This window comes from Poecile atricapillus, chromosome 4, assembly GCF_030490865.1.
Source record: "Poecile atricapillus isolate bPoeAtr1 chromosome 4, bPoeAtr1.hap1, whole genome shotgun sequence".
Taxonomy (NCBI): domain Eukaryota; kingdom Metazoa; phylum Chordata; class Aves; order Passeriformes; family Paridae; genus Poecile; species Poecile atricapillus.
This window is the reverse complement of record NC_081252.1, coordinates 4,072,660-4,361,017: the sequence shown is the minus strand read 5'-3', so window position 1 is coordinate 4,361,017 and position 288,358 is coordinate 4,072,660. Positions and strand designations below refer to the sequence as shown.

The following is a 288,358-nucleotide window of genomic DNA, read 5'->3' as shown; positions in this document are numbered from 1 at the left end:
TAGAATATATGAAAGGTTGATCATGATCAAGTTGTTAGTATACAAAATAATTGATCAATGTCAACCTTTAAAAGAATTTCTTAATTGCTTTTAATATGTTTTCGGTCATGTTTCATAGGTGTCTTACTCATGGCATCATTGTAATAATGGCAGCTACAGCTCTTCCTGTCTCCTGAAATTGCTTTCATTGCAAAGCCAATACTGCTGTACACTGCTGTGGAAATTTTATTTCTGTAACTCCCAATCCTTGTGGGGATGTTCAGCTGAAAGTTTGTGGCCTGTGAAACTGAAAAGAAGTGGCATCTTCTCAGCTTTTATTGCTGCTAAACACGTAATGCCCTGATGTGCAGGTAATAAGTGATGGCCAACAGAAGGTTGTGTACCTTCTGTTCTGGCAGTGGAGGAAGCAAGTAAAAGAGGCCCCAAGAACTTGATGCGCTGTTAGTGCTCCGCAGAAAATGTGCGTTAGATACATTTTTAAAATCCTATCTGTTCCAGCCTAACTCAGATGGAACAGAGGCTGCTGAGGAATAGGTGTTCGCATTGTAGTTAAAAATAACAGCTTGTCATTTTTACTCCTTTTCCCTCTTGGATAGGAAAATGACTCTCATTCCAAAAGGGGTGTGTTGGCAATATTCTATACACAAGTACTTCTCTGTCTGTGTACACATAATAGTAGAGATAACAATACATAGTATAGAACATGGGATGTAGGTTCTAAAAGGAAGCTAAGATGGGAATGAAGATGGAAAAATTCTATTTCTGTAAGGAAAAGCATAATCTGCTGGGCATTACACATGTAAAAACAGACAGCCATAGATAAAATTACGCAATATTTATTGCTTGAATTGATAAGTTGCGCGAGCTGTAATGGAAGAATGAGTTCTTCTGACTCATATTCAATCCAAGCTAATTCATGGTCTCTTCCTAATTGTGTAGAGGCTGTAGCAACAGTTGAAATTGTGCAAGTGTCTTCTGGCAACAATGCCATTATACCATGAGCATGTACTGAACCCAGCTCTGGTGTGCTCAGCATCAGCTCAGAATTCATAGCCAGAATCTCAGCCTGTTGCTGAGATTCTCCTGAGATTCAACTCCCCTGTGTAACCACTGTAACCACAGCTCATGATGATTTGTCGATGCTGTTTTTAACTGTGCACTTAAAAATGGTCAGAACCCAAGAACTGTTCCTCTGGGTTCATGGTCAGTGAAGAGGAAACTGGAATCCCCAGAAAAAGCTTGTATAGTGAATGGCTCTGAAAAAGACAACCTGCAGATAGAAGTGGGAAAGGGAAGCTGCATGTTTTTCCCCAGAGAAATTGGTGTTATTTAGGGGTACCTGAGGTTGGCTTTCTGCTGTGTGGCTTTTCTGGCACAAGTGCTGTCATTCTAATCTGATTTGACAAACATTTCTAATCAGTCATATCTCAGTAGATGGTCTTTTTTCCCCCTCTTATTCATGTTGTTACTTTGACCAGCATAGTCCAAAAATAGCTTATTAGCTGGAGAACTGTTATGTATAGAATGTTGTACTTACTCCCTGGAACTTGCAGAATCTATTTTTTACAGCACTGCTTATGAATACATTTCAAATTACTGATACAAAATCAGTTGGTCTTCTTTTCCCTGTTGTGTTTATCACCAGCACATGATTATGAAAGAAGAAATTCATGGAGCATGGCATGTCAGCAGTACTGCTTTATTAGGAATAAAAATGTGTCAAGCTCTGAATAATGTGAATTAAATAGGAGATGAATTCTGCAAGATGCTGGTCTGTCCTGATACTCCCTGATGCAGTTCTCTTAATGTCTAATCATTTGAGTGATGCTTGATTCAAGCACTAAGTATAGGCTGGGATTTTGGTTTCTGCTCCTTAGATGATGATGGGAACATCTGAGTAACAGGAGGTGCTGGTAGAACAGGATAATATTTCTTCATTCTTCCACCCTGCCACCCCTCAAGTACTCATCCCCAAAAAGAACTCCTCAAAATCCATGTCAGGCATTGGAGGCAGGGGGTGAGGCTATGGAAACTATACTCCTGACTAACCCTGGAGTATGTTTCTGCAAATCCTGCTGGGTATCCTTAGGGTTGGCCTTCTTGTGTCCTTTGGGAGTAAATACTCACTGGAAGTCAGAGTTGTTCTGTGCATCAAAGCTGGTTTGTAGCCATGGGGCCTGATACAGGAAGAGCTGAGCACTCCTTGTTTCACTGCTTTGTGAAAAGCACTTTCTCCAAAGCAGCTTTTGTATTTCAGAGCAGGTGGTGCCTCTCTCTACCGCAGTTATATTTGAAACAGAGAAATATTCACAGGAAAAAGTATTTGCAGTTGTGTGTGAAGTTCGTTTCAGCAATGTTTTTGAGTACTCCAGGGGAGACAAAAGAATTAATAAGCAACCTAATTTACATTAGGAAATATCATAAAAACCATTAATGACAGAAGCAGCCTAAAATCTTTTGTGTTTTCTTTTTTACTGGGTTTTGTATTGCCAATATCCAGGGTCCTAAACCATGAATGTAATTGGTTTCTTTAGTTTTAACACTTTCACCCTTGAATTCAGGTGGGGAAAAAAAAAGGGCAGAAGGCTCTGAGCTTCCTTGAGAAGCTCCAAAGCTAAGAGGGGAAAAAGAAATAAGTGCGCTCCCATTTTGGTTAAATCCATCCCATGTCAGGATTTCCAGCAGGGCAAATTTGCTCCAGGTAGTTGATTTCAGTGTAATTTTTGAGACTCCTTTGTGTGGCAGGGTTAATTCATCTCTCCAGAAGTTCAAGATTTAAAACCCGTGCTAAGTGCAAGTAGCCTAGAACAAAGTGCTTTGGTTCTGTGCTGGATTTTTTTTTTGTCTGACAACAAAGAAACACATTGATTTTATGGAATGCGTTTCTCTCACAGTTCTGGAAAAGCTCATTGTTCATTCATGAAGGAAGGTCAGTAAGGCCTGGTTAATCCAAGCACTTCTTATTTCTAATTCATTTCCTGAAAGGGATTACTCTTGCCTTATCAAATAGGAAGATGCAGAGGGAAAATGTGTGCGGCCTACAGAAGGGAAAGGAAATGGGAAATGCCGAGTGGGTGTGAGCTTAGAGGAATTTTAACCATCAGAGCAGGTTGTATTTTCTTTTCCTTTTTGGTCACTGACACCAATACTATTGGCATTTTAATTTTCTTAAAGGATGATGGGTCAAGAGATAAAAATTATGCATCAGAGGCAATTTGGGAGAGCTGGTTCTAAACCTCTTCTCTGGAAATGTGATCCTGAGGTTCCACGAAGCCGCATCCTTTTAATAAGTGAGACACAGTGATTGCCCTGTGGAGGAGGGAAGAGGTGCATGGAGGAGATGCCATGGCACACTGCAGTCTGCTGTTTCCTGAGCTGTGACTCTGATGGATGCACACATTACCTTTGGATTTGTCCCTGATGTAATTTATGTGGCAACTGACTTAGCTTTTTTTTAACGAGTTGCTTCTTACCTTGTGCGTTGCCCTTAAAAAATTAAAAAGCCTATTAGGTAGTTTAAATAATTCAATTAGAAAAAAACTGAAGGGACAAAATTCTTTCTCGTTCTAAAAATAAAACAACAAACTAAAGCAAATTTTGGCTCCCCAGCATTTCATCCTGACAAGGTTTTAGTACACAGTGATAAAATTTTCCATTCTCAATTATTAAAATGCAGTTAAGCAGCAATTCACAAGCATTGCAGAGCACCATTCACTGCTAATAACTTGTTTATAAGAGGATGTGTTAAGGCTTCAAGGTTAATGGAAATGTAGCCAATAAATGCTGATTTATTTGATTGTATTTTTTTAAGGCAGCAGTGGAGCAGTTTTCTTATTGACATTGTTAGTGCAGCTGCCTCTGTTTTGATTTGGAGTTATTGTTCAGTGTAGCTGAGAGAGTGAACTGAGACACTGACAGTGTGGGAGCGTGCTCAGACAGAGATATCAAGTGAGCTATTTGAGCAGCTTATCAATTGTTAATTGTCTACTGATCCTTAAACCAGATACCTAAACTGAAAAGACCACTTTCAGCAACAGATGCAAATTATATGGATCCTGTAGGTGTGCAGGCCACACAACATAAGTGGGGTGCTTAATTTTTTATTACGTATTGGAGCTTTCATATGTGGGCAGTTCTAGCGTGGGCCTCCAAACCTAGAGCTGCTCTGAATTCATTCGTAATGAGAAGGTAACACCTGAACTGAAGCTGGATTAACAGTTGCACGTTGACCAGTTGTCCATAAATATATTTATTTGGATTTCCCATGTCAAATACACTTCCTCTAAAATAGGCCAGGAGTTGGGGACCTTATGTGTCTTCTCCATGAACTGGGAATTTTTGGTGCATTTTCAACCATGTTGTTATTAATGCTTCAAAGCAACACAATGCTAATGTTGCTGATGGTTACCAGTAATGGGGCTGAGGTTTTCTGATGAAGGAGTTATTAGAATTAAACATGATATAGATGATGTATTTCATGTTCAAACTCCTTGGAACATCATCTATTTGCTTTCAGTGCTATGGGATAGTGTGTCTGTTAGGAGTCGGTTGTGCTGAGTTGGAACAGTCCTTGATTTATGTCCCTGCATGCTTTCCACAGCTATTGTGTGTGCCAGAGGAGAGAAGCACTCCTGAGAACAAGTTACATGGTTTTTTAAAATTTTTTTTGGTGACAGAATAGTTTCCCCAGAAGGAGCCTGTATGACTTTATATATTGAATAAAAATGTACTTACTTGGCAACTTGTACATCAGATTTTTTTGACAGAACTGTGACAGTTGGGGAGAAGAAAGGGAATGAAGAGAACAGCAGCTTGAAGGCTATGATCTGTCAAGCCACTTGAGTTGTCAGAGTCAGTCTCAGACATGAATGACTGGGCCCTTTTCTACCCTTGCAAGTAATTCCCTTGCTGCAAAGGCTGCTGGTGAAGGTGAAGACATCAAAATAAACATCTTCTCTATTTTTTCCCTTGCCATTCTCACAAATGATCCCTTAATCAAAGTTAAAAAGCCTGGCTCTGGAGCCCCACCTGTCCCACAGTAGTTACTCTTTACTCTGAGCCCCTGGTTTGGTGTTGGTGGTGCTCTTTGCATTACACAGATTAATCTGGGAGCACAATGCTACACCTGCCATTCTTCTGCACGCAGCATTGCTTTTTGTCACAGCACAAGCTGCTCTGCCCTGGTCACCTGACTAAAGTCTGCCTTTCTTCAGAGTACTTTAAAAGTCTAAACAAATAAATAAGGAAGGACAATGCCCTGATGAACAATTTCTTGGACAAAATAGCAGTGTAGCTGAAATTGGGCTGATTTTCTTTTTGTTGGTTTGGGGCTGTTGTGGAATGACTTTTTGTGTTGGGTAGCTAATTGGTTTTTCGGCATGTGTGATTTGGAATTCTTTGACAGTTTGTTTGGGATTCTTCTTGAGCAGCTCTGGATGAAACACTTGCAGTGCATCTCCCACAGCTCTTGTGATCTGCTTTTTTTGAGCTTTAGTTAGAGGTGAATTTATTACTTGGAAAGTTAGGAGCTGACATCCATTAACTCCAGCTTTGTGTTGATAACATTTTTCATAGATCAGTACTAGTCTCTATCCTACATAGTGTCATAAATTCTGTTATCTGCTTTTCTGTTACATAGTTGTGTGTTCAACTGAAATTCACAAGTCTTCTCTAATATATGATGTTTTTCAGTGCCTGAGATTGCAAATGCCAGCTTCATCTTTGTCGTCCACATTGCCTTTTCCATTGCTGCATAATGAATTGACCTATTTTCTTACTTTTTCCTTTGATACAATAAATCCACAAGTTCCTTCTTGGAGACAAAACTCAAAAGGTTAATTAGGAATTTCATTTCTGTCCATATATTTGAAGACAGAATGTTTAGCTAGTAAGGGGTAGTTGCATTTCTGCTTCAGTTTGCATATTGTCTTACAGAATCAGCTGTATTTTAGCTTGGCTGAAAACATTTTTGAATCCTTTGAGTATAGCCCAAAACTCAGCCAAGATTTTCTCCTGGCTGCAGTGTTATTCATTTGATGGTGCTGAGGAGAGAGCGCAGAAACAGCGCGAGCTACAACCGTCCTGTTCCTGGTTAGCTGAGATTGCATACACCCAGAAAACTTCCCTGTGGGGTACCCAGTAATGTTTTGGTTTGCTTTACCACCTTGGCCACAACTTGGGGCTTGATGTCCCAAACAAGGCTTTTCTTATCAACTGCTTCTGTTTGTGCATCTTTTCCTGGTTTATCACTCTGTAATTCCTGTCTTTAGTCAGTACATGCCTTTGCAGCTCTTCTCTTTTCAGATGACTGGAGAGCTCCTGCTGCTTTATAGAGTATATAAAATGAGATAAGCCCTCTTTGTCTGGCTCATTGCTGTTTGCATCTTCAGTCATAAGTGGGACCTTCAATATCAAACATCATCTGCACTGCAAGCAAGATGGAGTAGGTATAGAGTCCACTATATTTGGTTTTCAGTGAAAAGTAGCAGTCAACACCTAATACATCCTTTCTTTAGTGTCAGCTTTCCAAACTTAGTCTATGCAGAAGGCACTATCCCCTCTGAGGTTTTTGCATTATGTCTGCTCATTAGAATATTGACTTTTTTGCCTCTCTGTAATAGATAAATATGTGCCACAAATTCAGATTTTAAAGTAAGCAGAAATCTTCCACAAGCCTCAAACTGATGTCTCTGTCATTTGCAGTAGTTTCAAGAGCCCCTTAAAATACGGCTGTCGCTTGTTCTTACCAACAAAAGCTGGGAAACTGGCACTTATCCTTCTTCAAAAGAAACAATCTGCTAATTGCCTTCCCTTCTCCTTTGATCTTCTTGACCAGTTTTTCTTAACATTACGGGACTTGTGTGAATTGAGAAATGAAAGGCAGTGTCTCATAATCGGTCTTAATGCTCTGCATAATTCTTGCTCCCCAAAGAAACCAGTTCATAGCTCAGCTGAGCAAATGTGTTTAAAAACACGATCTAGGTCATCTAAACAATAAAGCAGCTGGAAGTGAGCCTCTAGTTTTCCTTCAAAAGCAACATTTAGCAAGTTGAAACAGACTTCAGCCTGTGAATTTGGGTATGAGAGCTTTTTAGCTGTGTTATTCTGTTCTGGTTGTATCCTCAGTAGCGAGGATATGGGCTGTCCATGGGCTCCACTCAGATGCTGTCGACCTCCTTGCTTTAGCAGCACAGAGCAACTCACAGAGTTGCTGATAGATGGATTTCCTATTGCTCATCTGAGCTCAAGAGACACTGAACCAACAGAATCAACATCTCAGGGCTATCTCGCTGCAAAAAGCTGTATCTTCCAGAACGACACCTTTGTCCTTCAGCGTTCATTCAATGCTTTTGCAAAACAGTAGCTGAGCATTAAAACAACACAAAGATCCAAGCTCTCCACACAAGGGGAAAAACAGATTGAACATAAAATGATACAGTATTGTTTTCATCATTTATTTTCTTTTTCCTTTCAAACTTACCTTTCTGACATTTTATTGACATGGCTACATTGTTGTTTGCATTGTATGTTCTGCTTGCTGTGTTGTGTATGAAATTTAAAGCTGTGTGTGAGCAGGTCCCTTCCCCACGGCAACTGCAGCAATACACAGCCCAGTTCAGGTGTCATTCATCACTGCAAATAAAAGCATGACAGCTTACATCGCAGAAGCTGATCCCCTTAAATCCCTTTCTGGTCTGAGCCCATGCCTTGAATTTCACCTACAGCTGCTTTCCAGGTGAGTTTGATTGAAAGCCTTTTCATTTGTAACCCACAGCAAATCCCACATTACAGATGCCAACTTAAATACAGGAAGAAAAAGAAGCCAACAAAGTATTTCATGGAAGCACTTTGTTACAGGTGCAGGCAGTTCTGGGATTCAAGTTTTGCAGTTCAGTGAGAGGTGCCACTGCTATGTGGTGCTTTTTTAGGAGCACAGAGTGCAGGTTTGACAGGTAGCCATGTGTTTAGGACAATTCCTGAGCGACAGGCAATGAATGTGTTTAACACAGTGGAGCACAAGTGGATGCAACTTCCTTTGTGGATGACAATCATCTGTCTGTCAGTCAGCTGTGGGGTGTAAGCACAATAGCAGTTCCTGCTACATGGGTACTGCTGAGGGAGAGGTAGCAATGACATTCTTGTGTGCTGGTGTCATCTGTGTGCTTCGTGTATGAAATCAGTGCAGAAGAAACACTGGAGCTGGTCTCCAATGGGGTTGACCAGTTTGTTATAAATGGGAAAAGGAGCACTGCTGAGATGGGAAGTAGATCAGTGTGGTGTGCACCTAACCCTGCAGATGGACCAACTTGTTGTGTTGTTCCCCTACACCAAGCACTTTCTTGTTAGTTGTTAAAAACAGTGGGACTCATCTCCAAAAAGAGTTCTGGTCTTATAGCTCCTTTCTTTGCAATCCTTTAATGCACTAAAAGTTGTGGAATACATAGGATACTATAATTAAAATAAACTTGTTTATTGATAATATTTACCAAAGCAATTTGAAGTGGTTGGACATATCCCAACTAGCGGAATTACTGCATCCCTTCTGCTGTGAGCACTAGCACAGCTTTGTGGCACTGGGTAGCTTTTCTTCACTATGACAGTCTGCATTTGTTTGCTGCTCTTTTCCTAATGGGATTCAGTCTGTAAATCAGGCTTGAAGCAGTGGAGTTGATGCAGGGAGGACAGATGTGTTATTTGCTTGAGGCATCAGTCACACAAGTTATGAGTTTCTTAAGTGGATATTGCTGTAGTACATCCTTCTTTCTCATGCGTATCCATGAGAGGCAGAGAAAATTGTGACCTGAGATTAAATTATTGCTTTACACTTATACTGTATTATGTTGCTAATGGGCACCAAGTTGTGAGTGTGATGTGTATGACTGAAGCCCAATTTCTATGTTGAAATGAGCCAATGGAACATATGAGATGCTGGTATTTATTGCTGCTGTTCTGCTCTCTTAGGGTAACACATCTTTTAGATTTCCCAGCTGATAGGTACTTTCACTTTAATGGGCAGAGGTTAAATTTAGGCTGTATCTGAGTTCAAGGACTAGCTAATGTAAATGTATTTTTTTTTATTTCTTGAAGAGCTATATGATTAACTTGAGCTTCCTCCTCCTTATTTTATTCCACTGCCTTAAGACAGTTCTTTTGCTATGTATCCATACATTCCTGTGTATCCTCTAAGTAATTTTACAGAATTCTAAGCCACTGTCAGATGGACCAGTGTGGCTTATGTGGTTCTATGGCTGGATTTTTTAAATGTCTTTTTTTTCTGCAGTGAGTCATAATAAGAGTTTGGCTCTAATAATTAGGCTACCAAACTTCTGTGGCTGTCTTGCATTTTGTCTGGCTTGCTTGCAAAATGTATTTGGCACAGGTGAAGGTGCACAGCTGATGTTGTTCTCCAGCTGTGAGTGTAGACAAAAACAGGTTTGAACTTGTAGTCAAGTAGGCTCACTGCTACCGTGTTATGGAGTTTTTGATACCTAGTAAAAGGAAAAAAGAATCAAGATGATGGTAACTGGTTCTGTTTGCAGAGTAATTTTCGGGAAAGGCTATGCTGTTTGTGGTTTCTGCAGGAGAAGTCAGTGGTGTAGAAATGGGGTAACTCCAACTGATGATATAACTTTGGGGTGAATTAGTTCACCTCTTCTGGCTGGTTCCTTTGCTCTTACTAGGGTTAATTTGCATTAAGCTTATCAACATTTAATTCAAGATGAAACTGTATATTACAGTAGGCTTCCTGATGCTCTTTTGCCCTGGGAAGTGCAATAGACACATGTATCATGTGACCTGCTGTTTTCATAATGCAAATATTGGGGAAAAGGCTTCCAGAGGCCAATGGGGAAGGACAAACAAAATTCAGCTTGCAGAATGAATGAAAGGGGCTGTGGAGTTTAAAGATCATTGATGGCTTTGATTTGATTTGACAGAGCAGGAAATGAAATTTGAAGCTGTGAGCCTCTAGAACCTGTTTTGAGTGTTGCCATGAGGAGGGGAAGGTAAGTGGTAACCACAGTGATGGTTGGGATGCTCTTAATGTGGGGACTGACCTCTTCTGTGGCTGTCAGAACAGTTCTCACTCATTTCCCATTGGAAACAGTTTAAGGACACCTTCTTTTAGTCTTCTGAGCCCTACCTTGGAAACACCTGCAAGTGGAGAATCCTCTATGCCTGGGACAGAAGGGACAGGGCCTCACTGAGAGCAGCCAGCTCAGGAGGTAGTTTTCATTATAAAGTGGGAAGAACAGGAGGAGAGGAATAGCTTTGGTGGGCAGGCAAACTGCTTGGTGCCTCCCATCTTAGGGCAGATGATACCTGGTCAGGATGATCCCAAAGCAGCAGGGGAGCCTAAAGATAAAAAGGCTGACAGGTTTGCTTATAAAGAAATACTGAGTTGATTGAAAGAGGAGTTGGAGGCACTTTCACAGACACTCCGCTTTACCATTCATGGGGATCTGAGATTTCTCATAATGAGTATTTCTTACTTGATGGAATGATGTCTCATTATCCAAGAGCACTTGTATGTGGTGGATGTGGGCTGCTTTCAGACTTGCCAACTAGTTCAAGAGCTTCAGCTTGCCTCTGGAGAGCAAAGGTGCAATGGTACAGCTGTGGTTCTGTAGGACTATAGATGCATTTAAAAGTCATTCAGAAAGAAGTTATGAAAGCAGTTGTGTTCTGATGAAATTTTTTTTTTTAATTAACAATAGCACAATCACACTTGTAGAGAAAAAGAACCCAATTACAAGATAAATCAGGTATAGTTAAAAATGCACAAGCACGAGGAATGCAAGAAATTATCTGTGAAATGTTGTCAAGTGTGTGAGAATCAGGGTGGTGGCTTTTTAAAGAATGAGTAGTGTGCATTTATTTTGTTCTTCAGGAGCAATGAAAGAAGTGTGTTAAAGGGTATTTTAGACTTCTGGATGAATTTTGTGAATTTGGTCTGAAATGAAGCATGATGTGTCTGGCTACTGTCACCTGTGATGTTATATCCACTGCAAACCTGTGGCAGATTCTGGGTTTCCTCCATACCCTGCCATTCTGTGCTGTCACTGGGCAGTGTTCTCTGCTGCCTGGCAGTTTATTGCCCAAAATAACTTCTGCAACTTGCAATTCTTCCCTCGTACTTTAACGTGTCAGTTAGATTTATATTTTTAGGGATGTTCACCGAAGCAATGCCAGCTCCTATCTCCAACATCAGCACTGAGGAATGCACTTCTGGGTGCTGTTTGCTGTAGAACAGGAAATGTGAGTCTTTAATGAGGAGAGGCAAAGCCTTCCAGTTCCATGTCAGGTGGCTCTTAGTTCAGTTTGGGCTTGTGCCAGAAAGGCTGCTTGATCAGTTAGGTGAATGCTGTAACTTAAGCTCCTTTTCAGTTCAACATCAGTCAAACATTAAATGTTTTGACTGTCTTTTTGCCTTCCTTGTGCTTTCCTGTTGAAAAACGGTCTGTTGTGTTTTCTCTCTGCTGCTGGTTTATACTGTTCAGCACAAGTTTGTTTTCAAAATAATGAGTTTGTTTAATAAAGTTTTCTCAAGCTATGTCTAACTAAATTCTGTTATCTTCAAGATGGTGCAGGTGTTTTGTGGAGCAAGACAAATGCAATAAGTACATGAAAGATCTAAATATTTTTGTCCTGAATCATGTTATCACAAATACATATTGATCCCATGTATTAATTATAGGTGAAAGTGATAGTGCCATCTGTTGTTATAACTTCTTTGCATCCTAAAATCCTGTCTTAGAGCATGTTACAGTATTTTTGTCTCCTGAGTTTGAACTGTGATTTTTCCTTGCTTTTCAGGAATTGTAACAATATGATTTTTACTGTGATAGGTAGGCAACTTGATAAAGGGAGATCGGGAAAATATACCCTGTTTTGTGAAAGTGCAAGTAGACAATGTTGATAATGAGTGAAAAAATGAAAAGCTTTACTACCTCTCTTCTGGAAAGTATGAATTTGGCATTTGATAGTGGAATAGTTTAATGGACAAGTACACAAATATATGTCGAGCTTGACATTTTTTTTCTGTGTGGATGTAAAAGTGCCCAAGTAAAGACTTGGAGAGTTTGGAAGTTAAATTCTGCTGAGGCTGGGTGCTGTATTCACCACACCTAGAGCTGCAGTCACCAAGAAACCCTTTCCTGCAACTGGATACCCTGATAGGCAGAGGTGATTGTGGCACTGATTGTTTCTGGAACAGAGATCCCCTGGAATCAGTTTCTGCCTGTAAATGAAGACTCTGCTGTGCCTTATGATACAAGGGAGCAGAATGAACTTCACTGCTCTATTATTCATCTTTGGCTTTGTAAAACATTCCCTTAGCAAGTTTGTGGCAGTAATACACATTTGCTCTCAGGTATGTACCTGTGCTGCTCTCTCATTAGTATACTGAGGAAAGTGATTCCAAGAAAATGGGGGAGTTGATGGGGAAAAGCAAAAAAGATAGAAGAACTTGAAAGGTCTGTGATATTCCCCAGTTTTAATCAGTGTTGTTCCTTTTCTTACTGATAAATTGGCATAATTTTCATTGGGAAACCAGTGCCAAAAGCTTTCCCTTCCAAATGGGGAGACAAGAAGGCAGTTAGGGAGTGAGGCTGTGCCAGGGATTTGTCATGGTTTCTGAGAGGGTTTTATTGCACAAGGTTTAACTAAGGAAAGGTTTCTCTATAGGGTGTGTCACAGCATGCAGTGGGTGACACTTGATGATTGTTCTTGCTGCTCCTGTCCTGCCTGCAGCTCTGGTGCTGTTCCCTGCAGGCCTGTGTGCTGGGACATTCCAAATCCCAACTAATCCAGTAATGAGTCAAGTTCCTGAATTTACAAGGTTCAAGATTTGTCTGGTTTAACTACCTGAGTACTTCCTGTTCCAAAGTTGGTACACTGAACAGAAAGTCATCGTCCTTAAAATGATGAGGCTCCTCCAAACACTTGCCATTGCAGCACAGTAATTGTATCCCACCATGGTTTCACCCAACAAAACTAGTAGGAATAATCAACTCAGAATGTTAACAATTCCAAGTATTAATGAAGTGCTCTATTTTCAATGTGGCTGAAGTTTACCATTGAAATAGATGGAGGGATTTTTTTTCTTCTGAGATTTGTGTTTGTATCAATATATATGTTTGATCTACAGAAGTAGTTTGGTGTTCTTGGAAGAGATTTTATAGCATTTGGGAGGTTATCCTGCGCCTTTGCTCCTGGCACATGAATGACAAGTGGAGGAAGGAAGAACTGAAAATTAGATGAAGAATTATGTCCAGTAGACTCAGATGCTAAGAAATAAGGAGCATTGGCCACATCCACAACTTAAGCATGCACTTAGGCACAGCTAGAAACTCAGTTTTTCATGCTATCTGGTGAGACATTAGAGTGTAGGATATAGAACCTCTTGAGTTACTTTGATTGCCTTTGAACTGGAGACCATTTTATTAAAAACAAACCAGAAAATGGTGTAGTGGCTTGGGCAAATGTAAGCAATGCTGCAAGGCATTGCCTAGGACACAAGAACAAAACCTGTAAATTAGGAGAGTGGAGTAGTGGATGAAGGGTAGTGCAGGGCAGATCTTTACACTGTCACTGACAGTGTTTGCTTTATGCAGTCATCACATGGAAACGTATATACACCATTTTATATATATATATTTTAACTACCAAACGAATTGGACTTGTTCCTCTGAGCAGAATGTGGCTCTTTTGTGTCCCTGTATTCCCACCCTCCATGGTGTTGTGTTACACTATTGTATCCCGTTGAACTTGCTGGAATGCATTATGCAAATCTTCGACCGCTCCTTGTGTATCAGCAGCGAGATCTCAGCAACGCAAGAGCTGCCCCGAGCTGCTGATGGAGGTCAGAGCAGTCGAGCCACGAAAGTGGGGAAAGTGAAGCAGTGCTTGGTATGGACAGATGGGCACATCTCAATTCTTCTGTTTGTAATGCTGTACCCAAGCTCATTTGGTGCCTGATTTTGGATGTGTGTCACAGCTAGGGATGTGGCAGCTGAGTGTTTTTAGAAGCCACAGATTCATTTGCTGTTAGGTGAACATGGCTCCTGATTGAGCCATGAGCCTATTGAGCTGTGACGCGTCGCTTATCACAGGATATCACGCTTACCACACTAAAGGTGCCAGATATTCCAGTAGTGTCTGAATACTCTGGCTGGGACATGTCAAACCTTGTGGTTGCTGTAGCACATGAGTGTTTAGACTTGATTGTAATGAAACCCTGTTGTGGACTTGCACTTGCTGCCCTCATTGATGTCACGGTGAGAGAATCTGCAAAGGAGGATTCTGCGTCATGAACCTCCACACAGACCTGTGCCTGTCATGTGGGGTGTGAAATCACACCCCAGCACGGGAGCCTGCTTGGATTCCCAACCTGGAACGGGGATAAGAGTTCAAGATTGCCCCTCCTATTCCTGAGCAGTGAGCCAAGTTCTTGATACTCTATGGTACGGGTCATGCCAGCTGGGAGATGGGAGCTATGGCATTTGTCGTTGATAACTCACCAACTTTGCAACGAGGATTTGGGGTCATTTCTTAGCTACTGTGTACACTGGAAAAATGATGAATGCAGGAGTACATTGTATAAAAATGAGTTACATGTATGCTCCTTAAGCCTTGTGTGTCATTTGCTTAATTTTTAATTTTTGTGTGACGCTAGTTAAGCCCTAAGAAGCACTGATTTAAGAATGCCCCCAAGTTTGTTAGCTCCTTGAATTTAAGAGGAGTAACAGCCTGGGGTTATGTGAGTATGGCCTGCTCCAGCCACAAGCCATTCACAGGGACAATGTAGCTCATGATGAGCTTGTTCATTGCTCAGCTTGAAATCCTTCTTGCAGCATGTTCCGTTCACAGAGATTTTTGCGAAATTTCAATACTGTGCCAGAATCGATGATTAGGAAACTCCAGAAATTCATATGTCTTAAGTTTGTGCGTCAAAACCAGCGTGGAGGTGACAAAACGTTGGAAAGAGATAAATGCTTATCAGTTGGCAAGGCTGCAGCTAAATTGTATTCACACGCTTAGACCAAGCAAAAAATGTAGGGCAGCTTTCAATATCTCGTAATTGCATTGTCAGTTTGAGCCTTCAGAGCCGCCTCGGATCCTGAACAAGGTGCTGCGTTCAGCGAAGAGATTTGTTGCGAGTTCTGTTGTTCCCAGCTCATTAACTGTGATCAGCAATTGCGACAAGTGGCTGATTTACACCCCCGGTGGTGCTTGGCCAAAACCTACATGAGCAGGGGGAGTCGAAGGCAAAGGCTGTGATGGCACTTGATGCCCTCTGTGGATCAGATATTGTCACTTGCAGCAGCAGTCAGGGCTGCTGCGCCAAGAGGGTGCCCGGGCTTGTGAAATAATCACTCTGGAAAATTCACTGCTGGAATCACTCTTGCTTTAGGGATGTTCCTCTGCACGGGTCACTGAGCAGCCGTAGAGCCAAGGAGACCCTGGCGGCTCAGAACAAGGGTGGCATGTTTTGTGTTCTTGGGGTAGCCTAAGTGCTCTGGAGTATGCAAATCCTGCCGGGATGGAAATGAAGTGCTTGGGAGCCATCATTGATTTTCTGTTGTGTGTTATCTATTTCCACCCGTTCTGGAGAAGGTTTATTGTGTAAAGGACGCAACTCGGTGGCATTTGCATTGCGCTCCTGTTCTGTTTCTGCAGAAAGCATTTCCTTGAGCACAAAGCAGTGTTTGCACTTAATGTAACATGACAGGAATCATCCGTGCTGGGTTTGCGGTATAAACAGCTCCGAGGTCCCACGGCACGTTCGGCTCTGCAGAGCTTGCAGGGTTGCCACAGAATGTGAACAGTCACGTGTGGTTCTAGTTCTGGAAGTTGGTTAGTGCTCTCAGTAACGTAATTACCTGATGAAATACCTTTGGGGAAAGGTGTTGAAATTATTCTTGCTGTGAAGTGGGTTTATATTTCTGCAGAAAACCCCAGTCTTTGAGTTTAGGCTCCCATGACCTATTTGAGACTGTGACCAGCCTGCTGTGCATGTACAGAAATGATTCGCTTTGCTCATTGTGCTTCTGTGCCATGTATAATTCTGCCCCTAGAAAAAAAGAAGTGGGTCCTGAATAAGTTGGGAGTTCCAGCCAGGGTCTCCAGTAACGTCAGGCTGACCATTGGCATTTCCAGACTCAGGTGAGCATATACACACACACAGAGGCTTTTACTGGGATGCTTGTCATTCTTCTGCAGCTTATTGCAGTAGGTTGTAGATGATGCTGACTCTCAGAAGCTTGAAGAATGTCCTAGCAGCACACATTCCCTCCCAGCCAGTGGGAGTGGGCTTGTAGAGGAATGTACGTGGACCTCCCCTGCTGCCTTACCCTCCAAAGAATGCACAATGCCTCTGTTGGAGACAATTTGCATAATCAGGCAGTTTTGCTTTTATGAAGGGAGTGATTTTTCTCTTCAACACTTGACAGTTTCCTTTGAAACCATGAACATATATATGCTCTTTGGTATCTTGACAGAGTTATTGATCTGCAAGTCAGAAGTGTTGGGCAGTGTTCTCTGGTGCAGTTCAAAATGCCCCTTTAGTAGCCAGAAACAGCTGCCTATTGCTGTAAGTATGCTGAAGGCATTTGTTTTCACTTGGAAATAAAAAAGGAGAAAGAAAAAAAGTATTGACTGTAGTTGTAGAAGGGAAGCTCAATGCTAGTTAGTAGTAACCATTTGGGAAAGGTTTCTTCTGATTACTAAAACAAATGTTAAATACTGGTGGAGGTTGAACTAATTGTTTAGTTCCACCATGCAAAAAAAAAATGAGTGGGTGTCCTGGAAAACAGCTCTCTGCCAGTGTCCAGAGCAGAGCAAGTGAACTCAAAAAAATGTGTGTAGGCCACATGGTCATCTGAGGATTTGTTTTGATTTTCTTAGTCCTTCTATGTTGTTTTGTTGTCTGCATAATATGATAAGTTGTTCTTCTGTCAGCAGGATGGAATATTCTGAACCACTGATTTAATGAAGATTTTTATTAGATTCCACTTCTCCAAGATTAGGGAATTAAGAAATGGAGTAATAAGCACAGCAAGGCAGCTGAAATGGGTAAATGATGGGGGGAGAGGCAGAGGGGAAGATATAAATATTTCTGTCTATTTCATTGGGAGAATCCTAATCTTGGCAGTGTTTGTGTGTGCAGTCCTGCAACAAGTGCAGAGGATGCCTGCCTCTGCACCCCTCACTATGGCAAGGTAGAGCAGTTTGTGTCTGCAGCTGCACACTTGCTGCATTGCTGGGAATAACCTTTGCTGTCTCCCTGTCTGGGTGACATGGAGCTGCTGGTGTCTGTCCTCTGCTTTCTTTCATGAGCCTGCTTACCAAGTTTATTACTTATGTCCCTTGGCTGAGGTTGCCTTATGTTCCTTAAAAAAAACACATGGAATAGGGGCAGAAAGAAGAAGAAATATTTGATGTTTATCTGTTTAGAGGCCCTGAGTGGTGACACCAAGGATCCAGTAGTGTCACACTAAATTATGGTTTCTGTTCTCTTATTCATATTCTGATGCCCTCCTGCATTTTCAAACAAGGGCCAAGGCTTAAGTAGCATCAATTCTGTCTGGGTTCTTAGCTGATTTTAAACTAATTACTATGGGAACAAATGCAATATGAAAAACAAGTATTTGTTCTGATTTTTAGCATGTTGTATCACTTAGCTCATCGGTCAGTAAGATCATCAGCTGGTTCTGCTGCTTCATGAAAAGAAAACATGCAAGTTGCATAGCAAGCCCCTTGTTAAAACACATATTAAGAAAATAAGTACAAGTGTGCTGACACAAGAGCAAACAGTGGGTTGCAGTAAAACACCGGTTTGTAATTTGACATGCTGTTTGTCCTGATTGAGAAGTCAGTTTTACTGCAAACACTTCTGGAAAGTGATTTAAGTAGGGAGCGGATAAATCATGTCCAGCTATAATCCATGATAAACATCCACACAAGAATTAAAATCCTCATGTAATAGTATTGATGATCTCAAGTTTTAATTTCTTTTTTTACAGGCTGCAACCTGCAGCATTATGGGTGGCTCTTGAAAGAGGTTAGGGTGTATCAGCCTTTGCCCACAGGGGCACTCTGTGGCAAACCCCTACGTTCCTGTTCCCAGCCCATCCAGATCACACACCTGCCTCTCAGTGTTGTTTCTTGCATTATCTTGCATGTCTGGAGAGCTGTTCATTTGTTTGTTTTGCCCAGCACAGAATAAATTATGAGGTCAGATTACAACACCAAGTCAGGATGCTCTCAGGGTGTGCATCCGGAATCTGCAAGCCCTCCCAAATTCCCTTATCTAAATGGTGTCATGGAAAAGGAATGACATGCCTCAAAAATGTCATTAAGTGACCAAAACAAATTATCACGTGTTTAACGTTGTGTGTTATTGACTAAGAGACCTTCCAGCACACATTTAACCTGGCTGTTTTTTCCTTTAGGAAGAAAGCTGCTGGAAATGCCTGAAATGGGTACGTGCACCATGGGCATGCTCAGGTGATGCAGACTAACAAGTCATGGGTGAGGTATCAGAAGATTTCGGGTGTTTGCAGATGTCAGAGCAGAAGATGTGTCATACAGCAGCCTGGAGAAATGGGGACAGCTCTGTGTCCACCCATGAGTAAAGGTTGCTTTATGTACGTGTGGGAGAAGGATAGAAGGACCCAATGCAGCAACATGATCCAAGCAGGTGTTACAAAATGGGTAATAAACCATCCCAAAAGCATTATTATGTAGGAGGAAAGGTTCTGGCCTGCAGCTACGTGTCAGAGAAAAGTCATTCCTGAACCCACCACTGGCAAGGGCAGATTAGATCCTAAACTGCCAATGAAAAATCATGAGAACATGAGGAAACTCTATTTATTTTACTGTTTGCCTTTTCATGGTGCTTATTTTGAATACCTTTTTGTGTATTTCCAGAAAGAGGAATGTTATGACTATCATATTAATCTCTAGTGGCACTATTGAATATATGTCACATTACACAGTACTGAATAGTCTTGAGCAGAAACCTCAGACATCTGTGGATTTGGTTGAAGTACAGCTCTGCCTTACATGTGAGAGTTCTCAAACACACAGGCATTCCTCAGACTCGACTTTTGCAGTAATAAAAAAAAGTGTTGATTTAGCAGCTTTATCACTTTTTCTCTTTACTGATTTCACAGTGAAGAAATAAACATAGTAATCTTTGTGTTTCTTTAATACATAAATGTAAAATTTCCCAGTTTATCTGGGACAATGGTTATAATTATACCATTCTAGACATGGGATAAGTTCTGGACTAAAAAGAATATTTATATTCCTGCAAATACTAGTCTTTTCCTTACCATAACTTCTGTGCAGGCTTTTGAGTAATAAAGTTTTCATTGGCCAGTTTATCAGAAACATTTAAATGCTTGACATGTGTAAGCCAGTGTTTCAGGGCATATAAAATCCAGTTTCAGTGCCATTAAAATCCATATATAAAATCCAAGTTCTCACCTGTAATTAATGGACAATCACTTGTAATTGTCCTATGTCTCTATTGTTTTTTACAGCACTCTTGTACAATATTACTCAGGTTACTCATCAAGATCTGAATTCAGCTGCCCTGCCCTGATTTCATTTTTCAATTCTGACATGGGATGGCTCCTTTTACAGCTCCCTGTGAACAGCCAGGTACGTTTGAGTTCTTGCTGAGTAGGCTTGTGTGGTACAAAGTATACATTCTGGTATTTACCAAGTCACAAATGTCAATGTCACAAATGCTCTACGCCCCCGCGCTACAGAAAAAAAAATGGTCCTTTGTGAGGAGAGCTGGTTCTGTCTTACCCTCTGTTTCTTGGAATGTTTTAGGTATTCTGTAATTCAGAAATAATTGAGCTAGTCAAAATAGTTGAGGATAACAAAAGACTTCTAGTAAACTTAAGTTTTGTTCTTAGAAGTAGTAGGGATAATTAACTTCAAAGGAATATAGAATGAGGTTCTGGCTCCTTTGTACGCTGATTAGGTAAGAGAGGTGTGTCTTTGAGGTTAGCTCTGAGTGCAAGTGAGGCTTTCATGAGAGCTCATGTGAAAAATGGATCAGAATTCTTTGTCAGAGTTGCTTTTAGGTAGCAACTGAATATGCTGGACAGTTAAAAGAGGTTTCTTAGTATTCATTTAGAGTAAGGAACTCCCAATTATCTGTTGTTACAGAATATTGTAACTCAGAGCCAGCCAGTTAGAGGAACTTGTTGCACGCTGAGCATAAAACATGGCCTTCACACGCTGCAGCATTTACAGGCTCTAGTCTTTCAACCTATCAGTGCTATCATGTGAATAATTGTGCTTTTACAGGCCCCAGTCAACATTTGGTGTGTTTGTTTTATAAACCCTTGTATATTTACTCTTTCATTTGAATATACATTGGTGCACTTGCCAGTACAACAGCTTCAGGAAAACACAGGTCAGGTAATTGTCCCGATCGATCTGCAAGTTAACCAGACAGCAAAGAAAAGGGAAAGAAATCTTGAATGAGTGATGTGTAAACAAACCTGCCTTTTGTTTCTGGAATGGTTTTTGTGCTGTGGTGCTATTGTTTAGGGGGAGCCACAAATTGGGAGGGAAGAACTGTTGTCACAGGTAAACTGGACTAAGGCTCTTGGAGAGGTATTGTAGTGAGGATGCAGTGCAGAATTGAGTCCTCGTGGACGTTTTCATTATGGTGTTTGGCATTTTAGGCTATACTGAACTCACTTGTAGCAATTGTCCTTAGGACTCTAATCTTCTAGTGTAACAGTGGAGATTTTAGTAAGTAAATAGAAAAGGAAACAAGGTTGGGAAACAGTTTCTATTACTTGAATAACATTTTAGCCCTTTCAGTCCTCTGTTAAATAGTTTATGTATCCCTTGAAAGTAAAAAGCTGCAAGAATCTGATAGTTATCTGCTTAAAAAAATAAAATCAAGCTCTTTGTACTAACATGCTTTGACATCCAGTCAACAACATTTCATTAACATCTCTTGAGCGGGGGCTGTGTTTTGTAAAGTAATCAGAAGCCAAGGTTGTCATTTATGTCGCAGTGACGCCCACAAGTCACCCCTGGACTCCGGTGTGCGGGCTCCTGTACCCAAGTGGCCTGGTCCCTGCCTTCAGGTACCTCCCAGCTAATTGCCAGTGATGCACTGGAGGTGGGGAGGGTGAGATGGAGGATAAGGGTAATTGGCAGCATCATCAGGCTGGGTTACCCTGGTGCCAAGCCTGCAATTATCAGAGCTGTTGGCAAACACAGGCCCAGCCAGGTCTGTCCCACCACCCACCAAGCAGGGCCCAGCACAAAGGCTGCCAGCTGAGTGAGGAAGAGTTCATTGCTCTTCTGAGATTGCTGTTTCTCGAGTGGATGTCAGGGAAGAGATCCCATATCATGACTCCTGGGTAGTGTTGTACTGCTGAACAGGAGCTCTGATGGCAGCTCAGAAGTGGCACTCTGAGGTCTCCAGTGGGACTCCTGCCATGCAGCTGTGAGAGTGGCAAGTCTTTGAGTGAGGAAGGAAGAGTGCCTTGAGGTTAGAACTTCAATTAGAACTGCAGAGAATTGGGGTGGAAAATGCTACTTTAAATTAGTACTGTTCAGGAATGTCCATACACATAAAGCCTTGCTTTCCCACATTTAATTTCTTTCTCCTCATCTTGTTGGATCTATGAGCTTTTTAAATCAGCAGACCTAAGTTAATGGAGCTGTGTTTATAATAATTATTCTGTTCCACTTATTTCTACTTAGTTAGGGGAAGAGGTCTACAACAAAGCCTAGGAAGTTGAAAGGAAGGCTGCTGCAGCCTGCCCATGGTACTGTTCTAGCTCTTGTGCTTTAGTGGAAGAACGGACATTGGTCATTTGCTGATAGCCAAGTAAGTGCAGCTATGATGTCTTTGAGGCATTTCCCATATTCTGCTTTACAGTCTTAATTGGGAGAATAAATTTCCCTATTTCACACATTACCCCTTATCTTTGCTGCATGTACTCTTGAGTAGTCCTGATGAAATGAATTCAGAAGAACTTGCATTTTAACATGGTTTTTTCCTCCCTCAGTAGATGTAAGGTGGCATCACAATCTGTGTTCAGGTTCTCAGGCACCCTGGCTCTGAGTTGTGCTCTCAGGCTGATACAAGCAGAGGCTGCTTTGCGCTGTCATTGCTGAAAATGAAGGTGTGTGGCAGGGCTAGAAATCATCTTTCACTGTTGAAGCTGAATTAACCCCTCCGTTTTAGTGTCAACTGCTAGTCTGGGACATGGCTGTGCCAGTCGCTGCCACCGTATTCTTAGAGCCGGGCACAGATTCCAATGCAGTGTGAGCAGCTGTTTGGGTGAACGCAGGGAGAGGTGGTGTTTGAGCTATTTAGAGACTCCAAGCTGCAGGTGCCGATGCCACTCGGCAGCAGGGAACCTACAGAACCCAAGCTGGGGCGTTTACAGCTCGTGGAGGACCTCTGGAGAGCAAAAGAGGTAATTGTTCATTCTTTTGTGCCCGGTGTTCCCGCAGCACGCAGAGCAGCGTCCCTGGCACAAATCCATAGGTGCTCGAAGGCTTTGTACTTACTTAAGAGTTGAGTCTTCTTGTGTACACCCGAGTTTTACAGCTCACGCCTTCACACGAACTTCCAATTTGTTTTCTAATTATGGAAGTGTCTGAGCACCTAGATAATTATTTTCCTTGATGTAGTGGTTATCCAAGAGTTTGGATGCTAGATGACCTACACTGGTGCTTGAAATTCATCTTCATATATGACTAAAATGCACTCTCTTGTCAGTAAATACCTGAATTTGGTCAAGTTGCAACTCGTATTAGCCATTCTCATCTAAGTGCAGGTGTCATTTCATAGCATGCCAGTTCTTCTTGAAGCTGTGGGGTTTAGGAGGGATTCATGTGTGCAGAATGTCCAGGAGTAGGAACTGCTCCCTTGCACAGAGGATCAGGAATGTTTATACTGAAGTTCTCAGTCTTAAACACACCTATTTCAACTCCTTCATTTTACAGCAGTGGCACTGGTCACATGTATATGCTTTTTATTGCCTTTTATTATTGTTATTATTCTGCCTTTTTTTCCCTTGTTCTCATTCATGATGAATGAAAATATACTTTCAGCTGAACTGATTCCAGATAGGGAGAATATTTACCAGAGGTCCTCACTAACAGTGTTCTGTTTAACCAGACAGCTGCAATATCTGTTTCCTGTATTTGGGCTGGGGTGTGTTTCTTCTGAGAAATGAGCACTTGCTTGATGAGCTCTTCAATAAAAATCACTTGTGCTAGTACTTGGAGTTTGAGATAAACAAATTAAACAGTAAACTGCTTTAAATTATAAGGACTTTACAAAAGGCTTTGACACGGTAAGTTAATTTCTCAGATAGGTTGACATTGCTTGAATTACTGAGACATCAGAGAACCATCATTTACTACCCTATAAAATTATGGCCTTCAAATCCAGACAAAAATTCACCAAAAGCCCTTATTAGGAAAAATTGATTTTCTTTAACAACACCTGCTTGAAATATCAGTTGAGTATATTTGTGCTGAGAGGTGCCAAAAGTAGATTGACTGTTCTTTGGATATAGTCAAATTAGCAACAGGACCACAGCATTTCAGTACTTTTTTTGTCATGATTGTAAATTCAGAATTAGCCTGTTTACTTTTCTTGAGCCAAATTAATCCAAATATTCAGAGTGCATGTGATCAAAAAAGGCTGCTAGAAACAAATAAAAGAAACTAAAAGAAAGCTTTGTTTGGTTCCCTTGTGCCAAGACTATAAATTGATTAGAAATTGTTGGCTTTCCCATCATAAGTAAATCCTTGGGGAAATGTCTCAATAAAGAACAGTAGATTTTATTGACACTTAGTAGGATATTTTGTGAGGAGCCCTCATATCTTTTGACACCTTTCAAGCATTACTTCAATAAAATGAGGTTCTATTGGAAAAGCTGCAGGGGTTTTCATATCTATGCTAACATTTTGGAACTGTCTCTGGAGCTGTGTGTAATTCTAAGTGAAAAGAGCCAAATTAATTAATCTTGGAAGGAAAAGAATTCTTTCAATAATTATTTAATATTTGAATGGTTTATATTCAGCCTGTCCTATTATTTGTGTACTTCAATGCCTCTTCTACCTGAAGATGTCAGTGTTCTACAGTTATTGAGCCAAACCCTACCAAAACAGATGATTAAAGGCTACAAATTGTCAGAATAAGTACCTAATACTCCTGTAGGAGGATGTTGCCATTAAAGAAATCTGCTGTTTGCAAGTGAGTCTTCTTTGATTGCACTTCTTTACACACTTTTCATCATTATTTAATTTCCTGTAGATTTGAGTTCAGCTCTAGAAAGCAGAACTAAGGATATTTTGCATTTGTAATAATCTTTGATCATCTGAAAAAATACAAAAGCTAAAGGAGGGGAGGCTAATAAGCAAATAGGAGTAGCTGCTATCATTTATTTTGTGAAAAGCAGTCGAGTTCTAGCAGACAATCGGCTGCCAACTACCTTGTCCCTTGGCTAGGACATGTCATGGTACAGTTGAGCAGGTGTGTTGGTGGAAAAATGGGAGGGCAAAGACAACCCGGGTTTCCCTCCTTTAATTCCTTTATTTCAAAGGGAATTCAATGAAATCTAGTGATTTAGTGAAGAGACCTAGTCAAGACTTGGTGTCGGTCTGTGCAGCAGCTCCTTCTGACCAAGCCCATCATCCAGCCTGCAGGTCCCAAGGAGAGATCAAACATGGAGGTGAGCGTGAGCTTTCATGGCATTGGCAAAGCTGAACATCACAGGTGAGAAAGTTTATACAAAATCTCAGAGCGACTCCCACCGTCCCCGTCAAAATTCACAGAGACAATTTATTCTCGTTTCTATTTATTCGTAAGAAATGAGCAGAGTTGGGTGTTTTTCCTTTCTGCCGATCCGGGTGCACCTGCAGGGGCTGCCCACAAGGCGGCACTCGGGCAACACGGATAGAGGCAAGGTGTCTTTACCGTCCTGGAGAATTGGAGCTTTTTAAATGGAATGTTAATTGAGAAATAGTCGTGTTTGTAGATAAATACAATTTCTTCATTAATAAATCTTTTGCTAATTTTTTTTATTTTTTTAAAATTTCTTCATTAATTAAAAATTATTTTCTGTTAGCTGTATCAGCTCATGTAATGATCAACTTTATAAAATACTTACCACTCTTCCCTTTAGTAGCTGAGGGATTAAGAAAAATGCTGAACTCTGTGGATGACCTTCAGAATACTTTTATTAGAAGATGATTATATTTGTACCTGTATCTGAACTGGCTGGCTGCTTTGTTCTCTGAACTCTGATGAAATTTTGTGAAAGTTTAATACAGAATTCCATGTCTTGAATAGTTTTAAATTTCCTAATTTCCAGCCTAAACTTAGCAAGGATCAGTTTATAATTATTTTTGTTTGTGTCTGCATGGTTTCACACACTCTGCATGTAGTGAATTGGTGAGAAAGGTGTTTTGTCTCTTCTCAGTTTGACTCTAGACAATCAAGACCAACTGCAGCCCATTTCAAATTCCCCTTTTAGCTTCCAATGACAGGAAAAAGGCATGGCCAGTTCCTGGTTTGCTGCTGGAAGAGTTGGCAGAACTATAGTCAATATATCACTGACCTCAGAACTGCTCTGTCAGGTACAAGAAATGAATTAAAGGTGGCAGCTGTGTAACAGGAATGAAAATTCCAGGGCTGAAAGTGAGAGAAAATAGACATCTGTTCATCAAATACAAGCTGTTTCTGAAATCTGTTAGAAGAAAAGATAGCATCCATTGCTCAAGTGCTTGGAGTATGTGGTGCTTAGGAGCCTTATGGTTTAGCTGGAATTTCCCAAGGTAACACCAGATATGTTGTGCTTACTTCCCAAAATGTAAGTTGCTTTAAATCTTGTACAGGGCACAGCCAAAAGATCATCCCTGTCAGGAGTAGGAGGGATTTGATTTTTCTCCCTGGTGTTTTACTACCAGATCACATAAATGAGTGTGATAGGATGATGAGACTGAGCAAACTTAGCTGCTGGTTTATGATATTGCTTGGACTTAGCACATCTTTATTGCTCTGGTCTCTGAGACCAGGCTCTACTGGTACTTGAACATTTGTGCAATATCTCTGGATTTACACATAGAAAATGCTGAACAAGGGTGTCGAGAATGTGCGTGGAGTTGATGAAATAAAAACACAACATGCAAGTTGGCCTTGATAGAAAATCTGACTCAAGCATGTGAAGAAAATGGGGCTTCATTTCCCTCCTCCTCTTCAGTTCAAAGGCTGTTGGAATAACCTTTTAATTCAATATCTTCTATTCCTCTTCAATTTATATTAAGCAACTGATTGAGAGCAAGTCAATAGAATTCATCCTTCAAGTGAAGAATGCTCGGGAACAATGCCAATGAAGTTGAGTCATATAAAAGCTCATGAGTTGGCTAAATATTTTATTGCTTTATTATCTTCTCTTCAGTCACTGTTCATATCCCTAATAATACACAAAGCAGTCAAAAGTTGCTAATGTTTCCAGGCAATGCTTTGGGAGAAGAAAACCTGCTTAGGAAAGGGGGGAACAAAGGGGATCTGGCAGCTGTTTCCTTGTTTTAGATAACGAGCCTGATTGCTTTGCCTGTTTGTGGTAATTAGAGCCACATGAGGTTGTACCTGGTGTTGAACCATTACAGTTTGAAAGAGGAAAAAAGTCGCAGTTCAAGGTGAAAAGCCAAAAAAGCAGAGAGGATTTGTAGTAACTGCATCCCTGGTAGTGTTTTGTTTGACTTCATGAAACCCTTGGGAATCTCAGCAGTTCATCAGGGTGTATGGATTCATCCCTGTAGGGCTGAGCAGCTTTGAGGTAGGATTTATTTGTGAAACTTGAGAAAGATAGCTCACTTGTGACTTCATTTCAAGGAGACATGTCCCACCTACTCCTGAAAGCAAGATAACCATTATGTGTCTGGCTTCTCAGCCTGAAGCTGAGGGTTTTATTGTAGAGGTAAAAATCAATGGGACTTCCCACATAAATAAGCCTGTCTTTATCTCAGGTGTGGGAAGCTTAGGATTGTCATCAGAGAAGACTGTGGGTGTTACTTGAAGCTGTAACTTGCCCAGCACCTAAAAACATGACTGGTCTTTCTCTTGATAAGAGATCTGTGGCCATGCAGATGAAATAGGATTATTGATACATGTGCAAAAATCCTGCAGCAGCATAACAGTAGCTCTGAAAAAGAATGATTAATCTTAATTCTCAATTATTTGGGCTCACTTTTTGGGATGTAGTGAGATCTTCTGCCACAGGAAAACTTGATAAATATCATTGTATTATGACACTTAATTTATTCCACTGCTACAGAGTGGCCTTAATTTACCAGCCCCTTTGATCCTAGCACACAGGATCTGCTTCTGAAAATTATTAGTTCTTACACAATGAATTTGTTTTCTCTCTGCTCCCCAGCTGGGTTGGATGCAGTTCTATCCCTTTTGTTTTTCTGAATTGGGAGTTGGTTTCTAAATGCCAGTGGCACATCCTAAAGCTTTTAATCTTCCCCTGCTACCTCAGTGCCTACCAAAAGAGTCCATCAGTCTGCAGGCAGCATCACTTGCATAGTCAGATGTGTCTGGCACAAGGCAGAGTGCGCCAGGAAAGCTCATCAAGAATTTCTGTCTCGTCAAAGCTGAGGGATGAGGTTAGTCTCTGTTAGTCAGCAAAGATTCTGGGAAAATCCATCTTCCTGGAGCCTCCCCAAGCCTTAATTAGAGAACAGATTCATTCTCAAGCAAGTCAGGGTGCTGTCAAGTTCAGGAAAAGTCAAATTCATCTCTTATTTTTGTTTCTCATCTACTTCCAGTTTCTATCACTCATGATCACGTGTTCTGTAATGCCTCATGTGGAACTCGACATTCTTAATTAAAACCTACAAATATTGATTTGATTTTATTTTTAGAGATGAAGTAGATTGTGCTTAATCATCATTTGGGCTGGAAAAGGCAGGTGGTTCACCTGGGAAGCTTTCTTTTCACCAAAGCTTCGGGAGAGGACAGATGACAGAATTAGCCTAACTTCTCGGTGGAGAAAAAAACATGATGACTTGCTGAAACCAAAATTATCAGCATGCTGTCCTGGGAAACCTGCTTTTGTGGCGTTCTCAGCACTCTGTGTATAAAAAAAATTATTAGGAAATGGGGTTTTTATAGTAGAACTTGTTCAAAGTTGGCATGGAATACAGTTTTTTTTAGATTTTTGATGTTCAGAGTAACCTTCTTGGCAAAGCATTCCTCACGCAATAGAAGTCTGTATGGAGTAGGTCATGTGTAAAAGGAAAGAGGGGATGTACGAGTCATCCCCGAGACACGTTTGGTTTATGAACAGGAGTAAATTGAAAACAGTGATTGGAACATCTGGACACTTTTAGATGACTCTTTACAGGAAGGCACAAGTGAGAATTGCTTATGTTGCAAGTTCAGGCCTGTTTGCAGGCAGGAAGGAGTTTGCCAAGAGTTGAAGCCTCACAAACGTTCCTGTCACTGTTTGCAGCACTGAGGTAAGAGCAGCCAGCAGAGGTGGGCACCTCATTGTCAGTCCCAGTTCAGCTCATCTATTCACCAGCCCCCTGAGGTGCTCACAGAGTTGGCTGGCAAAATTCTCTTTTGTTAGGAATGTTCTTGGTCTATAGCAGACCCACTTGAAGCTGTTCCTGATGGCATTACTGGGATATGTGAAATGTGTGAGGAGAGCTGGCATAATAGTTACAGCTCAAACACAACCAGTGTTTGCACAAGGGGTGGGTGCAGGCAGGCCTCCAGCAGGAGGATCCTGCTGTCCTTGAAGCATATCTGGATCCTAGGGAAGTCAGCTTTGTGCAATTCAAGCACTGCCCAGTCATCTGCTATATCTGGCTGAAGTGGGAAAACTTCACAGTCAGGATAACATCATTTCTTTAATTAGAAGGACAGACTGAAAAAAACAGGCACGCACAGCATGAAATAATAGCCAAGGCAAATCTGATAGTTTAAAATACTCTCATTTGAAGGAGTTTGAAATATGGGGATTTGGAATTGTGCTTTTCTGTAATGGTTTCAGACTTGATATGATGATGACCGTGTGCTGCTCCAGGGTGAACATGATTCAAATAGCAGTTGATATACACTAAACCCATGAAGATATGCTGCCTTAAAAGGATTTATCATCTTTTATTATTCTATCTTCCTGCAAGATCCGCTCCAACAGATGTGTAGTGAGAGCTGAAAGGCACAATGGTGGAGGCTGTGGAGCTGAGAGAAAATTTCATGACTGCATTGGCAGCAATTGGCATTTCCAGTCATGTTGTACTGCAAATTCAGGTAGGCAAGACCTGTGCTTACAGCTCTGCTGCCATTTAGGCACAGCAGAGTTTTGTATTCAAATGCAGCTGAAGTATTTTAAGAAAGCCTCTTATTAAACAGTAATATTGTGTGCAAACTGGTAGGTATTGGGGCAGGAAATTAAGGGAAAATGAGACTTTGCAGTCACATATGAAAGAGTTGGACTGAAGTTCTCAGTATATGTTCTATTTTATGTAACATTATAGAGTTTTGTCAGCTTTGTCCAGTAGGGCTTGTTTGGGACTGAAATGAACCATCTCAATTAGTTCATCCAGATCCCCTGCTGCCTTTTAACTCTTCTGTGTAATCCTACCCTTAAGCTGTACTCATTAGGCAGGTGTGGAAAAAATATTTTGCCTATATTAGGGGTTTTATCCCCCCAGAAAATGCAGCATCTTTATGAAGGTGATATTTTTAAGTGCCTGAGATGAGGTTTGTCTGTGAACACTGTGCTTGAGTGGCAATGGTAGTGGCTTTCAGCGCAGGGAAAGCGAGGATATTTGTTTTTGTGCATTCTCAGTGTTGAAGGCTGCCCATGGACAATAATGATGCCACTGCCTTTGGCATCTGACTCTTCACTGTCTGCATTTGGTCCTGAGGGAGAGAGGTCTGGATTGCATGGACCTCTGCTAGTCCTTTAAGCAGTCCAATGAAACCAGTTAATCATTTTCTGAACAGAAACCAAAGCAGAAATTTCAAGCTGTAGAGTTAATTGGAACAACTGAAAAGTCAGGGTTTAAGCAGTAATTACTGCTTAGAAAATAGCTCTTTTCTGAGCTGAGGTGATTTCTTTCCTCAGAGGCTCTTTACAAGTTCCCTTTTCCACAGTATCATATTCCATGAGTATTTTGTTCACCCTGTCAAAACTGCACCCTTGACTTAGCTTTTAAAAATCACCATTTCTGCACAAATGCCTTGGAAAGGGCTGAAGTTCATTGTGTTCTTTGTGTCACTGCCTCTCAGACCTTAGTGAATCGTGGATGTTTCTTGGGAGTTATGTAAAGGGTGAGGAGGAACTGCTCATTTCTCAGGAGTTCAAAACCAAAACATGACAACAACTCTTCAAGTGACATGACCCATGTGGCAAATCAGTAGAGAAACACAGGTTATAGGGAATCATTCGCCTTATTTTTCCTTTTAATTCCATCACATTTATTACTATTATCATATCTTGATCTGTCAGTACTTAATCTCATCTGCTGCTGCCAAGAGATTTTGATCCTAAAATGGATCTCTCTAGAAAGAAGGATGGGTTTCCAGTGAAATTGTGAAAGAAACACTGCAGGTTTAATGCTGACAGAGATGTCTAGATTCTATTTTTCAACAACACTAATGTCAGCCTTAACTTTTCAAATGTAGCAAATGTATTTGCTGTAGTGTTAATAAATCTGTGAAGATATGCCCCAAACCTATCTTAAGGACAGGGGAAAAGGAGCGAAAAACCGTAAGAGAAAATACTTCAGGTAATACTGGCAGGCGATTCTAGGTGGGTGCATGCAAGATTTTTTTGCTGTTTGCCAGCAGGAAAACAATTTTCTTTATGAACTTTTTACCTCCAGTCAAACACCTGGTTGTCATATCTGTGACTCTTTTGTGGTAGGCTTAAGCTCCTCTACCCAGTTCAGTGTGCTCAGTGTATCCCTGTCACACATAGCACACCAGAATGTAGACTGTACACAGGGTGTTTAATCTGTTGTGGTTTTGAAAGAATTAATTAAACCTTTCATTTGTTATTATGCAAGCAGTAATTAATTTCAAGTTAGCGTGCCAGAAAACTGTAATGTGTGGGGAGAACTGGGTGGTTTGTTTCCATTTATCTCTGCTTCCATCCAGATATGTCAGCGTCACTCCACTTGAGCACGTATGTAGAGAGCAGATAGAAATTGGGCAGTCTTTTATTTCAAGTTGAATGGCCCCCTACACTTGGAGTGAATCAGCTCTGTTTTCCACTGTAACATCCTCTGAGAGTTAGAGCAAAACAAACATGAAAACCACAGGAGCTGAAGGTTGTTAGGTGAAACTCAGTGACTAAATATCATCTATAAGGGCAAGGTTTGCCAGTATCCCTTCCCCAAATGTGCATCTTCTGTGCTTTGTAGAGTAAGATATTTACAACTTATATTGCAAAGTTATTCTCCAAGTCCTTGCTTGCATCTTTTGAAAATTTTGGTTGTTTTTGTGCTCTTCAGCTGTTTATCTTAGCCTCATTCTGGGAGCACTGGGAGTCTTCAATTTGAATTTCAGCACTGCAGAGCAAGGAGGGTAGAAGGTTTATAGCTCCCGCAAAAAAGAAGAAAATTAATCAAAAAAAGACAAGCATACTTGCTGTCTTTTGAGCCTTTTTATATATCAGAGGGCAGATTTTAAAAAAAGCAAATCCATTGAAGCTACCAGGACTGACTCTACTAATCTTACTGGTTTTGGAGCTAGACTTCAGTCTCTGCTCTTGCCTTAACCAGTAGGGAAAAAAAATCTGTGGTGTTTGAATGTGCTGCCAGCAGATGTCTCACACATTTCCTTACAAAAGCAGATTAATGATTTAGCTGGCTTTGATCATGCAGCTCTGAGAAACTGAAAGTTCATGAAATGGTTTTCATTATGTTATGGACAAATCTCCAGTAGCTGCAGCATCAATTATTTTTAGACCTTTCCTGAGACAGGGTTTACAAAGTAATCAAACCAGAACAAGATTTCAGGCTTTCTTTTGGTGTTTTCATGCTCAATATGGAACTTAATGTACCTAAAAATGTCCAACTCCTCACATTAAAATTTATTTATATTTCAGGCTTTCTCTTTTTTTTATTTATTCTTCTGCCCTTCAGACTGCCCATGCAAAGGGACTCTAAAATGGCCTGGAAATCACGATTTATCACAAATGTAAAGAGTTTGGCAGAGTACCACCGATGCAAATGAGGTTGGCTGTGTTCTCCCATAATAACTGCTTGCATTAATTATTCCTTCTGGTAGCAAAGGAACACTCTGAATTACACTGTATTTTACACAGCTTGGCATTATACAGAGATGGCTGCTAAAAGCCTCAGAGAGCCAGTTGTGCTGTGCCACGTCCCATTTCAGAGCCATTTTCAGAGGTTCAGTGCTTTGCTGTGTGTCTGAGGTCTGTTCTCCTAGCCATGGAGCCAGAGAAGGATTAATAATAACATTTGTGCTCCCTGAAAAGTTCTTAGCAGCCTGATTAATCTGATTGCAGTGCTGGAACGCAGCAGGAACAATAGACCAGGAAAGCAGAAGTGTTGTGTCTGTTTACTTGAGATACCAGGATGATTGTATAAAATTGAGAGCCACCCCCATTTTCTATAGAAACAAGAGAGATCTGTCCCCAGAAAGAGAAAAGGTGCCCTGGTGCTTTTGTGCTCTTGTAGTTGCAGGAGAGTGGCTGCTCTTGTTCTGTGCTCAGAACAAAATTTCAGCTCCTGAATACCTGGAAAAACAACCTATGTAACATAACCTTATTCCCAGGAATGCTGGTGCTGCAATAACAGGGATGACTCTGAATATATTACATTGGCTTGATATTCTGTGTAAAGGGAGGAAATCCATCCCAGTCTGAGGGGCAGCTTTTTAGATAGGCAGGGGGATGCTTTGGAAGGCATTTCACAACTGGATAATCTTTTAGTTGTCTTTGTACATCAAAAATCGAGTTCAGTGTTTCTCAAAATTCAAGGCCCGGATCAGGGACGGAAACAAAAGAAATGAGAAGGGAAATAAAAGCAGGTGTAACAAAAGTACACAATACCACTGTTTTGTTTGTGTTTTATATGCCCTTCTGCCCATCTTCTGCTGTGTTTATTTACACTGTAAATTCAGTGTGAATAATAGCAATTTAACCCAAAGAAGGTGTTCAGGAGGTGAATGGAGTTATGGCCATCATTTTCTGCTAAGCACACTTGCCCCTTATAAAGGAGCAGCAATCCAACAAGATCACAAAAGCCAAAAGGAGGAGTAATAAAAACAGTAGTAATTGGGACAGTGCCCCATATTCCTCAAGGGCAACAGACAGCAGCATAAACTGTGTTCAATCTTTACCTCTCAGAGCTCTACAAAAATCCTGGAGGCTTGTCTCATCTTTGTCTTATAAATCTAATTTCACATGTGCCACCAGTGTAATGAACCAGAGGGGGATTATATTTTTAGGGCCCAGGACTTGGACATTGAGCTTTAGAATCTCAGCCTTTGGTAAATATGGGACTCTGGGTGGATGTTTGCTAAGCTGCTTTCAAGTGTAAACTTTAGTGGGCACAGCACTATCAACAGTTTGGAAATTAATTGTCCTTGGGTTTATGGGGTAGCTGGATTGAAATGTTGTACAGAGAGAGAGGGATAATATGAAACTCAGAGCCTTTGCTTTATTCTCAGCAGTATTGTATGCAAATGGAAACGGTAGCTTCAAAATGTATTCAAGTCTATTTTCCAAATTCCAAATGAGGAGTTTTCTTTCCCCACTTCTGTAGTTTTGCGTGATCGTTTAATGAGCAGGTTAATGAGGCTGGGTCTGCTGTATGAATACAAGCAGAGCACTCCAGTGGTTTCCCCCGTGGCTGATGCTGTCACAGGCTAAGCTGCTGCAGCTCTAAACCAAACCAAAGGAAGCACGGAGTGTATTGGTGTCCCACTATCACCCCAGAATCACATTTTGCCTTCATGAGGGTTATGCATCCACATTTTGCCCTTTGATCTCTGGACCACTAAGGTGCCCCATGGCCATGCTGTCCATGCAAGGAGAGCAATGTGTGTCTGGTGTGATTCCCAACCACTTCCCTCCAGGAGAAGGACTTCGGCATAAACTTGGACTGAGGTTAACATGTAGAAGTCAAATATTTGCTTCATATTCCTACCACTTCTTACCAATCCACTTGCAGTTGCACGTTTTATTTGGGCTTCGGTGAAACAAAAACATTTGGCCTCAAGTAACTTGATCCGTTGAAATTTGTTGGAATGCTTACTGAGTTTGGAAAAACGTGCTGAGATCTCCCAAGCTGAAAGAGATTCTTATGGCAACAGGCAGGATGTAGTGGCAGAATGACCCACAGGCACGAACGTTTCAGTCATGTCTCCAGGAGCTCCGCTTCTCTGAGGAAGTGTTTGACAGTTTGTGGCTGACTGGAATATTTTAGAAGTGATCAGAAAGCCAGATTTATGGACAGCATTTGGCCATGTCAATGAGTGCATGATATGAGTATGACTTGGCACACTGCTTTTTCCTTGAACAAGTGGCTGTGTTGCTCGGAGCCTTTCTGTTCTCAGACTACCCAGATTTCCCTGACGAGGGGCATCACAGCACTGTGCTGCTCCCTGGCTTCAGGTTCCTCCTCCAGTGAGCTGAGGCTCTGATTTAAACTGCTTTTGAGTCAGCCTCGTGGGCAGAGCACTGCAAAATGAGGTAATTGCCGTCCAGATAAAATACAGGTAATTTGATGTTGGACCTGGTCTTGGGAAATTCCATTTCAAAGGAATGCCCCTGTAAACTAAGCGAGGTTTGTTGTTGGAACTGCTGGAGTGAGTTGAGGGTGGGAGGTTGTCTTCAATGAGGAAAGGCTTAGAGAGTTGGGGAGGTTCAGCCTGGAGAGGAGAAGCCTCCAGAGAGTCCTGAGAGCTCCTTCCTGTGCCTGAAGTGTCACAACTGGAAGTGCCATCCCTGCTTGTCCAACCTCCCTGGCCTCGCTCGGTGCCAGGGGCAGCGCACGGCTCCTCCCGGCTCTGATGGCAGGCAGACAAAACCAGGCAGGCTCACAATAGATGCTGCAGACAGTCTGTGCTATAAATCAAAAGAAATTCAACAGTTCTGTCAGACAGGATCACACTCTAGCTAATGATACTTCATTATGTTCTGGAAAGGAGATGGGGCTCTGATAGGTCTAATTAGAAGAAAAGGAAATGTAATTTCTATGTCTCTCTTTGACTGTATTTCTGCACAGATGTTTTCAGGGCGGTTTCCAGGTAACTCCAGAAATCACAATAGGATTGTTGGATGTGGATTATGTGCAGTTGTTCATTATCCATGTTTATGTAGCACCAGGGGCTTATACTGCCCTATACTACACAAACATGATTTGAAGATATGTGATGGGACAAGATGAAGTCATATCCCTCACAAAACATAAATAAGCTAAACATCTGTCCTTTATGTGAGTATAGATCTTTTCTTTACCTTTCACATCTTTCCAGAGGCAGAGTTCTGTTGAAAGAATATTGTCCTTATTGAACTAAAGTGTCTAAGGCCAATTCAGTTAACTTTTTCAGTGCTATGGATTCTTGCACTTCCAGCTCCAATTCAATATCCCCAGTCTGCCTTGATTTGAAAATCTGTAATGGGAATTATTTTACCAAGTGAAACAGAAAGGAAAGGATCTGAATAATATAACAGTCATAATAAAAATGTACTGAAGTATTCTGACAAGATCTTTAAAGGCACAAATACTGTTAGGTTGGGAAGGCCATTAATGTAGTGTAAGCAGAGTCATAAGCATTTTTTAGGCTTGTGTTTCTTCTGTTTCTTTCCATTATCTGAGCATGTTTTCAGTTGTAAATTGTAATTTTAAAAACAACCAGCACTTCAATTTTGCTATCACAAGTGCTTTCCTTTCTCAGTCTTCTCTGAATGCTTTGTTACTACAATGACAAGTTCTGTTGAGCTTCTCACTTAGAAAGTCCTATCAAAATGCATTAAAAATAATTTAGTAGATATTTACTCCTGGGGACTTCTTCCTGCCCATGGAACTGGATGAGCTTTAAGGTCCTTCCCAGCTCAAGTAATTTAGTGATTTATGGACTTTGTTTTTCAGCTCTCAGTAGAGTCAATGGATGTGCCCACAGTGTGTAGTCAGGAATATGTATGTGTGGTTGTCTTCTCCAGCTGCCTTTAATTAGGAATTCTCTTGATTGAATCCTGCACTGAGCCCTTCATTTCAGTCATGGTAGGAGATGTAGCTACTCATGTGTTTTCTGTCTGGTTGCATTTCTCCCAAGTATTTCCCTTGTGTGTCACAATTAAAACTAGGGATCTTGGGAATGCAAGAGTGTGTCTGTGGGTCACTTGGTAACTGCCTGCTTGTGCTTTAAAATACCTTTATTGGGATGAAAATTGGCATGACTGTGTTCTGCTTTATTTCTATAATTAAACTCCAGATATTAGGTAGCAATTATTGACCAAATTGTATTTTACCTCTTTACTTTGCTGTGGTCTGCAGCAGCAACCTTAGAATTTGTGTTGACTACTAAGCAAAGAAGGCATTTTTTTGTTTGTTTTCATATAACAAACTGTGTAAAGCTGTAGCTCTTGTTCTGTGTAATTATTAGCTTTTTTTTTTTAATATTTGGAATAATGGTGCATGGTAGGTTTAATATAATTAATTAATATAATTTAATTAAGGTTTGGAAACTTCTGTTCATTCTAAATTGGCTAAGGCAAGAAACACAAGCCTGCTTTTAAAACCCTTTAGAAATGTTAAAGGCAACTGAATTATTAGAGACTCAGTCATTTTGTCTAAAAGTAGGTAAGGTTATGACTAGCAGATTAAAACCACCTAAAACGTTTAAAAGTTTAGATGTTACAAATTAAGCCTCATATGTGGCATAAATATTTTATTCAGTAACTTTTAAAACTTATAAACATCAATGGAGGTGTACAGGACCACAGAAGACATAACAAGAACCCTATCCCATTAAAATGTGTTTTAAATATCTTTTCTAATTACTAATAGGTATAACATTAGTTTGTAGGATGTGAAAAGATTTTAAAAGTCTACATCCATACTATGAAAGCTGAAAAATGTTTTTCTGCTGCACACAGTTGTCATGGTCTTTTCAGAGAGAAATTGCTTCACTGACTCCTATCAATAAATGCTAACATTAGATGTATTTTAAAAATTTCAGAGATCATTAATCTAAGAATTCTCTGAAGCTGGAAAAACAAGACTAAAAATGAATCTCCAAGGATATTCAGAGGGAAAATGAAGTTCTGCCTACTGGAGCATTCTCGTTCAGGTATGTGGAATGCACATGATTAGGGATGGCCCTGTCAGACAGCCTGCCAGTGAAGAGAAATAGCATTGAGGAAGTATCTGCCATTTATCTCACCCTTTCACACCACAGTCAGCCTTTCATATTTTATTATTTTTATTCTGACATTTCAGATTATGCTAAGTTAAAAATCTGCAACAAATACATTCAAAGTATTTTATGTAGCAATGAAGGATCCACTAAGCAGAATTAACACTGGGAACATTGTCACTTGAGCAGGAAAGGAAGGGAGTACAGGAGGGAAATCAGAAACAAATATGCCTCCTGATCCTCCCTGGATACACTGTGTTCTCAGAAGAATCCAGGACTTGAATTTACTTGCAGAGTTTTCTAGAATCTTTCAAAAGACTCATTTCAGGTAAAGTATTCTTTTTCCTTTAATTAATAATTTGGAATTATTGACTGCTTTTTATTTTGATGAGAGAATGCTCCCAGCACACTTGCTGTCTTCCCCCCAGTGAGTGATTTTGTAGGCATGTGCTTTTTTATACCGTTTATTTGCAAGTAAAATACTTTTAGGCTTTGCTCTTGGGCTCCTCACATTTTTGTTAGCCCTGGGATGTCATGGGACAAATTCAACTGTGCTGAATCCATCAGCAAATACGCAGCTTTCAGTTAATTGTTGAATCTTCACTTCTTTGGGTCAGCTCTTTTGCCTAATCTCTATTTGAAGCTTTTATGCTACCATTCCCTGGAGAACAACAGGAATTCGTATGGGATTTCTTGGCATCAGCCAGCTGCTGCTGTCTGCTGCTAATGCTATGATCTGTCAGGTACAGTAATTTATTCAATTGTCATGCTTTCTGGATTTTGAGGTGCTGTCCATAAACACAAAAATCCAATCTTGTGATTTCTTAACTGTTTGCTTACTGGACCTTTTAGTAAGGGCGGGTGATGCCTTTGTGAGACAAGGCAGAGCTGTTGAGCAGGAGAGAGGCTGTGCAGGGCTTAGTTCACATAAAGTTAAAAGTATAATATTCCACCCTGAGAAATACAATATGCTGCATCTAAAAAATATAAGTTTTCACAAACTGTATATGCATGTACGTATAGCTACGGTGTTAATGGTTTTTAACAAGGATGTGAGAAACTACCAAAGACAACCACATAAATGAAAAATGATTGTTGAGATGTCTACCCCAGTTTGTAATGATGCCTTTTTACAGTCTTTTGGGCAATGCTACCAAAAAACAAGGGGGATACTCTGTTTATTTTTACATGGCACAGCAGTGCAGTTTGCCCATTGAGTTAAGGAGCTTGTGGTGAGAATTCTGTGGTGTCTGACGTGGCACAGTTCTGGGACATCAAAGTTTTTTGGTACAAGACATGGGGAGAGAGCTGGAAAGAGATGAAGATGAAAGAATGATGAAAAAGGTGAGTGCTAGAAAGAGATGGAGATAAAAGAATGAGGAAAGGGTAGGTGCTCAAAGCTTGCCAAAAGCAAAGAGAAATCCAGTTGGCCACTTCTGGTGTTAAAAAAGGACCATTCAGCAAAATGGTGCATCAGGAACTGCTCAGCTTATTCATCAGCAGAAATTTCATTGAGCTCAACAAACTGCTCTTAAAAGCTCCGTGCACAAGATCAGAGGTCTCAAGATACAACAGTTTAAAGATACTAAAAATATGGAAGATTTTCTTTTATGGATTGTTGCAGTGTTCAAAAGCCACCAATTAAAAATTAATAATATTGAAAAGAAAAAGATATTGGAATCAAAGTCTTCCCTGTTGGATCATGTTTTTTAATAGCCTCGGTTAATGGTAAATTCCTAAGTGGCAATAAGCAGAAATTCCAAGTGCTGCAAGTACTGCTCTTATTTCCCCAAAATCAAGTGAGATGTGAACTTCTAAACTCTATAAAGTAAGGTTGTTCTGAGGCTCAGGCTATGAGCTGGGGATCAGTTCTTTGCTCTGATTCCCTACAAAGCCAGGCTGTATTTTTGAGGCCTGTAGAGACCCAGGTTTACTCCCTTGGCAGCTGGGCTTTTGGCCACGCTGTGATCACTGAAAATAAGCTCCAGTTGTGGGGAGCTGTGTCATTCCCAGGCTGGAAGTACTTTATGTCCAGTAGGTTTGTAGCTCAGGACTGAACTCGGTTCCATCTGCAGCAGAGTCTGTACACAGACACTTGGCTTCTCTGTGTGTCTTGCTCTCCACATACAGCTATTAAAGATAATTATCCTTTCCCACTGCTGAATTTTATAGATAAGCACATTAGTTGGGAAGTACAGGGGAAAGGCAGTCATAAACCTTCATTTATTAATTTGCTAAAACACATCCAAGGAGATTATGCAAAATATATGTGCGTTCCTGAAAGCTTAAGGGCTTCTTAATTAATTCATCTAATCTGTTAGCAAAAGAGAGCTACTTTATTATTTAGTATTTTTGTGGAACATCTCTGTTTAGTGATGTTACAAGCGTGAAGGATAGAGAATGCTTTGTCCATTTAAGGACACCCATTTGAAACGAGGTTTTTAAAACACTTCTCAGTAATATTTAAGCCAAGAGCCTACAAGGCACAGAAAAGCAGGTACTTCTACCACAGGGAAATTTGGAACTTCTAGGCCTGACCTTGCTGATGTCAATGGTAATGCTGCTGACTTCTGTGGGAGCGGGTATTTGCTCTAAAAGCATCTGTAGCACGCCAGCTTTACACAAGTGAGGTATCCTAGTGAACTCAAAACCAGATTTACTTTATCTGTAAAAAAATACTTGGATTTGGCTTACAGCAGCCATACTCCTGAGGCCATGACTTCCCTGTGTTTTCCAGCAGCAAGTACTGTGATTGAAGCTAAAGTTGTTGCTAAAAAGTGGAAACGCTTCAAAATGGATCCAGGACAGAAATAGCATTTGTCAGACCTGTTTTTCAAAGAAAATAATGCCTTAAAATAATATTTTACTAGGCTGTGCAGTGTTTTTTCTTTGAAGGAAATGCTGCCAGTTCTCACTTTGCTGCCAGTCACCCACAAGTTAGTAGCAGTTCTCAATCTGAGAAATTTAATTGCTCTTTCTGTACAACTTGCTTTTCTTCTGTCTCTCCCAGCAGGAAATCCCAACTCTGAACCCAGAAAGTCAAAGTATTTGTTAGAGGTTCTGGTTTTTCCCTATGATTGTGAGTTATAGGTAACATCTCATGTAAATCTCTAGTTCTGGACAGAGAATGAGGTGCTACAGAAAAAAGTACTTTACTTACAGTCTGGTTTGCTGATGCATGTTTTGATCCGTTTCCCTTGTCTTTTGGCTTTATCTTTGCTCTCACAAATGTCAGTCCCATTAATCTTTCCTCAACCAGTGCACTGAGAGAAGGCTTTTTCAGCATGGCCTGCCTGTTTGTACCAGTGTGATTAGCTCAGTAAGAACTCACCTACAATTCACATGTGGCAGCTGGCTCGTGCTGGAAGTGCTCTTGGAGAGCACTCTGAGAGCTGGAAGTGCTCTTGGGTGAGAAGCACACTCCAAAGTCTATAAAGGCATGTCATTTCCACTGGTGTAGATCTCATCTCACTGTCAAGTGCTGCAGAAAATACCAGACACCTTCACCCATCAAAATCAAGCCAGAGTAAACCCTGCTGTAAGTTGTCACTAACTCTGTGCTGCAATTAATGCCAAGTCACCAGGATCTGGGGGGTCAGTCTGCTCAGGATTTGTTGCAGAGACCTAATCCTGTTCAGATAATGCTCAGGAGTTATGCCAGTAAATGCCATTCCCACAGGATATCAACAGTGGCACTGTCAGATGGGTAAGGCCAGCCTATGAATCCTTGAAAACATCTTTAAGAGATGTCTAGAAAAGGTCAAGATATTTTCCCACTGCTTTATGGATTCATGTTTGATTAGGTGGATTTATGATCATTTTTATGTGCATGTCTGAGGTTTCAGTCGAGATAAAATTTGTGGGATGATCTTGTGGTATGCATAGCACAGCTTTTTTAATGAAAAATAAGACCTGCAGTTCTTACTCGTGTAAGTATTCCCTTTCTTTGGTGCTTGTGTGAAGACAGAGAAACTCCACCTGTTGGAAACAAAAAGGAGTTGCCTCTATAAAATCAAGGTTCAAGATTGCTGTCCAGCCTTTTAGGCATGAAAGCAGAAACTTTCTTAAAGTAGTTTTATCAACGTGAATAAAAGTTGCTTTTGAAAGGATCACCCTGGATAATTCTCCAGCTTAGCTTTCTGTGGAATGGTTGCTACTAAAAGAATATTTATCAATTATATTGCACAGTAGTATTTGGGAAAACAACCACTTTGCAGCCCACTCTTGGGAAAAAGAAGTGAAGTTTGTAGGTGATGAGAATACTAATGCTAATACCAGCAAGCTTTTGTTTTAGCAAGCAACATGAAATCATCATGCTTGCAGTATCCCTTTTCCTTTTCACTCAAGCTGAATCATACATAATTGACTGTCTGCAGTGTGTAGCAAATGTTTTCATGTCTGTGCAGCATCTTGCTGAATATTTTCTGAAGAAACTTTAAGATGGAAAACGTTAGAAAACTTGAGAACTAACCAGAAACATAAAAGCAGAGCTGAAAGAAACGAAGTTGGTGAGATATTTTAGAAGGTCTTTCTAGGAAGTTAATACCTGTAAAGTGCTGTCAGTGTAAATGCAGCGATGTTTTATTGCAGTCTGTGAGAATGGGTAAGTGTGGTACTGGAGGAATGAATCCAGTGAGTCCTTCAATAGCATTTCAGACATGACCACTGATTCTGTTTGTTTTTGTGTGCTACAGGTAGGTCTTGGAGAAACTCATTTCAGCTGGGATACCATATTTCAGCAGACTAGCCCAGTCTTCTGGCTGAAAGAAATGCTACTGCATGGTTTTCTATCCAAGAGATCCAGACATTGCAGGTTTTCAAAATGATACAATAACCAAAGTGAATATTCCAACACTTAATTTCAGCAGTTTTGAAACCTATGAGGGCCTCATGCCAGTGGCATAAATCATTTGCTGCTGTAAATTGATAAAACTCCATTAAAACTGAATGATTCATGGACATACCAAAAATTAATTCAATCCAATGTAAACTCTCCTTGTGTTAAAAAAAGAAATTTAAATTTTAAATTCCAAGTTCTAATGACCTCTGAGAGAATTACAGCTGGCATTTATTGTATTTCTGATAAATTACTCTTCTCAAACAGATACAAGTGCTGGTGTGTTTTGCTTAGGCTAATATTTCATCAGCTGTCAAAGTGACCAGAGTTCCTGTAGGAAATTTTAGCAGTAAGTGAACCAAGCTGTGGCTTCTGCTATTGTCCCAACCTTTATTACACTTAACTCCTGAATGCTTGCCATCGGTTTGCAGATGTAAAATCACAACACTGCATGTGGCAGTGGTTATTATGCACCCAAAACCCACTGAAATAATATGAAGGATCTGTTAAACTGGCAGAGCAAGGAAATACAGATTGCATCAAAATTTAACTGCAAGATGAGAACCAGCATTGCAGAGTCTCAGTGCTGTGAGGACACAATGGGTTGGATGCTGTTGAAATTTGTTGGAACAAAAACTAAAGGACTGGAATAAGGCAAAAAGCTCTTGGCATCAGAAGATTTTGAATTTATCAGAAAAACTAAATACAGTGTTCAGCATGAAAATCATGTGGGATGTTTATTTTTATTATTTGATTAAGTCCTCGTTTTGAAATGTAAGGTAATGCAGTGATATGTTTGCAGTGGTTTTATTTGAACTGAAAGTTTTCAAATTACTCCAACAGTTCATGGGAGTTTGGCTTGTAACAGCTTGAGATTTCCAACTTTCTGCACACACAAAAAGTGGAAAAAGCAATATTTCTGAAATGTTCAGAGATAATAAAATTATTTCTCTTCCTACTCTAATGTGGTATATAAAAGTCAGGATTAATCTGTGTGGGATCTCCATCACATCTTGTTTATTACAATAGGAGAAGCAATGGAGTCGAGCTCTCAACCTTTCCAGAAATGAACTAAGGGATGTTTTTTAATCTGTTGGCTGCCCAGGGCTGAATCTGTTCCTACTGGATAGAAACAAGTAAAAGTGCATGTTGGAAATGAGAGGAAACAAAAATGGAAGGAGTAAGACATGGAAGCACCGAATCTCTGGCAACAAAGCCTGTAGCATATTAGAAGTAACTGAAATTTTGCTGGACAAACAAATAACAAGTGAGAAACAGCATAATGTTGATTTAGAATATAGGAAAATTAGGCTGGAGGCTTGAATTTGTGGCTGAGCTGTTGAATTATGTGAGAGCTGGATGATTTATTGGGGTATCGATTTCAGTTCCTTCTCTCACCATTAAAGGTGTATATTCAGATTGTTGCTGAGGAAGAATTATTTCTTAAGAGGTGTTTTCCTGCAGGGTGACAAGTACAAGGAGTCTTGAGCTCAGTGTAGGGTTTTTGGGGACCATGGAGGTCCATGGAAAGCAAGACAAACAACTAGAAAATTTCCATTTTTGTCAAGTTGATTTTTTTTCTGCAGTTTTGCCTTTGATTCCTAAATATTTCAGCCTGTCTCTTCCTGAAACCTGTGGTAATCTTAGTTTGCCTGGAAGCTCCTGAGTGAAGGGCATTCAGCTGCTCCTGTATCTGATGAAACTGAGATGTTAAAAAATAACTATGCTAAGGTAAAATATAAGTGTAATATTTATATACATTCATATTTATAGAAAGAGTGACACTTTTTCAACACTTTTACAGCCAAAAACGGTGGGAGCTGAAACTTGAAATACGGTTTGGAAATGGCTCTCCCCAAGAAAAAAGGCTCTTGAGTTCTCTGGAGAAAATTGGTTTTCATTGGATTGAGTTATGAGCATTCCAAATTGAGTATTGAGAACGCTCTGGGTTTTGCAGGAGCTTTTCAAATGGGCTCATAAATTCAGCAGATAAGGATGGCTGGTGCAAAGAGCTCCTTAAAAGAACTCTTGACTCAGGAAAAGTTTCATTGCTCCAGCAGTTCTGGCAGTGAGGTACAAGTCAGTGAATGGAGAGTGTTTAATTTACTTGTGGTCAAGCTTTAAGCAGACAGCAGCCAGCTAACTCACTCTTAAAAGTGAATTTTCCCCTCTGATGGAGTATATTTAGTAGAAAATGTTAACTAATGGGGTTTTCAACTCAATTTGCTTCTTTAATCCAGTTTAATCCTTAAAACAACCATGAGATATTGTAGGTCCATGGGCACTGCCCCCGGAATCTCTGGTTTCCATCTCTGTGGGAGCACCAGAGGTTTTTCTGCCTCTGGTCTCTTTTGCTGGAGGTCAGAAATGTGTTGCAGGAGCCCAAAGGGCAGCTTTTGATGAAGAGATGGCTGCCTCTGGGAGCAGGAGCCTGGGTTCTCACTCTGCCATCCTTAGGGAATGGGCAAAAACTCAGCTCTCTTGTAGACTTGAAACATCCTTTGTAGCGCTGTATCCCTAAAACCTTTCTTTGACAAGCACAGGGGTTGTCTTTCAGAGGGAAACCATGGAACTCATCAGCACTGGAATGAGGAGAGGTGTGAAGTTAAGTACATACAAGAACAGGCCAGAAACTGCTAATCCCAAGGGTGTAAGGAAAACTCAACCTTCCTGGCTTGCTCTCCACAGATAAATATCAGTCAGAGCTTCTCCTAGACTGAACCCTTTTTTTCCTTTGCTTTCCACCACAGAAACCAATCTCTAATTATTTTATAAATGACCAGATCAAGTCATACTGACAGCTGTCAGTTCTTTGCTGAACTACAGACATGGCAAATTTCTTTTTTCTCTGTCAGCTATTTTGTCACTGTTCAGTTGTAAATGTGATATAAACACACCCCAGGATACAGTGAACATAACCAGCCTTGAATCGATTTCTCTCTGTACTTATTGCTTCTATTTCTTTGAACACTGATATAAAAGCATCAAGTGAAATCCTGATCTTAATACAGTCACAGGTTAAAATTCTTTAATGACATGAAGCAAATTAGTTATCTTCCATATTAGCAATGTGTAAGTTAAGATTATTCATAAGCCAGTAATGAAACAACATAAATTACCCTCTCATTAAATCGTAGTAGTAAGTTACTCTTTGGTGTAAATAATTGAGGGGTGTTGATTATTAGCCACTGTGATTTCTTGTCTTAAAAAGGAAAAGCAATTTTGTGGTACAAGTAGGAGAGGAAAAAATTCCAAGCAAAAGAGTGATGTTTTGATTCTTTTTTCCCTGCATTTCAAGGGATCCAAATAGAAAAGTTTTTTTTTTAAATTTTTTGACAAGCAGGTATTCTGTTATTCTAGAAGGTTCACAGGAACAACAAACTTTAACAAGTACAACCTTGAATTTGACAAATCTTTTGTGCATGTCATTATGATCTGCCAATTTCTTTAGTAGTCACATACACCCACCTTCAGCACCTTCTGTTCTACATAAACTTACTGTCTGCTGAAGGCAGAATGCCTTCAATCAAAAGAGATCTTCAGCTTGTTTCAAAGGTGGAATGCAGCTCAAAGAAAAGAGAAATGAATATATTCTGATTTAAAACTCTTAAATAGTTTTCTGCTTAAATTAATAAATGGAGAAATATAGAATAAACAATATAAAGCATTTGTTTAAGCACTTAGAGAAAAGAGCCAGTAAAGTGTCTGCTAAAAAACAGAGAGTCTGTCTGCTAAATAAAAGAGACTGGAATATCAGAGTGCTTTGAATTATAAAAACCATTAATAAATAGCGAAATTGATTACCTATGTCAGCTGAAGTGTGGATGTGAACCTTTGGGGTGGAGACTACACCTAAGTCCCATGTTTTAGGCCTAGATGCTTCACTTTCCTCTTTCACTGAACAATACTGCTTTGTTGATTTGTTGTGATTTGGTTATTTGGTAGTAACTGGTGTAAAGTGAAATAAAGTTAAATAAAAAAGTGCTGGTGCAGTTCTCTTCAAGGGCAGCAAGTAATGGTGCAACAATTAATGCCCAGCTTGCAGTCAGGTTTGCTGTTGTAATTTCAGTACCAACTGGCTTACTCAAGTATTGTTTCAACAGCTCCAAAAATAGACTTGAAAGACCACTGGAATTTGCAGATGCTTTTTAGCCTTTTTCACCTTTTATTCTTCACATCCTCACAAACAGTTCAGTACTCCTTGGAGGGTTGGGTTGTTTCTCTTTGCACTTTTCCAATCGCAGGGATCTTCTTGTTCTTTAGAATCAGAGAATATTCTTCACTGCAGTATGTTTATCACAAATATGAATCTGCTGCCTTCAACTCAGAAACATTTGGGGAGTGAAGTGCAAATAAAGAAATATATTGTATTAGAAAAATATTGCTGCCTGTTTGAGGTGTGAAAATTACAAGGGAAGTGTCATGTTTTGCCTGCTGAGTTCTCTTTGGAGTGAAATAACAAAAAAAAAGCAGCAGCCAAAAATCAGGATTGCATTTTTCCACAGGTACCAGCTTAACAAGATGATGTTGCTGATGCTATAAAAACCCAATAGTCCAGGAGGTCTCCTTTTCAATAAATGTGAGTTCCTAGCCGGGTGTGGTCCCTGACAAAGCCAAGTGTTTCATGGCTGTTAGTTACACAGACCTTGGAGAACCACAGGATTTTCAAGATAACAAGTCTGCCCTGTTATCCTATAGCTGCATTTTTCTCTTGCTCTTCAGCTGCTTGCTGCAGGTCCTTGTGAGACTGATTCTTTTCTCCCGGCCAGTTCATAACTCCCTGTGCCCAAGGATTGGCAGGTGAACAAATGAGCTTGCTGAAGAAGATTGCCTCCTAAGAAGTTTCCTGATTTCCCCCTTTGTCATCTGATGAGTCTGCCCAGCATCTCAGTGCATACCTGAAAATAAAAACACCAAAATGCACACTGTTATATCCCACAAAAAACTTTTGCTCTTTGGGCAGAGAGAACCAAACTTCAGCCTGTCCTGTCCAGCTTGTGGTACTGACATGAATATGTGAACAGGTTCTAAAGTTTTGGGGGTCCTTCTGTGAGCTTCTGATCCTCAGCTGGCTGTGGAGTTCAAGGTCACCCAGACCTCGAGGTTTAACTGTCTCACCATCTTAGGAGGATGTCAAAATCCTCCTCTTCTACCTCAATATTCTGATTTCATTAAATAACCATACAAGCCACTCACATGGTATCCATTGTTCTTACTAACTTCAAACCCCTTCTTTCTGTATTAGCTCAGTTGTTTTAATTCCTACCCCTATCCTGCCACTTCTTTAAGTTTTCCATGGTCTGAACACCATGTTCTGTTCCCCAGCAAACATCACAGCCATCCTGCAAGCAGTCCAGGCCTGACAGTGATCTTTTAGGTGTCATTAATCTTTCTTAATTACATATTCCTTGCTCAGATAAGTGCCACCATGCATATGAGGAAATCACAAAACCATCACAATTATATTTTTCCTTTTAAGGGGAGGGTCTCACCCAAATGTGCCACCTTAGCCTGCATTAGTCAAGGTGTTGAGTGTGAGCAGAAAATGAAAGGTTTAAGTGGAGTTAGAGGATTTTGATGGCCAGAAGCCCCTTGGATATTCCAAGCTGATGTCTTGCTTAATTGAGTATAGATTTTGTTTAGCAGTTCCTCGCCTAAATACAGCTTTCTACTGGGTGAGGAAACCAGCAGTCATCCATTGCTGGAATTTAAATGCTTACATTATCACTTTAAATCTAGCACTTAAATTCCATTTTCTCTTATTTCTCTTTTTTTTGTATATATGAGAAGTAAATCCAAAATCTTCAGGTGCAGATAAATGCAGGAAGCAGGTGTTCTAAAAGTAGAAAAACATTAGATTTGGCTTCCCATGTTTAATTCCAGCTGCAAAACAGCAGGGAGTTATGCTGCAGGGTGATAGGGATCTGTGCAAACCGAGGGTGCTTTGCAGAAAAACTCTGCATTTTTTGTCTTCTTGAATGCAATTAAATTGAGTTTCAGTTTCTCTATCTTGAGAGGTGATGTTGCACTGGGTTTGGGGTTTTTGTTCTTGTTGCTAACAGGGTAAAATGAAATATGATGAATTAATCATGTAATTTCTATCCAGGACACTGCATAATGGTATATCAGGAAGAAATAAATTCAGGAGGAAATTGTGAAGTTGTAGTGAATTTTCCTGGTGAATGGCTGGACTGATATCTAGTTAGAAATCTTTGTTGCATCCCAATTTAGAGAATTTCTCGGTGCCTTTCCCACAGAGCATGACACACTTTGAAACAATCCCTGTGTCTGCCTGGTACCTCCAGTTCTGTTGAGGTTTTTGGTGCTAACACTAATCCACACTACCTTGAGGCAAATATGCAAAGCAAGACTTAGAAATGTAGATATTAGGAAGAGTTTAGTTAGGTAAAAAATTGCTCATGGGAGCAATTGAGTAGATTGGGAAATTCATCCATTAATATTAAAAAAAAACCTTCCAAGGAACAAAAACTGAGAAACACCGTGGCTTTTTTCTAATCCGTGACAAATCTAATTGCTTCACAAAATGTTACTTTGAATGTGCCTCCAAATGAACAGGAAGAGTTCTCTAGAAAACATTAAATGGTGATGGTAAATGTGCATTGCCCAGCACGAGTTAATTCACCCAGAGCGATTCCAGGAGCGGCTCTTCCTGAGCATTTGCAGCTGGGGCAGGACCTTCAGGGACCTCCTTGGCTTCTGATGCAAAATACTCAAGACATTTGATCTGACACATATTTAAATCAAGGAGGAGCTTTCCATATGAAGCATATCAAATCCTACCTGGTTTATATTAAATGCTTATTTGGCATGTTCTCTCATTTTACCCAAAAGCTATTTGTGGGTAATGGCCAGACAGGAAAGCGGGTTCTGTAGAACACTAATTAAAGATGAGGGCATCATGCAGAGGTTCCACATCAGGCAAATGCATTCGGGCAGAGTTCTGAATAAATCAGTATGGGGAGGGCAATGGGGAAAGGAAAGTTTTGTGTACAGAGCTCCTGTATCAGCTGCTTGACATCCTTCATGGGCAAAATAACTGAGGTTAAACAGTGCTGCTAACACGTGACATGAAAACGTGTATGGTCTGATGGAGTCGAAGGCTGTGCTGCTTGTCTCTCTGCATCCTCAGCACTGCAGGGTTTGTGTATAAAAGTGAGGGGTTGCACCAGCACTGAGTTCTGTGATGTGGTAGCGGTGTTATTAGGGATGAAAGCCATCAGAGGCTTTCTTAGAGTCTTTGTTTCTCCTCCATTACAGCTCTGGGGGCATAGATCATGAAATGTTTTAGGAGCTGGCAGTCTAAATTTTGGAGCCGGGCAAAACCAGAGTTTTGTTCAGAGGAAGTTTTAGAAATTTTGAAGTCTGGTCACACTGAGGAGCGGAACAAAATGCTAACATTTCAGAATTCTTTAGGAAGAAAAAATGTTTGGTATTTTAAACACAAATCACTTCATTTTTGCAGTGACGTGCTTTAACTATTGTTCTGCTTTCTCCTGAAACAAAAGAAGATAAAAACCATGAGTTCTTACAGATTTGGCTTGGATAGATTGGCATATTCAGATAAAACATGCTTCCAGTGCTGTTTTTCCAACACGCTGTATGAATTGACATTTCCTTCTCAGATGGTTTCACCCTCCCCAATGACGTTTCGCATCTCTAAGCATGAATGAGCTTTTATACATCACAACACTTCCCTGCCTTGGGCTCGGGGCCCAGGATCCCTGTGGGGAGATCAGAGCCGCTTTTCCGTGGTGAAGGCCTGGCAAGTTCACAAAGCTGGGTTTTCCAGAGGGGTCAGAACCTCATCCTCAGAGGGAGGTTGGTGATCCCACAGGGTGTCAGAGCCATGGAAAAACTGCAGTGGCCTTGCACCACATGTGTGGAAGTGTGACATCTGTGTCTGCATTTCTTGATGGGATTCCAGGCCAGTTCTGGCCGGTCGTGGTGTGAATTCCAGCCCAAGGCACCCAGCAGCAGAGGGGCTGATTTGGCTCCCAGCCTTTCCTTTCTCTGACTCTTGCACAGAGCAATGTGTATCTTTGGCTCTGGTCTCCGTTCCCCTTAGACCAGGCAGCAGCCAGCTGGAAGCACAAGGAGAAACTATAATAGAACTCAACTAGAAGGATTTTATGTTGGTATTAAACAGCTGTCCAAATATCATGTCAGAGTTGCTTAGAAGAATGCATTCTCTCAGGTTATAATGTGCATCTCTGAAGCATGATGATTATCTCACATCCTTATTTAAGGGCAGATTTATTTTGAAATAATATAATTCTTTATACTTGAGAAGGATTTGCATGGCTGTAAATGGCAAGTGAATTTGGGTCATTGTGTGGCTTGTAACGCTTTGTTTGGTAAATATTTGCACAAAAATTCTAAGTCCTGTAAAAAGTGTACTTTATACCACTGCAAAATGTTAATTATCCTTTACAATGGGTTTTTTTGAGGAATGTTTTCTCGGGCATTTGTTTGATTCCAGTGTAATAAAAGAGAAAATTCTCAGTTTTGCATTTGATCAAATTATTGATTTAAAATTCCCTGTTTTTCCTCTCAGAAGACACACAAAAAGAACAATAGGTCAGACTCCAGTCACAGCTTGTGTGTATTAAGCATAGCATGTCTACTTTACCTTTTCAACTTCTTTCTGAAAAAATACTGAGGGAAAATAGGGAGTTATGCCAAAAATAGACAAGCAGAAAATTCATACCAGGACAGGTGGCTTAATGGTGAATGTTGAGCTGGGCTAAAAAAGCCCTAGACAAATGAATTGCACTTAGACTTTCACATAGGCAGTTTTCTTTAAACAGAGAAGTTTAAAGCAGGAATGTGAAATTCCAAGTGGTGGGGAGTAATGCCAAAACTTTACCCACTAGTTACACACAGGTCTGCATGAATGGCTCCTCCTCAGTTTGAACTTCCCCCTTCTCTGATTAAATGTCATTGCCACTGTCAGAAAAAACAAAGGAGAATTGCAGTCTGGCAGGGAGACATTTTCATTTTTTTGCTTTTTGTGCAACCTAGACTTAGTCTCTTTTCTGACTATGAGAATTAATTTTCATTTTAAGAAGGGAGTGGTCACAAAACAGAGAGAAGGCCAAAACCACCACAGATGGACACAGGAACCCAAGGGTAGCTGGGGTTACAAATACACATGCAGTTCTCAAAAATATCCTTAACAGGAGCTGGCTTAGTTGGTTACCCTCCAAAAGCTTCACCCAGGATGATATCTGTGGGCACCAGAGCTGGTTTCTCCTCTCAGTATGTTGAATATTGCCAGATAGGTTTCACTTTGGTGACTTCTTGGAAAGCAAACAGATAAATACCCCTCCCCATTAGGCACGGGCAGGCTGGCACAATTGTTTAGTGTTGTGACGTGTGGAAGCCACTAAAATTAGCGGCACAGCTTGGGGAAAGTAGACTTCTAGAGCAAAATCTTTTTTAAACTAAAAGGAAAATCTCGTGTGTATTTTTAGCAGGAAGAGAAGCACTTTTTGCAAGGCCTGCTCTTCCCCTCCTTTTGCTATTCTGTCTGTGTTTTTGTCAAGTTTTCATACTTTGGTGTTTGCCAGGAGTAGAAACATTATCTAGAGTATCTGCTAGTATAAATAATTGAGTTCTATGAACTGCTGCCTTTTACACCCACAGAGAATCTGGTCCCTTTTTCAAAGAGATATATGGGCACATTAAAGTGACGAAGCTTTCAAGAATGTTCTGTACAACCATTGCCCACCCTTCCACTGCTGGGCTGCCCATTTGCCCTTCTAAGCCTGGTTTTCAGTTTATTTTGGAATAATGAATCAACTGAATGTGCAAATCCATTCTATCTTCCTGTTCTCTTCCAGCTGCAAAGATCTTGCTTAGTCCTTTTCGAGCTGTGATTTAATTGTTGGGATTTTTTTTTTTTTTTTTTTTTTTTTTAATTCATATCCTTTCTGCTATCCGGTTCCCAGCTGCAAATTCCCAACATTATATTCAGCATATTCACCATGTGTTTAAAATAAAGAGCCATCCTTTCCCATCCCTTTGGAGAACAGATCACTCCCAACTCCACCAATAAGACTGTGAGGAAAGACTTGCTAAATATCAGCAGGCACAGAGGGGAAAAGGCAGCACTCACGAAGATTTTCCTGTTTCTCCTCTCCAGCAGTGCTCCATCATTGCAGCTGAGCATGGTAGGGAGTTATTCCCACAGGGCTGTGCTTTCAGCAGAGTCAAAATTTACGTTCTGCTGGCCCTTCTCCTTCCCACATGTGCACACAGAACAGAGATTATTTTATCTCTTGAATCTTGCGATGTAGACATTAGCAACTTGTCTGAACAAGTACAAAGAGGACATTTTTTGGCATGCAATGCTTTTCCATGTTGAAAAAATGAAAAATCACTGCATTTACTTACAGCTTCCCTCTCCCTTCAGCACATGGACGCTAGTCAAAGAGCTGGAGTCAAAAGTCCCAGTTGGAAAGGGCTGAGAAAGCCAAGGGATGGCTGATATCCGTGGGAGAGGTGGTCAATGGCTGCCTGGTAAGTGAAGACTCACATGGTTAGGATGGCTAAAATGCCCCCACCCTCCTGTGCCAGAGCTCCACTGGCCCTGTGGTTTGTACTCCTGAGAGCCATCAGACAGCAGGACTTGAGGAGTCGTGGATGCCAGCAGCCCCAGGCACCAAAACCTTCCTCCTGCAGAATCCTTGTCCAGGATGGTCAGCCAGATCACAGCCCATCCACAGGCCATGGAGCTCCAGCAGCCCCTTTGGTTCACTTCCTGCCATTCCCAGGGATTTAGATTCTCTGACCAGCTGCATGCCTTGCATGGGAACTCCTCCCTTAGCAGAAGAGCCCCAAGCTGGCTGCTGGGATATGCAGCAAACCTGTGATGTTCTTCAGAATCCTGGTTTTGCGTGCCAAAATCACAGGACCTTCCCAGGCTGTGAGCATTGCAGCAAACACCTCAGGCTTTTAGGCACTGTGTGCTTAATGCTTTTGCAGCCCTTGATTAAGTGAAATAAATTTCATCATTCACCTTTGAAAAGATCTATCCCGCTTTTCTTTCAGAATATGTCCGCTGGCTGCTGACAAATTCCAGACGTAGCAGCTCTGAGCCTGAGTGAGAGACTCCCCTGCTGAATTGCTGTCAGGAGCCACCTGCAGCACTTGCTGTCTTGACATTCCATGCACTTTTGGCAAACTTTGTTTCTTTCCCAGCTGCACCTGGGGTGATGAGAAAGAATTCCTTGTGTCCATGTCAAAGTCCATAACTCTGGACTGGCAGAACCAGCCATTCCCAGGGGTTCCACACTAGTGACACATTGCATCAGCTGCCGTCACAGTTGTGATCCACAGAGATATTTCATTTAAAATTGGATTGTTAGGAAAGGTTCTCTTGGAAAGGGCCACACACCTTTGCAAGTCCCTTCCCAGTGTTGGGTGACAGCCGGCCAGGTTTATGAACTGTCTATCAAAATTTTTATTGCTCAGGTATGGGCTGTGAAGAGGTGAGCTGAGGTTCTGGGAACATTTTCTAAAAATACAGAGGTTTCAACTACACTTGGGGCAGTGCTGTAGGTGACTCACTGGCATTGTCTCTACTAGACATATTTTCAGGAGCTTGTCAGAGGTATCTGTAAGGGGGAACAGGCTTTATTTGCAGCTAGAAAGAAATTATGGACTTATCAGCAGGACACCAGTGTATTTACTTCCCAGTAAGTAATATCTGGAAAAAGCTAATCTTCGCATGGCATAAAGCAGAAACGAGCTATAGCTTATTTATAACACGCTCACATTCTTCTGCAGAGCTAAAAGATCTATTATTGAAATAGCATTTCCCAGGTTTTGTGAAATGAGGGCTTAAAAATTATTTCAGCAAGTAAAAATGCTTAAGTCAGTCTTTCTATAGCAGGACCAATTCTTCCAAGTCTTTTTCCTTATATCAATATGTCATCTGGACCAAGAATTAGTATCTCATAAAATGGTAATTAACAGGGAAAGGAGTGCAGATGTGGATTGTTTTGAGCAAGAATATATGTTATACCTCTTCAACCTCTCTGCCATCTCAAATTACGACACAGCAAATTCAGCCCTGGTGTAAAATCAGTGATTTTCCTGAGGCTGAATTAGGATTTGAAGTGAGGAGAGTACAAATGATCCACTACGCTTTCTCAGCTAAAAGAAACTAAGAAGTGATGTTTATATCAAAAATATGGCAGTAGTTTTCTGGGTTTCAAGTGTGTTTATTTAACAACTGTAATTCCTAAAGCTCTTCATCCAGTGTGATGTTCATCTAGGGAACATTATGCTATTACTCATCTGTTAAACAGGATACACCAATTTGGGTCTATAGCTTCGTAAAGCAGGGAAAATTCAGGGAGAGTTGAGAATATGGCCTGAGGTGTGGCAAAGAGACCTAAGGGTGTCCCAGGCAGCTGGGGTACTGCAGTTGGAATGTGTAGTTAGGTGGAAAGGTGTAACTGCATCTTGACAGCCGTGTATAAAGTCGTCTGAGACAGTCAGTTCCTCTGGAAGAGTTATCCAGCCACATGTGGTTCTGGTGAGAACACAGATGTTGCCTCTAAAATCCATATGTGGGGTGTTTTTCTGAAAGTAATGCAGCAGCAAAATGTGGAAAAAATAACATAACATTGCCTTCTGCTTTTCCATAAGTTCTCCAATGAGTATACGTCATCACCAGTTGAAGGTTGTCCGAAGTATGACACCTTGCCTTGGAATTTCATGTCTTTATAAAGAAACACAGGGACTTTAGTGTTTGGTCACTGTCATGCCAAAACCCTGGGCAGCAATTCTGTTCCTCATTATTGGGCATGCCCTTGACAATAAGGGCATTTTACATAAAAGGCTGGCTGGCAGGAATGAGATTTGCTTTCCCTTGAAGCTCTAGAAATGGGGAAATAAGCCACAGTTCTCCCTTCGCTTCATCGTTCCTCAGATTATCCCGTGCCTCCATAAGATCGGCTGAAGCTGGATTCTTTTCATCTCTGTGCTTTGGCTGTGCTGTCTCAGCGAGTTGTGGCTTGCAAAGGGTAGGGCCCTGCTTTCTAAGTGAGCTGGTGAAATATCCGAGGGTATTGCAGAGGACAGCACAATTCAAGGTGTAAAAGAGCATCGAGAGGGAGCATTAACGCTCCTCAGGTAGTGGCCGTGTGTTATTAAAGGTCAGTGCTACACTGAGCCCTGAGCACTACAGAGATTGCTGCACTGGGAAGTGTTCAGTCTTCTTTATAGACCTGTTCCTGTAACCTAGGGAATAAAGGGATTTGTATTGCACTGGAAGAAAATTGAATTTATATCTCGAAAAAGAGAGTGCACAGTACATTCTGAGTAGGCAGTCTGGTGGCTACAAGGGTGAACCTCATTAAACACTTAAGTTTGCAAACTTGAAATTCTACCAAGGTACTCGAGTTTTCTGCCATTGTCATTTACTGATTTTTTTTTATTGACACCATCAGAGAATAAATCACTTGCCTGATTTCCCAAAAGCCCAGCTAAAGCAATACTTTCCAGCATGGATGGTTAGTAAAAAGATTTGGGTATCTGAAAGCAGAACAAGGCAGTTTGGAAGCAAAGGAGTCCCAAGAAAATAGCAGCCTTTTGACTCCTGTCAGGGACTCCATCCATCAATAGTGTCAAAACGGGTAAAAATAGCACATCTTTCCATTAAAGTTCTGCACGGGGGAGGTAAACCAAGGGAACAGGAGCTGAGGCAGCTCTGGCCACTGGAGGGCTCCTGGATTTTCCTGGCTGCCCAGAGAACAGAGCTGGCAGGATGCTGATGCTGTCTCCTGTCCTGGAAGAACAAGCAGCCAGGAAAATAGACTTCAGCTCAGTCGTGTTAGCACTCCCTCTACCTGCACTCCAAAATCCCCTCTTCACTCCTGAAGATTCCTGTTCTCCTTTCTTCGACTTGATTTCCTTTTCCTGAACTGGGAACTTTAACATCTGCTGCCCTCTGCTCCTGCCTTGCTGTGAGGATTGCCCAGCCAGCCTGGGGAAAGGCATCTGGTTTGGGAAACCATTGTTGTCATGTAAACAGTCAGCCCTGAGTGCATTTTTTCACTCTTTACCAACAAAGATTAGAATTGGCTCTACAATGAATAACTCTGTATGAAGGGATTAGCTAAGTGACATTTAAATTCAATGTTTTGGAAACGGGATATGAAGTGAAGTGCTGGGAACAGAGGCTTTTCAAGAGCTTTTGGCTGCCCCCCCTTCCCCAGTTAGGGCATTTGACATAAAGAGTCCTTGTGTGTGACAGTGCCAGGAGCAGATCTGTGCAGACTCAGCAAAAGAGCAGAGCTGTGTGGCAGGAATTCTTGGGGCTGCTTTTCCAGTGCCCCTCACACAATGCCTGGGAAAAGGTATTCATTTTCCCAGTGGTACCCATGTTTCTTTAGAAGTCCTTTCCTGGAACATCTTTTAAGGAAAAGAGTCAGGAACTGAACTGCAGTTTCTGAGCAGAGACATGGCAGGTATGTGGCTAATGAGAATATAGCTGTATTAGCAATTAAAGAGAAAAGCACACAGAGGGTATTATGGCAGCCTCAGAAGAGCTCTAGTGATGGGAACTATTGAATTTTGAAATACCATGCATTTCCTAAATCTGATTCAGACAGTCTTCTATGGGTACAAATTTGCATTACTTGTCCCTAGACCCTCTAGCTCAGGGTCAGCTGAGTCACACAGTGCAGAGAATGACGATAGAAATACATTTACAGAGAATTTCACTGTCCAATTAGGAAATAATTAAACATGAAGTCGAGTATGAAGAACCAGTAAGGCAACACTGACTGCTCAGAGAAACAATATAACACACATCCATTAGAAAGTCCATTAGCACAGGCTAGCTAAATAAACCTGAGCAGGTTTTCACTTGCTGCTTTTACTTAGTCCTTACAGAATCTGCTAATTGAGGTCTCAGCATTGACTGGATGCTTGTGTTTAATTGAGGTTTTCATTTGAACTCTACATCTTCTTGCTCACATTTTGCAAAGGGCTTGTCATGTGGAATTTGTCAGCACTTTCCCAAAAGGCTGAGGGAAGAATGCGTTGTGTTCTGCAATTTATGTCCTTTTTTGACTGTAATCAGGAAGATTATTCTAACAGCATCTTACTCTGCTGAAACTGTTCTGTTAGAGGATGACTGTACATGCTCTCTGTAGCCTCTCATCCCTCAGGATGTTATTATTCTTAATGTTATAAATATCAGGATAATGACTCAATGGTCTATAAGGCGTTCTTAAATGTTCTAAAGCACAGTGTGGTCAGAAGCTGCTTTGAACTTAGCACTTCACTGATTTTTAAATATATACCAAAGCTGACAATGATTCTTAAATGCCTCATAGAAGCACCAGAGATGCAGCTGATGAAAATCACAAGATCTAAGTTTACATGGAGATCTCACTCCTTTTCCCTGTGGACAGCAAAATGACAGGCTCAGAGAGCATCTGCTGATAGAGGAAACAGGCCAACATCTTCATTGCTTTTCTGCCCAAGTTCATTTTCCAGAATAGACACTGATTTCTCACTGCTCATACATTCATTTCATCTGGTTTTGAGATTACCCAAATTCTAAGCAGACATCTTTGTGTAGAAACACAAAAGGACTTGATTCTGCAAGGAGAGGATCTTAGGGCAAATGTGTAGGAGAAACTGTGCACTGAGATTTGTCCAGTTTTGGGCATCAAGTTCTAAAATGCACTAAAATATTTCTGCTTTTCTGCTGCAGTGCTCTGAGAAAACCTAAATCTTGAGCTGGTACTTTGTACATAAACATTCACCTTGAAAACAAGTCTGCAAAAGGCTCTCTTTTTACAGAAAACTATTTGTGCTTCATTTCTACGGGAGTCCTTAGCCCTGTTGCCATAAAAGGTTTAGCATAACATTCAAGTGATCTTTCTAGGATCTGAAAGAATCCAGATTGGGTTTGGAGTGAAAGGACATGTTCAAAAAGACCAGGAAAAACAGGTACTTCCAGCTCCTTTTAAAGAGATGCTCTGCAGTGCTGACTGGAAAAGGTTTCTCCTTGAAAATGTAGTCCAACAGTGAAGGAACAGGCTGAGATAAAGTGACTCAGACATTTCAGCATATGTGGTATTTCAGTAGAGGAAAACAACCCCTGCATAAAAATGGTAAATGTGAAAGGATTTGCATCCTAAAGACATTTTGATAATCCTGGGGATGTGTGTTTAGAGAGGGCTGCAGCAGGAATAGCAGAGTTTGGGCAAGGAGTGGTTAAAACCAAGTGTTCCCACAAGCTGATTCTGTAACTCTGAGAAATCACTTGGATTTTTGCTCTTGTCAGTGATCTGTGCCTGGGGAAAAGGAAAAAGCATCATAAGCCTTCATTCATAAATATTAGTCAAGCACTTTCCACTCCCTGAACTGTTGATGCTGTAGTTATAAAAAGAGAATATTAGAGGACTTTCCCTTTTTCAGTGCTAACCAACGGGTTTGGGGTTGGGCCTGAGACTTTCCATGGTGGAAGACTGCAAAGCAGCTGAGAACTGAGGTGCAGAGCTAAATGCATTTGGAAGAGATTGATGTTGTGTTTTTAAGGCTGTCCAGGCTAGAAAGCGATGGCAACTGCTGGGGGTGACCCAGCAGTGGGTGGTGCCCTGCATTTCCAGGAGTGGTGTCACCTGTTCAGCTTGCAGCCACTGCATCCCACCAAGAAGTTTTTTGGTTTCCATCAACACCCCCAAATGGTGAAACTCGGCATTTTATCGCTGATGGATATAGTGATATTTAATGTGAACTCTGTGACTTTACCCCTTTGGCGGAGGAGCCACTTTAACAACCGAGGAGGTGTCAGGAGAAAATTGTGAGGCGTTTATTTGAGCCTCTATCGTAACAATGTTTCCTGAGCCACAGTTCAGGGTTTACACTGCTGAGAGGGAAATGGAGTTTGCTTGCTGGAAATAAATTAATGGAATGTCTATGAAACAGGAGAATTCCTCCTGTTACACTTTTCCCATTCCACTCCTCCTCTCGCTGTGAGTAATTTATTATTGCTGCCATGCTTTATTGAAGAGGGTATTTCACAGAGGGAAGTGTTTAATGAAATAAAAAAACTCACTTAGGAGAGTGCAGCGTTGCAATATTTATACTGAATATGAAGTGAATGGACTATAGTAAGTGTAAATAATAATAGAAAATTATATAATTCCTGAGAGAAATGCTTTAAACAGTACAATGTTAAACATGCAGCTCTGTGGTATAAAGGAATGTACCATGAAATCACAGAATCACAAGGCTGGAAGCAACTTCAAGGGATCATTTAGTCCATTCCCTTTCCCCCACAAGTGTACCAAATGTATTTGTCATTCCTGACACAGCTGTCAGGATTTTTCTTAATTTTCCAGTAGTAATGTTCCAAAACCTCCTGAACCAATCTGGCTGTTGCAAGGCTTTTTATAATATGAAGATTTTCATAAATCTTCCTTGATCCAATTCAATCCTTTTTTTCTTGTCTTATCCAACATATACATGAAGAAAGAGAACCACTCTCTTCCATTTCACAGCACTTACTTCTATTAGGTGGGCAGGGATGCACTAACATTTGCATAATCCTAATCCAGCATTTATTATTTCCTTTGGGCCGTGTCTTCCAGACCTGTTACAATTTCTGCTGATTTCCTTTGAACTTAATCCAATTGTTCCGAGTTTTTACTGAAACACAGCATCCAAGGTGATTATAATGTTCTTCTGTAGGTTTAATCAAAGTGTTAATGTGAAAGATTTTTTTAATGTATCTCATAAATCCTGTGATACTGTGACAAACTCAAGGACAACTTGTGTTCTCTTCATGATCACAGGTCTCAGTGCTCTACAAGTAAATTGAATTGGCGTAATTTCTCCCTCACAAATTCATGATGGCATTTCATTCTTTTCACTCTCTCCTTATCCATTTTGAGATTTGGGTTCTTTTCCCTAACAAAGTATGCCATTCATTTTCATTTGGAAATTCTGTTTGTTCTGCTTTTTATTTAGTCCTGTATTAAATAGCACTGCTGTTTATTTCCATCAGTGCAGGGGAAAAAGAAAATGCAGACCTCTGTATGTACCCTGACAAAAATGCTGGGTGGCCTTCCAGCGCTTTTAAATGAAAACAGAGAATGATAGAATGAAGTCTGATGTGATGTAGAGGCCTTTTAAAGGAGAGTTTATTTCTTCTGTGCAGTAGGAATTAAAAATGAGTGGAATCTCACGTAGACATGAGAGCCTCATGGCCCACAGAAGTGGCACATCTATCCCCAAGAGCAGTTTCCCTCCCCTTGCCCATTTCTGAAGGGCAACCTCCACATCCAAATCAGAGATTGTACAGTTGAGATCTAGCAGCCTTATTAGACTGTTGTTAGTGACTTTTTTCTCCTTAGACTACGCTGGCTTAAATTATTTTTACTGCTTTTGTTCTGTGGTGCTTGTGTTTTGTTTCCTTGTGTTTGGCAGAACTCTCACAGCATCCTGATTCCCTGGAGCATGACTTTGGCATTGCACACGTGCTGCTGTTGGCTGATCTGACTTCAGGCCTTAGAGCAATGTGGGGTTTTCCTTCATGGAAATAACACAAAATGTGTGTCATCAGATCTCTAAAATCTGCGTAGTTTGCTGTGTTGTGCTCGTGAAAAGGTTTGAAGAAAACACTTTTCAAATACACCGGTTCATTTGTGAGGGTAACAGGAATGAGTGCACAGCTCCCACTCCTCCTGGAGAGGAGAAACACCAAATCAAATGGCTTTTCAGAGAGGGGCTGTGTCATGCAGCAGTGGGAGCTTAGTTTGGGAAGGATAAAACCTTGTATTACCTCTGTCATCACCCAGAAACTGTCAATTGTGTGCTGGTTCCTCTTGCCAGGTGGGCAGTTCCTGCTCAGTTCTGAGTGACAGAACATCCTGTTCTCTCTGTTCCAGCAGCACAGTACCCACATGTTCATCTGCATTGCTAGATATTCATTATCATTTACAAAACAAGAAAGTTTTCTCTTCTGCACAGATAGTTTTCATCAATACAAACAAAAAAGAGCTAGAGCTGTCAAAATTCAACTTTTTGGCAGCTTCCCACACTTATGCCAAAGGAAAAAGTAAGGATTGAAAAGGCTTAAAGGTGATAATAATAATGAGAAATCAGAATTTTCTGAAATATTTATCATTCTTACAAGGAAGCAAAAACAAGATAAGTATATTCTGAATACCTTGGTGACTTCAAGCAAAGAAAGGAGATTGTAAAGAGCTGTCACAAAAATCTAATTATGACAGGTACAATGAATCTGTAGCAGCAAGCAATCTGAGAAAATTTGGGGGTCTTTTTCCTACATACGCACACTCTTCAGAAACCATTGTAATTTTTCTTTAGCCTTGATCCAAGCTGCTGCCTTGGGCCAGTTATTTGAGCTCTCTATAGCTAGCTAGCCTGGCTAGAGGTGGTAACAGAGGAGCAAAATGTTGGCTCTTCTGTGGCCTTCTCTATCTGACCATAGGTCATCCCTGGGAAGCCAGACAATATTCCTAATGGAAATTGCAGCCACTGCCACAGCTTACTCGGTTCCTCCTCCCACCTGCTTGCAATTACCTGGACTTTTACAGCCAGAGACTTTCCCACTGGAGCTTGCTTATCCAAAAAGCACATACCTGCTCCCCAGGGTGTGGATTTATTGCAATTACCATTATTAAAACCCTTTGTGTGTGTTTTTGTTGTGCTGTGCCGGCACGGTGAATGCAGCCCTAACTGGCTCCCTGCCCTGCTAATTTCCTGGGGAGATCAGGAGTCAGCTTTTCCCAGGAGACACTTTGAGCTGAGAGGTTTTGTTCACAAAAGCTGATTAGTAATTTCCAGGGAGCGAGAGGAGAGGTCACTACACAACTTCTTTTACTGAGACAGTTTGAACAGTCAGTTCAAATGAGCAAAGGCGACAGGTAAACATTCAGAAGTAGCTTTATTCACAGAAGTGGTTGTTCCATAGGAGATTTTTGACTTCCAAGCAGTGACAGCATTTCCTGGAGCGTGGAGAGGAATGGAAGACATGTCCCTCTTTAGCTCCTGGGCATCTCTGACCCCTTGCTAAGGCTGTCCCGTTGTAACCCGGACACTCCAACTGGCAGCACTATAAGATATGGTGCCAGCTAGAACATGGAGCTGTGTCTGCATGCTGCCTTCCTGGGGATCTGCAGAGGTGTGCTGGAACAGAGCAAACACTTTGTACACAAGAGCAGACCAGTAACCAGTGCTTTTCCCCCTGAGTGAATCCTTCCTTCCTAAGAACCTGCAGCATCTGAAGGGCGGCCTCCATTCAGGCCACAGATTGCCTTGCTCCAAGGATGAGTCAGGTAATCTCTTTATATAATCTGTAAATTATTTGGTCGTGTTCTGCCAAACCCCATCTAGTAGAAGGCTGGACCTTTCTATCTTCATATTTTATAAACCTCTGCCTAAGCTGCCCAGGATACTTTGCTGCAGCATAAATATTTATAATTCTATCAAACATGTTCCCTGTTTTCCCCCTCATTTGTCTCAATCCTGTATTTGCACAGTGTGACTGGCCACAGCTCCATACCTTCTTCACTCACTCAGGCTTTGCTTTAACTCTGGCTCTTAGTGAGAAAGGTTCTCCTAGGAGGCATCCTGTCTGTTGTAACTACTCATCACAAATAGTGCAAAAACCCCCTAGGCTTGAAAGAGAACTTTTTCTTTTATTATATTTATTTAGTCTGTTGTTCTACCTAGCACACACACTAATATTTTTCACAGTTGGATAACATAAGAAGTGGAAACAATTTGACCTGACATTTCTCAAATGAAATGCTCTTCTAGCACACTCAGTGGCCCCGAGCTCTCCCTCTCCTTGTAAACAGTCCTGTTATCTCCCAGATAATGAGGCCTCACCCAATGGTGCCAGAATTGCACCCTAAGTGGCTTTATAGAGCAGAGTTCCATTAAAAACAAAATCCATCTGGGTAGGAGAACTTGGTACCTTTATAGGCACTCAATCATTTTCTCCCTTAGGGATTGTTCTCTTGATTGGATTTTATAGGTTTTGGCAGCTTTTAAATCTGTTGATGCAGTCTTCTGTCTTGCAGAGATGCTAATGAAACCTGGTTCCAATAAACAAGCACAATGGCAAGAAAGAGCTTCCAACTCAACCACTCAGGCAGGGTAATTGTGAAAGTGCAGGGTACAAAGTGGGCAGGGACAGCCACCAGGCCAAGCGATGGTTTGGGTGCAAACACTGAGCCATGGCTGATAAAATGGGCCAGTGCCAGACTTTGGAATGGGAAATGGAGGTTGTGTGGTGCCATCTGGAACTTGGGGAAGCTGGAGCTATGTAAAATATGATTTAATGCAGCCACATAAAATGCTGCTCATCCAGCAATGAGAAGCATCACTCATTTTCATCTCTACAAAATAGCCTAAATTTGTTTGGAAAAGTAGTAGGCAAAACTTTGGACCTGATTTTACCTCACAGCTATCACCATATTTTTATTTACATTTCATTTCAATTTGGTTCTAATATAGTTTGGGAGAATGTACACTTGTCCTGCTCCATGTCTGGTAATTCCTAGAAGAGCTCAGACACAGAAGTTAGAATGGTTGTGTCCAATTACTTTTGCTGGAAGACAGGAGTCTGTACGCTTGAGTCCTTACAGTGGATTGGTGATGAATTAAAATCTACTTTTTATAAGTTTTATACCTAGGAACACAAGATGCAAATTGTTTATGCAGAAACACAGTACATAAATTACAAGTTGGTGAAGAGCTGTTGTAGAATGATTGATAGGACTTCAGTTAAAGATTTTTAATGACTTACTGTTGTACATCAGGCAGTAATCAGTGGGTGGTACAGGACCCAGGCCTAATTAATTAGCAGATCACCATAAGCCATGAATATATGCTTAGAATTAACTGAGTAAAAAACAAATGTTCTTTGGTATTTGGCGGTTTCGAGTTTAGTAATGAGATTGTAAATTTGAAATCAGTTTTCTGTAATTTATTATCTGAACAAGATGAAGTCACTAAAGAACACGAGTGCTTCCAGTAGTTTTCAGAAAGGAGTTAGCCCATAATGGAAAATGTCTGATTCCATATGCCATTCCTACAATCAAAAAGTCTGAGTACAACAGCTCCATACAGCAGATCACACATTTTAGCGGTGCTGCTGTTAAAAAAAAAGGAGCATGAGGCTTGTGCTTCTCTGGCAGCTCTCTGTGTCACCCAGCTCTGCATCCCTGAAATGGGAACAGCTCTGTCAGTGCTGTTCAGATTGCCCACGAAGGATGAGTGGATGAATTCACCTCAGGCTGCTGCTGGGACTGGGAGCACGGGAATGCATCAGCTCTCCCCAGCAGTCACAGAGCTGGCACAGAGCAGCAAAGGCGTGAAAAGGCTGGGGAAGGGAGCCCAAAATCTCCACTGCTGTGCAGCCACATGTGGGCAGCCACAACCATTGACTTTGTGCCAGCGGTTTGCCAACTTCCTTCCTTCTGATGTGCTCACACCAGCTTCCCCAGCGGCCTTAGCCGAGGTTTCTTTCTGCCTGCCACCCGTTCCTTCCAGCCTTAACAGCCATTCCTTCCCTGGGAGGGCAGTGAGGCCCTGGCACAGAGCAGCTGTGGCTGCCCCTGGATCCCTGGAAGTGTCCATGGCCAGGCTGGACAGGGCTTGGAGCAGCCTGGGACAATGGAAGGTGTCCCTGCCTGTGGCAGGGGGTGGCACTGGATCAGCTTCTAGGTCCTTTCCAACCTCATAGCATTCTACAATGAACTATTCTAATGTGTATTTTCATTATAAATAAAAAAAGGACAAATACTAGCTGGTTTTGGCAGACACACAGACATGTTAGATTTCTCCACAATGGTTTTAGCTGCATTTCTGGTGCAGAAATCCCAGAACTGGCTCATTCCCTGGGTGTCTTTCACAGTACCATTTACCCCACAGGACCACCTATCCAAGGCCATACTGCACTCAGGTGGGAGAGCATTTGAGACCATTTTCTGGCACTGGAAATTCCTCCTGATATCACACAGTCTGTCATCTGAAGTTAAAGACAGTCTTACATTAAAATCTTTCTCTTTTAATGGCATTGTCCTTACAAGGTCTCACAAAATTTTATCATCTCCCTTATAATTTTTTTTCCTGTGCTGTTTGTCTCTTACTGATTCATTTTTCTCTCCCTGTCACCATTCAACACACACACAGGAGTTTTTCTTCCTGCTGCCTCACATTCTGAGGTATAGAAGATGCTGCTGCTTGCCAGTGGTAATAAAGAAAAAGCTGGTTAATGTCAGTAGTATAGGGATGTTTTTAACTAAATGCTGGCTCAGAAAAGGAAGTAAAAGCTTCCTAGTGAAGCATCTCTTCTACAGAAATGCCCAAGCTGGATTATGTCTTAAATGTCTGCCTTTCAATAATAATAATAATTCAGCTTGAGTCATGAACTGGAAAATAGCTTGGGCTGTAAGTAGCATGATTTCATCCAAGTTCCATGATATGAACAACATCTCAGCAAAAAAACATCTTATTTAAAATATGAGCGAGAATATACTGAGAAGAGCTGAGAAAATCCTTTGAGAAATGTTTCATAATTATTTATTATAATAAAGACAGAAATTTGTTCATTGTTCATTGCTTCCAGCAATTCCTTTCTCACAATTACAAACTCCTAGTTAAAATAAATGTCTGACTGCCAGACATTCGTGGGCCATAGGTAGGCGTAATCAGCTTATTTTTGTTTGATGATATATTTAAGAGCAAGTACATAACAGGGATGATTGAAAGCAAAAAAGATACTCTTAAAATATTTTATTGATATTTTTGGGTTTCAAAATCTTTCAAAAAGTCACAGAACTAGTCTGAAGAACACAACCAGAAACAATATTATGTGCAATAGCTGCCTTTTGATAATCTTGTGATGTAGTTCTACCTCGGACTACACCGTGCTTGTGAATAAATAGTTGGTAAAACAAATTGGGATATATGGATCTGACTGGTCAGAGCAGGGCAGACATGGTGACAGATTTTCTTATTCATGTGTTGAGATTGTAGCAAACTGCTTCTACCTCATGTATTCAGTATTCCAGCCAAAATCCCTTGCCTGTGATTTTGATTCAAGCATATTATTTACTCTCTTGAAAATCCCCCAGTGGTGTGGCCCAATTGCTCCAAAATCAGGCAAGTCCGACTTGATACAACAAAGTAGAAAACTTCAGCACTTGTGAAAAGTGTGGTTTGCTTTTTTCCTAACCAACTTGCCACTGTGAACATTCCAGAAACATTTCTGTCATTAAAGTCTGCCTCCATCTCTCAAAGCACACCCCATTTCTGCCAGTGCAAGGATCTAACAGCCTGTGGATTTACTGTGTGGTGATCATGCACTCTGTTAATTAAATGGTGTTTCTTTTCAAAAATAAAAATAATTATACTTTTTGCATCTGACATAGCAGCAAGCCCTTCTGCTAAAATGGAAATTAGCCACCAGCTTCAGTTTTACTCCTGAGTCTTGCCACATATTTTGCCTTTCACCCCTGACAATATGTCTTGTGCTCAAATTACTCTATAAAAAACTGGGACAGTTTCTTTTTGGTGCACCAGAATCAGGAAATGACTGCAGAGCGATCACATTGCTGTAGCAATCTGTCTAGGTGCTCCACTTTGGCTGGGACTGCTGTGTGATGGGGAGCAATCCTTGGGCTCCCAAGTCAGGAGAGGAGCCCAGATTCTTGAGGGAAGGAGAATTCCAAATCAATTGTTCAAATATGAGCCAAACCAACGTGTGATGTCTCTGCTGAAGAAACAGCCTTTGTTTTTTGGTACCCTGAAGTGGTGTGTCCTGGCCAAGAGTGAATATCTAACACTGTTCCCTCTCCAGAATACCTGCAAGTCCTGCCACTGAAATAAAGGAAAATACCTTTGCTTAAGTACAGCTGTTCTGAACCTCCCACATTAGGAAGGAGTAGGCACAGTAAAGAAGGGTCTGAGTAAGTAGCTGTCTCTCTCTTTCTCTCTTATAAATCAGTGGGAGCCAGAGATGTTTCATTAAACTGGTCAGGAAGTCTTTCCACTTCTTTATGCGTAGTTTTCATGCTTGTGTGTGGGTCAGTCTCCTCCATTTCTAAGGCAGATTTGCTTCTGATTTCAGCTGAGCTTAACACATTCTCAGCTGGCTCTTCAGGAAACAGAGAGGTCCTGAGGCTTGGTCTGCATTGTCAGAGGCACACAGGGATTTGCATTTCTCTGGGAGATTCCAGCCAAGGCAGGAATTCTGTAGGTGGCTGCTGAGCTCATCTCACCGTTCATCGCTGCTGACAGGGAAGTTCTCCTTCCTCACCACCGTGCACCCATCCTCTGTATCTGGCACTGTCACACTCATCCCATCTGATGTAGGAGAAGGTGGCAGTGTGAAAGCCACCATCTGTGGTGACAGAAGTTCTGACTGTCCCTGCCATTTCAGAGACCTTCCCTAAAGCTCTTCAAGTAGAACATCTGAACGTTGCAATTTGGCTTCATAGCAGTAGCGTAAACTCCTCTTTTCTTTCTTCTTTTCTCATTTTTTAAGCGGAGGAACAGCTTGGCAGAGCTTTCTGTTTGTTTCCCAACTGTCCACACTTTGCCCTCAGCTTTTTACCACCCAGACAAATACAAATCCCCAAGAAGTTACACCCAGTTTGTTTTCTTCCCCTCCTTTTTGTCTTTTCACAAAAACTCTGCTGGCTGCACAGTGGCAGAGGTCAGGTCTCCACAGAAGATCCTCCACCCAGCTGATGCCACAAGGGGAAGGGTGGGTTTGGATTCACTTGCAGGTTCATTGTAATTTTCAAAAGACCCCACTGGGCTGACAGTCTGCTTCAACTCCCAGCAGTTATTTTTATTAGTTCATTAACCTCTCCCATTTAATTGCCAGGGTGCTTCTGCAATCTTCCAGGGCAGTCAAAAGCTTTCCTAATCGTTTTCTATATACCATTTTTTGACTTGTGTTTTAAGGGATGTGGTTCTGCCACATCCCTGAGCACATCTGGGCTCAAGGAAGTTGCTGGGGCCTGGGACTTACAGACCTGAAACTCTCAGTTCACAAATGCAAGTGTGGTTCTTAGCATGGATTTCTTACCAGAGGGTGGAAATAAAATCAGTTATCAGGGTGCAAAGAACCATAAGGCTCTTGAGCTCAGGTTGCAATCTTGGTCAGATTTGGTGACTGGAAGTTTGAGCACAGAGGAGTTGGTCAAGCTCCAGGACCCTCTGAGATTCCTGACACTTGCAGGGTGTGAGCCTCTTTCAGCACTGCTTGGGAAGGTCACTGAGCTCTGCAGTTTAACCTTCCTTTGCCTTTTACACTCTCCTGGTGCAGACAAGCTCTTTCTTGCTCTACCCACTGTAGTGAAATGATTGTTTGCCCTGTGATACAGTTCCATGTAAGTTATCCCAAGCAATCTGTGTTCTTTTAGGCAGCTGCCATCCCCAGAGACTAAAAAGCTATCTTTATTCATGGAACAAAATCAATGTAATAACCATCATGGTCCTTCCTATTTACTTGCTTTACTATACTCCTGATTCACAGGGAGTACCTAATATTGTTCCCAATTGCATTCCTCATATAACCTCTGTGCTCGGAATGATGACAAGTGTAACACTTACACTTTGTCATGCACCCTTCAGGAATTACATTTACATCTCTCAAATGATTTTACATAGACTGGAAGTGGTATTTGAAACAGTGGTACATTATAGGCAACAGCCAGCCAAAAAGGTCAGCAAAAGCATTTCAGGTTCTATTCATAACAAATTAGACAATACATAATCCTGTTGTGCTTTACCCCTTCCCTCAATAACATATTTAAGATCTTTTATTTTGAGTTAAGCAAAGCACAGAACCTAAACTCAGAAATTACATCTATCTATATCTGTCTTCTTAGGAATGAAAACAAGTACAGCAATGTCAAGTTATTTATTTTTCAGCAGATGATCATCTTAACAAAATGATTGCTTTTGTGAGAATTTAAAAAGGTTACTAAAGCACTTGGAAGTAACAGAGGCATACTGAAATTTGAAAAGATATATATCCTTTTTGTTCAAGAAGACAATCATCTGGTGTAACTTCATAGGACATTTCTGAAGGATTTCTCTGCCACTGGAAATAAAATTAAAAAAAAAAACAAAACAAGTAGATCATGGCCTGGAGAATTCCCTTTAAAAGAATGTTTTATGTGTGATTTAAAGTCAAATGGCTTGTGGGTTCCCCATAAAATTATGCATTTTGCAAGTTGCTTTATTTTTTTTTTCACTCACTGGTATTTCTTCAGGAGTATTTTTGTATGCAGGTGCTCACCGAGCCTATAGCACCACCACAGCACAGAGAACTCAGTGCATTTTGCTGATCTTAGGGAAATAGCACATACATTCAAAAGGAGTGAAAAATAAGCATTGCTTTGATTAATGATCCTCATTTCTTGGAGAGGATGTATGAGACTGATTTTTTTTTTTTCTGGCGGCTCTAACAAAAAGCAAGATCAGATAATTTTATTATTAACATAGGTTCTTATATTTGTCTGCACCCTCCTGCTGTGGTAAATTGTAGCTCCCTTTGGGATTCTTAAATCACAGAAAGGGAACTAAGGAAATAGAAATGAGAAGAAACAAACCCATGCTGAAAAACCTTCTGGATTCTGTTTAACTCAAAGGTGACCCTGACTTATATAAAAGGAAGGAAATTGCTTTAGGCTCATATTCAAACTTGCACTGGAGGAATCTCTGAAGGCTTGGAGTTTTCACTGTAACTGGGTAAACATGCAGGGATCTATCTTTTGCACCTGCCAAAATGTACTGGAAATCCTGTGACAACAGGTTTTTTGGCAAAAGTCACCATTTTGCCTCCAGACACGACCAGAGCTAAGAAATGCAGAGGTGCAGAAAAATCAAAAGGAGAGAGGGAAAAAAAAAGGCAAGACAGGTTTTGAATCTGAGATGAATTTGCTTGCTGCTTTTTAAGATAGCTCAGATTGGTTTATATTGCACCTTGTCCCACTCTGAGTGGGTTTTCTATTTGTAATAAAGTCTGACAGTCTCCCACGGCTCTCTCATATTGTCATTCCCAAGTGGTTTATTCCTCCACACTTGACTCCAAACAAGCAGAAAAGAGATAATATGAAATAGATCTCTAGCCTGGTACTGAAGAAGTAAAAGAGAGACTTTCACAATCACAATTTAAATGTATTCCCTTGAAAAAATGCAGAATGGGAATGTGCAGAATGTCAAACACTTGCTGGGCATTCAGGTTTTGGAGAGAAATGAGGGAGTTGCCTCACCAGGAGGCTTGGAAAAGCATCTATCTTGATGAAAGGAGTACTGGTCCTTGTAGCAAAGCTGTGCCCAGGTAGCTTTTTGGAGAATTCCAGTTTATCTGTGTGACTGAGACACTTGGAGAATGTGCTCTGCTCTGAGTGAGTGCCACGTAATCTCACCAAGGTAACCCAGCCGTGGTCGGTACTGCTCCCACCTGAAAGAATTAACTCTGAGATAACTCAGTGCCTGTGGTAACTTTCTGTTGTTATTGTTGAAAGAGTGAAAACATTTGTGAACACTCTTGTATGTACAGCTCCAGAGCCTGAATCTCTGCAGCGTTTGTCTGGGTTTATTTTGGCGCCAGTTTAAATGCTGTGGTCTACAGCAGTTGTTTATTTGCTTAACTCTTGTCCTAAACCTCCCAAAAGAAACCACCCATTTCCATTCAGTCACTCAGCTGCTTTTCTGAAAACCAGCACCACTGAGGATTCAGGGAATACAGGAACAGGGAAAATCTCCATGCTTAGCACGGATTTCTTTAAATTCCCGTTGTCATCCACTGTGGAAAGCAAACTCACAAACTGAGACTGAGTACCCAAAGTCAGCCAGAATATTGTAGTGGAACAATCCAGACTCTGCTGCAGTAAACTCCCTAAAAGGAGATGAAGATGGTTTTACAGTCCAAACCCCAAAAGCTTTATTAGAAATAAAAATAGAAGTGATTTTAAATAGATCTTGAGAGAAACAAGACCTTTACACACAAGCCTCTTCCTTGCACAGAACAAAAAATGGAAGCTCAGGGCTATACCCAGCTTTCCTACAATCCTGCAGATGTGCAGCTGCTGAAGTGTCGAGGTGCCGCTGTTTCTGCAAGCAGTTGCAAGGAAGCCAAGAGATGTTTGCTGAAATCCTGAGAGGAACAATTATGTCAGGGAACTGCCAGGGAATTGCTTTCTGCTTGACATCATACACTGTCTTGCCCAAGAGCTGCTCGAAAGAGGGCATTTCCTTTTTCTCTGGCATTGCCAGCACCTGTTACTAGTTTTCTTCAGGGCAGCTTTACTGCTTTCGGGTTCAATTTCCTTCCCAGTGCATGTCCAAGGAAGATCTGCCTCAGGGAAAAGCAAAATTCTTCCCTGCTATTTCTCATGGTGCTGGCAAACATCTGCTTTATGTGCTTTAGAATCTGATCTTATTTGCCACTCAAGAAGTGCTTTCTTCAAGGTGCATCTAAAGAGCTTCTGATCATTTTTACCTTTTCTTTACCTCAGTTTTGCATGAAGCCATTTGTAATTTCTCCAGCAAGGGAGGAAAATCTGATGCTGTGGTTCTCATCCCTGAAGTCAGGCTTGTGTCAGCCTTTCCATTATATAAACCTTTATTTTGAAGAGTTTCAAATTCAGCTATAAAAATTCAGTCTAGGCTGGAAACTGGCAAATTAAGTCCTTGCATGGAATGTTTCTTTTAATTAAAATATAAAAGAACTGCATTCAATTGCCTTTGTATTTCTCAAGTCCTTGAAAGACCTGTCAGGCTACACTTAAAATGCTCTTTCTATGCTTGCAAGATCCATTTTCAGAGATACTGAGTGCATTTATCTCTCAGTTTGATGCAATTGCTCAACCTCAGATTTTCTGTATTTTTCTGAATCATTTTGTTCATCAGTTTTTTATTTTCACTGAGTTGATCCACTTAGAACAGTTTAAAAGTTTTAACAGTTTTCTTTTCTCTTAGTATTTACACTGGGAATGCACATCACTTTCTTATTCACTTCTATTCCTATGCTATTTTCTAATAAAACGTTTAAAGATTCTTTATGTTGTGCTGTTCCAGCTATGACCATTGATTCCTACAGGGAAGTGGGACAGGGATAATTTAACTGATTCATTATTTTCATGGTGAAGGGTTCTTATTACAACTTTGTTTACTGCCAGATTTCACTGTAGGTCAGACGTTGAGGGAAGTTTTACTTTGTTCTCAGAAAAATCACTGGGGATTAATGTGGAAGAAATGGAAGAAAAGGGAACTTTGCAATGAAATGTGATCATTAATTACTTTATATAAATATATATATACACCTATATAGATATTCTTCTATATTGGACTTCTGTCTTGGTTAGGTGATGCCAAGTTTGAAAAAAGTCCATAAAACATGACCTTTATTTTACTGTTTTTTTTTCTATACCTGAAGTTGGTATCTCCATTTTAAGTGGAGATGTGTTTTGCACAGAAAATCACGGAGTCACTTGTAGACAGCAGAAAAAGCCATGAAATTACCCCTGCAAATGGGCCAGGTGCCAAAGGAGTGTAGGTTGCAATTCAGTGAGCATTTAAGCATATGCTGAAGTTTATCCCTTTCCACTTATATGGGCTTAACTTTAGGTATGTGCTCACATCCCTTTGAAATCACACGATTCAGTGCCCTGGTGAATGGAAATTACTCAAAGCCATTGTGGGACAAATTATAGGGATTGCATTTTGCAAGATCAGTAAATCATATTAATACAGATTACAGGAATGTAAGATGTGCAGGTGTGTACTTGCAGTCCCCAGAGAACTCTTCTTTGCTATATATTCACCTTTATACTATAATACTTATAATGCCAATATTATAAATATCAGAGATAGAACTTCACTCCTTAATTGAAAACCATTGTTTTTTCCTCAGTACAATTCTATTTTTAGCCCTGAAGTTTTGTATTTCTCTTCATTTGCTAATCCATATCTCCCTGGCAATATCCCTGTGTTCTACTGTACTTCAAACAACTTGGCAACTAAATGAGTGTTTGAAGCTGATTTAATTACATTAGCCTGAGATGCCAATTAGATATTTGCAAAAGGATCTTGCTGAATGCTATTTCTTGAATAGCTGAGCAAGGCACACTGGCCCTCAGTTATTCAGTTCCTGCCAGACTGACAATAATGTAAACTGAATCCCTTTCTGCAGGCAGCCACTCCACACAAAGGATAAACAGTGGATGTGCTTCAACTCCAACGACCTCTTGTTGTAATCATTAAAAAAGATAAACTTCCAAGAAATGTCCTCATTTAGTTGTGCTTTGCCTTTGCTTTTTTATATGAAGCCTTGGCAGACTGACCAATTTTTGAGATGAAAATTGGATAACTTAGAGCAAAGAATGGGAAGCCAGTTTGCTTAAATTCTCTTCCAACTATTCACTCAGAAACAATGTATGAAAAACTCTTGTTTATTCGAGTTAGACATAAGGAGAAAGGACAGCTCTCATGAAGGCCAAGCTGATTGATTTCCTAGTTTATTCCTAGGTTTTATGCAAACAGTTTCAAGAATGGGATTGAAGTCAGGTGTAACATCCATTCAGGCTGTCAAATGATAACACTCTGATCCCAGTAACAGCTTTTCTCCTAGTAATTCCCACTAAATCCCACTCTAAAACCCTAAGGGCTAACGAGGCCTCAGCAGCTCTACAAAATTCAACTTTTAGGAGGCTGGCTATGAATGCTGAAGCCTATCTGTGGGTGTATATTTATGAAATCTTTTACCTCAAGCAATCACGATTCTGTTATTGCAGTAAGTCCGGACAGCCTCTCTGTAGCTTCCATATATTGCTGTAGTTCAAGTTCAAATATCGATATGGCTCTAAAGCTGCTTGGAGTTTTGAGAAACGAGGTTCACATAATTTTTATAGAATTTAAAAGTTTAATAGAAAGACAATTAGGAGATAAAAATAAAGAATACAGATATGGCTGGGTGTCTCTGCATTCAGCCAAGAGAGCACACCTTACTAACAAAGGATTGTCCCTTAAAAACAGAACCCTACTACATATCCATAAATTCTCATACATATTCATACATTCTTCTTAAGTTTTGGATGTTTCTGTGTTTAGTTTTTGACTTGCCCCCTTCCCAATAAATCAATCTTCTTGGCTCCACCCAGTTTTACATTCCCTGATAACAGAAATGCAATAAATTCCTCCCCCAGAGCTCTGGTCACTGCTGTCCTCACCTGGACAAGATAATCTAAAAATGGGGGGAGGTCTCTAATTATCTTTTTCAGTCTTTGGGTTATACAAACAAAAATAGTTTTTGCTTTAATACTATGCCATAGCTCAACATGTATGTATATTATACCACTATTTCTAAGTTTCATCAATAACAGAAATAGAAGGAACTATATTAATACAACAAAGTTTTCTAACCTTATACATATAAAGTTCATTATAATTGAGAAAAGCCAATAGTATAATATGCACTTATAACAGAGTCATAGCCAAATCAATAAATTAGCATTTTGGCAGCTAGTACAAAACCCATGGAAGGAGAAGACCTTTATGTACTACATTAGATACTGCTGCTCCTGTTATTCTCTGGTCCTGGAACGTTTGTCTTTGGAATGGGGCACCCACAGCACCAGGAGCTTTGCACAAAGGCACGAAGCCAAGCCAGAGGTGGTTCCATAAATAGCAGTGGCTTCTGTGGGTCCTTTGCTCTATTGCAGCTCTGCTGGGTGAAGCCAGAGTTTCTCATCTCTGATCTTTCGGCAATATCCTGCAAAGAGCCGCCCCATTGTAGTGCACGGGCTGTTGCCATGGAAACAACAATATTTTTAGTAGCGCCTTTCAGCCGAGAATCTCCGGTTTGTAATGAACGCCGGCGGAGCCTGGCAGCACCTGTGGGGCAGGTCAGGGCTCGGCGAGGGGCAGTGATGAGACAGTGAGGGCTGAACGGCTTCTCTAAAGCAGCGGTGAGCACAGTCCCCATCCCTGGGCTCCTGCCCTTGCTGCAGCTGCCTTCCTCAGCACCTTTTCCCTGTGAACGGGAGCTGCCTGCAGTTCAGCACATCACACTTCATCTCATCACCAAAGAGATAAGCTGCATCTAAGCAATAATGCCTGTTACTGCTCATTACCTGATTTTTTTAAAATTAAGAGTAATAATAGCAATGAAGTTAAATGGTTTTTCTGTCTGTTTAAAGAAATGTGAAAATAGAGGAAGTATTCTAGCAAGAGAAAAAGAAAATCCTTTAGGGTATGTTATTTGTGGATCAGTACTATACTCATACCCTTTTCTTCCTCAGAATAACTTTTTGTTGATGTATTTCTCCTTTTGCTCACCAGCTCTAGTCCTAATCCAATGTATGTCATTAGTGCTTGCACAAAGCTCCCTTTCCCACTGTTCTTCATTCCCTGTATGAAGTTCCTGGGATTTTTGGTACAGACAGGATGCATCACCAAAACATGTGCCACTGCTAACATGCAACTCCATCACCAGGTGCTGTAGATCACACACACCAACCAATTTTACAGGCTGTGGAACCTGTGCTGATGTTGGTTTTGGTTATCATCACACGGCATGTTTAACTTCTAAACCAAATTCCTGCTACCACCCTAACTTCTCTTTCCAAAAAGAGCAGCTTGCATTTTCTCAGAACTCGGCATAACTGGGCTTATATCTGGCTTAGAGGTCACTTTATGCTCTCAATAAAAGTGATTCCTGAAAACACCCCCCAAAACTCCCAACTAAGTTGGCAGCTCAGGGGATGAAATGACTCCAAAACGCAGCAAGAACCAGTTACAAAGCAGCATTTTGGCTGGAACCCATGGAATCTGTCAGCTATTGTGCAGGGAATGTGGCTGTCCTCCCAGCGCTGACTTAAAACAGAAAATTGAGGAGATACCAAGGACTGGGAAAGTGATAATTTTATCTGGAATGTCATGGCCAAATTCTGCGGACAGCATGTAAGTGTCTGTAGAGGGAGGAAAAGAGACCTTACTTCAGAATGACCTCATCCAGAAGAAATCCCAGTGCCATATGTTCCTTTGGCCTGCATTTGATACCATAAAGACTCAGATACATGTGAGGAAGAGAGGGGGTGACTTCTCTGCTGTAGAGGAAGAAACCTTTAACCTTTAAGAAGTAGCTGTAAATCTGCGTCTTGGTTCGTTCAGGCCACTCATAATAAGCTCCAGAGGTTTCCTGAGATGTAAAATGTTAACAATTTTAGCTGGAAAAAGGGATATATGCTGTAGCAACAGCTTACTGTTTTCCAGTACTGTTCTCCAGCCACAGACCATCTTATACACAGCAAACGAAGACCAAGGCAGATTTCTCTTTTGATAAGCCTGGAAAACAGTGGCAAAACAGATTAATGATCCCACATACTTGGAGATTTGTCTTAAGTTTTTCCACTCATTTTGCAATCACCCTTAATGAGTTATAGGAATACAATTTGTGATGTAGGGCTTTCCCCCCCCCCCCCCCCCCTTTGAGTTTAAATCCAGCTACTATGAAAACAATGATAAGTGGAATTCAACTTTGGTTCCAAAATATTTCTGTAATATGGGAAAGGCCTCTGTTCCCATTCCCTGTCTGAACTGAAATGGCTTATTCAGAAGCAGTGCTTCTGAGGGGCTTCCACCCAGAACACATCAACACTTAATTAAATCACGGTGCTATCTGAGGAAAGAGGTGCAGCAATTCCAGCGGCTGACAGCTGGATTTGCACACATGGATTTCTCCGAGGTGAGCCTCTGGTTTCACAATGCCCGGAGTCTGGCAGCACTTGGATTTCATGGCGCGGTGCCCTGGGCGCTGCAGCTCAGCGCTCCCAGCTTGTGCCAACACAATCTCATTTGTCTGCAGGCTCTTCTCCTGCGATCCAGCTGCGCTGATGCTACTTAAAAATCCGCGATCTCTCACCTCGAAGGCTTCTCAGAGACACTTCCCAGCGCAGCCTTTCCAAGCATCCCAGGAAAGGTGCCATAGAGCCCGTAGTCACAAACACGCCGCGGGAGGAAAGCTGCGAGGCGTTGCCAGCTCCTTTGTAGCGCGAAACTGCGCCCGGGGGCACACGGCTGAGGGGCTGCGGGGTAGGGGCGATGCCGCTCCGGGACATCGGCGTGCGGGCCCCGCGGGGACGGGACGGGCGCTGCCGGGGCACGATGGAGCCGGATGGAAGCGCATGGAAGCCGATGGAAGCGAATGGAAGCGGACGGAACCGCCTGGCCCAGCCCAGGCCTCGGGGCCGCGCCTCACGGCGCCCCCGCGGGCGCGGCGGGGCGGCCCCGTAGCGCCCTCACGGCCTGAGGGGACCTAGCGCGCGGTGCCTGGTAATGGCTGAGGCCGGGAATTACGGGCTCTTCCTAGGAGCCCTTTTCCCTTTCCACGTGCTCCTGGACGATGGCTGGATCGCATGTGCCCGCTGCTAACCTAAGTCGCTCTGGTTTTTGCGGTTTGGGATTCTTTTAACGCTGTGCTGGGCTTTAAGGAGGTTGCTTTGGCAGATGACTGGAAAACAACACAATGGTAGCGTTGTGGAAGGATTAAGGATTCCCTGCACGGTTGGAATGCGCACACACTGTAAAAGGATTAAGGATTGCCTTCACAGCCCCAAAGCTGCCAGAGCTCAAGGAGCATTTGGACAAGGGTGTGTGACTCCTGGGGATGTCCTGTGCAGGGCCAGGGGTTGGACTCGATGATCCCCATGGGTTCCTTCCAACTCGGCCTCTTCTGTGATTCTGTACATGCGGTAAGTGGGGTTGTGCCCGTTCACCAGGCCAGGCTTTATACCATGTTCTAGTCACAGAACTTAGCTGTCATTGTTCCTTTCAAAAAAACCAGCCCACAGTACAAACACTGCTCTCTGTTTTATCTCAGGATGTGCCAAGACTTGCCCTAGTGTAGTGACTGAATGTTTTGTTTGAATTCACTGCCTCGTTTCCCTTGTTCCTTGGTGGTAGGTACTGGAATGGTGATGAGACAGTGTTTTTCACCAAGATTTTAGGTTGTCGTGGGGCGGTTATTAGTGGAGATGAAGTAATTCAAGGTTAAACTTGATGCGATCAAAGGTAATTCTCAAACAGAATCCGCAGGTGTGCCCAGCTTAGGCTTTTGGGCCAGTGATGTTGGCCGTGGGCTACCTGGGTATTCAAGCTGCTCTGTAATTGAAAGGCATGGGACAAAAGGAAAGTGAGCACAGGAGGAGGGAAGGGTCACTTGCCCTCGCCTTGAAACCGCTCATTCCGTCCAGATCCTTTCTGCAAAGGAGTCGCAGGCTTGGCAGTGACCTCAGCTTAAATAAGGTCTTCAATAAGTAATTGGTATAAAAGGTTCTTTGTCTTCCCCTGCTTCCCCCCATCTTAAAGTACACATATTCTTGTTCTGGGAGGTTGTTAAGCTTCATTTTGAAAGTAGGTTTGGTATTTAATTGAAAAAATGAATTTATGTGGAATTTTCTCTAGCTTGTTTTGAAATCGTTTCATCATAGGAAAGAAATGAAAACAGAATTCATACATTTTAAAAACAACAGCATCTCGTTTATTTTTAATAAGGTTTCTAAATTCATTCCTTTTCTCCTGAGAGAGAGTAACCTATCCAAAATCCTTGTCATTTGTTGCATAAAAGATTCCTCTGAAGCACTGTGATAACTTGGATAGGCAACCAGAGCTGCCCTTTGGGGTCTCTTCTTGCTGTCAGTTCTCTTTTCAGTTCCTAATAAAAAACATCATTGTAATAGCAATTGCATAGCAATTTCAGAGCATGTTAAAGCAATGTAGTCATACGGTACCTTGATGTGTGTTCTCACCCCTGCACTTCTCACACCCAGATTTCAGGCGGTCTGGAATGAAAGCCAGGGAGGAACGCCTCAATGGCTGCTTTGCAGAGTGCCTTCACATATTCAGCCTAGTAAGATTTTCTATAACAGAGCTTGAGTGGTATTTTTGGATGTACTTTGTAACATGTATTTAGTAGTTTCCCTTCCTCCCAAATTTTCATCCTGAATCAGCAGGTGGAGGCCCAAACTTCCTCATGGGGAAAATAGTTGCAGGTATGAGGTTATTGCTACAGTGTCTCTGTTCCAGACACCCTTTCTAGCTGTCTCTGTCCTTAAGTGTGCTTTGAAACTTTGATTTGAGCCCAGTTGTAGTTTCATACAGAATGGGACTGGCTGAACCACCCATTCTCTGTTTTTATTCCTCAAAAAAAGCTATGTGATCGCTAGAAAATTTGTTAAAAGGGCAGTTGGGTCCTCAGTGGCCAAGAACCCTCTTCCCAAATGGAAGTGAGGGTTCAGAAAATGCTGCTTGGGAAGTACCATGTAGATTCAGAATGATTCCATGACACTATAGGTGTGTCAGAGTACTAGGGCAGCTCCAGTCAAACAAGAGATGATCCCTCTGGAAAAAACCTCCTCTAGGTTCAGGGATGCCTGTGCCACAGCACATCCATGATAAACTGCAGGATTTGAGGATCACTAAACCCATGGGCCTCACACAGCGTGCTAAACAAACATTAAAAGTGTGAGGCAATGCTCAACACGGATGGATTCAGTCTCTTCCACTCTCCTTGGCTTGCCCTTGAACATGGAAAGCAAGTCCTTGTGTTTCCAGAGGAATCCCCAAACGGTTTTTAACAAATGGCAGTACCAACCACAATCACATTTTTTTTTCTCCACAGTCTCAGCAAACCCTGCAGTTCTGTATTCATTTACTAATTCATTTGGCAAACTAAAAGGCTTTTTCTGTTTCCAGAAACTGAACTGTATAAACTCAAAACTTCCTTACCTTATAATTGATCCTTATGTAGCCATTAAACCTTCCACATATTTGGGGGGCGATTTTTTAGCAGTGTGAACAGCACTACTCACAAGGTGCTACTTAGTGCCAGGTGCTGCTGTGGTACCTAATAGCTCTCCATCATAGGAGACACCTGTGCAGAGCTCAGAACTGCCCCTGTAAGCCCCAGAGCAGCTTTTTTCCATCAAATCCTTTCCTTCAGTAGCATGAGCTGGAGAAACTCTAAAGGGTAGAGGAAAAGGGGAGAAACATGCCTGTTTCATAAAGTAAACTATACTCCCTTTGCACTTTTTTTTTGCATTCCTTGCTTTCTCACCTTTGCCACATATGGTCTCCCAGCCCAGGACTGTGTTTGGGAAGACAAGGAGGAGTTTGTGCTCTGAAAGGGTTTGGGTCTGCCCAAAAAGATAATTATAAAGATAAAGCTGGTGATACCCAATATTTAATTCTGTTTGTGTTACACACAACTTTGTATCCATAAAGAAGCAGAGGAAAGAGTGACCTGGCCTGTTTTAGTTCAGCAGCACTGTTGGATCCTTACTAGCTGGATCCTTTTGCTTGTTACTTGCTTTGCTTTTTATCAAACCATTTTCTGAGAGACCTTTATTGCTTAGCGAGCTCATTGTGGCTGACATTCATTTTGGCGATTGAAACTCAGATTCTGCAATTTGTTTTTCCCTCGTGTTTTTTTTGTACAGTGAAATGACACTTGTGGGCCCATTCCTAACTCGTCAGCAATTCCGTGGTGCCCCTGAAGAGGCACGCTTCCCACTTGTGCCAGAATCCGTGCGTGTGCTGTACTTGCCTCACGTGAGCAGCGGGGCTGTTTATGATGGGAATTTCGAGTGTGAATGGCAGCGTGTGCAGGATCAGGGCCGCAGTCAGTGTGGGGTAAAGCAGATGGTGCAGAACACAGGTCTGGTTTCATTCCACTCCCAGGTACTGTGAGGAGCCAGCAGGGAGAAGGTGTTTCCAAATGCCTGGAGGCAGCACTCACATACTGTGAAAATCCTGATTATGCTGACAGACTTACCCCAGGCTTACATCTGTACTGAATTACACGAACTCCCCGTGTTTCTGCAAATGACAGCCGTGTTTTCTGGTTGCTGCCGTGTTCCTGCTTCCCTCTCTGGAGATGGGACAGCAGAGAGGTTGCATGGGCAGATTATATTCCTGTCAGGGGTTTCTTCCATGCCTCTAAGAATTCCTACAGAATTACATGTTTAGCATTTATAGCTTGTGTTAATGATGGCTATAAAGTTGTTTGTCTTCATGGAATTAGATATATCCATAAGGCATTTTCCAGCTCAGCTATGCTGAGGCAATAAAGCAAATTCTTCTGGCATTACTCACCGCAGTAATTCCCAAATAATTAGTCATCCTAGGTAATAGATGTGTGATGTGTCCCAGTCATAAACTGCATAATGTGGCCTATGGACGTAAAACACTGCGGCTGCTTGGGAAATGCAAAACCAGAAATCAAATTGCTCAAGTTCAGTAAGGAGCCAGCTTCACTCTTGTCTGTTCTCAAATCCTCCTGTGGAGCTTTTCTTCCACTTCTAGGGTTAGGAAACTCCACTTCTGTCCTTAGACCTTACATAAGTGGATTTCCTAGTTTTTCACTTCAAATTGCTTATTTGTTACTGAGAAACACTGACGTATATGGATGCTTATTTTATTTTCCCTCTCCTTACAAAGAGGAATATCAGTTGACATTGATATTGATATTGGCTGGCTTAAAAGCAGGAATATGGGTGGGGTTTTTCCCCCTCAGTTTTACCTTTTGGCTGACGTTCTTCTATCCTGGCATTAAAAGCTTCCCGGGGTGTAATTCATCCTGGTAAAGTGTTGTACATAGTGCTCACAGTGTTTAGTGAATGTTATACACGGAGGAAATTTACTGTTGGAAAATAAATCATCCTGGACTGATTCCAACAGTGTTCAGCAAGTGTATGTGTGTCTGTTTGTGCTTGGGTTTTGCCTGTGTGAATTTGGATTTTGTATCCATAAACTGGTGCTCAATTTCCATAGAAACAGCAATCTTCATAATATCCTAAAATGGGTTCAGTACATGGTATTACAGCAATTTGCATCAATGCTGTATTACATTTTCTTCCTGAAGAATTTCTGAAACACATAAATACGTCCTTAAGGAGATCTCTGTGATCAGTGCAGCAACAAAGGAAGGAGACAGATTGCTCGAAGTGCAGTGTGTCATGCAGTAATTTCCAGCGGGCTAATCATATTAACAGAGAAAATTCTGGTGCCAGTTTTACTTTAACTAGTAAAGTTTTATTGAGTGCTACTGTCCCTAGCTGCTGCCCTTAACTTCATCTGATTACTAAACCATCTACAGTTTGGAGCTGGTTTTATAACTCACCCTACTTATAGGGGAACAGCTGGCAAAAAGAAAAAAAAACATTAAATACCAACACTAAAAGATACAAAAAGAGGAAAAAAAGATAATAAATATAAAAGCAAAATATTGTTTTTCTTAAATTTATGGTGATGACCTCACTGGGCTTTCCAAAATGCAAAGTAATCTGGATCTCTGAGGCTCCCCCGAGTGTTACGAAAGTCAGTGGTATAACCACGGTCTCGGTGAAATCCCACTTGTAAAGCCATTTTTCTAGTTGATCCTGTTCTAGAACCAATCAATGATAAACTGGATTGAAGGGAGCTCTCCCCAAAATAAGCCTCCACATTGCTTTTGCTGTGCATCAGGACAGAGCTGTTCCTAAGCTCTAAGTGGCTTGGACCCAGAAATCATTTTGGGATCTCAGTTTTATGCTATTGCCAGACCAAACCTTTAAAGGTCCCTGCCAAGGCAAAGCCAAGCTCTCCCCGTCCCTAGCACACTGCTTTCTGTCCCAGGGTGTTTTGGGATTGACACTTTGTCGTGTTGGGCAAATTGCAGCATTCCCAGAGCCTGGTTGGTGACTCATGCCTCTTTGCAAGGAACAGAAGCGACTCCAGGAGAACTTGTGGCAGCCAATATTTGGGGTCCCGGCGCTTCAAGTTAAAAACGACCTCGCGGGAAGTCCATTTTAACATTCCTGCAGCTACCTCAGAATGCATTTTCTTGTGCATCCCTGCAGCTCTCTGTGTGTGATGTATTGGAATTTTGTGGTTCAGTGGTCTGTGGTAGCCAACAGGTGAAGAGAAAGTCCTGGAGTCTGGGAATCATTGGAGTTCCATATGCAAACCTTGAGCAATGTATGTTGAGTGATATAAGAGTCTCCACCGACCATATATTACTTGTTTCTGTGAGTTGGTTCCAACCTCGCACACTTTAATCTTTTTAACCCCAAAATTTTACCCAAGGGACTCTTTCTCTGACTATTATGCTGTGCACTGGAAACAGTAGACTGGGATCAAGGCCCTGGATCAAAGTCTGATCAGCACAATACCTTCCACTTGAGAGTTAATACACCCACAGTGTTAGTCATAAAATATGGAAAGGAACCAAGTTTCCTGTTCCATGTCTCCAGGCATATCCAAGTTGCCGTATCCTTGGAATGAGGACTATGGGATATTTGTTTGGTGAATTTGAAATGAGCCATCTAGGAACAGAACCGTGGGCTTGATCTGTATTGCTGTTTGTAATTGTGAGAGCTCTGCTGTAACCAGGGATTGGCATAATTTGCTGTAAACCAAAAAAGGGAAATGAATGTCTTCATCAGGGCAGCTGAAATCAGACAAGAGGGAAACCTTAAAGAGTTAGTTGTGAGCAAGGCCGTTCTGGAAGAGACCTCCTAGGTTTTTGGCTCCAGGTTTCTGCCATAGCAGGGAATTGCCTTCTCAAGCCCCATTTATGCAGTTGCCAAGCCCATCTTTAATCAGTGACAGCCTCGGCAATAAGCAAACATAGGCCTCTTTGATTTTCGGAAAGCAGCTTGTGTGGTTTGCCTCTACACAGACCCTGATTTTTACAGATGAGCCCAAGCATCCAAATAATAACTTTAGGAATGAATTGTAATCTATGCATTCTGCTAGTAAAATCAAAATCTATAACTTATGTTCGATTAATTCGTGTTTATGGCAGCTCAGTCACAGATCACTCGGTGAAATACACAGCATTTCTACTTCTTCCATGATTACTCTAAACCTGGTCTTTCCTTAGGTAAAATAGGTGTGTCCATTTTTATCATTAATGTTGGCTAACATTGCATGTTGCCTCTGATAAGGGTGAAATACAGTTAAACAATTAACAATTTTAACTTTAACAATTTTATCAGCGTCCGAAAATTTACTTCTGGATTCAAACCTGAGTGTGAGAGGCAAATGAAAGATGACCTGAGATTATTTGTGGTAAAGATGTGGGAGTGTTCTTGCTTTTTTTTCCTTAAATAATGAAAAGAAAATGCATTAAAACTGCATAATTCAGAAGAGATATAGGATCCAAAGTGTATTAAACAAAAATGTTTTTAAAAGCCCCATGAGAATTGGGTGCCTGATCCATGATCAGAAAACATAGATCTTTGGCCATAATATAAATGTCCATGAATACATTTATAATTGTTTGCTTTAGAGACAATATTAGAATGAATTTCCTATAACAGTAAAAGAAGAGCTTGTATTTTATCTCTCTTTACCCAAACCAAAAGACGGATACAGCTTACTTATAAGTAGTCTTTGCTGCTTGTCAGAAAAAAGGGCAACACATTCCTTTTCGATTCTTGTATTTCACGCAGTTGTGTTGCACAAAATACAATTTAGGTTTTATTTTATGACAGTCGAAGTAGTGAAGGTTTAGACCATACACGTTGTTACTGTGTCCAGAATTCTGAGGGTTTGTGGTAGCAGGAGTTCTGTGGGTGAAAGAATCTGTGCAATAAAATACTGAAAAATAACAGAAACAACTATTGTTTTATCCATCATATATGTATATAAAAAAGTATTGACCTACCAGCAGCTGCAAATTATTTCAGCTTTAAGAGTAGACTTTGCCAAATACATGCACTTAAAGTCCATTTTCAGGGAAGAAATGTAATCTGAGGATCAAATAACTCAAGGCTTTTGCAGGCTGATATAAAAACTGATGACACCCAGTTGAGGAAATTAGTTTCTCAGGGCTTTTTCCTCTGTTGTTTTGTTCTGTTTCTTGTTTTTTCACTGCTGAATGTGGTGATAGTTTCTATTTCACAGCATTTATAAGACCTAGCACTGGGGAACGGAGGAAACCGAAGTAGTAAAACTTCCTCTAAGCCGAGGCAATTATTTTAGCAACTGCAGAATCATGATGGTACAGCAGCTGGTGTCGTTCCAAGAGCATTCCATAGCTCATTAGAGCTCCATAGCTGCATGTCCATGTTCCACAGACATCAGTGGATCTTCAACCACTCTGCAGTTAAAACATGTTCCTCCTACCTGTAGGCACTGTGCAACGGTGCCTGCAGTCATACACTCCACAGGAAGTTCTTTTTTCCAGGATAGGGTTTGGAAAGGTACCTGGAGCTGTCAGTACCCCCACACCTGCTCACACAGGGTATTCACACAACGTTTTGTGCCTGCAGCCCGTGGCACAGCTCAGCAATTGATTGTGAGCTCTTAGCGAGCTGCAAAGAAAGCAGCCTGTTCTGTCTTGAGCAGAAGAAAGGCGACTCTCTAGAAACACAGAGGGACCTCTAACAACGCCTTCTTTGAACGCTCTGCCCGTGCCTTTTCCTGCACTGGGAGAGGGATTTGCTTCCCAGCGCAACGCCGTGAAACTCCTAAGGCAGCATAAAAGTATTACTGTTCAGTGTCTGAAGAGATCTGTCCCTGGTGGAGCTGAGCTTAACGATACTGTCAGTAGTCCAGAGCTGGCAGCGCAGGAGCTGCACGGGTAATTCATCCCGAACGGGAAGGCGAGGAGACAGGAGGTTTTCATTTCAGCGTGGGGAAGGAAACACAAACCCACCTGGGAGAGCAGCTTGGTTTTATTGCACAGCTCTGTCTGTCTAAAGCCCTCTCACAGGAGCTGAGCCTTGTGCTCGGGAAAGGGATGGAGGAACGTGGAATTCTGAGAACAGATAAGAACTGATGGGTGCTGAGGCAGGATAACAGAGCGTGTTGATAAATCCCAACTTTGTTGGTACAGGAGAGCAAAGCCTCACTTTGGTGATCTTCTAAAAGAGGATTCGAGTTTCCTCATTGCCCACAGTGTTTGCTTACTGGTGGAGATGTTTCACGAGGTTTGTGTGTAATTGAAAAGACAGCCTGATCCGAGCCATTGAACGTGCCTGACAGGGATTCGGAGGAGGGAATCGGTGGGGCTTCATCCACAAGCCCGGGACGGTGCTGGGGCTGTTAATCCAAGCAGCCATTTGTGTGATGTTACCGGAGCAGAACGCTGGAAAGGGTTCTCAGAAAATTCTTAATTCATTACGTGTTCAGTTTGGGCAGGCAGGGGATGGTATGTTTTCAGAAATCCTGGCACTCATCCAGGCTCAGCTGAAATCCCATCTAACGTATGGAGCTGCTGCCTTTCAGAATCCTCACCTATTCCCAGAGGAAGTGAGAAACGCACTCTACCTGCAGAATTTCGACTTCTTGGTGTTACTTACACTGCAACAGTGCCCCGAGGCTCTAATTTGCATAACACACTTCTATACAAGGTTTCTTCTGGGATTTATCACCTTCTGTGGAATCAGAGAGGTTTTATGGTTTTTAATTACTAATTGACCTTAATCAGCAGTTTTCGGTTGCTCTGGTGTACAGAACACGCTGCTGCCTAATTACATTTCTGTGATTCAGTGTGCCACTGAATTCCATTCTGGCCAGCTTTTGCAGTAGAATTTGATAAATGCGTTCTTGTTCCTCCTTACCTCTTGGTTCCTAAGCAACACTTATTTTCTGCCAGGTTAGTTATTCCTATACCTGCTGCTTTATTGCACAAAGTAGACAGTAGTTTTCCTGAGCACTGAAAGAGGTTTTAGTGTAGCAAGGGTTTTGTAAAGAATGTAAATTTGGCTACTTGTCATTTACATGTGTAGCTGCTCTATTAATTCTGGAAGAATTGATGATTTTATCCTAGATCTTAGAAAAAGGTGCCTGCAGTAGAAAAAGGCACGTGTAGCCATTACCCACAAGAAGAGTCTTGGCAGCATGGTGCAAAAGAGGAGCTCTGTTAGACAGTAACTCCTGTCCATGGAGGAGTCCCTCTCCAGCAGGCTGTAAATGGGGCTCACAAGGCTGTGTCTGCACAGCAGCTTTAATGAAATTTAGCTTATCTGTAGATGGAGAGGTCATTTCTATCAAAGGCCTTCCTAAGGGCTGATAGAGCCTCATTTGTAAATATGGGAGCAATAAAGTGGGGAAATTTACCCCCCAGACAACATACATGCTGATATTCATATTTAATAGCATTTCATTTGAAATACATCTTGTTCAAACATACTTAGATATTTTACCAAACGTGCAAGAAGTATTGATTGATTGATGTAAATATCAAAAAAAGAGATTTATAGCACATTTCTCCTTAAAAGCCTTATGGTTATTTTTTTTTTTTTAATCTCTTTTACCATATTCTATCTCTCTCAATGTGTGTTTGGGTTATGTGTGTAAGCAGAGATTTTAGGATTGATTGAGGAATGCAAGCGGTTGCCTCATGGACTGGACAGCATCAAATTCAGACTAGAAATAAAATACAGAAATTTCAGTGATCATGGTCAACAACTGCAATAGTGAATCTGGGTCTATAATCATAACTTTTAAGTGAAATCTGTGTTAATTTCTAAAACATTTTCCCACATGTTTATAAGAGCATTATTTCAGGGAAGTTTTGTAGTCTGTGACATGGGCTGCTACACAGATGGTAATAGTGGGGTCTTCCAGCTTTAAAATCTATAACTAAATCTAATTCTTACTGTCTTCACTAAGAGCTGCTGTGACTGCTTTGAAAATCTCGCTGTTAAACTCAGAGTAAAGAAAGCAAATGCTAGTTCTTGCTGTATGCAGTTGCAAAAATCACATGTACTGCTGGGTTTAAAGCAAACCAAAGGCAGTATTTCCCACAGTGCATGCACCAAACTGGCTACGAGATGAAAAATGAACATGTTCAATAGAAAGCCATATAATTTCCTTCCCAATTATTGATTGTGACACAATAAACCCAGGAAATCCCCAACCTGCTGGATGCTGGAAGGGACCCATTTCCCAGACAAGAGGCGTTTGTTATGGCTCCAGGCAGATAAGGAATATTCCAGATCAAGCTTTATTGCTTTTTCCAGCGTGTGCAAGAGGAATGCAAGTTGGTGCTTCTCTGATTTGACTGGTTGCTTCTGCTTTTGGGTTTAGTCCTCCTGTTTGGTTTGTGAGTAGCTGGGATTACTGAGCCACATAGATGACATTTATGATCCATTACCTAACACTTCTCTGCAGCAATGACATTCTAGCAGTTAATAATTCTGAGCGAGAAACGAGCTGAACGAAATGGCCCATGCAAAGGTGAAGGAGTGAGGTGTTGGGGTGGAGTTTGTTTGGGTTTTTTTTTGTGGAGGTAAAGACTGGGTGTTTGGGGGTTGTGATTGTTGGATTTTTGGGGGAGGGTTGTGTTTTGTTTTGTTTTGCTTTTTTACCTGAGTCATGATAAGGAGAAATGAGAATTTATTACCAAAGTCATCTCTGATATTGCAATCTGTAAAGAAAATACAATCTGTACAAAATCTGTATGCACTAAGCTTTTATTTGGTGTGTAGCAGTGAATCATCTAAATGCCATTTCTAATATTTAACAACTATTTAAAACATCCTGAGCCTTGCAAACACTTCATTAGCATTCTTCCTTTCAAGGACAAGCACCATTCCTGGCTTAAATCATCCCTCTCCCTTAAAGCTTCCATTGGAGAGGCACAGCATTTTGTCAGCTGTGCACCCCATAACCTTGAAATCAAATCCTTCACAAGACCAAAAGAAAGAATTATATTTTGCTATTGTTGTATTCTTTTGACCAGTCTGTATTTTCAGCTTTATTGTTGCATGGGATAAAAATGTCCTGTTGTGTGAATGCTGGGCAGTTGGTAGAACACTTGCAGCAGTCCGTGGTGTATCCCTCCTAAACTAGGAAAGTTTTGTTCTGGACAGAGAGAAAGGTTTTCCTTCCATTGTAAAACCTGAATAATTCTGAAAAGAGAATAAATCTTCCATCCTGTTTAAACTTCCTAAATTTATGTTGGAGTTGCATTATTAGCTTATGCCTTGACCCACTTCTCTTGCTCTGGCCTTTTTAAGTACGCTGGAGTGCTGTTTTAAACAAGAGTGCAAGTTTTAACCAGGACAGGTGACCTTTGTGTAAAGCTTTAGGGAGACAGATGAGACCATTCCCTCTGGGCTGGGAAGTGGCGAGGAAACTGCTGGAAATTGTAGCTGAGAAAGAGATTTAGCCAATATGCCAAAGCTTCAAAGCACTAACATGTCGATGGCTGTGGCAGCGTCTGAATGTGTGCTGTAACCTCTTCAGATTATTTGGCTCCTCAGAGGGTCAGTGAAGCCAGGAAAGTGTCCACACCCCTCCCTTGCTCTCTGACAGCCAGAGAACTGTGACCTGTGTCAGTGACCTGGTCCAGTGGAAGGTGTCACTGCCTGTGGCAGGGGCCTGGAACTGGATGGTCTTTAAGGTCCCTTTCAAACCAAGCCATTCTGTGATTCTGTGGCTTCTCCTGGCATCTGCTACTGAAATGTCCCCTTTTCCTACAGAAGCTCACCCGTTTCCAGAGGCAGACATTTGATGGGACTACAAGGAATTAAAGACTGTATTTAAAAGAGGTTCTTATTTATAAAGAGGTTCTGTTTCACTTGGGACCATCAGCCTTATGTAACTGGGAAATGGGAGACCCCTCCAGGAAGGCCACCACCAGCTCCAAAGTTGTGTTGTTCCAGTAATTACAGGGACTGACACGAGAGGGATATCTAAGGTCACATCCCAAATTTCCAGAGTGACTTTATTGGCATCAGTTGAGTGACTGCACATTTACATCAGTGCAGGCAGCTGAGATCAGAATCTGGACCTTTGCCTATGAAATACGGCAGGGAGTTGAGGAAAGTCTGTGTTAAATATAGAATAAGCTAAGAGCAAAGCTCTGTTTATGTCATCATAAAGCAGGGAATAAGCCACGGGTGGAATCTGAGCATTCCCAAGCAGCACATCTGTAAATTAATTACCAGGGTCCACCAAAGGAGGCAAAGGCAATGATGTAAAGCTCGTGACTCACCAGACTTCTATTCATGTTGTAGTTTGCTGTTTTCAGTGATGAATGCCTGGCAAGAGCACAGCATCCACCTGGAAAGCAGAATGCAGGGATGTCCTGCCTTTTCTTTCCCCTGTGAGGAAGGTACACTGAGGACAGGGGCGTGCAGAAATGAACCGAGGTGAAAGGAAATGCACAGTTACTGTTCTTGGAAATATGTAGAATATTGACTCTGTGTATAGGCCAAAGCCTGCTTCGTTCTTCCTCTAGTTGCAGCAATTCAGCTAAAAATAGCAGTCCACAAAGCTGTTCTTCAGGCACAGAAAGTTTCCTGGCCTCAGGCATGATTAGGAAGGGCACTGAATTGCACATCCCAAATTGCATCCTTCCATGTTACTGACAGCTGTGAGTCACAGGTAAGAGAAACATGTAGTCTATAGCTAGGAAGAATTACCTTCTCCAGCTAGGAAGAATTACCTTTTCAAGACTGACCTAAGGGTTTAGAACGCAATTAAAATGTTACCATAGGAGCTTTAGCACTTGAATCTGTTTTTTTTCTATAAACTGTCTTCCCAAGACCTCACTTAGCATTATTATTCCTGTTTCTCTGTAACTTGGAGTGAAACTCTCTCTCAGGAAGAGTGCTAGCACAAGGAATGAGGGTTTGCTTGTTCCATCTCTGTCTAGTCTCCTGCACCACAGGACCGACACCTTTCCAAGGCAACTGGCACAAAGGAGCAGTCAGGGCAGAGAAAGGAAACAGAACACGTGTTTTTTTGGGATATCTTTGTGTGTCAAACACGTCTGGCTCGGGAGGAGCAAGGTTCGTGGCAGCCTGACCTGAAATGACCAGCTGAGGGCACCTCTACGAGCCCCACCCGGGCTGCAGGTAACTGCAGATGAGCCTCCAACTGCAGCCATCCTCTGCACACCTTGGATTTTATGGGCTCAATACACACACAGACTGCATAGCAAGGACTAAAAATATATCCCTTCCTAATGGTGTGCTAAATTCAGTTTTAACTAGTGTATATTTGAATCAGCTATTCACTGCACTCGAGTTTAAATACCTATGGATGTTCGGGATTTTTTCCCCTCAGGGAAAAAAAATACTTCCTCCAGCTTTCACAACTCTTCTGTTCCTTTCACTGAGCATCCTCAATGGGCTGTATAAACCTTGGCTACAATTCCTGAGCATCTAGAAATATTTTCTTAAGTAGAATATTAATAGCACATTATCTTCTAAGGCCTCTCTGCTTGAAGGTCAGCTGAGTATTTTGCTGACATAAGCCTACTTTTGTTTTTGCAAAAGTGGAAAAAAAAAAAAGGGAAGCTTTGTCAGGCCCATAAGGAGAGAAGGTCACGTTTGTAGATGTCTGGCAGAGATTGCCCTCGGATATTTTCATTTGCAGCTGGGTGGGGACTAACAGGGTTTGGAATGGTTAACGGGGCACTGCAAAGTCACAGGCTCTGATCTCCTCCTGTCCTCTAAGAGCTCTTCTCTGTGGAATCTTCTTAATAATACATTTCTTTCCCTACTTTACTGCTAGAAAAAAAAAATTTGTATTTGATCAGATACTTATGATGATCCTCTGATGTTTGCCTGGATCCATGGTGCTACTACAGCTTATATTAAAAAGGGATCATATTTTGTTTGTGTTCAAGGCAAAATGGCATCACTAATATGATTTGCACTTGAGCTTTTTTGGATTTCGGTGCCTGCATACATTCTTTTGGTCTTGTAAATGTGGGGAAAAGGCAGGAGTAGAAATTGAAATAGAAAATTCTTTTAAAGGGAATGTAACTTCAAGGAATGATAGAATGGTTTGGGTTGGAAGGAACCTCTATTTCCAGCCCGCTTGCTATGGGCAGGGATAGTAGATGAAAATGTCACCGTTTCTTAAATTTAAGATTTTTAATTTCTTTTTTTTTAAGAGCCTCTGTTAACATGCTGTGATTTCAGAAGATGTTCTGCCTCAGAAATTAAACTCTGCAGGTTTTACAGTGCAGTTGTTACTTTATTATATCACTTTTCAGTGTGGACAAGCCCTTACGTAGCACGCTGAAATCCCTAAATCCACTTTTACTTCCATGTTTTCCTGCTGTCGCATTGCAAACTTGAGCACAATGCTTAGTTATTTCTGAATAGGCCTTTTTCAATGGAAATTTTAGAGTGGGGACATTTCTGTACAACCTGATGTGAACCGAATCAGTTAGATTGGACCCAAATTAAATGTGTCTCTAAACAGCACTACTTTATTTTTAATCTGGGAAGGATCCCAGTGGGATGTAGAAAGTCCCTGGGCAGGGACCAGCTGGAGCTTAGCACAGAGGTGCAGGAACTAGAGGGCTTAGTCCAAGTGCCTGTTTAAGAGTTAATGCTTTATAAAACCTGGTTTGACTGAAAGTTGTTCGTGCTGACTCACGTTAGACAGGTCAGACCTGCAGATTTAGTTCAGCCTAATCGTGTTTATAATACCAGTTTCTGCTTGACTCAGTGTCTTCTAGAACGGGGTGAAGTTGTGTTTTGCAACTGCAGCACATTCGTACTTTAACCCAAATTCTTCAAAATGATTGTATTCTGCAAAGGCGCATTCCTGGCGTTGGCCACAGCCTCGCCAGAATTGGAGGGTTTGGGATTTGGGGCTGTTTTGTGGCTGGAAACAAATCCGGTACGTTCATACCTTCCAGATGTTTGTGGCCAAGTCAGAAACACTTAAAACAATCAATATTTCGAGGGGGCGGAACCGGGGGGGGAAGTGTGAGACCACCTCTCTGTGGGGAGGGAAGGCTGGGGCTGGCGGCCGAACGGGATGGGGGGTTCTCCTCTGGGATGCGGGGGGCGGGCGAGGGAGGAGAGGAGGTGCGGGCAGAGGGGAGGAGAGGGAAGGGAAGAAAAGGGTTGCGGAAGGGCCGGGCAGGGAGGAGCGGGGCTGCGAGCGCTGCCGGGCCCGGGGTGCCCCTGTCCTCCGGCGGGTCCGAGCACCGGGAGCCACCGGGGGCGGTGGCGAGGGGCGGGCGGAGGGAGCGGGGAGGGAGCGGCGCGGCCCGGCAGCGCCGGCGGGGGCGGGCGGGGGGCGGCACGTCCCGACCCGTCCCGGCCCCGTCCCGTCCCGGGGCGCCCCGGCTCGCCCCGCCATGGGCAGCGGCCCCGGGACGGGCTGGCAGCGGCGCCCCGGCGCGGGGCCGGGGGCGGGCCGAGGGTGCTGTGACCCCCGGCAGGGCCCTGCCCACCCGCCCGGCTCCGGCACCGGCACCGGCTCCAGCGGCTGAAGTTGCCGAAGTTGGGATGACTGCGATGTTCCTCGCCCGGCGGGAGCCCTGACGGGCGCTGCCCGTCCCGAGGCCGCCTGGCTTTGTTGGGTTTTTGTTGGTTTATTTCCTTTTCGTTACTGTTTTTCTGCCCTCCCGCCGCGGTGGATGGCCCGCGGTGGGCGCCGCTGGCCGCGCCGCCCCAGCCGGGGCAGGATGGTGGCGGCGGTGCTGGCCGGGCTGTCCCTGCTCAGCCTCCTCACCTGCGGCTACCTGGCCTGGGGCAGCCGCCGAGGAGGTGCCGGAGAGGCACCGGGGAACCTGCTGGGAGAGGAGCCCGCGGCCGGCTCCCCCAGCTCGCAGCCGCACATCATCTTCATCCTGGCCGACGATCAGGGGTTCAGGGACGTGGGGTACCACGGGTCTGAGATCCGGACGCCCACGCTGGACAAGCTGGCTGCCGAAGGGGTCAAGCTGGAGAACTACTACGTCCAGCCCATGTGTACACCATCCAGAAGCCAGCTGATCACTGGAAAGTAAGTTTGCTGCTACTTCATCGTTCACCTCTCCAGCCTAAACGCTGTCCCTGTTGGAAGGAGCACGGGTGAACCCGGCGGGTTCATGTCTGGGTTATGCTGCGGGCTGAAGATGCCTCTATGGTTCCCTTGAAACCCTTGAATGGAGCAGACTTGTGATAGGTTTGAAGTAGCGAAATAAAGCTGTCACCCAGCAAGGCAGGAGGGTTCAGCACTGCGAGCTGCCCCACGGAGTGCTGGAGCACATGGTGCTTACAGCGTCGCTAGCAGACGTGCTGTTTGTCAAAGTAACGTTGCCATTGCTGGGGAGCAGCTCCGCTTTGCTCCGTGATTTCCAAGGGACTCAGAGCAGGAGTCGTCTCAGGGAAATGCCAGCCTTACATTTTCTCATCGATGTTCACTGCAGTTGGGTCACAGCTCTCACTGACATTGTCTTGATGTGAGTTCTCTCCAAGTTCTCTCTTCAGGTTCTATCCTGAATTTATGAGGTGCTTTCCCAGTGTGTCACGTGTGGATGGGCACAGGGAATTCAGGCTCTCTCAGCACCCTCATAGCTGTGGCACGGCTCTTGTCCCTTTGCAGACAATTACAAACTTTACTCCTAAGCCACTAAAATAGGTGCCTCACCTAAGTGGTGAAAGCCCTGGGTGGATGCCATGTGCTTTGACTTAAAGTTGTGTTAGTCTGTGGTCTGTTAACAAAATAATTACCCAACCTCAGGGTCTTTTTACATCAGAAGGTTAATGAGGATTAAGGGGGAGAGTTTATGCATTTGAACTGTAGGAACAATTTCCAAATAGCTCCAAGTGTGGACACATTCACTGGAACAAAACTGCCTTGTTTCTGTTTAGCTTAACTCCCTTTGACAGGAACAGGGAACTCTTAAAAGAGCAAAACAAAATGAGGGGAAAAAAGTTTATTTTCTCCTTTCCCGAAGTATAAACAGGAACAAGGCCATGTTAATACTGCTGGTAAAAGAAACACATGTTAAATAAAACTAGCAACTGGCCTGGTGTCTTGCATCTCCATATGCTAGAGCTGGAGTTAATTCCCAGTCTCGGTCTATTTCCCAGGTTTTCATTGAGAGCCGACACATTATCTAGAGCAGGAATTCCACACAGTTTTTTGTTTTGGTTTAATTTTTACTCCTTTGTGCAGACTCTGTCTCAGAAGATATTTCGAGACACCTCCTCACTCATTGACAAGAACAGAGTTGCCCTGCGGCAACTAAAGCAGCAGCTTTCAAGGGAAATGTGTGCCAGGATAGCGTTGAGTGCATCTTGGTTGTCTTTAAAGGCACGCAGCAGTTGGAGGCCAGGAGCTCCGCCAGCAGCACGTAGCCAGCCAGTTTTCTGAGGATGATGGTTTGGGAAGCAGCGCTTTACAAAGGGAATGTCATGCTGCACAGGAATGACTCATGCAGCAGCTGCAGGAATGGGATGACCGGGTTCCAGTGGAACCAGGGTGCTGCTCTGGCTCTTGGAGGCTGCAGAGATTGTCTAAACATGAAAAACATACAAGTTAAGAATAATTTTAACTCAGTTGAACTATTCTGATCCTTCTTTAAATACAGTAAAAGGTAGACATGTTCAGAGGAACCCTGCTCTTCTCATCGGCTTGCCAGGCGGAAATGGTTCTGCTAATCTTCCTGCTTTGGTTTTGGAAACTTTTATAGGAAAAAAGAAATTTGCTTATACTTTGCCTTTATTTTCTTTGTCTCCTGGTCTAAAGCCCTTAGAACATTTTTTTTTTTAAATGTTGTTCTACATTAGGGAAAAAGGAGCTGTAGAGAGAGAACTGTTTCTCATGAGTGAGAAATCAGGGAGGGATTGGTGAGGGGTTTATAGGCTGGGTACAGTCTCACAAGGCAGGTTCAGAGAACACTGTTTCCATTCTTGCTGAAGGTGAGTGATGACTGCTTTTAATGCCTTCTTAGAAGAGGCGTCTTAATAAAAATGCCAGGATTTGGACACTTCTAATCCAGGATAAGTGCTGTTATTTCTCAAGTTCTTAAACTTGTTAGCTCCAGGCTAAAGACCTGCTCATCTTCTGAAGGATCACCTGGATGCTCCATGCCTCCCAATGCACATCCAGTGCTTAACACGGTACCAAAGAAAAGTTCAGGTTGAAAGGGACCTTTAAAGGGCAACCTAGTCCTGCCCCCATGGACACCTTGAACTAGAACATGTTCCAAATGTTACCTGTTGGATCAGTCAAATCCAGAGGGACTTGTGTAAATCAGAGTCATGAGGGAGCACTGACTCAGGCTGCCAAGTGGAAATTAAATTTCAGAGAAGACTTTATTCTTCACAGGTCTCCAGGCAGCCCCTCCATGGCCTGTGTTAGCAGAGAGACCCTTCTCTTGGTGGCTGTCCTGACATGTTAGAAGGAAGATGCAGAATTAGTTTTCCCCCCTGTGCTGTACCACAGTGTGGCAGCCGGTGAGTTTGTCATCCTGACCACTTCGGAGTCCCTGCCTGCTTTCTCACACCCTGTGTGTGAGCCTCTAGCTGCTTTCACTCCTCGCTTTCCCACGGTATTGTCACTTTCCCCATTCACTCCATCCAAAACCATTGCTTTTAGGCCCCTAACAGAGCTGGCTTCCACAGCTTTTTATTTTGGGCTTTATTTTTGGGTAGGGGGCGGGGAGGTTGCAGCTGAGCTGAGCCTCAGGAACGGAGAAGAAAGGCGTGAGCCAGTGGGTCGAGGGCCAGTGTGATGTGCTGGGGCTGTGCAGGGAGGTGAGGGAGCAGCTCTGAGAAGCAGCTGCAGAGCTGGGATGGCAGCAGGGACCTGGGTGACAGGGTGAGCTCTGCCTTGGGCAGCTCTGGGACACTGCCCCACCTCTCCCATGTCCTGCAGCTGGACTAAACCTTTGGTCGTCCTTGGGCTTGGGTGTGAGTGATATAAATTGTCTCCAGATTAATTGTTTTGTGTGATACAGTATTTTTTTTGTGGTTGTTTTCTTCTTTGAAGTAACAGGTGTGCCTCAAAAGCTAAATAATTTGAGCAGAACGGGATACCTGGCTGAAAGCCCCTAAGCTTAGATGAGCATGTGCTGGGGTAGCTGCCCCAGTTCTGCCTAGCAGGCCTTCTGCAATGTAGTGGTATTTGCTGGAGAAATGATCCATTTATCAAAGGAACCTGACAGTTAATACTGACTGATAAGAAGGAATCTAGACGTAATAGGCTGTAAATGCTTTTGACATTATTTAGATACCTTCTTCCTCCTCTAGCCTCCTGGATTTCTGCTGACCATCAGACTTGTAGCCTGGGGACTGTGATGTGCACTGGAATCCATCTGGGCCACAGGAAGGCTCATCATCATTTTGGGAGTAGGGATCTCTCTTTGTAGAATCTGATGCACAGCTGGGGTTACAGATCAGTGGGAATCTGAACTCCTTTTGTGAGTCATGGAAGCCCTGCACTAATCCCAGGAATGAGCTTTGTGCTGTGGATGGAATGCAGAGATGGAAGATGTTGGGAAATGGTGCAAGTCTGGGGAAATAAATCCCTTTTTTCCCCTGGGATAAAATGGACTATTGAGAATTTGCTCATCCAAAGCAGACAGAAATAGATTGCATAATCAGTAAGCATAATCTGAATCTTATTGTAATACAAGTAATTATATCTCTTACCTAATTCAGAAACATCACACATTTATAAACATATGTATATATAGCTATATGTGCTAGGCATATGGCTCTAGGCATCCCTATGTAGTGTTACCTAGTTCAGCATTAAAAATGACAATGTTGGAGCAAACTAAGATTTATTTTGGCAAACAGGAGTGGGCTAAGTACTTTGAGTTGAAGGCAGTGTAGCTGACTTCAGGCAAACAGAAGTACTTTACTCTGAGGGTGCAAGTTCTTGGTAAGCCTCCTCTTTCCCTGCCTCCTTGTTGGAGAACAAATGCAGGTTGCATCCTGGGCCAGCCTGCAGTTCCAGCAGCACATTGCTCTGGGAAGGAGCCAGTACAGTGGTGCGTGACTGGGAAGTTACCTGCTGTGCTCTGAGCTGCAGCAAAGGGTCTTGGAGCCTTGACGGGATACTGGGAAGCATATCTAACACTCCATTAGATATATTCCCTGTTCTGTAGTTAACAAAACATGAGGGCTGCACAATATCAGCCTTAAATACCAAGAGGTGACCTGATACTTTATCTGCTCTGGAGTAAAGGGACTTGGCAGCCAGCAGTCCCGAGTTTAATTCTGAGCAGTGTTTCCATTAAGAACTGAGATGATGAAATAAAATCTTCTGATTAAATGTGCCGGTAAGATAGGAGGGCCTTCCAGCATTAAGGGACTGTAGTGATACTGAAAAACATCTTGACAAATGAGAGACATAATCTGAAAAAAAGCAGAATTAAAGCCAGCAGTGATAAATAGAAGATACTCTGCTGAATTCCTGAAGCAGGAAGGAATTTAACAGGCTGAGGGTAGTGGTCAACTCCTTAGACAGTGTTCCTTTAGAAAAGTAGCTGGAATTGCAGTGCATCATGCACTGTGTATGAGGTCAGCAATATGTTACAAAAAAGGTGAACATCACATGAGTTTGTGAGAATGTGAGGCCTGGCAGATCTGTGAAGAGCCCTTCTTCTCCACAGCTGGAGAACTTTTGCCCAAACTTGGGCATCATTCTCCAAGAGCAGCGTGTGTATCATTGGAGGGTGTCCAGAGGAGGGTGATCCGATATCTCAGAGAGATACCTCGGGGGGAAGGGTCAGAAGAAACAAAGTTGTTTGTCCTAAAGAAGAGAAAAATGGGAAGGGACGTGGTAGGTCTCCAGTATTTTAAGATTGTGTGTGTTCAGTGTCATGATGGGTGACACAAGAAATGAGGAGCTTTCTGGAGCAGGGAAAACTCCAGGTCAGACCAGAGGGAGAACCTGTGAGTGTAAAGATTGTGAAACACTGGAATAGCTGGCTTTCAGAAATTGAGGGGTTTCTCCACCAGCAGTCATTAAGAACGATATGTCAGGAATGACATAATGTAGCTGAGTCTGTCTTGGGGGAAAGGGTTGAACTGGATGGCTCTTCCAGCTCAGATTCATCTGTGCCTCATTAGAATTACAGATTAATACAGAAGGTTTTCTGAGGGGTGGTGTGAATAAAACACTTCTAAATGCCAGAAACTATTTCAGCGTTCACTGTGAGAGAAAGTACCGTGTGAAAGTTTAATTTCAGTTTCCTCCTGGAAATTCCTGTATTCTGCATCCTCATTTTCTCTGGAAATTTTCAGGATTTTTTCCCCCTAGGCCTCATAACTCTTGGAGTATGTCATTGTTTATTTCTGCTGACTTCTTTCAGGACCGTTTGTGGGACGGCTGCCAAAGATGTTGAGGTATCTTTTTCCATGTTCTTATGTTTTTCACTTAGGATGACATTGTCCATACATACATATATATGAAGCACACACAGAGAACAAGTAAATAATTAAATGCAAGGACTTCTTTTTCTTTATTTTCTTCTGCCTCTGTTTGCCCTCCTCTGTTCTACAGAAAATTAGATCCAGGTACTGAGCAGTCATGGGGTATTAAGCTACAGGAGATCTGTCCATATCACTATAATTATTAATTGACTGCACAAAGGAGCATGTGGAGAACAGGGCTGGAAAGGAAACTGCATGCAGACAATCAAGATAGAAAGCAGCACACGCAGGAAGTAGCGAAGTGTAGGACAGGTTGCGCTAACTTTTTCTTGCATCACTTTCTGAGAGCCTCTAAGAATATTCTTTGATAACCTGTTGCATGGAACAAACAGCATTGCCTGACATCTATAACCATATACTGGAAATTGATTTTTGTTTTTCATTTTCCAATTTATACCAATTTATACAGTAAGCTAAAGAAATAGAGTTGGAAATAAATTTAGAAAATCTGTGATTGTAAATTATCAGTACCCCAGTGAGTTTGTTACAGGCTTTTATACTGTGGTTTGGTTTTGCTGGGTGTTTCAAGTGCAAAAGAGAAATTATATTCCACGGAAGAGTTAAGCTTAAGATAATTAAGGAATTTAGCTCTCTTAGCATTGTTCCTGATACATGCTTTGTAATTGATGGCACACTGTGCTGCCTGTGCCAAGAGGTTGAATGAGTGGTGACAGTGGACTCCTGTTCAGTTCTCCCTTTTCACTGTTACTCTTCCTTCATGAGACCCTTTAAGAATCAAGATGGGAACCTGAGATGGGTGTCTGAAAATAAAACCGGAAATGCAAAGATGGGGTCTGCTTTCCTGTCCAAGGATTTAGACCAAATTAAATGGGACAAATTAAAATCATATTTTCATTAAAACACTTTACATTTCATGGAAAAATTTTCCAGATGAGTGAGCTGAAGGTCAGGAAAAGGGAAAAATCAGTCCACATTCTTTCTGTTTCTGTGACACTTGTGTGGGTGCTGATACCACACCCGCGGCTTTGTCTTCATAACTGCGTGTATCTTAGTTCAGGGTTTGAAATTTTTATTGCACTTTGGGTTTTAAGTCAACCTTTGAGATTTCCAATTCCCCCCCGTATCTTTTGCTTGCCTTTGTATGATTCACAGTCAGATTTTGAGTTTGCTTCATTCTAGAATTTCTGTTCCAGAATGAAGGAGGTAATTTCACCAGCCGGTTTTCAATTAATATAAATAGCACAAGGCAAAGAAGATTGTGCCTGTGTGAGCCATCTTGTGTAGGATGTGTTAGCTTTCTCTGTATCAGTAAGTGTTTTATCAAAGCCACCCAATTTATTAGTTTCCTCACTTAAAAGCCAGCAGACCAGGCTGCTGACCCCAGCTTCTCTCTGTACGTGTAAATTGGGAGGCTGGAATGCAAGAGCAAGAGTTCAGAAAAAACTCAAGACAACCCTAACAGGTAACAAATGTAAGGGATTAATACAAAAGGTGTTTTAAGCATTGAGGTTTGACTAAAATAGCTCTGTGGTCTGTGATGAAACTGCAGAATTTTAAACTGAGAACTTTATTGTACGTGCTGGTTTGTAGTAAGAAAGCAGTTAAATATGTTTCATCATTCTGGTTCAACTGCAGTTGTAACACGTTAATTAGCGGTGTCAGCTATCACCTGCTTATTAATTCAGCCTGTTATCAATGTATTATCAAGCTCGAGGTTGGAGGGACAGGATGTTGCTGGAGTTGGAAAACAAATCTGGGATAATTAAGTACATTTTAATCTGCTTCAAACACAAAATTATCTTCTCAAATGCATCTCTGCAGATATTAGATAATAAGCATTGAAGTAGACATTATTAATATCGTAAGTATGTTGTGGCCCCAGAGCCTTTGTTTTCAACCTTGGGGCAGAAAATTCCCATGCAGAAACCAAACCTATTCCTTTTTTTACCTTAGACTTAACCACGTGGTTAATGAGGATGTTTATGCCATGGCAGCTTTCTCACTGTCATGTCTCACTGGAGCTCTGATGGTAAATGCAGGATTCAAACAAAATTACTTTGGCTTTTAATTTCACTTTTTTTTTTTCTTCTTTTTTCAATTGAAATATTAATTCAGCTTTTTGGAGTACATTTTAATTCCAGTGCATCCTCATATATCAGAATATTAGCTGTTTTCTAGCCAAATCTCTTGTGTCCATTCTCTGATTCAGTCTACTTTTATCTCCATTTATGCATTTTAAAGCATTCCTTCCCAGAAAGCGAATTTTCTCCCATTATGAGATAACATTATGTAATTTTTCTTAGCATTTATAGAACACAAGTGGGGACCAAGGTACTGCTTTAGAGGCGATCTCTGTGATAATAAGCTCTCATGAGAAATGAGTTCCTTTCTGTTTTGAAGAGGCAGAAAATTACAAATTTGAAGAAACACTATAATTTGAGTAAAATGGGGAGCTGAAGGGAGAGGAGAAAATTAATCTCAGGATAGGGGGAAGCAGTGTAGTATCTTTAGACTTAATATACTCTAATAGACCCACTGTTGCCTCAAAATTGTACCTCTCTGAATATAATAAACCTTGTCAAAGCAATATTTACCATCTCATTTTGTATACTCAGTTTTAGTTGTGATGGATCAGAGCTGATAAAGTTGTAGAAAACTGGGTTTGAGGGGACCTCTGGAGGTTGCTGAATTAGGTCTCCTGCCAGCTTACATCACACAGCAGGGACACAGTGACTTTTTATAAACTCTTCTTTATTGTTTGTTTCCTCCTGGAAATAAAAAAAAAAATATTGCCAAGTATTCAAGAAATTGGAATCTTGACTGTTAGGGAGTTCCCTAACTTTACCATGTTGTCAATTTTAGTAAAGAAAACTGTTTTGTGGACTTTTTAATATTTAATTTATTTATTTTTTTTCTGTAAAAGGGCTGACTGATGTAATTAGGGACTTTGTTAATGACCACAGCATAATGGCAGCTCCTTCCTTAATTGTTCCATGGTCCTGTTTTCAAAAGCCTTCAGAGAAAGCTATTTCAGTCTGTTTGCTGATTTTTCTTAAGAGCAGATTTTTTTTACTGTTGTACATACTGGATTACCATCATTCCACATTAATTCTGATTTGCAGTCTGTTTAATTCTTAATTCTTGAATTATTTTATGGTCTGACTTGTCATAATAAATTCTTGGTGGAGGGGAGGAAGGAACAACTTACTTCTGTGTTGTTCCTCCCCCAGTAGAGGTACTCTAGGCAAAAAATGAAGTATTTGCTGCTTGGTTTATGGCCCTCTCCATTCTTACCAGCTTCTGCTTCCATGTTTCCTACCAAATGTGACCTGGAAATGCACTGGGGTTTAGTAGCCTGAATTTCAGCTGTTACCTCCTACAGTGCCTTGTCCCTACCAGTAAACTGATTTAATGAGATTTTTTTATAAATATATATAGATGTAGCTTTTCCTGGCAAATCCTTGAAGTGCTTTTGAATCTGAAAAACTGAAACATGGAGATGATTCTTACTGTTCAACGTGCATCTTCCATGTGTCTGAGTCAGACCTGCTCACTTTGGGAACAAAAACATTTATTTTGTTACCATTAACCATGGTGAGTCATGGTAATGCAAAATGAGATTTGTGGGATACTCTGCTTTGCTTTTCTTTATAAACAAGATGTAGCCTGCGATATCTTAAAAAAAAACCAAACCAGAGTGGAGCATTTCTGTATTAAATTGTTTCATTGCCTAGTTGGGTTTTGGGGTACTTGGGGGACATTTCTGCTCCTTAATAAATTATTGATTTGGATAATAAATGTGTTTGAGGTCAGAAGCAGGAGGAACAACTGAAGCAGAGAGTCAGACAACCAAGATTTTACTTCTTGCCCTTGTGATCGTTCACCGAGGTTCGTGTGTTTGGAAACCTTTCCTGTGTGGTGAGGGTGCCCATCACCCAAGGGGAGAGTGGTGAGCACCCCCTTTCCTCCCCAGTTAGCCTGGAGAAAGCTGTTGCCTGGTTTGTGTTTCTCTGGTAATGGAGGTGTGTGTTTTAGAAAATGAGATTATTAACTTGACCCAGTTGCCAGTTCCTTCTGCAACCTCCCATCCTTCTAGGGGAAAACCACAGGAAATTATTCTAGCTGTAGTAATAGTGGTGCTCTGTGCAACCCTCCCCTCCTGTCCTTCAGGATGCCTCCCTGACCTTTTTCACACTATCCCCAGAAAACACTCAAGCCTTTCAGGTCATTCCAGAATTAGTTTTAAACATTTGCAGCCTCCCAAACCACTTCCAGGCTATCCTGGATACCAGCCCACCAGGATGTCCTTTTGGAGTCTTCTCTCTGCTTCCAAGGCCAGTCAGTTTGGCTGCCAGATTTCAATCCATTCTCTTCATTTTCACCATTATCCTGTCTCCAGCACCAAGCAGAGGAAGAGCCAAACCTTTTTCAAACCAAGTCTTCTCCACAGGAATGAGTTGTCTCACCCTGTCCTTTAGTTCTCTGCTTCTTCAGCTGTTTTTTTTTCTGAAGAGCAGATTGATGTGTCTTTCAGATACAATCAAAATTTAGCTTCCTGTTAATCAGTTACTGGCATGCGAAAAACTTTGTATGGATAAAGAAATAACATTTATGCTTTCCTTATCAGTATTTTAAAGCTGTATTAATTACAGCTGATCACAGTTGTAAATACACTTCAAGGGCTATGAAAGGTAATACTTCTTGCACAGCTCTGAAATTATGTTGAAGCAGTTAAAAAGCCTCATGTCAGGGGAGATTCTCTAGTAAATGTTTGATTTTGTACCACGTAGCTTTCCATCAGCATTGTATTTTAAAACCAAACCGGAAGAGAAAAGGTGATACTATTAGGGAGGAGAAGGAGCCTTTAGGAGAAGGTTGTGCTACTCCCAGGAGTGTTTGGAAAAGAAAACAAACCTAAGGCACTTGGAAGGAATTCAGGGATTTCTAATTAGATATGCCATGATATGAGAAGTGATGTGATATGATATATTGGCAATTTTATTCACCTTTTAAGTTCACCCTTCTGTGTTCAAACCCAACCACGCTTCCCTGATTTCCTCCAAACCCTGGAATTGAGTTCTCTGCTGCTGCCAGCCTGCCTTAGCAGTGCAGGGAAATGTGTTGCTCTGGGGTTTGCAGGCTGCTCTGAGAACAAGGTGTTTCCAGGGAAGCAGATGTTCCTTGTCCGCCCACAGCGACCTTGGCTCGGTGGTGGCCCGGCTGCTCCCAGCTCCTGCGGGAGGAACTCTGTGCTTTGGGTACAAATCTCCTGGAGAGCTGGTGTTTCTCAGCTGAGCTCTGTGGATCCACTTCTTTTCCCTGGGGGCTGTTTCAGAGGGAATCCCAGCTGGACTCGCTGGATGGTGCTCTCTGGATGGTTCCCTTTATGGCTCCTGAGCTGCTGGACAGGTCAGAAGGGAGGGAACAAACTGGCATTCGTTGCTTTGCATCCACAAGAAATTCAAGAAAACAAAGTTTTAAGAAATCCTAATAAGTTACCATGTCTGTACTTCTTTAGGAAATCATTAAAAAATACTATTTAAAAATGTGGGAATAACTTGTTCCTAAAAACTTTCAACAGAGAGATTTCCATACTTTCCTCAGGCAGTCTTAGCTATAATTTGGGTTATATAACATTTAAACTGTCTCACTTCCATCTTTCCTCCTGTGGTTTAAGCCTCTGGTCTCTTGGCAATTTTCAGGTGAAGAACTTACTTTGCTTCAAAAGGTGATAAATCTGTCTGTTATCTGAGTCTATTATCACATCTCTGCTCTTTCCTTCCCCAGTCTAAGTAAATTCAGTTCTTTCCATCTTTCCACACAGATCTTGGTTTATATACCTTTGATGGCTCTTAATGTACTCCTCTAGACTTTTTATATCTGGGCCTGTTTTTTATTGAAAAGTGTCATCCGGAACAGGACACAATGTTCCAGTAAAAGTTTGACCAGTCCTGCCTTGATGTCTTGTTCTCAATCCCAAAGTTACTAAAATATTTTCACAGTTGAGTAATTGGAAGGCAGCACATCAACTCCTTTACTGGCATGAATTTACCTCAGCAGAAAATCTGGGCAAAGCGTCTGTTTATCAGAGAGTGTTTGAGGCTTTTCCACTGCTGATGGATAGGAAATGTCACAAGAACAACAGATCTTGTACTATTTTTACCAGTTCAGCTGTGATCTGCCAATTAAACCAAGCTGATCATCCTTATGGGCTCGTTCCTGTGAGAACTCCCACGTTCTGTGCAGGGCAGGGTGAGGTGCGCTCAAGCCAAACCATCCCATGATAGGATAACAGCCAGACTGGAGCTCCATCCCCTTGCTCAGGGTTTGGATACGAAGCAAATACATTTTCTTTTCCTGTAACGGACCTGGGAAAGCTGTGGTTTATTGCCTTACTTAAGGCAGGATGTCATGTTTTTCCCAGCCCCTCGTGTAGGTCCCGATAAGACACGGCTTTTTTCCACAGCACCGAGTCATTGCTGACTCACCGTCAGGCTGGGCCACCAGCAAGCCCCAGATCTTCTTTCCTGCACAAAACTTAATGTCGTTGATTATTCCACCCCAAAAGCATTGCTTTGTGGTTATTGTAAGTGAATTGCCTCCTGTTCAGTCCAAGTTATTCCTCTAATTCAATTTCCTTTTGAATTTCAGCTCGCCAACAGGCAGTGCAGCAGTTTGATCAGTGCAAATTTACAGTCTGAACAGGTTGCGGAATTTAATCTGTATAAATTTCACCTTAAACATATATTCATAACCCCTATGAAAATAATCACTCAAAATGTAATTAACCCAATCGCTTTTTCTAATTCCTCACAGATGTACTGTAAGAATGAAAAAGCCTGCAGCTTAAATATATTTATTCCAAATTTTTCATTTTACAACTGAATTTGCCAAATCACTTTTCAGGGTTACTTAAAAAAATCACATGGGCATGTCATAAAATGGTTTGAGTTGAAAGGGACCTTAAAGCTCATCTTGATCCACCCCTGCCACAGGCAGGGACACCTTCCACTATCCCAGGTTGCTCCAAGCCCTGTCCAGCCTGGTCTTGGACACTTCCAGGGATCCAGGGACAGCCACAGCTCCTCTGGGCAACCTGTGCCAGGGCCTGCCCACCCTCACAGTAAAATGTCTTTTTTCATGATGTCTTTTTTCAGCCTTGGGCTTTTGGAGTCTTGGGTGTTTATGTGTTTAGAGTTTATTTTGATTTGGAGGTGTTTCTGCTCTCCCTTCTCTGTGTTACCGGTTCATCAAACAAAATAATGATCTCGAGTTTCAGCGTTCCAGTGTCAAATGACCCGTGCCATTGGCCATGCATCCTGCTCTGCTGGACTGTCACTGGATGTCACCTGCAGGTATTAAATAAAGATAAGAATAGCCTGATTGTTCCATCTTCATTTGTTTGGGTATTTCTCTGAAGAAATGAGGCAGGCAGTTTCCCAAATGAGCAGACACAGAGCCTTCTCTGTAGCTGTGGTGTTTGTGCTGAGGCCAACAGGACGACGCTGGAACAAGCTGGGAATCCAGGCTGTCCTGATCTCAATCTTGTTTGTGGACCTGTGACAGTGAGTAAGGATTTGTCTTTCACAAGTTGTAAAAGATCAAGTTGCTGGGTTATATTTCATCACAAAAAATTGCAGATCAGTGTGCTGGTAAATCACGTGCAGGGCCAGAAAACTAACAGGCAGCTACAGCTCCAGTATTCAAAAATACATTTGTGCTCTTTAAAATTCTTACTTCTCTGCTGGGCAATGACCAATTTCATGATTTAATGGACGTTGACACATAAAGACATTTTCTTAAAGGACCATTTGAAGCTTTCAGGTCTTCTGGGGTAGGTATATGGTGTTTAACAGCAAGGACATTTCCTACAAAATTACTGCTGGGCCTTCATTAGCTTTTAAAGATTAGAGATGACCAATTAGGCACGCTCCAGGTGTTTCCTCTGCTATAGTTAATACTGGTTTTATTAGATTTTATTAGAATTATGACCTTTATTTGCTTTTGAATCATGTCCAGCAAAATGGAATTGTCACTCGTTATCAGTGAATTGGTTTTTGGTTTTGGGAATAAGCCATGCGTGCTCTTATTTGTGCATAAGAGTTTCTTTCTTGCCAGAAAGCCACGGATTATGATGAAGAAGGGAGGAAAAATAATTCCTTGCCAGAGTAAAACATGAAAGATACAGATATATGTGTACAAATTGCCAGTTTCTTTTTATAAACTGGCATTACTGGAGAGGGCAGGGTCTGTTGCTCAGCCATTCTTCTATGGAGAGTAAATATGCTGCCTCACTTGAATTCAGTCTTGTGGCAACCAATGTGTGTGGCCAGAGTAGGTGCCTTTAAAAAACACAGCAAAAGTGTACAAAGAAACCCCCCACCCTTGTCTAGCCTGATTCCCTTGGCTTGCACAAGGGAAATTTTGAATTTAGCAAATGGAACAAGTGTTCTCCAAGCCTGATCTGTTTGGGAGCAGTTGATAAATTGTGTCAAAACAGTCCTGCGTACTTGGAATTAAATGCTGCACATTTCTGAAGAAACACTTGCAAATATTGCTGCTCTGCAGAAGTGTCTGAAACAGTTGGTGCTGGTGCAACACTGGCCAGGCAGGAATGGAATTAAAATATTTCCTCTCTGCCGTCTGCTCGAGGCTTATCAGCTGCTGATGGCATAGGGAAACTTGGTCTGTCTACAGTACCCTGATCCAAACTGAAAATATTTTCATTGCATTTTAAAAAATGAAAGCATTTTTTAAAGAAATCTCTCAGCAACTTAGGCTTTTACAGCGATGCTTTAACTGCAGTCAGTCTCCCCACAAAACTCAGCATAAATCAAGACTTCTTTCAGTGTTCTTGCAGTTCAGAAAACGTAATTTTAAATTTTTTTTTTTTTTTTTAATTATTTTTTTCCAAAGACAGCCAGTGAGTGTACTTCATCTCCCACCCTGTGCTGGGTGAATGTATGGAACATGTGTGGGAAGGTGTGCTCCATGTTTTCCTCTGCCTTTCTATCCTGCCAAGCCAGTGATGCTCCATTAGCATCAGGGACTAGGAATGGAACACACACAGTGACCCTGCCATACCAGGGACATTGGAACCAAGTGATCTTCAAGGTTCCTTCCAACCCTAACCATTCTGCCATTCCATTATTCTAATTCTATGGTTTTCCATTAGTGTGTTTTCACACTGATGCATCTTCACTTTGTTCTCTAGATGCACCTAAATATAGGAGGCAGTGAAGCTTGTATTCACAAGATTTAATTTAATGCACACGGTTTTGCCATGGCTAAACCAGAAATAATTCATTAAACACAAAATGTCATTCCCTTGAAGCTATAATTTGATGTACCTCTTAGAAATAAAAGTGTGGATTTTCTTAAATAAGTTGCTTAGTTAAATATATCTAAATAAACCCAGACAGTCCATTTAGGTAAGGAGTAGGTGCTTGAAGACAGGAAGTTCATGCAAAACGCAGAAATGCACCCACAGCAACGCACGAAATTCTAAATGCAGCTGAACTGTGTGTTCCTTCCCGTTTTCTGTCCCCTGCTGGGATTGTCTGTGTGGTACAACTGGAGATTGCCATGCCAGGAACATGACAGGGAGAGAACAGATTGCTTCCCTTCACTGACATAGGGGATTTAACCTATTTATGGCACTCGGGTGTTAGGACAGAAAAAGCCAAGCGTGCCCAGGCTGGGCAGATTTGCTGATAGTACTTGCTCTGAATTCACACCTCATCAATCCATTATTGAAGGAATTGAGGGAAGAAAGGAACCATGTCTTAATGGGGTAGGTGGATAATAGTGCCAGGCAAGCAAGAGGCCAACCTGCACCTGAGCCAACAGGGAAACCTTTTTTGGGAAGGAAAATGTGATTCTATAACCTGTGACTGTCCCTGAACCATGGACACTGCAGCTTCTCAGGTCTTAAAGCTTTTTTTTTTACTTCAGCTGCTAGCTTGCTTTAGGATGGAAAACTGCAATGTGCAGGCATAGTGTTTTATTTTTGTCACTTCTCTGCAAGAAAATAAACTACCTGCAGCTAGAGAAAGGCCATCAAATTTTAAAAAGTACCTGAAGCCATGGTCATAATTGGGAAGAATTTTGATGTGGGAGTTATTAAGGGGGGAGAAGTGGAATTTTTTAAGCACATTCCTGAGGGAGTGAGTGGGAGAAATCATTCTGTCTGCTGAGAGCACGAAATAATGTGTTTGCATTTTGGGGGTTTATTAGAAGGCAAAGTGTGCTTGGTGTGATTCCATTTGTTTAGCTATTTAATTCAAATGTATGTATAGGCTGATCAAGAGCTCCATAGTAGTCAGGCACTTGAAAATTTTAACCTTTGTCAAATTGTTGTTTTGTTGCATTTTCTTGTCTCAGTAACACACCTTGGAAATTGCAGATTCAAGGAGAGCATGAGAATTTTCTTCTCTTTTTTTCATCCCTAGGGGAAGCCAGAAATATAGAACAAATGCTCTTTTCAGATAGAAAAGCAAAAGAAAAAGAAATGGGTGGGCAACATACAAAGCTTTTTATTTTGTTGGCTCCATTTTTGTGTTTCTTAGCAGCAGAATATCTGCAGCTGTATTAGCTATATTATTACCTATAATATAGGTGATAATAGGGCTTGGATGGTCTTGGAGCAGCCTGCTCCAGTGGAAGGTTCCCTGCCCATGGCAGAGAGCTTGGAACTGGATAAGGCCCCTCCAAGCCAAACCATTCTGTGATTCCATGGCCCCAGTAAGGAACCCCAGTGACCCAGAGAGGCTTTAATTCCAGCACATGAAATCCTTAAATGTGGCTGATGCAAAGGATATTTATAGGCTCAGAAGGAATAATGATGAGATTTTTTTCTGGAGCAAATGAAATAAAAACAAGGTTTGTTCACAAGCAAGAAAAGCTCAAAATCATGGTGAAGTTAGCATCTTAATTTTGAGTCCAACTGGGAAAAGAGTTGGAACAGCAATTCCAGACCCTGTACAGGGAATACAGGTAATCTCAGAAGAAAAGGAGGTATTTCCTTGTCAAGCCAAGCCTTCCAGTTTAGATCCTAGAACTGCAATTGGCTGTGTTTTCAAGCAGGGGGTTTCATCCTTCATCCCACAGGAATGAGAATGAAGACAGATGGGAAGAAGGGAGGGGGAAGAAAAAGTACAAACAAAGGCACTTTTCCTGAACTGGAACAGTTTGGAGGATGGTAGAAAATGTAGTCAATGTAGAGCTACTTAGCAGTGTTGGACTGGGATAGTTCCATGGGCTGTGTTAAATGCCTTACATTAGATATTTATTTTTCCATAGTACTAGGAAGTCTTGTGCACTTTGTGAAGCACCAGATGTTAGCCTGGGATTGCCTTGGAACAACCTGGGTATCACTGACACCTACAGATAATTCCAGATATGCAGTAAAATCCATAGACATACCTAGATGTTATTTTGGTGGTGAAAATCAGGATTTACATTAGTCCACACCGAAAAAGGAGCTGTTCTTCCCTTCCTCCTTTTCTTATTTTTTGTTTGGGGGTGGCTAACTAAAAGCATATAAAGAATGAATTAAAAGCTGTTTGCACTTTATGCCTTTAATATATCAGAATGCCAATGTCTCCAGCAACCTCGCTGTTAACATTAAGTGGAAATTTATTGTCCTTGGAGTTGACTTGTAGCATTGGCAAAAAACAGAATTACTGTTTATGTTGGGTTTTATATGACAGCCCAGGATGATGCATTTCTCAAAGCACTTGAGATGCAATTTCAGAGAGGCAAATGAGAATCAGTCAATGGGTCAGAGGAACACAGTTCAAAGGCCCATAGTTCATAAAATATTTATGTGCTGTTATAAAAGTAAAGAGGAAAGGGAGCTTATGTAACATACCAAAAAAATGAAGAGCCAGCAGAAAACTTCCTCTCCCATCCCACAACTGAAATGAACTTGCATATTTCCAGAGAAAGTGTGTCCAGCCATGGCTTTTCCACAGCTATCCCAGGGTGTTTGCCATTTCAAATCCAGTAATTCAGTTCTTTGCTATTCTATTGTTCCTAGACGGATGCATCATATCCAAGCTATGCTCACTGTGACCAACTGCAGAAAACCAGTTTGCCACAACTTGGCAGAGTTGTTGGTTTGGGGTTTTTTTGGTATAGTAATGTAATTGCAAGGGTAAAGGGGAAGGAGGAGATCAGAAAATACACTGGATGGTTTAAATTCAAATGACATTTCAAAGAAGATCACCCCAAAACACCACAATCCCCCTAAGCAGAAAAAAAAAAAACCATCTGAACTTCCAGGCAATAAAAACCTGAGAGGAAATTCTGTTGGCTATTGTCTGGCTCATGGTGTCCTCATGGCCTATTGTCATTCAGATTTTTTATCTGGATTTTTGGTATAAGTGTCTTTTTGGTTTTAAAATACTGATCTTACATTGGCTCTACGTCTAAAATATTATGCACTGAAAGCACTAAAGAAGAATGTAAAAAAAAAAATAATTCAAGGCTTAATTTAAACTTTTGGGTAATGTGACTAACTGAAGGAAGCCCTGTTGGAATCACCAAGTTCCACTCTCATTGTAGTGAGGTTTTTAGGGGTTTTCCATCTTTCCCTTCTTTCTTTCACCTCGTTGCTCCGTAGTGTGGTGTAGCAGTTGCCATCCTCACCGGGACATGTGGCTGCAGTTTCCCCAGGTGACTGTCAGCACTGCTTCCCCCTTGAGGAAGTAGATTATATGAGAAACACGGGAGAAACTTCCTAATCAGAGCCAACAAGGCTAACAAGGAATGCAGGCAGAGGCTTTACAGACCTTTTGCTGCTCTCCCATTCTGCTGCTGCTGACTCTAGTCACCTCCCCTGCATTTTGGTTTTGAACACACAGACTTAAGCCTGGTTTTGAGAAGCAGATGCTTCACTTTAACACAAGTAATTGGGAAGAAATCGGTCCTGCAGTTTGTTGAGCACTGCTCGTGAAAAGCTGGGCATGAAATGAATGGACTGTTGAGGAATTTTACAGTCCTGCAGCCAGATTACCAGAATTCAAAATACATTAAGTGCTGAATATTGAGTAAGCCAACTGGGAGAGTTCATGAAGAACCAAGGCAGTGCGGTTAAGTTGCAGGGGCACATTCACAGAACAAGTTGAAAATGTGTTTTATAGTGTGCACCCACTCCTATGGGAAACCTGGTGAGGTGATCCTGGCCAAGCCCAGCGCTCTGACAATATATACAAAGTTGGCAGTGAATTACTGCACTGACTTTGTACAGCTGTACACAGGGGTGTTGATTTATCTGTTTGGTGGGACAAGTCATACACTGCTGTCACTAATGGGACAATAGAGATAAGAATGTTGTCACCGAGTGAGCTGACAGGCTCCCCGCAGGGTTCACAGCTTCCTCTGGCTCCTTGTCTCCTGTGTGACCCCTTGGAGCTACAGCCACAGATTTGTTCAGGGAACAGCAAAGTCTCCTGCAGACAAAGCTGAGCAGATGTGGTGTTGTGGTTGCAGCAATGTTCCTGACATGTTCCTGTCCCCAGAACACAGACACTGCCTGCTCTGTGGTGGTGTCACCACTCGTCACCTCTCTGTGGCGTGGTGCAGTCTTAGCACACACGCTGCTACACGATGTCAGAATTGCTGTGGGTTGATTTGCTCCTCCATTAACCTTCCTGGCTCCTGAAGAGGAAAGAAATATTTAGCTTTTTCACTCAAGACAGATGCAAAGCATGCCTGATTCTTGTCTCTTCTCCTTCCCTCTTTTCCCTTTACAAGCCCCACAATCTCCAAATTTCTATTCCCACGCAGAGAGGAATGTTGAAAGTACCAAGAACAGATTCTAAATGATGATGCTTTGTTCAGCATTACACCATTTTATTAATTTTGATGTTATTGCCGGGATTATTAACCACTGGAATACATAATTTCACAACCTGAACAGGACATAAGTGATTTGGAAGCCAGAAATTATTTAGCACTGATTGAGTAACTTTCCACAGAGTTAATTGTGCTTCAGAAGAATGGATGGGTTATCATCTTGCTGACATATTTTTCCCACTAATGCTTGGCTCCCACCGGAAACCCTGGGGTCAGAGACCAAATGTGTAGGAGCTGCTTCTCTGTGATGGTGATAATTTCACTTTGGCACCTCTGAGAAAACAGAGCATGTCCTTTTCATTGTGAAGGACCAGATGTTCTTTAAAGGAAGCTTAATAGTGCTGATTGGGAATCAGTGGTCTTTTGTTAGTTCCTGTAACTTCTGTTGATTTAATGGAGATTTAGGGTCCTTTTTGAGAATCCCTATTTGTGTCTTTACCTGTAAAAAATACAGACTAGTTTGTAAAGTTCCTCTGCAAGTGCACTTAAATGTCAGTTCAAGAGCAGACAGTTCTTTTTAGATCCATCCTGTTCAAGAAAGCTCTTCTGTCACCAAGGGATTTAAGCAGGTGTAGAAGCTCTGTCCATACAAAGGTATCTCTCAAGTCAGAGCTCCATAGCTGTTTAGTGAATCACACACTCATAAATGCTAAATGTGTTTCCCTTTCTCCTGAACAATGAGTGTTTCTCAAAGAATCACTACTTCTACTCTTATTTTTAATTTTTAATGGGTTATCTTCATTTCCCCGGTAAATCCCTTCTCACAGGGGATGTGATGCTAATATCACTCTACTTAATAAAATGTTTCCAGGCAGGGGGAGAAAGCCCCTCAGAAGGCAGCATACAGTGCTGATGGCATCTCTGCATAGGTTCCATTAGTGTATTAGGAGTTGCTGGCTATGTTGGATGCACACTGCCAAAACTTTGTGTGTGTCCCATTTACACCTCACTTACTCTTATCCAGCTCACTCCATTATGTGAGTCATTTTTGTGGTGTTTTGCCTGGAATCAAAATCACCTACTAGCATCTTAAATAAGGCACAGCTTCATTTATAGCAAATATTTTATGTATGCTTTGTCTACTTTTATACATAGTTGCTAGACATGTAAGAGACTCTGTTTCTAGATTTTTATTGGACCAACAGCAAGAGGGCACCTGTTTCCATTCCACCCTCTATTTTTTGCTCCATTTTATTTCCAGTGATGTTGCACCACAGCCTCAGTTCCTTTTAGGCTTTTGGATGCTGCCTCAGTGTAAGCAGCAAAGCAAGATGTGAGTGAGGAGCAGTGTGAATGAGAGTCAGGAGGGATTAGGGAGAGCAGCAGTGACATCCAAGAGAGCACTACTTGTTTTGCTAAGCTGGATTTAGGAGGGAAATAAAGAAGCATTTTTCCAAATCTCTTCATTATTCGTCGCACAGTGGCCTAGAAACAGATGTGCTGTTAACCTCTGTCCTGTATTAACTGCAGTTTGTTCCCTTTTCTGGTGTGGGAGGATGAGGGGGAAGGAGAAATGCAGCAGGGTGGGTGGCACGAGGGGGCTGCGCAGTGTCCGTGCCATGGCATCATGCAGCCATCAAATGTGACACAGAGAGTTCTCCAATTCCATCGCATTTCTCCTAGCCCTTGCCTGATTTGGGCAGGGAGCAAAGGTGGCATCTCAAATCCATTGGTACAGGAGCAGAGAGATCCCTGTCAAGTAGCACAGAGCTTCTTCAAGTACCATTAGTGACGGGACAAGAGGGAGGGGCCTCAAGTCGTGCCAGGGGAAGGCTTAGGTTGGATAGTAGGAAAAATTTTTTCACCCAGAGGATTGTCAAGTTCTGGAACCACCTGAAGCTCAAGTCATCACCCCTGTGACATTTAAAAGACACGTTGGTGTGGCACTTAGGGGCGTGGTTTAGCAGTGGAATTGGCATTGTCAGGTCACTGGTTGGACTTGATCCTAAAGGTCTTTTCCAACCGTGGATCACAGTGAGCTGGTCTCATACCTGCTGAAGTTGCTTTGTTCCTTTTGAGTTCCACCATGGTGCTTTCAATGCAGACATTTTACTTCCCTTTTGAATGCTGTACTATACAGTGTGTGCTATCTCTGATGTGGTTAAAAATTGTCACAGAACTGACTGACAGCCCTGCAGCATTGCTCCCCACTCTTCTCCCTGTGCTACAACACCACACTTACATCCACTCAGACACTGGCAGTGAAAGCAGTTCCTTTCCGTGTGGAATCTCCCCTGTGAGTAAACAAAGATGTTCCATTTCCCCGTGGTGTCAGTCAGGAACCTGTCATGTGGAACCCAGGTTAATGCAATACCTCGTTATCTTCATCTATTATTTCTTTGGGAACCACACACAGGGCCTTGTCTTGATCAAAACTGAACTCAAATGTTGTGGTCAGATCTGAAAAAGGGGTTTTCATATAGTATTTCTCAGGAATCAGGAAATAGAAAATCCAGCAGCCAGCAATATGTGACAGAACTCATACATAACTGGTGGCAATCACTGTAAATAAGCAGGTGCCTGTAAGCACTGTATTTTGACAAGTCCAGTTACAAACTGGCTTAGCAGCAGTGTGAGGCTCATTTGCATCCTGCCACCTCTTTTATCAGGACTAAAAAGCCCATTTTGAGCTTTAGCTGTGTTGTGAAACAGACATAGTTCCATCCCTGCTCAAAGGGATGAGCAGCAGAAGAGACTCAGAAACTGATATCAAAGTGTCAGAAGGACAAAAGAACTGGAGGTCAGTGGGGATGCTCAGGCTGAAAACTGTGCAGAACCCAGAAGACAGCATCTCTTGGCTCCCAGCCCTCCCTCCCTTTCAAGGCAAGGTTATTCCTCTCACTAATGATTCAGTGCCACTGCTGCTGCCAGCAAATGTCAGCCCAGAAAACCAGCGAGATTGCTGAAAAGTCAAATTAGGGTGGCTTTTTTTTTCCCAGATAAAGCTGTTGTTCCTATTATCAGGGCTGTAGCTTTTCTGGGAAAATTACTCTGGAGTGGCATGAAGCAATTGTGGGTGTTGTCTGTCCCTGTAGGGAGAGCAGCAAACAGCATCGCTCTCTCACTGCCAAGAACGAGACCTTAAATGAGGGATCCAGGTGGGCAGCACAGCCTCTGTGAAACTGCAACTTAGATTGTGTAATTCAACTTAGATTGTGAATGACACTCTCAGTTCTGAATAACACCTTATCATTTCATATGCAGCAGCATCAAATGCCACTGGCTGAAATGCATAATTAAACTGTAAAGACTGACAGCAGGTATCCTGCTCTCAGGCTGCTGTGCTGTACACGGGGGGTGAAGGAGAAGATAATGATTTCCTTTTGATGCACATGTACACGTTTTACAATGATGTTATGTGATGGAATGCAGTAAGTAGAACAAATAGAATGACCAAGTTGAGATGAAAGAGAAATAATCATCCAAGAATATTTCTTAATTAATCAACATTCCCAATGAACCTCCACATGAAAAAAAGGAGTTTGGTGCATTAATTCACGGACTCATTTTGATACTTTGATGACTCTGAGCAAAATTTTACGTAGAAGTATATTCAGTTGAAATTGATGTAATTATTCTTTTACTGAAATTGGTACATATTGATTAAAGGGGGCAGAATCTATTCTGTGTCCTGGAATAGTCTTGGAGACAGTTGAGCTTGAGACATCTCACAGAGCAGGATAATAAAAATATTATAAATCCTGAAGAGGTGTGGCTGTTACCACTTGATCTTCATACTCTCACAATAATAATTTATCTCTAGTTTTAAATTACTGTCTGTAAGACTTGTCCAGGGGTTCAAAAGAAACTTAATGGCCTATGATACACTTATGCTCACTAGAGCAGTGGAACTGTGATGTTCTCCAATGTCACACTCAGAAACGGTGTGTTTATGTAGTTGGTCAGTGGTTAATAAAAAATTACAGCTGTCACAAAGTTTGGATGTTGTGAAGGTAATCTAAAACACTTCAGATGTCTCTGAAGTACCACATAGCCCTAACTTTTTTCAATGTCATAATGTTCTTTAATTATAAAGCAATTACCTCTCTCAAATGATACCATATAAGCCCGTGACGTGGTGGTTGTTAACCTGTATTTTACATCCTGTCTGTTTGCCCTCAGTCATCCTTGCTGTCAATTCAAGGTCATTTTCCAGCATTTAGATTGATATAGGCTCTAAGTGCTGGATGTATGAATAATAGATAAGGACAGTTCTAATTCAGAAATGGTACTAAATGCTCAAAATGAGTACTTTAATTAGAGAGTAATGTAAGACAATAACTGTTTGGCTGCTACCTTAAGGGCTGCCATCAAGTATGTCATTTTTATGAGAGATGTCTTCTTATGAAAGGCAACCATATAGTGAGTATCTTTCACATCCCTGAGGTGACTCACTGAATAAATCCTTCCTATATAAAGATGAACCAACTTTCCTAAACTGTCACAGGATTAGGTGGAAAATATTTCACACATGTGCATGGCAGGCTTTCATTTTTGGTCATGTAAAAAGTCTTGTGTTATTTTAAATATTAAATTATTCTTTTAGACAGAATATGAGACACCTTGAAGTTTGCTCTGTCTGTAACAGAGACTATTCTGGGATATTAGGAGGCTCAGGGGTGCTGTTCTCCCAGCAGAGCAGAGAACAGTCTGGAATGGAGGCACCTCTCCTTTACAAACTGGAACCTGCTGTGTCCCTGTCCTGGCAAGCTGCTCCTGCTCCAACCTCACTTTGGGAGTACCTGAGGGGGGGATTCTTCTGCACACCATTTTTAGATTCCATTTATCTCCTTTTCTTGTTTTTTCTCCTGCAGGAATGACCACAGCAGGACTACAACTTGGTCTCTAACTAATCGCAGAGTCATTTTAAGTTTCTTTCCCTTGGAACATGGTGATTAGGTGTCATATCCGCTGGGATCTGCTGTTGCTGAGAGCCCAGAATTTGGTGGCGGGGTCTGGATTTGTGGTTGGCATGCAAAGCATTTAGTCAAATTGTTTTCTTTCCATGTCACTCCCATGTAGACATGAAACCGCCAGCGCCAATGATGCAATCACACGTTTTCCTCCCCTTTTCCCTAAATGAATTACAGTGATAAAGCTGGAAATGTTGTGCTCTGTTTCCACAGCTGCAGCAAACTGGGAGCAAAGAAAACAATAGCTGCATATACACATGTGCATTCCAGCTGCTGCCAGCTCCCACTTAGCCTTGCTATCCTCCCATTGGAGCAGATAAATTGCCTCCATGACAGGAAAGGTTGGTAGCAGATAAGCTGCCAGTATAATAATGTTTGGTGTGAAAATACTAATTGCAACTTAATTTGGAGGGTAATTTAAAGTTCAAGCTTCTGGAACCAGGGAGAGTAGCCCTGAGGAAACGCAGATGAAGGTTTCTGTTCCTTTTCCCTCCCAGCTTGGTCCCACAGCCAGATATTTTTCCTTTAAAGCTCACAACTCTGGAGACAACAGTTGCTTTCCCGCTGTTCCCTGAGATCTGCCTCGCTCCAGGGGTGCCAGTTGCATCTGCAGGAGATGGGAAGATAAAAGAGAGAGGATCTGGTGCGAATCCTGGGGATGTAAAACTGTTGGAATATAGAACCATGGAGAACAGCATTTTGTGACCAGTTTTCAAGCATTTCTAGGTGCCAGGTGATAAAAATCCATTTCACAATATAAACAATATCAGGGTGTAAGCACATCATTTAAATGACCAAATGCTAGGGCTAGTGTGAGATCAGAATTTCGAAATGATTCTGAGGTTGAGTTCATGCATCAAAATCCAAATGGCATTTGGTGAAATAAGGATACCTCAACTCCTCTAAGTCCTTGGGCAAAAGGTCATGGGAGCAAAACTGCTAACGTTATTAGTCTGCAAGGAAATTGCTACTTTATTTTTCTTTTCCTGAATTTGATAGAAGAGTCTTAACTGATTTAAAAACAACAATGAAAAACTTGAAAGTAGGGCAAGATACAGAATCTCCCAAATGACATATATGCAATAGCATTGCCAGAGTGATAAAACAGTAAATAATGGGAGTTAGACTTTTTAGGTAAACACTTGGTTTAGAAGTAGATACTTTTTCTGCTCTGATTTATAAGCACATAAAAATTCAAGGAATACATCTGTGGATGAAATGTGAATGTGTGTGTGTGTCTGAGTGAACGCTTCAGGTTTGATTTGTGTGGGCTGACACAGTGAAAGTCTCTGAGGGTTTGGAGTTTGCATTTAGTCTTTAGTGATGCATTTTCTTCTCTGATCCATTCACACTCAGAACCCACTTTCCCCCAAAATCCCGAAGTCATAAGCCAGAAGATAAAAATGGCTAAATGATAGATAATGAATGATAGATCCAATACAGAAAACTGTGGTTTTCTGCCATTTTTGAAAGCTGAAATATGCACTTAGGTAGCGTAGGCTCAGGGCTCCTTGGCATAAGCTCTGAGCAGACTATGTTGCATGAAAACTTTCATGCTGACATTTAGGAGTGTTTCCCATGGGATTATACACAGTTGCCATGGACTGTAAACACTGAAGAAATGAGATAGATGGGACTTTTCTTAACCTGGTCTTGTCCAGAGCAGATAGTGAATGTGCTGCCCTAAAGAGTGCCAAGGTGCCACCGCCTGCTTTGGCTCTCGTGGGAGCTTGGCAGTTGGAAATCAGCAGAGTCAAGACTTGTTATCAGTCTCTAAGTTAGGAAAAGAAGGGAAATAGGAAGGACATGAACATTTAGAAAATTTTTTGCTTATCAGCAAATTGACTTAATAGCGATGAGAGAGAAGCACTGTGGCTACACACTCTGGCTTTGTTGTTATCAGTCTGAAGGGACGGGACTTGCTGATGGCTCGGCAGCAATTCATCTCAGGCTGTGATGGCTTTATTTGCATCTCATTTAAATCAGCTCAGCCCTACCCTCTGCCCCAGTGTCTCCTGGATCAACCCTTTTCCAGCTTTACTCTGAGTTTAGTTTTAAACACCTCAGCGTATGCAGCATGAAGCATTTTGTTTTCATGGCATACATTTCTGCTGCAGAGGCATTTTGTGTGATTCTTTCACGCTGCTCCATATCCAACATGCCCATGATCAGGATCCCCCTGCCCTGCTCTTCACCAGCCTGGGTGGAAGACTGACAGCAGAAGAGTTCCTTTTTCCCTCACAAGCTGAAAACAACTTTGAGATGACTCAGAGTGAACGTCCCTGCCCAAAGTAACAACTTTTTCAAACATGTAGGGCTTGTGGGCTCCATGCTAAAGCCTCAGTCCACTATAAAAATGTCCTTGTTGGATCTGGTTTCTCTCTCTGGTGATTGTGTCCTGCTGCTGGTGATTTGCTGGTGGTAAGTGGAATGCTGGGGTTTTTTCCCCCCACTAACTTGGACCTCTGAGGACTGAGGGCCCTTAAAATGACATCTTTCTCTATTTTCTATTCACCTGGAATTTCTCTGTTTTAGCTGTTGTGTTATACAAATAGTTTCAGGGGAAATGTCAAAGACTGTTCTTTAGTAACCCCTAAATCTATATTCTAGACTGGTATCTGCATGTTGTATTTTTAACAAGGAAATGCACAATCGTCAATAATTATCCCTTTAATTTATGTAGTGTGCAGACCTCAGTGCTGTCACTCTCTATGCAACTCCTGGCAAATGTGGGGTTTTTATTTAAAGTATCCTTTTCTAAATCCTAGGCTAGAGTTCATTATTTTTAAAATTGAGATTTTTTTTCAACATATCCTGAGCTATGCAAGCATAATAAAAATACATTTTCCACATGTACTAACTAGAGCTATGCTAGCAAAAGTTCCTGAAACTGGAAACTTCCAACTGAGCTTCTTTGTTAATCTTCAGTGAGCCTTAAAAGAATCTCAGTTTGAAGACAATTAATGCAGTATTTGAAAATGGTGAGAGCTTGAAATCAATAGTGTTGTACATGCACATCTCAAAATTAGAAACATCCCAGCTTCTTCCTCAGTGCAGAACCCACCCTGAAGTTAAGGGGGAAAACACTCAATAGAAAACTCCTCAGGGGAAGATTTTTTCAGGAAAGCTGGTTTGGCCTAGGTCTGTGTAAGGCTGTGTAGGGGATGTGAGGCGTGCCAGGAGAATCTTTCCCTCCACAGCCCCTCAGTCCTGCTCTCTGCTGCGGGGGAATAGCACTGAAAGTGTGCAAAGGTTCTGTCACTGATCTGCTCTGTAGATGAGAACTGGAAACTAACTCAGCGCTACTGAGGGCATCAGAAAAAGGGGAAATAAAGCCTCCCAATGTTAATTCCTCAAGCTCAGGTCTCACTGACTTCAGTGTGCCTGTGGTGATTTACATCCATAACGCTTCAATGTGCAGCTGACCTTCAGCAACTGAATGGTTTCTGTACCTTGAGACTGGAGGTGAGAGTGATGTGAGAGCCAGTGCCTGAGCTTTGTGTCTGAATTAAAACAGGAAGGGAACTTGTGTTGGAAAGGGGTGTTATGAGCTCACACTCAGGAGGGAGGATTTATTTGCTTATTTATTTATTTTACAAACCTTCTGAAATATTTCTCTTAGCATCCAAGAAGCAAAGGGCTATGAAGTCACTGGAGTGCTCCCAGAGGGAGGCCATTGCTTTAAAGGTTCCCCTACAAACAAGAAAACAGCTCAGTGTGTCAGTGAGCCAGCACCGAGCATCTGCCTTGGCTGCAACACTTATCACAGTGGGTTTCACTGTGAACATCTGAACAATACACCAGGAAAACAAAAACAAGAATAGAAAATGCACAAAGAGCCATCCCTGTATAGTGAGGAGAAATTAATTTTTAATATGCGTTTTGTTAGCTGAACATTTCGCACAAATCTTACTTAGTTCCTTGTCATGCAAATTGCAAATTTCAGCTCTTCTAAAGGAGACACTTATGATCCAGAATCTTGGAGGGGTAGGGAGGAGAGCATAGCATGTGCATATAAAGTATTCCCAAGTCTTGAACTCCCCTACTCTTTATACAGGCTCTTAGCAGTTAATGGCCTATATGTAAATAATGCCCAGGAAGGTCAGAGTCTAAAAAATGATGAAATAGATTCTGTGGTCTGTCAGCATTTGCTTAGAATTGACTGGTTACTAGTGCTGAAATTCTAATAATGAATTCCAGACCATTCTCAGTCCTAACTTGCTTTCTGCATTTGGGATTAAATTCAACCAATTTATTCTAAAAAGTGGAAGCCATGAAATCTATAGGATATATCTCACAGACATTTCATGGCTGTTGATGAGCTCATGACTTAATCTGCTAGAGAACACCCCCAAAATCAGCACCTGACTCTTAATCCCTTTATGTTGTGCCTGGTTCAGGTTTTTATTCCTCTTGCACAGTCTAGAAACAGTTTCAAAACAGTTGTTTTGTGACAACTTTCTTATTGCTATTAATGCCATTTGCTTCCATATCATCACTGTCTTTTGCCCAGGTTACTTTGCTTTTCTACGAATGCCCTGCAAATCCTTTGAAAATTAAATACTTTCACTGAAAAAGTAACATTGGCACATAATGGATCAATTAGAAAGGCATGTGGTGCAGGAAAGTGAACAAATCTTGACCATTTTTGTCATAGTGAACAGTCTTCTGATAATCAGAGGTTCATATTTCTTTGAAGCGTTTCTACACTTGAAATATTTTTACTTAAAAAATGTATCGGTTTGCAGGTTTCTTTTTCACACACATGAGTATAAAAATGTGTCTCTTTGTGTGCCTATAGGTATATTCTGAAGCACAGCCATGCCAGAAATAGCACACAGACACACACACACATCTGGGAAACACACCAAAGTCTCCTGCAAAGAGGCAGCAGCAGGGAATAGACGTGCATATAGATGCATGTATGTTATATGTGCACTGTTACCAGCATATTGAATAACTTCCTGAGGGCCCTGCTGGAACAAGATGCAGTGCTGAATAACCTGTATGACTGAGGTTAATTCTTGCTATTTTTTGGTTCAGTATTTGTCAGATCAACAGTGTAGGAATTTCATGCTTGGATCTCTAATTGAGTAGCCCTGGCTGGGGAATCTGCCCGGTGTTTTAGGAATTTCTGATGGGAATTAACCTTGTGTGACTATCATGCTTTCTGTTGTAAGCACAAGAGGCAGACTGGATTTTTGCATATTCTGTGGCTTATTCCCCTCAGGGCCAGCTTCTCAGTTTCCAGATGAGAAGGGTGGTGGAAGGATCCCTCCTGCTCACAACAGGGAAAATCCTGACTTCCAGCAAAATTAGCTTATTATGGAGAAACTGCCCAGCTGGGACTCAGGGCTGACCTTGTGATCGAGGAGGCTGTCAGAGTTAAGGAAGCAGAAGCTGTTGACTAAAATAGCTGAGTGGGGACAAGGACTTTTCCACTTGGATCAAAAAATGGGATTTTACTGAAAGGATTTAACAAGGCGAAGGAAAGGGAAGGAGAAGGAAATGAAATGCCTTGTGGACATAGTTCCCTGAGGAGTCCCAAATATGGAATGAGCCGAAGTATGGGACACTGCATGGTTGTAATTTACCTCTTTTAAGAGGTGAATATTGCAGCTGAACCATGGGACGGATGTGGGACTTGTGTGCGCGTGACATTTCTTTTACAAAAGTGAAATGTAGATCCCAGAAACCCGTAATTTTCAGGGTGTGTTTTAACTCTCTCCTGCAGCATATCCTGTGTTGTCAAGCACCAGCCTGTGAGTTTGGGGACAATTGGGTGGCAGGGCTCCAGGTCTCCAGCCTGCTCTCAGAGACAATGCTGTGCAGAGGGGCTGGCGGGGCAGAGCACAGTGCAGCAAGCTGGGTCCAGAGCAGCACAACACCCAGAGCTTCTGCAGGCACTTAGTGAGACCAGAGCTTCTGGTTCCGTGGAAATTAGCTGCAGAATTAAATGGGAGTTACACAATCCGTACACATTGCCAGCCATTAAAGACAGCTATGGCGCCTTCAAGGATCTTGGCCAGGAAGCCCTCATATGAAAGCAGGCTCTAAGTTATTTATGGACAGGCAGAGCCTAATGGTTTTAATTTTCTAGATAGCTCAGGAGGCTGATCAGATTGGCAACACCAGTAGAATGTGTCAAGAAGCCCCAACTCCTGCTACCACAAATTATTAAGAGCTGGTTTTGGGGGAGATACGCAGATTTGGTGGACTTGGCTGTTCTATGCATGGCTCGGAATTGAACCTATTCTCACACTCGGGGAGAAGTTGTCTTTGGTCTGCTATCTGCTGTTGCATTCTCTTTTTTAGTGTCAAACTGATATAAATATATTTGCCCTTGATTTTTGATACTTACTGCTGCCCGTGCTGGATTCATTTTCTCATCATATGGAGGCCACATGTATTCTTTACACATAGCCTGTAGCGCACTGCAGAATTTATTATCCCATCCTTTAAACATACTGCTCTTACACACTCAAAGCCCAGCATTTTTATATGCTGTAGATACGTTCACCGCTAGCGACTTATGAGGCACTGTAAAAATTGTATTTATCCACATAATTTTCTATAGTCATTGTTAAATAGAGACATGTGGAGGAGAGAAGGGTGCCTCAAAGTATTGGTGCTCCTGTATATGTAGGTATTTTGAGTAGCTCAGACCACGGAGGGAAAGGTTTCATCCCGCAGTGAGGTGAGGACAGATTTCATAGTGTGACCAAGCTGGTTTTTGAAAGCAGCACACACAGGCATTCTGAAGTATTTCCAGAGAAGGCTGTGGCTTGCCTAAGGATATTTTCTGTTGGGGTTAAGGTGTCCATACACCTGAGCATTTCCTCCACCAGCCTGATGCCTGTCTCCTCCCACCTCCAGGTACCAGATCCACACGGGACTGCAGCACTCCATCATCCGACCAACGCAGCCCAACTGCTTACCTCTGGATAACGTCACGCTACCTCAGAAGCTGAAGGAGGTCGGGTACTCCACACACATGGTGGGCAAGTGGCACCTGGGGTTCTACCGCAGGGAGTGCATGCCCACACAGAGGGGCTTCGACTCCTTCTTCGGCTCACTCCTGGGCAGCGGCGACTACTACACCCACTTCAAGTGCGACAGCCCCGGGATATGCGGCTACGACCTGTACGAGAACGACAACGCCGCCTGGGACCACGACAACGGCATCTATTCCACGCAGATGTACACGCAGAAAGTGCAGCAGATCCTGGCTTCTCATAACCCCAGGAAGCCCATTTTCCTGTATATTGCCTACCAGGCTGTCCATTCGCCTCTTCAGGCGCCAGGCAGGTATTTTGAACATTACCGCTCGATAAACAACATCAACAGGCGGCGGTACGCAGCCATGCTGGCCTGCTTGGACGAGGCCATAAACAACGTGACTCTCGCCCTAAGGAAGTACGGCTACTACGAGAACAGCATTATCATTTATTCTTCTGATAACGGTGGGCAGCCGATGGCCGGAGGCAGTAACTGGCCTCTCCGAGGAAGCAAAGGCACCTATTGGGAAGGAGGTATCCGCGCTGTCGGGTTTGTGCACAGCCCCCTCCTGAAAAACAAAGGGTCTGTGTGCAAGGAGCTGGTGCACATCACAGACTGGTTCCCCACGCTGATCACGCTGGCCGAGGGGCAGATCGATGAAGACATCCAGCTGGATGGCTACGACGTGTGGGAGACCATCAGCGAGGGCAGGCGTTCCCCGCGCGTGGACATCCTGCACAACATCGACCCGATCTACACCAAAGCCAAGAACGGCTCCTGGGCCGCTGGCTACGGGATCTGGAACACGGCCATCCAGTCTGCCATCAGAGTGAATCACTGGAAGCTGCTGACGGGAAACCCGGGCTACAGTGACTGGGTGCCTCCGCAGGCCTTCAGCAACGCGGGTCCCAACCGCTGGCACAACGAACGCGTCTCCTGGTCAGCCGGGAAAACCGTGTGGCTCTTCAACATCACGGCCGACCCCTACGAGCGTGTGGACCTGTCTGCCAGGCACCCAGAGGTGGTGAAGCAGCTGCTGCGGAGGCTCTCGCAGTTCAACAAGACCGCGGTGCCCGTCCGCTACCCGCCCAAGGACCCTCGCAGCAACCCCAAGCTCAACGGAGGAGTCTGGGGGCCGTGGTTTAAGGAGGACGATAAGAAAAAGAAGTCAGATAAAAGCAAAAGTGCAAAGAAGCAGAAGAAGAGCAAGAACAAGAAGAAAGCCAGTCGGAAAAAGGGGCAGTCGTTTCACTGCCGGTCACGTCTTGCTGGTGGGTAAACTCTAAGCAGGCTCCTTGGCCAGGCCTGAGTCAGCCTGGCCCCACTTCTTTAACTTTTGATGGAATGGACTAGAAATGCCAGTTCTGCACTGTGGATGAAAGTTGTCATCTTGTAATTTTGTCTCAGATTCCACCAGCGCAAGATGCTTTAACACTCTGAGTGACCCTGTGACAGACTTGCTCCTCCACAGGATGAGTGGTCCTCACCCATCACCAGACACATTCCGGATAACAGCAGCGATAGTGTCTTATTCTAGGAGACTTAGCTTTGATGGACAAATGATGGTTCCTTGCCTTAATTATTAGCTGGAATCTTTGGAGAGCATGGAGATGTCAGTGACATCAAACTGACAGATAGTTCAGAAGGAGAAAGGAGAAACAAAACCAGAGAACCTCTGTGGGTCAGTGTTGTCATCAACCTATGACCTGTTTGGATACAACACAGCAAAAACCGAAGCCATCAGGCTAACTTTGTTGAGGTGCTGGGGAGGGGGACATGATAGGAGGAAAGCTGCTTTAAATTAGATTTTGTCCATATTAAATAATTCTGAAATATTTTTAATATTTCCTAGATGTGCTGAGCTCCCCCCATTTGCAGTACAACACATGACCAACGAGCACACGCCACGTGTAATTTATTGCAAGCATAGACCAAAATGCATCGCCAAAGTGAATGTAGTATTTAAACACTTTAAGATAACTCTACAACTATATGTAAAAGATATAACTTATTTTACAGCACAATCCTTATTTCTCTTCCATTAAAACTTCCTGGCTGATGCAAGGTACTCACGTGGGTGCCGGGGTTGTTGGGTTCTTTTAGCATTGACTTTTTAAATTTTATTTCCACCCTGTCAATGAGAGTTTATTTAACAGATTCATCTCCTCAGAGTACTGTAAACCAAGGAAATACTGTATACACTGCTAGGATGAGGAAGGAGAGCAATTCAGGTGCGTCACTGCGTTATATATTTACCTTGAGCGGTTTTGAATGTAACAAAGGGTTTATTTAATTTAGGAGTCCCGTGAATATTGTTCAGTTTCTGTACAGAGGCTAGGCCATCTTGATGTTGGGGGGGAAAATTCTACTTTAAACCTTTTATTTATGTACCTATTAAAATAGTTTATTTTTATGGCATTCATAAAAGCGGTCTGCCTCTTTTTTGCATCTGAGATAGAAATTCTGGTCTAGTCTGTTTTAAACAAACTCAAGTAAGCTGTTTTATTAATATTATTTTTGGTGCAGGGATGTTGTCTGACATTTTGCTTCTGAAACAGAATTTCTTCTCCCAATACGTATATCATTTGAGACATGCTTCAAAGTTTGCCCTTTTCCATGGATGATGGATGCATGGACTGGCTGCGCATTCCTGGTGGTCTGTGGTAATTGATAAAATGCACACACACATATAAGCTTCAAGATGAATTATGTTAAGTGAAATTGATGATTCATTTGTTGAATGGCTATGACGTATTTTGGTAAAATTTCAGATAAGTCTGTTTTTCGGCAGTGTGTCACTTAACTCAGGAACTATATAAATGGATTATGGTTAAAAAATTGAGCATTCCTAAAATCAGTGTACACAGACATCTGAATGAAATACAACTGTCCAGCACTCCAGCAAGCCATGACCTTTTCAAAAGGCAACTAACTGCAGGTACCTACTGCCAAACCTGGCAAATTGAATACTTAAAGCTATAAAGCAGAATAAAACTGCCCTTACCAAAACACAGAAACAACTCTAGCAGCTCTTAGAGTTACTTCTGTAATGAATATACTGGGGAAGACACAGAAATGGACATGGAGAATTGCATGTAAATAATAATTAGAAAAGGATGGTGTGTATCTGCTTAAGTGTTTAATATTGTCGCTGTTATTTTTCATGCTGTGTGGTCCTTAAGATGACTAATTAATTCCTTAGAAATCTGTCTTCACGTCCACACTATCCAGTGAGTAATCAGGAACTCGGATGTTCTCTAAATTCTCACTTTTTTTAAAAAAATGTGCCACTGATGTCCTTAAAAGAAAGGAGAATAACATATTGAGATATTATACTCCAAAATGCGATCTATAAAATTCATATCTTTCAGAAGATACATTTACTTTTCCAGGGTAATTTTTAAAGGCAAAAATTAGGTGTATGCATTAAAGTGTATACAGAGAGACTAAGATATTTTAATTTATTTTGGCATAACAGCAGCAAGGCGGTGTAGTAGAGTGTTATCCTCGTAGAATTAATGACTGCCCTTTTCCCTGAAAGTTTTATGGTGGCTTTGGCTTTCATTGGGCCACAGCAGCCAGAGAACATTATTCTCTGACAACATTTTATTCTATAATTATTTATATCTGTTCTCTCTCAGGCAGAATGGGAGTCCTTGAAAGTAACCGGTGCAAGGCAGAGCAGTGGATCAGTTCTCTGTGTGTTAAATAAATGTGCCACAAGAGTAAGTGTTCATAGAGTACACAGTGCGAGTACATTTCCAATGAATTTGATATTTTAATCTAGTAGAGGGCAAAAGTTTAAAGCAAACTTTTAAAAAAAGTTTTAAAAAACTTTGGAAAGTTTAAAGAGGCACAGTGGTCTCTGGTTCATGGGGATCCTGCAAACCCCTCTCTGTTTGCTGAGTTCTTAGTAGCTCACACACTCTCCCAGCAGCATTTCACAGCTTATTTACATCTGCAGATATGCTACATGCCCAGTCTCAGGGAAGGTTTGATAGATAAACACTGAAAAAGAGATCTGGAGAACACCTGGGTCAGGGACAGACAGTGGGGAGCATTTACTTACAATTTTTAAAGTTGTTTCAAGCTTTCTCCAAGCTCTCTGCGGGCACAAGGAAAAGGCAGGTTGGATACTATCGCTGATCTGGCCTTAGTGACAACCACACTTTTAAGGGGCCAGCCCATTCTTCAGAAGAATGCTGTCTTGTTCAGGTTTTCTCAATTTTATTTAAAAGCTCTTCACAAATAATTTTCCAATGGTAAGATAATTTTTAACGTCATCAGTGACTTTTCAAGTTTTATTGCCAATAATATCATTATTGTTATTATGATGATGGTGATTATTTTTTATTATTATTATTATTATTATTATTATTATTATTATTATTATTATTATTATTATTATTATTATTATTATTATAACTGTTGTTATTTAATTTGACATAAATTTGGAGACAAAACACTCTTCCACAGCTACAGGTAAAGAGGAGTGGAAGGGGTTCCAGGAATGGTGAGTAAACCAGAACGTGCAGGGAGATGGGAGGGGGTGGCTGTGAGGTCGTGAGGCTCAGCCAGACTTGCAAACTTTAGAGCATGGAGGCACAATGAGGCACTTGGCAAATTTTAAACACCACCCAAAGTAAAGCACTTCACAAACTTGAACTTGGTACTGTTTAACTTAGCCAAATTCTAACTTATCCAGACACAACAGGATACTAAGGCATGGCCTGGAATTTTTTAGTTTGGTGTGCAGTGTATTTTGAGAAGAAGGTAGGAGAAAAAAGAGGAAGAAAAAGGAGAAGGGTTTGTAGGCAGCACCTGGGATGCAGCGTGCTCTGAGCAGCCTCTAAACCCCTGGCAGGCTCCCCCTCAGAAGCCGGGGCCGTGTCCTTCGCTCGGCTCCGCTCCCCTGGGGCTCCCCGGGCACGGCTGCGCTTTGCTGGTCCCTGCGGGGCCCACACGGACGGACAGACGGCACCACTGGGTGAGGGGACAGCCCGACATGCTGGGGAACACCGGGGGGAGATGGGGGTGTCGGTCTGAAATGGTGGGTGAGGGCTGGAGGGGGAAACAGCCCCCATTTCTTGTCAGGCTGTGGGACACTCCGCCATTTTGTGTGAGTGTGTGGGGTCACTCCGCCATTTTGTGTGAGTGTGTGGGGTCACTCCGCCATTTTGTGTGAGTGTGTGGGGTCACTCCACCATTTTGTGTGAGTGTGTGGGGTCACTCCACCATTTTGTGTGTGTCTTTGGGGTCACTCCACCATTTTGTGTGAGTGTGTGGGGTCACTCCACCATTTTGTGTCAGGCTGTGGGGTCACTCCGCCATTTTGTGTCAGGTTGTGGGGTCACTCCACCATTTTGTGTCAGGCCCTGTGGTCACTCTGCCATTTTGTGTCAGGCTGTGGGGTCACTCCACCATTTTGTGTCAGGCTGTGGGGTCACTGCCATTTTGTGTGAGTGTGTGGGGTCACTCCGCCATTTTGTGTCAGGCTGTGGGGTCACTGCCATTTTGTGTCAGGCTCTGTGGTCACTCCGCCATTTTGTGTCAGGCTCTGTGGTCACTCCGCCATTTTGTGTCAGGCTCTGTGGTCACTCCACCATTTTGTGTCAGGCTCTGTGGTCACTCCACCATTTTGTGTCAGGCTCTGTGGTCACTCCGCCATTTTGTGTCAGGCTGTGGGGTCACTCCGCCATTTCGGCTAAGGGCATAGTTCACTCAGCCATTTTATGGCAGCCCATCGGTCACTCCACCATGTTGTGTCAGGCTGTGGGGTCACTCTGCCATGTTGTGTCAGGTGACTCTGCCATTTTGTGGGTTACTGCACCATGTGGTATCAGGCCACAGGGTCACTCCACCATGTTGTGTGAGATACTGAATGCCTCCCAGTGGTATTCTTACGTGCAAATGTGGGTGCTGGATGTCCCAGATTCTACTTTGAATGCGGGTCAGGAAATCTCTGAGAAAAGAAAGCAAGAAAATTTCATTTAGTATGTTTTATAGAGTTTTTATTTTTTCAGCTAAGGAGATCTCTGAACAAAGAGCTATTCCTTTGCTGACTATTGATGTGCACTGTACCCAAGTACTGGAAGAAGTACCTGTTGGTTTTCAGTACGTAACACTCCCAGATTAACACAGGTTCCTTTTGTCATCTACCTTTAAACACAGTGAATATTCATCAGTGACATTAAGGCAAGGTGAGTAAAATCTGGTTTTCTTCATACTACAGACACTATTAATTATACAACCAGTGTTAGGTCTCTTTGTCCAAGAGAAAACATTAGCTCAGAAAAAGACACCGGGACCTACAACGTGCCGGTTTGGATTGATTTAATGAACTGTAGTCTCGGGACAGCAGGAACATTGATGTTGCCATTCTCCATCTTTTATTTTCTGCTTTCCAAGAACAGACAGAGAATGTGTATTCCCATGGGGTGAAAAAGAGCATAAGATTTAATTTAGCAGTTAAATAACAGAAGCTCCACTTCAGCATCCCGTTCTGTTCAGAGGAGTACTCAGTAATGTACATAACATTTTTTCTGTGGATCATAAGTCAAGGTCTTGATGAACTGGAGGATTTGTGTCAAAGACAGGCCAATGTAAAAAATACAAAAATGCTCTCTTTTCCTGCATTTTGCTTCCTGTTTTCATCTCTGCCAAGCAAGCTAATAACAAAAAATATAAATACAGATAAACACACAAAAGAAGATATAATTAAGTACCTGGATTTGAATTAATGGTGCAACAAAAGTATAAGCCATGATATGGTTTAAGTTATTTCATAAATTCCATTCATTACTGGTATAATCAGGGCAAGGTTGCTGAAGTTTAGCTTGCAAATGAAGTAACAGAACTGATTAACAACTGTTACAGTGAATTTCCATAAGGAAGGGAGAACAGGGTCCTGAAATGTCATATCGATGTAGCCTGAAACATACTTTTATATAATTCCTTGTAAACATCAGTGTCTCAGTAAAAGTCAAGTATTTAATCACCTGAAATCAGTGCAGGCCATGACGTTTGTTGTTGTTCCCTAGATTTGCTTCAAAAGATCATTTTTGAGCATTACTTGGCAAGGACATCTTTATTCCTCATTAAATGCAGCTTGCTTCTGCTAGTTAAGCTTCTGCTAGTTAAGCTGAGCCGGGATGAAACAGCGTGCAGGAGAAAGTCAAAGCCTTACCATGAGTGTAGGAGTGGTTCTACACCAGCAGTGTGCAGGGCACAGTTTGGAAATGGACATCACTAGTAACAGAACATCTGTATGCCTTTGCCAAAATCCAAAGGAAGAGACTAATTCCTTTCAGATAACCAAGCTGTGGTTTTCAAGATGGCTGGAGGAGGGGGAGCGTGGCCTTGTGGGAAGATGAAGAGCACCAAGCTGTGACTGCTGTCAGGCTTTGAATAAAGAAATTGCATGTTGCTTAAAAGAAGCATTTTGGGACAGTGAACTGTATGCCATTAAAGAAATGCTTCATATAGCATCATCTAATTTTTTTCTAAAGAAGCACAACTTTCAAAGCTCTGAATACTGGCAAAACTGGAAGGGCATAGCTAGTAATGTCTTACCTTTGGGCAACATTCTGAAGTCTTTCTCACAGCATACTTTTTTTATAGTAATTAGTTGCAGTTTTATTTTGGTTTTCATCAGCAGTTTCCATTACATTTTGTCACTCTAGATGGAGGGAATATAGTTAGTGTTGATAAAAAGCATATTGGGTCAGTGATGTTGATCTTTACCAAATCGTTTAGGCTCTCAAGTGACCCCTAAGCAATCTCTTAGCAGACCCATTTCTAATACATCTAAATAATTGATCTCTTATTACTGCCTGGCTGTGGAGGATTTGAAAGAAATCCACATAGAAGGATTTGAAAAAGTACAGAGGGAACACATAGCTCTGGCCTTCAGCCCAGGTGACTTCAGCATCCTTTGTCTTTAAATGTGATTTCTTTGAGGTTTTTACTGCTGCTAGACTTTTTTTCTCTTCTCTTGGCAAGGAGAAAGGCTGCCTGATTAATTCTGCTTTCAACATTGGATGTGAAAGTCTGCTTAGAAAGCCCCTGTGTGGAATGGCAGCAGACAAGAGCAAGAAGTGCCTTCTTTTTGTGAGGAAGGACACGCTGTGCTGCTTCCCCTGCCTCAGCCACAGAGCCCTCACCACCAGACATTGAATTCCTTAGCCTGTGAGTGTGCCAACATCCAGCAGTTACCTCAGGTAATGAGCAGTTGAGATGAAGTGGTACCCTTTGTGCTTGCTGTTGTTCTTTCCCATCACTTTGTTACCCTACAGCCTGACTGAACTTGTGGGATGCTTATATTGAAATCTGTGGAAAATTCTCAGCAGGCTGAGATCCCACTGACATCTCTTTCTTTCCCATCCATGCCAGATGGCAGCATGAGGACCTGTACTAGGAGACAGTCCTTGAAATCCAGGTGGAATCACGTCTTTCCCCTGTGTTAGCTGTGGCTGTTCCTCACAGGCACACAGGAAACATTTCCTATAGCATAATCCTAAATTTAGATAAATTCATAAGCATACAGTAACCATTCTCACTGTCCTGTCTGCTTACACAGTAGCCTTCTGAAATACACAGTGTCTTCCCAAAGGCACAGGATTCAGGTTGCCATTTCTTATCCTTGTCTTCAACTCCCATTTCATTGTTCAAACTCAAGAAATTCTATTTAACTAGAAGATAGTTGTTTCTTGAACTGACATGAAGGAAAGCATCCAGTTCTGACTTAGATCAGAAAAATATGAAAAATCCATTGCTTGCCATTGTAAATCTTTTGCAGTAGTTAACATCTGAGTTAAAGGTATAAATACCTTCTTTTTAGTTTGATTTTTGGTCTGGCTACAGATTCCAGCTTTATGTTATTTTTATCCACAAGACTAAAGAGTCCTTTGGCACCTGGTGTTTTCCTCTCATGACCGTACATCTGTATTCCAACCTTGAATATTTTTTTAGAAGCTGAACAGATTGGCCCCTTAAAGTCTAATCATTTTATGGCACTTTCTCCAGTTCCCAAGTAGGAGCTGAAATTTTTTTGCACACCTTCTCGAAATTTTCAATGGACTGTAAAAAATGTGGACATCAAAAGTAAATAAAATATTTCAATATTAGTGTCCTTCAAATGATGTACAGAAATATTACCTCCTGAGGAGAAAGCCCTGTGGGCTGCACTGAGCCTAGAGCATCCCCTGCTGCTCTGGGCTTGGGATGGCACTCCCAGGCAGGGAACTGGCTGTGGAGTTTGTGTTTATTTTTGTTGTTCTATGTGAGGCAATCTTTTACTCCCTAGGTGTTGTTTATTCTTAGAAGTACAGAAAAAAACACCCAAACATTCAAGTTTGAAAATATCCCAGAAAAAGGATTTAATGTTTTCTCATAGGATTTCCGTTCTCTGTCTCAACCCCTACAGCCATTTTATAAAAGCTCCCTGTGCTAAGCAGAAGGGGAAAATGTAAAAAAGAAAAAGGATACAGAATAAACTTTCTCATTAAATTTTATATCCCATAATATGCTCACAGCAGCCATGCCTATAAAGTCTAATTCAGGAAAAATACACCTGTCCTTCTCTGAGGATTATATTTTCAGAAGTCACTTTTCCCCATTTCCTGATTCCAGAGGGTAGGCTCTGTTTAATTCCCCCTAGTTGAAATCAGAGATATTATATTTATTCAGATACAGCCCTCAGGGTCTCAGGCATAGCAGGAGATGGTTGTTTCAATGGTTGCATTTCCCAACAGAACATGTTGAAGAGCTTAGAGGTGAGTAATCAGTGCCATAAAATAGCTGCTCCATTTCTGTAGTTATGGACAAATCTTCGTTCTGGTTTTGCTGGTTCCGAGTGCAACGTGCTGAATGAGGAAATTCACTCAGTCTCTCTTCTGATTCCACAATTATTCAGTCAGTAATTGCCTAGTGATACTGTTTCCCCAAAGATCATTTATTTTACACCGTTTTTCTTCGCCAAGTACTTTCAGAACATATAAACAGAAGTAGTGCAAGGGAGTCAGTACTGCTGGAAACATTAACAGCTTTGATAATGGGAGTAGAGCAGGTCTGAGAGTTTATAGTTCCTGCTGTGCACAGGTCCAGGTGAGAGGCACACTGGTGTAAAGGGGCATTTGGGAAATCACTGAGGTAGGTGTGACAGCAGTAAAGCAAAATTGTTCATTACAGGGAGCGTAGATGGAAGGAAAGCCAGTTCAGGTGTAAAGTTATCAACACTTTTCTTGTATTCCCAGTGGAAAAGCCACATCAGGGACTCTCTTCTGTGTTGTCTCCGGAGACAGAAGACTTCCCAAGGTATGAAAGTGTGTTTCTGGTGCTGAGATTTATCCTGCTATACTGTAACCTTAGTTTACCTTAAAGAAACAAAGGAAACCAAACCTTTTATTGTCTATAGAACGCACTGCATTTATTCACCACACCATCTTTAGCATCTCCCACCCATTATCACCACTTAGGTTTCTCCTGATTCACAAAGCCCTCAGTCTCTCACTCTTCCCTGGGATTTTACCAGTTTGTTGTTCTGTTCCCCTGCAGTTTGGATTTATTTTCCTTGGAAGCAGCAGTGCTGTTCCCAGCAGTGCTGGCTGCACACTGGCCCTGTGAGTGTGTCAGGTTTTTAAGCGATGCGGATGTTTCCTGATCCGTAACATGCAATAAACAGGTTACCCTCCGGATGGAAGATTAAATCCATGCTTTTGTTAGCAAGTTGAAGCACAGGCTTTAGCTAAATTATCCCCAATGCCTTTGCCTGGCCATCTGTTTCCAACGGAAATGAATCTTGAGCTTCAATTATAAATCTCTTACGAATATTATTTTTCTTTTCTATCCCAATCTGCCCTTTTGGAGATTGGTTGAGCTCTCCCTGTGTCATCTGAAAGGTGAGTGGGATCACCAGCGTGGCTCATGGTGTGATTCATTTTTTCTATTAGCCTTCCTGTTAATGACTTTAAATCTATTTATGCTCCTGCTGCAAGTTGAAGCAAAAATCTGTGTTACCAAACCACGTTCATAAATTTGCTACAGATACATGTTATTAAGCAGGCTAAGTACAAACATGTTAAACCATATGGAAAATCCGCCCCAGTCTTGCTGAATTGTTCCAATGTTTAATTACCCAGATTGTTAGAAGTGTGTACCCTCTTTCTAATTGTTTATCTAATTCTAATTTCCTGGTCTAGCCCTCAGATCATCTTGTAATTCTTCATGAATTCAAGACCATGTGCATAATGACGATGTGTACAGATTGAGACCAAACACAAAAAACCCCTAGTCCAGGTGCTGCTCTCCAACAAAGCATTACTCATCTCAGTAAGGATTTGCCATTAAAATGCTGTGTAGTTTATTATTTTTTTCCAAAGAAAGGGTGAAGTCATTCTCTTTATTTTAAATTAAATGGGGGACGGGGAGGAGAACAGAGTGCTCTGGGCTGGGGTGTCAGGGGAGTCCTTGGTAAGATCCTCTCTGGAGCTCTTCCCTTTTTCCTGGGAGGTAAAGGGGAGGTATTCACATCTTGTGCAGTGCAGGACAGCAACTCCGTTTTGTGAGCAAGAAAGAACAGAAGAGCTCACTGAGTTACGCATCCTGGCACCTTTTCCAGCCCTGCTGGGGAACTTGGCCCTTGCTATTCTGCACAAGGACCTTGAGCAAGAGAGGAACCTTTTCCTGCCAAACTTTCCTCCCCAGCAGAGGCCAACTTGCAGCAGCACAGCATGGAGATGAGTCAGTGCAGGATGGACGTGGGTAAACACTGTTAGCTGACCTCTGCAGAGCCAGCTGCATTCATTGCTTCACCCCAGAACCTCTGAGCTGGGCCGGTATTCAACACTCAGCACTGAATCCTGGGGTATGCGCTGGTCTTCTGCTCTGGCTTTTACCCCTGCCACGTTCAGTTCCCATCCTTCTCCCTCAGCTCTTGGTGCTTGCCATCAGTCAGGATCATTCTCTTCAAAGGATTTCCAGTTTAGAAGGGTGCCAGGTTGTCTTTTGATCTTCTTGAGGGTGCCTTCTGTCCAGAATGACCAGAGTAACTTTTATCAAAACACACTTTATTCGGGCAGTCTCATAGCCATGGCTTTGTTTGAGGGATTTAAAAGCTGTGTAGATGTGGCAGGTGGGGACACAGTTAATGGTGGCCTTTCTGCCACTGTTAAATCAGCCCATGGGTTTTCTTCCTGTATGATTTTGCACTGCTGAGTGCTTGTACAGAAAATGTATCTACACTAAGTGCTTCATACAGCTTTTAAAGAAGTCCTGAGAAGGTTTTGCTATTACTTTATAGAATGAGACAAGGAAGTATCTTCACATTCACCCCTTTCCTCCCATTTCTGTACTAAAGTTCAGTGAGTGAAAATGATTCACTCTGATTTGTTCTCATTCCTGCCCAAGCTGTGCTCTTCCCTGAAAAATACAATATTTCTTTTCATATTCTCCACGAATACGGTGTCTGTGACTTCTCCCTCCAGCGTTACTCACGGAGAAGTTTACCAGCAGCTCCTGTGAAGAGCAGGCATCTGAGAAGCATGAGGCAAAAGGTGGGATTGTATCTGGCACCAGCTCTCTGCACCTCTGGAAGAATAGTAATCAGCATTTGGAATAAGGGAAGAAGCTCCAAGGATTGTTCAGCTGGACCTATAAGTTTCTGGGCTGTGAAATGTAGGATAATAGAGAAGCAGGAGATGGAAGATAATGGCAGAGTTCCCCTCAAATGAAGGCTCTGGCTTTACACACTCAGCCTCTGGGAAAAAAACACAGATAGAATTGGTTTGTAAAGCAAGAAAGATGTTGATTCTTCATCCAGTTTTGCATCAAGAACTCCAAACAATAGAAGCATTTGTGTGGATTTTTATATGGGCAGGTGACTTTAATTTATTCTCAATCGCTGTCCGTGTATATGTAGTACAAAAGCAGATATTTAGGCAACAAAAGATAATCCAAGACACTTATAACTGTTATGCTACAACATTATCACTAAGTTACCCTCTTAGTAACACAAATAGTTGTATTAAGCCTGCTGACCCTGGATTTTGGGCACCTCTGCTTTTCCATCCATAAATCCTCTTAAATCAGTGACCTCTGGGTGTTGATGGCTCGTGTTAGGCCCTCTCTACATACCAGCCTTGGGAAATGAGGCTTGGAATATTTGTTTCAGGTTCCAGCTGCTGTGCCTGGGGATGGGAGAAGTGTGCTCGGGCTCATTAAATCTGCAGGACTTGGAAGCTGTGTCCGTGGTGACACCACAGACAATATTCCACATGAAACCCAAGCACTGGAACTCCTTGGCATGAGGCACACGCGAGCGCTCGGGAGCAGTTCCAGAGCCGACTCCAGCACGTCTCCTTGTTTTTCAGCTGCTGACCTAAGAGGTGGTTTGTACAAAAAAATAGTCAGAAGTGAAACAGATGTCCTCAGGGAAGCTGGAGATGGAAACAGTTCTCACGTGAGGCATCGCACACACACGGACTGGAGGCTGCTTTGGGAGTTTCTCCAGAGACCAGCGACCTTTCCCGCAGGTTGTGGGGAGCTGAGCTTTCTCCTGCCTGGAGTTTTGTGGGGAAAACAAGATACAGTGTCAGATGTGGAGTTCTTATAGAGGATAATATCCTTACACATCTTCATTTCCCCAGGCTAAGAGAGGACGGTGCTTTTCCAAAACATGGATAAGCCAGCTGAGCTGCTGTACCACTTCAGTTGTTTCCAGCTGTAGGCAGGGATCCAGATGCATTCTGGATCTGTAAAATGCATTCTGAATTCCAAAAGAAGGAATCTTTCCCTTTAAGTCTGCTCATTTCTTTAATCTATCACAACTAACCTGAAATACTCTTATTTCTTTTAAACTCTGCTTCTCAATTTGCTTTTGAATTGCTTTCATCTAGAGTGTGAAATTCCAAGTCACTGCAGAAAAACTGTCTGAGGAATATTCTTGGCAGTTCTGCTAGGAGAGAGTACAGGAAACCTCACAAGAGAGTTGGTTCCAGCAGCACTGCCATCCACGTTTCACAGCTGCAGGGACATTCAGAGCAAATCCAAACACTGGCTTTCCCTTCAGCAGAGCCACAGCTACCCAGGACACGTCCCTGGAAATGTCCAAGGCCAAGGTTGGATGGGGACTGGAGCAACCTGGTCCAGTGGAAGGTGTCCCTGCTCGTGGCAGGGGGTGGCTTGGATGGTCTGTAAGGTCCCTTCCAACCCAAACTGTTCTGTGGTCCTGTGAAAACACTTTCAGGCAGCCCCTTGAGCTGCTCAGCAATGCTGCACCAGTATATTTCATACCTCATCTGTGCATGAAACACATTTTCTGTTACCTGGTGCAAGTTCTTGAATATCACTTAATCTGAAATGTCCTTGAGATGGAAGAAGTCCTCAGCACCCAGCTTTGGCCAGGAGATGATCCCTCAGGAGAAGACACCGTGGAGGAGCTGTGAGGCTGTCCTGAACAGGCCAAGCCATGGTGACTTTGCCATGAAAATAGAGAGGCCTTGATTGCAGCAGCCCCAAAATGTCCAGGGAGTAAGAGCAATCCAGAAGTGCATTGCAGACTTCACCCTGTGTGTTCCCTGGATGATGCAGACCCTCAGCTTCGGCTTGGGTCAACCGTGCTGCAGCTTTGGGGCTCCTCAGCATTCCCCTAAAGGGAAGGTAACCCAGGCAATGCAGCCAGGGGTGTCCACTGACACCTGTGCTGGCATCACTGCTCTGCTCTTGAGCTTTAATCTCACTCTGCCTTCAAGTCTGCAATACAACCAGCGCTTTTTAAGCCCGTTACGTTCAGAATTATTTTGCTTTTAGGCAGTACAGGTGTTATTTATTTATTTATTGGTCTCACTGAATTTTCTCATTTCTCTACTGGAAATGTAAGATTTTTTTTTTCCTAATTCTGGCAACTGCAGTAACCAGATAACCCTGAACTTGCTTTTTAACCCACTGGTGTTAGTTTAGTGAAACCATCTGAGAGGTCTTGTACAGTTTAAAAAAATAGCTGTATAGCAGTGTGTTTGTGGGTACGTGTGAACACTGAGGCGTGGCAGGAAAGACTTCATCAGTACTTCTGTCAGTAACTTTATGCAGAACTCTGACTTATTATTTTCTATTATATATTATTATATATATTATATCATTGGAATAATACAAATATCTTGAGGCAGATTAATTGCTGAGTAAAATTTCAGAATGGAATAAAACCAGAATAAAAGTCAACTAATATGTTTCTGACACAACTTTCCCAAGTATATTAAACCTGAAAAAATACCCTTGGGTATTCTATATTTAATATCTTAACGTATTTCATATTTAAGATACTTTAATATTCTAAGGGCATTTAAGGAATAGGAGATACCATTTTCATGCAATAAATGACTTTAAAACAGAAAATAGTAATCATGTAGAAGGGCAGAGTATTAACAAATACTTGATTGCACTAAATAATCCTCTTTAAAAATCTTCCTGATTGTCCTGACCTTTTCTTTTTGTCACTTAGCTGATCTGCATGTTATGAGTTACCAGCTGAATTGGGTGTAGAAACAATTAAACCCAGCTCCCAAGTCTTCCAGAATGACTAAAGTAAAAGCAGATTACTGTTAGGAGATAGCTAGGCAATAGTATTCACTGTTCAGGAAATAATACAGAGCAAGCTATAGAGGGCTCTGGGGAAAACACTGGGAAGAGGGAGTATCCATTTTTTTCTAGTTATTATATTATCTTCCAAAAAACAGCTCACACACATACTATGTTTGTATTAAGTAAAGATAGCACATGGTAAAAGGAAGTCCTGTAAAAATGTCGTTCAGAGAAAATTATTTCTTGTACCCTAATGCACACAAACACACTCTCCAAGAGCCAGCTTTTGTGGTAAATAGCAGCTTTCCTTACAGGCTGTTATTCAGTAAATTTGAAATCTCTGAATTATGCCAGATTGGTCAAGTTACAAAACTTACAAAAAGTCCCTGCTGGTCTCTTAATCCACCTGCTTTGGCAGCACACCCTGGATGCAGAGTGCTTGCTTCTCATGCGGGAATCACAACTCGGCTCTTATTTATTCACTTATTTCTCACACATCCTACCCTCCTGCTAATGCTTTTTTCACAGCTGCACATTTTTCAGAGACTTGAGTCAAGTTCCTTGTCAAGTATCAGTGGAGTATGAAAATCACTTAACTGATTAGACACAGGTATCATTTACTCAACATATTCAAGATAAAAGAGAACGAATAACCTTTTTTGCTCCCTGAGTGGATTTAACATCACAAAGAAGGAACATATGGTTTCATCTTTTACTAAGGTATTACTTTTATTCTTTTTCCATTGCCTTTTTTTCTTTTTTCTTTTTTTTTTGGATGAAAAATAAATAATCCATGCAGAAAATGGAAAGTAGCAGTGTAAGCACTGAAAACTCTAAATCAAGCAATGGAAGCAAAGTTGTGTGAAGGGTACCCTCAGGACTTATTTACGTGTATCTAGATAATTTACTTTTGTTTTAAGAGACTGCTTGAGTCCAATTATGGTCACTTTGCATTGATATAAGTGTCACATTTGATTTGTGTACATGGTGATTGTACAAAATCACACACAGGTGAAATACTGCCTGACAGTTCCCTTGTAACTCCAGGAAAGGTTTGTTCTGTACCATTTATTTTGCTGTGACTTGGAAACTGATAGGAGAGTGCGGGTGAGATGAACACCTGGTGTGGGCACTCTGTATCTCCTGTCAGTGATGCTGATTGCTGGCTCGACTTCCCACTCCAGGGCTAAACCAGAGGCTTGGCAGTGTGAGAGCAAGGACAATCCAGGTGCAACCTGAAAGCAGCAAAAGCCCCGAGCAACTCCTCAGGTTTTGGTGGTGTGGAGTGCAGTAGCCAAGGGAAATGAGTTGGAGCAAGAGAAAGTCACCCCACATTCTCCTCCTCCACATATGGTGTGTTCTAATAGTGTTTTCATATAGTGCATATAATCGAGTGTGTTTTTCCTGGGAAGGTGTGGGAGTTGTTAGTTGGGAGTGGCAATGTTTTTCAACGGTTGCTCATTCTCAGTAGGAGAAATGCTTGGAAAAAGTTGGCCTGTCCCATTGAAACCCTAAGAAATTCCCAGGCAAGTGAGGTGTAGAAGCACTCAGTGCATTGTAAACTCTGATTCTGCTTTACTAAAACGTTACAGGATTGCAGATCAGTGTCCACATATGTTCAAAATGCAGTTTTACATCTTTGAAAGATTCCATTCTTCTTCCCTCCAGCAGTACCTTGGCACTCCCCAGGAGCAGGCTCTTCCTACTGGCTTGGAAAGCCATTTTACCTACTGCAAACACAGACAGCCTATGGAATAAACAGAGCTTCCAATGAGATCTGCAGGCCTTGGAGCAGGTACAACCTGGTGCAGGGTGACACAGTCACCACACACAGGCTGCACAGGTGCATACTCACCTACAAAACCCTCCAAAATCTCCTTTATTGCTCAGAAACAATCAGCACAGACCAGTAAAATGACAAGGTTTTTTCATAGCTTGGCAGAAATTGCTGTAAGGACTCTCAGCATGCACTAATATTTTCCCCTTGGAGTTTGGAGAGTAAGAGTTAAGAGAGCTCAAATCCTGTATTATTCTGGGCAGCTGTAAAGGAAAGTATTTTGTATTGCTGGAATTGCTGGAGCATGTACTTAAAATTGAAAGTGCTTACCAAACTGAAGTGGTCTAAATTGAAACTACCATCGTTGGTCATGAGCTTTAATACTTCCACTAGTTTGATCAAGGAGAGGGGAAATTAATGCTAAAAAAGAAAAGTGTAACACACATACACTCAGTTTGCTATCTTTGCACTCTTTTAGCAAAGTAATTGTACATTTTATCCATAGAATGGGAATCAAGCCCTTGTTTAATTCCTGTAGTGTTCCAAATATTGCTACTGCAGTGATCAGGCAAGTGTCAGTGGAACAGCTTTTGAGTTGATGTGAAGTGTCAGGGGTTCTTAGGCTTGCTGGTTTTCACTGTGTTGGTGACTAAGCTGTTAAAGCCTAAAGCTAAAGGCAACTTCTGCATGTAGCCACAGAGACAGCATTCAAAAATATTTATAGTCAAGACTAATGCAAAAAGAGAGAATGAATATAAATGCTTTTATTGCTTTGGTTTCTCCATTTCTGCAGCTGGTAGGGCTGTTTACATTAAAAAGAAAGGAGAGAGGGAAGAGCAGGATATCTGGGGGAAAATAATAAAAGAGAAAACAAAACTGTAGCTTTTGGGACAGTAATTATTCTTTCCAATTGCAGCAATTCATAAGTAGATCAAATAAAGATGGCTGTAAAGAGCTCCAGCAGATACAATGTGTGTTTGTTCTGTAATTGTATGGTCTAATCTCACTGCCTGTTCCGGGGAAGTGCCCCAAATGCCGTGGTTATTCCGAGTGACAGCTGTCCTTTGGTGGTGGTTCCCCCAGCATGGTTGCAGGTATCAGATAACCAAGCCTGCTATTCCCAGCTCCTCCTCGTTCCCTCATGCCTTTTCCTTTAGCTCAGAGCTTTCCTCTCCAGCCCTGTGTCACATAAGGAGCACCAGTCATCTTCATCTGCCCAGTCTGCCTCCAGTAGAGGGAAAATGGTAATGCTTCATGTTTCTTTCATGCACCATCATAAATCTGTCACTTTGAAAAATAAAAAGACGGAGTTAAATTAATTACTCTCATATTGATTCCACTTGGCCGGGTTCATTAGGCAATCCTATCCCTGCATAAGCCCCCAAATACCGCTCTGGGTAAAACCTGGCAGAGAAATGCATCAGACTCATTTATATTTCATTGTTTTAAGTGGTTTCCTCTGTAAATATTTCATAGATGATGTATATATTGAGGTGAATAGCGAAGCAGAAAACTTCAAAAAAACCTTGACTGCAAACTTTGATGGTTCCTGATACGGTGACCTTTCTTAATCAGAAAAGAACTAACATCTCTCTCCTTGCACAAGCTGATTGGATTTTTACAAATGGTGAGCAATTACCTAAATACCAACACCTATACAAATGCTTATCATTAAGAAAGTGCATTAATTAGTAAACGGTTGCACACAAGGCTGTACCAGTGGGTCACCTGCACCCAAGTCTTTTCATTCACATCAACATCTATTATTTGAACCAAAATTGAACTTATTTGTCAGGATGTAGAGCAGGAGAGGTGCCATTAATTTCTTCCATGCTTCTAATGCTTGACAGCAAAAGCATTAACTTGCTATTTATTTATTATTATTACTGTTCCTTTACACTTGAGCTGGTTCAGAGAGACCATTGTGCTCCAAATCTGTAATTTATAGAGAGGATGGAGATAGCTCAATGTAAGTGAAGCCATAGGAGCTCACAGAGTAGTGACCTGGGAAGAGTCTCGTGTGGTAATTGATAGCAAAACTAAACATTAGACTTGTAATCATGCAGGGGGCATCAAAATTAATTGTATTTGAGCACAAACTGTTGAAAAGCTTCAGCTCTTCAAGGGAGGATTTGTGGAAGTGCAGTATCCTTCAGGGAACCATGCAAATCTGCATTGCAATGGCCTTTTTCCTGAGGTTTCCTCAGGGATCGCAGAGAATTTATAGGGAGGCTGTATTGTTTTGTTTTTTTTTTTTGTAATCACACTGCCTTTACCAGCTGCACAAATTCTTCCTTGAATGACTACATTCCACAAAAAGCAATTAGAGAAAATGCTGGCATTCTTATTTTCATTGCCTTTAGTTGTTCTGCAGAGACAGCTTCTCTCGGAGAAGTACCCAGAGCATGCACGTTCCAGGAGGGAGAAGAGCCTACATGTTCATCCTTTCCACTGAGGCTATTTGGAAAATGCTGTTAGGTTTGCATGCACATTGTGTGCACCTGAATGGGAACAGTGTTTGTGATTGCAAAAGAAATCTTAAAAAGAGCCTTGACTCGTTGTGCCTGTGTTGTGTGGGACTGGATACCCAAGGCCACATAGAACAGAGATCTAATTCCTGCTCTTATCTCTTCTCGTGTTGCTGCCTGGGAATTCATTACCTTTATCAAGACAGAAAAATTTTTCTTTTAAAGCAACAACTCAGTAAAAGAAAGCAAATTGTGACCTCATTTGTTGGTAGCAGTGGTGAAATGAACTGCAGCTCTGACCTATTTCTCCAGAGTTACAATCTGCAGTAATGGTACCATTTTGCTTCTTAAATCCTGGATTATTGTAATTTGAGATTTAGTGAAGTTTCTCTCTGGTTACTTGGTCCTTCAGGGGCAAGCCAGCATGAGGGATGACTGAACACACATGAGGGAGCAAAGACAAGGCAGGGGATCAAGGAAGAATTGGTAATTTTCATTTTAATATATTATATATATCATTTAAGAAGTTGTCTATGTAAAATCAATATAATTTTGTTTATTTCCACGTACATATAAAATATATGTTTATTTTAATATTTTTAATTTATATATGAAAAAATGTACTTCCCTATCCATATGTGTCCCCACATGGAATGATCTAAACCAGGGTCACGTGGTGAGGGATCTGGATTTTGTTCACTTGTCTGGCAAACACCACTTTGCTGAGACATGATCAGCCTCTCTGTGCACCATGGGAGTGATAACTACAAAAGACTTGAAGAAATGCAGTTCTTAGCTATTCAGAACCAAACCCCTTGGCAATAGAAGTTGACACAGCTGCCTTTAAATCAATTTAATACTTGCTTAAATCAATGGAAAGTGAATTTCATTGTGTGAGGATCTGGTATTTATAATCTGATTTATTTTTTTATTTATTAGCAGTGCATACAACCTTAAAGAACAAACTTTTTTTCCCCCTGAGTTTTATATTTATGTGTATCACCAAAATGAACAGAAAACATGTTCATCTGTTTTCCTCAAGTCAGATTTCCATGGTAAATTTTCAGCCTTCAGAATATGCCATTGATGCACAGTGAGTTCTTGGCCATGGTCGTGTTTGCTCAAAGCTGGACTCGGTGGTCTTGAAGGTCTTTTCCAGCCCCAGTGATTCCATGATTTTTGTTGTTTCACCACTCAGGATGCTGTGAGCAGCATTTGCAGCAGCATTGTGATGGTAACAAACACAGAAATCGTGGGTCAGGCTCTCACCCAGCACAAGACCAGCTCCAAAACCCGAGTTTTCTGCAAAAAAAAAGCCCCAACAAACCAAACCAACACCAATTCTTATCTCTTTATTTACCCACTGCTTTCTGCCTGAGCCCATAAACACTGACAAAACACATAACACCACGACTCTTCCACAGTGATTTGCCAAATGCTAGAAACTGAACTCCCCTTTGTCACCAAGAACAGTGCCCAGATCATTCAGGCCATGGATTTCACAGCACTTTCACTTAATTTATTCAACTCTGCTATTTTTGCTTGCCTTCAGTAGAACAGGAGATCATTCCCTTTCTGGTCACAGATCGCTGTAGAAGGTGATCACATCAGATGGTTGTTCAGGGCTCCATCTGTGTCAGGGAGATGCCATGATCACCACCTACAGAACACACAGATTTTAAAGAGCTATGCCGTGCCTGCAGGAGGCTGAGGCCAAGCAAGGATGAGTAAACTACAACTGCAACTATTCCTTGTGTTTGGGTTCCTCTGTGAAGTCATTAAGTTTTGCTGGGGTGGGGAATGGTGCTGGCTGAGGTTTTGAGGAAGACATTCATTTAAGGAAGACTCTTGGGCTGAGGCAGCTGACTAAGATGAGAAATCGCTGCTGTTGTTTAAACTACTTTAACAAATTTTAAATTTTTCCCATCCAGGCTGCAAAGGAGGGATTGGCATTGACATTAATGGGAAGGAGATATTGCCATGGTTTGCCAAAAATGAGACAGAACGTTTTCTTTCCTCCTGAGGGATATGCATTGGGAACAGGCAAAAGGTGGGTGCCTCAAAGTCACAAGAGAGTTTTGCTGTAAAAATGAGAACACACACACACACTAAAATCTCCAGCACTAACTCTAAGAGTAAATCAAACATTTTCCTCATTCCTTAAACACAACAACTCAGCAAATGCATCGGAAAAGGCAAATGAATAATGGAGCCCATCATGGTTCACAGCTGTCCAGGGAATTTCAGGTACTCTTGGAATCTTGTGGCTCCTAACATGGCATTTCTTAGATAGGACTTTCTTTAGAATTTTCTTCTCCTTTTTGTCTACATACAATTTTTTTATCATATATATGTATGTACATTAAGTACCTTACACTATATTATCAGGTTGTTATGGATATTATCATAATTAATTCCCCTTAAAATATATAGCTAGTTTCAAGGTCAAGAAAATTAATAAATGGCCAATAACTAACTAACTAACTACATATATATATATATATATAACCCAGTATATATTGAAATAAAATTCCTAAGAAGATCAAAAGAGATCTTGTTAGAGACTGGAAATTGTGAAGTTGGTTTTAAAGATTTCACAATGGATAAGAATCACCAGCCATGCAATAATCTAAAACAGACAGAAATAGTGTTCTTTAGTATAAAAGGATAGTATAAAAGTGATATAAGTACTAGTTGCCTTTTACATGATTCAGTGTTTAATATTAAAATTTCTAGATTTTACATCAAGTCCTGGGTTGTGAAGAGTATCCCGCAGACATTTTTCTGCTGTTTCTCTCCACTTTGCTACAATTGTAGTAACAGTAATTTGTTGCTAAGGAAAACATAAATAGATTTGTTACAATGTAACTTGTTTGGGTTTTTTATTGTTACTAAAACTTTGAGATTGTGTTGTAACATCACTGCATCTTAAAAACAAATGAACTTTTTAAAGTAGTAAATAGTTTTTAAAATCAATTTTGAGCCAGATTTGAAAGTAAGAAATTTTGACCAAAATAGGAGAGGGTTTTAAATGCTGATTAAACCCAAATATGTTTAGAATCTGTGTCCAGCTCTGCCCTCTTGTTCCTTTTTCCACGCTACGTCAGATGTTAGTCTAGGAAGAACTGGAAATAAAATTTCTCTTCACCATCTGTTATCTGACATTTGGAAGAAGTCCTTGTTTGACTAGTAATGAGAGAATTAGGAGCAGTTGGGCTATAAATCATTACCCTCAGATTTACAAATCTGGTACATTTTTAAAGGCAAAACAGAGAATTCCCTGTGTGGAGAGAGTCACATCCCCCAAGAAACAGAGGCTCATCCAGGCACTGAAATACCAGACAGATGGAGGAACCTTTCAAGGGAATATACAGAGGGGAATACAAGGTAAGAGGAGCTCAACAGGACCACAGAAAGTGTTAATGACCCAGGGATTATCTGTTCCAAAACTACAAGGAAAACACAACTAGGAAGAAAAGGGTTTTCCTAACACAAACATCCAATGAGGAAATAGCATACAGCAACATGGGATTATCCCCCAAAAGATGAAATTGGAAAGGATTTCCCATCCTAATTACATCAACTTTGTAAGGATCAAGTTTAGACAAAATATCCCAAAGCTGACTTGACAACTTCACAGAGGAAGGAGAAAACCAAAAACAGACCCAGATGTTCCGTGTTACGGGCGACTTCATATTAATGAGTCATACACGTTATATAAGCAAAGGACAGGGAAAGGACCACAGGAAGGTCACCCAAGAGCTCCCTGGTGTGCTGGGCACTGGGAACACATGGAGCAGGAGAAGAGCTCAGAAATAAGAGACTTGTTTCTCAGTCAAAGCTGGAGAAGTGCAGAGTGCTGGGTCCAAGGGGATATGCCCGGGAAGGGGTTTTGCCATGCAGCGGGAGGGCAGTGAGAAAGGAAGAGAAGTCTGGGAGCACAGCAGAGCTCTGATGAGGAAGGGCTGTGGGAATGGCAAAGCAAGGCAGAAGGTATAGGTATAGCTGGAATGGGGTCAGGGCTGGGGACAGTGTGCTGCTAGGGTTCTCCTGGGGATGTGTGATGATGGGGAAGCAAAGTGCTAGCTGGGTCCTGCCTGGTGGGAATGTTGTGTTGATCCAGTGCTGTTTGTAGGGATCCGTTGTGCTGTGGTACATCAGAAGGTGATGGATAGGCAGATGACAAGATAAGGACTCTTTTTTTGGGCAGAAATAGAAGAGGTAGATCTCACTGACTGCAGCAGATTGTGCTTTCAACAAATGTGAAAAGCCTTTGGGTAAGAAAGCTGTGAATAATTCCTGTGTCTGTTTCTGCATGCTGTGTCACTTGCTCATAGGAGATGTTTAACGTGCTTCAACTGTGTCACATCTGAAGGTTACGCTGTGAAGGTCCCCTCCAAATCCCCACTTCCCACACACCTAAGGCACAGGAACTTCTCTGTGTGTGTAGGAGTGCAGCAGGCAGCCTGGTCACAAGAGGTGACTGTGTCTTTCTGTTACTGTACATGAGATACACTCTGTACCCCACAGGAGTGAAAATGGAAGGTGGCTCTTCTCCAGACATCCAGAGAAAACATTCTGCCTCAGCTGTGGCTCTCCTCTTTCCATCCTTCCTATGAATTTCATTTGCTTGCCCACTGGAGAAAAGGAATAGGTAAGAAAAACCTAATTGAGGCAAGATTAATACAGTTCCACTGAGAATAAGGGAAAGATTTATTCTCTCCCTCCCTTCTACATGTGTCTTGCTGTGGACTCCGCCTCGCCTAACATATGTACCTTTGTTCATTTATTTCCTGCTGGTCACCTGGGAAAAACCTTTCTCATGGAATTTATTGCCTTGGCTGCCTTGTTTCTGTCCATGCTCACAGTAAGATGTAGTGAACGCTCATGTGTTTGTCTTATTCTCAGATGTGAGTGAAAGGGATTTATCTATGCTGAAAAATATGTACTCTTGGCTTGGTACAGCCAGCAGTTACCGTAAAGAAAAGGTTGAAACCAGAGCCTCTGAGCTGGCAAAAATTGTAAAGCTTTGAAAGAGTGGGACCCAGAGGAGTTGCTGAAATAAAGCATCAGGTTGCAAAGGAATGGGCAGCCCTGGGATCCTGCTCTGTGCTTTTCTTTCTCTGAACCCACTCTCACCTTGGGCTGACAACGTTAGCAAGTGATGGAGGAAGGAAATGCTTATTTTAAATGCCTTTTTGATGAAAGGCTGTGAGAGAAGATGAGGAAAACATAGGAGCACAACTTAATTTATGTGTAATTGACTTGGGCAAGAGGAAGGAGCTTGGGCCAAGCCCTGTGTGCCGTGTGTTCTTGCTAAACTTGTCCTTGAGACAGGCAGACCAGAAAGTCCTGTACAACTCTTTCTGGAAAGAACATATTTGAAGGTCACCCTGTGGCATCACTGTAATATTTTACCCAGAAAAGAAGCATCTTTACCCAATTGTCAGACTCTCAAACCCATCATTGGCATTAATAAGCTCAAAACAGGCCCTGGGCATTTTTCCCCAACAGCTGCATTTAGTGAAATTGTCTATACTTTTCTGTATTCCAAATGTCATTTTCATTTTTACTTTTCAGCAGAAGAAGGCAGCTATCCTTTGCTTTTTGATGTACAACCTGCCCTTGGCATTTTACAACTTCACATCTTGCCAAACACAAAACTCCTGAAACCAAGTGCTTTTGGGGTGGTGTGAGTGATGCTCCTGGTCCTGCTTCCCAAACTGCTCCAAAGCTGCCACAGACAGCATGGGGATCGAAGGTACATTTGAAAAGCTCTCAGTGTTTCAGCTCTGCTTGCCAAATGAATCTTTTCATGCCTTTTGCTTCCCTTTCTCTAAAGTGCAAGTTTTCACTTACAGTCACTGCTATCACCTTTTTCTTCTTCTCTTAGCCCATGCCTGGGAATGAAGGGAATGCTGTTGAACAGAGCAAGGAAATGAAAACAGCAATATTTATCTTGCTCTACTGTGGCTTTCATTTCCTTCAAAGCCAGGCTGCTTTTTAACCTGCAGTTCTCTTTTTTTAGCCTGAGCTTGTGGTTTTGGGGGCATCTACTCAAAGTGTTTTTATTAAGTTCTCAATTGTCACTTCCTTCAGTGTAATTCTATTTTCTCTCACACCTCATGTTCCTTAAAATTGGTTTTGGCTTGTGGAACTGTCTCTTAAACACCAACTAAAATATACTGTTATTTAGTGCTGGAAATGGCTTCTTGTGTTTGGGGACTCCTGTAGAAAATCCTTTTTGTAGAAATCCTGAGTCTGCCATCAAACTACAGTTAGTTCCTTGTTCCTCCACTTTGTGCTCAAGGATGTTCTTGTTGAAGAAACTGAGGGTCAGTTCCTCTTGTGCTTCGGTTTGTAGGGGCTTTGTTCAAGACAGTGAGCGTCCAGATTGTTATCATGATTACCTAAGTTTTTATATTTACTGATATTACTTCCCTTTTACCCATTTGCTTCTGGCTCCAGGCAGTGATTTAACCTTCAATTCATGAAGAACAAAACCAACCAAACCAGCCCCCAAATGCTACCAGATGCAAATGCTGGTGGCTCACATGGATACAGGGTAACTGATATAAAATTCCAAATGCTTTTATTTATCTGCTGCAATGGACTTCAGTTACATGTTTCCTTGTGCTAAGCAGCTCCTTGATGTTTCTCTTGTCATCTTGATTCCTGCTAAGTGCTTCTTGCCTTCTCTTTCCTTTTTACTTTTCCATTCTGTGTTGGTTCAAGGGTGTCCTTACCAGGGTAGCCTTGGCTCACCACAACAGGAGAATTCTCCAGGATGCCTTAAAACTTTTTACACAGCCAGTGGGGCACTTATGGATTTCCTCTTTTCCTGTGGGACAGGGAGGATTTCTGTTAGGATCCTGAAACCAAGCTAGGGAAGCAAACTGGGTTTGTGCATCTCTTCACTGCTTTCAGAGCACCCATTAGTCAGTTGATATGTGCAGTGAACTAATTTTCTACCATTTATTTGTTTCCCTGTGTGAGCACACTGATCACATTTAATACCTTTCTGGGGAAGGGAAATGAGATGGTAATTTGGGAGTTATTTCTGAACAATGTTGTTCATTTTAAATAAGAAAACTGTGTTGCTGCAAGGAACTAACAATTGTTTTCACCTCATGAATAGTCATTAGTATTTGAAAATGATTTCCACTGATCCATCTCCAAATGAAGGAGTGGCATTTCTCCTCTCAATCTGAGATCAATGCAGAGAATTTATCTTAATCTTCCCTGAGCCATCCAACCTCCCAGACTAATAGTTGCAATCAGGCAGTGGGCAGGTCACAGAGACCAGCCCTGGGGGAGTTGTGGTGACTGTGAGTAAGCAATTTCACAGCAATTTTACTGCAAGACAGGTCACTGAGAGACATTTTAACCTCAGCAATTATTTTTCACAATGCCAATGACATCATGAAAGGAACCAGAAACTAATTCCTTTGGACAATTATAAGCAGAGATTGCTTTTGACTCTAATATTTATGGGGTGCCAACCATCAGGAGAGGTTATAATATGGGTCTCCAGAGCAACCCTGCCAAAAGTTCAGAGAAGTTCCCAAATAGCAAGAATCCATGATTTCATTGTGCATAGCTGATTGTTTTTCCTGAAAGAAAAGCTCATGTTTGGCAGGTTCCTTTGTAAAAAGAAGATAGCAAAGGTTGGAAATCCCTGGACATCTCTTACTGTACCATCAGACATGGTAATTCATAGACATCTCCCCTAGAAACAAAGTAATGCACTGCTAAAGTCAGGGAAAAAGTGGGATTTGGGGCTTTTATGAGCTGCACAGAGAATCTGGAGACTGTTTTTAAGAAATGGGAAATAGAGTAGTATGATATAGATCAGTGTGATGCATATCAGTGTGTGTGTGTGCAAGACACAGTGGAGTGGTCTGCAAGTTCACTAATGCAAAATACACTATGTAGGATGCATTTGTTTTTAAACACAACAGGGACAGAAACACAAGTGTTTCCCAAAGAAACAAATTCTTTCTACCATTGTTTACAAATGAGCACAGGTAAGAGGAAAAACATTGATGAATCAAAAATCTGGTATACTTTACTCAACTAATGTTCCAACCCAAACTTTCTATTCTCATGGAGAGGGAGGGAGTCTCCTCTTTTGGATAAAATCCCAGTTAAATCTTGGCTGTCTCTAGTTGGGTGTCTGAGCACCTATTTCCTTATCACTTGGAAACAACTATTTAGAGATGGGCTTGACTTTGTCTTACTCAGATGATGGTTAAATGGGACTTGTGGTGCCAGATTTTATCACACTAGATATAGTATTTTTTTTTTCTATTCTAAGCAGGCATAGAGAAGTGCTGATGAGATGTCCCCCAAATAATAATTATAATCAGATTTAGACATGTAATTTTAATTAATGCGTAGAATTTGGCTTTACCATATTTAAAAAAGAGAAAATCCAAGCTGAAAAGCTGCCAGGGGATGGAACAGCCTGATCTGAGCAGCTCTGAACAGCCATCCAAGGATGACAGGGAAAAGAAAAACCTGTCTTCTGATCAGAGCCCGAAAGCAACGACTGAGAGAGGATGCAGCTGCACTCTGAACACAGAAATGGTATTAACAGCATTTGGGGACAAGCTTAATGGAAATTAAAGGATAACACTAGAGCTGAACAAATGGCTCCAAGCTGAAAATGGGTTTGTGTGCGCTGGCTATGAAGCAAAGTTTTCTAACTGATAATGTTGTATTGGCTTGGAGTACAATTTTAATCTGATTATCAGAGGAAGGCAAGAGGGGAAGCTGCCCTTATTAGAGGTGGCTGTTATGGCCCAGAAACATCCTTCTGGTCCTATATGTTCAATTCCTGTATGCCTACAACAAAGACAAGGCTTATGGGCAGGCTGACCTGCAAAGGAATCAAGGGAAAAAAATGGGAAAGAAAACCAAGGAGCTCATAAATTCCTTGCTGAGATTTTCTGTTGCCTCAAATGTTGTCATTCACATTGCAATTTCATGGATTCAACCCTTTCTGTTGCTATCAGTCTCTCTAAAAAGAAGTGAACTAGCAAATGCTCAGTTAGGCACACATATTTGTAAATTAATTAAAGATGGGACAGCAAGCAAAGACATTTTCTCTGATCCAGGATCTCCTTTGGGAGCCCTTTCATTCCCTATTGCTGTTTTCCTAAACCACCTCTTGAGTTTTAATGATATCCAGGTAATTGCCAAGCTCTCAGGTAACCCCTCCAGAAGGCCTGGGCTGGGAAGCAGCAGTTAATGCCAGGCAGGACTGAGCTCAGGATCCCCTAAAGCAGCAGCTTTTTGGGTGAACTCACAGCCTGCTGGCAGCATTGGAACACTGTCAGGGCTGTCACAGGCAGAGGGTCCTTGTGTGCCTGTCTCCCTGCAAACACCAGCCCATTACTCTGCCCGCAGGCACTCTGAGCTGGGCCAGCACCTCAGATACCTCTGAGAAGAGCAGCTGCTCGTGTCTCTGGAGCATCAGAATATAAACATTCATTTCTTGAGCAGTTTGCCTCCTGTTCAGTCATTATGCAAATGGAGAGGTACTTCTACCTTGAATCTCCCTGGTTCCTTGTTATTCCATTCACTTGGCTTAATGTAACCTAAATTTTCAACTTGAGAAAGATTTCAACTGACAGGCATTATTTATAATGCCCATAACTTCAACTGTGGCATTTGCTTATAAATAATTTGTATAAAAGCATATGCTTTTCTTTTATAGAGACACAGGAGATAATTCCATTACCAGTAGTTCAGTTATTAAACAAATTCATCCACCTTAAAAAAAAAAAAGGGGTCTGAAAGGCAGAGCAAATGTGCTCTACTGAGGAAAACTGTTTGGGACCGATACTCTATTAATAAAAACACTGAGAAAGTGTATCAACCACATGTCTTTTTCACACCAGAAACTTGTAATGTTTCTAGGGGCTCCCCAAAATGGGCATAATTGGTAAAACCCCAGTACATTACTGGTATTTGATGAGTTTAATATTTTTAATTTTTTTTTTGTTCGTTTTTGTTGGTTTTTTTTTTTGCTTAGAAAATAAATGAGTAAACCTTGATTGCAGGTAGAGCAGAGAACTGCATAGAACCACTTTGCTTTAATAATTTAGAAAATACCTTTTCCTCAAATCAGAGCTTTCAAGGTCAAGTAGATGTCTTATTTTTCAGCTGAGACTGGGAAAGGTATGAGAGAAACAATACAACCAGAATCCTGAGAATTCTCCACAACCAGAAGTAAAGAAGAAATCTTACATCATGGACAAACTCACTTTTCTGCCAATGATGGGTGAATTTATGCATGAGCTATTGTTGTTTAGACTTCCAGGGATGCTAAATAACAAATGCAGATGAGGGCTGTATTTTAGCACTTGGGAAACAGCTTTCTGAGCCCTTTGGCAGGGCTGTTGAACTAAACACAAAGCTTTTATCTCTCTGAATCTCTCAGGGATCTCTATTAATCCTTCACTTAGAGGTTTGTCAGATGAAAAGCTGCTTGAATGGTTGGATATTTTTTTAATTGTGTCTGAACTGTATCGGTGCTGTGTACAGATGACACAAAGCCAGAGCCAGGAGTCCCAGAAAGCTCCTGTGATGCCTCTGGGATGTGCAGGAGCCGGTGCTGCCCTCCTGCAGCTTCACCAAGGAGCCCAGCAGTGGGGTCTGGCACCCACAGGGAGGAGTTTGTCTGGGGAGGGTAAGCCAAGCCTTTCTGTGCACGTGGAATCACTTGGAATCATGGGCTGATTGGGGCTGGAGGGACAGCTCAGCTTGTTCCCACCTCTTGCCATGAACAGGGACACCTTTCACAGACCAGCCTGCTCCAACCTGGCCTTGGACACTCCCAGGGATGGGGCAGCCACAGCTTCTCTGGGCAGCCTGTGCCTCCTCACCCTCTCAGGACAATTTCTTCCTGCTCGGCATTTCCTTCTGCTGTGAGAGATCAGGGGTGGAGGGACCGGTGGTTTGACACAGCCCCGTGTTTCTTATGCTCTTAGCCTTGTTGGATCCTACAAATCCTTACTTACCAAGCAATCTTCTCCAATGTAAGTAGCTTTGAGCACTTAGGAAATACAGGAATCTTTATCTGAGCATCAGAGCCACGTTTGCTATGAAACAAAATAGGTCACAGTCATTTTTCTGTAAGGCTTTTAGCTCGACAGATCCACACTGAAGGTGAAATGGTTCGTGGAATTAGAGGGGAAACCTGCATTTTCTGTGCCAAGGCCTTTGCTAGCCATTCTTAAAGCTTATCCTACACAGTTATTCTACACAGAAAGGACACTCATTTTTTCAGCAAAGTGGGAGAATAGCAGCCTAATTTAATGCAATCCCTGCAATGTCCCTTTTGAAGCTCAGACAGGATTCAGAGATGTTCAGCCTGTTCCAGTTCTGAATGTCTTACTGAGTTTTGAAAAACTATTATTAAAATCTTCCTTTGATTTTAACTTTTTTTCCCCCTGCTTTTCTATAAAATTTGTCAAAAACCAAGGCAATATCTTTGAAAGTACTTTCAGAAAGAAAACTTGATTGCTGTTTTCTACTTAGTTCTGAAATCAAGCACACAGAAATACAGTGGGCAGTAATTCAGGCCCTGAAGCAGCATTTAGTTCTGTTCTGGAGGAAGGCAGAGAAGCAATTTTGTGTCACAAGTAAGCTTGGTCTCCTTTACAAACCAAAATGTAGCATTCCCTTAATGGCAATGCCAGTTTTCCAGCTTGCCATTTATACACTTGCACATTCTCACACATAAAAATAAAAAAAATAAAAAGTGCTGGAATCTCAAGTCCAATCATTTTTTCTCTGCTTTCCCACCAGCAACCCAAGACTTTCTTCATGTTGAATTAGCCACACATGGAAAAAGTAGAGAGACCACCTGGATTGTGAATAGCACCATCATTGTGGATGGGCAGTGTGGGGCTCTTTGTGTATCCTGAAGGTATAAAAATGTGTAAGAAAGGACAAAATACATACTGAATCTCACTGAAATGGATGATTAATACATGAACATAAAAAAATAGTATATTATCACAATATACTAATAAAGAAAATAAAAACATTGATGATTTTACTTATGCAGATGGCTCCCACATGTATCTTAGTTAATAACCAAGATCTATAATCTCTTATCCATTTTACATGTGTGTTTTTATATCAATGTGCAGAAAGGCATAGAGAGATTATGTAGGGACAGAAAAAAAAGTGTTTACACTTCATGTTTTTGCACTCCAGTTTTACATTTGACATTGATGATTGAATAGTTCATGGTAGAAGAGAAAAGTGAGAACACAGATAGGAGTTTAAAGTGAAATGACAAACCAAAGGAAAGCCAGTGTTGGGGATTTACAGTGTATGGTTCAATAAGCCCATGACACAAAGTGCCTGTTCTTTTTCTACTTTACCTAACCCATGTAGGTGACCCTGGAAATCTCTCTCCTCTTGTTTTCTTATTTCTTTTCCCCCAGGGAGGACCTACAGCTGTAGGACAAGTACAGAGGGCTGAAGAACAACAGTGTCAACAAGGAAGCAACGCAGGAACAGAAACCTGAATCAGTGTTCAGTCAGACCCTTTAATTATGCAGCTCATTTTGTACCAATATAAGTAAATCCTTAATTCTGAAGCAACTTGTGCCTAGGGGAAAGGAGTGCAAGAGACTCTGGTATCCCCATAGGCAGCAGCTGATGGGAAGCACAATGCACTGAAGAGAGGTAAAGCCTTAACCAGTCTGGAATCCAGGAGCAGTGGAGGTACCCAAGGAGAAGAAAATATGGACCTCAGGAGCAGAAATTATGTTAGAAACAGGTATAGATATATATATGTAGAGAGAGATTTGACCTATGTTTTTATCAGATGAGAGATCCAATATAAAAGGAAGTCACTGTGGTAAAGAACCTAAGGTTGTCATCAGGCCACAGAAAATCTCTTCACAAATTCTTTATTTCCACAGTGGAGTTCAGGAACAGAGCAATGTAAGATCAAACCAGCTCACATGCTGCAAAATTTTAAGTAGCCTACTTTAAAAATAGAAATCAGATCTGATCTTTGGAAGTAAAAAAAAGTATTGTGCAGAAAGTTACAAGAAATTCTGGATCAGATTATGTGGTCAGCAGCTCAAGTGGCTTAAAATGACCAAAACTCCAGTAAAAAAAATTTTCTTCCAAAAGACTGGTCAGATTGCTCTGAGTATTTGTCTGTGCTAGAGTGGTCACAGCGTGACTAACAAGCACCCAGCCCAAAACAACTGAAATGGAGGACCAGGGCAGCCAGCTGCGGGGTGAAACATCACTGGCATGTCAGTCAGTGAAAGGTAACACCAAATTACAGACACTGTTCCAAAAAAAAGATTCCAAGGGGTTCCTGGCTTTGAGCCCACCTGGGTGGGAGCTGTGTCTCTGTCTGGGATGCACAGGAGATGTCCACACAGGCTTGAAGGGATGAACATCTCCTGGGAGTCGGGAAAAACAGGGAGCAGTGAGAGAGGCAGCAGCCTGTCAGCTAATAATCAGCACGTTACTCTTCATCTCATAGATCTCCACCAAGTTCATTTATTCTCCTCTGTGAATGAATAACTAATGAGAAGCCTCCTCTTGCCAGTTTTTGTAGCACTACACAAAGTGGGTTGGATGTGGAGCTGCTATTAATAGCACTGAACGAGCTGCTAATTGGGCAGTTATGTAATGGCTTTGTTATGAAACCTAGTTTGGGTTTGACACCTTCTGTTTGCTGAAAACAACGGTAAAACCCCCAAACAAATCCAGGGTTAGCAATGCGTGACATGAAATAAAGGCTGAGTAATTACCAACGTTTCAAAACTCAAATAGAATTAAAAAGGGAGGGAAAAAAATCGATTTGCTTCTGTGAATTCCAGCAGAAGTGAGCTGGAAGCGAATCATTCCACCCATCTGCTGTTCAAAGGGATACTTTAAAGTAACTTTCTCTAATACCTGCCCTGCAAATACTGACAAAAATCCTCCAAGCGACCTGTTTCTGCAACTTGTGAAGTCTCTGGAACTATTTCTTTAATTTAAAAAAAATATGTGCTTTGAGTGAGCACAGACAGAACATATTTTAAGGAGAAAGAAGGACCAGAAAATACCTGTGTGACACACTCTGGTACAGATCATGCGCTAGGATGAGGCACGAATCTCTGCTCCTGTAAATGACCATAGATAACCTACACAGTTGGACATTTTTTAAAGTAACTTATTAAAAAAAAAAAAAAGGAGAGAAACAGGTGGGGATGACATTTTGTTCTCTGCTATACAGAAGGAGAGAAGATTGCAGTGCATTAGGAGGGAAGCTTTTATCCAAGGTGGCCCTTGGGAGTGACTCTGTTCCTAGTCACTCTGAAGGCTGGACATCACTGATGCAATTTAGAGCCATGGGAGCTGCTCCTCCTGGTGAAACCCAAACACAGCAGCATGCAGAGCCTGCAAGAAAGATCCCTACAGAGGTTTGTAGTTGTATGTGTGTCATAATATACATAGAAATGAAAATTTCTCATCTGCACCGTGCCAGTGGTTGTTGTTTGATTAGTGTTATCCGTAATTTTTGGTGCTGGGGGAGATGAAGGCTGTCAATCCAGAAGGAGCCCACAAACCATCCAAAGAACACTACATCTGGATGTTTACAAACATAAATCCTCACCTTTGTGCAGAGGAGTACGTGGAATTTGCCTCCAATTGAGTCATCTCTTAGATTTGAGGAAACTGGGCACAAAAAGTTCACTCAACTCTGCGGAGTTATTTTCCACTGCTTGTCGCTTTACATTGCCTAGGTGATGATAAACCCCCTGATTTATCCAGCATGGTAGATTAGGAAGGTTTTATTCCAATAAAAGAAAACTCTACTTTGTTCCTTCATTACTAAAGTGCCCTGAGGAGGCAGCCAGAGGGCTCACAGTGACTGGATGAACAATGTCCCAGCACCACAGTAATTGCAGCCAGCATGCCTAAAAAGCTGTGATAATTTAGGGTTCAGCAAGTGTTGAAAGGAATAAGACTGGAAATTGGGTGGCCCAGATGGCTCCCACGTGTATCCCAGTTAATAATCAAGATCTAGAATCTCTTATCCATTTTACATATGTGTATATATTTATATATCAGTGTGCAGAAACACATACAGACGCTATTAGCTTCATTCAGATATTTTGGAATTACCATGTGGCAAATAATAGAAGACTCTTCTGCTAAAATAACATCAGTATGCTTTCCTACTCCTACACATGAGCTGAAAGGAGTTTTCTCCTCAGTGCATGTTTTCACTGGTAGTACAGCTTGTTTGTGTTGTCACTGCTCTTCTGTAGCCTCACTTGTGAGAGCAGGAGGAGGCACCCAGCAGCTCCTCGGAGTGCTAACACTGTCCCATATTTCTGTTGTGGTGGTGCTGAAGGGATCCCATAGAATACAAACTTGGTCACCCATCTCGCTGAAGGACAGAGTTCAAAATTAATCCACAGTCCTAAGATTGCTTAATTCTCAGTTATTCTGAATTTATACTGGTATAAATTGATGCCTTTGCAGTACTTGAAAAAACTTCTAAAACACTTTAAACCCTGTCTAAATCTTAAGCTGCTTTTTATAGTTTAAAACCCTTAAAACACTAGAAATTGTCCTTTTAAATGATATTTAAATATGGGAATAATATTTTTCTGTGTCTGATGTAATTTTTTTCCTCTGTGATAGTGTTTCTTGCACCCTTTGCATTGCCTGCAGTAATGGTACCTCTGCTACAACTCCCAGTGTATCCTGCTGATCCTTGTTTTTCCCAAGATAATACAACCCAAACCTTCTTGTTGGTGAGTGCATGTAACTGGTGTGATTCTTCTGTCTACTAATGTCTGTTACCATTTCCTGCTGGATTGATACATATTTCATTTTGTGTGTCAGCCACACTTTAATTGATCCCTGGCAAATGGTTTTCTAATGGAGAAACCAAGAAGCTGCTTTTCTACAGGGATATTATCCGGGAAATACCATATTTTTGTTTCCTCTGGATTCTACCAGGTGTTTTTCCTTTTTAATAAATGAAAAGACCTCCCTGTAATTCAGAATAATAATAAAAAAAAAATATCTAAAAATCAGGATAGAACAAAAATAGAAAAAAAAAATAGAAAAAACTAGAAACCAGGGGGAGCAAGAGCTAGAACAAGAAGAAACAGCTTTAAGTTGCATCAGAGGAGGTTTAGGTTGAATATTAGGAAAAATTTCTTCATGGAAAAGGTTGTCCATCCCTGGCAAGTGTTGGAGGGACTATCCCTGTAGAAATTTAAAGGATAAATAGGTGTGGTGATTAGGGACATGGTTTGGAAGTTGTGCATATCCTTATGCTTATGTCTGTTTTATTCTTGCTATGAGCACTCCCTGCTGTCTGGGTCATGAATCCAACTGCTGCATTTCTCCTCTACTCAGGTTTGTAACCTCCACACTCTCACAATTGTGTTTTTCTCAAAACTCAGCTTCTTCCCAGTCAACAGTGTCTCATATGCACTGGTTTCTTTAAGATATTCCCCTTCTCTGACCAAATCTTTTATCTTCACTCTGTCCACACTTTCACCATGAAAACATTTCCCTTTTCACACCCCCCAAGCATGATCCCCTACTTCTAAAATCTCAACACTGACTTATTTCCCCCATAAAATTCCAGCCTGCCTCTTTATCAGTTCTGGTTAACTCTGTTACTGCTCCCTCCTCTTGGAAAGCCTTTTCATCTCCAGTGCTAAGAATGCCTGTGGATGGGAAGCAGGGGGTGTTGTTATTCATTTCCCCCTTCAGCTTCCTTCATTGAAAGGATGCTCCAAATCTAAAATGTGTGGTGGATGAAATTACTTGGAGTCACCTCCCCCATTTTTTTTTTTTAGGAAATGCCTGGAAATGTTTACAAAACATTCACCAAAAGCATTCAGAATGAAGACTGGGCACAGTTTCAGTGCTGGCATGCGAATGCAGGCTCCTGTGTTTCCTGCTTCCTTTGCAGCCCTGGCAGCCTTGATGGAGTGTGTCAGCCAAGATCATACTTAGTTCCTCACCTTGATGCTATCGAGGTTGTCAAAGCCAGCTTCTCCACATGCATATCTTTCTCTTGTGTTTATCTGGCAAGGTAATATTAAAATCAGTCTTAGCAGGCCAGAGAAATGCACACATTTCCCAGAGTCTATCAGCACTGAACCAAAAGTAACACACCCCTGGGAACTCTGGAATGAGAACCATTTATCCTTTTTGAGTCAGTCAGTCACACAGGGTTCAAGACTGGTGCTCAAACTTCCAGAAATCATAGAATCATGGAATCACAGAATGGTTTGGGTTGGAAGGGATCTCAAAGCTCATCTCATTCCAAACTCCTGCCATGGGCAGGGACACCTTCCATAGCCCAGGTTGCTCCAAGCCCCAGGAAACATTTAATTCACAGCTTGAAATAACTTTTTTTAGTAATGTTTATATTTCAAATACATGTCATGAAAGCCAGTGGCAAAAGGTCTTATTCATGGAGTGTTACTGACTCTTAATTGCTTGTAAGAAGAACTGTGTAAATAATGGAATATTTTGTTTGCTAAGAACTCATTAAAAATTACTCAGCTCAAAATAACCAGGACAAGTGCATTAAAAAGAAGTCACTCTTGTCAAAAGCATTATTTTAAAGGCGTATTCTTAACTAAGAATACTTCAAATAAAAAAAAAGGGAGAAGAAGAATGGATTCTTTAAAATGCTGAGGTGAAACTCAAATCCTGTCAGAGCATTCCTTATTTCTTTCCAGTGCAAACAAATGAAAACATCTGTTTTGCTCAGCCTGTATTTTTGTCCTTGCCCCACACAGAAAGATTGAAAAATAAGGCATTAATTTTTCATTTCTTTCTCCCTGTGCTGCTTCCAGAGGCAGGAGTTAAGTGGCCAGCAATGCCTCCCAGCCTGTCAGGAGTGATGCTTTTTTAGGCCAGAGAGAACCTTTGGTCTCCTGCATAGCAAGAGTGTGACAGAATCACTGAGCTATCAAATCAGTTATTCTGCCAACATCTTTCTGGTTCACTGAGGAGTAAATTAATCCCACCTCAGAGTGCTCCAGCAGCAGAGGCAGAGAGAGCACACACACTGCCCTGCCCGGGCAGCAAGGTGCCTGCCAGGAGTGTGTAAGTCATGGAGAAATAATTCCTTTTCTTTGGGGAACCTTCAAGGATCTGCTCCTCTGAGTGCCAATACACACGCAGTGGGACAGCAGCAGCGAGAGGGCTTCTCTTGGGGGAGGAAACAAACCCTGGGGCAGGTGCAGCAGCTCCACCCTGGATCTCCACAGACTACCACAGTCCAGGCATGGCTGGGAGCAGCGCCAGCTTCTGGAGTCAGCACTGGTGGGAAGCTGGTGGGGAGGGAGCTGCTCAGCAGAAGGTGTTGGGACAGGCTTTAGGCCACCCTCATCACTTGGAAAGGAGGCAGCGAGTCTCAGACACGATGTCACCAGTCCTTTTGCCCCTAAGAAGCTTTACTTTTCGAGGTCCAGCAGCTCCAGTGAGAAAATAAGAGAGGTACAAGATGTGGTACAGCAGAGAATTCCACACTGACCTGAAATCTGTGCCTCAAGTTCCAGCTGTTACAATGAACTGCAGACCCGTGGATTTTCTGTGTGATTTCTTCTGGTTTATCCTCTTTTTTTATCCTGTTCTTACATCTTTCCTGGTTTCCACATACATTTTTGATCTTTTCATTGCTTTACTGCAGTGATGTACCTCTGGCTGCTCCAGTGTTGTCCATGAGTTTCCCCAAGGCAGTAAGTGCTTTGCCCCAGGAATATGTGCAGCCCTGGGAAGAACCAAGATTTCTGTTAAAGACCATCTGCTTGTAGAGTGAGTATTTATCTAAACCCCAAATTACCCAGGTTTTCTGCAGCCCTCAGAATGAGAAGTACACAAAAATGACCTCTTGGAAGCTCTCTTGACTCCTGCAAAACATAAGAAAATTGAAAATCTGTATTTGCAAGGTCAGAAATAAAACAAAAACCTTACTTTGGCTGTCTAAAAGTGAAGCCATACAATGCAAAGACCTCGCTGAAGAGCAAACTCTTAAAATAAATACAATTTCCTTTGCCACAATAAATGTTCCAGTATAAAGTTAAATATATAATTCATTCCATTAGCTGTAATATTTTGTTAAACTTCAGGAATTTTAAGTGAAGGACTTCAGTTTCTTACAGGCTTGAACTGTTCTCTTGAAAGCTTTTTGGAGAAGAAAAATGTGCCCTGGGATGGCTTTTAAGCATTTTTTTTTTTGTTCATTGTTGAGATCTGAGGTTCTTCAACAACAGATAAATTGTTTCTGTGGCCTAAATGGAAATCTGAAGCTTTACCCAGCATTTAGAATTTCACCTCATGGACCAGATCCTTGGCTGCCATCCTGCCTGCTTTGGTCTGCTCAGGAGGAATTTGGGGAATGTACAAAATGTTTAAACGGCAGCTACAAATTAAGGTTTTCTCTCAGCTCAAGAGGCAGCTACAATTAAGACATGATTGTTGTAAGGAGAAAAAACCCTCAGCTGAAGTGTTTCCAAGCTGCTCATCACTTCCCTAGTGTTTCTCTTAGGGAAATTCATCTACTCCTGTGATATCGATCTCGTAAACAAATACTTTCTTCCCTTACCTCCTGTGATAAAATCCATGCTTCATATTTCTCTGGAAACTCCTTGGCCTCTTCTTGTCTTTTTTCACATTGGGAAATGTGAAACAAAAAACAAAAAACAAAACAAACAAAACAAAACAAAACAAAACAAATATGAAAAAAAATCTCAGTTTGGGTCACTCATTCTTGTAATGATTTAAAAAAAAAAACCCACAAAAAATCAACAAGCAAGTAAATTGAATTTAATATTTTCTTCTGAATATTTTTTTAATTAAGTAATAGCTGTATGGCACAGCAGTAGCAGATATTTGGGGTGAATGCTTCTTCTCAGAATACACCATAAGGGAAAAGGTGATGTAGTGCCTGGGGAATATGTTTCATTTTCTCATGTCTTTGTTCATCAGGATGAGGAACCTGGAACTCCCCTTCAATCCAATCATCAGCCCACCCTGGGGGTTCAGCACTGCTGATTGTGTTATTTATGCAGGTATTGCACAAAAGGATGCACAACTTCCATGTTACTTCTTTGTTTGAGGGGATTGGGAAATAGGCTGCTGTTCTGAGGGCTTGTAATGTGCATTCCCATCACGGATGTGGGAATAGATCCGTTCTCGCTGGTCTAAATTGAAACATCCTCCAGTCTGTGTGTGCTGGCACTGCTGCACAGAGTGTTTCCCTGGAGAGGAACCGGTGGAGTAAATGCTTTGTACTTGCTCACGAGTTCCAAAGTCCCTTTGCTGCCACCTTTATGCCATGAGTTCAGTGTGTTTGTGGAGGAAAGCTACCTTCGTGTGCAGGCTCTGGAGTTCCTGTCATCCATTCACACTCCTTTTGGGAAGGGTTGACAGGGTTTAACTCTTCATACGAGACCACAGCTCTGGATTCTGATTGTGGGAACTGCAGAGGTTTAATGTGAAGCCCTTTGTGGGTGTGTTTCGTGCGTCTGTGTTCTCACTTATCCAAATGAGGATGGAGATGCTCCAGGTTGCCTTTTGTAGCGAAGCTGCTGCTTAGAGCTCTGTGCAGGTATGGATTTAACTCTTTGCCTGGCTCACCAGCACTTAGTTGATCAGAAAGGAACAAAAGCAATTCAGGTTTATCAAAAAGGATCGAATGCCCTTGGGGTGGCCTGGTGCCCCCATTCCGTGTTCAAGTGGTCACGGCTCCAAGGCTGCCTGAGCTCAAGGAGCATTTGGACAGCCTTCTCAGGTACAGGGTGAGATTTTGGGGAGTCCTGTGCAGCGCCAGGAACTGGACTTTGATAATCCCTGTGGATCCCTTCCAACTCAGGATATTCTGCGGAAGAGCCCGAGACAGCTGTTCGCTGTGACATTTCACACGAGTGCCCCCAGCCCTTCCCGGCTCTCGGCGTTATTCCACGTCCTGGCGGTCCCCTCCCGCGGGATGAAGGCGGGGTTGGAATGGCGGGGCTGCTCCGCCTGGCGGGGCTGGATGTGCGCGGTCCCTGCCGCGGGTCCCTTCCCGGGCGGGCGCAGCTGCCCCGCGGCCGCCGTGACGGTCGCGACCCGGCGCACGCGCGGTGTGCGCCCCCCCACACTCCCCCCGCACGGGGCCGGGGCCGCCGTGACGTCACGAGGTGCCCGGTGGGTGTGTGTGTGGGGGGGGGTCTTCCCCTCCCCGCGCGCGGCCGGAGCTGCTGTGACGTCACGAAGAGCCCGCTGTGTGTCCGTGTGTCCGTGTGTCCCTGTGTCCGTGCGCGTCCCTTTTCCCGCTCCCCTCCCTCCCCTCACGCGGCGGGGGCCCCTGACGACGTCACGGCCCCTTGCCCGCGAGCGCACCCGCACGCGCTTCCCGCCGCGCGCTGCCACCGCGCGCGCCCTCCCTCACGCTCGGGCGAGGCGTGACGTCACAGGCGGCCACTGAGGGAGCGGCGCGCGGGGTGGGGGCGCGCAGGTGCATCCGCTTCCCTCAGGGCGCCTCCCGCCGCCGTCCCGGGGCAGCGCCCGGGGAAAGGTCGGTGTTCGCTCCCAGCCGGACGGAGCGCAGGTTCTCCCCGTGTTCCGACCGCCGGCGTGAGTCTCCTGTGGGTGTCACGCCGTCCCCGACGGCGGGGAGTCGCGGGCCGGGGTCGCTAGGGGGAGGCACGGCACCGGCGGACGGGCGTGAGGCGCTGAGGCGGGGGAGCAGCGGGAGGGGAAGGGAGCGCCGCGCCCCCCGCCCCGGTTTTGCTTTCCCTTTTGCCGCTAGCTTTCCCCGGCGGGCGTGAGGGAGCGAGGAGGATACGTATTTATTTATTTATTTATTTGCTTACTTATTTATTTAAATATTTGTTTGTTTGCTTCCCTAAAGGGTGAGGGGAGGGGAGAGGGAAGACCGGAGGAGGGCGCGGAGGCAACGCCGTCACCAGAGGAGGCGGTGGCGGGGAAGAGGAGGAGAAGAAGCCGGCGCGGAGCCTCGCCTCACCTCGCCTCGCCTCGCAGCCCCTCCGCCGTCCCCGCCTCGCCGTCCACGGCCGCCGGAGTCACCGGCGGCCGCCCGTCCTCATGATGGCCTCGACCACCTGCACACGCTTCACCGACGAGTACCAGCTCTTCGAAGAGCTCGGAAAGTAAGGACGGGGTCTGAAGGGTTCGGTGCGTGAGCCCTGGCGGGGGAGCCGCGCCCGGGGCCGCCCTCACCGCTGCTGGGAGTCCCGCGGGAGTGCCCGGGCTTCAGCCGAATAGCCCCGGGGCGGCGAGGGGCTCTGGGCGGGTGGCGGGGAGTTGCCTTCAACCCCCCGTGCCGCTATTTATTACAATTTATTATTTATTGCTATTTTTAGCTCTTAGGTTGTGGCGGGGTGAGGGTCTCGGGCCGGGAGGGGTGTCGGAGCGCGGCGGGCGCCCCCCAGCGGCGGGGCGGGAGGCGCAGCCCTGAGCGCCATGTTGGGTGTCGCCCCCCCGGTGTCGGTGTCACCGCCGAGGGGGACACGGCCACCGCCGCCCTGTGTCCCCCGCGGTGTGCTGGTGTGGACACAGAGTAAAACCCGCCCGCCCTCCGCCCCAGCTAGCGGGATTGGTCACAAGGCTTCTACCCCGCGGAGTTCACTGTTCAGCTGAATAAAATCAATGCTGACCGTCCCTGTCAGAAAAGCCTTTTTCTTTTTTTTTTTTTTTTTTTTTTTTTTTTAATTCTGCCGACATCACACCCCTCCATGCTGCCCGCTAGCTGGTAATGGCAGTGGAGTGTTTCAGTTGGACTGACACTTTGCCCGGTTTTGGTTTCCAGAGGGGCGTTCTCCGTCGTGAGGAGGTGTATGAAAATCACCACAGGACAAGAGTACGCTGCCAAAATTATCAACACCAAAAAGCTTTCAGCTAGGGGTGGGTATATTTTAATCTGGTGTTTATGGTGCCTCCTCCCCATTTCTTGTGTTCATGTGCTAAGCATTCGGAAATGATAAAAATAGCTGAATGTTTTAACAGATTTTTTTTTTATACAATTTTAATTATTATTTCCTTGGTATGAATTTTTTGCCTTGATTCCTGTTTTTTTTCTATGTTAAATGTTTCATGGATTGACTGAAATCAGAAGTTGCTGTAAAGCATTTCGAGAAAAGATGTTCAAAAGCTAAAATCTAACATAATGCAGTCTCTTCATTTTTGAATCTAAATAATTTGTCAGAAGCTTTTTGCAAGTTTTAGTTGGTTGGTTTTGGTTTTTTTTTTTGTGGGAGTATGGTCAGTAATAAGTTTCCATTGCAGATTTTATTTTAAACATTATAGTTTCACTGTATTCTGTGCTCCCATTGCATTTAAACAAGAAAATTAAGGCCTGTCAGACTAGGAGTGAATGAGGAAAACTACTTTTCCCTCAGATTAAACTTTTTTGTGAGAAGAAAATTATGATAAAGAAGAAAACTATGTTTTTTGAGCTAGCTGTTGTGGAGAAAGTCACTCTGATGAACTGTGAGGAGTGTTACTGTTACAGGGCAGCTGCACAGCTTGTTTCTGCCTCGCCTCTGCCCTGTGTTTCCAGCAGCCTGTCAGCTGCAGCCGAGGGGTTGTTATGATACATTGTAGGTAAATATACACACGGTGTGGGCTGTTGTTGTGGAAAGGGAGTCTTAGCGGGGCCGTGTTAATTGCTCCTTAATTCCCAGCTGGAGTGCCTGTGTCCAGGTGTCAGGGATTAGGGATCCCTCGCCCCGAAGGTTATCTGTGTTTTCATGTGAGTCTGTAAGGAACATGGGAGTGAATAAGTAAGCAGTGTCAGAGCCTAAACGTGTTTGTGGCTGGTCTGCTTCTGGCCCAAAGGAATCACTGCAGGTAAACAGCAGCCTGGAGTCATTAAATTTAAACATAAGACATTGCACAGGACGATACGCCAAGTTCTGATAAGGTGCTACTCTCTAATAAAGATCTTTCAATGATTGTTACTTGCAGTTGGTGAAAGTTGTGTGAAAACTTTCTTTTGGCTGAATTTAAGTATTCTCACTCTCACTGTGAGGTTATTTTTCCCCTTGCTTTTGAAAGGTTACTTTAATTTTTTTTTGTACAGTTACAGGCTTGAAGGTAGGTTAAGAAATTTCTAATTCTTGCGATAAGTGTTTTGACAAGTTTGCTTTAAACATATTTTCTTTCATTTTTGCTTACCACACTAATGCTCTCTGTTGAATTTTGATGCTTGAAATAAACTACCCTCTATGATTTCATAGATCTGAGTAATTTTCTGTGTGAGAAGCCTTAACAAGCTCATCATCAGGTTATTGGTAACAGGTGCTGAACCATGTGCCAGTAGCAAGGTTAGCAGTGTGTGGTGATGGGGTACATCCTGGAATGCTGGGCTGAACCAGGAAAAACTGGGTCTTTCTAATTACTCATGGATTGGATTGCACTGTGTTTCAAGCTGTAACTTCTGTACTTTGTTCATGCAGGACCAAGTTGGTCCTTGATGTGCTCTGTTAAGGAGTGCAAGTGCATTGGGGAGAATATGGCTCATTAAATGCAATAAGACAAATTTCATACAGATTTTCTGTGGGTTCAACCCATAAAGGAAGGGGTTACACTTCAAAGCTGAGCTGTGGAATATCCTTTCGAATCAGAACATATGTGGTGCTTGCCTGTGAATGCAGGGAATGCCTTTCCATCTCTGTTTTCAGACGTCCCAAAAATAATTGCAGCTTTTTACTTGCTGGGTTGTTTTTTTGTGGAAGTTGTTTTGGGTTTTAGCACTTCCAAATCTACTAAGCAGTTTCTGAAGAGCAAGCTTCTTGGAGAAATGTTTAGATTCTTCTGAGGCAATTTTTAAATTGTGGAAAGGTGCACTTGAATGACACTTGTGGTGCAAAAAAACGAAACATGGAAAAGCCTCAAACTGTGATACTTTCTCCTGGCTGATATTTGGGATGGAGTTTATAATTTAAGTGCTGCTTTTAGATCTAGGTTTTGTTTTCCTCCATCTGAACTTCTGTACGAGGAGGTAGAAATTCTGTGTGTCAGACCTACTGAAATACCCACCCCAGCTTCACCTGTGAGCAGAGTTAAGAGGAAATGTGTCCTCTTGGCTTGGAAATATGTTCCTTGTCTAGTGCTTGCTTCCCTTGAAGTATTTTAAATAAAATGTCAAATTTGGGCCTTTTTGCTTCCCATGCTGGATGAGAGCAGTTTCAGAATACGTTGTGGAAGAGTCAAGACTTTGAAGAGTAAATGAAACTTCCTTAAAGTAGTTTTGAAATCAGAAATTATTTGTGTGGCTTCAGTCCAGTCAGAGCAATAGTTGTCTTTTCTTCCCCTCTTCATCTCAGGCATAAATGTTACTGGAGATTTCCAAATTCTTACTTCAGTAGTCTTTCTAAATCTGATCTGGTCACCAGCTAATGCCAGTGAAGGTGCCTTCCCATCACTTTCCTGGGAAATTTCAGGCAAATTGTCTGTGTGCAGAGCTGTGGCTGGAATTTGGAGGGGAAAAGGAAGCTGTGCCCTCTGTTGTAGCAGAAGGAACCTTGGTGTTTTGAAGTTGATGGTCAGTTCCTTACAGAATTCCAATTCCATGATTTTCTGATTCTAGTAGTAGAAGTAATGAACATTTGCAGTTTGAATCTCTTTCAGTATAGCCAAAATGCTTTTGCTTATTATAATTACAAATATTCTTAAGGTGCTCTTCAGAGTTTTGGTCTTGGTGTTTTCTAGGTCAGCTGGAGTCTAAACTAGTGGAATATCCCCAGCTAGTTTTGTACCAATGGTTTGTGTTCTTGCACAAGATGATTGTGTGGCTGATTATAAAAAAGGAAGGACATAAAAATTAAGGACATAAAAAAGAAGAGTGTTACCCTTCTAAAATTAAGTCCAACCATGAACAAGCACACATAAAACAGAGCATAAAGTGAAGAATGTGAGTTTGTTGGTTCTGGGCTCTGCGTGGTTAATTTGACGAAGTCTCTGTGATTTCCTTACTGTTCAGTAAGGGCTTGGGCTTGTCTGTGTTGTTTTTCATGTGTAGAAAGTCACGCAGATAAAAGTGAACTTCTGTGAAGTCACTTTACTTTTCCCCTCTCTCTTCCAAATACCAAATAATGAGCAGATTGTCTGTTTCTTTTTGCCATTATCTGTACATCTTTTCCCTTCTCTTTTGAGAATCTGCTAGCTTTGATCCAAATTGATTTCACATAAACAGACCAATTTTCTTACAAGGTTTAGCCCTTGTTTTCTGTCATCCAAAAAAACCACTTAGGTAAGAGTTTGCTTTTCTGATCATACTTGAAAAGGTGAATCACTGGTAGATTTTCACTGCGTGTACCTATTGCCAGTAACTCCTACTGACAGTTTCTGGTGGCCAGAAGCCCAGTGCCTTCAGTGTGATGTGATGCTGTCCGTGGGAGGAGGAGGAGGATGTCCCAGTCCCTTTTTTTTCCTGGGGAGCTGGTGTCAAAAGCTGGGCACACCTCTGCCAGCCCTTGGCACTACCAGCGCTTTGTTTGTGCCCAATTGTGCTGTGAGGAATAACGTGAGAGTCGGCTGGAGCTCTCATGAGCTTTCAGGGACCAGCCATTCCATCAGACTCAAGCCTTGGAGGTGTCACTGGTTATTTATCTTCCTTCTTCGCAGGAAATTTCCCAAATCTCTTCTCGGTATTTCTGCTGTTCTTCTTTGCTGGGAGCTCGTGCCTGCAGGTGCATGGCACAGCCAGAGGGACCGGAGCGATGGCGCTCACCTGCAGCCAGCTCCGATGGGTGTGGAGGCTGCAAACCCCACCCTGTGGGAACAGCATTTTGTGCTGAGTTGAGTAACTGGGCTGTGGGAAGAGCGTTTCAGCATCCAGAGCGCTCCAGCTAGGGCACCTCATGATCCCTAAAGTGATTTGAAATAGATTAGGGAGATGAATGAAGTGGGAAGCGTATATAGGGTAGTGTTTTTCAGCACAGCTTTTTGTGACACAGAGATAAACGTTTTTGATGTGTCACTAGACTAACATTTCCTTTAGTCAGGTAGCTTGTGTCAGTCATGCCAGATGTTGTACAGGAAGGCAAGCTCTAATAAGGCTTGCGGTGCTCCATAGGAGGAGAAAATAATTCTTTCTAATCTAGCTCAAGATGTTAATCTCCGAAGCACACATTTACCTGTGCCAGTTTATTACACTCATGTATTTTTAAAGCTAAATTCTGTTCCTACGCACAGGTGACGTTACTCCCACACAGACTGGACAGTCCTTCAGGGCATTTAGTTGTCAGGCAGATTGTGTCTTTGTGAGGACAAGATTTAAGCTTGGGATTTCAGTGGTTTTCTTCCATGTCTTGCTGTACTCTTGTGTCTCTGGTTAATGACTTGTCATTAAGAGTGTTTTAAGACTGGTATGTAAGAAGGCTCATGTGCTAGCATGCAGTCGTCCTGTTGTACATTTGTGCTCAATGTTTGTGTTCAGCTTAGGCATGGCATTCTTTCAGGTTTGACATGGTTGTAACACAACACTCGTTTGAATGTTTATCTGCAAGTATTTGTTTTTTTGCAAATTACCGTAATTTAGCAGGCTACTGGTTCTGATGATATTGACTCCAGTCAGCTCAGGCTAGTCGGGAGAGAAGAGCATTATCAAACAAAAAGAACCTCAAGAGGGATTTTTGGTTAGCTGCTCTGTTTTGTGAAGGTTTGGGGCTTTTAATTCTGTTTTGCTTTTAGCATTTATTCTGTTTTGGTGCTAGTGAAAACCTGAAGAGCTTTTGAATACCAGTGAGAATGAGGACTTTGAAACTCTGTGATGAGTGCTGGTTGGTAGTAATTTATTCTAACAGTTAAACTAGATTTGAAATGAGATGTCCTGGCAGTTTGTAGTTAAATTATTCATAACAAATGCTGTGTTGATCTCAATAATGTCACTTCTGGAGTTTTTGCAGAAGAGTTATTTACTCTTTCATTGTGGCTGGAATTTCTCTTGGAAAGCCATAGAGCTGAGAAGGTGTTTGCATTATCTGTCAGCTCGGTTTCTGCAAGCTCATTAGGGGAAGGGAGGGAAATGCACATGAGAGGGGATTATTGGGGACTTGTTTGGCTACTGGTCTCCAGCCATTTTCTGTCAGAAGTTACACATTTTGGCACTGATTCCTGCTCTTGTTCTGTGTGTTTTCTTCCTGCAAAGTGAGGACTTAGCTGCACATTTGAACAGCTCTGCTTGGGGGATTGCTTCTGCTGGAAGAGAAGGGAGAACTGAAGATACAAATGGAATACCTTTCCTGAGCTTCCACCACATCCTGATACTGAAATAGGGATGTGTTCTGTTCCTCCTGGTCTGAGAGAGAATGTTTTGCTATGTTCAAATGGTACTTCTGAATGAAAGGTTTGGGTCAAATACAGAAATAAGGAAATGAACACTGTGGTCAGCGCTTTGCAGTTATTGTAGATGGGTTCTGTTTGTTTGCACAGAATACCATACGTAGAAAACTTTGTTTTATGGGAAACCACAACCAGCTCAGGTGTTTGTGACTTGGATCTGACCTCACTGACAGCCAGGTAGAAATACACTTGTTCGTGGAGGGACTGAGATTAGGCACAGACCAAGCCCCCAGAAATTCAATTTCAAAACCGAACTGAACAGTGGAATTGAAACGTGAAAATCCTACCACATGTAGGCATGCATTGATCCAAGTGCTAAACATTTATTCACCTTCTCAGGTTGTGATTAGGGGTGTGTGAAGTCATCTGTGCTGTGTTTAATCACACTTGTGTGATTCCACAGTCTGGTTTGGGGTTTGATTTTATCTTCTTTTTTTTTTTTTCCTTTTTTTTTTTTTTCTTCATGTAATTGGTGAATGTCTGATCTAAGAGACTGGAATAAAAGTCAGTGAAATATTTTGCTTTGCAGATGTATGTACTGCCAAAATAGTGCTTTTCATGTGCCTGTCCTTCATTTGACCTCCTGAGAAATGTAGGCCAGGGTGGTTGGTATGACCAGCTTCCTCCTTCGTACACATACACTGCACATTTGCTGATTGCTTTGTGAGGATATTGCGGGGGGTTTGGGAGATTCTGTGAGAAGTACAGCTTCCTCTGTGCTTGGACAAAGGTTACTAGAGAACAAAACACTAACTGGAGGGTGGCTGTTCCTCTCCTTAATTCCTTATTGAAAATAATTGTGCTTTGAATTTGGAGAAACATCTGCTCTGTTGTGGAGAGGCACAGGAGTCCAATCTGTCTGTTTATTCCTTGGACGTATTGAGCTCGTGTGCCTCGTGGAGTGCATGTTTGTGCGAACTCCTCATCTGTTTAATCCTTGTATTATAAGAAACGTCTTGTGCGCGGTATCAGGGAGGGTGAGGAATCTGTGTGACACGGGGTTGGTATTTCCTTCCAGGGAGATGCTTGTGCTGGTACCCGGTGTCATTTTCTAGATGGTCATCAGCTTGTTCTGAAACTCATTGCAGTTGTTTGAACCAGAGAACCCACTTTTAATCTTTGCAGCCCTGATAATTTCTGTGGTATCTGATTGGAAACTGCTTGGTGTATTCTGCTGTACTGAGGGGTTACTTAATTCCTCTTGAATCTCTTGTTCTAGATGCTGCTGGGCAGAAGCAGTAGCTGTCAGAAAAGCCAGGGAGTGGCAACTTTTGCAAATTCGCACGGGTGTCTTATCCCTGATGGAGCTGCTTTTCTAATCCAGGGCCTCTTTAGTGGGAATTGAGAAGCCTAAATGGTGCTACAGCATGTATTTGTTTTTTCTAATTAGGTTTTTCAGCCTAGAGAATGATAGGTAATGTGCTGAGCAAACTATTACAGAGATCTTTGTGCACTTCTTGGTTTAAATGGGTTGTATTTGGTAGAAAGGACCTTTGCCTACCTGGTGGTGTGAGGGAGCTTCTCTTACGTGAATTCCTGACCTTTTGTCAATACTTCCTAAGTATTTCACAGGAAAATTTGAGAGTAAAACATGCAGGCTTAAAAAAATAAACACAAAAAAAAGAAAAGCTAACAACCTAAACCTCTCAAAAGTAACCAAATAGATTTGAATAATTAGGAATGTGATGCTGTGGATATTTCCTAGTTGAGATGAAGCATTTTATCTTGTGATGAGAGGGTTTGAATTTTTTTTTTTTACCAGTAACCAAGAGTTTATCCCTACTGAATGTATGAAGTTAAAATCCTAGTGATGCTTTCCAAGAGAGCTGTCTGGCATCCATAAAACCAGAATTAATTTAGTTTTGGCAGTCACTTTCAAGTTGAATATAGAGTGTGCTTGTATGTGTTCACAACTGGTTGTGGGGTTTCTTTTGCTCAGTTGCAGCCAAATCAGTGACTTTAGGCTGTCGGTTGGACATTCTCTCCCACTGTCCCACGTGTGCTCTGCAGGGAGCTGGTTCTTTTTGCTGTGCAGCAGTTTGGACTCTGCTGTTGGCACTGCTGTAGAGAGCAGGGTTGTGGTCCCCTTCCACTGGATGCAGAACTTGACCTAAGCCCATCTTTAGCCAAGGGTCACGATGTGCAGAATTAAAACCTTCAGATTCTATGTTATCATACTAATTTAATAAAAAGGTATGAACTGAGTGTTTGCTGGTTTCAGTGAGCAGCTGTGTGAATTTGGACAGATGTGTATTGAGGAATGTGTAGAACTGGGGCGGTCAGCTCTGGGTTGTGTGTGTGGTCTGCAGGCAGGTTTAGCGCTGCTGAACAAGCCGTGAGTCCTCCAGCTGGCAGTGCCCTCACCTGGGAAACCGGTAATTAATTAATTAGCCTGGCACTCACTGGTTCACGTGGCACAGAGCAGGCGTCACACACGCTCCGGGCCCTGCGCTCCAGGGAGCTGTGCACCCTGCCCAGCTGGCAACATGAGCCAGCCTTCCTGCAAGTGCAGAGGGTAGCACACCTCTGCTGTGAAGTTTCATCATCTCAGCACGTGACAGGGAGAGAAAAGAAGCTTGGAGCCTCGAAGCTCATATTTGTGGGCAGTGATTTACCGCCTGTGTTTTCAGAACTTTGTTCCTGATTTAATTGTGGTTGGGAACTGCTTACTTGTAAATTTTCCGCAATGTGAATGCAAGTGTTTCAGCAAGTCACGTTGCATATTCATGTAGCTGCACAAACAGATGGGGTTCCTACATAAAATCCATATTTGACAATCTGATGGGATTTGCCAAGGCTTAGCTTTCATTTAAATTATAACCTCTTGGAGAGATAGGTTCGTGATTTAATGAGTCAAGAGAGCCCTTCAGGTTATTTGTATTGCACAGCAGTTTTCAAGCCAGTGCTTAGGTGTGATTCTGGTTTTGGAGACTTCTTGTAGAAATGGTTTCAGTGGGCTATTGCTCTTGAGAATAAGTGCTTGCCAAATTGAGAGATTTCTCTCGAAACCTTATTCATTTGGTGGATTTTACTCATATTCTGCAGGAAATGAAGATGTATATGCAGTTATAACACGGTGTAACTTGGACAGGCTGCTGCGGTGCTGCTGTGCAGGGAGGATTTTGTTCTGTAGGGCAATGACCTTTGGTTTCCCTCAGGGCAGCTCCAGGTGCTGCTAAACTTGGGTTATTAAAACACTCTTCAAGACCTGCTTTACACCTTTTTTATAGAAAGATGTGACTAATGTTAAGTGTCTTCAAGATGTGAGTAAGGATCACTGCAGAAACCTTCAAGAATGACATTTTCCCATTATTTATTAAATACTCTAGTTACAAAATTGAAAAGCTTATCTTGGTGCTTTTTATATTGAGTTACTTGCTTATAAAATAGAACCCCCTTGGGTGTGAGGTAGCTTCCTACTCCTTGCATTGCACAGCAGGGACAGCCAGGAATTTGTGATTAGGACGGCACTGGTAAATGCCCATGGGACTAAATGCCTTGCTGTTCACGGCATAAAACCCTTCCTTTTTCAGGAATTTTTAGTATTGCTGCTTCAAATGGGGGAGGGGTAAAAATAAAAACGTTTTCTGTCACATTTCTGTATCTTTTCATGGTGCTTTGATGATATTCATCATTGGCACTCACTAAACTTTTGCATGTTAAAAACCTTTCTAGTTGCTCCTTTTAGTGAAAGCCTCTTGGTAGTGTGTGGGGGAAGTGTAAGATTTAGAGGGAGCTATGTACCAGTGCTGGGTGGAGGAGCCCAGTGACATTTCTTTTCTTACCTGTAGCACTCCATGATCTTTCATGGCTGTTGCGTTTTTGGGAGGATGGAAGAGGAAAAAGAGGCCACTGGTTCAGTGCTCTGTGTGTGTGTGCACATGGACACATGAGGTGCAGAAGATCTGGCAGAGCCTGTGTGTATCCAGCCAGCTTGTTTGCTGAAGGAAAGTAATTCATGCTAAACCATCTATTAACTTAGAGTCTCTTTACTTGTAATGAGGGCAGGAATTGCTGTCTTTAAATTTTTGTTTATTTGTGTTAAATATGATTTATCGCTCTAAATGAAGTAATAAATTGCTTTCATTGCCGTGTTAATCAAAACATGTAGCGAGATTAATTTTCCCGGAGCAGAAGTTGGTTATGTGTGGTCCATCCACTCTGCTTGGAGCTGTGCTTGGTGTTACAGATGTCTTGGGGACCAGATGGGTGACACAGCTCTGCCTTGCAGACTCACAGTGGGAAGCTCAGTATCTCAGAGATGACAGGGACTCACAAATGACTTGTATTTCAAGTCTTTGATAGGTGCAGATTTTTTCTAGTTCCAAAGTAATGGAATTTAATGTTCTGTCTGCATTTTTCAAAATACTTGTATTTTAGTCAGTGTGTTCTTGTAGCCATCTGAATCTCACAGCTGTTTCAGCCAGTGTTTAAACTCCTAAAAGTGCAAAATATTTGTAAAAAAAAGGGGTTTTTTTCCCCTTAAATAGGGCTCATTCACCCCCATCACCTTTAAATAGTGTTGATTCTTCTGTTGCAAATTGTCTTCTTGCTTAGGTAGTTTTTAGGGGTAAGGATTGGTTCTTTACCAATCCTCAAAGGAAAGCCAACTTGAGAGTCATGTTTTGGTCATCAGTGGTTTGTTCCTTGTTACATGAAACAGGAAAACCAGGTCTAGTAGAACTGAGCCCTTCCGCTTCCAAATCACGTTTATCTGCTGTCAGACTTGTGCAGGATAAGAGAACATTTTGAGCATTTATCACCTGGAGCTGGCCTTCAGTGAAAATTAGGAAATGAAATTAAAGTGTATTCAGGGTAAAGTTGAGTCCTTCAGGAGAATAAATAACCTGATTCGGTAATCAAACTCTATCTTAAAATTAACTGGGGAGGTGAGTGGATTGGTTATTTTTGCTTTATTGAAGACAGAATTTAGTACTGCCCTCTTTTACTTCAAAGACATTTCTGATTTACAGCCCAAATGTAGTCATGGACAGCATTTGTTGGCTGTGCCTGGGATGTCCTTCAGAGAAGGCTTCATCTTTGATCAGTGTGTTTATCAAGGACAGTCTCATTCTCATTATTTAATGTAACAGCCATCTTCCCTTAGCTTCTTGCTGTGTGACAGACTTGCCATTATTTTGCCCATTCTTCTTATACATCCTACAAACTAATTTACTTATTTATATTTGGATGTTTGGAGTGGGAAATTGGAATTGACCAGAAAAAAAAACCACTAGGGGAGGTCGTCTGAGTATCTGTAGTGTCACTGGTGTCTTTATGGGAGGGTCTTGTCTGGTGAATTCCAGTGATTATTTACAGATGGATTTGGTTGGTTCTGAGGCTGATACTGAAGGAATTCATTTAGTAATTTCACTTTATCGTCGCCATTAATCACTAGGTTTCCTGTCACCTCTTCTACCAGTTGTCTACCAATTTCAAATTTTGGTAATCTCTGTTTTTACTCATCCCCAGATGCCTCATTTTCTTTGTTTCTGCATCCTAAATATTGGAGCCTTGCAGGAGGCTTTGATCCCTGTCTGGAAAAATTCCCTGCAGTATTGTTTTAGAGGACTCGCTGTACCCAAGCAGCAACTGATGTGCAGGGATGCAGGTAGCTGCAGGGTTTTTTTGTCGAGTTTCTCAGATCATGCATATTGAGACCTGAGTCCAAGCCCATTTTCTCTCCGTGGCAGGAATGTTGTGCAGTTCTTGACACAGTAGCTTTCTATAGCCTGCTGTTACTGTTGCCTCTGTGCAAGGTCGAGTGGAAGCTGCTGTGAAAATAGCTCCATGAAACCAAGCTAAATTAGGAATAGTTTCTGTTGAGTGTTGACTTGTCTATGCAACCACAGACGCTCATCTAGTCAACAAAATAGCTAAAGAAAAAGAAAATTGTGCAAATGCACTAAGAGCAGCATAGTTCATTGTTTAAAGTTCTATTGATTCACGCACTAAATAAACTGAAACACTTTCAAAATGTTACTAATTGGTGTTGACTGGTGTAGTCAATAAGATACAGTGTGGAAAAATAAAGCTCAATAGAATTTTTGAGAGTTTTCCCCGCTGCTTTGAGTGGCCTTGTTTTTTTGTTTTTGTTATCTTAGAGATCCTTTTCCTTCATGTTTCTCACACGGTTAATGTTAATGTTTAATGTTCCATAAAGCTGTGATAGTGGACGGCAGAAACTTCCTGAACAGGAAAAATGCCTGAGTTCCTGATGCCTTTAAGTGTGGCTTGTGTTGATACAGTTTTGTGGGGAAACTCTGGCAGGTACCAGTGACTGCATTGGTGGGAGGGGCTGTGGAAGAGAACTCGGATGCTGCTTGTCCCAGGTTTAAAGGCTTGAACGCAGGGAATGTGTCCTGGGTTTTTTCCAACAAAAAAGTTCATTCTAATGATAGCAAATCTCTACAGTCTGACCTTGAAAATGAGGTGATTTTATATAAAGCATGAGTATTGAGCAGTAACATAAATGTGACAAGTAACATGCTGAGCTGTGCCCACAGCTATGAGTACTCATGAGATCAGCACCTGGGTTTGCATCTGTCAGGTGTCCTTTCCTACACAGAGAATAGATATTTTTAGCAAAAATTATATTAAATATAATAATAAATAATAATATTTAGAAAATATTTAATAATAAATAATTTAATGCAAAAAAAATTACTAGAAGTAAACAGAAAAGTTCTTCATTAAGGCATATGCTTTGCCTGTTTGGCATAAACTTTTTTTAAAGATGGAGTGATGCTTTTAGAAATATAGAAGATATGTATTTAAATTAGAGGAGTATTAAGTTCTTTGCCTTTGTAAATATTTAGGTTTGATTGACTGATTTACCTTTATAAAGGGGGGAAGCATGTCCCTTGATGTTGATTTTACTGAATCTTAATAATGATCAATGAAAAACTGATGCTACAGAGATCATAAACCAGAACAACAAAAAAACTCCCATTATTTTTAGTAAAGTGTTTTGGTTGAGATTCTCCCTGACTTGGGTCATCCTCATTCAGAGGGGAGAAGATTCCACAAGGAGAGCAATATTCCCTCGTAGGACATGTTACAAGTTGCAAGAGCTAGTTTTACAGAAAAGAGGGGGAAAAAAAAACAACAACTAAACAAACAGGTTACTTGTAGTATAGAAATCCAAGCTGGAGGTGTGAAACACATCTGTGGTAATTCAGAATTAGCACTGCCTCAGTCAGTAAATTGTAGAATTCTACATTCACACCAAGTTAATACTTACAGTGTCTGATTTAAACAGCCAGCATCAGTGGAACCAGATGTATATTCTTGACATCTCTCTAGTAGTCATCAGACCATGCAAGTTGTAGATCAAAAATGGGATTATGGGAATGAGAACAGAACTATAAACCTAATGCTATAATGGTGTTCCTTTCAAATCTTAGTAACGTGACAGATCTCTGATACCTGAAGTTCACTCACCTGCATCTGTATTTCATAGCACAGAGTTAATGAATAATCTCCAAGGTGATTGGAAAAGCATTTTTTAAAATTCCCCTAAATTACCTTACATAAATCCAGTGTCAGAATGACATATACAATACCTATCTGAATTACTTGAAGTGTCTCCAAAATAAGAGATTAAAACCCAAATAATTGTCTTAATAAGCAGAGATTATCAGCTCCTTTGGCAATGTTACTGCTAATATTAGCCAGGAATTTTTTTGATACTGTGATATGTAGCTATATAAAATTATCACTGTGAGCTTTGGGTACTCAGACTGAATCTGCTTCTGGACTCAGATGCACAGAAAACAGGAGATTGCATTTGATGTTTGTTTTTGAAGGATTCCTCTGCTCTTCCATGTTTTTGGAAAATGGATATTTTATTTTTTTTCCCAGAGAAGAGGGCTGTGAAGGATCCATCCAAAAGCTGTGCGTATAAACGTGGTCTGAGAGCCTCTGTAGAGGATGTTTAATCTCATGTGCTTTATTTTGCAGCACTCAGGAAATGCCACTCGTGGGCAATAATTTTGTTCCACTACTGTAACCCAATGATGTTTAGTCTGGTACCTGTATCCTTAGCAACTTCAGGTGGGATAATAGAGGGATGTGGATGAAGTCCATGTCTGTGCCATTCATGTGTCCTTCTCATGCACACTTTGTCCACCAATTTTGTTAAACTGTTGAAGAGCTCCTGCTTTGGGAGCTGTTGTTCTCAGTCTGATGCTCGAGAAGGTTTCTGAAATAGACATCTGAGTGGCATGTGGAGATTTGTTGGGCTCTGTTTGTTTAGTTTTGGGGGGCTTTTCTGTCTTTTGCAATTGCTCCATCCCATCTCTGAGATGGGGTCCTCATAACCTCATTACAAGGTAATCTATTTTAAATTCTCTCTCTTTCATATTGTCCCTATTGCTCGAAATGTGCTTGTTTTTCTCTTCTGTGTTATGTGAATACTCAATGTAAAAAACGTTATTGCAGTTAAAATGTTAGAAGATCCTCTTTTAAAATGCATAACGAATTCAATGTGCTTAGGTTTTGGATGTGTTCAGCTGTGGCATACATTTTGACCAAAATATTTTAAGCAGTTTTTGAAGGTCACTCATTTTCATGGTAACGTTTACCCACTCCTAGCAGAAATCCATTCTGCTTCAGTTTTAGTTCAGCTTCCTGAATTTCAGTTATAACCTATCTATAATAGTGTAAAAATAACATGTGGGATGCCAGCTGGGGTCTCTTGATGTAACAGGGACTCGTTGTCTGAGCAGAGGAAAGGAGAAGAAGCACTGACATGGGCAGAGAGAGTTTCATGGGTACCAAGGTTGTTCTAAAGGATAAAAATTGGAAGGTGAAAAAACCTGATTATCTTATGGGGAAAGTGCAATGGCTTTTCAACCTGGGTTTTTTTTTGGTAGTTTTGCCTTATCATGAAATGAAAATATTATCCTGGCATCCTGTATCCTGTCCCTCTAGCAGAAGAGCTGAAGAAAAAATGTTTGCTGCAAAGAGAGTATTCAGTAGTAAACTATAAAGGTGTAGTTTGATCTTGCATCAAGATATCAATCAGAGTATGACTGCAGTACAGTTCACTTCTAATTGCCTATTTACAAGGATACATTTACCTTATGGGTGTGGGAAGATTCTTCATATTTTCATGGGACTTTCTATGAAACAGCTGAATAAAATAACTGCTTCAGCCTGCTTCTCATTAAATACGTTGATATTCTGTGGGGGATTGTTGAGTGACAAGCATTGCAAATGTGCTTGAAGTTTTCCTTAATGACTAAGCTTTCTTGCCTAATATAAAAATGAGCGGCTGTGCAGGAGTGAGCAATGTTGTCAAACCTGTCATCAAGTTCTCAGAGTTGGTTTGAGTGCTTGTAATGTTCTTCCTTTAATTGACTTGGAAATTGGCAAAGGTTGCCTATAAAAGGGGAAAAGCAATTTTTAAAGACGGTGGGAAAGTTTAGCTTTATAGTTAACTGTGCAAAGGCCTCAATAATTAGCTGTGGTTCTATTGCCTGCTTTTGTCATCTTGGGTTTTTTATCTTTTATTTTGAGTAGGATGAAATAACTTATTGAAGAATCTGCAGACCTTTGACAGTGTTTGTAGGTTGAACTAAAAAAAAAGTAACAAATCATCTTTTCATTTGTTGGTTGTGCATCTGTTGTCATTACCTGAATGTCACAGGTTTTCTTACTGTCAACAAAAGAAACCCCTACCCTTAATGCTAAAGAGGTCTAAAATGAAAGCTTTCAGTGTTTTGAGAAATGACAAATCATGGTAACAATTTGGTGACAACAGGTTGAAAGTGACAAAGAATTCAGAAACTGTAGTTAGATCTTTCTCTGCTGCAGAGGTGGTAGTTAGAAAGCTGAAGAGTGCACAGCTTGGTAAGAGCTGCTTTGAATGCCCTCAAAATCATCCATAGCAAAACCCTGTGAAGCCCTGGGAGTATGGCAAGGTGTGGGGATCTGAGAAGAATCCACAATGAACTCTCCTTTATCTGATCTTTACATTTTAAGCCTCAGCCTAATCCCCTGTGTCTGTCAGAGCCAAAGGTAGGGCAGTAGTTGTGTCCTGTGGTGACAGGTCTCTGCTGCTCTTGTCACCGGTGTCATGACCAACGCTTGGTACTGCCTTTCTCTTGTGCCCTTGTGTGATCAGAACGGGGCATAATTCCTCCTCTGAACTGTGTTTTTCCGATTCATCATTTCAACAGCATCAACTTTAAAGAATAATTTGGGGAACGGTTGGATTTGTACAACTGCAGTGCCAAGGACAGATGGGGAGGCAATGCTATCGAAATGGCAGATGTCTCTTGCACCCTCTGCCAAAGAAATTGCAATAAAAGACCAAGAGTTTCCTTTAACTTTTGGGTTCTGATTTTTTTCTAGGAAATAGCATATTATATATTTCACACTTGTGTACTTCTACCGTGAGTCCCCTTGAGCATCAGGAGCTGAATCAAGAGCTAAAGAACTGCCCCTGGGAAAGTGATAAAAATTCATGGTATAGAGGGCTGAATTGAGTTGTCTTTTGTCTTTGAAAAAATGAGCAAATGGTTGAAATGGTGTCAGTAATTCTGTGTAGGTGTTGGCAATGCTGCATCCTGTGTTAAACCAAGCATAGGATTCTCAGGGTGATCCCTTCACCAGCTTGGCTGAATCCACAGAAAGCTTAAATTGGTCAGAACATGAAGGTGAAACCTGCACTGCGGTTTTGACAGGTGACAGTCTGTAAAATGGCAATTTCCATCCCGCTCCAAAAGCTTGGATGTAGCTGTGACAATTACCTGTGTGTTTTCTGATGTGGAGAGATGTTACCCAGCAAGTGACCCTGGAAGTATTGTCAGGGCTTTATCCCACGAACACGGGAGCTGATAGGAAAATTGCAGAGCGTGTCAAACATTTGATGTCTACAGCAGCGCTGCCACTCAGCCCAGCAGTGTCCAGCCTGATGGAGGGAACTTGAACTGTCCTGAGCCTTTGTGCTGATTCTAGCAAGGGCTGTGGGGAGAAGTTTCCAACATGTTTGTCTGGCTGCTGGGGTTGTGTGTGTGTGTGTGCGACGTGTGAGAACAGTTGTACAAGCGATCTTGGCAGAAAGTCGTGTGATTAATACATAACCTGTGTGATAGATTTAAAATAGCACCTGCAGCTGCAATATGCTTCCGTGACTGAGTAGCTGCTGTGAAGGTTTTGCTTGTACCTTGTATCCACTTCAACACACATATTTGTAAGTCATATGACTTTTCCTTGGAGAGAACTTTTTATCAGCTCTCTTTTTATTCTTTGATTAAATCTCATATGTCTGCTTTTTTAGTGTAAGTCATGCAGCTTTCATAGGTGGAAGATAAGTATTCTGGTTTGGGTTTATGTTTGTTTTATTGTTGAGGTCATGTTGGTAGATTTTAAATTAAAGATCTGATTTATTTTATGTATTGATACAATTTAAAATAATTGTCCCGAGTGACAGTGCTCCTCAAAAATCTGGTTTCTATCCAACCACAAATTACTATACACTTTGTACTTCTTGAACTGTGCTGGGGTTTAGATATTTGAAGTATTTGCTACCAGGCTATTTGATTAATGATTTGTGCAGGGCATTCCAATGAGGAAATGTAGTTTTGAAGTAGAGAACCAGAGCTAATTTATTCCCATCTCAACTCATAACAGAGATATGTCCTGTATCAAATGGAGTGGTTGGTAGTGGCTTGGGAGGAAGGCTTACTTTAACAAAAAGATACCCGCTGTCATTTTACCCCTCACTTCAGAGGTAGTACTTTTACTGTTAGTGCAATTTGATATTGCATGTTAAAAATCAAATTGCAGGGTGGTGAAACTGTGTCCCTTATGAAGCTTTATATCCTGATTCAACATGATCATTATGTAACTTGTAGCCTGAGAATAACCCATGGCACTGGACGTACCTTAAGTCTGCCTGTGTTTACACAGTCTGCGAAATCATCATTTCAAATCCATTTCGAACTCAGAACAGGGATCATCTTGCTTTGCTCAGTGGTTGCCTGGTTCTACTCAGAGCCCTGTGTGCTGGTAGCACAGATGATTTGTGTGTGCCATGGATTGGACAGATAAAGCCACTTGGTGGCTTGGCTTGTCTGAAATGTGACATTTCATGTATCTGCGTCTCTCAATAGCACGCAGATCAGTTACTGGGGTAATTTAGACATGATGGATGTTACTTGTGTTTACCATAGAAATCCAGAGGCAAGGAAAGCTAGTGTGCAGTTTATTAATGGTAGAACTGAACAGCTAGTATTTTTTATAATTGTATTAAATATCTTAGCAGAATGTGGTCCTTCATTGAAAACCCACATGAAATGAGGTTTCTGTCTCTGGATCTTAAGGGGCAGTTGTCCTTTCTGCCTGCTGCAGTGTGAACTGTACAAGCTGCAAACCAGGTACTGGTTTCATTCAGTCATTTTCCTCTTCAACTCCTATCTCACTTTTTGCCTTTCTGGGTTGTAGAGGGGGTGGGTTTCTTTGCAGGTAGCTCTGGGAAGCAGTCTGAGAGATTGGAAAGAGCTGTGTAGTGTTTAATGGGGTACCAAGCAAGCTGTGGATGCTCGTACTCTGCCAGCCTCCTAGAGCTTCTGCAGCTTCAGGTGTAATCATGTTCAAGGCCTTCTCCAGTCATGCAATGAGCGATATTTTCTCTTGCTGCTGACATGCCACAAACAAGACAGTCCCTATAAGCTTCACTTCTAAACACTGTTACGTAAAAGGCATCAAAAATTTCTAAGGCTGAGCTCAGAATGCCTTGTTTTGGATTAGCATCGCTGAGTTCCAATGACAGGCAGAAGGGAAATGTAGGCTTCTGCTTTCCTCTAAGATGTTTCAAACCCAACTGGTTAAAAAGTGTTTTTATCTTCAGAAATGAACTACTACTGGTGTCAAATACTGTATAACCTGCATTACTTACTGGTCTTTATTTTCATATGCCACAATAAAACTTTATCTAAGCAGAATAACTTTTGTGCTGGTAGTTGACTGAAGAGAGCTGAGAGCAATATTGGACATCTTAAGACTCAGGATGAAATGCTTTGATCATTATTAAAAACTCCGTGGAAAAGCTTAGTGAAATTGATGCTGGATATATTAAGTATTTTTTTTACAGGTGGGAAGGGTGATGAAAGGTGAAAGGCTGTTTTAGCTTTTTATTCTCAGTTGATTCAGGTTTGGGATAGTGTATTTAAAATGACTGTTGGATCCTATGACCGTGAAGCCTCTCCAGTGTTCTTGAAGCAATATGATTTCTGACAGAATTTTTCTGGAGAGGTAGGGAATAATGTACAGCCTAATTGCTGCAAAATACTTGTTGGAGCAAGGAGCTGTGCTTCTGCCTGGGATCCCTGTGTGCAGGGAGATGTGGAAGGGCTGCAGCTGCTGCTCATGAAGGGAGTGTCCTGCAGAGAGGGCCAAACTGAGCTCGTGTTCATCACTGGCTGACACAGGATGCTGCCACAGCTACTGCTGCATGTGCCACATGGTCCCTGGGAAATGCAGGTCTTGTACTGCCCCTTCACCTTTCCTGGTGTCTGTGCGTGTTCCTGAGAGGGATTATCTCTGTCTGATAAGCTCCTTAGCTGCTCTGCACAGGCCGCCTTCTCCTTCCCAGCTCTTCCCTCGAGATATTTATAGGTGCAGCATTAATAACACAGACCTTCTTCATACAGGGCTGAGGTGGACTTTTGTCTGGGCTTCTGCAGGCTTGTTTGCTAAGGAAATTCAGCTATTGAGTCTTGAAATTTTGGGAGGTGTTTATTTAGAATTTGGTTAGTTCCTAAGGAATATTTGTTTCTAGTGAGCAGTGGCCCTCAGGGCTTTTTTTCACCCCTCTTCCTACATTTCTACAGTGTACATGGGACAGAGGTGGCTTGTGAACATGCAGCAGAAGAAAAGAGCAAATAGAGGAGGCGAGGTTGGAAGAGAGTGTGGTGCTTTTCACTTACATGTTGGAAAGCTGTGAAGCCGTAATAGCTGTTTCTCTTTCCTTATGATACTTTGCCATGACACTATGGAATCAACCTTCAAGAGATAGAAAATGGCCTTGTGCTGCACAGAATTACTCACAGGAACCCATTCATTCTAGGAAGCAGACTGTAACGTGGAAAAGATGTTTTTCTGCTATAATTACCTGGCATATGTTTATATATATATCATCTCTTCACAAGAAACTCTTTGAAAAGATGACTGTGCCTTCAAATCAAGTTAGGCTTTTCAAATGGTCAGTGAAAAGCACATGGAAAAGATAACAAGGATCTCTGAAAAGGCTGCCTAACTGAAAAGCAGAAATTATCACTTGTCATGGGAAAGTCTCTCTCATGTAGCTTACAGTAATTTCCACGTGAAATATTCAGGCTGCTTTTCTTTCCACACTGAAGTGTGCCTGTAAGCCATCATTAGTTACTGCACACTCGTACCAATCTGTGGAGAATGTTCTTCAGTTGTTATTTCTGTGCTTAAACTCTCCTTCAAGAACTTGCTAAGCTGTTGATATTAGACTGTTTTAAATAAGGGTTTCCTAACTGCTCTGACCTTTCTGGAAAAACTACGAAACACATCTCGTCTTTTTGCCCAAAGCAAAAACATTATTGCTGCTGAAATTGGTTTAAAAGCATTAATGTAAGAAAGGCTTCAGTGGTGCCACCTGGTAAATGGCTTCATGGGCTTTTACACTTTATGGTATGCAGATTGTTTATGACGCTTTTGACTGTCCAAGAAGCAGCCTTCATCTCAGTTATTTCTCTCAGAATGACAGAACATCACTGGCTAATAGCATAATTTCTAAGAATGACTCGTGAGTTCAGATAAAATAATTCTGTGTGGTTTATAGTCATAAATGAATATCTCTAAAAAAGTACCTTGCTAACTTCATAAATTTTGACATGGTTCAGACAGAAAAGCTTATTTGAGTATAATTAGGTTGAATATAATCTTTTTATGAACAAGTCAAGATTTGAAGAGATTGGAGAAATTTTGAAAATTTCAAAAGTGCAATGAAATGCACTAAACAACTGCTCCTGTTGCGGAAGGGGAAGAAAACAAACCCAGAATTGGAATCCAAAAATTGAGAGTTCATCTAGAGAAAAAGTGAAATTGAGGAACTTGCTGAAGACACTTAGATCTCTTTTGCCCACACTGTGATTCAAAACCTTTGTGAAGTGCTCACAGAGGAAGGTGAATGGTTTTCATGTGGAGGAACTGAAGTTATTTCTGAGGAGGAACGTTCTTTTCTGTCCAGACAGAATGAGGTTGTGACCCCTTTTAAACTTGCTGATGTATTTTTGGATTAATATACTTCTGGATATTAACGAAAAAATTTTACTTAGCCTGAAGGATGTGAATAATACTTCTGCCAAGGCTGTCCATCATTCCAAGCTAGTGATTACCTTCCCTCCCTTCCCCTTGGACAGGTTGGGTTTATAGGTCATAAAGAAGCACCAGCCAAATATAAAACAAACTTATTTTAATTTAATGCATTATTCAATATTTATATTGAAAGGAAGGTAAATACTTTTGAATTTTCAGAGTAAGTATTTAACTGTGGGATTCTGATATCCATTTGCAGAACATTGCGACTGTATTCACTATAGCTGAATGATTGATGTGGCTTTGTAGGCTTTTCCTTTTGTACAGGTTGTCTACCAGAAATTTTCTTTTTTAATTTTGAAGAAATTAAATTTACATTTCTGAGGCATTTTTATCCTAGTGCTACCACATGCATTCAGTGCTAGCAACTGTTGAACAGCTAGCAACCAGATTGGTGAGATCGTATGATTATTAGAAAATAAGCGAATAATGAAAATCCTTCCAGCTTAGAGGTGGGTTGAGGTTTGTTGGATTTTTGTTTTTCCTTTTATGTGTATGTTCATGATGTGCTTTTCATCAAAGCTGCCTTAGCAAATCTCCTGGCCTTAATGAGAATGCTTCTCAGCATGTTCCCTTGACTGGCTGCTCATTGATGTGCTAATCTCTGGAGTCATCTGAAGAGCCCAGGAATTTTAACAGGGAGAGAACGTGAGTTAGACACAGCTTTGCTGATCAAAGGTTAACTTGCTCTTTAGGACACTTTTGGTTGGCAGCTCTTGGAATGCTTTTCACCATGGAAGTCCTTCGTGTTTCAACCTGGTCTGAATCCTTGGGTGACATCCAAGAGCCAATCCAGTACTTTTGTTGCTTGAGTTGTCTTCGCTTGAGTTTGCTCAACTATTTGCTTTTGATACTATTTTTCTCCTCTCTCTTATCCCCTCCCTTGATCTCTCCCTTACTCCTCACCTCCCATTTGGAGAGAGGATGGCACCTGTCAACCTTAATGGGCTGTCAGAAGGGTCTGTAAAGCCCATGGAGTATCATTTCCAAAAACTGGTGTAGCTGATAAAACATTTGTACAAGGAACTGTCGGGGAGCTTTTGGGCTGCCGAGGCCAAGTTAGTCTTGCCCAGTGCACTGAAAGTCAAATGTGACCATTCTGTCATCATCCTTTGGAGCCCTCTGATGTGCTGAAGCCTTAGTTCACAAATAACCAGATGCTACATGGAAATTCTTACACTACATGGATGTGTAGTGGTTAATTGCCTTCAGAATACAGTTTTTCTTTTTGTCTGATAGAATTCAGATTTTTATTTTGTATTTTGGGAATCATTAGAAAAGAGATAAAGGAGCAAAATGTCATTGCTACTGATCAGTGGACAACTTTGTTCAGTCTGGAATCAGTTCTACAGCCCATTAAACCTTTTGAACTGCCTAATTTGATTTATAAGCAGAAATATTGACACATGACCCTTAACTACAGATATGTTAAATTGAGATATGAGTGTGCAATTAAAAATCTATCTTGAAATATAAGTATAATCTACATGGTATCCAGCCTATTAAACAAACTGTCAGACTGTAGCTTGGAGTTCTCTTTGCTGGGAGAAATTTGAAATTCAAGTTGTTGAGGTAGTTGAGTAGTGATGAAAATAAAAGTGGAACTGGGGGATACAAGATGGGGTTCAAAAAAGATGAGCGTGTTTCAGTTACACATATTGATTGCAGTAATTTATAAATGAAGGACTGAACTTAAAATCTGCTGTGAGAGATGATTGACATCTCACATTATTACCCTCTAAGCAAATACCTCAAGGGGGAAGAGGAATTATTTTGAATTTCGTGCTTGAACCATGGAACAGTGAATTCACATCACTGAGGTGCTGCACCTGGCCGGTAGCTTGCGTGTCCTTGTGCCTGCTGAGCTCTGTAGTTCGCTCAGGATGTTTCAAGGCTTTGGATAACTCCCTGATCCTCCTGGCTCCCTTCCAACTCGAGATATTCTATGAATTCATTGTAATCTTTGGTGAAAGTCAAGAGAAAATGTGATGCTGGGCTCTGTGGACTGCTATGTGTTTACTGTAAATTGGCGCGATGGGTTCCTATTAAAGCAAACAAACCCCAGTTCCTGCTTTGCTGCCCTGAGCTCTCCCTGTGTGTTATATATAGAGATGGGGGCTGGGAAGGCATTTCTCCCATGTGTGCTCTGTCCTGGTGTTGGCACAGCACAGCACAGGCAATTCATGTAGGCTGCTGATGCTTCCCTTTGCATCTGCCAATGGATTCCTTAGTTTGGTCTGGGGAGCCGTGTATCTTCTCCACTGGAAAACCTGGAGTACAAATGCAGAGGGAACTGTCTCCACACTCTGTAGGGTTTACTTCATTTGTGTTTTCCCTGGGGGAGTTGCCAAAGCTCTCTTTGGTAGAGGCAACAAAGCCTGATATGCCGAACCTAAAACTATTTGAGGATTTGATCCGCTGATCTTGCGTTCTGCTGAGTTAGAATGAACAATTAATTGGTGTTAGAAACCTGATAAACTTCCAGTTGCTTAACAACGTCAAAGCAAACAATACTACCATGTGTTTTCTCTGAGCTTGTTTGTATTTAAAATAGCTGTGAACATGTCAAGTGGGGACATGAATAAAGTGCTGTCTGGATAAATTACTTGCAGAATTAAATTGATGTGAATTTTAAGTACTCATTTGTTTCATTTGGTGTTGCATTGTGCTGAGCTATTAAATTGGGGGTTTTGCAGCTGTTTCACTTCGACTGGGATCTAAAGGGCAGTTTGTGTTGCTTTGTGGGTGTCTCCTGTTTATGTGCAGCAAACATCAGATCCGATGTTAAAACACTGGCACAGTGCCAAAGGTGCCCAAACTTGTCTGCTTTTGGGAATCTCCTGATAGGTTTGAAATGGTAACAAAACCAAATGTTTAGCCATACCTAGTTACATACCTGCTTTACAGTCAATTGGCATTGTGTAATCAAACCATGCATCATTGGGCTTCATCAGTTGGGAGTATTAATGCTGTAAATAAAGCAAATACTGTTTGGTGCAGTGGATTTAGTGGGTTACAGACAAAGGTTTTGCATGAGGGTTGCCAAATTAACCGAAACCTTGACATTATGTTATTTAAATAAAGTATAATGTGTCACGATCAACATTTAAAGTGTACAGCCTGCATGGCTGAAAGCTTATGCAAGAATTTGAATTTTGCTACTAGATTTGATTCCCTCCCTTATCTCTGAGCTGCCACATGCAAAGGTAATGCAGTTTCTGTATTGCAGCAGCTTGAACCCAGTTGTGCACAGGAATGAGCTGCAGGCATGTTTTGGCATGCAGGCTGCTCCTTAGTGTCCAGTTGCTCTTTTCACTTCCAATAATACTGGTTAGCTTGGTGGAGAAAAATTAAGAACCTCCAAAACAATAGTCGTAAAAATTCCTAAAGTTATTACCTCATAAAATAGTTGAGGAAAATAATTTCATGGTCTTGGAAGTCCTAAGTGTTTCAACTCCGCTGTTTAGATGGAGTAAATGAGCCCAGAGAGTCAAATATTGACAAAGAGTATTTAAGGCCTTTTTTCTAGTGGTGTGTGCACACAGGAGGATTTAAGTGAGTAAGAATGTGAGCAAAGATGGGTTAGTTCTGTGGAACTTGGACAGGTTGTATGTGGAAGTTCAGAACTGCATAGGAATGTTCAGGTGAGCTGAGCAGACTTGGACAGCAGGGGAACTTCAGCTTGGGAGCAGCTTATTCTAGGATTCATTACTCTGGACAGAGAAAAAAAAGGGAAATTACTCAATTTACCAAGTTATATAGCATTTTTTTCCTTTTGGATCGAGGACTCCTTACCTGAAAGCAGATCAGAATATTATTCTGCTAGTTGTCAAAGTAGATTTAATCCAAATAACAAATAATTGTTTTTAATTCTCCCATTAGTTCATCTTAGTGATTGCAATGATTAACTTAACAAGTAGCCTGAAAGTATCCTCAGCTAATGCCAAGAGGATCAGTGGTGATATTTTTTCCTGTAGGAGTTGAAGAGGGCTTCCCAAAGGGAAGGCAGCTCTTGGGCCCTTTGCAGTTAATACAGGTAGCAGCTACATACTTGTCTTGTGTTCAGCGTCCCTTACGCAGATGTTGCTGCTGGATGTCAAACAAAGCTTCCTGGACATTTTCCTAAGGAGTAAAACAAATGCACATCAGTCACATCGTGGCTGCTTCAGGCCAAGGATTGAACCGTGCAGTCAGAACAGCAGATCTTTTATGCAGTGAGAAATGAGAGCTTTTTATGACTCTCTGTGGCTTTTGTCTGGAAAATGTCAGTGTGTTGGATGCTGCTTGGCCTAGCTGAAGTCAAAATTCCGTTTCCACATACTCCTTTCCATGGGTCTGGTCTGCAGAGGGGGTCGGTGCCAGCACTGCACAGCGCTTGCATCTATCACGCCTTTGTTAGCTGAGAAGTTCATTTTTAATCTGTAATTGCTTCCCTTTGCAGCTCCTAGGAGTGGCTCTCCCTCATCCCTGTTTAGCAGTTCATTTTTGAGTTTGTAGAGATAACATTGGATGGCATCAAAGGAAACAGTCTCATCTTCTCTACCAGCGCTTCCAGGTATAAATAGCAGAATTGCTGTTGATAATTTATAGCTGATGGCCGTGCCAGTTTGCTGTTTCATCTCTTTCTCACAGCTCTGATAGATAACTTGTGTCACACCGCCTCTTGTAAGGGAACTTTTCAAGAGATGCTATGAATTAACAATATTTAGTAGCAGAATTACTGATGTTTCAAGATGTATCATTCCCGAGGCAATCCAGAACAGTTATTTTCCCCTCTCTTTCTTGTGAAGTTAGTAAATTACTGGAAGAGATGGTGTTACTTCAGTGAAATGACAGCATGCAAGGTGTGCTCAGCAATTCACACACTACGTAGTCTTGTTTCATATTTCACCTTGAGACCTTCAGGTCACACCTGGTCGTAAATTTGCTGTTGGTGTTGTTTCTTTTTTTGGTTGAGAAAAAGCTTTGTAGTTGAAAACGTGACATGAGAAGTTCCTGCTTGATGCTAGTGTTTTGTTTTTCAAGGCAGCTGAGGTGTTGTATGCATCTGAAAGTTGTGATGTTGCTGACAGCCATCTCTGTCAAGTTAGGTGTCCTGACACTTGGTGCAGTGGTATTAGGAGTCACTTGTGGAGGATCTGGAGAATGGATCCCTTCCATGCTGGCAAAAAGCTGAGATCATCTTGCTTGTAAATGCTGCAAACTAGCTTCTCTTCCTCAGGAGGAGCTATAGGAAGAGGAGCTGTACAAAGGCAGTGACACCTAGAAGAGTAACATGAGTAAAAATCTTCGAGAAGCACTAGCATGATAACTCAGAGGTGTGACAGCACCCTTGGAGAGGATGGTGCTTGAAGAATGGATATACTTGAGGTTTAAGTGGGTTTGATACCACAGCATTACAAATTTAATTTACTGTACATTTACTGAAAGGAATCAGGTGCCTAATACTGAAGTAATTCAACATCCTGGTGGAAGAATGCCATCAGGCATTTGGATTAGTCTATAAATAATTGTTGGATTTGATTGCTTAGAGCTGATCGTTAATCTCTAAGGAGCACCGTGGGACTTTTTTGGTCAATGGTCTTCTGAGCTCACCAGTCATACTAAGTCATTAGCTTTTGTTTTATTAGAAACTGTGTCTTCAGATCAGTTAGAATCTGAAGCATAAGAGGTTTTCATTTAAGGCCTGGCTTCTCAAAGTCTTCCCGGTTGCCTCTCCCCTAATATTGAAACACATTCCTGAATATCCATATTTTTCCACATGATTAAACTCAGTTTTGCAGAATTCCTAGTAACAGAAGCGAGGATCTGTGGGGGTCTCGGCACCTTTGGCTAACATCTGGAAACCACTGTTGATGTGCTGGAGATAGAGTACAGAGGGAAACAAACATGGCTTCAGGAATTTCTAAAATCTGATTGTTTTCAAGAGTGTTACATAGCCATGTGTACCAGCAGGAAAGGGAGATGTTAGCAGAGCAGGGAAACCTCTCTCTTGGTTTAGCCATGCAGGACCAGGGGAGCTGCTGGGGACTGTGGCCTTGCATCAGAGCTACTGCTCTTGCTTCTTGGAGGTGGTGGGGGGAAGCTGTTCTTTCTGCAGTTTTTCAGCCAGACATGCTTTATCTCAAAAGTCTGTGCACTTTTTCACCATTCTCTGTTTTTTTCTTTCCTCTCATCTGCTTGTGCCTGTTTGTAAAGCACCTCCAGGAGAGGGACCACATCCCCTCCCCTGTGTGTGTCAGTAGGGCTGGGTCACAGGTGGTGTGTGGGTCCTGGGGTGGTGCAGCAAGTTTACCCTGCACATGTGTGGAGCGAAATTCTCGGGAAGGGAAGAGTGGCTGGCCCCAGCAGCTGTGAGGCACACAAGTGGAATGAGGCACAGCCATGTGATGATGTGCCTGGTTTCCTGGTAATGTTTGATCAGCACTCGTGACCACGCTTGGGACGAGGAGCCAGCCAGCCATGCACTTTGTCTGGGAAGTGCTGCAGGTCCCTGTGCTGATGACTTAACACAGTCAGCTGGGTGAGAAGCATCATTTGGGACTTGCAGACAGCTACAAGTGGGTCTTGTTCAAGTGGAGCATTCAGAGTGGAGAATTGCAAGAGATTATGTTTAAAATTACATCTGTGTGGAGCTGATCTCACCTTTCAGTATTTAAAACATGAAAGAATAACTGTTCCTAGTGGTTCACCACTTAGATTGCTCCAGGGGAAATTTGGGGTTCATAACTCACTCTGAGCACGTCTGAAATTGGTGAGGGTAATTTGATTATTATTAGTCAGATTTGAATGTGGCATGTTAATCAAGAATGCTATTTTGAGGGGCAGTAATGCCTCTCTGATGCTTTTCACTTCTGCTTTTACTGCAGGGAGTTATATTCACAATTTCTGCTCTGTGATTTCTTATGTACATCAGCACTGGCCTGATTCCTTGCATTGTAAGGAGGCAGTTGCACAGAGAGTGTTCTTGGCAGACAGAAATAAAAATAAAGACCCAGTTTTGTTCACTGAACTTTTGTTGTTGGTAGTCATGCAGTTTGATTTTTGAGTTCTAGGATGAAGTCGCTTTTCAGAAAAATGTTGATTTTGTAACAGTCTATGTGGATATAAGGGAGTGCAAGTTATTTTGTCATATTTTTTTTTAAAAAGTTCTTCTAGGAGTAGGATCAAAGTAATAAAATGTGCCTTGTCTATGTTAGTATGCTGCCAGTGAAATGCTATCCTGGTTATACTCAACACAGGTAATTACTGGCTTGGATGCCTCATTTCTGGCACTAAATGTTGAATTTCTTTCAGAAGTAGTGGGTGTTAAGTTTCAAAGATGGCTTGCAAAGTATCTAAATGGCATAAAATACTGTGTTCTAGAGCAAAATGGTCAACCTGAGAAGGTAATACGATTGGGTTGTTTTTGAAAGGAGATTGCAGTGTCATGGGTGCTTTGCCTCCCTTGCTGGCACTGCTCTCTGCATGGCCACTCAAAGGCAGCAGTGTTTCCAGCTCAGCAAGGACTGACCATCCATCTCCCTTGTTCCTTTTTTAGTGGCATTTGCTTGATTCTTCAAGCTGTGAGTCCTCACGAGTCCTACTGAAGTATTTCAGTGATTCTGTTTCAGCCTTCTAGTGTATCAAAATGTCCCCGTGGGTATATACTGCAAACACAAGCCTCATTATCACATTTTTGTTTTGCTTTTTGACAAAGTGATTGCACATTTAAGAAGTTTGTTACTCACTCCAAGCTGCTAATTTTCATAATCTATCGAAGATACTGAGTTGATAAAAATAAATATGTCTCTTAAATGCTAAACGGGTTGCCAAAACTGCACATGGTGGGTGGCAGCTTCTTAAAACACTTCTTCCTTACACCTGAAGCTGTAAAATAGCACTTTGCAAGAGCTCAGTTCAAAATTCAGGCTTGTAAATCACTGGAGCTGGGAAATCTTGTATTTTGTTGCAGAATTGACACATTGCTGAGTACTGCAGTCAGATGCTTTAAGTCTGGGAACTCCAGTGTTAAGAGTGGTGTGGTCTTATTTAAAATACATTCCAAAAGTTACTACTTAGGAAAAGACATTATTTATTGCAGAACAATGAAAAAGTAGGAAAGAAATGGCACAGTACTGCCAAAACTATATTTGTGTCAGCATTGCTAAAAATGCAACGTGCATTAATGCATTTTTAGAAGGACCACTTTGTGCTGTCTTTGTAGTTTGTGTCATTGAAATGTTTTAGCTTTGCAACTGCTCCTTCGAATCTAAGTTTTTGCTGGAGTTTTTATTTGAGGTTCATTTCCCTGAGAGTAAAATCTTGCTTGTTTAAATTCCTGATGGCCAGATCTTTCCTCAGGTAGGATTGTGTGTTACTGTGTGTATTTAATGTGCTGTGGAAACAGGTGAGGGTGGGGGTACTTAGACACACGTCATGTTAGCACTGAAGCCTGGCTCCTGAAGGGAGTTCAGCACCTTTAACTGGGACAAAAAGAAACCCAATTTCACCAAAGCTGGAAAACTTAATGTACCAGATGGTCGAAACAGACTTAGGTTGTTCTTTATTCCAACTAACTGGATTTGTGGCATTTGCTATCAGTGATCTCTTAGGTTGTGGGATGGCTTTAGTAGCAAGTTGTCAGACTGGTGCTAGATCCTGGAGAGTGTTTCACTGCAGGCACTTGGTGTATTTCAGCTGACACGGTGGAAAACCAGTTTCAGTGGGTGCAGAGTCTGCAATGCCTGGAAATCTCTGCTTTATTAAGGCTGCTCCAGCCTGAGGTGCACAGATGAAGTGGAAGCTGTTCTCTGGATGCTGCCTCAGCACTGCAGTCAAGTGCTTTTTAGATCTGTTCATACTCCCTGTGCTCTTAACACATCTATGGTTTGTTTTACCTTTCTTGCTTTTGACGTTCAAGTTGGCACTTGACCCTTGCTCAGTCATTTCAAATTTGCAAACTCCACATCTCCAGCTGCTTCATGCCTGTATCCATGGAATACACTAAAGCACACCTAACACGAGAGTACTTGCAACGGTGACTTTTTTTATGTTTTTAAACTTGTGTTTAGGTTCATTTACAAATGCAGACAGGGATTTCTAAATGCACAAATGTGAACGCAGAGGGCCAAAGCCTGTAGCTGGGAAAGGGAATTTCTAGGAATGGGATACATAATTGTAAATCTGTTTCAGCCTGAGAATCGAGAGGAAAATGCAAACCTTGCATCTGAAGCCTGTCTGGTTTTCCTTTTTGCTAATAGTTCACTGCTGATAATATGTTAATATTTACACATTTTATCTTGAGAACCTTGGATATGATGTCCTTTAGCCAGATGGTTTCCTGAACTTTAGCTGTAAAAAGTTATAAGTTCAGTTGATTGTGACTCCTTCCTGGTACAGGGCATCAGGCTGTTCACACAAGAGCAAAAAGCCAAGCAGTTGGTGCAAATAGCTTGTACAACAAAGTGTTTTGTGGTGAACGTACAGGGAAGCTTTCTGCTTTGACACTGAAACCCCACAGACTGAAGCTTGACCTCTGTGTCTGTAAACCCCATTTGCTGGGAAGCTGCACAGTAAATTTTAGTGGTCTTTCCAGAAGACTTTGGGCTCTTACTCTCTCTGGAGTGTGATTCTTTTGGCCTCTGAAAGCCTGACAGAAGTATTTCTGTTGTTGTTCCATGGCCCTTGCAAAGGTCAAGTCCTAATGTTTTTATTAGCAGTGTCAATACCTAAATATTTTCACATGCTGGCAGAGTTTCTCTTCCAGCTCACACTGAGGCCATCGAGGCCAGCTGGACTGGCAACACCAGAGCTCAGGAGTGAGGGCAACTGTGCTCAAAACCTTGTAGGAGATCCAGCAGTAGCTAATGATTTAGGATTCAAGTGAAGGTATCGTTTGGACATCACAAATGATGAGAAATGTCTACGTTCCAGATGAAAGACTTATTAGTAATAGAAGAGTTGATCTCCTGCCTCTGGTTTTTAAAACATCTAAGGAATAACATTTACAGTCTAGTAAAACGGGGGTTTAAAGGTAGAAGTTTTTCTTCTTGTAAGTCTTTTGTACTTTGATTACAACAGAAGCAAAAGTATTGGTTTAGTTTTCTTCTTAGTAGGAATGTTGGTTTTACTTTTTGTGTATTTCTGTTGATGACTGGATTTTTTTTTTTTAAAGGCCAAGTCAGTAACAGTAAGTACTTTCTTCTTCTGTTTTCATCATTTCTTAGTGGTTAGTGCACGCTTAAGAAACTTGAAGTGTAACTTGCTTTTAGCAGCCACTTCCCAAAGGCTTTGGTTGTAGTTTGATCCACAAGGTCACATCAAGAGACAAACCCAAGGCATCTTTTTTTGCAAGAGAAAACTGTTCATGTAATATTTTGTCTTATTTTTGTATGCCTTATAATTGTACAGGTCCCCAGATCTTTACTGGTATCTTTGGACTGTCTTTTAAAAAGAGAAGTAGCAATAGAGGAAATTCTCCAGAGAATTACATTAGAAATAAAACCAATAAAGATAAATGAGCTAAACATGGCTTCAGAACATCCAATTAAAAATAAAAGGCAACAGAAGAGTTTGTACAAACCCCATGGGAGGAAAAACCGAAGCAAGCCGTGTCCAATAAATCTTTTACACTAGCCTAAAATATATAGCAACAGTTACTTTGTTCATACGCGTTTCTTTTATATTGTATCACTGCTGCTTCCATGGATTCTTTAAAAGAAAAAATCCAACCGGGCAGCGGCTTAATTTTTGGCTGCCTGTAACTGGGACCCTTGAGGAGAGGCAATGAAATAAATCATCTTCAGTATCTCTTTCAGTATTAGGTGTATTTGCTACCTCTACAGCCAGTCTGTGGTGCTGAATAGTTTTTTGGCTGCAGACACAGATACTGGTACTGTTATGGTAAAAGCTGGACTGTGGGATGTTTGAGTGCATTTTAATTAGATGGGAAACAACTCCAGGAGCCAAGTTTTTTCAGCATGAGTCATGATGTGCGTGCTGTGGAGCAGTTCCATCAGTGAGAGTTCTCCCAGAGTAATGACTACAGTGCCTGGCCCTCTGCCAAGGGAGGGTGTGAGTTTCTGGCTGTGTTTGCTGAGGTGACTATTAGCTCTTCTCTGAGTAAGAGTTACTCTAAATTCCTAATTGCAGAAAACTCTACCTTTTGAGAAGTGTTAAACTCAGGAGTACACAGGTAACAGTGAACTTTGTGACAGAGGTAATTCTGCTGCTGATGTTTCCAGTGATAACCAAGATTTTGGTGCTCTGTGATACCTTTGAGATGTGGTGGGTGAGGTTGTGTTGACCTTGCAGAGCAGGGCCTTTATTGGCGGTGTCACACGTGTGGGAGCCGGGTGGCTGAAGGCTGGAGGCACAATAACACTGCACACAGTTCATCAGGAATGCAGCTTGTGAATCAGGCTGGAAGGATGTGCAAGTTGGGCACCTCAGAGCCACGTTTGCCATGGCACCGTCACTCCGGCACAGCGTGAGGGATCATGTCATAATCATCCTGCAGAAGTTTGAGTTGCCTGAGGAGCAAAAAGATTCCAGAGAAAAATCTGTGCAGCTGTCTTTGTGGTTGATACCATTGCCATGCCCTGTTCAGGAGGTGCAGGACTAAGTGCCAGAAACCAAGCTCTCCACACCTAGTGTGGGGAATTCAAGGCATTTCTGTTAGCAGCCTGATCCTGGTGTTCTTGCCAGCAAGTGTCTGTCGTGAGGGACAGGCTCTTTAAGCTGGCAGATGGCTTCCTTTCACGCGTGGTTACCTGAGCAATCACAAACCCGACCCGTGTGCAAAGGGGCGGAGTGGATACAGTTAATTGGGATAGCTCAGAGCAGCGAGTTCATGGCAGATTAGTCAGGGTGCTGTTAATAAAATAACAATTACCTAAGCAGTAAACTTCTTTGAGTTCTTAACATGGGAAACATCTACTCAACTGCACAAGTGCAGTCTTGATGTACCAGGTGAGGGCTTTAGGAATGTGTGTGCTCTTACAAGTACCTGTGGTGGCATGAAACAGGTGATCTTCCTTTGAAATGGATGTCAGAGGGCTGGCTTTAACACCAGTCCAGACTTTGGAACCCTTTCTGGAAAATGCCTACAACTGTTTGCTCAAGGAATGAGGACTGTGCCAATCATTTGAAACACTCGTGCGTGAAGACACTGAGGCCAAATGCCCGTGACAGTCGGCTGGTGTGGGATATCCAGCATCTGGGATTCCATCAGGCTGAGGCATCCCAGAGTCACTCATGGCTGAGGCTGGGGGCTCCAGCCCCCCTGGCTGCCCAGGAGCGTGTCCAGATGGCTTTTGTACAGCTCCAAGGACCGACACTGCCCAGCCGGTGCTCAGACACCCTCAGGAGAAACTGATGAGCTGCGCTGGAAAGAAGCTGAGAGTCGCTTTGTGCAGCATTTTTCATCAATGCTTCCTGTACCAGTTCTTGGATGCTGTAGAAGAGAAGGTGCTGTGGTCCTTTTTCTGTGCTGAGCTACAAAGCCTTTCCATCTCCAAGAGGTGTTCCATACTGGCTGTGAGCTCCTGGAATTAGCTGAAAGGATTATGGACGAATACAGCATATGAGTAATGAACTTGTGTTTTATAAATTTGGTATTTAGCAGTGGGACTGTTTCCCCAGTGCTTTGCTGGCAATTCAATTAGAAGTGGCAGTTTTAATTAAATAACACAACTGGAGGTGGGGTTATTTCTCTCCTCCAGTCCCTTTTCAGTTTTAAAAGAGAAAGGTTGGGGTTTTTTTCTACAATAGTTCTAGTTATTCTGTATGCTAAGTAGAACGTTCAGCTGTACCAGGGAAACCACATTAAATGTGGCGGTTTAATATTAGTGGTACATAACATCCATAATTGAAATATTTCCATTAAATGACTTTTTAAGAAAAACAACAGTACCAGAGGCTGGTATTTGGAGGGAAGAGGAATTGAACAAAACATTATTTTTAATTTTTTTTTTTTCTAATGTAACCTCTATCCGGTTGAGAGGTTTTCTGCTGAGTAAATCGAAATTCTTTCCTTTGACTCTGAATTACATTTAGTTCTTGTGGTTTAGTTGTGGTTTGGGCTCTTTTTTTTGGAGGGGGGATGGTTTGTCATGGGTGTCTTCTGTATTTTGCCAGTGCCCATGCTGTGATTTTTTTTCAAAGCAATACTTGAATCAGTGATTGGGGTTTGGCGATAGAACACCTCAACCATACAGCCTCTAATCAGAATAATAAAATTCCTCACTGAAAGTGACAGTGTGGGTATTCAGAAAAAATCATATGTAAATACATAAGAACATGTAAATATGTCCTTATATGCTTACTTTGTCTAAATCATCAAGCTAATCAGATTCAATGATTTCCCAATTAATATTGATCACTTTCTTGGGTTTTTTTTTATAACATCAGTAAAACACTGTGCAATGCTAATATCAGTGATACTCTAGTATTTCCCTCTGAGACAGCTAGTATTTGTCACTGTGGCAGAATTTGGAGTCTCTGGAATATTACAATATCTTCCCTGAGTTCTTTCCAGAAATGAGGGATAGACATTCATTATTTGGTGGGGTTTGTTGTATCCCTGAGAGTGTGTGGTTTTAAAGGATTGATCTGATTTTCAATGCTCTCTCAGTGGTAGCAGGGATGAACCTGACACCGTGAGAAACTGGAATGTGTTGACTGTTCTTTTACATAGTGGGATTATTGGGTGGTTCTTTTATTTTCCTGAGGTACAGAATGATTTGCTTGCCCTGTTTGTTTTGCCAACAGAGAGATAACCCAGTTTCCTACTGTTTCCCAAGAAGCTCAGTGGCTTGGGAAAAGGCCAGCAGCTTGGGAACTAACACTACACATGCAAATAAACAAGTGTTAATTCCCTTAATAGTGGGAAAAAGCTTAAATCCCTTTAGGCAGGTTTTGTGCAACCACTGTCCATTAAGGAGGATGGCTTTCCTCCTGGGACCTCCTGCCTGCAGCACTAGAAGATGGCTTAATCTTCTACAGGAGTTCTGTGTACTTACACTTGCTTCAGTTATCTTATATATCCTTTTGATTGTCTTCAATATGGTGATTATGTTCTATATCTTTTGTGTATAGTGTGTGGCACACAGTGCAGAATCTAAGGCAAACTCACATTTAAGGCAGAGAGTTTGTGTACCCAGTAAATCCCCCAAATTTGTCAAAAGATGGAGTTTAACTACCTGTTAATGCTTGCTTGAACTTTCATTTGTGGCTGGTTATAAAAATCATGTTTGTTTTCTCCTCGCCTTAATTAAAAGAAAGAAAGCCTCAGACTTCCTTGCCTGGGAGCATCTTTATTCACTGGCTGTAGAACAAGTGGAATAATGCAGCTTTTGAGTCAGACAAGCTATTTGGACATGTTTTACTGGAATAAGGCAAATTAGGAATTAGGAGGCAAAACACTTGGAGAATTTCATAAAATCCTAGAATGGTTAGGGTTGGAAGGGGCCTTGAAAATCATCTTGTTCCATCCCTTGCCACAGGCACCTTCCACTATCCCAGGTTGTTCCAAGCCCTGTCCAACCTGGCCTTGAACACTTACAGGGACGAGGAAGCCGTAGCTTCTCTGGGCAGCCTGTGCCAGGACCTCTTTGCCCTCACATGGAAGAATTTCATTCTTGGATTTAGTCTTACCTTTTGTTGGTTTGAAGCACTTCCCCCTTGTCCTGTCATTCAAGGCTCTTGTCCCAAGTCCCTCTCCAGCTCTCCTGTGGCCCTTCAGGCATGGGAACACCTCTTGGGTCTCCCTGAAGCCTTTTATTCTCCAGGCTGAGCTCCCCAAGCTTTCCCAGCCTGGTTCCAGAGCAGAGGCTCTCCATCCCTCTGAGCATCTTCATGGCCTCCTCAAGTCACTCCAGCATGGCTCCATCTTATCTTGGGCCCCCAGGCCTGGACACCGCCCTGCAGGTGCCATCTCCTGAGAGTGGAGTCAAGGGCAGGAGTCGCCTCCCTTGACCTGCTGGCCACACTTGGGATGCAGGACGTGGTTGGCTTTCTGGGCTACATGTGCACGGTGCCACGTTGTGTTCAATGTGCACTTGGCCTTGCTGAGCCTTCCTGAGGGTCCCATGTCCCCAGGCTGCCCAGGTCCCTCTGGGTGATATCCTTTCCATCCAGCCCTAGCCCTGAGGAATGTCACTTGGACACTGGCTCTCCTCTGTGATTTGTTTTTTAATGAAAACACTCCTTTTGGGGACTGTCTCTTATAAGTATGTGTTTGCAAGGCTACTGTTTATTTTTTTAATTCTTGGTTTTACAAACCAAGTGAATTGCAAGTCTCTCTGAAAGAAAATTATTCTAAAAATGTCAAGGCAGTCCTCTTGCAAAAGACCATACTCTTGTAGCTTAGAGGTCATGGCATCAGTGTCCTGGTATTAAAGATTGCTGTAATATAAAGCTTCAGATGGTTAAATGCTATTCATGGACATGGTATTTGAGGAGGAGATTTGTTTTTATTATGAGCAAAGGCTTAGCAACTTGACAGAGCAGAAAAAAATTGATACAGTGGGTTAGTCATAATCCACATCTTCATTTTAAAGCAAGTTAATGGATGGAAGACAATCAAGTTACAACTTAATGTGGAACTCCTTTTTGAGTTCGTTATTTCTATTGTTTTAGCTTCTTATGGGCCATATAGGAATACTGACTTTATTTCTGACCTACTGTTTGCTAAAGACTGAGGTGTAGGCATCAGGATATTTTTATTAATGCAATTGTATCTTTAGTCCTATAATACTGGTGCAGCCTACTGTTATTTTTGATGAAATATTCCTGTAGGCATGTGCTTATGTATTCTCGGTGTTGCTTTTTGTTATGAAAAGCTTTGGCTTTGATGTGCTTCTTAAATTTCCTCTGAGTCATAACAGGAGCTGCCAAACCATTGTTTTTATTCTATTTGGACTTGATTCTAGTTCTACAGTTGTTTCCTCCTAGGGGGTTAAAGTCCATGAGCTTTTATTAAGATAAATGTCAGTGATTCTGAGTGGATTTGCATAAAAGAAGCCCTTAGTCTCTGGTAGGATAAGTCATGTGTGATATTTTGTTTTAAAGTAACAGTGACTACAGGAAATATTGGAAATAAAAGTTGTTGACCTTTTCTGCACAATGGAATTTCCCTTTCTGTTAAATATGGAGCAGTCTCTCATCTGTAAGCTGTCATCAAACTGAACGTTCTCGCTGGTCATTCGCTGTTTAAAGAAGCTTAAAGTTTCTCCCTCACAAACAATTCTGCATCTTGTAGAAATTGTATCTACAAGGCAAAAGATGGTGAGCATTGGTAGGATTTCTAACAATATAACCGTTGCCAAAATTAAAATCTCAAGTCAGAGTTCAGAATTTGCTCTTTGCAGCAGCTTCAAAATCAGTAAATCAGTAAATTGTAAACTTGGTCCTATCCCAGCCAAGTAACTGTCACAGATCATGACTTGACACCAGTCTTACATGTAGTAATTACTCATTTATACTAAAATAAGTTGGCCTCAGTCAGAAGGTGACAATTTATTTCAAATTAACAGTTTGCCACTATAGTTTACATATTGCTGTAGCTGACAATGTGTTTTGACTTCGGTCGTTAGCTGCATTTTTTTTCTTTTGTTATGAGACAATATCATTTTAATAACATTTGGAAGGAAAATGAGTATTTCTTATTCATGTCTCACTGCATCACTTGAGAACTTTGAGGATGCCTTCAGAATTTTAGTTGTTAGGCAGAAGTGTGCTCAGAGTTTACACTGTTGTTAATGGATTTAATGTGTTTAAGATGTGCTCTGTAGGACTGGAGTTGAGCAAGGCAGTCAAGTATATCCTGCAGCCTATCCCTCTCCAGTGAAGTATTTGAGGGCAAACAGATGCTTTAGTGTTCATTAGACTGATGAGTCAACACCTCAAGTTCCAGGCATCTTATATGATTTATTTTTCTGAACTTTCAATTCCTAACATCTTTTTCCAAATATTGTTTCCTGAAAACTGCAACTTTCTGCAGGAAATGAGCCAAGAGAACTGAGAAGCCTAAAAAAATTTAAACAGCCTAGTAGAAAATAGAAGCTAGAAAACAATGAGGAATACTGAATAAAAAATAAAATAAGTAATAAATATTTATCAGCAGAATTTCAGCAGGTAGAGGGCAGGAAGCTTTAAGTTGAGAACCAAAAATGAAAGAAGGGAAGTGAAATAAAGGAAGAGTTGCCAGCCTGCAAAATGAAGGCCATGCAGTTATTTTGGGATGGAAGGGGAATGGCTGAAGAAGACTTGGCTGACCATCAGCTCTAGGAATTGGCAAGTTTGAGTCACAAAGGAAAATACACTGCTGTGGGGACAGAAGGAGGCAGCAAGGGGAAGATGAAGGATGAAAAGTGCATTCAGGTTTTCCTCTTCTGATAAATGTAAGCCTTGCACAGAGGTGCTACGAGGTGCAGCACTGGATGGGTCGGACCAAAAGAGGTGATGGGGAGAAGATGGGACACAGGGTGCTCAGAGTTAAATGTCAGGTGCAGAGTGGTGGCAAACAGATGGAGCTGACACGGTGATGAGACTCACTCTTCTGGCTCCCAGGCCCTTGGTGTTTACTTTGGCACTGAAGAGTTTACAGTACTTCATTCTGTTTCAGTAGGTGTGCTGTTTATATAAGAAAATATCTAATAGAAAACTACTATGTGTAGTTGTGCATATACCTTATATAGAAAACAATAATTAATATACGTATATAACAACAGTTCTAGACTTGTACAAATGTTTTTCTGGCTTTTTTAAGTCAGAAGAACAAAGTGAGTGAATTGCCAGCTGGCTGTTTCCATCAACAGCAAACAAGAGTATAAAAAGGTGAAAAAATAGGATTTCTTAGCTTGAACTCTGCAATGTGTGAATGTGTGCTCTTAGGAACTCTTTAAAGGTTCCCAGCAGTTGGGTAAAGTCCAGTTTGCATTTGTGCCATTCTGTTGATCTCTTCCTTCTGTTCATTATGGACATGGTTAAACACAAATGATGGAAATAAGTGAAATCATGTGGGCTCAGTGCTTCACTATTTGTGTCGCACGTTGTCTTTACTCCTTTTGTTAGCTCACTTGAGGTCAGGAACTCCTCAGTTTTAGCAGCAGTGCTGGAAACAGCACAAATGCAGGAATACTCTGCACCTTTTGGTCATTGAAGGTGATGTAGAAATCAGGGATCAAGTGTCTGATAAAGTGCCTTAAAGACACCTGCGGTGTCTCTGCCTCTGTAATCTGTGCTTGGTAGATGGGAATCAGGTCTCTGTGTCCATTTATCAATTTTTTGCTCGCTGTGAAGGGTGAAATATTAACACAGAAAGCGGGTGGGAAGTGGAAGAAAGCCCTGCAGGAACATCAGTCAGCTGAGAACTGTTATTGTTGGAAGCCTTTGCAGCTGACTACAAATGTGCCTTTTGTTTTTTTAATGCTGTGGGGCAGAATTAGAAGCTCTACAGGTGTAGGGTTTGTTCATTATTTTACAAAGCATCTTGAATTAATATCTTCTGCTTTCCCTTGATATTCAGCAGCTTGGTGAAGAGAAGTGTGTATGGGAACAGAGCCACAGAAATAACTGGAGGCGTACTCAGTGCCCTGATTTCTGCTCTGTTGATGCTTTTGACCAATGGCCTAATGGAAGAATTGGCTGTGCTATTGTTGTTGCATGCTCCTACCCATTATGGAGCGGGGTATCCATGGAGAGGATGCCTTTATAACACTGAACACCTGGCGCGTGATTCTGCTCGGGAAACATTAGGAGGGGTGGCTCAGATGAGCACTCGCGGTGTCTGTAATTGTTTATTCTAAGAATGTCCCACTTTCCGAGCTATAAATACTAGGAAGAGAGGAATAAGTAAAGACTCTGTTCAAATACCTCCCCAGGAGCAGGTACTGAATGCTGGAGCATTCATTTTGAAAAAGTGCTTTTGGGAATGGAAGGGGACTGTATTGCTTAGCATTTACTTATTCAAGAAGGGCAGAGGGGGTAGCAGGGGTTTATCTGTGAGCACTGCTGTAGCACGAACTCAGTAATGGAAAATTCAGAGAGCTGTGTGATGGACTGTTAGGTGAATAAATGTGCTTCTTGTTTTATCTTAAGGGCTGAAAATGCTTGCAAACTGCTCAAGGTCTTTAGCAAACTGCTAAAGAACCAGCTCAGGCAGGGGCTCAGTAATGCTGCTGGTTCCCATTGTTGTGGTTTGACCAAACAAGCAGCCAAACTCCACACAGCCTTGTTCCCCCTCTCCTCCCACACCCTGCAGGAGGATTGGGGAGACAATCAGAAGAAATAAAATTAAGATTTGTGGGTTGAGTTCAAGGTAGTTCACTAAGACAGAAAAGGGAGAATATTAATATGTAATAGGAGGGGGATGATGACAAAAGAAAATATACAAAGCAAGTGGTGCATGATGCAACTGCTCATGGACCAGTGCCCACTCAGTTCCTGAGCAGCAGCCCCCAGCTGGCTTCCCCCAAGTTTATCACAGAATGTTTGGGGTTGGAAAGGACCTCTGGAAATCCTCTAATCCAGTCCCTTTCTAAAGTAGCTTCGGCTGGAGGAGGTTGCACAGGATGATATCAAGGTGAACATTGAGTATTTCCAGAGAAGGAAAATGCACAGTCTCTCTGAGCAGCCTGTTGCAGTGCTCAGTCACTCTCACAGCAAAGCAGTTTTTGCTCATATTGAGGTGTAACTTTGTGTTCTCCTTCTCCTATCACTGGGCACCACTGGGAAAAGTCTGGCCTCATCCTCTTGGCAGGCACCCTTGAGGTATTTGTCTGTATTGCTAAGATTCCATCTCAGTCATTTCTTCCCCAGGCTAAAGAGGCCCGGTTCCCTCGACCTTTCCTCATAAAGAGAGGTGCTCCAGTCCCCTCATCATCTTTGTAGCCTCTGCAGGACCCTCCCCAGCCCTTCCTTGCCTGTCTTGAGCTGGGAGCCCAGACCTGGAGCCAGTACTGCAGATGTGGCCCCAGTGGGGGAGAGCAGAGGGGGAGGATCACCTCTCATCCCCCTGGCCACTCTCCTCCCCATGCACCCCAGGGTACCCCTGACATCCTCAGCCCCCAAGGCACTGCTGGCTCTTGGACCCCTTGTTGTCCACCTGGACCTGTCTTAACCTGCAGCAGGTCAGTCCCAGCCTGTGGAGTGCTGTGAGAAGCTGATTTAGTGCAAACACTGCTTATAGCAGCAGCTGAAGCATCACTAAATGCATCCTAAATGCAGAATATAGCACTGTACCAGCCACTAAGAAGTGGGAATTATCCTAGGAGAAACCAGGACACCCGCTAGTGACATCAACTTACAGAAATGGTCAGGTCTAAGAAATAGAACTGGGCTGTTTCCAGAGCCTTAATCCTTCGTCAGAGGGAGTTTAGAAACTGCATTTGATGCAGTTAGATTGTGTAAACCACATTCTTGGAGTTAAAGCAAGTGTCTGTTACAGCATGTCCTATACACAACATGCCTTTAAATCACAAATATTTACGTTCCACAGGACAGTGGATACTTCATAGTGCTCTGGACAGTTGTCAGCAAAATTGACAAAATCAGGGAGTTGGGGGTGGAAATTTGGCTCTGTTAACCTGTGTGTTCTGTTGTCAGAATTTCTGCAGCCATTTTCTGATTTCTGTGGCACAATGTAACAGCATCAAGGTGCTTGGGGGGTGCAATACAGTCTGAAGAGCCCCTTCCAAGTTAGTGCTCCTTGTTTTCTCTTCATTTAGCTGTGTAAAGAAAATCATGGAAAATACAAGTGTTGAAGTGTATTGCACAGAGTAGGAAGCAGGTTCTAGAGACCATCCTCAAAAAGGTAAGCAAGCCATTTGCCACAGCATCCATCACCTCATACTGACTAATAATCTATCCAGTCCTGGGAGAAAAATAAGAAATGGACAAGACAATGCAAGGAACATTGGCAAAATGCTTTTATGTTGTTTGCTGTGGACTGCAAGCTCTGATAATAAAATAACAAAAAGAAAATATAAGCCCGCCCGCAGCTGCCCCTGCCCTCCCTGGTACCCGCCCCAGTTCCCCCTGGGCCCAGCCAAACTCTTCATCTTCTCAAGCACCCAAGGAGTACCTGCAGCCAGGGTTCCCAGAAACTAATGGGAAAAATTCTATAGGTGAGGAGCCACAAAAGAAAGGACACCTAATCCCCAACAAACAGTTGCTACAGATACTTGTTAGGAAGTGTCTTTGCTTTGGAGACGTTTGTATTTTAGATACCTGTGCTGATTGATGGTGGGAGGTGCACATTTGTGCCCTGGTGATTAGCTCAGTTTGGGTGGTCATGCACAATCAGCACTTTGGGTGAAGATTGATGGCACTTTACTAGAAGAGATATTTGCTGAAGACATGAATTATATATTTTCATATATTAAGACATAAAATACCTAATTAAAGATATACATCATATGTCTTGAATTATAAAATGTGATGATGTAATCCAAGAAATGTGTGTAGTCTACGTACGTAAGCTTTTGTAAGAAAGCCAATATTGATACTACTGAAACAATTAGTTATTTTATTTGCTTACCTAGTAGAAACTCAATGCAGGCAGTCTGATTTTTCTGAGGCATTTCTGAGGCATAGTGTCATAAATTATATTATTAGCTTTTGGTCTATTAAAACATTGTCATATGAATGAGGATTAGTTCAAGATTTTACATGTATACAGTCTATGAGTACCCCCAGTTTTACAGCTATATTTTGTCTGTTTCAGATTTTGCAGAAATTAATTAGTTATTGTCAAGACTGAGATTTTCATGGTCCAGTGCTTTAAATCTTTGTTTTCATGTCAGATTAAACTTACTGGTAGGTGGCTGTAAGGTTTTCTCCATTAATAAACTTGTATTATTCTCATTGCTGGTTTCCTTTCGAAGGCATCAGTGGCTGACAGGCAGTGATCTTTCTCCAATCTTGGCAACGGGCTGTTGCTGTGGTAAAGGCTCTTGTTCACTAATGGAGACTCGCTTTCATAAAATAATGTAGAATTTGTAGAGCATTCCTTCTTCTGCATTTGCTTTGCTGCTTTTTGAGCTTGTATTTTTCATTTAATTACAGTTTCTTAAGTAGACAATGTAGGAGGCCTGTTTGCAATGGAGTCTTGGTAATTAAGAGAGGAAAAGAAACAAGTATATAAATGCACTTGTGTGATCCCTTTTTATTATCTGTGTGGCTTTCCAGCTTGGGTTCCTGTTCCTGATAATAATTTTTCCTGTTTCATATTTACCTGGCAGGTAAACACAGTTTTAGCTGGTGAATTATATGCTGTCAAAATTGAGAGGAGTTAACTCTTGGATTTCAATCCTGATACTACATTTATTTTTTTCCAGAACTTTTCCTGTGATACTGTTGTAACATAAACATTTGCCTCCAGATGCTATCCCAAACTTTCCCAGGGTTTGGAGGAGTTAGTGGCTGCTGGGTAGTTTCCCTGGCTGCATGGCAGGACCCTTCTCTCCCAGTGGCAGTGGCACACCTTACCCTTCAGATGTTTGGGAGCTGAGTGCTGGAAGTATTTCGGTGTGCCCTGCCCTCTGACATTCACCTTTAGCTCCCCAGTACTTGAGCCCTGGCAGCAGGCAGGGTAACACAAATAGCTACGGGTGGCGCAGCAGTTGCAGTTGCAAGTACTTGTAAATAAACCAGAGAGAGGAAGGAACAGTATTTCCTAAAACTCATAGAACAAACATGCTGATTTTAGAGGGAAGTAATTTTCTTGGATACCACATGAAGTTAAATTTGCATTTGGTCCCACCCCCAAACACTTAGGTACTGCAGACTTACTCCTCTAACAACACCAAGGAATACTCTGTTTTTTTGAAGTGCCCCTGTCATCTTCTGGACCTTCATGTCCATATAAATCCCTGGCTCAGGGAGTATTGAATGCTCTTTCTGCTGCCTCACAGCACAGTGTGCAGGCTGTGAGGTACCTCCAGTCACCCAGCAGGTGTGAGACAGCAATTACTCTGGCACAAACAACTGAAGGAGTTAAATGCATTGAGCTCATTGTTCTAATTTATGTGACAGCAGAGGACACCTTGGTGTCCATCAATTGGTTCAATTTGGAGTAAAAACCTGGGGATATATAATGCAGTCAATGATAACAATGGTGATGATGATGTAGATGTTATCCTCATATGTTGCAGTGCATCCAGTAGTATCTCTAAGATGTTTTCACTGTGATATGAAAAATAACAGGAGTGCTTTTCTAATCAGTATAGTTATTGTTCTTAAATCATGCCACAGCTTAGCTTCTCCTCATATCTGAAAGTGTTCACCTCTAGCATTTGTTATCTGAGCCCACTGTCATGTCTGTAAAGGAGAGCTGAAAATTAATCATATCTGGTGTCAGTTCAGAAGCTGTGATATAACAGTTAATAGCAAAAAAAACTTCAAATGTTTATACTTTGTATTCAAAGTTGGAGATGAAGCTCTTTATTGTATCTGTGTTATTCCTGAAGAGTCAGCACAGGATGTTTTTAGCACTTCATAGAAAACTATCGGACACCTTCCAGGTTTCTGGCTGTGCTGGCTGATCTGTAAATATAGCTGGAGGTGGTACAGAAGAGCCTTTGAAGGTAGAGCTGGTAAAACGCCAGAGACACAGCTCTTACACTAAATATCCAATAGCCCCCGGATTGTTTCTTTGCTTTTGAGGCAATGTTCACATTTTCATCTTTGTTCTCACCCCAGCTTAGTTCAGTTTGCCTTGCAGATCATCTCCCTGCTTGCTCTGGGTAATGTGCCAAGTGCTCAGCCCAAGATTAAGTTACAGCCAGAGCTGCTGGACATGAAGGTGCTGTAACTGTAGATGTCTGTGCTTATGTTTCAGCCTTGCTGCAACTGAATTCAAAAATCTGAACAGGAAACCTCGGTGGCAGAGTTGAACTTTTAAAAATAAGCTTTAAGCTTATATTGCAGCTTAATTGATAATACTTTTTAATACTTTGAACTTCAGATTATTCTGATTTTTTTTTAAATAAACATTAAGGTGAAGAGAGTTAAGCTGGCAGATTTTCTCATGAAGTGGTGGAGACTCTGAGGCCTCAGAAGGTATGATGGGTCAGTTGACAAGTAATGACTAGCTCAAGAGCTATCCCAGTTCTTAAAAGCACATGGAAATAATCTGAACTGTCAACATATGTAAAATCATTTCAGCTGTTGTTCGAGTTGACTGCAAATATTAGGAAGCAGAAACTGCAGAAAAATTGAAAAAGTTTCGCTTCTTGTTCTTTCCTCTTGTTCTTTAAAATGTGTTGTGAGAAACTTGAAGTGTTAAGCATTTTAACTTATAAAAGTGGTGGTGTTTGCTTTCTGTGTTTTATTTTAAATCTGTTGTAGTTCTTTTAACCTACATATCTAACTGGACACTTTGCATTAAGGATTGAACTTTCTAATTTTAACATCTGATGCTAAATTTTTGACTCTATTTAGAGTTGCCATCCCAAGTAACTTTTTCTGAACTTGTTAATTTCTTAATATTTTCAAGGTTCAAAGCATATTTTTTATATATCAAGCAGTTGTATTTTCCAAAGTTAATCTTTTGGAATATTTGTGTTGTTTCTTGTAGAAAACAGAGTTTGACACAAGCAGCAGTACTTGATCTCCAGAAATGTTGTTAGGGCTCCATGTACAAGTCCAGACCTCCAGCCTCCTGCTCTACCCAAAGGTTGAAAATAATCAATTCATTACAGTTTGAATGAAAACGTTAGTGGATCTAAATAAAGGAGATGTTTTTTAAAGATCCAGTCAGATGAGGATGATGATGATGATGTGATGATACTCTAAGGCAAATAGATTAAACTGTGTTCATCTTCATACTAACAGCAACTGTTTTACTTTCTTTTGATGCAGATCACCAGAAACTGGAAAGAGAAGCCAGAATCTGTCGCCTCCTGAAGCATCCTAATATCGGTAGGAACATTTCATTGCTTTGTACAGTGTTTATCAGTTTAGAAAATTTAGGGGAAATAGAAATTAACAAATATCAAAGAGCAGCTCAGAAATCAAGTGCAAATATCTCCAGGCAAGACTCTTCCTTTATAATGTGGTGCTTATTACAAATTCTGCTATGGGATGCAATAATCTGATGGATCACCCAGAGCAGCGTGCAGTGTTCTCATCTCTGAGCCATTGCTCTGCCATCAATGAACTCTCTATGCCAGGTATTTGGGGAGTTTTGAGCAGTGTGTAGGAGGGACTGTTTCCAGGATTGTTCATGATTTTTGGAGACCTGCAGAAGAATTTCAGCTGACAGTGTCTCTTGCACAATGAGACAGACCAATGTCAATAATTAGTGCTTGTTTTAGTGAGATGCTTATTTTATACTGTGTTTTGTGTTTGAGATTCTGTCCTTCCAATGAAGAGAGCTCTGCTCCTTTTATTTCCAGAGTCGTGTTTTCTAACCATATAAAGCAAAAAATAAAGTTATTTTGGAGGGTTGGGTGTGTCTGTCTCCTTGCTTTAGAAACAGTGTAAACAGGTAAGTACCTTGATTTTAAGAGAACTGTCGCTGTGTTTTTCAGTTTTCCATGCACTGAATTATATGCCAAGAGTATCTCTCACAAGAATATTTGCTGTACCTGAGAAGGGTGGGAATTTCCTTTTCATTAGGGTGTTTTCAGACTACTAAAATTGTTTGGTGCCTTGGATGAAATCAGCTCCTTCTTTTTAATGATAAAGTGAAAGTGAAAGCAAGTATAGCACAACTCAAAACGACATGTCAAATTTGTGCAGCATCTCTCTTAAGCTTACAGGTTTGACCTAGAAATTTGGTTAAGAAGGAAGAGGATTGTTATCTGTGCTATTTTATCCCACCAAAGGTTTTGCATTGTAAAGTGGTGAGAAATAAGGGAATGTACGAGTCCTTTTAGGGAGGAGGTGCAGCCCTTCTGCAGCTGTGGTTACACATATGGTGTAGCCAGACTCCAGAGCCATTCGCCTGGGCCGTACTGGAACCAGAACATATTCCTGAGCTTCCACAAGCCAGGCAAAACAAACCAAATGCAGCAATGAACTGTTGTAGGGGAAGAGCTGAAATGCACAGAACTCAGCTGAAACAAAAGTCTAAATTGGTTCCATGTGGTCACAAGTCTGTATCTTGTCGAGTGGCTTGGAGCAGTGTTAGGATGGGGTTCAGCTGCTCTGTGGCAAGGCAGCTGTTCCACATGCACAGTTTGTATCTGTGAGCTTTGGCTTGGAGTGCAAACAGGCAGTGACAGCTTTGGTGACAGGCAGGTAGGGCTCTGCAAGTCTGCACAAACTGTGCATCACCACCTGCACCAAAGTGCACAGTTCAAGGGATAATGGACAAAGAGTCCTGCTCCTGTTTCAGAAAAACTGCCATGTTCTAGATCTGTCTGAGAGAAGGTTTTTGTGACCTGGAATTGGCATGCCAGGGTTTGGCAGCAGGCGTCGTTTCTGTCATATCCCTTGTCCGGCAGCCATGCCCTCAGCCAGCTAAATGATGACCCCAAAATCATTCCAAGTGCTGCCAGCACCCTGCTGGAGCTCTTATGCTTGGGTCACTATCACATCCCCTTTTAAACTGTCATCTCTGGTGAGTAATGGAGCTGCACCACACCAAGAAGCACTAAGAGTGAAAAAGGAAGTGTGCCAGAGGAAGGGAGCTCAGCTCTGACAACAAGTAAGTTAAGAAAAATAAGAAAAAAATGGTAACTGTTTTTTTTTCATTGGGATTTCTGTAGGAAAGCAGAGATCTAGTTTGAGAAACCACCCAACCAATTAAAGATGACCGTGTACAGGCAGTTATTTTTGGAAAGCTAAATATTGTTGAAGAAAGGCCAAATGTTAAATGATTCTGTTTCTATGCAGTCCTTACTGTTCACCTTCATAGCCAAGAGGTGACACAGAAATCTTCCTTGAAGAAGTTGTTTCACTTCTTTTACAGGCAGAGCTTCAGTAGATCTCTGAAAGTTGAGATTTTTCTATGCAGACACCACTTTGCACATATCTAATTCAGTTTATTTTTCAGCATCTCTTTCTTTTATTCATCCTTTTAATAAATGTATTATTTCTTCTCTGTCCAGCCTTGTAGTTATGATGCCTAATGAATGGTGTCAGAAAAATAAGGCAAGTGGATTACAAACAGTCTTTTCTGTTCTCTTATTTCAAATCTCCATTTCCCACTTAAGTAATGTATATGTGAAAGTTTGTTTAAAAGAATTTCCTCATCCTTTCCAGTTACTCCTCACCAATACTCCTTGTTGTGATTTCTGCCTCTTCTGACCTCTGTGCTTTGTATTGCTGTAGTAGAAAGCGAGCCCTGCTGAATTTTGTCTGAGAATTAAAACGGGGCAAAAGCCATTAGCTGAACTTGCAGGCCTTGAGAATAAACTTTGAGGGGGCTCTGAATCCTTTCTTCCCCATCAGTCTTTAGCAATACTGGTATTTTCTCCTCTTCCAGCTATGCTGGAGTAATTTGACCTCTCCTGCACTGGGAAATTTCTAGGCAAACACAGCTCATATTCCTGTGTTAACAGTTCCTGGGCTGCAGGAGTTGGTGCATTAGTGTGATTTTCAGCATTGCCATGTTTCTCAGGTTCTTACTATGGTGACATGGCTGTACATCAGTATGTAGAGGGTTGCTTTTTTACAGAGTTTAAAATGGATGGAAATGTAGGTTAAGCCTTGCTGTTCAGAGAATCTAGTGCTTTTTCTTTGTGAGATTGCGCATCAGGTTACATTAAAAGCTTACCTCCTTTGCTGAGCACATACCCACACAGAATTTGTCATCTTGGATAAGTATTACTTTTCCAGCAGTTCTGTGTGTACTAATGCTCCCAATTTTTTAATTTAGGAGTTTGGGAAGAAAACTGCTAAGTAACCATCTCTCCACTGAGAAATCCACTGTCATTTTCCTGATTTCTCACATTTATCTTCTTTTGGTAAACTTCGGTTTCTTGCTTCTCTTTTAACTGTGGGTAAAGTTAGTTTTAGCACTCTGATTTCTAGTCTTGCAATCAACATATTTTTGGTGGTGTAACACTGTTGCACCATCTTGTTACGACGTTTGGCATTGGTTTACAACTGCTTTGCTAATTTTGGTTTGTGAGATCCCAAATAATTTTAAAATCTGCATTAGCCTGATGATACAAGCTCTGACCCGTTCTGGAAAACTGCTGATTGAAACCTGGTAAAACCATGGAGGTTTTTTCCCAAGTGGAGTTTGCTGTTGCAGGGTTTGTGCTGCATTTGAGTAGTATTTTCCTAATGAGAGTTAGACTGTGAAGATCTCTGTAACTACTGGAGGGGCTTCTGCTGGCTTTGCATTCTCGCTTGCTTACAGCCCATCATTCCCTCCCTCCTCCCAGGCCTTCCAGACAAGTGTACAAGCTATGGCAGGCAGGCAGGGTCCATTAGCCAGCAACATCAGGCTCAAGTCTGGCTCTGATCAATCTTGAGCCCTTCCCCAAAGGCAGCAGCAGATTTTACTGACATGTGGCAGCCCTTCAGGTGATAAATGAAGTCCTTTTGGCACAAGGCCTGGCTGTCCCTGAATGGCTCTGTAAGTCAGGGTACTTAGAAGTAAGTAGGACTGCCAGTCAGAGATGGGGCCCATTCCTGCGGATCTGCTGCTTCAGCCATGCTGAGGCATCACCACAAGTGTGCTCTGACAGCAGGATGGGCTCTGCTCCTTGAACAACTGGAGCTGCACCAGCAGATGGGAGCATGGGGCAGCATCTTCCCAAGGCAGGCTGGTGTTACAGCAGGCCAAGAGGCAGCCTGGATTCAGAACAGACTGGCACACAGGAAGAAAGACAAATCCCTACTCTGGTTTCATGAGTGTGTTGGTGTCCACTTGGAGTCTGCTCCTTTCCATGCTTTGAGCTGGGAACTTCTCATCAATGGCTCAGGAAATGGGTATCACCCCTGCTTGGCACTGCTCCACACTCTGTGCTGGTGTCCAGCTTACTCCTTTTGCCACAGGTAGGAAAAGCCTGCATTTTGGGGTCACTTCCTCTCCCCACCGTAACACAAAGCATGAGCACTGAAGTGGTTAAATTCCTCACGCGGGGGAAAATAAGAAACTGCACATTGCCTTGTCGTTTTTGAACAGAGGATAATTCAAGATATGTAGGGGGGGTTGTGACTTTGTGCACAACATGTCCTCTATATTTGTATTCGCCAAGTATGCATAAAGTCCCAAGAATCTCAAGAGAAACACTATCAATGTATAGAAAATGTGGATGCATTAACTCCTTTCTGAATTGCTTTTGTCTTACTGTGGCACAGTTGTGAGTAGCTCAGCTGGTATTAGTTAAGTTACTCTCTAAACCAAACACAGAGTAAAAATCAGGCCTGTTCAAGTTGAGCAAATGTAGTTCCTGAGCACACTTATTTCTCTGAGCTTAATTTAAGGTTTTACTTCGTGTCAAAAATATATAGTTGATTTCTGATGCGGTGAAAATCAAACTAATCCCCAGCTATATCAATTTATGCTCAATAAGTATGGTCCCCAGGGATGTATTAACTATAGCTGTACAACTAAATAAATAGAACTTTTTCTATAAATATAAAGCTCTAGTTTGCATGGGACTGATGTATTAGAGAATCTCACTTCCTTTAATTATTTTTATTGCTTAGATGAGCTGATCACTTCAACAATTTTAAATCTCATCCATTCTGTTGAATTAATTAAATTTGCAATTTCCGTGATGCATAAGGTGAACCATTCACTCCTTGAGAGGATTAAAATAAAATATCAAGAAACCAAATAAACCAGTGATATGACATGATATATTTAATGTAAGGGCCAATTTAATGAGTATTATAAAATATCAGATTTGAATGTTTAAAGTCAGCCATGGCTACAGCAAGTAACTGACTAGTGGAGTGCAACAACAGAATACAGAAGCTGGTTTTGCAGTTGCTATTTGTGAAATTAAATGTACTGGAACGAGACTGCACCAGGCAAGAGCACACAGGGGGGCATAGTGGGGTTTGTTGCAGCTGGGTTTTCTGCAGGCTTTCTCCTTCTCAGCAGTTTTTATTACTGCTGTGCATCTGATTCCTTTGAGTTGGTGAAGTTGTTGTGAATGTATGTTGATGTTGAAGAAGAAAAGGCTGAAAGTTTTCACTTGTGTTGTTGTAAGGATTTGGTGTGGAAGGCTCTTTGTGTAGAGCTGTTGGTGGCCCTGAAGTGAGTGGAGTATCAAACCCCGCAGTAGTTAAAAGACTGTAAGTTATGTGGTGCTAATCAATGTGTCAGTGATTTTCAGCATGAGCCATATGAAGCATCAGATAATGTGGTCTGAGTGTGCCAGCAAAGTAGGGGGAAGGCAGCTTTATTCCCTGTTACAGCTTTTGTCTCTTTTGTTTGCAGCAGAATCCTTCTAGTCTGCTAAGAGTGGCATTGCATCTTTAAGTTTTGCTTTTCTGGGTTACTGTGAAGCATAAAAATGTCTTTGAGTGCAGACAATGACACCACTCTTTGCCATGCTACATTAATTCTCTTTCCTTTTAATGGAGCACAAGGTTATTTTAGCTCAAGTGAAGCATTGCTGGCTGTAATATCCCTGATAACTGTAGCGGTATCCATAATAGACCGAGGAAATGAGGTTTCGCTAAGGTTTGCCACCAGTTTTGTAATTTTTTGCCTCAGAAAGTACATGCCTAATTTGCACCAAAATAGGTAATGATTCAATATAAATCAAGTATGAACCAGATCTTGAAGCATTTTCCATCTCCACTTAAGCCTCTGTTTGTCTGTTTCCTTAAATGCATGCAAGTTCTTTTCGTAGTGTATCCAGATTCTCCTAAACATTTTTTCTTTCCCTGAAGTCCACTCCACTTTTGCAGCCAGTCATTTTAAATGTAAAACAGAGTAATCCAGAGAAATGGGAAGTGGAATTTAAACACCTCTCTTGAGGATCCTGCTCTGGGGGGTGAGGACTGGGGTGGCTGCCACACTTCCCACTTGAATTTTCATCTCTTGTTCTGCTTTACTTTCTCTGTGTTTCCTGGAATGAAGAGTTTGATAATTGGCTGCATTGCTGACTTCAAGAGCCATGGAATAAGCTCGACTGAAAGGAATTGTTCTCTCTCTGCACACACAAGATGGATCTCTCAGAACTTACATTTTTTTGTTGTTTGAAAGCTTTGTTTGTTATGAATCTGCAACCACGTGTTATGCATACGGATAGACATCATGACTCCCAGCTAAACCACAAATATGTAATTTTCCTCTGGACTCTTTCCTCCAAAAACAGACATCTCTACTACTTCAGCTAAACTAAGCTTTTTCTTTCAGTAAAGCTAGCACAGACATTTTTAGTGCATTTTTAGGGGATATTGAAAGTTCTGTTTTCTTTGCTTTTATAGTTTATGTTGCTGATGGTGTAATTGGTGAATTCTGCACTGGTTCTTGGATTGATACCCAAATATTGGGAACCTTTACTTGGTCTGAGGGTGAGGAAAAACCAACCCCCAACTGAAAACAGGTTGCAGAATATTGGGTGGTGTGGATGGGCATCACTTGATGGCATTGGAGCAGCTCCTGCAGGGGTGGTAAAACTTGTCGTGTGTTTTCTGTGATAATCCTGCCTCAGCCTTGGCATTTGTGGCTCTGGGCTGAACCCACTCTGTGGGACGCTTTTGTCTTGTTCCCTTTCCCTAGAGAAAATAAGGAATTAACATTCAGGCAGCATTTCTTTCCCAGGCAGCCTAAATCTGCCCATTTGGAGTGTTTGGCATCCTAACCCATGGTGGGTGAGCTGTCACCCTGCTTCTGGATAAAGTGCCTCCAAGGAGAAAGTGCTGGGCTGTCTGTCCCACCTGAGAGCCACATCCCATCTCATCCCCCACCTTTTCCCCGTGGCAAACAGAAAAGGATCTGTTCACACATGGGGGCAGAGAGAAGGAACAGGACGGGGAAATGCTGGGCATGTGAGCTGGGAGCAGAAAGAGGCAAAAGGGAGGACTCCTGAGTTTGGACCCTGGGTCATGTATTGACTTTGCAACCAAAAATCAGGAGTGGTGCTTTGGGAGCTCACTCTGGAGCTTTGGAATGTCTTTGCTCCTTTTCCAGAGGCGGTACCAAACCAGGGACCTCATTAGGAGAGTCAATCTGTGGGGCTACTCCCATCTGCACAGACATCTTGCTTTACTTGCATACCCAGCCCTCTGCAAGAAAATGTCATGGATCATGGAATCATGTGGGTTGGAAGGGATCTCTGGAAGGTATCCAGTCCCAACTCCCTGCTCAAACTGTGTCCAGTAAATTTAGGTAAATCAGAGCCCATCCTGCTGAGTCTGGAAACTCTGCAGAGAAGGAGATGGCCCAGCCGCTCCAGGCACCTCTCCAGTGTTTGATCACCTTCCTATCCACATAAAAGATAAATAACTCTGTGCCTAGCTGGGATTTTCCAGACTCCAGCATGTGGCTGTGGCCTCTTGTCTTGCCATTTGCCCCCCGGAGAAGACTTATTTCAGTTTTTCCTGCAGATCAGCAAACCAGGTACTGAAAGGAAAAGTGGATATTCCCCAATATAGCTGCATCCCTGTTTGTTTTTTTCTTAAAATTGCATTTGCATTCATTTTTAAATATTGTGACATAAATTTCTAAAGAAAGTGTAATTTGACTAAAAACTATAAACAGCAACAGACTCTTTGGATTGCAGGATTTCCAAGATGAGGATTTGGAAGAGCTGTACTTGTATTTGTAGGCTGAACTTGTCTGTGCCATGGCACATGCAGAAATCCATTTTCTGCTTATGTTTTGCATTTTATATGCATCTACTACATCTTTCTTAATGGAATGCCACTTCAATAAGAGATTTTATAGTATCTTAGATGTTGGAAACAGCACATGGAAAATCAGGGCTTGCTCCTTCAAACTTCTGCTTTTAAAGTCACAAATACCCTTTTCACCCTGGTTTTGTTGCACTGCTGTTGGGAGTATCCATGCCAAAGGCATGGCATTGCAAAGGATGCAAGCTGGTCTGCTCCTCATCTTTCTGCTGCATCCTGGCACGGAGTGAATCCTCTGACCCTGCAAATAACACCAACCTCCATCACTGGCAGTGGATAAATAGCTCATAATTGCTCAGTTCAGGCTGGCCTTTTTCAGATTTCGGCACTGGAGACTTTTCTACTCCTGCAAAATTGCTGATCCAGGCATTTTTTTCAGTTGAGAGGGGTTTAATGATACCTCTCTCCTCCTAGTCACCTTCCAAATTTGGAAGTTCTTTTTATAGTGGTTTCACCAGGGTGTTAGTATTCTCATGGACTGCCCATGGGAATGGGCTTCTAATTTTAGTTTGTCCTCTACATGTCTGTCTCCTTTAAATGCATCCAGCTTTTCTTTCTAGCCATACTGGGCTGAGCATGACACTCTGCTCCTGATACCTGTGCACTGAAGATGTTCTGGTATTGCATTGTAATCAAATCCACAGCTCCTGCCCCTGTGCTGCACAGCAGTGAGTAGCACTCGTGTCTCAGCGATTGTACCACCCAAGTAGTGCTGTTTAATTAATAATTTGGTGTGCATTTATTTACTAGGTGACCTTGAGAGTTAGTTAATCATGTTTCAGCAATTTCTACTTGGTCTGATGGTGTTAGTGCTGGGCTTGTGTTGAGTTGGACTGTGCAGTCTTGCCGGGAAGGACTCGATGATGTAAAACCACAATTGCAGCTGACTGGCTTGCAGCTATCTTGTGTAGCATATATGTATTTTGGGAGTTACTGGATGTGTTAAATGAGAGGAGTATTTAGAAGGAGATTTCAACTGCAGCTAGTAGTCTGGGTTTGTGAATACAGACTGGGTTCAGCTCTCTCCTGCAGCATTTCCATCCAAGTTTATGTGGGTTGTCACTGAGCTAATTACAATCTTACAAATGGTCCCACAGGACAGGACAAGCTCTCTAATTTTGATTTATTGTCAGACTGTGATTAAAAGACAATGGCAGTTTCTCATCATAAGCCTCAAGTTTGTCATCTATTAAGTCAATATGCATTCCCTGCTTTTTGTAAAACAAACACTTGGAATCATTTGGGATCATCATTCACTTGTGAATCTGCACGTTAGGGAAATGACAGTAATTTATAGTTGTCTTCAGCTGTGGTAGCATGACTTACTGTGATAGTTAATTGATAGAGGAGGAAGGCACGTTCACTCAGAAAATAATACAGATGGTTTTGAGCCCAGCCCAGTGGATAGAGATGGAGTGGGATCATTATGGGAACACTCTGTCTGGGCATAGTACTTAGAGTCTCACAGTGTTTCGCTCTGTTAACTTACTGTGAGCTCCTGCTGCTTAAATGTTGTCTGGGGTAATTGTAGAGGCCTTTGGTTCTCCAGGTTAGAGAGAGGTTTGGATGGATGGACCACACAGATGGGAACAGGAGAGCAGTTACCTAACCTGACTTTTTTCTTCTTTGACACTTTTCAGCCAGTGCTTTTTCACATTTTGTGACTATAAGAAACAATCCCTATGTTTCCCCTGTTGTTACCATAAACAAATTAAGGGGGGATAAAGTGCAGTGGGATGGGTGGAGCTGGTCTCTGGGATGCTCATGTTGCTCCCATTCAGAATATTCAGGATTCATGGTTGTGAAAGAGGGCACCAATGACAGAGATGTCACTACAATCGTGCTTTAGGCCTGTTGCATCCGTTTCAGGTCTTTTTCCTCAAAGCTGGTAACACAAAATTCAGGGACTTGGTCCTGTAAAATTGACTTTAGCCTTCTTTGCTTGCACAGACATAAAAAAACCCATCAGATGAAGGAAGGGTGAAGGTGAATTTACAGTGGTACTGTATAACATGAGAAAGGAATAGTTAATTCCATAAAATACAGAATTTTCTCTGAAGTTGACTTTATTGTCCTGGAACTAATTTTTTGCTGGAGCAGGTCCATGGCCTGCCAAATGCTGCCATCACTTCAGAATTAACCATTTTTTGATCTCCAAGGGCTGCTGTGCATTAGAATAATATAGAGCATAATCAAGAAATGATTTAGAGAAGATATAGACTCGGTCTGCTTCTAGAGAAGACCCGTTATCTTAACATTTCTTTTGGTTTTAAATTAGGTTTTTAATTTGGAAAAATACTCATCACTGAAATGCCATATTGTGATACTTAGTATTGCCATCACAGGAGTCTGTCTTAGTCCCTGGAGTGGAGGATAAGTGATTTGGTTGTCCTGTTACCAGACTAAACAAACAGTTGTTCAAAGGTGGTACCTTACTGTGATTAAGTGAATTGGTGGTTGTGCTTCATTGACTTTTGTACAGGTCTTCAGAAAATGAGCTCAGATGTGTCTGATGTTTGTAACCACATCACTGAGGGGTGTGACTACATTCCTACTGTAATTTATGGGCTTTAGACTTATTTTAGAAAAGACCATGAGATGCGTGATCCTCACCGCAAATGTGCGATATTTCAGGTCCCAGGGATTCCCTTAGTGTAACACTTCCAGCACGGTGGTAATTAATGTTACACTTATCACGTAGGAAGTAAAATTTTAGGTCTGTCTGCATATAAAAGCTCTCCCAAATTAATCAAAAGCTAATTTATTTTTAAACTGAGGTAGCTATTTCTTTGCGGCCACCTACTGCTCTGTAAACTGGGAAATTGTTCCAGTTTAAATTAGCTGATGCTTTGTTTTAAGCTGAATTAAGAGAGCATAAACTTTGGTTTTATGCCAACATTATAACATAAACGAGAGCACTTTTCTCTTGTAGACAAAGGTCTTAACAAGTATTTGTAATGCTCACTCCACAGTCTACAAGAATTAAGAGCAAATAAAGTTCCCTTGTATATTCTTTTGTCATCTTCCAACAGAGAGGGTTGGCAAGAATTCCTAGAGACAACTTTATTTGAAAATGAGCTTTCCATTTTAAATGTTATTTACTCCAGCTTGAGGTAAAATGAGCTTTATAACTTTAAAGTTATTTATTGTTTACAAGGTCTTACATATAGTTCCTGTGACAAAGCACAGTAGCAGCTTTTTCTGAATATCTCTATTTTCAGGAGATGAGCAGGACAGTAATGATACTTTTGACATGTACGTATGTATATGCTGAAAAACTGCCTTCAGCCTATTTTATGCAGTGTCTAACACAGATTTAAGGGCAGAGCCTACAAGAGAGTGTTTTCCCCTCTAGTTCACATTCCACAGTTGGCACTGGGAGTTGGATGAGGCAATTCCAGTGCACTTGGGTTTTCTGTCCCCCATCACAGCAGTGTTTTAGCAGTGCAGTTTGCTGGTTTGGTTTTCTCTCCAGATGCATGCTCTTGCTTGGAAGCTGTTGTAGGAAATGGAAAGTTTAGCCTCATGGAAATATGGCTGGAGTTCTTTGTTGTAGCTGAAATGAAATGTGACAGGATTCCTTGATCATGAGTGTCAGGGATTTGTTTCTGCAGGCATAATTAGCCTCCCTTATTTGCTTTACAGTGCTGCTTTGCAGAGCAGTTCTGTGTCTGGGATGAGTAATGTGATAAAAGCACAGCTCTGTCTGCATGATTATCACTTACCTGGGAAGCTGCTGTGGCAGATTCTTTACAGGCTCATTGACCTGCAGGTTCTTGTGAGCTGTTTGAGCAGCAATCAGGGCAGAGACACCTTCATGGAAACACTGGAATTGTGTGGTGTTCTTCCCAACACATGCAGTCCATATGGAAAGCACTTGTGCAAATGTTTACAAGTGTTTATTTATTGGAATGTATTGGTTACAGCTTTTTGTTCTGCTCAGCTTCTTAGAGTGGTTAAGTGCCTCGGAACAGCCAACTGGAATTTTCTCTGTGGCTATTTGCATCACAGCTCAGGGAAAGGAAATCCTTAATAAATAAGGATTGATTCCATTAAATAGCAAATAGTCATGTGCTCTGTGGCATTACATGATCATTTATTAAATTCCTCATGAAGGTAGTTTGTTAAAAACATCTTCTTTACCATAATTTCTTGATCATATTGCATCAAAGTGACCAGGACACTCTTCCAAATAGGTTCTAGAAACATCTTCTCTTTCAATTATTTTCTCCATAATACATCTACTTTAGAGCAGAAAATTCCTGTTTAGTCACAGATTTGAAAGAACTTCCTTTAAGAAAATGAATGTTTGTATTTTAAGTCACTACTGAGTTTGGGTTTGGATTTATTTTATTCTTTTCAATTTTTAGCCTGAAATTATTTTAATTTATTTTGTATTAATAGTAAAAGGAAGAAGTGCTGTGCATCTTGGGGGGAAGAAGTGGGCAGGAATGTCATATTTCCATCAGCCTTCCAAAAGAGAGGGGGCAAAATGTTTGGTTGAATGAGGATAAATTTGCATGCCATTTCTGTCAGGAAGAGTGGAATTAACAGGGTGTTTAATGCAGTCATCAGATCTGAGAGCTGGCTCTTGAGCCCTGCCGAGTTTCCATGGTGCTACGATGTGGGTGTAATATAATGATCTGAAGGGTAACAGGGGAGAAGGGCAGAATGCTTTAGGTGCCTCCACTTGCCAGAAGGGCCCACTGTAGGAGCCCTTGTTCACCTAAAGCAGTGAGAGACCAAAAAGCAATGACTGCATGTACAAGTACTAGGTTTTCACTACTCCCTTGGTCAGAGTTGGGATTAATAACAAATATGTTTTTGTTAGGATATTTATATAGCAGTGGGCACTGGAATCAAATTGCATACAAGAATTGGATTATTACTCAGCTTTTAAAACGTTCGGTATCTGACATAAACATCAATAAAGCTATTTTTTAATATTTTCTTATTTCTTTACACAGTTCTAATCAACTTTCAATTTAGTTCTTCTAGGTTACCTTGAATCCACAGTTATCACCTTTTGGTTTTACTTGATGGTCTTTACTCTGGTAAAGTAATGCTTTTAAAACTGAAAACCAAAAAGGCCAAGAATGAAAAATTTTAGGAAATTTAGATGTAATTATTGCTGTTACTGATTTAAAGATTTAGCCTAGGTTATCTGAAGGTAATTGTTACTTAATAAAGGTGCCTTAAATACAGTGGTAATTGCTTTGCAAACATTGTTTAAGGCTGCTTGGGGCATACCTGGCTCCTGTGTGAGAGGTTTCTTTTCTGTGGTTCCTCTTGAGTCATGCCACAGGATTCCAATTTTCTGCTTTCCTTTTTGTTTGAAATATTTAAAATAAACTAACTTAGTTTTCTTAAGCTGATGCCCTTAAATACCTTGGGGCTTGGCCTTCATGAAAGGGGAGCATTTAAAAAATAAACATGCGTGCTTCTCTGAGTGGTCATTATATAAATTGTTTATATGTCTTTCTTTATGTATTTTAAGAGAGGAGAGCCAAGAAGGGAGGCTGTGTCCTACTACCCAATGATTACAACTCCCCAGTAGCCAATTTTGTCCATGTGTAGGCCCTACATATTGTTTATATAAACCTATTCACAGGGATTTTTATCACTCTAAATATTAAAAGGGATAAAGTCTCATTTTAATGATTGGGCAATTGCATTCTCTCCATTAAAGTATGCTGTATACTTTCCTGAGCCTTTTAATTTTAATTGATGTAACATCTCTATATTACAGCTTGTCCTTTTATTAGTTAACACTCCATGAAATTCTTGTGTCTTTATTCCTCTTCTTACATGTTCTGATGAATGCAAAAATAGTTAAAAAACATTAGTGCTTAAAGCATCAACACTGGCAGCTGAGACATCAGTTTGCTCATAGCAAAAATTTGTGTCAGACTTGCTTTTAATCCATGCAGTTATCCTCATAAGGCTTAATCTGATGACATCTGTAAGGCTTTTTGTTGCTTTGTAAAAAATCTTGTTAAACTTACAAAAGCAGGCCTTCAGCTGCAAACAGGAGTTGGCTCACCCTGAAACACAAAATTTCCAATAAATGACACAGTTCTCTAATAAATGAAGACATGAAGGTGCAGGTGTACATTTTAGTCCCCCATTCTTTTGTGCAACGATTCCATCCAATTTTGCTGTTTTCATACATGAATAATTGAAGGTGTGTAGCTCCAGCTGTTCCTTTTAACATCACAGATCCAGGATTTGATTCCACAGAACTGCTCTGAGCACGTGTGCACACAGAAATGCACGCACACCTGTGTTATGGCGCTCTGAAAATCAACTAAAGCCTGTGGGATAAAGAGATAAGAGTCAATTATCTCAACTGCTCTCCCTAGGGACTACCAACACAGAATTATATGTTTTGGAATAGCTCTTGGGTTTGTGTTCTTTTTTAAATTAGCTAATTTTATCTGGGAAATTATATTTTTACAGACTGTCAGTCTTCAGCTAGCAGCAATGAAGCGAGAGTGTCTCCATGACAGAAGAGCTGGTAATTTGAGGCCATCTACTTTGACATCCATACCTGGAGTCACTTAGTCTCCGTGCAAAATGTGATCTTTTATCTACTTTGACAAGTAATTTTTCATTTTCTCTGTAGCAAGAATCTTTTGCCAACGTTAACGCTTTGGCAAAGTGACTTCTCCACATGCATGCAGTAGGCTGGCATTTAATCAGAATACAGCTGTTTATTGTGAGGGCCTTGATGGGGGTGGGTTTTGCTCACAAATTAATGTTTTTGGAATATATGGCATTTTGTTCATAGGACTCAACACTTGCTGTTGCAGTGCCTTGGGGGAAAAGGCAGTATTTCCAAAAATTAAATTCTCTAGTTATTTTTCCCATCATTTCCTAATATACTAATTTTTGAGATGCAGATGAATAGGGTTTTTTTTTCTCAAGTTTTTGGCCCTAAATGATTGTGAATTTGCACTGTAATAAAAAGAGTACCTTTTGAAGGAATTGGGGTGTTAGATAGTTTTGGTTTGCTGTTGCTGAATACAGGGCACCTGTTAATGGTGTACACAGCACTGCTGACTTGCATAAAGTCCTTTAGTGACTGTAAGTATTGTATTTTACTGCTGGTGTGTTTGACAGCATGGGGTAGGATTATTTTCTTAGGTATGCAAAGCATTATTCTGTGTTTAGTGTTGTTCAAAAAGCAGCTGCCCTGGAGCATTGCTACTGTACTAATCTTACCAGATTAGCCTCTAAATATTTCAGACTCTTAGGTAACAGCTCTGATTAATATTTTCCAAGTTCTCTTTACTGTACCTGATGAGCTTTATTATAGAGGGCCCCAGGCTTCCCTGGTCTCAGCAGAACAGTGTTGTGTGAGAGGAAATGTGAGTGTAAGGAGCAGTAAGGACAGCACAGACTCCGTTTTCGTGCTGAGTTCCCTGCCTGGGAGCTATAGCTGTGACTCTTATGCACCACTGATTTAAAGGGTTTGGTGGCTCAGCAGAGCTTATTTCTTCCATTTATCCCAGGCGTTCAAAAGAGGATGTGGGGACACGGTGGAGCGCTGAGGCGCCGAGAATGAGGCTGCAGTGAAGATGTTGTTGGAAGGGAGCCAGATCAGTGCCAACAGCAGCACTCCTGAGCAGTGGGTCACAAACCTTTGCATGCGCTGTTCTGCTTCTTCATGCAGGTTTATTGTGTTTACCTTGGGATCCCAGCACATTTCCCTTGGGATCCAGATTAAAAGCTGTAGGATGAATGCTGATTTCGGTCCTGGTTCTTGGTACTGCCATAAAGGGTCCTGCACTGATGTCCATGGGAGTTTCTGGTCAAGTTCAAGCAGTAACTTTATTTTCCATCCCTCGTTGCTTTGCTTTATGCAGTAGAACAGGAAAGGTGGCTAAGAGTGACTTTGCAGGAAGATGTGAGTTCTGACAGTGCTAAGCCACAGCAGATCTTCCACTTCTCAGCCAAGCAATTCTGCTGAGCACAAGCCTTCCTTTGTCAGAGACAGGACAGCAGAAAATTCTTATAGACAGGTGTTTGAAATAGAAAATAGAGTGGTTCAAATATGTGTAAGAACATATCTGGTTATAGCTTTTCAGTGGCTGAGGTGTTTTTTTTTTTCAATTTGTTTTTTGTCTTTTCATTTTCAAATGCAACAATTTATCCCATATCTACTGGCAGGCAGGTACCAATTCATGGAACACCCCAAGATTAATTAAACCGTTCCAGGAAGTTCCTTCCATTAAGTAATTAAGTTCATTTTTGAAAGAGTATGCTGGTTTTGGTTTGGGGTGTTTGTTAGTTTCAATAAGTGGTCTATGTAAGGTGTGCATAAATACCCTAATAAACTTCTAGAAGTGAACATGGAGGGAAAGCATCCTTTTCCCTTTTTCATCATTGCAGGAAAGCAGAAACTTGAAGTAATTTGCATATTTCAGCAAATATGGCATGAGCTTTTGTGGCTTTCAAACCCATTTTTAACCTCTGCTACTGATGAATGTGCCCTGTAACTTCCTTGTGGTGCACTGATTTGAGACATCAAACTTCAGAGAGTTACAGGATACTACGCAGTTACTCTGGGGTTCCACAGATCTTAATCTTTAGTACCAAAGGGAAAACAGAGTGTCTTTACCATGGACTCTGTTAATTCCTTTCCACGTTCTGTTCATAAACATAATGAGTGAGATTACAGAGAGACAGTTTTCCCCAAGGAGCATCACCCTGGCAGTTTGGCACCTCAGTGCACATCTGTGCAGCTGCTGTGCAACATAACTTCGGTGTCAAGTTCAGTCTTCTCCAATCATTTGTCTTTGTAACAGGAACTAATTCAGATACTAAAATTAGCAAAATGATCACATGAGCAGTTCCACACAAATATTTTAGGCAGTAGGTTTAGGTGTGGTTAAACATCTTTGTCATTGAGAATTTCTCTGTCTACTGTTTGACTTGACTCCTTGCCTGGAAAAATTTAGTTTTCACTGTAAGGATGTGGAATACTATTATTTTGATTTGATTTTTTTTTTTCTTAAAGGCAGAAATTCAAAAAGGAAATCATAAAGTTATTTGGCCATTATATCAAGCTGTTTTCTGTGGGATAGGCACAAAATAGTGCAGTTCAGCACAAAAAGTCATACAGAGGAGATCATTTTATTTTCCAGCTAGATTGGATGTGACTAAATGTGACTAATGGCTAAATGGAAGATAATCAAGCTTATAGGAGTTCTCCCTAAAATTCTTATTAGGGTATTTCCAGTGTGATGATTGGAAAGTATTTCAGGTGAAAATCAGTGCTGAAGCCAAAGCTGGGGTATTCCTGATGTTTTGTGGGCCTACAGTATTTTTCCAGAAGGAAGGGCTGTAAGTTCCCCGGGTTCCTGTCAGGCATTCCAAGGGGTTTGCTCAGGAGCAACAACTTTGTCTGAGCTTCTTAAGCACATTCTCTGGAAGCTAGTGAAAAGGAGAGTGACTACAGAGCTACAGCAGGCAGGAGGAAAAGGAGTTACCCCAGTTTCCTTTCTGCCCTCTCACGTGTTTATTGATAACAGCACTGATGGAATATTTGCAGTTAATAATGATTTGGCTTAACTGAAATCCTTTCAGAAAAGATAAATGGAACTGTTACTACTGATGAATGCTTTGTGACTCTGGAGAAACAGGAATGACAGTGTGAGCTTCTGATGGGAGTTATTATATTGGATGAATAATCTCTGTAATTGCTGCCTTTTGGTTTGTCGTGCCTGAGTCCTGCTTGATAGGTGTGTGTGAAGAGCTGTATCTGTCTGCAGTGACTGCACAAATACTTCTTGTGCATCCCCTCTTAAACTTTGTGAGTATCTTCTTAAATTGTCATCCCAGCATCCCTTGTCTTTCCCAGGGCAGGCTGAGTGCAGGCAGGATGTCTGGGCCGTGCTGGATTAGCCCCAGTGCCAGTGGGCACCCTTGGCTCTGCACTCAGCCTTGTCTGCACCAGGGATCCCTCTCCTCTGCCCTCTCTTATTTGGCATTTTCCCTCTGTAGATGTGTGCCTGGATTGACCAAAGATGCCAACATAAGCACTTGCCAAAAGGCAGCTCCCATCTTCCCTGGCTGCCTCAGCCTGTTTTCCTTTTCAGAAACAATCAGAGGCGTATGATCCTGATTCACAGAAGGAATTGTTCCATCTCACTTCTGTGATTCAGGAATTTGGGAGGAAAGGAAAAGAAAGAATGTGATCCTTGAAGAAGATATCTTTGAAGACATGTCAGACTCCAGTTTGGCTAGCAAGGAATTAAGCTCCCCAGGCTGAGCAGCACATCTTCCATCATCTCAAATAAGAGCCTCTTTCTAGTCCAGAGGGACAGATCCATGCTCCTGCAGGCACTTGGAACCAAGTCCTGTTCTTGAGAAGGAAGTGACAAAGTGAGAGCACCTCCTGCTTCAGGCAGACACCAAAGCTAGAGAAGCCTCTTCCCATGGTGCCATCCTGGCCTGCTTGGTAACAGGGATATGACAGAGGAGAATATTGCTCTGAATTGAAAAAGCCGTGCTTTGAGTTCTTACTAATCTATTTCATGAACAGGACTTTCCTAGCAAAAGGTATCATTTGCTGTGTATTGAAGCTTTAAGAGCTGTAAACTTTTTTGGAGATGTATACACAAAGGAGACCAGCTGCACTCCAAATTGTACAGATTTAGGGCTGTGTAGCATCTGTGACATCCCCAAGGGTCTGCACTAAATCCCGTTTCACGAGCAGTATCTTTGATGCTGCTGTACAAAGCAATGTGCCCAACAGCCAGATGTTTTAGGGATCTCTGTCCTCAGCTGGGAATGTGAGGATGCTCTTCTAAGCTGGGACGTGGTGTCTCATCCCACACTTGGTTTGCTTTAAAGACAAGACATTTTGGGGTGTTGAAAGCTCAGGTCAATGCAAGCAGACAGAAAGCTGATTTGGGGGTTTTCTGGGTGGGTGGAGAGTGGTGTTGGCTTGGCCCTTCATAAAAACATGGAGTAATCTGAAATACAGAACCAGCCAAAACCACAAACTCTGATTTAGACCTACTTGGCTCTTGTGAATCATCATGAGCTCTGCACACTGAGTCAGCCAAGAGCTGGTTTTCTCTTCAGTATTGTGTAAACACAAGATGTTTCTCTGGGCTAAATATTATTAAGTTAAAAAGTCATGTTTGTTTGTCATGTATAAAAAATGATTAATACAGAAAGTTACCATCTGGGGAGATCTGAAATTGCTTTTCTTCTACACTTTCTTCCTCAGCTCAGCTTTGAACACAGATCACTTTTAGGGTACCATGACTTTCATTTGATTCTATAAGTGATAATTATTTGGATCAAACTACTGACAAAGCTTCCTGTATTACTTCTGAAAATTGCAATTTCATTTAAAATAATTAAGGAAAACCACAGGGCTTAATTCATAATTGTACCACGATGTGGTGTGAATTCTTAAAATTTGAGGGGAAGATTCTGCAGCTCACTAGCACATTCATAGTGAAAGCTTTAGATATGGACACAGGAGTATGTAAACATGGCATGGGGGCTTAGTTAGGGTGCTCTAGGCTGGCCAGGAGATTTCTCTCTTTGCAACTCTTCATGGTATCTGTGAAGAATTGTTAGCAAGCCCTGAAAGGTTGTTACTCTGCTGAAATTTGTGACTTATTGTGGGGGTTTTTCCTCATCTGTTTTATTTACAACTTCTAAGATGTAATAGTGCTGAGAAAAAGGTTATGTGACATCAGCAAAGTTAAGAGCTATGGAAAAGGTGATTCTGAGGGTAGGGAGTTGAAAACAAACCCCACAGCTGAGAACACAGAGAGATGCAATATCAGCTCTGCAGTAGAATTATAACCCCCCCATCAAAGACATGGAAAAGGTGACTGGTGTTTATCTTTTCTTCCCCCTTTCCATAGTGCGGCTCCATGACAGCATATCAGAAGAAGGATTCCATTACTTAGTCTTTGACTTGTAAGTATTTGTTTTGCATTTGTTTAGCATGTTGGGGATGTGTTGTTCAAAGTTGGAGATATGAGTGCAATCTCACAAGATAGATGCATGGTTCTGGTGCAAGGAGCTGGACACATGTCGGAAACATCCGGAAGGACAGGAACATATTTGGTCATTTGCATGTGCAAGAACTCTTTTGTCAGCATCACTCTAAGGATTCCAATTTAAAAACTAGTAAAAATCCACTGGGGAAGTGGATTTTAATGTAAAGTGTAGGTATGTAAGTAAAGGTTGTGTGACTCTTGCCAAAATGAAGCAAAGATCAACTCCGAAAAAAATATTTGCTGCAAGCCAGTTGTCTAAAGGAGAGGTTAAAAAAAGCATGTGGAACATTAATTTTTCTCCAGAAAATCTCCACTGCTGGATTAAAAAGGTAAGCCTGAGTTTAGAGAGGGAAAGATTCTTTTAGTATTTCATTCCTGACTGATACCTTACTGCTTTATAATGTTTGATTTTGACATCACACAGAATGTAAAGTGCCCAGCACCTAGAAAGGAAGTTTCCTACTGAGATCCTGTTTTGCTTTAGGAATTTGTCCCATGAGTTGTTCATGTAGCAGCTGGGCCTGTAAGGAGCTTTTTTTCTCCAGATAAAGCTGTTTAATGGGAGCTGGGATAGTGACAGCATGAACTGTGTATCTCAGGCTCTTAACTTGAAAAGAGAAACTGATTTCCTCATTCTTCCCTGGGATGGGCAAGCTTTTCCACCCGCTTGAAAAATTATTGCTTATGGTTTTGGATATGGACAAACCTGAATGGAAGGAATTGTATTGCAAAACTGACTTCAGCAAAATTATCTCTTTAAACTGTAAATTTTTCCAGGGCAGTTTATGGTTTAACAGACAACACACCTGCCTAACTACTTGAAGAGCTTTCTTAGACCCCCTGTGGTTTTGCTGCTTAGAATGAGAATACATTATTTCCCCAGAGATGGGAAATATCTCTATTAATTAGTTTCTAAGCATATAAACAGAAGTATTTGCATTCAGCGTGGCTAGGTTAGAACCTGAATCTTCCTTTACACAAGCAATTATGTGCTTTCATGTTCAGGTTACATGCTGGTTTACTTTCTGGCTTAACTTCTTTTAAAGCCATCTGTAAAGACTTCTTCAGCACTAGATTTCAGGCTAGAAATACACAAATATTAAATAATGTGTCTGAAGTGAAGGCACTGGGGATTCAGGACTCAAATCCTTACCGGGCTGAACAGAAGCTTGGATGTGATTTGTGTCTATCCCAGGTAAGTGCTCTGACTGTTGGCTTGGAAATGGCTCCAGGGCACAGCACACATATTTATTCCGACATGCACTGGGGTTTGTTTTGCTTTTTTTTTTTCCTTAAGGGCTACAAAGGATTTCTTTCGTTGTGGAATTGGAAAAAGCTTCATTCACAGCATTTCTAAGAAGTACATGTAGAGTTGTTAGTTCGAGGGACAATATCCCTTTTAACAGCCAGTGGCTCTTTATTTTTAGTTGTTGTACTGCTGTACTGTGAGAAACTGTGGCATACTATAACATGTTATAGTATAGAGCTATATATATTATATATACTATAACAGTCCACATCTGCCTTAAATTTAATATATAATGCCAGACTTATCTCAGGGGGTTGTGATTGTGATGTGAACTAGAACATTTGAACAACTTTGAAGTTGTAGATAACAGTATCTAGATCTCAGTAGTAAGGGAGCAAATGGAAGCCTGTGTTGTGCAGTAAAATGTTAATGCCTAACCTAAAGATACTGCCTTGGCAGGAAACTAAATTCCACAGGAAATGTTCTCCCTTGGCTGGAACTTCCCCCATTCAGGACAAACAGAGAAACAGCCTCAAACATAACTTACAAAGCTTTCATATTTTGACCACGTGGTTAGAGGTTTTTGTAAAAACTATTTATTTGTAAAAAAGAAAATATATCTAAATGGCAGAGACAGTGATGTTGCCGACTGATCATTGTCTTTGGAGAAGCAACAGGTCGCATTCTTGAGGAGCTTTTGCCAAATGACTGAGAATGCCTGCTCACAGTTAATTAGTTCACATTCAAATTAGGAAATCATTGCTTTAATGCTCACTAATATTATTAATTAGTGAAACTTCACCTTTTACAACCATGTGATTACTGCCCTGTTGACAAGTGGATGAAAGCTCGCATGATAGAAAGGTACCGTATGCACTTTTTGAACACACAAGCCAAGAACCTGCTTTTTCTTAATTTAGTTTTTATTCAGCAGGAGCCTGACTGTGGTGTAACACTGTCACTCCACCCACACATGCCATCATGTCATTTTCTTAATGATTTCTTGCAGACTGTGTGGGATTCAGTGTGACTGTTTCCTCAGAAATTTCTTTCAGTCTTCAGCCCACGTAAGAAAGTGAAGGGGAGGACTGCCCTTTCTGTGGATAGAAAAAACAATCGTTGTTACTTTCTATTTTGAATGTCTAATAATCTCTTTGGATTAAATGTCATAGAGATGTCTGCAGCCTGTTGCTTCACTTGTATACCTCAGGCTGTGCTTTTATCTGGAGAAGGAAACAGGGTTTAATGTACTGTGTTACAGACCTGCATTTGGGTGAACAGTTCTGGTGTCACATGGGAAGGTGGGAGTCTGGAAATCCCTGTGGAAAATGGGTACTGAACAATGAACTTCATGAATTTAATAATGGACTTCATGAGGTTTTTGCTCCCCTTCCCTATTGGTTAAGGCAGCTGCAGTCAGGATTTGCGTCTGTGGGACCATTTCAGTTGCTAAGCACGAATGAGACTGTCTTCAGTGTTAATGATGTTAGATGAGTTCAAATCCAATCAATTCTGTCAGTATTAATTGCCATATCTGAATGGAAACAGCTGTAGCACTTGAAGACTCTCTTGTGCAAGTCAATGAGATTCTCTATTTTCAGTGTCTCCCGTTTTAATGCACTTGATGAGATGCAACAATTGGTACATTAAGAATCCTGGCCTTGCTTTTGGATTCTAAGTGCAGGGACCATAATGTGTAGAATAAATAGAAAATACAAAAAAAAGTAGCCTAATTTGCAAAACAGTGTTTGCCTCAGGTAAAAGTCTGGGCCTCGATTTCAGAAGTAGAAGGGCCACAGAATGAAGTTAATAATTCTGTGGCCAGGATATGATGCTTCCTCCCAGCTCCATTATGAAGGCAATTGAAGAAATAAATGTGAGCTAGGAGGAAACCATGCCAGTATGATCATCAGCAGAGGGTTGATTTAGCTGTCTGTGCTAATTTGTGTGTTTCTTTTAATTATTCTCTTACATGTGCAAATATAAACCAGCAGTTTTTCTCGAAGTGGTGCAGAGGGCCTTGGTGTTTCTATGTGCTGCTTGTACCTCTTTTGTGTAAACAAACCCATGTGCTTTATTTGTCCCCACTTTAGTCTGCTCCTCTGAAAAATCACCAAAGAACCATAGCAATTTGTCCAAACCAGCAGCTTTTAGGTTGTATCCTTTAAGTTACTGGAACTTATATAATGAATGGCCTGTCATGAAATGCAACTTCACAGGATCCAGATAGAGATCTGTGTCAGAAAGGCCTTGAGATCCGTTCCCATTTGTATCCTGCGGGGAGATTGTACCTTGGCACCTGCTCATGTAGCTTTATAGTGAAGGACCAAAGTCATTTGTGAGTGGCTTTCCAGAAGCTGCAGGCTGTCCCACACTGTGATGTCAGTGACCTTTATTGCTGCAGGGACACACTGCGTGTGCCAAGGCCACGAGCACGGCTGTCATGGTTTGCCCAGGGGCTCAGAACGTGCAGGTGGCTTCTGTCCTCTCCTCATGCTCTGCCTGCCTTCATTGTGGCCATTCAGATCTTTTGGGAGAGCTGTTCCTAAGGTATTCTTCAGAGTGACAGAGCATGGGAATTGCTGACTGCTTGTTTGGTTGTCACTGAAATTCACCTGCTCTGTTCCTGCTTTAATCTTTTCATTGTTTAACAGTGGCTGTGAATACCAAGCAAATGTTTAGTGTCAGCAAGTAAGATTTCATATCCCATTCCTCCCTCTGTGCTGGAGAAGAACAAACATCAATTTGGTATTCTCTTCCACTGAAAGGCACTTTGATGACTAAAGATTCTTGGTTTCTTTCTTTGGTTTGGATCAAAAATAAGTGTTTCAAGAAAGAGTAAGATCAAAGGATGCTTTGTTTTTTCATTCATCACAAAGTGAGAATTATTCCTCTTTACCAGAACTGTGGCAGACAAATACATATGCAAAAAGGAGTTACGCAAGACTGTCAAAATATGCATCAGTCAAACATTTTGTGCTACAGCAACCAAAGCCAGTCTCTGGAAGGTAGAAGACAAAAAGAAAGAGAATACAAATTGAGCAGCAATCTACTTTACCTCCTCAAGATTTTACTGCAGACTTTTGTACAAAATAGCATTCCTGAAAGTCTCTGTGTTGGGAGTCAGTAAGGTGTAAACTCAGAAAAAGTATGGTGTAACCCAAATATAAATGAAATAATGAAAATCAAGTTCTTGAACTGGCCTTCTCCAAGAAAGGAGCAGGGCTGATGGTTGAGCAGGGCATTTCTGTCATCACTTAATGTGACTGAAAACTGAGTTCCTCAACAAAGTGTTAGTACAGCAGTTTGCAAGTGAACATTACAGTTCTGAACATTGCAAGTGTTCTCAGCTTTAATTTTTTAATCCTAATAAACTGAATTGTATTCAATAGTAATTGTGTTCACTGTAGTATAGATTTTGAAGCATCTCAATCTTTAAGTATCTTGTTGTGCACTCAAGCTTGTACGTTTGGGAATTTATTTGAAATGTAATGTGCTAATATTCTCATTCGTAACCAGTAATGAAATACAAACATTGATCTCTCATTTAGGAATTATGTATGTAAGCACCTGTATATGTGAAGAATTGCATTTAGCTGTGCCAGTCTAGTATATGCTAGTGTATAGCTTATACTATAGGAGAGAAATGTTACAGGAAGTTGTCCTGCTGTGCTGAGTCCCCTCTTGTGACACAGGCAGACAAGTTTTATTAAATTATTTAAAAACTCATTAATCTCCATCTTACAGGGATTGCTAGAACTCTTATCCTGATTTTAACCTTTATTTACTCATAGATATTTTATGTTCATGTGTTACTGTACCAATATTATCCCTCACAACTCCCCTTTGGGGAGATCCAGGCTTATGCTCGTCTGGAGTATTTATTTTAATCTCTCTTAACCTTTGTTTTGCCCAGCTAAACTGGGTTTGCTTCTCTGAGGAGATCTGATGATTGAGTGACTGGGTAGCCTGGTAGCAATTTTTCTGTTCATGCTGGGTTTCCAGTTCCCTTTTCTGAGTTTGAGTGACCAGAACTGGTACAACATGAGGAGGGATTTTACTGCTGTGCTTGAGGACATTGCTGTCACCCTATTTCAGATGCAGTCCATGATTGTTGTATCATCCTGCTCAGGGCTCATTCTGGACCGTGATCTTTGGGATATAAAATCACAGTTTTATTTCTTTTTAACCACTTTCTACCAGTAAACCACTGATTGCACAGTGAGCTCCTGAGTGTGCAGCGATACACAGCCGCTTCTGCTACTGGCCCCAGGATCATAGAGTTGTGTCCTTGTACTTAGCTTATTTTCAGTGGTGCTTTAACTAAGTTATTCCTACTTTCTCCACAAAGATAAATGAAAATTTTCTAGGGAAAATCTGCTGTTAAATTGATTAAGGTACCCTGCTTCTACTGATACTTCCCTTCCCACTCAGTAATGCTCTTTCTTGCCACAGCACAAAAAGCCAGCCCCTCTGGCACCTGGGTACGCTCTGTTGTGATTTCACTTACACTGAAAGACCCTTCTCCTCCTTTAGCATTGTTGTAGTCTAGCATTTCTCACCTTTTTGTCTGATATTGCAGTGTTCAAATTACCCTGAACTTCAGCCACAATTTTCCTGGCTGGTCAGCTCCCTTTATGCTTGTAGTTTTTACTCCTTCCTTTAGACATCCATAACTGATCTCTGGCATCTTGCCCAATATGCTGCTGCCCTTGGCTTTTATTTTCTATTTATGATTACACTTCCACCACATCCATTTTATTCATGTAATGATTTGGATGGACAAACCTTCCACTTGAGTTCCTGCACCTTGCTGCAAAACCTTGCATTTCTGTACAAATATTTCACTTACTCCTCTCTGCTTCTCCCTGTCAAGTTAATTTAAGGTGCACATTTTCACTTCTGAAATCTCCTTTTCCCCATCTTGCTTTTTGTAACAGAGTCACCGGAGGTGAATTGTTTGAAGATATAGTTGCAAGAGAGTATTATAGTGAAGCAGATGCCAGGTAAGTAATTTGTTTTTCCAATGTTGCCTTTGATAATTCTAGGGTGGTTACTTAGATGTATCCTGGTGTTTGGCATCAGTTTCCCAGTGCAATCTGTGAGACTCTAGGATTTCTCCAGGGGTTTCTCTTAGACTTGGAATGGCAGAGTTGGGCATTTTGAGCTCATGACTGTGTGGTGGAGAACTCATGGGAAGTCTTGGTGTCTGCTGATCTGCAAAAGCTGAAATTGGATTTCCATTAGTTAAAATTTTACCCATTGTTTCCTCTGCAAACTGGACATAACAGCTCAAGAACCCCATCCATGGATTCTTACATTTGCTGATCAAAATTTAAAGCATAAGTTGTTTTAAAAGAATTTTGCATTAAATATGATTTTTTGTTCTCGGTCCAGAAGTGGTAATTTCCTTTTCCAATTAGAATTTTTTTGTTGTGTTTCATCAGAAAGCACTTATACTGTGCGTCTCATAGTCTGAGCTCAAATATGGCAATTTTCTGCAAGTGCTTGTTGAAAAACTTGAATAATAAGTTGACAATTATCATAATTTGCTTGCGTAAAGTATCAGGGCTGCTTATCTCATGTTTGTCCTCATATAATAATAAATCATAAATATTGTCATAAAATTAAGAATCCTAAACACTGTGGTCAATTACTTTAAAGAAAATATGTTCTGCCACCACACTCTTCACAGAAATTTATGATTTATCATAAATCTCCATGTAAATTTAAAGAATCCTTATGTTTCTGTTTGTTTGCAAACACAACACCCCCTCCAATAATATACATTTAGTACATGCAATTTTAAATCATGCCTTTATATTTGGAGCTCACTGGGAGATGACCAGAAAGAATTAAGTATTCTAACAGCAGTAGTAGGATAATAATGAACAGATGAGAAGTTGCTCTGAGTATTAGGAAGCTTCCACTTCCAGATCTTACTGCATCTGTAAAGATGAATACTTTAGGCACTTAGGAACAACACACAACAGAACACCCTGTAGGAGAGAAAACAGCAGTAGGGTTTAGGTGGGGTGGAAGAAGAGGAGGAACCTTGAAAAAAATTTCAAATAATTTTTTCCTGCTGTGATTGAAGCAAATTTCTAATATTGATGCCAAAGGCCAGTATATGGTGTCATTGTGTGTTTCTAAAGTATTTGGGAATTAAAAGGAAAAACTGCAATGATTTCTTCTGTTCTAGAATTATGATATATTGGAAGGGGCTGTGCATATATATGTATATGTATATATATATAGAACATATATATATACACACACATTTTATATTTTCAGTAAGAATTTGACCAAATAAGTGAAATATCTAGTTACGACATATCTCTGTATTTTGAATATTTTATATATATATATATATATACAAATATATGTAAAATATTCCTAGTGTGTGTATGTGTGTATCCCTCTAGCAGTAGTTGCTGTTCTCTGTGGATGCCTCTCCCAGGACTGTCTCACTGGTCTGCTCCTGCAAGCCCTTGCTCACGCCAGTAGTCTGTACTCAAACAGTGCAGTGAGTTGTGAACTACTTGCCTAAGAAAGGGTTTTCAGGCTTGGGCTCCAGTTACTGATTATGACCATTCCTTCTGAATTCTGTGGTCAAAAGGTTTTGGATGAGCAGCATCTTGACTACTGTGTATTACTTATCATCACTCACTTTGTGCCACAACGATGTATTGAAAAAAAAATTCTAAGCTCTTGCAGTGCCAACAAAAAAATCTGAAAAAAGTTCCAGTGCTCTAAAATATTGGTATTTTAGTTGTGCTTTATGGCATCATAGAGTGGCCAAAACTTGCAAACCTGGGTGTGGAAAAAGAGGTGCTAGTACAGTTACTGAAAGCACCAAACTAAAACATTAGTCTAAATTTTTAATGTGGATTTTCTCTCCCCAAGTGACTCCTAAGGAAACCAGAGCTGGACACTATTTTAAATGAAAATGCATGCCACCTTTTTGAATGACTTGGCTTTATTCTTGTAATTGTTTTAAAGAAACCATTCAATTCAAAATGAAAAATGTTTTGCTTTTCCTTAGCTTTTGACTTTTTTTGTTTCATTTGTTTTCTGTATATCATCTCATTTCTCACCATTTCCTTGTTTCAGCCTTTGTTGTAATGTTAATTTCACCACAAAAAATTAAGAAAACCAAAACATGCCACTAATTGTTTTTCTGCCTCCACTTTGTTTTTCCTGTGGCAGTTTTTGGAAGCTGGAAAAAGCTTCCATACTGCTGAACGAGAATACAGTCTGATGATTCTGTCTCATAGGTGTCATACGTTCCACGTTAAATGTCTTTCTTGGTTTGGTTTTGGTTTTTCGTTTTTTGGATGTGTTGGAGCTGGAAATATCTCTACCTTCAGCAATGTTATTGTTCCAGTTCAAACCGCAATCAAGACTTGTCAAGAGGTGTAATATTGTTTTTGTTCTTTACCTTTTTCTTTTAATTTTTATTTTATTTTGTATTTAATGTGATTACGTGCCTTTAAAATGTTCTCCCTTCCATTCTGCCCTTGTATCTTTGCAGTCATTGTATACAGCAGATTCTAGAAAGTGTTAATCATTGTCATCTAAATGGCATAGTTCACAGAGACCTGAAGGTCAGTATCTGGTGCCCATCAATTGGATCTAAGAATTTTGGGGTTTTTCTTTGCGCTGGGTAGGGGCAGAGGGTGGGATATCTGCGATGTTCCCTTGCCTCTATCCTATTCACCCTCCGAACAACCGCTCCGACCAATAATGCATGACGCCTCTTTCCAGTTTGCAAGTCTACAGGCCTAATATACATCATGGCAAAAAGGGGGAACGCTCCCAAAAAAAAGAGACAGAAATTGTCTCTTGCCAAGGCGGCGGATTTAGCCCGGGTGTGCCGGTGTGGAGGTGACCCCTGCCTGTGATGTATGTCAGCTTGCAGATGTGACCGCCACGGCCGTGCTGAGGCCCGGGGGGCAGCGGCAGGACCGGCGGCCTCTCGCTGCTGCGCTCGGGGGTGACGGGCCCTCAGGCAAGCGCCGCTAATTACCGGCTAAATTAGGCGGCTAGGAGCTAATTATTAACCTGGAGCGTGGAGGGGGCTTGGGGACCGCCTCCATGGGCGATTTCTAACCATTTCTACTATACTTCAGTTCCTCTGTGAAGGCTCTGAAAAAGCGAGGAGGAAAAAGCAAAAAATAGCAAAAAAAAAAAAAAAGAAAAAAATATTTGACACGACCTCGAATTAGTGGCAAAATTTCTCCCTTTTAAAAAGTACCATTAAAAAAGACATTGGCGGTGATTTCTAAGCAAAGGCGAGGCAGCCGCCCCGCCGGCTGTCTCTGAGGGCAGCCCCGCGGAGCCTGAGGCCGTCGTGCCCCGAGCGGGGCGGCGCAGGGCAGGGCAGGGCAGGCCGGGGCGGGAACACAGCCAGGCCCGGCCTCGCCCTCAGCCGCCGCCCCCTCCCCTGGTGCTGGAACTAACGGGCGCCCATGGTGTTTGCATGCAGTCATTGCATTCAGCAGATCCTGGAGGCCGTGCTGCACTGCCATCAGATGGGCGTGGTCCATCGAGACCTCAAGGTGAGTGCTGCTGCCCCGCCGTCCTCACGGAGCAGCATCCCTGCCCCACAGGGCCGCCAGCAGCCGAAATGTAAACGCTTCCCTCTTTTTGTTTTTCCCCTTGGTTCGTTTATTCTTAACTTGGCTTCACCTACATGCAAGAACAAGCTCGTGCTCACCAGGGGAATCTGCTCGAGGCTGGCCGGTACCTGGCTGTCCAGCACCGGGCAGTACAGGGAGAACAAAAGGTGCTTTTCAAGCGCTGTGTGTGTTTGGAGAATACATGGTCTTCCTCTGTGTCATCCAGAGCTTTTGGGACAGGGCATGAGGGCAACTTCCCATCTCTCATCCAGCAGGATTTGGAGTGCTTCTGGGAAGCACGGTAGCCTTTGCATGTCATGCATTTTAGTGACAGAAGGTCAGCTGCTCTTGGATCGCTGGCACACAGACCTCTCTCCCCTCCAGATTGATGGCTGGGCTGCAAAACATCTTTAAAAAGCAGAAATTTCTACAATATTCTCACCATGCTCACCTCAGGAGTCCAATTCCTTCCAGATGGGCTTTAACATTGGGATAGAAACCTCTCTAAAGGAAGCTCTCTGCTGAGGGAGCATTCCCTCTTTCTTAACTGTGTATATATCCAAATGGCTAGAGGCACCTGCTGCAAGAATGCTCTCTGCCTTTAAAATACCTTGGCAAGGAAAGAAGCATCATTTTCTTGTACTGTGAGACTCCAAGAGGGAAGGCTGTCCCAGAGCTTGTAGTAAGCTTACCTTTCGGGCACTTGAGCTTCACGATCCTCAAGGAAAAGAAGATGGTGTATTCTGAAATCAAATGGAAGTCTGAACTATCAGATCCTTTGTGAGGCAGAGAAAAAATGGTGCCTGGGCTAAGGCAGGAAAACACGCTAATCCCTTGTGGCACGGATCCTTGGGCTTTAGTTTTTCTTTCTGAATGAGTTCTGGGGAGCAGAAATTTCCTCCTAGGATAAGAGTTTATAGTAGTAATCATGAGTAATACTGATGGAATCAGAATGCTATCGCCTTTCTTGCCAACCTTCACTCCCAAACAAACTGTTCTTGTCTGACTTTATAAGGTCGATGTTGTTGTTATAGAGGAGCACAAAGGGGTTTGCTCCAAAAGCTCAGAGAGCAGGATGAGTTTCAAAGATGCAGACCCCAAATTTTCTACCCATTTTGCACTTTTGGGTTTTCCTGTGTCACAGTTGAGGAACAGGAGACTGACAAATCTCTGACCAATCTTTCATGGCAGCTGGGTAACATGGAGTGAGTTTAAATGGAAGAATGTCAGATTTGTCCAGCTGCTCCAGTGGTTCCTGTCCACACTGTACATACAGTTCTATGCTTCTAGCATCAAAAGGAATTAAAATCCCAGGATTGTAGCTGTGCAAGCTGATGGAATAAGAGATGTTTTCTATTACTTTTCATACATTCACACAAAACAACTTTTTCTTTGGCAATGCGTTAAATCCAGCTGTTGCCTGCTCCAGACCATGTGTGGATTTCTTTTTCTGGCAAATCCAGGATGAATTGAAAAAGACAGTGAGAAAATGTGTTTCTGCCAAGCTGTGGTGCCCAGTTTCATTTGGGAAACTGAAAACTTCAGGAAGCAGAAAACCATCCTTCTTCAGTTACAGCTTTGTGGCAAAAGCCAAAAAACCCAAAGAATTAAATGAAAGACTGTGGTGAAATCTGAGCAGAACGCCGTGTGCTGAAAAGAAGATGCCAGGAGCAGAACAGCAAGATGTGGAGGGTGGCTATGGGCTGGCATGGATCCTTAAATTGCAAAACTTGATGGATTTTTTTTCCAATAAGTCAGTCCACAACATGATGGCGTGCTTGGGGGTGGGGAAATTTTGGGTGATCTCATTTTATTTAACTTTCCTTCTAGGCTGATTTAGTAGCAAATGCACAGGAGCTTTTGCAGGCTCTTCTGACCCACAGAGCTGCTCATTGCTGCTCTGTTTGTAATCACTGACCTAAGTCAGAATGGTGGTGGGTCCTAGACCCAGAAAAAAATTTACTTATTAGTGGCAACCTGGCTTTACCAGCTAATAAAAATGCACTTCCAGGTAGGAATTCCAGTTCTTGTCACACCCTAGCGTTCCTGCTTTTCTGATTTTGTGGTTATGACCCTCTTACCTTCCACCGAAGAGTGGCTGCTGTAGGTATATTCAAGGAAAAATACACAGAGCCTTAAATACTTGGTACCTTAAGGATTAAAGACCTTTGGAAAAGTATGGCATAAATCACTTTAATTTATTTGTAAGTAATTTTAGCAGTTAACAGTGTCATTGTGCATGCTTGGCTGCCGCCCATCTCCTGGGAGCACAAGGTGACACCACCGAATCCGGGGAACCAGTCCTGGCTGTGCTGTTAATGTTTCCCAAGTAATTGCACTCATTCCCAGTTAATGCATGATAATTACCCACGCGACTCTGGCCAGCCTCAAACGGCTGCTGCATGTTGGTTAAGCACACGGCCCCACGTGGCATGGCCAAAAAGGCTGTTGTCTTTGGCATGGCAGTAAATCAGGAATTCTGGAAATCAGGAATATGGAGCATACTCATCTGTTGAAGTGGTACTTCTGCAGAGAAGAGACGTGCAAAGGAATAAAAAAGCAATCCCAAGATGAAAACAGAAACCAAAAAAAGCCAACAAAAAACCAAACCAGCATCAGAAAACACAAACCCAGTGTTTTGAACAAAATCACTTTTTGGGAAAGCGGTATGTGCTCGGTGGGGTAGTGTTTGTATTTCATCCAAAAGGATGAAGCTTTTCACTGCTTTTGGCTTGCCTGAAGGTCACAACCAAATAGAATCATCCATTGCTTTAAGAGGTTTAAACAAGAACAGCATTCCAGGAATTAATTACTGTGAACTTCTCTCATTCTGAGAGGAAACCTTGCAGAACTTGGTGACTGTGTGTTGAAATGAGTGTTGTTAAATGGCAGGGAGTGTGACACTGCTTAAATCAGTGTTGATGAACCTAGAGCAGAGTCCTCAGCTATGCACTCAGTGTTTCATACAGTGAAGTTGAGGTGGCTACCGGTAACTTAAGTGAGTATAAATATTAGATTTTGTTCTGAGGACCCTTCATCTCAGTTTTTGAAACTGTGAAAATAGACGATTCATCAAGCAACTATTCATGGAAGTTTTTTAATATTGTCTAATCCTATGACATAACAACAAAGGGATGAGTGAGAGAACAGTGTTGGTAAATTGCTGAAAAAACATTCCTTTGATGTGAGGGGAAAAAGCCACCTCCCGACTAAAGAGTTTGTCAGGCCCGTTGTGTTGTTAATTAATAGAAGTATCACCGTGGCTGAGGTCTTACTTAGGCTCAAGCATATTTTGCTGGATACCTGACATGCATTAAAGATAGGCTTTGCTGAAAGAGGCTTATGCTCTTAATTGTTTGCAGCCCCAGTACGTGTGTGGGATTAACTGCAATCACGTAAATAGTCCCTTGGAAGCGATATGATTGCTGCTGGGTTCAACCTGGAATACACATTGAAGAGTTTGCAGGATTGGGGCCCCACCACCAGCCTGGCTAAAGTGATGTCCCTTGTCCCAGACCACTGCAGAAATTGCTTCTGAGGAGTCAGCAATACCCGTGAAAGTGAGGTTTTGTCATTCTGTAAATGTAGAACAAAACCTTTTTTAAAAATCATGGGGATTGGAAAGACAGATATGGAAAGAAAATGCTATGAGGATCACAGTTCTCTGAAATAATCCGTCAATTTCTATGGTACTTTTATAGTTGTATTTTTAAAGCAAACATTCGTACAATAAAGTTGTCTTTGGGCAATTTACATTTAATGTGTTTGCTAATTGGAGTTAAAAGGATTCATTGTGAACGGTAGAATGAACACGATTGTTATGTTCAAGTCCTTTACCTTTAATTGTGTGAGCGTAGCATAGCATTTCATTTCAGATGTGACCAACATACCCTATTAAAGAAAAGCAAAGTGGGAACTTTAACTAATGTTCTTGTTTGTAAAGGTTCTCTGCAGGCACAAATGTGGGTGTGCTGGTTTTGCTGAAAGATTTGCCATGTAAATACACCTGCCCTCAAAATACAAATACTGTCACAGGGCTGTTATTGTTGGGATGTCATGCAAAACATTTCTGTTTGACAGTTGTAGATGCCTGATCCTGCAAACTGCATGGGCTAGACTAGTTATCAATGAATCCCTATCTTTTGGGAGTTTCCTGTTCCATTTTTCCTGTAGTGAGCTCTGGGCAGTCTCTGACCTGTCCTGTCACACCAGCAGGTGTCACAGCTCCATATGCCCAGTCTGGCTCACCTCCTTCTCTCCATGCTGTCCTTTTACTCTTCTGGCATGAGGTCATGAAGGCTGGTTACAGGCCTGGTGGTTCTTTCCAGATAGGAATGGGAAGTGCAGGTTTTGCAATTTCATGGAAAAAACTCATGGGTTTCTTCTCTTTTTCATTCCTCCAAGTATTTGTCCTTTTCCAGACTAGCATAACCAAAAAAAAAAATAAAAGGGGCGGGGGAAATAAAGTGTCTAAAATGTATTTACTTATCTTCTCATCTCAATTGTTTTCTCTCTCTGAATAAAGCCTGAGAACTTACTTCTAGCTAGCAAATCCAAGGGAGCAGCAGTAAAACTGGCAGACTTTGGATTGGCTATCGAAGTCCAGGGAGAACAACAGGCTTGGTTTGGTAAGTAAATACCATTTTTTTCCTCATCATTTATTCAGCATAGTGGTTAAGCCTCCCCAACTGCCCCACTCTCATCCCAGAGTGAAACATGCAGCTGTATGACTCTTGGACCCTGGAAAACCTGGGTTTCTGGATTCCTAGCTTGTGCTAGCTTATGGCAGCCTGTTAATTTGACTTATGTGCACACAACCTCTTTTCTCCCACTTTGTCCTGAGTATCTAGAGGCAGGAAATAGAGGTGAAGAACCTGGGAGGGAGACCAGTGATTTCCCCTCAGGTGACTGAGGAATAAGACAGTAAGGTAATACTTCCGAGTGTACCTGCCCAGTCATCAGAACATTTTGTCTGAACAGGTCTCTGTCATCTGGAAACACCTGAAAGTTTGATTCTGAAGCACTTTGGAATATGACTAATGAAAAATAGGGGGGATTGAGCACCTGAGGTTTTAGCCAGACACTAATTACAGATTGCTTGTTACAGTTAATAGATGCCCTGAGGAGAATGGTGGAAAATATTTAATACTGGTAATTTAAAACAATAGTGCATGTACAGTTGTGGTCCACGTGTCTCACGTACCACCCTCTTTGAACAGATGTGAAGCATGGGGAAAAATTTATTGTAAATCCCATCTGGAAAAAAATACAGCATAAAATATTTATAGCAGCTGCCTGTTCGCCCTTAGAGTAGCTAGAAAGTGCAGTTTGAAACGGAACAAAGTGGTTGTAAGCTTGGAACAGAAGCAGAAAGAGTTTTTGGGCAGTGAGTTGAGAGGCTGAGTGTTCACAGCTGTAAGTACATGTAGATGCACAGGCAGTACCATTGCACATATGTTGGCAGCTTTATAAGCCAGCCTGTTGTTTTAAATCCAGCCTTTTTATAAATGGATTTCAGTAATCCACAAAAGATGGAGGAGATTGCTCTTGCACATCAACAAACAGAGCAGTACAAAAGGAATGGAATAGATACAAAGCAAAACACAAGTGGTTTGTTACGGTGACAAAAGCATCAGGTGAACAGGAAGCATCTCAAGAAAAAATCAGCAGATTGAAGTTGACTTCGGGAATATTTTCTGTGCTTAGTGTACCTGCAGGTGATGCAGGGGAGTTTGCAATGCCCTGGAAAATATTTCACTTGTGGTTTTTGTGAAATGCTTGGTTTAGGCTCATAGCAGCATGAGAACTTGGGAGAAGGGAGCAGAATGTCTTGAAAGGAGGAATGTATGTAAGGAGGAGTCAGCAAGGTAATGAAAAGAAAGTAGTCTAATGGGGCTCTTTTTTAGAAAAAAAACCAAACTATGGTGCTCTATGAGTGGGTTCTGTACCTTTTTTGGAACTTGCTCTGCAAAACCTGTCCGGAGTGGTCTGAGTGCCAGCCTTCAGCTTTAGGACTGCATTAACAGGGCAGAACATGAACTCCAATGGACTGGGCATTTTGAACTTTTTCTCACTTTCTTTCAGAAGATTTTTCTGCTTTCTACTGGATTCTGCAGGACTTAGTGACGCATGGCATGCTCAGATTCTAATTATAGCTCTGCATCAGTACGGTTTTCTTTCTTTTTTATTTTTTTTTCCTTTTTTCTGGTATAGTGCTCTGGTGTTACAGTCCCTTTTCTGCTTGAACCATGGCTATGCCTCAGCAAGAAACTAACTGGAGCTCTGTCTGTTGGAACACAACAGAATACTTTCCTGTCTTTCGTGTTTGCAAAACAAACTTGTTCTTTGCCTGTTTGTAGAAAGCCTTACAGGATTTAGTTGACGCTTGCCACCCTTTTAACAGGTGCTTAACATACTGGGAAGGTGTCAGGTAGGTTGAGCTCAACAAAGCCAGGATTTTCTCTTGGTCCTCAGCGAGTTGCTTTAGCTAGCAGAGGTATTGCAAGCAGCAACACTTTTTTGAAAAGTACACACTTGTTTAGGGATCCCTCTGAGCAGTTACAAAATAACCTGATAAATTTAAGTTATCTATTTCTGTGTGCTTTTTGTATTTTTTTAACTGAAATCAGGGCTGTGTACCCCTCTCTTTGCAGTTTTAAACTGCTCAGGATATTGGGGAGAGACTATTTTAGCAGAGCATGTAGTGACAGGACAAGTAGGAATCACTTCCAACTGAAAGAGAGTAGGTTTAGATCAGATAATAGAAAAAAAATTCTTCCCTGTGAGGCTGGTGAGGCCCTGGCACAGGCTGCCCAGAGAAGCTGCTGCTGCCCCGTCCCTGGAAGTGTCCAAGGCCATGGACAGGGTTTGGAGCAACCTTGTCCAGTGGGAGGTGTCCCTGCCCATGGTAGGGGTTCAGAAAAAGATGATTCTCAAGGTCCTTTCCAATCCAAACCATTCTGCGGTTCTGTGTACTGAAACTGTACCAGTTATTTCAGTTTAGATGTATTTTGTATCTTCATTGAGAGATAAGGTTAGTTAAATACTGTGTTTATTTTTGCTTTAAAGTTTATTTTTGAGTCTTGCATAGTAATCTTCATTGAGCTATGATAAGTTTTAGACTGAAGACAACTTCACTTTCCCTTTAAAATGAGCACTGCACTCAAGAAGAGATATGAAACAGCACTCTATTTAAAGCCACTTAGAACATCTATATTTCAGCTTCTCTAAGAAGCTTAAGATGTGTTTCCTGTGTGATAGTACTCCTTAACAATTCATAGCTTCCATATCAGGAGCCTGCAAAAAACAAGCTTATTTTTCATGACTGTATTTTAACTCTTTTTTCAGTAGAATTTACACAATGTGTTCCTTCATTTCCCCCTCCCACTCCAAAATAATTGGTGACTGCAGGGCACAGGCTTCTTTTTTTCTGTAGCTGTACACTTTATATGTTACCACTGTCTGTCATGAGTTTTGTGGGATCCAGGGTGTTATTGCACAAATGGCATGTGGTCCTTCATGAAAAACAGCAAATTCTCACCTCTTAGGAATTCCCAAGCATTTATTTTAGGCAAAGATGCCTGAAAGAGCAGACACACTCACCAAAATGGTGCAGACTGTTAGTGGTCATTAAGTTTTCATCTGTTACAGTGTCCTAAGAAAAGTAATATTTATACCTACGTTTTGCATTTCTGCTCAGAGAAGGCAGCATTGCTGGTAATGAATAAAGGATGAAGAACATATAAATTTTAAAGGCCAGATTGCTTCAGAGATGCTTCCTGTAAACTTTTGTGAAGAGGTTTCTAGAAGTGGAATGACTTGCCAGAAATGAGTTCTACAGCGGGGAGATCCTATTAGATGCAGCTCTAATTTTGTGCAACATATATCTCCTTATACATAGGATACAGTAGCTGCTCCTATGATTTGTTGGTTGGTCCCCCATAATGTCAGCATTACCTCTGGGTCATGTGCTGTAAAAAACAAATGGGCAAATGAAGCAGTTGGTGTCCATGGCTTGGGAAGTGCTGTCCTGGGTCTTGTGGGCCAAGATGAGAATCACTTGCATTTTGCAGAGCACATACGGGTTTTGACCAGAGTTTTCTTGCCTTTTGACAGGCTTTGCTGGTACTCCAGGATACCTTTCTCCAGAAGTGTTACGAAAAGATCCTTATGGAAAACCTGTGGATATGTGGGCATGTGGTAAGATGTTGTTCTGAAGTCATATTCAGTCCACTGTAAAGTGTCTCTTAAGGGTGAAAAACAATATCCAGGGTACATGATATTGTGCATCAGAAAACAGGTATTTCATAAAATTCAGTATTAATTTCTAGTAGAGATGATTGGATTTTTTTGTTAGTCTATAAGCTTCTTTTTTTAAAAGTTATTTACTAAGTTGTGTTATCGTGGCATTCTTTTCCATGTCTACACAGCAGTTTCAAAGAGTATTAAAAGACTAGCTGCAGGTGTATAATGTCTAATTAGCTAGAAAACACACCAGTTCATACTGTGAGCTGGATATTTAGTTTTGGTTCACAAGGAGCCTTAAATTTGGTCTGACCAATCAACTCCATCTGCAAGTGTAAACTGCAAAATTAAATATTTTCTGAACTGGAGTACAGAGCAATTGCTTAATCATCCAGCTCTCAAAAGTGCCTTCTGAGGTACTGGCAAGTGGGATCTCCCCAGCTGAGAACAGGGACTGGTTTCCTTATTTCCCATCTACCCACACTTAGTATGTGGCTGTATTTATGGAAGCTCTTTTCTTTAGTCACAGGGAGTCATCTCTGTCAGACTAGGAGGTGATATTTTCAATTTCCTATTGACCAAATACAGAGAACTTTGAGTTTCCCAAGTTTGCTTTGCATGAGAGTAGTTACAACACAATCTTGCAGACACCAATATAAGCCATGATAAAACCATAAGCTAAAAATGCATTTTCCTAGAACATCCAGAATCATGGAATATTATTTCTCCAGCTAGATAAACATTTCCGGTGTTCCTAATTCGATGTTGTGTCAAATGTTCATTATTGCCTGTGTTTTCCATAAGAGGTTATCTTGTCAACCCACTTCTACTGTTTTTTCCAGTAGGAAGGGGCAGTATTTTTCCCATCCCAGTGGCTGGGATGATACTCATGAGCCTTTTTTTTACATGGTTGATTGGTACAAAATTAATTTCTGGAGTTTGCTCCTTGAAAGCCCTTAACACTGGTGTGAATTTTCTGCAGGAGTCATTCTGTACATCCTCCTGGTGGGATACCCTCCCTTCTGGGATGAAGACCAGCACAGACTTTACCAGCAGATCAAGGCTGGTGCTTATGATGTATGTACCATACTCTGTCAGTTCAGTTATTTATAATTGTACCTCTAAGCAGGAGTTTCCTAGAGGGAGAAGTGAAGAACTGATGAGATGGTGGCATATGAATTCTGCAGCATCATCTCATCTTGTTATGTTAAACAGCCAAGAGGCTGTTGGTCCTCAGATTGAGGTAATTTGTAAATGATGATGAAGTAAAGGCAGAGCCTTGTAATTTTTAAGCTCTTATTTGAAACCAGTACAGGATCCTTAGGTAAAATTGTGTAAAGATCATACAAGACAATATACACACTCACACGTGTATTTTTTTCTGAAGTTCCCCTCACCAGAATGGGACACGGTGACTCCTGAAGCAAAAGACCTTATCAATAAAATGCTCACCATCAACCCAGCGAAACGTATCACAGCATCAGAAGCACTGAAGCATCCATGGATCTGTGTAAGTGGTTTCCACAGGTTCAGCATGATCACTTGGCAGACAAATCAGCTTGTGGTTTGCTTCAGCATATAGTGATTGTGTCTAGAGGACAGCTGCTGTTCTCGTTCGTGCAGCTGTGTAACTATAAATTGTAAAATTACAATTACACAGATATGATCAGTGATCTCCGCTTGGGGTAAGATTTTGGCAAATTTATCTCCTTTGCCTTGACTGTCTTGTGCAGAACTTTCTCTGCAAAAATTAGAGTGTTACTTTAAATTCTCAGTGAGAAGAAAGTGTAGGAAAGTAACTTTGAATTAGATAATGCTTTGCATCTTCATTTTCCTGAAATCATTCAGATAAGCATGAGATGTGCAAGCAGGGAATTAAGGGACTTCTGAAAAGTCAATTTGCAGGTAGCAGAGGCTGTCTGGCTGTTCCTGGATCCAGGACTTCTCTCCTATTCTCAGCATGTTCCACACCATGACTTTTCAAGTGGATTTCACACATAGAAAAGGCTGAGTAAAAGGAGCACAATGGGGTAGTCAGACAAGGTAGAAATTAAGGGCCCAAGCTGGGGACCATGGGTGTGTAATATGTGTGTTGTAGAGTAAACAAACAGCTAAACAGCTGCCTTAAAATAATTATTTTCTTCTTTCAGCAACGTTCTACTGTTGCCTCTATGATGCACAGACAAGAGACTGTAGATTGCTTGAAGAAATTCAATGCAAGAAGGAAACTAAAGGTAAGAATGAAAACTTGTGCAAAACAAATGGTCTCTGTGCAGAGTTTTTCTAAATATTCTTCTTAAATTACCTATTGCTAGAAGATCAGCTTTTGGCATGAAGATCTTAAACTTTTCATGAAAGTGAATAGAATTTAGCTTTTCTTTTATAATTCAAAATTAGAACCATCCTCTGTATTTAGACACACTACAAGTGTTTTCTCTAAGGGAAATCCTTAAGGTTATTCTTCTGAATTATGCTTTCTTTTTTGCTGGCCAGACATGATAACTTGGCAGATGTGAACTTATTTAGTGTGTGCTTTGCAAATAAGCTCCTATTCCTCCCTAAAAAAAGAATCTGAGAACAATAATGAAGTCTCTTTCATATTCATCAATGTATTTTGAATAATTGCTGTGCCTCTAAATACTCCTGGCTTGTGCATTGCATACTGACAGGTGGTAAATATTTGAGATATCAAGATTGCCAATAGGTGTGTAATTAGAGATTAAATTACAATTTATGCACTGGTGACATGGCATGTGAGAGGTAGTGCACAGATAATCCTTTCTCTCAGGGTTAATTCAGTAATTGGTGTCATTTACTCGTGTGTTTTCCTTTCTGTTGTATTGTGTTGGCATTCAGAGTTTTACACAAGTGTGGTGCTAATTTGAGAAAATGTGTGTGCACACAGGGGGCCATTTTGACAACAATGCTGGCTACCAGAAATTTCTCAGGTATGTTCATTGAGCTCCAGATTCATGTGGTCTTTATATTTTGATGTCTGTGAAGGCTGAGATCTATTCAGGATTCGTTCAGAAGCATCTAAGTATTACATGTATCATGTTATTTATTTCCTGTGATGAAGCAAGCAAGTATTTAATCTCTTTGGGCCAAAGAAATTGTCTTATAGGTGATAATCTGATTTTTCTGTGGAATTTGAGCTCCTTCCCTGCTTTTTGACTGTGACCTGTCAAAGGCAGGCAGCATTTTCATGCTTGTTCTTGTGCAGGCAAATTGAAACTTAGGCATATAGCTCCACATGCACAAGTATCACCAAACAACATTTAGAACTTCTGTGTTTTTATATACATGATAAGTCGTTCCATGATTCTGTTGCATCCTTTACTAAAAGAAGCCATCAGTACATATTCATTTCTTTATTGCTTTGCTAAGGAGTAAGAAATGTGGTAACATGAGTCCCCGTTTTCTTTCTAATGCCCAGCAGTGCCTGCTGGATGTAAGAAGAGTTGTTTCCTCTTGATGAAACAGTTTTGTCCTGATGACTCTGGAGATTTAGATCTTACACTAAACAAATTTTAGTAGCAAAAGCTGAAATTGCTGTTAGCAGAGTTAGAATTGTCCAAAGCAGTAGAATTGCCAGAATATTGATGCTGTGTTGAATTTTGTGTTTTCCCATTTGAGATTTCCAGTGAATAGTGAAATAGAACACCAGATTTAAAACTCAGTAATTTTACATATCCTCCTACTCTGTGATGCAACTATTGGAGTGGAACATAAATTACTGTACAGACAAAAACATGATAGTGCTCTGGGCATGTTTTGAATAATAATAAGCACTGACTCATCCAAAAAAATTACATAATCATGAATGCAAGAACAACTTGTTTAATTTGCATAGTACTTGAAAGGCAATTTCTTTCCTAGTTAAGTTCCCTTCTTTAATACACACCTAAACACAGAGGACTGCATTTATCTAAATTACCTTGAGTTAGTGCTTAATGAATTCCAGTGTCTGCCAATCCATTTAAAAGGTGGGAAGGCACTTCTTGTAAAAATGAATTACTGTTCAATATCAAACAAACAAGTCATTCCTCATCCCTTTTCATAACTGTCACTGTCTGTGTATGTAAGGATCAAATTCAACTTCCATGAACCAAGAAAGCTGAAGTAGTTTTTAAATGGTATTTCATCATGAAAAGCAAAAACAGGGGTTTGGGCTTTTTTTTAATTTATTTTTTCACCTGTCATCTCTTGTTTCACACACCATAGCCACCGGTGTTTTTTCTTGATGACATTTTATTTTTTTTTGGTTTCTTTATTCATTGTATTTCATTGCAAAGCATGCTTATGAAGGTCATTTGTCCATAATGATGTGGTTATAAAAGTGTTTTATTTTCCTTTTTTTTCTTCCTTTTATGTGGAATGTATATTTCTTGTGAGGTAAGACCCTCAGCACGTGAAAGGAACATCTTTTTTCTCTTCTCAATCCAAACTGCTGTTTGTCCTCAATCACTTTAATTTCTCCATGTTGTCACAAACCATTTGTTTCCAGTCTGCTTTCTGGCCTAGTAGCGCTGCCTTAGGTTTTATTTATAGCCAGCCCTTGCTTGTAGTTGCAAGAAATCTCTCATTGTGGGCTTAATTTAGAATACGCTGATTGCTTTGCTCCTGCAAATTCTTTAAATATTTGATTTGTATGCAGTATCTGTGATGAAAGAAAGATGAATCCAACTACTATTAAAAATCCATTGCAGGCCAAGCGCAGCAGAGTCACGGAATATGTCCTGTAACATGCAGTAGTGCAGAGTAATCCGTGCTGGGCACGTTCCGAAGGACACGCAATAAATACTTGGTGTTATTGCTTGTGATGCCCTCATTTTACTGCCTCTCATTTAATTGTTTACATAGAACATGGAGTGGTTGTCAAGCATCAAAAGAACTCAGAAGTTTCATGCACAAATTTAGCGGAATTTAGAGACTACAGCAGTCTCTAAGAATTAATTTCTGGTTTCCCATGTTTTTTGTAAGGGCTAAGGCTATAAAACAGGCTTTGAGAGCTATTCACTTCTGGGTTTTTTTGTGCTCAGGTTTCAGAAATATCTCCTTCCCTTTGCTTACCCTAAATAAATTCCTGAAGTTAAGGGAGTTCCCACAATATTTGTGGTAATGTAAAATCTAAGGCCCTCTTGCCTCAGGTCCTGAAAGCACATATTGCCACAGGGAGTGTCCGATCTCCAAAGTATGTGGAGAACAATTTGATTTCAATATTTACTTACATGTTTCTTTAAATAAAAACTTGCAGCACAATACAGGCCAACTTATTTTTGTTCATTTTAGCTGTAAAATGATTTTATATTTTCATTTTGGCCATGTGGGAGTTCTAATGGTAGTATTGGCTGATGTCCATCGTTAATAAACCGCATTTGGAGGGCTGATATATTAGTGAAGTTAGGAACATCAACCTGGCTTCACTTTGCAGAGTTTATTTCATGTAAACAACACAACAGTGGACATTAGTCATTTCTGTACAGTTGCTGAGGTGATCCTTCACTCTCTGTGCTGGAAAATGAGCACTTAGTGCAGATGCAGCTCTAAAATAAGCCACAATTACAAGAATTAGCTTTAAACATAAACCACATACTCAATAACTCCGGTATCCTCAGCCAGTCTGAGCAGCCTTGGGCATGCAAGGTCCAATTGGTTCAGATTTTGGGGGGGTTTTTAAGATGAGGATGCCAGTAATGACGGGAGCTCCGTGTCAGGACTGTCTCCCTTACATTTAGAACAGCAATTTCTTACGACCTGAGCTGTGGAACACTTTCTGATGGGAAGATTGGGTCATAAACAACAATAAAACCCCAATAACGGCAGGCTTGTTCTGTAATTTATTATTCTTCAAGTCTTTGGCAGTGATTCATGAAGCATTTACGCTTTAGTGAATAGTTTATATGGATTTGGTAGGTCAGCCAGCACGTATTTCTGCCGTGAATGTTTTCAGGTTCACAGCTGTGCTGTGCTTGTTTGCACGTTAGCCTTCCAAATTTAGTAAATTGGAATTACTTGATGCCACTTTTAAGTGGTGGAATTTCAAGCCTGCCACATAATAACATTATGGCAGATGAAATTTTGAAGAAATTTGGTCAGTGTACAACACAATTCAGAAAGTAGCATGTTTTCTTCATTAGGAGCTGAAGCAAAGCCTAGAATTTGTTCCTATTGCCTCACGGGCAACAACCCTTGGCTAGCAAATCCTCCTTCCTTTCTGCCTTGCAACTGTGCTGCCCTTTCCTGCAAGGAGGCTGATGCTGTAAGGGTGGGAAGTTCCCAGAGGGGAATCATTTGGTATTGGTACCAAAATTGAGATACCAGTGGGCTCTGCAGCCACCTGGTCCAAGTCCCTGCCACCAAAACAGTTCCTTTTCATAATGGATATATTCCAAACTGCTGCTTTTACACTCGCCCTGCTTCCATTTCCTCTCTGCCACCCAAGGAGCTCTCTCCTTGTAGAAGTACAGTCAACCTACGGCTTTAGTCAATGGAAAAATAGATATTTGATAATCCTAAGGATTGGTGGTTTCCTAAAGATTTTGTTCCCCTTGCTCAGAGAAACAAAAGGAGGAAATAAAAGCTGAGAATATACCCGGAGCTGGGGGGCACTGGGGGTTTGCTGCACAGCTGAGTGACTTCAGGGGAACCACCTGACACTGAAATTATTTGTCTCATTTTACAGCAGCCAAGAGTTTACTGAAAAAGCCAGATGGAGTTAAGGTAGGTAAAACACCTGCTTTCCATTTCAAAGATATGTTCTTAGTCTCTGCCTATATCTAACTTCTTCCAGGTTTTAGAATTAATTATTGCTGTTTCCTTCCTTCTTAGAATCTCTTAGTAAGTGCTTCTTCTCACTAGCTGTTTGGAGTGGTTAAAGTTAGTGTGTGAAGCTTAGAAATGAAATAAAGCTTAAATAAAAAATACTTGAAAAGCCAGCGTTAAGTAAGCAGCAGATAGAAAACTACTGGAGAAAATGCTTTTCCTTGCTTTTTTAATCAAGAACGATTATGTAGTTAATGACTCAAAGTTATCAATTAACCTTTAGATAATGGTTTGTTGGTGGGCTTTTTAGGCATCAGTGTTTATGTGCAGCTCTGTTGCCTCTGTGTTTCCCCTTGACTTTCCCTTAGATTTCGTGGAAGACCAAAAGTGTACGGGTAGGCTTGGCTCCACATGAGGTGTGTTCTGCCAGATGTACTTGCTATATTTGGCAGAACTTGAGGGGTTTACTGTCTCAGATCAGCTCATCCTGACTAAGAGACCTTGCTAAGAAGGGAACATTTTGGCAGCTTTCGTACATGATTTAGAGCTCCTGTTCTCACGTCACCAGACCCTGCAGGAGGAGAGATGCTTCACAAATGAACGTTCTGTATAAATGCTTTCGAAAAAAAAAAAACAGGAAAAAAAATATCCCTCAGCAGAAAATGTATTTTGGTTTTTTTTTCTCAGGGGACTCTTAAAGACTAATATAATGCCTCAAGCTTTCATTATAAGACTCAAAAGATATTCTTCTGTGCTCTGTGTGTTTACTCAGAAGGGTGTCTTTGACCTGAATTTTAATTTTCTATTTAATCTTAATGTCTTACTTTAACAAAACATTATAAATACTCCCTTAAATACCAGATTCACAGTATATTTGTGTCTGACATATGCACACTTTGCCAATCAAAAAAATCCTGAGCCTGACCTACAAAAAAATGAGTGCAGTACCATTTCAGTGCTTCTCCCTGCCAAGCAGTGGAGATGCCAGTCACATGGAGAAGCACACATTTGGAACGATTCTATCACTGCTGGAAAACCCTGAACTTGTTTTATTGTGGAATAGATAAATGTTATGCACTCTCTCTCTCTGACCAGTTTTCCTTTTTAAATATCATTCCTCCTACAGGTCTACGATGCTATTTGTTCTATCGCAGTCTCAGTTATAATATGGGAAACAATTGTTGCCAAAATTTTGCCTAAATTGAACCTGTTGGGATTCAGTTCTTTGGTTCTCAGCACATGTTATGTGTCTGCTGTTAGTCTGCATGGTCATGTGGAGCAAAGGGAGTAAATGTACATCTGGGGAAGTCTGGTTTTGTCGTTGCTGTTATTGAGCTACTCTGTAGCATTTTTCCACCCTTTCCAACAGCTGTAGCTGTCTTTTTCTTATTAAAAATTTTAAAAAGCCAAAAGAGAAATATACTGTACTCCATGCATTGATACTGCAAATCCAACCAGTCACGTTTTCTTCTTTTCCTTTCTCTCTGACTGGTCAATTCAGAAAAGGAAGTCCAGTTCGAGTGTTCAGATGATGGTGAGGATCTTTATCGACAGATTTTTTTTTTTCCTCCTGTGAAACATTCACACTTAGAAATCAAACAGTTGCATTTAGCTTTGTTAACATGCTGTGAGAACTGCAAGACTTTAAAGTACAACCTTGCAGATTTTAAGCCTGCAGTTGCTATATGCCATCCACAGTGAATCGTTCAGCCGTTCTTTCAAGCAAGTCTTTACTTTTTTTAACCTGGGGACATAAAAAACCAAAAAAGAAGATGTAACATCAGCCAATGCAGCTGTTCTTAGTAAATAAGAATAGTAACAAAATAGTAATCTTGTAACAGCCTTCTCTTAGTTTTTAAAACCTCCTTATTTCAAAAGCTAATAGTATTAATATCATAAAATGTAACACAAAACACTTTGCATTGTGATACAGTACTGCATTAATTGAGCCACTGTAGCCTAAGATGCCATGCTAAATGCTCAGGAGTAAAAAAGCCAATTTTCCAGCCTTCCCACACTAGTTTCCCAGCTAGCTTCCTTCACAGCTCAGAGCTGTGTCCCAGGATGTCCCAGCTGACAGTCTCAATAACTTTTCTTCCTCTTCAACCTACTCTCCAGTCTTGTGTTCAGTTGGCCTCCGTGACCCCGCACGGTAACTTCTCCATTGCTGTTTTTGGTGGTTTTGAATGTGACCCTTGAGGTGTTGCTGAGGCTGGGCTCTGCCTGCTGCTGCTGGCAGAGAGAAGGCACAAGGCCCTCATCCACACCTTTCACTGGGAAGCCAACTCTCCTTGGAAAGGAAAAACTGCTGGTCAGGTGTGAGCAGCTGTGCAGTTCTGTAGGTAAATCCTCTGTTCCTTGGGTGAATGCAGAATTCCATGACCAAGAGCCACAGCATCCAAAGGAGGGTCACCAGGAAGGTGCAGCGTGGTTATTGCCAGGATCCCAAACCCAAAGCGTACGCTAACTTTTTGTTACAGAAATAACATGTGTAAGATAAAGCCCCAAGATACGGGCTTTGTTTGTTAAAATATTTTCATATTCTGTGGAAAAAAGGCCAATAATGATTTCTCCAGTCATGCCCAGCTGTTTGGAGTGCATGTGTGTCTGTCCTGCACCATTGTCGCACCTCAGAGAGTGACTTTTGGCAAGTGATGCAACAATGAAACATTCTCCTTGACAGCAAACAGAAGGTCACTGGTTAAGCACAAATTAACTTTGAAGTAACTGTTTCATATGACAATATTGTAATCCTTTTGGAATTATTTCCCTTTGCTGTTAAAAATACATGCAAAATGAACCATGTGTTGAGAGATTCTCTGTTCTGAGAGAAAACATGTACAGCTTATTGCTGTTTTCTCTCAAAGTTTCAAAGGGTTTTACCAAGTTCTGTTTACATGGAAGAAATAACTGTATTTTGAATCACATTTTCTCTCTCTCTGTTCCTAATGAAGGCTGGATTCTCAATATCTCACTGAAGGAGTTTTGAATAGATGTCCTGCAGTTTTCAGCAGTAGCTGTAATGAATGTTGTTTGTTTTCATTGGGCTTCCACCAAGGGAGTATGGACCCAAGCCTGCTCTCCTTACTCAGGCAAAATTGGAATTGAACTTTGACTAACCTGTGTTCCTTATGTGTTCAACCAAGAGTACTCATTTGGGATACCACTTGAGTTTTTGTGTTTAGCTGCTACTGAATAGGACTGTATGAAATTTGGGGAAATCTTCATTTCTTTCCTTAATGTTTTTTCTTTATGTCTATTCGTTTTTTTCTAGGGTCTTTTGAATAGTAGTCTCTCAGTGACTACACTGTCACAAAAATATGTAGTTATGCAACTTGATATGCAATTTTTGTCTTGCTTGGAAGGTTTAGTGTGCTGTCAGGCAGCCTTGTTTTTATGTTCCCACTCTTCTGCAGATCTCCAATGGAACTTTTCATGTACTGAAATGGATGGGGTTTTCTTTCAAGTTTTTTCCTGAGTAAGGACTTCAGGGTTCTGTCCATCTCAGAATCCCATAAATATCAAAGCAAATAAAATACTTGCCAGTACTTAGATCTCCCCATGAAAGACTTTATGCACAAAGGTGTCTGTTCTCTCCCTGCCCTGACTTCAGACAAGCCTACAGCTTACAGCTGTAATTGTGCATAGAGAAATGAAATTTATTTGACAATAACTAAGCCAAGTCAGGGCCTAATCACTTGCAACTCAATAATGACTCATATGTTCTCTTAATGAAAATTTCTGTAGAAAGACCATTGTTTAAAAAATAACTGCTCCTCATCCTCGTGCCATATAACATCATGAACTTTTAAATTAAGGAAAATTATTTTTATTCTATACAGGAAAATGGTTTCTATCACAAATACTATTAAATAACATTTAGTGTTGGCATAATGTTCCCTTATTAACTAACAAAGCTACTTTGTATTCTTCAAACCCAGTTAAACGCTGGTTAAAAAATAGAAAATTTGCAGTCTGTAATTCATTACTGCAAATCCTGTGGACATTTCCATAATTTAAACATATCCTAAGTAAGATTCACTTCAGCTGCAGGCTCGGTTCTTGAAATCCACATGTCAGCTGCCATGCCTGGCCCAAAGTAAAATAATCATCAAAAAGTGCTGAGGACACAGAGTCTGTGAATTTCATTTCTTTCCATTCCATAAAGTTAATGATGTTTTTAGGAAAATCCATTAACAAAACAATTTCAGGCATTTCTGGTTTTGCTTTGCACATTTATTACTAAGAACTCTGACTAGAAGGTTCAGTAGAACTTGGTTTTTTGGATCAAAGTCTTTTCAGATAATAATAATTCTGCATGATGCTTTGGACCACCGTTGTTAAAATTAAACATGACCAAAATGTACATAATATTTTTTCCTCATTTTTGTTAGAGAAGAAAAATACACCTTTCAAACCAGTTTTACAATACTCAAATCTTGCTTCAGAGTGCATGTAAAAAGTGGCTCGCTACACTATTTTTAATATTTCTGTTCTTCCCGTACCCCATGGTATAAATGAAAGTTAGATCTTAAAAAACGGATTTAAAGGATCAGATACTTTGAAACTTCCTGCTGAGCAGTTTAATTTGAATTCATATTTTGTACAGGTAAAAGCCAGAATGTATAGCACTGTGCTAAGCTTAAGAAGTATCATGAGGACCTATATGTAAAGTTAAGCAGAGAGGTGCTGATGGCTGGAGTAAAACTGCAGGTACCATAGTGGGAAACCTCGCACTTCTGAGTCACAGTACCAAAACTGAGAAGCTGCCAAAGATTCTCTGCTAAAAACAGCATCAAAAAAGCTAATGGGACACTAGTCTCTTTCTGGCATCAATCATATTTATTCCAAAGTGGAATCAGAATCCAGTAGAACAAATCAGATTCTTGGAACACTAAGAATAATCAAATGTTATTTATGGTACGAATAATTCATTAGAAATAAAGAACTATTGTGTGCAATGACTTAACGCCATTGCATGTCACGAAATGGCAGTGGCTATTTAGGACTTTGTTGCAACCCATATTAATTCTTTATTCCTCTTAGATGTGCTTAGCTGCTACTTAAGGGCTCTCTCTTAAGTGTCTTGGCTCAACTCATCCATCCCTTATCTAGGCCTTGGTGCAGGGCTCTGGCAGCCCGTGGGGAGGAGCTGCCAGCCAGCTCCCAGAGCTAGTGTTAGTGTTCCTGCAAGTTCCTAAGTTCATCTTTCTGTATTCTTTATTTCCATATCTATATCTATCTATAGATACCGATAGCTGTCTATAGATGTTGTGTGCAGAGATATAGATACGGTGCCTACCGCGAGTTCTAAGGCCTGTCTGTTTCTGTTTTCTGCATACCTACAGATAAACAACAAAACCAACGTGGTAACCAGCCCCAAGGAAAATATTCCTACCCCGGCGCTGGTATACCTGGAATTTTCCTTCTCATGCTTTCTGGAAGTTTTTGACTGTCTTCTGTTTGTTCTTCCTTTTTTTTTTTTTTTTTCCTTTTTTGCTTTTTCATGCATTTACTCTGTTTGCTTTCTAAAAACAGGTTTTGGAAAACCTTTTTGTTTGAATTATGCTGCCTTTTTTTTGTGAGGAAATCCATTAGAGCGTGTTTATTGACAGAAAATGTTAAATGGAAGCTGGATGCGGTAGAGTCGTAGCATTTGTAACCGTAGCTGAATTTTTTGCATGCTGTGCCGGAAAGTGAGTAGAATGCGCTTGGTGTTGCTCTTAGCTCTTTGCCTGATGACTGTTTCCACCTTCTAATGCTAACCTTTTGCACCAACAAAATTTTTAAAAATCAGCTCTTATTATTTTCTCGGCTTTGTCTTAGTCCAAGTATTGATATCCAGGAGAGCTAACAGGATTATGACTAGGCTGCCATGAAACAGACCTTATTCAGATTTGCATTCCGTATTTCCTGAAACACAGCAGGACTTTGCAAGTCTTCTCTGGGATCGAGAGGCATCTAGAGCTAAACATTTTGCTTGTTTCTCTTCCATTTCAATCAGCAGGAGACATTACTCACTAATAAGCTCTGCTAAGGACATATTACAAATCAAAGTGATGTTCCTGGATGTTCATTGCAGTCTCGCTTTTATTAATTGCCCTATTTCTAAGGCACCTGCGTATCACGGGGCTCACCAGTGCAAATGCCAGTGCCTAAGTACATCATATTGTGACCTGTTGTTTGCCATGAGTATATAAAACTTGAAAAATTCAGTAGTTCACACACATTTGGAAGCGTTTTTCCCCTGGAATTTTTTTGAGCAGCTGGCACTGAGGCACATACAGTAAGTCCTTCCCAAAGCCGAGCCAGCAGGTTGCATGCAGGAGTTTATGGCAGTCCGTTCCCAGACGGAGCCGTACCCCATGGCCCATGCTGAAAGCGTGCTGGCCAACTGCCATTTCAAAGATTATTAAACCTTTCCTTAAGGTTCAAGGATTTGGGGCAATTCCATTTATAAATGACACAAAGATCTCTCTCGCTAGCTTTTGTTCAGCTCTGCCAAGGCAGGAGTTGAGGGCAATCTGCACATTCCAAAGCACAGTAGTGTCTGGGGGTACTCATCCTTAATCCTTATCAATTCTGCTGCATTTCAATTTGATTGCTTCATGCTAATGGAAGCAAACGTGATGAAAGAGAAGAGGTTATTAAAGCTTAAAGATTTGTGGCCACCCTGCCTGTCCAGGTTCAGACAGGAAAGCACACGGAGCCTGCCCTTGTCCAGAGGAGCCTCGGCAGGTCCCCAGAGCTTCAAAGCCCTGCACACCCCAGTCCTGAATAAGGTCTCTGCATGCTGCTGCATTAGGTGAGATGGCCTTTTTTGCTGGCTTGCTGTTGAGGAAATCTGTGTTAGAGACATCCAGTTTCACCCCCTGGCGACAGTTAACATTTGTTTTAACTCTTGTCAGTGTTCAGCATTTGTGAGCTGGCTCTTCTTGCGCTCCCTCACACCAATGAAAATGTATTTACCAATGGGAACTCTTTTTTCTCTTTATTTTGTTCTCGCTCAGGAGCCCCAAACTACAGTAATCCACAACCCTGATGGAAATAAGGTATTCAGAAAGAATCAACTCCATCTTGCTTTTCCACACCACACATTCCATCCACTATTCCACAGCACGCTAGGGCCATTCCAACAATTTGTGAAGGAAAATCTCATCTTTGTTACACCCGATGTCTCTCGAGCCCGTTTTCATCCGTGTCCATCTGCTGCGTGCGTCCTGCTGCTTCTGAGCTCCTGAAGCTCTTGGGGGAGTGGATAGCAATGGGCAGAGCTCAGTGCCCTGTGCAGCCCAGCTCGGGGAGCAGGGGGTCTCTCTCATTTCAGCCAAAAATGCTGCAGTCTAAGGGAAACCTGAGAGTGCTGTTCTCAGAGAGCGGTGAGACGATCCCGGCGAGTTTTACGTGCAGTCATCGCCTCAGACCAAGATGTCATTTCAGTTTATCCCATCTGCTGTTTCTCAGCATGCTTAATACACTGTGTCGTGACACGTCTTTCGCACAGGACTTTGGTTTTCTTCTATAACATCACTGGGCAGTTTCCAAAAAAAATTTCACTTTTCAAGTGACAAAGAGGGCTTTTGATTTTTACATGTTTTCTTCATGCTCTTTTCTTTTTCTCATGTATTGTGATGTTTGCGTCTGGCAGCTGATCCCTAAAACGTGTTTTGTTTTGTTTTTTTCATGCATGGACTTGAAAAGGGCCAGGAAATATCATCATTTACATATAACACATGTTCCTAGGTTTCCTGAAAAGAATTTATGCTTCAACAAGAATTTCACTGTTTGCAGTGCTGACTTAATTCACATCCCATTTATCTAGTCTTAACGTCCTGTGGTTATTTCATAAGAGAAGGAGTGGATCTGAGTGACGAAATAACGCATGCAGAGATTCCTCAAGCATGGAAGTGCTGATGGTGTGTGTTGTGCTTGTGTGTCCCTATCCTCGATGTCCCCTGCATCTGTCCAACACAGAACTTGTGTTTTCGTGTTACTACTCTTTCAGCTCCCCAAGCTCAAAGCCAAAGGCCATGAGCAGCCTGTGTTTGAACAGCAGGCTGATCTTTATCGCTGAAGTCCACTAAAGCCCAGAAAACCCAGATAAAATATTGGCATGACTACATCTACTTGATTTTATTACATCATTTCAGCAGCTAAGATACTCAATGTCCCAAAAGGTCACAGCAAACAAACGAACCACTTAGTGCGGAGAGTTCCTCCTAAATTTATCTGAAAGACTGATCCTTGTAGTGTGGCAACTGGAGTGGATACTTCAGTGTTAGAGGCTACATCTGCCCTGTGAGCTTTGCATGGTGTTTACAGCTCGTATTTGTGTGAGGTTTTTGTTCACTTGTAAGTACTTTATCTAATATTTGAAGTGCTAGAGCATGATACGTCCGTGTAGAATGGAACATCTAACACAGCCAGGGCAGGGACAGCATGGTGGCTCGTTGAGTTTTGTTTGTGTGTGAATTAATTCCTCTCTAAGTTTGACTTATCTATGCACATTTGGGTTTTGAAGGTCTGAGTAATGCATTAGCCCTCCTGAACATTCCTTTGGCTCAGCCTTGTGAGGACACAGTAAATGAAGGGCACTGGCAAATTTACCTTTGGTTATTTAATTGTAAAACCCTTTCAAGAATTAAATGCAATGCCAGTCCTGTCTTCTCTCTCAGATAAAAACAGATCAGCTCACCTTTCTTGTTATTGAGCTGCAAATTAAAAAAAAAATAAATTCATGTTTTCTTTCTCAAGAAAGGATAGAGATAAAAAAAACCACCTAGCTTAAAACTTTCCAGCTCTCTGCAGCTGTTAGATTTGACAGTGCCCTGTTGAATTTGCCCATTATATTTCATGTTTCTGGTAATTAAGGAAAGACTGAGATACGATATCCTTGCCTTTTTAAGTGCGATGTCTTAAGAGTAAACTATCTGATAGATGAGTCATTCCTCTGCATGACTGGTTGGCTGAAAAATACTGCTACAAAGATGCCTTAGTTTGTCAAAGTTGTTATCATACATTCATCAATTCTTCATACCCTAAAAAAAAAAATCAGTAAAAAAAAACAATCACAAAACCAGTATAAAAATGATCACTGAGAGACTTTATTGGAATATACTTGCATAAGTCACATGAGCACGAAATCAGTTGTAAATTGTAGCTTGCAGAAGCCTGCATATTTAGAAGGTGAAATTAGAAAGGAATGACTGATTTTGCACAGTTGATTTAATCACTAAGCTTAAAATGGCAAGCTCTCCTACTTGGCTGAGGTAATTCATACATTTCAGATGGACTTTGTACAGTTGGATGTTAAAGGAAAAAAAAAAACAACTTTCCTGTACATTCCTGTGAAGTTAAAGCATCAGAGTGCAGGAATTGTGTTTCTGTTCCCTCCTGTGGAGAATGACGATGTTTGACATCCATTTCAGGTGGAAATGTCTCAATCAGTGTGTGACCATTTGTTTGTGAATGACATCCCACCCCGCTTCAAGGCTTTGCATGATTCCTGTAACTAATCCCCGTCATTTTCCGAGGCACGCAAATAAGGCTTGGCTTGTTTTCTACATTGCACTCATATTTACTTCTCAACAGGAATCAACAGAGAGTTCCAACACGACCATCGAAGATGAGGATGTCAAAGGTATGATTTTACCCTTGAAATGTTTGGAGAAGCAGTAACATGAGTTGGGTGGTTGTGTTTCAGTAGGCCATTAAACACAGAAACCCCTAATGAATCTCACCAGAGAACAGTGGTTTTCCTTGTTTAGAAGAAATTACTTTTGATGCCTTTCAGACTTAACTTGAACTTTTCAGTTCCCAAAACACCGTTTCCCATGATGTTTTGGGATTAAGAGTATAAAGTTACTGCTTTTTAACTAAGATATTAGTTCCAGTAATAATAGAAGTAGATGACAAATGTCTAAGTCAGTCCTTTATAGCTCTTACTTAGTTTATGTTTAGCATGCATTTGTGTTTTGGGTTTGGTTTTGTTGGGTTTTTTTCATGTCATCATTTTGATTTTTATTCTGTTCAGATGCCAGTGTATTATTTTTTTTTTGTTTCCTTTTGTTCTGTCCATACATTTGTTTTAATCTTCTTTAATTCCTTAAAAAACTGACATCAAAACTTTTTTTATAAACTTAGTTTTGTAGCTTCACAGATAATATTTTTGTTCCCATTTTTCCCCCTCTAAACATTATGCTGTGATGTTACACATGCCCACTTGAATAGCATTATGCTTTAAAGTGTTAAGGGATTGAGAAAAGAGAGTATTCTCTGATTCACAAAAAAAGATTGGCTTTTGGCCTCAAAGAACAATGGTTTATGTACAGGTGAAACTCGGGCCAGCAGTGTCAGTAAGATAAAACAGGGAGAATGGATGTAACGAGGTGGTGGTGGTGGTTCCAGTTAATGTGAAAGGAGAGAACAATTACAGGGATCTGCAGCTGATGTATTGGAAAATACAGTGTAATTTACCTTTAATCATAATGTTTTGTATTTCTTCCTTCAAACTATTTGGTACAGTTTAATAGCTAAGCTTATGAAATGAATAATTTAATTATAGGGGCTCTGTGTGATGATGTAACTTAGTGTTATTACAGTAGGATTTTTAGAAAATTCTGTCTGAAGCGTAGCACACAGAACTGTACCTCAGGGGCATGCAATTATACAAGAAAAGCACAATGGAAATAATTTGCCTAATTCTTTTATATGATTCTGCAGTATCATAGTTAAGGGCAAGTTGGACAGCCACAATATGCAGTATTCCCAAACCAGAAAACAGGATTTTGCAGTAAGCACAGGTCTGAGGAACAAGATCCTGTTTGTGTCTTTCCCTGCACGGTGTACAGAGTGTACATTCATTTTCTGTTTATTTAAAGGACAAATACAATCCCCTTCTTATTAATTGCTCATGAACCTGTTTGTTTTTCACTTTTTAGTCTTCCTCGCACACTTCCCATCTTTCCTCTGGAGGCTGTTGTTCATACTGTTCTATTATAAATTAGAGCTAACAGTGCCCCCAGGGTCTAATTTGTAGAATGATTCAGGGAATGGGCAGTCCTGCAACCCTGACACCTATTATAAGCTCAAGCTTCCTGCACTAGCAAGGCAGTTAGGAAAGATTATTTCCCCCCCACACCAAGCTTGACTCCTGGATGTATGTTTTGTGGGAGAACAGTGAAAAAGCTGTTCTCTTGTCAGCAACAGCCACAGGAGATAAATTACTGATAGGGACAAATGGATTTCAGAGGAAGGAGAGAGAATTCTCCAGGTCCTTATACATATGCTCAAGATGTTTGTCACCAGGGTTGAGACCTCGAAGGAATGTTTTGCACCTTAGATGATGAAGAACATTTAAAACCTTTTTGCTTTTCTTTGCAGCATGGCATACAGCATGGGAAGAGGCTCTGTCCTTCCCAGGAAGGAGCAGGGGCTGTGGCTGTAACTGAGCAGTATTAGAGTGTGTTTTATGGCATTGCAGTGTGATCCTCTGCTCCCAGGGAATGGCTCTGCAGAGGCTGCGCGAGTTATTCCTGCTCCCGGTATCCCAACACCTGCCTGCGCTGCCAGGGCCCCTTCATCCTGCAGCCTGCACGGGCTGAAAACATGCAGCTCTGCGTCAAGGACTTTGTCCTTTGGTGTTGATTTGCCTCTTTGCAGAGGTGTGGCTCCCACGGGTCTGGGAGAGCAGGTTCACGTGCATGTCTGTGCCAAGTGTTGCGAATGTTGGGATTCAGTAAGAGAGGGAGCAATTAAAAATGTCTTACATCACCTATCATGAATGTATCCTCAGGATCAAATTCTCCTCCTGTCTGTCAGGGATGCATAGAGCATTCCCCTCGCGTGTCAGGATCTCAACCTGTGTTCACTTTTGGAGGCAAAAATCAGGTTTACATTTCATTTTCTTTTTACTGAAAATCTCCATGTCTGTAACTTCACCTTGTTAATGTACACAGTTACCTCTTCTAGGGCTACAACGTTTTTTTTTTTCTAGAAACAGTGTTTGCCAAGCAACAGTGAGCTCTCATAAGTCCAGCAATAAGCTGATTATATCATTTGAGTCTGAAATGACTTGAAGCTGTAGTTCAGTTCCTTGCTAAGATAAGTTTCTGACATTAACCGTTGATCATGGGCTTATCTACATGACAGCAATCCCTCCTAAATACGACAGGAGAAACATGTTGAGAACTGGACTGGAGGCAGTGCCTTCTTCTGGGGTTGCTTATGGGATTTCTTCTTCCTATAGCAATGAGACTGGAAATATTGGACAGCATCTCTATGGTACAGGTCTGATTTTGCAAGTGATGCTATGGAATAGCACCATTATTTTTGTCCACAGATTTTCAGAAAGGTGAGTTGTTAAATTTACCATGGACAGGAGGTGTGGATTTCTCACGGTGTCTTTGCCCCCAGAGACAAATTAACCAAGGCATTAGTAAGAATGGTGCTTGGCAATGGGGAAAATTGCTGAGTTGTAAGGCACTTACAGATCTGACAAACTGTGACCTACCTGTGCTGCTTAATACATCTGGAAAGTACAATGCTTCAAAATATTTAATATATTTGTAATTTGTTTTATACCTGTTGGCCTAATTTTATTTAACAGTAGAAAGAAAGCGGTTGAAACTTATTTCTTTTGAAACATATTTCTTTTGGAATATACATTCCTTAAAAATCATTCAAATTTCTAAGAACACTTTTTCCAAAGCTCTTTCAAAGCCCTTTGTATCTGAGTACCAGATACAGGGGTAATTCTGCGCTGGCATCTGAACAGAGTCACTCACACCTAGGACCTTTACAACTGTTCTTTGGCACCCACACTACCCCTGAAAGTACATCATTAACATTGTTTGTGTGCTCAAAGATTTTCTAAGTTCTTGCTGCTTCTAATTAAATTATCATTATTTTTCTTTTGGCCTTCTTTTTTTTCTTCCTTCACATGTACTTGACCCTCACACAGCTTTCACAAAGGAGGAGGACATGGAGAGGTTGAGTTCCACCCACCACTCCTCCTCTTCCATTGCTTCTTCATCTCACTGGTCACCACCTTTGCCGTGCCCCAGAGGCCGCTCCTGCTGCCAGTGCCTGCTGAGGAGTCTGATCACACTCTACCTCTTCATCTTTGTTTGTTCATATGTTGTGTTTCTTTCCATCAATTCAGCGGGCAAGTCCATGAGAAATGCAAACTCAGAGAGTCAATCGCTTGAGTCTGAGCTCTCCCACTCCACTCCTTCCTCTGTACTATGTAAGTTGAGAGACTCATCTGTCAGATGATCTCCTTTGTCTCTCCTCTTCCCTCCCCACCATCTGACAGAAGCTCAGAAAAGGTCAATGCTGTGATCTGCCTGATCTAGGAATGACCTGTGCTTAGCCTTTACAATAGTAAAATTTTTTAGGTATTTTTTTCATGTTATTATTAATTGTGAAAATATTTCCACCAGCTGTAACAGCTGGATAAATACATCTGTGTTTCAAAAAGCTGTATCTTACAGGAGTAACCTTTGCAGTAGTTTTCAGCTTAGGGAGAGAGATTTGCCTCACCCCTTGCTTGGATCCTGGATAGGGCCTCAGCATTAATGACCTGTTACATTTTTTATATCAAGTTCATTTCTTGAGCATCCCCATTGATTATCCAGCCTTGAAGCTGCTGTGGCAGGTGTGAATTTGCAGCATTGATCCCCATCAGTGGGGAATGGGGAATGTCCTCCTCTGCTCAGGAGGAGATCTGTGATGGTCAGTGACCAACTGTGACCATAAAGGAAACCTCCAGTATTAAAATACGAGGGGAGAAAGTCCCTGTGTTGGTAGAATGTCAAGGACATTGATAGAGCATTTCCTGATTGTAAATGAATTCAGAAATTCTTCAAAAAATCCTTAGAGGGGCAGGACCATGTGAGTTGAAACGGGGAAATGACTTCCTGGGAATGAGGGCTCTGCTTGCCAGGTTCTGATCCCTCAGCCAGTGTGTGTCAGGGCACTTGCACTCGTGGTAAGAACAGGCATTTGCACAGGTAAAAGTGAGATCCTGGCAGGCCCTTGGGAACATGGGCTGTGTGTTATTGGCCTGAAGGTTATTTTTTAGGAATTTTTGGTGGGGTCAGCTAATGCAGGTGAGAGGAGCCAATTCCGGAGAGGATGAGCTGTCTCCAGTCACACGTGTTGCTGGGTAATGCCAGAAGTGTAGCTTCATTCTGAGTGGATAGTGTGAAAAACGAGTTTCACACTTTGTTTTTTTGTTTAATAGAATTTAAAAGTTTAATGAAAAGGCAATCAGGAGATAAAAATAAAGTATACAGGTATGGCTGGGTGTGTCTGCATTCAGCCAAGAGAGGACACCTTACTAACAAAGGATTGTCCCTTAAAAACAGAACCCTACTACATATCTATAAATTCTCATACATATTCAGACATTCTTCTTAGGATTTTTGGTGTTCCTCTGTCTAGTTTTTCCTTGCCCTCCCTTCCCAATAGATCAATCTTCTAGGTGCCACTAGGTTTTATGTCCTTCGATAACGGGTACCATAATTTTTTCTTTCTGAGGGCTTGGAGGACTGCTTGTCTTCATCTGGACAAGATGATTTTAGGATGCAGGGGGGTCTCTGACTATTTTCTTTTTTAGTCTCTGGGTTATATAAACAAAAAAGTAGTTTGTGCTTTAATATCATGTTATAGCCTAACATCTATGTATTATACCACTATTTCTAAGTTCCATTAATAATAGAAATAAAGGAAACTATATTAATACAACAAAATTTTCTAATCTTAGACGTATAACATTCAGTATAATATTTGTGAAAAGCCAATAATATGATATGCATTTATAACAATAGGCTCTATCAATATATGGGTGAGTGTGTATCAAAGTAGAAGTACAAGTCACATAATATCCTTTACGTGCCCAGCATTTTCAGGTCTGAAACAGGACCACACATGTCCTGTTCCTCTGAACTAGCTGAGTGATTAGGCAGGAGCACAGTTTCAATAAAATATACACAGAAGGAAAGCTTGTTAATGTCTCCCTCATCGAGACTTCAGACACCATTTCTGGAAACAGCAGCCAGATTCCACAATGAAGGGAAACCGTAGTGCAGTGTAAGTGCAGTGACCGTGATGCAGCTTTGATCTGAGACTATAGGTGATTTGTCATTAAACAATAAACATTTGCCAACATTTGCTGAGCTGTATAAATATTAGTGTAATTTCTTAGTACAATCACATAAAGAGAGAGCATCTTTAGGTGTCATTGATCCCGTATAAATAAAAATACACTGTGTATGGCACGTGACAAGTTTCCTAACATTAATTGAAATAGACGCATTAATTTGGGTGGATCTGTTCTGTCAGTACCGGGTGAAAAAGCTCTGGGATAATTTTTTAGGTGTTTGCCTCCATAGCTAAAGAATTCTAATTTTGGGGGAGCAGTAGCAGGCTTACCAGTTTTCAGGTAGGTGAAAGATAGCAAATAACCCTAATAAAATTCTGCAGATCATCCATCCGTTTCATAATTTGATGAATCAGATTCCAAAGACTCGCAGGCTTTAGGAAAAAGATGTACATGTGGGATGACAACTCAGATGTTTTGATCCCTATCAGAGTTTAAGTGTGGGCTAAGAGATAAGCGCTGGTGTTCTGTACACTGAATCTTGATAAACTTCTTAAATGAGAAGTCCCCTGGAGCATGCCTTGGCTTCTGAAGGTGTAGGTGGGTTTTATGTAGATCTGAGACCCAGTCAGTTGTTTATTCATGCAGCCCATTCTTTTAGTTTCTTTTCAGAAATTATTTAATTGGAATATTTGTGGCAGAAATTGTAAGAAAAATTATCAGCAGAGAATTTTCAAGTATGGGTGTTGTGGGAATCATTTGGAAGAACATTGTGTGATGTTTAACAGTCTATGCTATAAAGCTGAATGAAATCAAGTACATCCACAGAGCCAGAACTTGTTACACAATACAGGATAAAATTTCTAGTGTCTTCCTCTTTCTTCTCAGACGTTGCTTATTTCCAGAGCATAGAAATAGCTTGACTGGCTGTGTGCTTTCCATGTAATTGGTGTTTGTTGGGACCATGTTCAGATGGGAAGTGCAGCCAGGTTCCCCCTGCTGTGCCATTCCATTTTAGCAGACCACTGTCACCTCCATACCAGCTGTCCTGTTTTAAAACAACAGCACAATGGGGAAGATTTGTCCCCCTGGATTTAATCCACCTCCACAGTGTAGATATTTGTATTTGAGCTGTTTGTCTAGACTCCCTTTAGCCAATGCAAATAGGTCAGATGAGTCACACTTGTCTCAAAAATCTATTTTAGAATATGATGAATTGTGCCCTGCAAGTGCTGATTTCTCTCCCTTGGCTGTAAGGGAGGGGAGCTGAGAGAACAAACTCACTTGTCTGTACTTATACATGTCCAAAATGTTGTGAGATTAATCCAATCTGAGGTGTACCGAGACACACAGTTAAGAGTACCCAGCTGAAAAGTTTTAAGGGTTTTTGCCCTGAGAAACAACGTGTGAGTGAGTCAGAAGCAAAATCATTTTAATCATCTCCAAGTGCATGTGGAAATCTGGAACAAGGTTACCTTGTTCTTCTGGAAAGGTGCTTCTCTGCTTAGCCATTGCAGTAGTGATGACACAGGCACCTGAAGGGCTGGTGGCAGGGGAAGGATGTTCCAATATCTGCATGAAGCATTAAGTGGTTTAAATCTTTGTTTTCCCTGGTGTCAGTTTTGAATAAAATCATGGCTAATATGGTGGTCAGTGAGTCACGACTCTTTTTGTGTGTGTCAAAAAATGTGAAGTTTCGGGTACAGATATTTCTGAAGGCTTCACTTTCACATATCTGCAGCTCACTTTCATGCTGCACATTCTGTCTGCAATCAAAATACCAAAATATCTGTCTTTTCTGTGTGATTCTTGTAGATTGAGTTTATAAATATGTCTTGGGGCTACAGGAAGGGAAGAAAAGCCACTGAGTTTCCTCCTGGAAAAAAGTTTCTTCTGCTATTTTGTGCTTTTGTTTTCCTGCAATATTTGATTTCACTACCTGGGGAACTTCTCCTTGTAGGCTGAAAATATTCATAGTGTTAGATGCTTAAATGGTGCTTCTCCTCATTTTATGTTGTTTAGATCTTAGTGTTAATGGTGGTTTTGAATTTTGAAAGATCATCCCTCAGCCTGTAGCTGAGTAAGGAAAAGAGGTAGTGAAATATAGCTAGAGATTAATGACTCATTTAAAGTTAACATATGTGCTACAGCAGTGCTGAAGAAAACATTTTAGCCACTGACTGGAAATGTTCTTGTTTGTTCTTTTTCTTATTATTTGGTCTTTTTATAGCTCTTCTTTATAATATTTTTTTTTTTTTGTTTATTTTCTTTGTGTACAGAGTATATAATTTTATGCTGTGGAAAGCCATTGTCATATTCTAAAAAACTATGGATGGGTCAGGCTTTACTTTATGAACTGACTTTGACCACACTCTGTGGAAAAAGTAGCTGGACCAGTTTTACCAGAATCTCATTGCAGTTGTCAGTTTTGTTTAGGAAGTTCAGTTTCTGTAGTTTTATTTAGGGAGTCCTGACTGCACATCAAATGAAAAATATAATAGCATGAAATTGCCACTGAACATCAAACAGCATAATTGTCCTAGAATTCAATACAAGCCAAGTTTACTATTGGATAAAAAAATAAATAATGAAAAAGTCAAATGCAAATGGTGATTGTAAGTGACAGTTATCTGGCAGATGGGAACTGGCCAGATGCCTCTTCCCTAATGCCTTGTGTTGTCCTTGTATAGTATGGAGTGTGTATTTAGATGGGAAAAAAAATTGGAGTTATTGAAGAGCACATGTTATGTGGAGTCCATCAAACTCAGAGTGAAAATTTGGTAATTTTCTGACCACTCTAAGAACTGCCAGTTATTTCTATCAGAGGCTGTCTGCAGGAGCAGGACACTGTTTCTACTGAAACCATTTCACCTGAATTTATCTCCAGTGCCCTCCCTATTTTGTCCTTTGCACTAAGGGTAAGTGCAAGGATTTGATGAGATGCACATGGCCACCAAGTCACAGCTGTATTTTTCTTCTGCTGCTTTCCAGTCTCTTTCCAATTTTCTACATGTTGTATTTCAGTTTTCCCATCTCCTTTCTCCTCCTTACTTCCTTGCAGGTTAAACCTCTGCTTCGACAACAACGAAGCAGAAACACTTCTGGTCTCTGTTTGTAGTCTGGCTCCCTGCACCCCCACAAATACCCACATGAGAAGGCGTAAAAGCTAAAAACAATGAGGAGGAGGAGGTTTGTGTAAAATCACAGTGGCTCCTGAGTATTTGAATTAGTCTTTGATGTCTGCTGTTTTTTCACACTGCCTTGTTCTTGTATTGAGTAAGGGCTAGGAATGAGGCAAAGAGCTTTACACAATAGGATAAATCAATTCTGGAGTTCCACTCTGAATTGTTCCCCGCCTCTCCTTTTTACTCACTGCCAGTGAAACTGTATATCAGATCGCTAAACAGGAAGAAATGTAATTTTCTAATATGTGTGTAATTGTGTGTCGCCAAAAGGTGAGAGTAGCATAGTGGCTTTCATAGCTTCATGTAGTGCTTGTAATTTTGTAGAAAAATTGAGGACTGAGTTGAAAGGCAGATGATTTGGCAACATCTTCCTGTTCCTGACAGTCTGCACTGGGAACTGTGAAGTCTTTCCACAAGTGCTGACACCAGTGCTGGAGTTGGATGGTGATTGATTGGAGGCAGTGATAAATGCTGTAATCTTCCTTGCTGGCCTCCAGAGCTTCGTGATGGATGTTTCACATCCCATGGATACGCCTGCAGACACAGCTCTCCTGGATGTTAGTACAGCCCAGAGAAACTTTGCTGGAGCCACATCATGTAATGTAAGGTGGCTGCTGTAAGAAAGCTTCATGAAAACATATGTTCCACAGCAATTGCATTTTGGAGCTAAAACCAGGAAAAGCAGCAGATTGGCAACGTGGTTCCATTTCTCCCTTCTGGGATTGATGTAGAATTATATCTTTTGTATCTCAATGTCAAAGGTACCGTGGTAAAACTCAGCAAAGGCACAACTGCTCTTAGTGAAAAAGGGAATATTGCCAATTGTCTTGAGCCAAGTGACAATAAATTACGTGTCCATGCGGTTTTGTGCCTCTCGTGTGTGGAAACTACAGTACCATTGTAGCCATATTAATTGCTTTTTTCGTTATCCACTAACATGAGCTCGTGATTATGTAGCAACTGATCAGAGATTTTTACTTCATTTCCCACTGTCTGATTTAATGGTCTGTAATTTCCTCATCTCTGATTGAGATGTGTTACTGGCTTATTAAATCAAATCCTTTAGCTCAGTTATATGTATGTGAGATGTTGCGTGCAGAACTGGTAATTTCCTCACTGCACGAGGTCTGCTTGTTCTGGATTTCTTTTTGCCAGCCTTCTCTAAGACTGCACCATTATTTCTGACTCAGGCATCCCACCACTTGGCTGGTGCTGGCAATGCCATGCAGTGTCCACACAGTCCATGTTATTTAAACCAATAATAATGGAGGCATCGCTGCTCTCTTTGTTAAAAATCTTCATTTTTTTCCACGGTCCTTGTGAAAAATAAGGCGATTCATACTTGAAAATGCTCTTAGCCATAGTGCTAACAGTCAAGAACTGCTCACAAAAAGCCTTGCTAGACCTTTATATCCATTTTTTTCACCATCACCTTTTTCCTTGCTGGTTTTTTTTTCAGTCCTTTTCACCTGAATGCTTTAGGCACGCACTTAGGAGAAGGTGAACACCACAGTGCCAGTTTTGAGCACAGCACTGGAAAGTTAATTTCTCTGTGTGCTCCCCAGGATTTTATTTTAAAGAAGAATGTGATCTCTCTCAGTACTTTCAGTTTTAACATTCCAGGCATGTTCGTGGTACTGGTCAAATCCATGTGTGGGAGTGTGCTGGGGAATTGTAACTATTGCTTGCACAGGAGAGCTACTACAGCCAGACTGGCTGTAAAACAGTAATCAGCTTCCTTGAGTTTGAAGTCTAGAGTTGAGCCTTGGTTTGTTTTTCTTTTTAAACAGCACATCTTCCAGTGAAGGAAAGTTAATTAAAAGTGTGATGGGGAAGTGGATTGATCTTGACATGTGTTTAATTTCCTTGTGGATATAGGAGTGCACTGAAGGCAAATAAGTGTAAAGCAACCATGTAACATCATGTCCTTCCTAGAAAGGAGGAGAGATGGCTGTTGAGCCAGCTGGGGAGTGACAGAATACCTGTCAGCTGTCACCTTCCACTCTGCCTTCCTCTGTAAGATTGGGTTTGTATCTCTCCCCAGCTCGTAAGCAGGAGATTATCAAGGTGACCGAGCAGTTGATCGAAGCCATCAACAACGGGGACTTCGAAGCTTACACGTAAGTTCCTCGCTTTGGAGGGAGTGAGGAGAGCTGGGGTTTTGGACACTGTCTGTGTAAATATGCATGTTTATATGGGACTGTCTGTGCTTGGAGCTGTGGACTGTTAAAATGCCTTCCCAGATGCCCCCACAAAAAACAAGGTATTTGCATGGCTGCTTTGCCCTGGCTTCACACATGGCCAGTTTCAGAAGAGCTGCTGTTATATCTCCAGTGTAGTTAGAAGGAAATACTTAAATTTTGCTTACATAATGATGTGAGGCATAAAAAATATCCCTGGCATTGCACAGCCGCAGTTTGCATCGCCACGAGTAAAAATTCCTACTTGTAATAACGCTGACTTGTGGGTCTTTGTTTTGGTCAGAACATGATTTAAATGAAATGCAGTCCACTTAAATCCACTTAAAGTAAGCTGCCAAATTTACTGAGAGAGCTGAAACCAGACCTCCATGCCTTCTCCTCACATTAAATTCTGTTCTTTTCCACTGTGATGGCATGAGTAGGTGAAATGCTTGATAGGAATAAAAGAAACAATGAAAAATGATCTCTCCAAAGTCATGATCACTAACCACATGAAGTTCTCACTGCAGAATTTCCTCTTTTGCATAGAAAAATCTGTGATCCAGGCCTTACGTCTTTTGAACCTGAAGCTTTGGGTAATCTGGTAGAAGGGATGGACTTCCACCGGTTTTACTTCGAAAATGGTAAATATTCCCTTTTCATCTCCAAGCCTTCACCTGTTCCTTGTGACTGTGTAATGTGTGTCTCTCATCTAATGAGCTTTTTGGTTTGGGAGTTAATTGACTTGGGCAGGGGAAAGGAGTATTATTTTTTTAACAAATTAATAAATTTCTGCTATAGCTGTTTTTCAGTCTGCTTCTGCTCTGCTCATTTACACATCACAGGGCACCTCAGAGGGCAGAAGGGAGTTTCAGCTATTGGGAACTAAAAAGTCAAAATAGAGAATGAGTTAAGAGCTGATTTTAACAGAAAATACTAGGTACAAGTGTTATTAGACATAACAGTGAAACTGAAATGTTGGGAAACTCCAGATGGTGCCCTCCACTTTACTTAATCCATATATGTACATGGATTAAGCGTATTTACTTATTAAATAGTGTATAATAAGTGATTGTGCTCATTCTACAAAAAAATTAGATTTAATTATCATTAAACCTTTATTATGACTTTGTATCTGCTAACCATGAGAATTTTGTGTATAAAATGGGTTGGCACGAGTTCTTTCGGCTTACCCAGAGCAAATGTGATTTCTCCTGTGTGCCCCCCTGTGTGTGTGTGTGTCCTGTAGTGACTCAGGCCAGAGTTTTCTGGCTAGCACAAATATAGGTTTTCTTCTCTCTCCAGCCTGGGGCCAGGAGGGGTCTTGATCAGAGCTGCTGTCTGGGTTTAGATCAGGATTTGAGCAGGCCAATTCCCCCTGAGCACAAGTCTATCGACCGAGTAAAGAAGCCAAAAGGGGGGACTCCTCTGGGTTACATTTCACAGTTTATTCCTGCAGAGGGAATGCCAGGAAGAGACAAAGGATTTGGGGGTCTGGGCTGCTTCTTTTAACAGGACTTCTTCAGAGGGTGGGAGTTTCACAAAGAACCAATTATTCTTCACAGCTAGCAAACTTAGAAACTTTTTACAAATCAGGGTTAAACAAAATAAGGTAAGAAATAACAGATGTAGACTCCTACGAATGCTGGACAGTCAGGAGTAAACTTACAAAGGTATAGGGGGGGACTTGGGAACGCTGGGGGAGAGAGCATGGGCAAGGGTGGGCATCCCAAGCCGATAGCTACAAAAATAAACCAAAGTCCCTAACAACCCTTATCACAACACTGTAGCTCTGTCCAAAAGCAACAAGCCGATCCACACCATCATCCTGAACCCTCACGTGCACCTGGTGGGCGAGGACGCGGCGTGCATCGCCTACATCCGCCTGACGCAGTACATGGACGGCAGCGGCATGCCAAAGACTATGCAGTCCGAGGAGACGCGCGTGTGGCACCGGCGCGACGGCAAGTGGCAGAACGTGCACTTCCACCGCTCGGGCTCGCCCACCGTACCCATCAAGTAAGGAACAGCCCCAGCACCAGCTCACACCTCCTAGGCACACCGCGTAGTCCGATAGCTGCTTTGGGCCTTAAAAACTGCGAGCCGTCCTCTGGTAGTGTCATTTCTTGTGGTTGTTTATTATGTATTATACCCGCTGGTGTGCGTAGTGTTGGTGTGGAGATTTTTTAAACAATGCGCTTTTTTGGTTGTGTTTTTTTCTACTGTGGTGCCCACCGATTCAATTCGGTCCCTGAACTGACAGCTTGAAGAGCAGGAAAGTGTTTTAATGTAGAGGAAGCTTGATGGAAGTCACACAAAACAGGATTGGAAAACCTGGAATAGAATTGCTGGAAAACCTGGAAAAATACAAGGCAGTAAGATATATGGAGCTCTGAGAGCTGACCAGAAAGTTTCAAGTAAAGAAGTGTAACTACTGGGAAAAACTGAAGTTTGACTAATTTTTAGTGTGATTTCCAGCCACCTCTACTTTCTCAGGCCTAGATATGTTCCCTGCAACTTGGGTTTGAGGCAGTTTGCACATTTCCCTTGTAAATTGAGCCATCCCAGTACCATCTTCCCCCACGCTCTCCACACGTACCCCGTGGGAAAGCCTTGCGTCTCTCCCGTCAGCTTTTCTCTCTGCTCTTCATCCAGACCCTGCCACACCCTCGGAGTCAGGTAGTGCCCAGGCTCCTTGAGCCACATGACACTCAGGCTGTTGGCTCCTCTTCTTCTTCAATAGCCTCTGCTAATGAGCTCAAATCTCACTGACTTGAGGTTTCCCAGATAGGCAGCACTGGTCCAGGCCTGGCTTTGCACAGTTGTGAGCCCTCTGTATAGGATACAATTCCATTTGTGTCAGGTGTCTTAATGTGGAGAGTGGTTGAGTTTCCTGGCGTGGATGGTAAGGGCTCAGATTTCATCCTTTGAGCTTCATCATGTCTTGTATTTTACTTCTTGCAACACTCTTCTCCTATATTAAATAATGCTTGATGAAGTAAGAAATAAGGTGGGATGAAGTGTTAAACTTCCATGGTGATGATTCTGTATTATTTCTTTTTATTTAGGGAAAAAGAAATTTTATTACTTAGAGATAACTGTTTTATTTCAAAATGTGAAACCGATGGGAACAGGAGCCATGTTGTCCTTTGTTTCTCACATTCCAGCTGCACTGCCAGTGTTTCAACAGATCATACTCAAAGAGAAGTTACACTTGCTTGAAATGCAGTGTTAGGTAAATCTTGGAGGTGTTCATAAAGGGATCTGAGCTGGGTGTGTGTAGAGCTAGAAAGCCCAAGTGAAGCAGGTTTACCTGGCCCACTGTACCCTGAGCAGTCAGTGTTTACAGCACAATGACATTAATTGGACTAGGGAATCATTTAATCTTCTCCTCTGCTTATTTTTTGTCACATCTGTGTTTTTGGGACAGAGGTGCTGCAGGAGGTTCTTTGCAGTTATTTGTGCTCTCTAGTAAAGGTGAGAATTTCTGGGACTGCCATGGGTGGAAGGAGAAGCAAAATCACCATGGAGTAACTTTTTGGAGTAACAATTTCTGTATTGGTGAATGTTTTGAGCCTATGGGATCAGACCAAGGAGATTCCAGGATTGTGAGGAGTATCCAAGCTTAAGGGGTCACAGAACCAGACTGAGGCTTAAGGAGAGATTCCCTGAGTTAGCAACATAGTCCTACGTGTGTAGCACTGGCAGCAATATCACATAAATCCCATAACCAGCTCTCATCTTGAATTCAGAGGAGGTTTTTGGACTTGCTCCTAGCACTGTGTCATCGTTGTTCTCCTGCACTGGTTAGGTGTGCAGACATCAGCTGGTTTGTAGGAAGGCTGATCAGATCGTTCCCACCTTCTACTTCCGTAGGGTGAACAGCCAGCGCTACCCCAGATGGCATTGTCTGATAGGATCTCCATTTTCCAACTACCTTATCTCCTTACTGTCTTCTTTTGTTTGAGGTTTGCCTTTCCATTAGCTTGGCTTCTTCTGAAATGCTCTGTCCAATTGTGGGACTTTATTGAATTCCCCAATGTCTTTCTCTGACATGAGAAATGCCCTGCTCTGTTCTGGCATGATTTTTGCACTTCCGTGATCTGCAGCACATCTGAGACAGCCACCTATTTATCCTCAACTCTCATGTCCAGCCAGTGAGTACATAGAAACTTCTACAGAGCTTTGGACTTCCTATTATTCCATGTAATATTTTTGGATTAGCCAGCCCTCAAGGTTATTTTGTTCTCCTTGTACAATGCTCCTGTTTTCTTTTCTTTTTATAGTGCCTTCCACCTAAGTGTCAGTATGCTACGTGAGATCAGTGCTACTGCTTGTGCTCAGGACTAGTGAGTCTCCTCTAGGCTGATAGCTCCCATTTCAGCACAAACATTCTTCCTTTATCCCCCATCTTCTTAAGTCTGACTGGGAGATTCCCAAGTGGCACCAAGCTAGAATCACCTCCTATAACCTGTCTTGACCATTTTTACACTGTCTCAAATTTCACCTTCGCTTTTCCCAGTCCAAGCAGCAATAACTCCATTTTGGAAAACTAGAGAAGAAACTTGATTGACATGTTGTTCTAGTTTATCTTCCCTTTATTTGAAATGTATGCAGTCTACAGCTACTTATTTAATTATTACCAACGCACAGTAGTTAATAATGGCATTCCCATAATACAGAAGTATTTTACACATCATGTCTGAAGATTAATTTCAAATCTAATAAAGTTGCAGAAATTATTAGAGCTGTGATCTTCTTCTGTAGGCACAGTATCCTAGATGATGTTACACCAGTTTCTGCAAGCAGGGAAGCTTCCTTGTTTTCAGGACTATGAGAAGGAGTGTGCATAAATCTCAGGATAGAACTGAGGTCTTTGGTAGCTGTAGGTATAGGGAAATGTTTCCTTGTGGCAGAGAATGTAATTGAAAAAGGATATAAGCACAAACATGTATTTGTTTATAAATATATTTGTTTATGAATAAATTTTATTTGTAGTTTTGCTGTGCATGAGATGAGGCAGACTTGGGTTTCTGTCTCACCCATTGTTTCTGTCTGGGTGATAGGATATGGTGATAGGTGATGGTAGGAAATTGTTCTCTGTATCCCTGTTCTTAGGGACCTGTGCAAATGTGTTTCTGCTTGTTCTCGCAGAGTGCACCTGCCCAATAGCAGTCAAAGGGCTGCTGGGCCTGAAAGTGACTCCCTAACCTACCTTCAGCCTCAGTGAGGCTTATGTTCCCTCCCTGACCACAGCTCACACCTTCTTATACTTTGATAAGCACAGTGCCAGAGAGCAGGAATGCTGAGTAAAGGGTTTGTTCTGTGTTTGTGCAGTGCCTAGCGCAGAGGGATCCCACCACGGCTCCAGCCCCTAGATGCTACGGTAATACAAATGATGCTCCAACCTCAGTTAGCTCCATACTTGCTGCCAGCTCCTTTCCCTTCCTTCTCTCTCTCTGCATTCGGCTCTGGCATGTCTTGCATGTGAATGACACCTGATTCTTCCTTGTCACTTGATCCACTCTTTGTACAAGAGCCTCAGTCCATGGCAGTGCCTGCGATGTCCATGCTGAGGAAGCTGAGTTACACCCAGAGACTTTCGAATTCCGCCCTCCCTCCCTTAAGGAATCCCTTAAGGCACTTTGGCTTCCTGCCTCAGTTTCCTTTTTTATTTTAACAGCCTGTCTGGCATCTTGTAAAGATGGAAAATGTCTGTAAAGTGGTTGGAAAAATAAAAGAATGCCTTGCCTGAGTGGAGGTTTTTTCCCTTGCTTTTTCCCCAGTATCGTGTTAAGTGATCTCGACAAGATGGTTTTTTTTCAATGGCATTGGCTAACACTTGAGCATGTGTTGTTATCTGGTGGTGATGTTACCTCAGTAATGGAAATCTGTTTGTTTTTTTCTCCTTCCTCCTAGCTAAAAATATCAGCGGTGCCGCTCTTGCATTTTCTGTACCCAACGCACCTGGTTGATTACCATCTTGGCCATCCCGTTCTCTTCATGCATGTTTCTGAGTGCATGAAGTTGTGAAGGTTCTTCATGTAACACATTTGTGATGCACCACGTTGCTGTATATTCCATCTGTACACTGTTAACATTTCAATGAAGGTGATGTTCCATGCAAATAGAGAATAACAAGGCGTAAAAGACAAAAAGAGATATTGGATGGACAGCAGTAGACACACAATAATACATTTGTCACTTGCTCCATTTATGCCAAGTTTTGACTGACAACTTTAAAATCTATCATGTTTATTAAAAAAAAAAAAGAAAAAAAAAAGAAAAAGTATATTTTACCTTCTTTTTTTAAGAACTGTTTTTTGACTTCTCCTTTTTCTCCCGAGTCCCAGGATTTTGCTTTGGTTCTGGTAGGAATGGTTAGGATTTCCGCTGGCAGCTCCTTCACTGTAAAACAGATTTTTATCATAGATGGACAAAATCACCGATAAATGTGGAAGTGTTAATATCTTGGCTTTGGACCAGCTGCAGCCTTCTTAGTTTATTAGTCTGTGTAAACTGGAAAAATCTCCTCATTTGCTGGCTTGGCCACTCCAGAATTAACTGTCAGTGTTCTGGTGAGTCAGCAGCTTCCGTTTTCCTTTGGAGTCCTTTTCGCTTTCTTATTTTGCTTAACTGAAAGGTTCTGTCAGATGATTAAGCAAAATTAAAAACTGTAAGGAACTAAGTGATAATTGAGAGGCAGTTTTTGAGGATTAAAATGGAAGGAAAGAGAAAGATTTTTATCGCTTTTAGGATGTACTGTAAATTTTTTAAAGAGGCTTTAAAAAATATAATCTGTGGGTTAATGTATAGACCAGTTGTGTGGGTAATATACTCGAGAAATATTAGGCCTTAAAGCTAAGTATGAAGAGTTTACTTACATTACACTGCTGCTGTTGCTTCTCTGGAAACGAATTACGGAGACACCGGTTTTCCGTGGGACCCTAACACTTCACCACAGGTTTGTGTCTCCCCCTCTTCCCCTCAATCCTCTCTTGGTTTCCCAAGCTCCCCTGGCAGCGTTCGTGTCGAGGCCGGCGATCCCGACGGGTTTGTCCCGGCTCCGGGCCGAGGGAGGAACGCAAACTTTGCAGCAGGGACTAGTTCTCCTTCCCTCACGTTGCTGTAAAAATGAATCCTCACAAGAATTTCAGTTTGTTCCCTTCCACTTCCTTCAGGAAAGGCCAGGCTGGGCTGCTCCTGATCTCCTGTGGTTCTGTTAGCAGCAGGCTCCTGCTCCCCGCAGCGCTGTACAGTGCATGGTATCTCAGTCAGTGTCCTTTTTAGCCGTCCAAAATTTACAACTCGGCAGCCGGGACTTTTTAAAATGGGAAAGCTTCCTAATTTGTATCATTTCACCTTTCTGTGTTGATTACTAATCAGAAGCAGTTCTTAAACATGTTGATGTTGTTACTAGTGGATGTATGGTAGATGGACTTAAGCTTCTCTGATAATTACTACATGACTTTAAACAATATATATTTAAAATAAGCATCTACAATAAATGTGTTGAGCCATATTAACCTGCCAATGGGATCTGTGAAAAAAGTAATGGCCTCATTTTTTTTCTCATTGATTTTTTTCTTTTTTTTTTTTTATTTTTTTCTTTTTTTTTTTTTTTTTTTTTTTGTGAAGCGGCTATAAGTGGCATAACTGTATTTAAAATTAACAAATTAGGTGTAGGGTGTTTTTTTTATACTTCTAACATAGCATGTGGTGTTGACGTATTACTGTAGACCAAGTTTGTCTTCCACACCAAGACGTGAGGAAATTGTGATTTGTTCTCTCCACCACAACTGAATTCTACACTTCTGTCATTTTGGAACACTGCAGTTTACCATGGGACACAGTGTACATATTTCTTGCCATAATGGTAAATGATTGATATATTTAAGGATTAATAAATTTGTGATTTCTGCTGACACTGTGCTTGTGTTTTACTTTGCCAATTAATTGTGATCTTTGCAGTGGAAAATGTGTAGTTGTAGTATCTTGTTTGAATTAAGACACCAGAGGCACCAATGCACTTTGTTAGGAGCTGAATTTTGGTTTTGAAATCACGAGTGTTTGCTGTTGCGGTTTATCCTTGGGCTGGTTGCCAAGTGCCTTTCCTGGGGCTGATTGCACACTGCTCATGCCCTGCTTTGTTGGGGGACTGTGCACATACCTTGGACTCGTAGAGCCATATATAGAAATGTTTTAGGTAGTTCCAGCATCTCTGTTGCTGCCCCACTGTGTTTCATATCTATGTTCAGCCTGTAACACAAGACTCTGTAAGAGCAGTTACTATTATTGTTATTATTATTAATACTACTATTATTATTACGCTATGTAATACCGTATAATACCATAAAATATATGTAGTAATATAAAAACATACATATAGAAATACAAAATGCATTTATGTCTACAATTAGGATTTTAAGTAATGTACCAGTTTAAAAGCTTACATATATGTCTGTAGTGATCTCAGGCTGTCTTAAACCATGCTGAGCCACAACTGATGACAGTTTTTTATACCAGCAGAAAAGAAGGACGATGGACAGGAAACAACTTGCAGCTTTCCTGGGTCAGGGAATGCAGAGCTGGACGGGGGCCAGGGCAGCGTAGCTGGAGCAGCAGCATTGGTGTGGCAGGGAGCCAGAGCCTGTCCTGGGCTGGTCACAATTCCAGAGCTTCGTCTTGGGTGGCATTCTGTAAACAAAAGAAGGTAGTCAGGAGAGAGCTCAGGGGGCTGGAATTTTTCAGCAAACCCCAGAGGTGATTTAATCTGTTGGGAGGTTTTATATTTTGTCATATGGCTTTTACCTACTTTTTTTGCTCATTTTTTTCCAGTGAGTGCTATTCCAGAAATCAGTTTGATTTCCATTTTAACCATGCTCCTGCATAAAGCTGTTTGACAGCAGCGGAATTGCTACTGATGTCAGGTATGCAGAGAATAGAGATCAGTGGATAAAGCAAAATGCTCCATCAGGGGGCTGGGAGAACACATTTCCTCCATATCAGATTGAAGATTTGGGAGAGGGGCAGGGTTTGGGTTTTTTAATGGTTGTTCTTTAGAGCACAAATATTTTAATCTGCTGCCTCCTGGTGGCTTTGTAATACTGTTTTCTGTTTAGGAGTGCACAAGAAGAGGCTGTTTGTTCTGAGCTGAAGGAACCCAGTGCTTTCATTTATTCACTTTTTAATGTGAGTAAGGAACACAATATTTCAGGGCCTGAAAATTACCATTTCCTGGGTCTTGAATATACCCTATACATATACCTGAAGTAATCAGATGGATTCTGTTCTCTTAAAAACCACCTCCCAGGATACATTGAAGAAAAGTAACATCTCCTAGGGCTGTGTATTACATGCAGAGTTCATTGTATCTAGGATTAACTTTACTGTTTCTTCAGTGAGTTATTAATCCTTGGTAATTTATCATCTCCTTTGGCTGTT

The 288,358-nt window shown here is 41.6% G+C and overlaps 2 protein-coding genes across 33 annotated transcripts; both read left to right on the top strand.

The window, feature by feature from the left end:
• Positions 1–93,387: 93,387 nt before the first annotated feature.
• ARSJ (arylsulfatase family member J) lies at positions 93,388–127,637 on the top strand. Of its 2 annotated transcripts, XM_058838517.1 has the most exons (3): positions 93,931–94,067; positions 96,381–96,508; positions 125,107–127,637. In XM_058838517.1, exons 2-3 carry the CDS (start codon positions 96,447–96,449, stop codon positions 126,506–126,508), a joined length of 1,464 nt encoding a protein of 487 aa, XP_058694500.1. In that variant the 5' UTR covers positions 93,931–94,067; positions 96,381–96,446; the 3' UTR covers positions 126,509–127,637. The 2 variants fall into 2 exon arrangements, with proteins under 2 accessions (XP_058694499.1, XP_058694500.1); XM_058838516.1 differs by lacking the exon at positions 96,381–96,508 and having other exon boundaries at positions 93,388–94,067.
• A 38,780-nt stretch (positions 127,638–166,417) lies between these two features.
• Positions 166,418–286,839, top strand: CAMK2D (calcium/calmodulin dependent protein kinase II delta). 31 transcript variants are annotated; one of them, XM_058839114.1, is made up of 24 exons: positions 166,420–166,683; positions 166,961–167,219; positions 167,879–167,973; positions 213,619–213,678; positions 233,430–233,484; positions 239,757–239,822; positions 242,351–242,423; positions 247,963–248,065; positions 251,553–251,636; positions 252,664–252,758; positions 253,069–253,191; positions 253,832–253,915; positions 254,587–254,629; positions 258,367–258,404; positions 259,948–259,980; positions 263,795–263,854; positions 265,457–265,498; positions 268,038–268,086; positions 271,609–271,692; positions 278,779–278,854; positions 279,464–279,558; positions 280,705–280,933; positions 284,252–284,300; positions 284,834–286,839. In XM_058839114.1, exons 2-23 carry the CDS (start codon positions 167,155–167,157, stop codon positions 284,256–284,258), a joined length of 1,659 nt encoding a protein of 552 aa, XP_058695097.1. In that variant the 5' UTR covers positions 166,420–166,683; positions 166,961–167,154; the 3' UTR covers positions 284,259–284,300; positions 284,834–286,839. The 31 variants fall into 31 exon arrangements, with proteins under 31 accessions (XP_058695101.1, XP_058695097.1, XP_058695098.1 ...); XM_058839115.1 differs by having other exon boundaries at positions 258,370–258,404; positions 284,252–286,839; XM_058839116.1 differs by lacking the exon at positions 284,252–284,300.
• Positions 286,840–288,358: the final 1,519 nt, after the last annotated feature.

What these genes read in the sequence shown, in the direction of transcription:
- ARSJ (XM_058838516.1), top strand. Translation starts at nt 93,700, where the DNA reads ATGGCCCGCGGTGGGCGCCGCTGGCCGCGCCGCCCCAGCCGGGGCAGG. An exon ending in AGCCAGCTGATCACTGGAAA is followed by an intron (nt 94,068 to 125,106) that starts GTAAGTTTGCTG and finishes TCCCACCTCCAG; the next exon opens with GTACCAGATCCACACGGGAC.
- CAMK2D (XM_058839114.1), top strand. Translation starts at nt 167,155, where the DNA reads ATGATGGCCTCGACCACCTGCACACGCTTCACCGACGAGTACCAGCTC. An exon ending in TGTGGATATGTGGGCATGTG is followed by an intron (nt 251,637 to 252,663) that starts GTAAGATGTTGT and finishes AATTTTCTGCAG; the next exon opens with GAGTCATTCTGTACATCCTC. An exon ending in TGAAGCATCCATGGATCTGT is followed by an intron (nt 253,192 to 253,831) that starts GTAAGTGGTTTC and finishes TTCTTCTTTCAG; the next exon opens with CAACGTTCTACTGTTGCCTC.